General features: G+C 40.4%; 3 protein-coding genes across 15 annotated transcripts; 1 reads left to right on the top strand and 2 right to left on the bottom strand.

Annotated features, from left to right (window-relative positions):
- Nucleotides 1-43986: 43986 nt before the first annotated feature.
- GREB1L (GREB1 like retinoic acid receptor coactivator) lies at nucleotides 43987-188858 on the top strand. Of its 9 annotated transcripts, none has more exons than XM_074899111.1 (34): nucleotides 43987-44111; nucleotides 107788-107891; nucleotides 123086-123245; nucleotides 123468-123665; nucleotides 132372-132548; nucleotides 135188-135364; nucleotides 137325-137447; nucleotides 140854-140988; nucleotides 142932-143069; nucleotides 143393-143512; nucleotides 145236-145373; nucleotides 147142-147327; nucleotides 151991-152317; nucleotides 153157-153285; nucleotides 153875-154009; nucleotides 157353-157550; nucleotides 159406-159586; nucleotides 160918-161110; nucleotides 162485-162618; nucleotides 164776-165115; nucleotides 169287-169402; nucleotides 169790-170034; nucleotides 171100-171662; nucleotides 172157-172259; nucleotides 175795-175950; nucleotides 176161-176300; nucleotides 177980-178141; nucleotides 178464-178668; nucleotides 179378-179543; nucleotides 180452-180679; nucleotides 182094-182235; nucleotides 183157-183357; nucleotides 184539-184677; nucleotides 186121-188858. In XM_074899111.1, exons 3-34 carry the CDS (start codon nucleotides 123089-123091, stop codon nucleotides 186282-186284), a joined length of 5916 nt encoding a protein of 1971 aa, XP_074755212.1. In that variant the 5' UTR covers nucleotides 43987-44111; nucleotides 107788-107891; nucleotides 123086-123088; the 3' UTR covers nucleotides 186285-188858. The 9 variants fall into 9 exon arrangements, with proteins under 9 accessions (XP_074755212.1, XP_074755211.1, XP_074755208.1 ...); XM_074899110.1 differs by having other exon boundaries at nucleotides 178461-178668; XM_074899107.1 differs by having other exon boundaries at nucleotides 137310-137447; nucleotides 178461-178668.
- Nucleotides 188859-189755: 897 nt separating this feature from the next.
- Nucleotides 189756-222673, bottom strand: ESCO1 (establishment of sister chromatid cohesion N-acetyltransferase 1). 3 transcript variants are annotated; one of them, XM_074899102.1, is made up of 12 exons: nucleotides 222607-222673; nucleotides 219828-219931; nucleotides 219427-219625; nucleotides 217496-218867; nucleotides 216731-216842; nucleotides 215402-215465; nucleotides 212789-212903; nucleotides 203164-203295; nucleotides 195704-195793; nucleotides 193084-193227; nucleotides 191996-192183; nucleotides 189756-190743 (listed from the first exon to the last, which is right to left on the bottom strand). In XM_074899102.1, the coding sequence occupies exons 3-12, from the start codon at nucleotides 219621-219623 to the stop codon at nucleotides 190596-190598; spliced, it is 2562 nt and encodes an 853-aa protein (XP_074755203.1). In that variant the 5' UTR covers nucleotides 219624-219625; nucleotides 219828-219931; nucleotides 222607-222673; the 3' UTR covers nucleotides 189756-190595. The 3 variants fall into 3 exon arrangements, 2 of the variants coding, with proteins under 2 accessions (XP_074755203.1, XP_074755204.1); XR_012633121.1 differs by lacking the exons at nucleotides 189756-190743; nucleotides 191996-192183 and adding an exon at nucleotides 196447-196510 and having other exon boundaries at nucleotides 193090-193227; XM_074899103.1 differs by lacking the exons at nucleotides 189756-190743; nucleotides 191996-192183; nucleotides 193084-193227 and adding an exon at nucleotides 196388-196510 and having other exon boundaries at nucleotides 195734-195793.
- A 6453-nt stretch (nucleotides 222674-229126) lies between these two features.
- ABHD3 (abhydrolase domain containing 3, phospholipase) lies at nucleotides 229127-255861 on the bottom strand. Of its 3 annotated transcripts, XM_074899098.1 has the most exons (9): nucleotides 255643-255861; nucleotides 253848-254011; nucleotides 250765-250947; nucleotides 248959-249004; nucleotides 246010-246122; nucleotides 240641-240814; nucleotides 239947-239995; nucleotides 239698-239863; nucleotides 229127-231236 (listed from the first exon to the last, which is right to left on the bottom strand). In XM_074899098.1, exons 1-9 carry the CDS (start codon nucleotides 255787-255789, stop codon nucleotides 231058-231060), a joined length of 1221 nt encoding a protein of 406 aa, XP_074755199.1. In that variant the 5' UTR covers nucleotides 255790-255861; the 3' UTR covers nucleotides 229127-231057. The 3 variants fall into 3 exon arrangements, with proteins under 3 accessions (XP_074755199.1, XP_074755201.1, XP_074755202.1); XM_074899100.1 differs by lacking the exon at nucleotides 240641-240814; XM_074899101.1 differs by lacking the exons at nucleotides 246010-246122; nucleotides 248959-249004.
- Nucleotides 255862-257741: the final 1880 nt, after the last annotated feature.

Genomic DNA, 257741 nt, shown 5'->3' with positions numbered 1-257741 from the left:
AGGCTGCCCCTCTCCTCTCCGGGCGGGCGCAGGGCTGCCAGCTGCGCGCACAGGCCGCCCCGGACCCCGCGGCGAGTGCCCCCCGCGGGCAGGGGACGAGTGACTTCAGCGGCGGAGCGACGGCAACAGCATCTTTCTTCCTTCCTCCTCCTCGCTGCGCGGCCGCCGGCGGCTCCTCGCTGCCTCCCGCCGCTGCCAACGCCGGCTCCGCTCCCCCCCACCCTCCTCCCGCCCTGTTCCTCCGCCTCACGTACGGGACGGCAGCCTAGACCACTTCAGGACCGACCCGAGGTTGCAGCGTGAGAAGGAGGAGGGAAGGAGGTGGCTTAAGGGGAGGGGAGAGCGTAAGGTCCGGCCGCGGCGGCTGAGAGGAAACCTGCGAGAGACACCAACATGTCCGCCTTCCTGTTTGAACAGGCGGGGGGGAGCGGCTGGGACGGATGCGCAGGGCGCATGCGCGGAGTGAACGGCCCCGGTGCGGGCCGGGCGGGGCCGGGGGCGGAGGCGGGCGGTATGCGCGCGAGGCGGGGGCGCGCGCCCGCCGCTCCCCCCTCCCCTTTCACCCGCCGCCGCTCAGCGGTCGGAGGGGGCGCGCGCGCGCCTTGCCCGCGAGCCCCGGGAAGGAGGGGGCGGGAGCGGCTGCCGGGGCGGGGGGGGGGCGCGTTGGGGACGGGCCGCGGCCCCGCGGCGGGCGGGTTGGACAGCGCGGCGGGGGCCAAGGCGCCCCCGGCCCCGTGGTCTCCGTGGTGTTTGTGTGTGTCCCCCCACCCTCCCCGCCCCTCATGGCGGCTCCGGCGGGGCGTTGCGCGCAGGCGGAGGCGTGCGCGGAGCCGACGGGCCAGCGCTGGGGAAGAGTGGCCGTGCGAGACAGGGGTCGGGCAGCGCCGCGGGAGGACGTTGCCGCCCCGGCTCCCCGCAGGCGCCTCAGAGCTGCCCGCTCCTTTCTCTGCGGGAAGCTGCGCGGACGGGTCCCCCACGCCCGCCACCGCGGCGGGCCCGGCTCTGCCGTCAGCGTTGCGCTCCACGGGCCGCGGCTCGCTGCAGGTGCCTGTGAGGGTCACGCAGCTCAGGGTGCCCAGGGAGCTTCTGGGGTCTCCGTCCGTGGAGATCTTCAAAAGCCGGCTGCACGCCGCCCCGGGCAGCCGGGTGCAGGTGGCCCTGCTTGAGCAGGGGGCTGGAGAACTTGACCTCCAGTGGTCCCTTCCAACCGCAGCACTCTGCGATCCTGTGTGCCTCGGGAAGGAGAGGCCGCCTGCCCCAGCACCACAAGTCGAGAGCATTCCAGCTTATGTCCTGTGCAAGGTAGCACACCTAACTCGGGAAGAATAGAGAGATACAGCACTAAACGTGTAACCTGTGCAGCATGTCTTGGGGTTTCCAGTTTAAACCTTATTCTCGAACTCCAGCAGAGACCATTTCTTCAAATAAGGAAACTCCAGATTTCAAATAATATTGGACAGAGGCCACTGTACTGGTTCAGTTCTTGTGACTTCCCCTACAGTTCCAGAAATGGCAATGACGTTTTTACAAAGATTACTAAAAATTATGTGGAGAATGTCAAGTCATTAATCTCTGGTCATTGAACAGTTCCCAGTAGCAAACCTGAATCACTAGCACTATGAGTTATTTTCAAAGTCATGGTTAAGAAACAAATGATCTGTTGCCAAGGGTATTTGAGCTATTCAGTCTTGGATATTCACTACTTGCTATCTTGTTTTATTCAGAAAAAAAAAAAAAAAAAGAGCATTCTGCATTTGGCTTTTTCTTGTCCACAGCTGCTTGCATCTTTGTTTTTGTTTTCTAATGAGAAGTATGTACGGTTAAAGCAGAAATACATGCTACAACAACATTACACGCATGTTTACTTTCACTCGTTTTGTGCTGGCTATTACCACAGCCCTTTGATTCGAAGGGTTTGGTCGCTCTTGGAAATGCAGATGTTCCATTTCAACAACCACAGTCCAAAGAGAACATCTCATGTACTCCACAAGCTAGAAGGTGTAGGCTTGGGATCATTTCATATGTGATGCAGCAAGTAATTCCTAAAATGCAAAGAAAATGCTTCTTATAGTCCTTACATTAAACAAGATGCAAATTGTCATTAGAGATACAGAGCCTGATTCCCAGTGCTCTTGGGCACCTTGTTTAGGCATTAAAACATATACAGGGATGATGCCAGGCCTCAGCTGGGTGATTCAAAGCACCTAGCTGTAAAGGATGCAAAATTCATGAGGCCTGTAATAGAGCAAGGAAGAGGAAGCCTGAATCTGCAGCTCAGTGTGCAGGATCACCCTGTCATGACACAAGTCCTGTGCCGTGCTCCTGATGCCACTTGTGTGTTTTATCTAATGCTCATGGGAAAACGTATAGGTACTCTTGGAAATGCAAGACTTCTTCCATCCCCTCCAGGCCTCCCTGCCACAAAACTACATTTGTCTTACTCTAACTTGCACTTTGCATCTTTGCATTCTTTTTTTTTTCACAAAAGCATCTTTGCATTCCTTTTTTTTACATTTCTTTTGGCCCACCTTCAACACAGTAGGTGGAAAAAAGCACCATCCCATTGGCTTAGCAACTTGGAGAATTCACTGAGATATGACAGCTGGGCATCAGACAGGCCCAGCCTCACACGTTTATTTGCTAGTGAAGGATCTTGCTTCTAGACCAGTAGACCCGAGTACCTCTTCCAGTGTTTGTGGCGAGGGAAGCTGCTGTGTATGTGTTCAGCTGCATGCAAACTTGGTGTGTTTCAGACACATCTGTCAGACTGGGCTTTTCTCACGACTGTAGTGCAGTAAAAGTGCTTGTCTGTCTCTCTCAGATAGAATTTGTGTGGGAGGTACTTCACCCAGCTGTCTAGGAAACTTTGAGCACTGCTTTGAAAATGTAAAAGGGAGGCTTAGGCTACAAAGAGCAAAAAGGAAAATAAATTTAATTTTAAAAGCAAGTATGAGTTAAGTGTGTGGTGTGATAGAGTGCTCACCTTGTAACTCGAGAGTGTAATGTAATAGTTTCTAATCCAGTGAACGCTCATTCACGTGCTTGGACCTTGAAGCAGGTTTTCATGAACTATTTGTATCTATATGATTAGGAACTTGCACATTTCTAGCACTGACCACTTAGAAATCATATGAAGTTCCATTCTATGTGACCAATCAGTGCATTGAACACAATGTTTAAGTTTGGGTTTTCTTCTGATAACAAACTAAAAATGTGTAATTTCTTCTTCCTCCTTTTGTTGTGCCACGTATTTTGGAATTGAGCTAGCTTTTGCTGAGTGAAATGGAAACTACTCAACATATGTATAACCTGATAACATTGAGCTGATCAAGCATGCGAGCGTGAAAGATATTTTTTTCTCTCTTCAAAAGCATGTAGTCTAATTCTTGAAAGTGTCTCTATGTGAGCTTATGCCCACGCTTAGTAAACAAATGAACTTAGAATCCTTGATAAAACAGGAATCATAGACCTCATATCCATGTTGTCTTGCCTATTTTATTTATAAGATATTTAAATGCTCTTGCTTTTAGTGTGATACAAATAAGACAAACTGACACTGACTTCAGAGCTGATTGTTTGCCAGAGATTGCAATTTCCTATGAAATACAGAAAGTCAGTAAACTGCAGAATTACTACATTGTCTTCCTTTAAAACATTATACCATACTTATAAAAAGTACATGTAATATTGTTTCACACGTAGATAGTATTCTTGTACATAAGAGTAATAAGACTGTGCATCATAAGAGGTTTCAGTAGTGCCCATTTCAGGAAATGAGCAAACGGCACAAACATAAGAGCAGTGGAATACTCGACAAGTATTAGCTCAGCCCACTCTGAGCAGGTACTGTTACCCCCATCCTCTTGTGAAAAAGCTAAGAAAATTAAGTGAAAGAGCTTGTAATAAAGTCAAAGGCCATCTATATTTTTTTAGTTTGCTGAGTGTGCATCTTTAAAAGGCATACGCTCTCAGAATGAGAGAACAGGCCAGGATATGCAAGCTTCTGATGTAACTACTGACTTCAGAAGAGTTACACAAGGCAGAACTGAGACTGTATCCTGTTCACCATATTAGGCCAAGTTAGTAATGTGTGATCTACCTTCACATTCAACTTCCTATTTAGTCAACATGAAACCTACAGCAGTTAAATCACATTATGTTAAGCCTGCCTTTGGTCCACCACCCTCTCCTTCTTTGCCATACAAAACTGGCTCAGGTCTGCCTCAGCTCTAGTCTTCAGGACGCTTAATAGCACAGGCCGGCATTGCTTGAAGCTCTGAGATGAAGACTGTGGTCAACAAATCCAGTCCTTGTGCAAAACATTTTGCCATTGTTAAAGCCCATCTGTGCAAGAGAAAGTCTGTTTGCAGAAGCTCCCTGCTTCAGGCACGGGATGATGGCTGCTCATGCAGACATACCTGAAATGACTTGAGATAATGATAAAGTCAGACCAACATTGACCTCTGTGTACTTGCAAAATCTAAAAAACCCCTGCTACGTTAGGTGGTGAATGCTGCTGGCTGTAGGTAGCTGATTTAAATCCACAGTCACACCGCTGACTGCAGTGCAGCCCCCTCACCTCCATTGGGGGCTCAGCTACGCACTGAAAAAACTCCTCAAGGAATTACAGACTGTAAGCTTGAGGTGCAAGGTGCTCCAAATAGTGAACACATTAAAATGCTCTACCAAGAGGAGAGAGAAATGAAAGAAATGTGACGTATTAGTCATATCATTTATTACACTGAGAAAAGGCAGGTTGGTTCTTCCAGGATGAGGCAAAATGTAGGAACTAGAATAGTATAGAAATAGAATAGAATAGAACAGAATAACAATTACCTCAGCAATAAATAATTACTAGCAAGAGAAGACAAATTTGGATATAATCAGCCAAAACCAAAATTTGTCATGGATGTACTCAACAAAAGTAGTATCTTTCAAACATCTGTAAATGCTGAAATAGTGCAACATATACATATACATACACATACCCATACCCATTTATGTATGTATTTCCTGCTTGTCACTAGCTTTAATAAAGACATGAGGGTCCTGGCACATGACATTGCATATTCTAGTGGATCCCAGCTTCTTGACAAAGGGCAGTTACTGTTTCCTCTTATGGCACAACACATTTTCAGGCACTGTAGTACTTTTATTTGCATCCAGAACTGGAACCCTGGGGAGAGACTGCTCCCGCTGCCTGCACGTGGTGAGTGATGAATAAGAAATGGGGCACACAGATCTTTGTTTCATTTTCTCGAATGAGCTAGAAACAGTAAAAAAAAAAAAAAAATCACCTTTTGGAACTTTTGCAATAGCCTGGTTTGATGGAGAGGGTCAGGTCTGAAAACAAACTGTTGCAAGGGAGGAAGTAAACTGGATGGGACTGTCTGCTCTCGTGCAAACACAGATGCATTTACTGCCAGCAGACAAGGGCATGATTGTATAAACAGTGCAGGGTAGGCACTCCCAGAGTAACTTTTGCTGTATCTGGAAAGGAGGGGAGCTGTAAGCCCAGAGGTAAGATAGCAATCCACAGGATAAATATCTGGTCACCATATGACTCAAGCCAGTATCAACCACAACTGCATATACAGTGCAATCTCCCTTTGCTTTTAAAGTACAGGAAAAAAGCCTGTGACCAATGTATGGCAGAAGCTCACAAAGCGATTTAAAATCAAATCAAAACAAAATTCCACTGGAATGCTGAAAGCGTCATACCTCAATAAGGACAATTTCCGTGGCAAATACTGTTTTCCCACTGAAGCCATTTGGTGGGTACAAAATATGTTAAGATGCCAGAAATTCTTCTTTTACCCTGGGAAAAAGCTTTTTATTTTCACTATCCCAGAGCTTAAAAATGGCCCAAGTACTTCTTCCTTGAAATCTTCAAAAACCCAAACAAACTCAACTCTTAAGTCAAAGAAAAGCCATGGAAAAAATAAGCCTGAAAAAAATGAAGGTTTAAGAAAGTTAGGAGTATATTAAAGTGAGAGCTAAAAATTAATCTCCCGATCATCTGTCAGGATATAAAACATATATAATATATTATTTTTGTCTTTTTATTTAAATTATAGAGTGATTACCATCATTACAGACCTCTTTGCAGATTAAGATATCGTTAATCTGACGTTCTGCTCTGCTATTAATTTGTTAGCTATGAATCACAAGAGTAAGAATTTTTCTTATTATTTCTCCAGTTCTTAACCCTAAGCACTCTCTCTGAGAACAAATTTCTCCCATTCCACCTTACTCCTATTTCCTCCACATACACATATCACATTTCCTGTGGTTGGATTAGTTTTGCAGTCCTTATTCAAATAGTTGTTCTTCTGAAGACAAAAGTTAAAAGTAAACTGGGCTGAGTTTAAAAGTAAACTAGCTTTGATTCTCCTGGCTTTGGTTTTATGTATGTTGTTCTAAATACCTACTCCCTGTAAATGCTTTGCTCTACTGAAGACCATGTCAAATCCATAAAAAGCCATGTTTTTATCTTGGGCCTGGGAAATATTTAACAGTTTCAGACTTTAACAGATAATTAACTTCTAAATGGCACATTTCATAACTTTGCTGGAATAAATGGAGCGGGCTTTATATGGTCCCTCTCTGGGCAGAATGGTGGAAGTTGCAGTTCTTGACAGTGTAAAATTTTGCAACACAAGTTATAGACAATTTTTATATCATGAAGCTTCATGTGATTCTATATGGCTTCTGTCTTAAATTTAAAGCACTCAAATGGCACTAAATATGCAGGTTTTTAAAACCTATGTGTTTCATATGACTACCTTCCAGATATTAAAAAAAAAAATTAAAAACTTCAGTCATCAACAAAGAATAAAAATTCATTGCAACCACAGGAATTATAGATGAGCCATCTTAGTAATTTTTGGTGACTTTTATAAATGACAGAAGCTGAATTAGTGATTTTGTTCATACTCAGTATATTTTCCAATTCTTCTGTTAATCTCATGCCACTAGACAATCAACTAACAGTTATTTTACACCAAACTACCACTGTTGTTATGTTCGTAGAGCTCTGCTACTCTTAGGGCACACCTGTAAGTTTTGAGAGTCTAGTCTTAAGAGGACAGAGAGGATTCAAATTTTATTTTTATTATAATTCTGTTTTCAATTGGTCATAACAACCCAAAACCCACAAGTGGAAGTTTTATAGGTGTGATTGTAGAAAGAAAACTACATGTTTGAAAGTATGAGCAAGCTTTTCCTCAGGTCTAGAATCAAAGGGTTCATTTCTTTCTTCCCTCCTCAAAGATAAAAGACACTAAACTTCCTACTTCTTGTTTCAAAATACTGTATGGGTCTGTTGGGTAATTCAACTCTTAATAGAAAGTGGCAATTTTGTATCAGTTTTAACACATTATTATGCTGATTACTTCAAGTCAGTAGTACTGCCTTGAACTGGTTTGAAATTGAGGGCCCATAGACTCCTAATTTGATGAGAGCAAAAATAACCTGACAAAGGGACAAACTAAAGGTCGGGAACGGGCCTCTGGCTGAGATCCATTTCAAAAGTGTGGTACACCCAAAGTAATACTTCTCGATGGTGAGTTTTTAGGCAGAGGGTGGAAAAAGAACCAATTCAGCCTACTTCTTCCACAGAGTCAAATACAGCCCATCCACCAGGACTGGAGAATGGCAGGATCATCCTCAACTGCCTCTGAGCAAGCATGGCACCTGGCACAGGTTAGGAGAGCTTCCAGCATGGTTGGTAGCACGAAAAACTCTTTCCCCAACACTGAGCAGGGTTTCAGCCCAGCAGAGAATCTGGACCTGCGAACCCAGCACAGTCTGTGCACAATGCAAAATCCACAGCAAGCTCTGTTAAGGGTATTATTAGACCTGATGATGAACTGTGGGATTTCCCTCTAAGCGTAACTGTGCACTGAGTATGTGGGGTGGATGGGTGTGTGAGTAAAAGACGTTATTGTGAGCTTGGAAATAAGGAGGAAGCGAGTAGAAAGAAAAAAAATGCTTAGAAACACTCTAAAATATTTATATGAGCTTGGTTTCGTGTGTCTTAAATTTCATCTGTAATCTCTTCTTTCTGGAGTGACTGTGTCAAAGTGAGGATTTTTAAAGGTCAGAATTACATATAAAATACTCTGTCCAAGCCTTGTGCTGCCACCTCCTGAAAATTCACGTTTGCCCTTCACAGTAGATTTGTAGTGACACTCCTAACGTATCATAGTGCACCATAGGAACAGATGAGGCCACTCTGTAAAGCACTGCATTAAAAAAAGTACAAGGTGTTTGACTCATTCATGGCCTGTGGCTGTATGAACGCTTGCAAAATTGCTTCCTGACAGTGTCCTAGCACCTTTACCATAGAAACAAAAGGTAGCATGGCAAGCAAAGCTGTCCCTCAAGAGTCTCGTAAAATGAAAACATAGCTGTGAAAATGCATATGCAAAAGCAGTGTTTGTAAAGAGTTACATTATTACACCTCTGCAATCTCTTACCCCTCTTTGTATGCCAAACTTTGGTGAAACTATGGAATAATTCAGAAGCAGAGTAAGTGCTTTTAAACAAATTATTGAAACTACAAGTGCTATGACAAATTACTATGGAGTCTGGGTTTGTTTTAATGAAAATGTCTTTTGTTTACCTAATTTTATGTAGTTCCCAGCACTCTTTTGTGGTGGCCATACCATCATTGTATACTCCTATGAAGGTGGCAACATAATACTGCCTGCACTATAAAATGCCCTCAGCGACTCAGACCATGTCCACACCATGCTGGCAGATGTGATGGTGTAATCCAGCTGGCTGAAGCCGCAGTGGTTGCACCCTCTCATCCCAAACCTGAGCTGCCTACTACCCCCAGGTTGTAAGACCAGAAGTTTGTCCTTTTACCTGTAAATGGACATGTAGAAAAGGGACGTACAACTCTGCATCTTCAGACTTGCCCATTTCTAGCCAGCTAGCTGATGTACCCACGGTGGCAAAATCAGCCTCCACTAACCATCATGTTACTTGCCTAGGCCCTGAAGCCCGTGTTGCTGCAGCTTCGTGCAGCTGTTCCTCAGCGAGCTGGATTACACCATCACATCTGTTGAGCACAGTGTGGACATGGTCTGAATTGCTGTGGGCATTTTACAGTGCAGGCAGTGTGATGCTCCTACCTTCATAGGAGTATAAAATGATGGCATGGTCACCACAAAGCAGTGCTGGAAACTACTTCAAAAACACAAGACTTCTTTCTTGAAAACAAGCCTGAACTCTGTAATAGTTTGGATATGGTACTTGTAGTTTCAGTAATTTGAATATAGGAATTGCAAATAGAAATCCATCCAATTATAAAAAATCATGCAGTCAGTGGTCACTGATGTTATCTTGCACTGCAGGTAAATATGGCAAGAATGTCTTGTGGCAAATATTTCTACTATTTGATGACCACACGATTATTTTGGGTTGGCTGTTACTATTTCTTTGACTCATTCCTAAAAGGCACTGAAACATCACAGTCTTACCATTCAGCAGTAACTGCAACTGTCTTTAAATCAGTTTTGCAAACCTGCATTCAGAGCATCTCCTACCAGAAGGGTGTGTGGTCTGTGTCTTGCCAACTTGAAGTGCCCCGCTTCCATTTGACATGAGCCATGCGATTCAGTCTTTCATTCGGGCTTGTTGAGACTGGACCGAGTCCGAGCAGGAGCCATCTGCAATGTACTGGAGGTAACGCCACACCATGGGAAAATTAAGAAAGAAGCATTGGTCTTGTGCAGTGGGGTAGATGATCAGCTATTAGCCACTATTCTTCTCAGCTGGGTGGAGGTTTTAATCCCCCCACCCCACCCTCAGCAGCAGCAGCAGGCAGATCATTTCACAGCAGTCACCTCTCTAGTGTCTGTGTGAACGTGGTGGGGTGCCTTGTACGTCTGAGCACATGCTTTGTTACTGTCTTTTTTCATGTCCTGATCAGACTATTACAAAACCCCATACTCAGATTCCTCAAAATGAGTCATGTCTGCCGGCATGGATGTCTGCAAGATGTCTCTGCACAGAGCAGAGACATGTGGGAAGCGTGGGAGAAGACCACCCTAGCACAGCACAACTTACTTATTAGAAAGAACATCTTAGTGAAACAGAGAGGGGCTAACAGGTCTGCACTGCCTGTTGATTAGCTTCCAGGTAAAATGTAATGGGTTCATTGTGACCCCCAAAGGCCTACATGCAGGCCTGGCTGCCACGGAGGCTGTCCCCCTGTGAAATATGTTCCTCCTCGCATCTTCAGAGAGTTGAAGCTCTGCTCTTGAAGGGTAATCCTCCAGAGAGACCCGGGGCACTGGAACATGATCTGCTCCGCACCTCTGGGTCCCCAGCCTTTCCTCGCTTACAGCATATTCTGATTTGTCTGATTTTAGACCCACCATCTGTGAGACTTTTCCTGTACAGCAAATCCTATGCTGGGAGAAGGAGCTGCAGTACTCATATATATTTTCAAAACTGTGGGTAAACTGAATGGTTTCTTGCTCCCATACACGTATGACTTCATCCTCTCTATCTTCCCAGCTTCATGTAATAACATGGATAGATTTATAAATGATCCTCTTTGCTTCGGGGGCAGATCCATGCTGCCTTATCACCAGCTGAACAAATTCCTTCTTTATCACTTGCTAAGTGGAAGCATCAGTGTGTTGAAGTGGAGCAGCTATGTGGTATCTCTTGGTTTCTACCTGTCAGTAAAGTAACTGCATTTAGTTTCAATAACTTGGCTTTTCTTAATATGTTATTTCATTTCTTGTTATTTAAACAAGCAAAAAAAAAATGGGCTGGTATGGCAGAATTCAAACCCTCTAAAGCATAGTAGGCTAATATAATAATGTCTCAATATTGAACAAGTGAAAAATATTTTCCACTCGTGACTCCTGAGCCTTCCATAGCACAATTACCTGGGCAATTTACTCAGGTTATTCATGAGGCAGTTGTGATTAGCAGTGTGCTATATTAATTGCTGAAACCCTCTGGTTTGCTGCTATTGTCCATAAAGGATAAAAATATTTTAGGCAGCCCAGTCCATTTCAAGCCCTACAATTTACAGTCACTAAATTGCTAGGACAAAAACTATATTCAGAAATTGTTCCATCCTACCCTGTGTGCTTCCTCACTCTGTCTCCTAGCATCTCTTTCCAAGCCTGTGTTGGACAATTACCTTACATGCAGAAAATAACATCTGTAAGACTTATCTTGATATTTTAAATGCTTATTCACCTGTCATTGCTCAAAAAACAAATTACAAAGCTATGTACAAACTTATATTGAGAAACTGTGATGCAAATTTACACATCTTCCGCACTCAATAGCTGTTTCTAGTGGTCTGCCTTTATCCTTAGGATTTAATTAAATCTCACACAAAAAACAGAATTTGCTAGTACTTGACCTTTGTTTTCAGAGCCCCAAAACACAAAAGGCGTTTAGAATCAATGACAATGCACAAAACACAGTACACTCCACTTAGTGCTCAGGGCAACACAATGCTCATCCTTTATACGGAGAGACCTTGGGTTAAAAAAGGATGAAAGTTAAGCCACAGTATTCTTTTCTAGGTCGTCTCCTGAAGAATCACGACTGCTGCTTCAAGCTGATTATACATTATGTAGTCCACCAGCACACGATGCCCAGCTCTACCTCTCAAGTAATCTTTTTCTCGCTATATAAACTATATTGCCCTCCACTCTTTATTTGCCTTCACTGGCTTCCTTCCTGCCTCTTAACTCCTCACTTCAACCTCCTCACCCTCTGCTTAAAGACCAAACATAATCTCCCTGCTCCTATTTCTGCTCCCGCTTCCCCTTCCTCCCACAGCCTGCTTTTCTTCAGCAGCCTCTCTGCTTTTGTTTCCCAGCTGCTCTCTCCTGCATCCCTTTAGCTTCTCTACACCACTTATATCGCTTTCCTATGTGGCTTTTCGCAGAGATACTTCACCCTTTTTCTTTCTTTTCTCACACCAACTTCCTGCTGGTTTTGATTATTCTTCTTCACTTCGGTGTTAATGGTACAGATTAGGCAGATTTGTGATGAAGAGTCACTAAAGAGAAAGTGAGTAAAGTTTTAATTCTTGCAAAACTCATTGATCTGAAAATTAACACTCTGCTAAAACAAAAACTGGTAGAAAGCTAATTAAGGGAAAGCATGATGTTAAATGGCCTTCAACTGTGTAGAAATGGTTGCTGAATTAAAAGTTACAGAGAATAATTTTAGTTTTAGTCATGTTAGCAAGGGACAGTAAGACACACATTAAATACATTCCTTGAATGAGGAGCAGTTTCAAGTCTGAAACTCTTCTTAGTCCTTTCAGGGAAGGCCGTAGTAGGAGAAAGGTGTGCTCTTCCTATCACGCCAGCCAGCCAGGCCTGTAACATTTCCTCCTGTTACTCTTATAGTCATTTACCATCCCACAAGCCACAAGGAAGCCTAGTCACAGCTTCTTTCCCACCCAGAGGCAGCCTACACCTCTCCTTGTTATTCATGCAGCTGAGAAAAGCTCGTCTCTTCCCTGAGCAAGAAAGTGTTTTCCTTAAGACTCCAAGAGCAGCGTCGCTCAGTACAGCTCGCAGCCCCAGGGTTCACAGCCTGGTTTTTAGCTTATCTAGAACCTGGGCAGATACAAGCTAATATCTTTGAGGGAAATACTTGAAATAATTTAAATTATATTGATGTTTTTGACACCAGTACCCTGCAGAAAGATCATCAGGTTTGCTTTGGCATTTTCAGACTCCCAGAAATATTGGTCACGATTTACACTAACAAGGGTCCTCCTATATTCATGGCTTCTGGGATGCCTGATTCTGGCCCATATGATACAAATCACATATTTTGAAACCTTCTGTAGGAAAAGCAGAAGGTGTCCACAACTTATGAAAACAAGGAAGACTGAGGGAGATGCACGCCACAGACAGGGTGGCACAGGTCCCATTTCCATCCTCTTTGCTGGTTAAACTGGAAAAGATTATTTTTTGCAGAACAGATGATGCTTGTAGGTCATTTTTCCCATATCAATCCCAAATCAAATTTTCATAATCTCACACAAAATCTGAGGATTTGCCATGGCCTTATATATAAGCATCTCTCTCTCTCTCTCTAGGGTGAAATCCACCTCTGCCTCTGCTGGGGCCTCTCCAGCAGCTCTGCTGGCAGGAGCTACTGCGAGGATGTGTGAATCACTAAGGTGTTCCCAATTTCTGCAGGCTGTTTTACCAGCTGCCAGGCAAGTTGCAGTGCTACAACCCCCTGCCTCAGGGACTCTCTCTTGCTCGTGGCCCTTTGCTGGCTCGGCACAAGCAGGGGCCTGATTCCGCAGACGGATGGAGGAGGGAAAGGCAGATGTTCTCCTGAAGGAAAAAAAATAAAGCTTGAACTCAAGACATCCTGTACCATGACTGCACATGCCTACAGAAAATGTTCCACGTTACTCTGCTACAGAAGCTGCCTCTCCAGGGTTTGCCTTTCCTTTGATTTTCCTACAAACAGAAATAGCAAATAAGTTGGAAATCAAAACTTATACCCACCCCTGAAGCCCTCTGCATTCAACAGAAAGCAATAAAAGGTTGTTTTTCTCCAGCATTTTTACAGTAATCCATTAAGCTATTTCCAGATTGCTTGAACCAAGAATAGCCAGAGAATGTCAAGTTCTCCAGTACATGGCTGTACCCCTCATTTCTCTGTGAGATACATTTCCAGGCAAGTATACAGGCCTTGACAACTACATCAAATGCTCAGATCAAGAAAAGTTATGTCCAAGAGGTAGATAATTTCCCCCCTGCCAAGTCCAGAAACAGTCAATATTCTACAACCCAGCTCCTCTGCTTCTTCCCATCACATAGCCAGTCACCATTGTTTTCGTTATTCTGTCTTTGTCCAGAGTTTTGACCTCTGATTGACTTTGAAGTTTACATAGGAGGAAAAACAGTCAGGCAGCTGCTAAAACAAGCGAGGAGAGATCAAACGGTTCCTAAAGAATTAAAAACAAACAACTTTTATCTTTTTCCTTTGTGTTTACCAATACATTAACAGATCCAGATAGATGGATAGATACACAAATGCGCATACATATATTTAAATGATAACATTAAAAAATTACGTTAAAAGAACATTGTTTAGATTAGTGCAGCTGAACACTGAAGGATGAGGAAATTAGGAAAATTAGGAAATACCAGATTAAGATTGCTATGCTAATTTATTTCTGCCACTGGGTGTGATTATCCTGTGTTGTACAGAATGAGGCATGCATCCTGTGGGAAAGTCTAAAATATGACTGTGTCATGGAAGGGTTTATAAGAAAACATATGTACATGGGGACGGACAAAAGAAGATTACCCAGAGAGTCTTAAATCTGCCGTTTTCTAATGTATCAGGCACTGATCCTGTAGCTTAAATAACACTAATGACTAGGGCACAGAGAATCAGATGTCCTAGCTTGTTTTCTAGGGAGAAAAAACTAGAGGAGAGTAGCCCTCTGCGACATGTATAGAAAAACACAGATTCTTGCCTTTTATTCAGTAACACATGTTGTCATTGCAGGCATTTATTTTGTCAACTTTTGAGTGGAGGTATGATGTCAGGCACAAGTAGGAGTTATTTGATCCAGATCTTGGAGCTGGAAGACTGACTAGTAGACATCAGGTTTTGTTTCCTCTACCTTACTAAACCTTCCTACCCCTCTTCTCTATTAAATCTGATCTAGAAATTTCATCCTGCTTTTTGCTGTACAGTTTCTTCTAATGCTCCGTCGCCTGTTACTGTTTTAGTGTCAGTGAGAACTCGGGTCCTTAAAACCGTGATGTTGTCCAACTACTATATTGGCAGACTGCCTTGACCTTTCCTGAAGAAACGAACAAGAGAGAAGTGGTGGTAGTTCCCAACAGTTGCTATTTCAATGAATCTCACACAGAAATTCATAGAACACAGGAAAAATTTTGTCTCTGAGATGAATGACTTTGACTTACAAAGGCCTGCTGAAAACAACAGAGATGTTAAACCTCCCAAAAGATGTCAAATTTCTCAAATACCTAAAAAAAATATTTCTACAGATATCATACAAGTATGACTAATAATCTAAACCAGATTGTTTTTACTGAAAATAAAGGTCTACTTGCTTCCTTAGAAGTTTCCTTTTTTTGATTTAATAAGATTACCCTGGCTTGTATAATCTGAAGTCTAAAATGCTCTGTAACTTGGGACAGAGGCAGACCTGTTCGTGTGCTCTCCTGCCCCCTGAAATTGCTTATACAGTTAAGATAATTTCCACAGTCAGCTAATCCAAATCTTCTTTCTTAAATGCTTAAATAGTGCTAAATTATAGGATGCAAATCCTACCAAATGACAACACTCTGCGTGTCATTTTGCCTCTCTGCCACAGATAAGCTATTGACTCTCATATAGGCCATCAACTATAAAAAGGGCCAGTACATTTTCCTGTGGGTTTTTTAATGCTGAATTTCACAAAATGTTAAGATAGGCTTTGTATAGCAGAGTATCGCTAACACCAGAAGTAGAATTATCTTTTTAGTATTTGCTTCACAGTTGAAGCAGTTTGTGTACAGCTATCTTCTCCATCTATCCCTTGGGCATAAAGGCAGTGAAAGAATTCCTAAAGAAGGAAAGGAAATTGCATTGGTCAAGATCAAATTGCAAGCATGCATAATTTGATATACTAATGACTGTCCACCAGATATTGCTGCAGGAGACTTGCCAAGATGTTAGTTGTCCCAAGCACTGGAGTTTGATGCTTAACAAACATCTTCTCAGTTTCATTGTGGAATGAAAGTTATGACAGCTGCAAAGACTGCTTGTCTTAGCTGAATGCACAATAGTGAGTAGCACTGAGAGAAATGAAAATCTCATCTGCTTGCAAGTAGTAGCTATTGGTAGGATTGCTGCAGACATAGGAAGTGTAACTCCATAGCTTCCGTATGTGGAGTCAGTACAAGGCTTCAAGGTTAACTTTGCGGCTTGAAACTAAGATTCTAGAGGAGCATGTAATTTTGTATAGCTCTTTCGACTTTTCAAAGTGTCCGGTTGTATATGGAGACAGTCTCACCTAACACAGTGAAGTCCTCCTTGTGTAAAACAGCTGAAAGGCTGTGTTTCATAGTCTTTGCATGGAAGTCTGCAAGTTGCAAGATGTCATTTGTCACCTCTCATCTCCAGATGTAAGAGCCAACAAATGAGAGGCTACTTTGTTTACTGTTTTCTGAAGCAAAGAGGTCAGTCAACAGTTCATTAAAAAGACATGCTGAACAAAATACTCATAAGCACAGAAGACTCTTCTAATCTGATTTCTGCTAAGGAAGACTGCTATTCATCACCCCAGTGCTGAGAAGTATATATAATGAAAAGAAATATTTCTCCATATAGGACAGAAAATTTTCTCTCTTTGATAGTTAGCATTTCTTCCCAGATATTAAGAAAATTCTGACCTCATTAATTGCTATCGGCTTAGATCTGCTGATCACAGAAGGAGCAATAGCCTTATTACCAGCCAAGTAACTGTTGTCCATTGGTGAGTGATAAGACCTTTCTCTCTGATATTTCTCCTTTTCACCAGACTGCTAAGAATCCTTCTAAACATATGTTAAAACATCTGATTTATTGCAGTTGCTACTGTGGAAATTGTACACGTGGACTTGGATTCTGCTTTTGGCCAAAGAAGGTTAGACTGCAAAGGGAATACTCGGAATTACCCGACAGCCATCACAAATATGCTGGATTACTGAAGCATGCAGGTGATCAGCATTTCCCATGGGCACCAGTAAAATGTCACGTCCTTTTCCTGTGATAATCTCAATTTCCTACCAATATTATTCTGAAATAAAATTTGGTAGCTAAGGTTCATCCACAGCCTATATCCATGATTGGTTTAGTTTGCTCTCTGTATTAAACTACACAGAAAAAAATGATCCAGGATGAGATACATGAATTACTTTCTTTGCTGAAGATACTGTTATCTTTGCTATGTTATTCCTAGACAGAGTTCTTCGAAAGAAATGTAAGATCAAATAACAGTAAATAATGTTGAGAAAAAAATAAAGATAGCGAACAAGAAGAATTACTGAACTGCAGTGGTTGAAAGCTGAATCTTCATCAGGAATACATCCAGATATCTAAAAACAGTGTGTACTTCAAAGCTCTGTACATCTGTATCAATGATGAGAAGTATTAACAGTTATGTCATGGTCTTTCCATAACCGCTTCCTGAAATCCCTGTGTACCTCCAAAGGATGCTTGCTGTCCAGTGATCTCCATTGATGAAACTGTTAGACATTTTCCTCCAAAGCAAGAGAACCTGGCAGCAGCCTGGAGCTCAACTTGGAGTAGGCTGGACAAGTTGTAAGGTGGGGAGAGCAGCTGCTGATCCTGTTTTTGTTTCGACTGCTGCCTGCAAGGAGGTATTTATCCTGCTACACTTCACAGGCTGCTCCAACTTGCCATAAGGCTTTTCTTTCTTTCTGCTGCATTCAAAAGAGACAGGACTATAAATTGTCTTCGCTGATTACTCTGAATCACATTAGCCTGCTGTAGTTTGTGTAAGTGTACCGCATAGTGACCAAGGAGCTCGGGGTGGCTTTATGAATCAGGCGACATTGCTGCACCTGCCCTTCCCCGTGTGCATGCACACTCCTGCGTGCAGCACCCCGTGGGGAGCATGTACCAGGGAGGAACTTTACTCCAAGCATCACGGCAGTTCTGAGGGCAGTCCTCTGCTCTCGAAGAGGATGAAAACCCCACTCACCTACTGTCATGCTTTGAGCTCAGAGGGCAACTCAGCACTATGCAGCTGCTCACTGCTCCCTCCCCCTCCAGCACTGGGAAGGAGAAAATAAAGAAAAGGCTTGGGAATCAAGATAAGGACAGGGAGGGATGCACAGCCAGCAGAAAGGGTGATTGGTGAGGAACCTACACAGCAGGGAGGCCATCCTCATGCAAGAGAAAAATCCCTTGAACACTTGGAAACATTTTCTTTCTAACTGCCAGGGAAAATACTGACATTTATCTTTGGTACTGGTGCCAAGTGACATTTTGGCTTGCTCATGCTGAAGAACTTTCTGGCTTAGAGACAGAAGAAAAAGAAAGCAGGTAGGCCACAAGGCTCCTTGCTGCCTTTTATTTTGCCCACTTCTGGGCTGCTGCCTTTCTCTTTACTCTGCAGCAATTCATGTGGTGGGAGGGGGGAAGAAGCAACTGTGGCAGCAAAACACAGCAATGCACAACAGAAACTGGAAACAATAACCTGCATATTGGGGCATGGTGACCAGCAACTCTGCCGGGAGCCAGGGATAATAGCCAGGGCACAGTAACCCACACTAACATCTGGGAAAACTACTTTATGTGCTTCCAGATTTTCTGGCCTGTCCTCCTCTTATACCTTCCTGGGGAAAGGTGTGGAGCTGCTGCTCGCTGTCAGCCCCACTGTGCACCTCAGAAGATTTTCTCCATGTGCTAAATACTTGCCTCTAGGAGATGAAGAGTTTTGGTTTGCATAAATAGTTCATATTTTATTATTATAACTTAGCCAATCATAAATTGTATTCATTATTTGGTTTATTATTATAAGGTGTTATGTAGTTTATGTAAATATATTTGATTCTCTAACTCTGATTTGGACTGCTGGCTTTGCTTTCCTAGGGAGGAAGAATCCTTGTTTTGGGAAAGTATACATCCACTCTCAGAGGAATCACCAAAGGTTTGAGACCCAAATGCTGTTTTCCTGCACTGTACAAGGTGAGGAAAGTGCCATTGGTGACTATTCACTTGGGCTGAACTGAGGATCAGTGACAAAATCTAAGGAACACAGCCTGAGAAGGGATAAATTTGTCAGCTCTCCCATCCTGACCTTCTTTTTGCTCTCTCTTACAGAAGATGTTGGCTTGGGTCAGTTTCTGTGTAGACAAGCTTCTTCTGAAGGGAGCTTAGCCTGGGACACAGGGGTGGTTGAGAACAACTGCTGAGCAAGAACATTTACCGCTTCAGTTTGAGCAAAATACTGTTTACCCCTTTCTCTCTCATTTGCCTCTCCCATTTCCCTGTTTCTCACTGGAGGTGATGGCTGCCTGAGGCATGGGAGTACCAGCAGATCCCACAGTTGCTATGGCTGTTGGACTGGGATGGGCATGCTGAGCCCCACAAAGTGGCCACCTCACACCCAGGACCCTTGGAAACCTGCTCTCTTTCCTACATGGTCCTGTTACCATGCTCAAAGTACCCCTGCCCAAAGCCCCTTACAGGGATATGCCACTGTATGGTCTGGCCTTCTTCATACACACACCCCACCCTGCCTAGGGCACTCTGTCATTTACTTCCGGGTGCTGCTGCACAGCATGCTTATGCACAGCTGGAGCTGATCGCCTTCTTGCCACCACCATGTCACTGCTTTGAGATATGAGCAGAGGACCCCTGTGGATATCTGCCACCACGTCACTGCTTTGAGATATGAGCACAGGACCCCTATGGATATCTGCAGAGGGAGGTCTCTAATTGTGGTTTCTGATCCTAGCTGTGCTGGTGCCAGCACAAGTGTCCTTCATTCATGGGAAAACAGAGGAAAAGATGCAGCAACTAGACCTGTATCTGCCTGTGCTCAGAAGGTTTCAGGGCTCAGCTGTTGGCACTTAGACTTGCCCTTTTCTGGGTGTCTGGCATTCTCCTGCTTGCCCATAGCTCTGTTTCAGTCTTGCCTGTCTTCTCTGCAGGGACACTGGGTGGCTTGGACCAACCAGTCCTGCTTACACTGGGTGAAGTGGCTTGGGCTCTGGTTCATCAGGACTAGTTTCTGCATATCTGCCAGGTTCCTTACTCATCACAGATACCACCACCCATGGTGAAACCCCAGGTCCTCACAGTGGACCATGAGGGAAACTACAGCTTGCCACTGGCCAGGCCAGATTCCTCAGCAAGACACTTGATGCCAGCAACAGCAGGAGAGCACAGGAAGGGGAGCAGAGCTAAGAAGCCCTGGGCACAGGACACGTGTAAAAGTAACTGACCTGCATGCACAAAGGATCCTGACTCCCCATGCTTGTGTTTTTTGAGCCCTCACAGTTTTAAATCTGACACATAAGATTTGTTGGGCCTGTCCATGCCAGCTTCACAGTGTATACACAGTGGATCCAACCCACCTAGCATCAGACCTGTTGTGCACTGCCAGCTGCTGTCAGGGCCTGCCTTTCCAATTGGGGGCCTGATGCTTTTGTCTGTGGACTTGTGCTTTAATGTGGCATCGGAGCCAATGTGCTGAGGGTTGTTTCTACTGCAAGAAGAAATTTGTGATGGAGCCACTTTTCCCCTGACTTAGTAACAAGACTGTTTCCTCATACGCAGCAGAAGACAAACAGCAGGACACAGTTCCTTTGCTTGTCCCCACCAGCTCCTGCCACCCAGAGCTCAGCTGAAGAGGCTCTTAATTTCAGTTTTCTGTAGAGACACATTCCCTGTTTTCCTCTGATCACAGGATCAAATATTCCCTTGTTGCTTCATCTCTCAGATTCTCCCGTCTCTTCTGCTTTTCTTTCATATATTTCCAACATGCACTGAATATCGGCCATATGGCCACAGTCGCGTCTTCTCTCACACGTGACTTGTATGTCTGCTCTGCTACGGGCATTGACTTGCTCCTGTTTTTGAGATGGAGATCGCTACTTTTTGTATGGTCTAGCTACATGGAGATCCCTTTTGATGGAACTATCTTAAATGAGGGACAGTGGTTAGTCAAATACATAGCTATTTAAAATATAAAATAGCCAAGTCCACTCTTAACTGTCCAAGACCTCTCACCCAAAGTTAAAAGAAACTTTATAGTTCAATCCTCATGTTTTGTTTCACATATAGGGATGACAACCCTTCACTTCACTAGTATATTAGAAGGATAAATAAATATATGTGTATGTGAAGCTCCCAGATATTATAATAGTAAGAAGTACAGAAGAGCCTAGGAATAAGATAATATTTTGCCCTTTGAAAATGAGGCTTGAGTCAGGGGAAAATCTGGTGCAGAAAAACTCAGTTCCACTACAATCTTTTCTTTTCAAGCCAAACATTCAGCCTGCCTCCCGATATTGTGGGACATGGGGGAACAACTAGGGTAGAAGCAATCACACCACCTCCACCAGATTACAGCAGCAGAGATCCCCTATTCACCAGGGAGAATCTACTGTGGGAATCTCCAGTCAGCTTAAGTTCACACTCTGCTATGCGTGCATCAGCAGAGCAAACTTGGCAGGCTGAACAGTGTGTCCCTTAGGAATATTGACAGACGAACGCAAACCCAATTACCTTTTTCATTCCAGTTGGGTTACTTGCGCTCTGTACTAAGTACATCAGCATCTGGAGTCACTTTGAAAAACAGGAGAAAGCATTTTCCAGTGTCAAAAGTAGAATTTTGTACAGTATTTATAACTTGCAAAAAGTCAGAGGATTGGCTGTGCTTTGTTTCCCACCATACTGAAAAAAACAAACAAACCAAAACCTATGTAGGAGGTTCATCATCTCCAAAGGTTGTTTCTTTTTTGGGGCAGGTATAGCTAAATGGCTGATAGCCATTTTGCCTATGAGCCTGTAAAACTGAAAGATGTAAAACCAGCTCCTGAATTTTCCTTAACCATTCTCACCACCACCACCATCTTCACTATCCATTAACCCAGCTCATTACTGAAAGCTGAAAACACAAAAGAAGTAAACATTAGTTAATGAGGTTTGCACCTGGGGGTGGTAAACAAAGCTGCTCTCCATGCCTGTGAGCTCTTGAAGGGAAACTTGCTAGTGTAGGAAAGCAAATCTCAAGGACAAGTCTGCCTGGGATAGGTTGTGTGTGCAGAGAATGGAAAGAATACTTTCATTTTTCTGACTTCATAATTAGACAGAGAATGATGAGGAACAGCATTTTCCCTAAATTTGTTCCTTCAATTAGAAAATATATATTTGCCTTATCTTTGTTTTCACTGTAGCTAGAAGCAGAAATTGATGCTAATCTAATTCCTTACTCCTCTGTAGTTTGGGATGATTCAAACCCATATATTTCATCCTGGGGTTTTGTCTCAAACAGAGAGAATTGAGACTTTGTCTTGGTCTTAGAGAATCAAGACTTTGTCTGAAATGCAAAAATATGGTGCATGCTAAACAAAACAAGTCTTTGTGTACCGTTATTATCAAAACATTATAGCAGCAGGAAATAGCTAGACATGGACTTTCCTTTGCTAGTTAACTGCTACTAGAGATCTGTTAAAGTTCAACTAATTTTACTTGTAAATCCTATTGCAGTAGCTGAATGCTTTGGCAAAGAAAGAAGCAGCCTGTAAGACGGTTCTTTACAAAATAGTAATGCACATGTTAAATCAGTATGTTTTCACCTTACCATTTCCTTCATTCAATCCACACTTCTCTGACTGTGACTTTCAGTCTTGCACCCACGCGTGACCGCCCTCCTGCCTGCCCGGTGGAGCATCACCAGGGAGCAGGCAGGAGCCCCCCAGGCAAACCAGCCCCTTCGGGAGCTGCACCTCAGGGCCAGGCTCACCCCTTCGGGCATCGGTTGCCCAAGCCAGGCTCAGTCCCCGTCTTGAAGAAGCTGCTGTGAGTTGTTCGGTGGAAGAACCATGCTGCACAGTTTAATTTCCATGGCAGAGTCTGCTCTCTCTTTTGGTGCTCCCCCCTGCGCAGGGCTATGGTCTGAAAGAAAAGCAAGCTCTATAAAAGCAGACCTCCCTAGGCATACATTCAGGGATGGATTTTCATCTTCTCTTCTTTTGGTGCTCAAATCAGGGTGAGGATTAACTCCACTGAAGACAATGGAGCCAAACCAACACACGTCAAAGGAGAATCAGACTGTAGCTCTAAGAAACATCTTTTCCTATTACTTCCCAGACTTTTATTGCTGCAAATATGTAAATCTTTGTATTAACCGACTTCAAAGATCATAAAGCCCTAATTGTGTATGTAGACTACTAGTAACGCAGTGTGCTGCTGATGCATAAAACACGCATAGATAGTACACAAATACACTCAGCCTGGGCTTAAATTTAGCTTCAACCACACAAAAGATATCTTTATAACTAAGAATGATGGGAAGAAAGATCTCATTCCAGACCAGATGAACAACTCATTTTTTCACTGATCCTGTATTTGGCTGACTTGACTTAAATGTGACCTAAGACATTTCTTAGTGCTTTGGAAATTGCATCAACATACTTGGGTTGGAGATGCCACAGTCAGAAAAAAAAAATGGGGTTTCTATTTTTAAAATTCTGCTGTTCCTTTTTAAAATAGATCAGTGAAGCATAACTTTTCCTATAGCTGTAATTTTTCAGGCTAAGCAAACTCCAGTAATTTCAAAGGCAGTGGGAACAAGGGGTCACTTGGGGCCAGCCAGAAAAGAATTAACTCTTTGTTCTTTTCCAGTAAAAGCTTTCGTCATGTTATTATTGTTGAAAAGAGTCAGGTTATAAATGAAAAGGTAAGCTTTTCCTTGCAAGAAAGAACAAACTGAAAAAATATGTAGCAGTAGTGGTCTCAGATGTGTACAAGAATATTAATGAGGGAAGAGAAACACTACCAAAAATTCAGCTATGCATTTGCTCAGTATTTATCACTAGTGCAGGACTAGGTTTTGCTAAATAATGACTGTCAATCAATAGCTGGTGTCAACAGGAGACTGACAGGAGCTACGAACACCTTTCAGCAGCAGGAGGCTGAGCCACGCAGTGTACAAGCTTTTCTTGACATTACCATCGGTGCTGAGAACTCCAAAGCCTTTACCTAATAACATATAGCTCAAAGTCTTCAAATTTTGGGTGGAAAAGCCACGTTCCAGTAGCATGACACCCTTGAATATTTAACATGAGTAGAAGAGATCCTTGTTTCCTGACTGTTCTGTATCGGACAGCTAGACGTGCTTTATAGAACAAATATTTTATGAGCTAGTGTGTTAGGTGGTTTTTAGATCATACATTTTATACCAACGTCCAAATAACCCCAAAACACTGAAAAACCCAAGCACAGATAGGTAGGCTGTCCTTGCCATTACAATGTGTTTAGCTGAAGGATGGACACCTGGCCTGAATTCACACCTTTGGGTACTGGCCAGCTCACAGATAAAGTCCCTTGGAGTGAAACTCTGCCCTTGCTTGACCTGTCAGCTGTAGCTCAGGTCTGCTGATATCAACGGGGTCTTAATTCACATTTATCTAAAAGCTACTGGCCATCCTCCTGGCAAGTCATAGGGTAGATTCATTTTTTTCAATAGTTTTCGAGTAAGGGAATGGCATTAAAAAACCTCAAACAGATCCTAAGAGGCTTCCAACTGGGTGAAGTAATGATAGTTTGGAACTGGAAAGGCTTGGCCTCTGTAGTTTGAGAGCCAAACTGGGGAAGCTGGGATAGACATTCAGGCTTTGAAAACACCAGCTATCTTCTGTTTGTTTGTATCTACATTTACGTTGGGATAAACAGCTCTCAGCAGACGAAAATGCAATTTGTTTAAGTATTTCAGCCAAAGGACAGCAATTATAACAATAAGGCACTCCTTTCCCTACCTTCAAAGCATTTGCTAGCATCAACAGTGGACCCAAGACCAAGTCCTGAGGCTTAAATGTCTTCCAACTAAGTCAACTTGACACTTCAGAAACCTGCTATTTGTATTAGATGCTGTGAAATGTTACAAACATTTTGTAGTTAGAGCATTTTTCTCCCATTGATAACAGAATAGAAGTTACTTTGGTACACTGCAATGATGTTGCAAAGTCCTTGAGAAATGAGCTTCTTCTTGATGTAATTGTAGAATGCAATCAGTGGACAGACCGGACACTAGTAAATCTTTAGTCTCAGGCCATCCAAATAAATCAGCAGTGCCCTCTGGTATGTCCATGGTTCCTTAGTTGTCAGGAAATGTGTTTCCTTACTAAATCATATAAATGTTTAATGATATTTTAACTTACACAGCAGTGACCATGCATAGTTTCTAGGACAAAAAAAAAATCAGAAGGAGTCGAAGTAAAAAGACCTTAGTGGTCTGGAAGTGTATACCAGGAATACCCTATAGCTACAACTTACAGTAGCTCCTCATGTTGGTGTTGACAAAACCAAAGGGAGCCTTCTCCAATGTTCCTGAGATTTCCACGAGTTGACTGGAACATGCAGAACCCTTTCAGCAAAAATCCCTTTTCCTTTATAAACAAATGTCTGCTGTATATAAACTATGATAAATAATAATTTTTAAAGGCTCGGTCAAATATAGATTTATTACATGTTTTAAAAATGCTAAAGATAACTTCTAAAAAGGAACGGTGCACTTGATTTATGCAGTGCCATTTGATTAATGTAATAATATGTTTTGATCCTCACTAGGGTCTTAAGTGCATAGAGAGCATTTTTTCACCTTTCTGTCTAGAGTATACATAACACAGTTTACAGCAGTGAAAGTTAGTGCAGAGAATTAAGAGCAATACAGTTAATAGTATTTAATTCTGCTTTTGCCTCTTTGGCAGACCTGCAGCAAGTAATTCCACTGGGTTTGATTCAGTTTTTCTGCCAGTGAGACTTGAGCACTTTTGTAAAATATTTTAAAATCTGCGGTTGAAAAGTGCAATATAAAGGTTAATTGTTCATTGTGTGTCTGTTACTGGGAAAGATCTGCTAAAGGAAAAAAAAACCCTAGTGCCATAATCTTTTTTCTTCCTTTAACTGTATTTCTAAATTTTCATTTTTGAATTTTGTTTCTAAAAAAGTAGCTTAAATATTGTGCTATAATTACATTTGTGAATGACCCTAATTAGTACGATCAAGTAGCTGAAAGTGGACTGTTTGTCATGTTGAAAGACTGCAACTAGACCCTATATAAACCACTTCCCTGAAAATCCAGTCACCTCAGGCAATGGCTATTTTGAATTGTATAACCTAAATAGTGCCAGACCACCAGTCAGATGAGAAATATGCAAAGAAAAAAACTGAGGATATTTCAAGGAGCTGTAGTTCGGGGACACGGTAAATTTGGCTTTAGGACTTCCAGTATCAGATCAGAAGTTTGCAGCCACATGCTGTAAAACATTTTGGTAAAAAAATCCTGATTTTAGCTGAATTCCATTTGAAACAATGTTAACTTTGTGCAGGTAGATCTTGAGCTTGTTCTGATACTGTCAGAACAAGTTTCATCATCCAGTTCTTGATTTCTTGTAATTTTTTCATCTCCAGGTCACTGCTATACTAGTCACTGGTGTCCTTCAACTGGAGGTTCAAGTCAGAGTCTCTTTAATCTCTGTACTGCAGCCCTTCCCAGATACCTACTTCACTTTGCCTTGGGTGCCTTGCACGCTCTGCTTTTGACCTCTTCTTTTGCATCCACCCTTTGTCTCCATCCTCAAACAATGAAGATGGTGAAGAGATGATTGCAGAGCCAGAGCCGGGTTTCTGTCAGTAAAGAGGCACACTAGAAGTCATGTGCACCCTTTGTATTTCCCAAGCCCCATCTGCCAAAATCCAGCCTGGACCCAGCTGAGGAGCAGGACGCGTTGGCAGTGTACATCATGATGAAGTTTACAATGCCATTTCCATGCGGATATTGCAGGGTGTACACCAAAGAGACGGGAGCGGTGCGGGGGCAAAGCTTTGAAGTGTGACTACAAGAAGTCTAGCGTCAGGAACAGATGGCCTGATGCAGTAGAGTGCTGCTGCTGCTGGTTCCCGAGGAGACAGCCTGGATCCAAAGTGAGTAGACTGCCAACTTGAGGGCAGACTTCCCTTTCTTTGGGCCTAAATGATCTCTTATCAGGAAAAAAAGGGGGATTCAAGGGAGATAAACGGACCATCCGAGAAGATGCAGCCACAGGGGAGAAGGGTAGGCAGGCAGTGCCTTCTCTTTCCTTGGGTGTTGCTTACAGGAGGACTTCAATGTAAAAAAAGAATTAAATAACCTGCCTCTGGCCCAAGTAAGGAAGTCTGCTTGAAAGCTCTTTTCTGCTTGCCCTTTTTTTTGTTTGTTTATTTCTTTTGTGGGGTGCTCCAGTTTTCTGGGCATGTTGCCAGAGGTTGTGTGCTTTGCCAAGTGGCAGCCTTGCGTTCTTGGGCAGGCAACATCCTGGTTCCACCCTATCCTGAACGGGGTGTGCACGCACACCCACATGTACCATCAAGCACACTTTATCTTAGACAGGCACTTTGTGAAGAGAAGTTAGGCTCAACCTGCATTTCTCCTGTGAACTGACCTTACTGTACCAGCAGCTATAAAATGAGCTGTAGCTTGATGTCACAATGTTGTGTCCTCTGGACACATCTCAGGAGAAGAGACGCTCCCCCAGACACGCACAGGTGCCTTCCATGATCAGGTTCACAGGGTCTTCTCAGGCAGCATTTGCTGTTGCTATATTGTGGCATACTTTGACTTGAATGACAAGGGACTTCAACTGACTCGAAACAATGTGGTCACTGTCACATTCTCCAGCAGGCCAGAGATTCACCTGCAGACCATCATCTTCCACTGACACTGCCCCTCGCCTTCTCCATCCATCAGATGTCCGTCCATCCATTTCACACCCTCTCACTTGGAGATACCTAGTCCAAGAGTCCACGCACAGACATTTACTATCACCAGGGTTGGTCCAGACAGGGAAGGAACAAACTAGCGATGCAAGGGTCTAAACAGAAAGGAAAAGCTTTACTTACCTGTGTAGCAGAGAAAGTAAGAACTGCTTAAATTTTACAACAGTGTTCCAGGACAGGGCCGAATAATCCAGGGAAGAGGTGATAAATTTGCAGTGGTGAAAGCCAGGGAGCAGGACAAGGCAGCTGAGGCGTCAAGGGAGGACTGGGCCCAGTGATGGCGCATGTCTCCACAGCGGAGCTCTGTTCAGGGCACCCACGAGCAGTGGCCAGGGTGCTCCTGCAGCAGCCCTCGCGGGGGTGAGCGCAACCAGCTTGTTCAGGGGAATGAAACTCACTCCCGTTGATGCCACGGCTCTCCTCACCCTCAGCAGAAGCGGTGCCACCTCTGCCGGGCGGCAGCTGGGCCCCCGCGGCTCGCGGGGTGACGGCAGCCCACACGGCGGCCTCGCAGAGCAGTCGGCGCCGCCGACAGCCCGGTGACCTGGGCGCCGGGCCTCTGCCCCACCGCGGCACAGGCAGGCGGGTCTGGGGGGGCTGCACGGAGCCGGCAGCGGGAGGGGGTCGGCACCCCCCCAGCCCCCCTCCGGCCCCGGGGCCGGGCCGCCCGCGGAGGGACATGGCGCGCGGGGGCCGCTAGGCGGTGCTGCGGCCGCGCCGCGGGGCCCGTGAGTCGGCGGAGCGGTGACGCGTCCGGGGGGGATGGTTATGAGGCCTTGACGCGTGTGGGGAGCGGGGAAAATCTACTAAAAAAAGATTCGATATTGGGAGGGAAATATGTTTTTAGGCGCGGAAGAAAGGTTTCGTGGGAGGATAACGTCCTTGGTGCTGCTTGCGTGTGGAACTGAATCCCCGATGACCCCCGTCCCTTTCCCCCGGGACAGCTGGCAGTGGGGGTACAGCCGGGCTCACAGGGAGTGGCAGGTACCGCCGAGGGATCACAGAATGGTCTGGGTTGGAAGGGACCTTAAAGACCATCTAGTCCCAACCCCCCTGCCATGGGCAGGGACACCTTCCACCAGACCAGGCTGCTCAAAGCCCCGTCCAACCTGGCCTTGAACACTGCCAGGGAGGGGGCAGCCACAGCTTCTCTGGGCAACCTGTTCCAGTGCCTCACCAGCCTCACAGGAAAGAATTTCTTCCTGATATCTAATCTGAATCTACCCTCTTTCAGTTTAAAACTATTATCCCTTATCCTATCAGTGCAGAGTCCCTCCCCATCTTTCCTGTAGCCCCCTTTAAGTACTGGAAGGCTGCTATAGGGTCTCCCTGGAGCCTTCTCTTCTCCAGGCTGAACAACCCCAACTCTCTCAGCCTGTCCTCATCGGGGAGGTGCTCCAGCCCTGTCATCTCCATGGCTTCTTCTGGACCAAAAGGTCCATGTCTTTGTTATGTTGGGAGCCCCAAAGCTTAACGCAGTACTCCCAGTAGAGTCTCACCACGGCAGAGTAGAGGGGGAGAATCACCTCCCTCGACCTGCTCGCCACGCTTCTCCTTATGCAGCCCAGGATACGGTTGGCTTTCTGGGCTGTGAATGCACATTGCTGGCTCATAGTCAGTTTTCCATCCACTAATACCCCCAAGTCCTCTGCAGGGCTGCTCTCAGTCCACTCATCGCCCAGCCTGTATTTGTGCTTGGGATTGCCTCAACCCATGTGCAAGACCTTGCACTTGGCCTTGTTGAACTTCATGAGATTCACACGGGCCCAGCTCTCAAGCCTGTCAAGGTCCTTCTGGATGTCATCCCTTCCCTCCAGTGTGTCAACTGCACCACACAGCTTGGTGTCATCAGCAAACTCGCTGAGGGTGCACTCAATCCCACTGTCCATGTCACCAACAAAAATGTTGAACAGTGCTGGTTCCAATACCAACCCCTGAGGAATGCCACTTGTCACTGGTCTCCACCTGGACATGGAGCCGTTGACTGCAACTTTCTGAGTGCAACCATCCAGCCAATTCCTTATCCACTGAGTGGTCCATCTATCAAATCCATGTCTCTCCAATTTAGAGACAAGGATGTCATGTGGGACAGTGACAAATGCTTTGTACAAATCTAGGTAGATTATGTCAGTTACTCTTCCCTTATCCACCAGTGCTGTAACCCATTGTAGAAGGCCGCCAAATTTGTCAGGCACAATTTGCCCTCAGTGAAGCCATGTTGGCTGTCCACAATCACCTCCTTATTTTCCATGTGCCCTAGCATAGATTCCAGGAGGATTCGCTCCATGATTTTGCTGGACACAGAGGTGACACTGACTGGCCTGTAATTCCTTGGGTCTTCTTTTTTTCTCTTTTTAAAAATGGGGGTTATGTTTCTCCTTTTCCAGTTAGCGTGAACTTCACTGGATTGCCATGACTTCTCAAATATGATGTATAGTGGCTTAGACACTTCATCTGCCAGTTACCTCAGGGCCTGTGGATACATCTCGTCACGGACTTGTGCACCTTCGGGTTCCTTAGATGGTCTTGAACCTGACCTCCTAGAGTGGGCAGTTCTTCGCTCTCCCAGTCCCTGCTTTTGCCTTCTGTGAATTGGGTGGTGTTGCTGGAGCCCTTGCCGGTGAAGACTGAGGCAAAAAAGTTGTTGAGTACCTCAGCTTTCCCCCCATCCTGGGTAACCAAGTCTCCCATTTCCTTCCAGAGAGAGACCACATTTTCCCTAGAGTTCCTTTTACCATTGATGTACCTGTAGAAGCTCTTCTTGTTGCCCTTGATGATGGCCAGATTTAATTCTGTCAGGGCTTTGTCCTTCCTAACCTGATCCCTGGATGCTTGGACAATTTCTCTGTATTCCTCCCAGGCTACCTGTCCTTGCTTCCACATTCTGTAGGTTCCTTTTTGTGTCTGAGTTTGTCCAGGAGCTCCTTGTTCATCCATGCAGGCCTCCTGGTGCTTTTGTCTGACTTCCACTTTGTCAGGATGCATCACTCCTGAGCTTGATGAGGGTGATCTTTGAATATCAACCAGATTTCCTGGGCTCCTCTTCCCTCCAGGGCTTTATCACACGCTACTCTGCCAAACAGATCCCTGGAGAGGCCCAAATCTGCTCTTCTGAAGTCCAGGATAGCGAGCTTGCTGTGTGTCCTCCTCACTGCCTTAAGGATCTTGAACTCCACCATTTCATGGTCACTGCAGCCAAGGCTGCATTTGAGCTTCACATTCCTCACCAGCCCCTCCTTGTTGGTGAGAACAATGTCCAGCATGGCATCTCTTCTCATTGGCTTCTTTATCCCTTGGAGAAGGAAATTATCATCAGTGCATTCTGGGAACCTCTTGCATTGCTTATGTCCTGCTGTGTTGTCCCTCCAACAGATATTGGGATGGTTTAAGTCCCCCATGAGGACCAGGGTTTGTGAATGTGAGTCTGCTCCTATCTGTCTATAGAGGGCCGCGTCCACTCGGTCTTCCTGGTCAGGTGGCCTGCAGCAGACCCACTATAATGTCTCCTGTCCCTCCCTTCCCTTTAATCCTTACCCATAAGCTCTTGGTCGGCTTTTCATCCATCCTCACGCAGAGCTCCATGCACTCCAACTGGTCATTGACATAGAGGGCAGCCCCCTCCCCTCATTTCCCCTGCCTGTCCTTCCTAAAGAGCCTCTATCCCCCCATTCCAATACTCCAATCATAGGGGCTATCCCACAAAGTCTCCGTGATGCCACTAAGATCGTAGCCCTGCAGGTGTGCGCATGTCTCTAACTCATGTTTACTGCCCATACTATGTGCATTTGCATAGAGGCATTTAAGCTGGGCCCCTGATGAAGCTGACTTACTGGCTGGAATTCCTTTGTGCTGCTCCTCAGGTGCTCTCCTGCTGACCTGTGGCCCCTCTCCAGGCTCTGGGTATCTATTGCTGGCACTGGCATCAAGCTGGTAGGAGTGGGATGGGTTGAGATTCCCCTCCCCACTGCAACCTTAGTTTAAAGCCCTCTTTATCATCTTGGCAAACTTATGGCCGAAGATGCTCTTCCTCTTCTCTGACAGATGGACCCCATCAGCCCTCAGTAGATCAGGTTTCTGAAGGTGAATCCCATGGTCTAAGTAGCTGAACCCCTAGCTGTGACACCAGTCTTATAACCAGTTGTTGATATGCCAGATTCAACTGGTCCTTTCAAACCCCTTCCCTTTGACTGAATTGATGAAAAAACTACCTGTGCTCCAGAGTCCCTTAGTGCTGCTCCCAGGACTCTGTGAACCTTCCTGATACTCTTCAGACTGCTCCTGGCTGTATCATTGATGCCCATGTGAAACAACAGCAGTGGACAATGGTCAGCGGACTCTACGAGGCTGGGTAGTCCCTCGGTGTCATTCCTGATACGAGCCCCCTGTAAGCAGCACACCTCTCTGGGGAGTGCATCGGGTTGGCAGATGGGTGCCTCTATACCTCTCAGATGAGAATCGCCTACTACAGTCACCCGTCGCCTCTTCTTAGTTGCACTGGTTGTTATAGGGGGAGCAGACCAGGCTGCCTTACTCAGCTCCAGCATCTCTCCTGATGTGACGGGTCTTTCCTCTTCAGTCTGCAGAGTGGTGAAGCAGTTCTGTGAGGGCACCTCAGGCTTTGGGGGAAGTCTCGTCCTCCTGCAGGTTCTCGCTATTGCAAACTTGCATTCTTCTGCATTACTGGCCCCCCTCCTGGCTCCCAAGGGCTTCCACTTGGAGCACTGTAAGAACACTTCAATATGTCTCCTGCACTAAGGCTGTGCTGATCAGAAATGAAACTCTTTGGAGGGTAGGTAAAGATTTCTGCAGAAAGGAGAGAATGACAAGCAGCACATAGAAGAAGCACTGGCTTGTGGGCAGCCAGGAGAAGGCTGCTGTCATGCAGAACCACAGAAGTGCAAGGACGCTGCAGAGATGAAGAGCAGCAGAAATATGGATAATAACCATTTGAGAAGAATGCAGCTCTAAAATTATAAGAACAAAGTGATTTTAATAATGTAGTCCATAGCCTGAAATGCATGCTGCCCAAAATGACTGTGTTAATAAATACGAAAATAAAAGGAAGTATGTTATTTATGTCAACTGACATGGATTTACAGAAACTGAGATAATCCGGTACCATTTTCAGAAGAGTAAGACCTTAATCCACAAAGACAGTTATTTTTGTATAAAACTACTATAAAGCATAGCATGAGGCTTTAGTTTTGCACAGTTCTTTGACCGAGCAAATTAATATACCAGATACTTTAAAATCCAGTGGTTAACTCAATTGTTAGTCTCAATGCTAAACAATTGTTGTTCAGTATCATCCATTGTTCAGGGGTGTTAACTGCTGGAGCTCCACCTGGATTGTCTCCTGGCTATTTTCCATTTCGATCTGTGATACAGAAGAAAACATAAACTCATCATATTGCAACAGATCAGAGGAACAGAAATTAGAATAGGTCACTCATGTAATCAGATGGTAAACAGAAAGCAAGCATAAAATATATTACTTTATAACAGGTAAACATGAAGCTATGTATCTAAGAACAGAGAATAAAGGCCACAGTAGTAAGATGGGAAACCATATTGGAAGCTGTGGCTCTGGAAATGACTCAGAAAAAAGGGGGACAGCAGTTGGTACCACTGAAAGGGCACCTAAAGGGGTAATGTAATCTTCAGACGTACAGACAAGAGTCTTAGGTTGGGCTAATGAAGTTGCAGTATTTTGGGATTTGGCACTACTCTTGCCTTTATGCTGAAATGCTGGGTCTAGTTCTTCTAGGCTCGGGTCAAGGAGGCTGTTGCCACATTAGTGGAGGGAGAGGTCGGTGTCATTTTGCTGTGTTAGACCCAGAGCACATGAGAAAGAGCTCCTAATGCTCCAGGGACTTCACTTATAGACAAGAAAATGGTGTGACATAGCGACCAGAGTAATAACATTTGTGAAAGCAGAGCTTTTTCTATCTGTTAGTTTTCTGTTTTCTGTTAGTTATCAGGTATTACTTTCCTGGAACTGAAATCATTCAATCTAACTGAATTTTTCTCATAGATAGAAGTAAATACCTTTGAGGTCAAGGTTTGCATACTTCTTCCCTGTGACTGGGGACAGAATTATGTCCCCTAAATAGTTCTCTTAAACAGGAAAACCTTATACATTTCGGAGGATAAATGCAAGACTATTTCTTTTACTGGACTTCTGAAAATACCAGACTAAATTACCTGATGGAGTTTCCCCCATTCAGGAGAATGTATTTCATCCCTCTGGCACTTCTTGGAAAGCAGGTGCAGAAAGAAAGGGTTCACTGTGTAACTGAGTTGTGCAACCAGCTGGTTATATTACCTGCCAGTAATTCAGAGCTCTTGCTCAGTTTGCTACAGGGGCTCAATTCAAACATCTTGGGAACAAAATCTGTCAAGAACAATAATTCATGCTTTTTCCAAGGGTTTCTTCAACCTCAAGCACCCCTCCCTCCACCCTTACATTTTGCTGTTGGCATGCTTTCCCGCAGAGCAGCTAACATCAGCACTTGCATGTATCCCTGTGTGCGGGTTTACATGTATGAAAGCTACTTGCATCTTAACACCTCACCATCGTATTATTTTTTTCATGTTAGCTACAGCAGCACAGCCTGTGTTACTGGGAAGTTAAAAGTACCTAAAAATGTCTGTTCTTTTTTACTGAGCTAGTACACAGCTGCTATCTATCCAAAGATGATAGAAAAAAGGGATTGCTGGAGAGCCCCTGCTCCAGCACCCTGCTCAGAATGGGGCTGAGTTAGCACATGCTGGTCAGGGTCTTTTCCAGTCAAATTGTAAATATGCCCAAAGATGGAGATTCCTCAGTCCCTCTGGGCAACAAGGGCTTGAAAGGCTTTTTTTTCCCTAACATCGTGGCAGAATTTTCCTTCTTGTTCCCCAATAGGCACGTGTCAACTGGTGTTTACAGGAGAAGGCAGGACGCTTGATGGCGATGTGATGAAGGACAGACTTCTTTGCAGGGAGGTGGCATTTACATTCTTCAGCGTGCTCTCCGTCTAACTGGTTGCTCAGCAACTCGTCTCCAGTGAAACCAGATAAGATTTGAGTAGCAACATTGTTCTCCCAGTCAGTGGGCAGTTAAATGACCAGGTAGTTGACCAAAGTGTTCGATGACGTCAAAGTAGACTCTGTTTTGAGCAGTAGTTTAATGATCATTGTGTTTACCTGTCTCCATTTCATGTCCATCTTCTCAAGTCAGTTTTAGTAATTTCTGGTTCTGTCTCTAGCAGCATCTCTTGAAGGATTTTATAAACCATTCCTAATATCCATCTGCTTTCAGCTCTGACTTTCTGATAGCACCAGACTCCTCCTTCAAGTCTTCCACTCACAAGTGACAGGCTTTTTCCTCCTACCCTCAACTTAGTGTGAAATTGAAAAGTTCAAAGTCTTGTCATTTTCAAGTTTACTTTTACATAATGTTCAACTTCCTGGTGCTGATGATCACAGCAGATGTAGACAGGACCCAAGCACCAAGAGTACAGATGTCTGGCAACAATAAAAGTTGTCCACAGCTAGAGCCACACAGCACATCTGGTACTTTAGGAAAAGTGTTATTCTCAGGCGGTCTCTTGAGGAGGTTCCTGCTGAGCCAGACAGCAGTATGTCTTGTCTTAACTTTTGGGTGTCAAAACCCAAGAGAAATCTTCTGACTTGCAACTACAAAATGTTACATAAAACTGAATTTACCTATAAGGAAAATGCTTCCTCAAGAGCTAAGGGAAAACAAAACAAAAAAAAGAAAGCGAAGGAGGGCAGAGATACCATACACATAGTATTGCTGATTTGAAAACACCATTGCTCTGGAAGCAGAAGTACAGTTTATGTGGTCTAAAATTTTATGTCAAGTTCATAGACTGCTAAGTGTCATGAGCGAACACAGTAAGAGACTTAGCTGGCTTTTTGTTACTTCAGATGAAGAAAGACTCTTGTCAAGAAACTAGAAAACCCAGAGGGATTTGTTCTGCATAACCTGGACCTACCCCTTCTCTGGAGCTGCTGGGACATGGACCATTCTATGCAGTAAACACATAACAATGGAAATCAAGAGATTAACAATTTTTGTGTTAAAAATAAACCACAGCATGAATGAATCCAGTTTTTGTAGCCCTCAAGATTTTCTTTCTTATTTTGGCTGACTGGACAGTAGCTGGTTTTGGAACTGTTTCTAACCAGCAGTGCAAGCAGGCAGGTTCCCTTCCCTCCTGACAGCAATCACAATCCTCCCTGTTTAACTGGCAGGAGGTACTGAGAAACCTGTATAAAAACCCCAATTTGTAAATAAAACATGATCTGAAACCTCACGTTGCAGTCATGAGGATCCAACCCTGTTCGATCTGGGACTGGGGGCTGTATATTGGCTGTTGGGGGTTCCAAGGTGAAGCGATGCAGGGGGTTAGCGCAGCAGCCTTCCCTGCTGACAAATCCCAGCCCAGATTGCTTTCAAAATGCAAGTAGTGATCCTCCACCTTCACTGATGCCGCCAGAAGATCCACAGAAATGCAAAAGCTGTAGAGCAAGTTGTTAGCAAATATAACTCACTGTGCATTTGGTAGTCTCATATGCTTGAGAGACGGTAATAATAGTGAAAGACAGCAAATTATACTAATCTTGACAAAACAACCAGCTTCCCTGACACCTAGATGAACGTAACTCAGTATTAAAACCAGTAGCCTTAGGAGACATTAATCTAAATTAATCTCTCAGGAAAGTTACACACAGAAAAGAAAAAGGGGGGTAGTTAGACAAAAGTATCTGTAATTAATACTTTACAACTCATATACAAATGTATTTTTGCAAGGAGTTTTGTAGGCATATATATACACTGTAGCATTCAACTTGTTTGGATTTTTTTTTCTTTCAGAAAAAAGAGAAACGGCTGGGAGATGAGCAGCTATAACATTTTGTCTGCACACCTGTGGAGTGCAGGTTAAGACAGCTCAACACCAAGACCCTAGAAGCTGCCCAAGGGAGGTGTGGTGGCTATTAGACATGTTTTGAAGCTCTGTGGGAAACCTTCAGTGTGGAAAAGCCAGCTGGCAGGTCACACCCCACAGCACACACCTACTTTTCTTTCTATGCTTTGAGAGAACTGAGCCAAGCCATCTCTGCATTCGCATACCTCCACAAATTCTTTTGGAGAAGATGGGGAATTTATAAATGTGAGAGAAGATAGCTCTGTAGGCTCAGAGATTTGCCTCCGCAGGATGAAGAGATCTGCTGTTGACAGAACTTGTGCCTGTTAAGATACTGTGAATGCTGGACTAACTTAGCAGCTAAGCATTTCATTAGGATAAAGTCTGGTCTACCATGATGTGTGTGGACCTGGCAGGAAAACTGTGAGGGGAGTGACTGTTAGTTCTGGCAGCTACACAAACCCGGGGAATTTACCATAAGATGCTTTAAGTAAGAATTTTGTCTGTGTAAAGGGAACAGTGACAAAACCAAAAATGGTTAGGGCTTGTGCAGTCTTACCCACCTCACCTCAAAAATTATTTTCCATTTATAAAAACCTGAAAAGCTCAAACACATCTTTGACTTTCTGACAAAACCAAAACAAAGTCACAAACCAAGATGAAAGTTTGATACCCTAGATTGATAAACCTCCATAGATTCTAAGTAGTGAAAAAATGTAAAGCAATTTAAAAAACACTAAAAATGCCTTGCACTACAAACATTACACTAAGGCCAGGGGTACTCTAATTGCAAGATGTCTGTTTTTCACCTTTAAAATGCCCAACTTCCATGGCTTGACTGCCATATGGATTAAGGGCCATTTTCTCTGCTATTGTTAACATTCTTGTTAGCTCATGAGCAGCACATCTTATGAAGAGCAAGTAAGTATGTAATAAAAAGGCAGCAAAAATAAAGTAGTGAGTGAATTCACTGCCATTCCCCAGCTGAGGTCAGAATAAATATCCCAACAAATATCAGCCAGCACTGACTTTGCTGAGATTCACTGCTCTTATTGATAACAGCTACAGGAAACATTGCAAATCTGAAATTTAAAAAACTTTTACCATTGAGCTTCACTCATCAAACCATGTCAGTGCCATGAAAAAACCCACCTTTGTAAGCTCTACATTTAATTGCTTATATTAAACTGCCACTTGTCCTCTTCCTGTGTATGGCTAACAAACCATGGGACTTAAAATGCCTGTGTAGTTCTGTTGTGCATATCAAATGGGAACAGTGGAGGGATTTTTTTTTTTTATATCCCTGTGGTAAGTGACTGGGTGATCATGAGGAGAGGGATTAAGTTCACCCAGTGCTGATGGTGTACAGTCTAATCTAGGACTTTATGCTCCTTCAAAAGTCAGTGAGGAGAACGAGGTGAGAGGGGTTGCCTTTTGAAGGTGTTCATTTAAGAATGGGATGAAACTGCCTGCTGGAGCTGCCAAGTTATTTTCACTGTCTATAAATAAAGATAGATTAGAGCTCAAGTTTTAGACAGCTTAAAGTTAAGCAAGACTACCTCCTCTGTAAGTAAGCCCTATTTAAAAGGACTGTTTCACTCTAGGCTATAAAACAATTTGATTAGATTATGTGTTTGGCAATGGAGACATGTCATTTAGGGGTAATGAACCTCAGTTTCAGTGGTGTCTCTGAGGAGGCAACCCAGGGGAGGGTAAAAGAACCAGAGTATAGCTGGGTATTTTATAGAACAGTCAGTACTACGCATACTTTTCAGAAAGCCTTTCCTGGGGGAAAAAAAGCCATCAGATCTACAGATCTCATGAGTGTCCTACCCATGCTTTCAAAGATACATGAAAATTCTTTATAATCTAGTTAAAATGAACAAATCCAACTACAATCTGAAAACTCTTCTTGAATCATTTAAAGCAATCCACTACCCTGCTTCTAATTTTCCTTTTAAAAATGATGGAGTATTGATAATATTTTTACTGTATAGAAAAAAAATCAGAATGTATCTTCACATTGAAAGAGGTCAAAATGGACTGTGCTAATTCCATGGTGTATAAAAACCAGGCTCAGTCATAAAACCTGAATTCACACTGTATGTTTCATTTCAATCAGCCATAGTCTCAAGTAATGCACAGATTAGTTACTAAAAAGGATTCCAACTGAAAGATTAGGGAATTCTGAAAATAAATTACAAAATCGAAATTCATAGAAAGAAAAAAAATATAAAAACTATGTAGAGGCTCAGCTTTGGCAAATGCTAGTTTACAGAGTTTTCCTTAATCCAGAAGTTACTTTTTCACAGTAGCTCTGATAGCACTAAAAAAGGGTAGTCCTTTTGCACTGCCTTATCTGAAACAAAATTGAATTTCACAAATTATTTAGAAAATTATAAAGAGAAACACTGTTAGGCAGTCTTTCATGCAGCGCAGTTATACAGCTGCCAAAAGTTCTTCCTGTTCAAAGAATACCTTTGATTTAGGCAGGGTAATGCATTTTCCCTTTTACTGGCATACAGTCTGCTGTTAAGGGCATACTTCTTAGCAAAGAGAACAGCCTCCTAGTGTGTCTTGCATGACAGATGAAGTACAGATGCCAACCTGTAAACAAGAACTGACATTGCAATATCAAGTATTTTATAGAAAGTTCTAAAAAAATTGAGAATCTGGCTATAGTTTCGACAATCAGGGCAATTAAGATTCTAGCAATTAGCTCCAGGACTTTTGTACAACCGTCTGTTTCTTTTTGGGAAATGATTATCTCGTAACAGTGGTCATTCTGAAAAACCCAATCAAAATCAAGAAAGAATAGAAAGTATATGTGTGCTGCTGCTGAACTTCCAGGAAAGCTTGCTGTTTAGTTGATCAGTTTCTGTGGAGTGAGCAATAGAAAGATAAAGCAAGTGTGTTCTGATTAGTTGTAAGAAACACTGTCTCTTTCATCTTACTGTGCACTATCAATTTTTTTTTTTCAGGAGGTGTGCTAAATTTTAATGCTAAAAACACGCCAAAATATGTATTTTAAGAACATTTCAGTAAAAGAATAGAGATAAGAAAGCTTAGGTATGATGACATTGGAATTGCAGCAATATCTGAGCATCAGGAGATCTGAGTTCAGTTCCTAGCCCTGCCCTCAGAGTGTCTGCATTAAAAGCATTTAATTTTATGTACTTCAGCCCCCCATCTCCAGCACTGCTTCCTGTTTCATCCTATCCACCTGTTTCATCCATTTAGAATAAACATTTTTTAGGGAATAGCTCTTAAGTATTTAGATAGTACGTTTCATAGATGCCTCAATGTTAAACAGACCCAATACAATTTTGCAGTATTACAACTAGGGAAAGAATAATTCACATCACAATAATAAAGGGATAAAGGTACAATGAATTACAAAAGACCACTGGTGATTCATGCAGAAAGATTATTTAGAAGACTCATACCAGAATTACTCATCAGGATGGTGGGATTCACTTCAGCCCCAATGAAGGAAATCAAAGCAAAGTTTGCAATCAGCTTTTAACAATGGCAAGACCAGGTCTGTGTAATTCAGACACTTCATTCAGGCAAAGTTTAATATCAAAGGTTTGGTAGGCTGGATCAAATGAAAAAACATTCATACTAATGTTTCTAGGACAGAAATTACTGGGTTTAGTATGTATGAAATTGATAGTTCACAAATAACAAGAAATAAAGCAGAGAGTTTCCTTGTGTGACTATTTATTTGTTTCTGGTTTTTGAAACCTAATTCTGAGGTTGGATACATCAAATTATCAGTGAATATTTAAATGTTAATGAGCATGACAAATACAAATACAAGCTCTAGTTCAGAGAAAGACTTAAGATGAACTGATGATCTTCACTTTCAGGAAATAAAAAAGGTTGAAATCTGTTGGGAAGTTTGCCCTCATGGCTGGGAAAGGGGGAACTGTGAATTCCTACTATCCACAGTATTTAGAACAGTATATCCAAAAGGATCTTATTCCTATTGGTTTCAAACCCAATGAAAATACGAAGAAAGTGAAAAGATACTCAAAGGCAGGGGAAATGCAATGCATTATGAAGGGTCAGGACAGGAGGATACATATCAACCTCTGTAGTTCCACTGGGGGCCCATCAATCTTTGTGCAAACTGTAGCGTCATACTATGTTCTTACACAGTCCTCTAGAACAGGAGATAATACAGATGATGGTATCTTGCCTTGTGAATATGAAAATGGCCAAATCCCAACACATGAATGACAATTTTCTTCTGTGTTGCCTAGTCAGGAATCAGAAAATGCTGCTTGCTAAACCAGGTGCTTTTTTGATGCTGCCTCTTTACCTCAGTATTGACCTTGCTTCCCACAGTGAGCCTCTAATTGCTGTGTGACTGCATGTGTGCTGTCAATAATTCCTAATGATTGACTCCAATTTCTCAATGCTTGAAGTTCCACTTCCTCATTTTCTCAAACGTTCTTTTGTTCTCGATGCCTGTATGTTCCCCAAACTGTGTGGTCTCTCCTTTATTTCACTCCAGCAGCTGCTTTGGCATTCTGCGTCTTCTGTTTCGGATACATGAGTGGCTCCGCGCATTTGTGTTGTGAATATCATGGCTTCAAACCCTGAAAGACTTTTATGTCCCAAAACGTTTTTGTTACAGATTTTATCCTGCCATCTGATGTGCAATATGGCCCACAGATGGTACAGATAAAACCACCCTACAAGCTGTAAATGTTGATAGTCAAAATAGAAAGTTCGAAGAAAACACATAATGAATGTTTCTTCCTTTTCAAAAAAGCAAAACAAAAATAAGTCCAAATAAGAAAAGAGTTACTGCATTAAAGCAGTAACTCATTCTCACTCATTCAGTAGACACCTCTAAGTAAAATTAAACAGTTTGAAATGTCAAGGGAAATCTAGACTGCAATTGCTGGGATCAATTTAGATATAATTAAGTAATCAAGGTTAGAATGATCATATGCTATATTCTACAGGCACCTTGATATGCTTTCAAATCTCTCATGAACTTTTAACAGTAATAATAAAGTCGTCATTGTCTAAATCTGTCCAGGGTCACATGACAACATTATCTCAAGGGACTGACACTCATATTGCTTAATTCCATTATATTTTGCAGACTATCAACAGCATAGTTGACATACACAGCATACAAATGGCCATATTAGAATGGCAGCCTAAACTCTTTTGCAGCTCTCTACTTCCAAGTTTCCAGAAAAATTAAATGTACAGCTTAGAACAGGCAAAGTGATCCTAAAGCCTGATCTGGCCTGGCAAAGTCTCTTACATACTGCTTCAGCTAAATTTTTAGCTATCTATTGTTAAGGGCCATATTATGTGCAACTTTATGAACACACAGATACCAAGATAGTTAGGCTGATGGAGGTGGCATGTCTTCAGATAATCCACAGCTGAAGCCCAATTCTAAGCAATTCAAGTATGTGGATAGTCCTGTCAAAGCCAACTGATTTAGCTATTCACATAAAAATTACATAATCTCAGAATCAAAGTAGCCAATGAACAAACTAGTTGCAAAACTTCATCTGGGAGGCACCTTGGTTTTGAGAACAACTGTGGCATGAGAATGTATGTGAGAAAGTTCTGGAGCTAAGAAATACCAAAGTACTACACAGAAGTGCCAAATAAGTTGGTAGGAAAAAAGTATGCATCCAGAAATACAGTTGATGCATATATTTTGTATGTATGTGTTGCATAATCTGAAAATGGCTTGATTCTTTTCTGGCAAGTTTTCTATGAAGACTGCATAATGATATGCTCCAACCTTTGGCCTCTACACAGATATATGCACCCACTACATTTTTGCATCCTATTCAATGAAGTGCAAATCAGCATGCCACAAAAAAACATTGTTCAAATTAAAGTAAACCAAAGCAGAACCAATAGTGAAAACCTTTTTAGTGCCTATCAGAAAGAGTGTAATTAATGCAGAAAAAGGCTAACTTTGTTCAATGTTCAAACCCATCTATGTTATTATCTGTTGGACAGACCTCCATTTCTCACTTCTGGACTGAGCAGCAGTACTGCAGTGCCACACCACTGCTGTGCCATCTCTACTTTCTCCAAGAGGTAGGGAGAAACCCTCCCACTTTTTGATGGAAAGTCTCATTAACTCTGGTAATGAGAACAACTCACCAGGAAGCTGGAACTTAATATTTTAACCAGCAAATAAAAAGAAAAGTATGTGAGAAAAGTACCGGACATCATCTTTTTCTCAATGTCAACACAGCAGCAGGTTCCTGTCAAAGAAAACAAACAACACTACCACATTTTTTGTCGCTATCACTTTTTTCTCAGCTGTTGAGGCAGAAGATAGGACACTGCACGAAAGTAAGCCATCTATAGGTCCTGAAAGAAGAAAAAGGCTTTCAGAAAAGTGCAAAGTGAAAGACAGGGGAGATGTCATATGGTAGCTGAATCAATCAAAATGAAAAGGAAGAAAATGCAAAATCGTTCTTTCTCAGTTCAATGGGGATTTACCCTCAGAGCACCCTTCTGTATTTCTAGTATCCTTCCCATGCTCCTTTTAAGTCTGACCTTCCATCTTTACACACGCTAAGAATCCAAAACGTCTGCTTCCCCACAGAAACTTGGGCTCTGTTTACAAGTTGTAGACGTTCCCGATCCTTCTGTTTCCACCCGCTCCAGAACGCACTCACATCCCCTCATCTCTACCTGCCTTGCCTTGAGCCCTACTCAATTTAACCTCTGACACAACTACATGTACAGCGCCCTTCTCTGGTCCATCCCCAGCACCCTCCCAGCACGCTGAACTCATTCAGCTCCGGCTTTACCGCTCTTGCGCTAGCTCCACTGCTACCTAACCCTGAGAGGAAACACGGGGTGTCCCCTCCAGCTCCCGACGCTGCCCACAGCGCTGCCTGGCCGGCGGGGCAGGGCCGCGGCTCACAGGGTAGCTGTAGTGCAGGTGGCACTCCCGGGGCCCTCCCCTGCCTCCCCCGGCCGCCGAGCCGCGCTGGGTTTCTGACAGTTTCGACGCTCCCCAGCTCTCTCCTTGGCTCCGCTCTGTGCAGGGCCTCGTCCCTTCCCTCCCGCACTGGCAGCCCCCCCAGCGCGCTCTCTCTCCACAGAGCCTCGGCCGCCATGTCCCAGGCCTCACGGCCCTCCGCCCGCCTCCTCCACTAACCCCTGTCCGCCCCGGCGCCCGCTCCCGACCCACCTCAGCCCCTGGCTGGACGCGGACACCCCTCTTCCTTTTCCCTTCCCGGCCCCGCCGGCCCGGGGCCTGGCCCGGGGCGGGGAGGCCGTTCCTCAGCGGGACACCCCCTCACCTGAGCGCGGCTCCCCCGCGGCCGCCGCCCGGTCCCCTCGCCCGCCGCCCCCCCGACCCCTCTCCCTCCCCGCTGTCAGAGCAGGAGGGGCGGCACCTGCGGGTCCGCCCCATTCTCCTCCCCTCGCCTCCCCTCCCCTCCTCCCGCCGGAGAGAGAGAGAGACCGAGACCCGGAGGGAGACGGTGGCACCGGGCGGGACTGCCGAGCGCAGTTGCTCCGTGTGAGGGGAGGGGGGAAATAAAAAAATTAAAATTAAAAAAAAAAAAGTGAGGGAGGGGTGGAAGGAGAGCGCTTCAACTTCTTCTCTCTCTGCCCAGCAAGGTAAGGGAGCGGCGAGGGGCGCGGGGCTGTACTTCGCCGTCTCGCAGGTTTCTGGGGAGGGCACAAAGGTAGCGGGCCGGGGCGGCGGCAGGGCGGCACCGGCGCCCGCTCCGCTCCGCTCCGCTCCGCTCCGCTCGCTGGGGCGCGCTGGGTGTCACTCACCCCGCGGAGCGCGGCAGCACCGGGGGCGGCGGCGGGGACTGCAGGCTGCCAGCGGCCGGCGCGGCCGGTGTCACTGGCGGGCCGCCGGTGCCCTCTCCCGGGTGGGCTCCCAGCCCTTTGTTACCGTCGGTTTGGACCGGGGCGGGGGGGAATGACCCCGCGCCGACGGGACGAGGCGGGGGCGGGCGAGCCGTGGCCGGGCGGCTGCGGGAGCACAGCAGCCCCTATGGGCGGGCGGGAAGCAGCAAAGCCCCGGGGAGCCGGGCGGGAGGCGGGCGGGGGGTGCAGGTGGTTCTGCCGGAGAGCGGGCGGGAGGGCGGGCGGCGAGCTCCCCCGGCCCGCGGTGCCATGCGGGCGGCCGCCGGCAGGGGGCTCGGCTGCCTCGCCCTCCGCGCCCGGGGGGCGGCTGCGCCTGAGGGGGGTGGGCGGCCCGGTGAGGGGGGCTGGGGGTTGTTGTTTGGCGAGGGGGGGGATATTTCTGGACGTGTGGAGACAGGTTTTGAGGAGGGGAGGACGGGGCGCCGGGTCTCCTTCCCGCGGGGAGGGGGGTGCGTGGGGTCTGTCAGCGTCGCGGAGGTGCCCGCCGGGACGGGGCAGTGAGGGTGGCGAGCTGCCATCGCGGGCCCCGCCGCCGGCGGCCCTTCGGGGGTTCCCTTCACGGCGGTGGCGGCCGGTCGGCACGGCCTGGTCGCTGTTGGGGAGTGAAGGGAGAGGGGGACAGAACCGGCTGCGACGGACCCAGCGCCGGGTCTCCGCGGCGGCTGACAGCGGTGTGAGGGGCCGCCCTCGGCAGCGGCGAGGTGCCGCCGGCAGTCGGCCCTGCCCGCCCCAGCGCTTCTCCCGGCTCTCCTGAGATCGCCCCGAAGGATGAAAATTTTGTTCAAACCACAAGATTTCGGTCAACCCAGAGGGTGGGCCAAGGGTTGCTGTCTGGTTAGGCTTCCAGCATGCAAATATTTATCTATATTCAGGAGTTTAAGAATTATCAACGGTCAGATGTGTTTGAAGTGCAGGAGACTTAAGTTACCTGGTGGAGAAAATATTTCCCACGCCTTCTGCTTGTCAGTATGTTTGCTTTAAATACCCTGAAGATACAACTTTTTTTTATATATATTTATCTGTGGCTTTATTTGAATTGGCGCCTCATGACTTTTCCACTGAATGATGTTAAGTATTATTGAAATAATATTCCATATTCTTCATACTTCATTATAAATAAGATTATTAAGAATAAGACTTCATTACAAATAAGAACTTTTTAAAAGATTGAAATAAAAGGCTGCTGAAGAAGAAAGTGCTGTCTCTTATTTCCTGACTAGGAATAACTGAAGTATATTTTTTTTCCCCAGTTATTACTGTTGTTTAGAGCTGAGGGTGAAGGGAGTAGGTGCGTATTTCAGTTGTGGATATAGTTATATATGTGACCTCTGAGAGGACAACTAAAGCTTTCTGCGCTTCTAAACATTGTTATGCACACAAGTTTAGTTTTTGTTAAGGGATATGCCCTGTAAAGAAAAACAAGGGTTTGAAAAGTTTATTACATATGAGCTAGTGGGACTCAAAAAGACGCTCTTTGGAAAAATTAAATTTTATCTTGAAGAATTTGCTTATGAGCTGGTGGATTAACTTTCTAAATACCTCTTTGTAAAGGAATAAGGATTGTGTGAGGATTCTCAGAGCTGTTGAGAAATGTTTATTTATTCCTCGTTTTGATACTTGTGGATTTTTCCACATGATACTTTTTCTCATGAATTCTCAAGTATTTCCAAGAAAAAACTCCAGAAAAATCAATTATTAATGTTCAGTATGTGCCTACATGTTTAAAGGGTTGGGCTCCCAACCCTGAAGGTTTAATGATGTTAATATTTTGTTAATCTGTTAATACAGATGACAAATACATTGTATGTTTTTGTTTATTACTGGTAGTGTTTGTGCAAAACAAGTTTTTGGCTAAGGTGTTTAACAGAAAAAGAATTTATTTATAAAAACCAATATGTACGTACCAGGAATTTTTATTGGTTGGGTTTGGCTGTAGAAAGCACAAATAGTGATCAGGATCAGAAATAGCGATAATTTTTTAGTAAGGCAGTTTTTCAGCCCAGAATGTAATACTAGAGGAAATAAACCATAATAGGCACCTTGATTACTGAGCTTTTACTGGGATAATTAAAATATGTGAAGTTTCTTAAGATCTCATGAGGACATCACAGATGAAAGGAGAGGTGATCTGACTGTGTGAAAAGTTTGTCTAGAATTCGAAAAGGCACATTCGGTTCAAGGTCTTCTTAAACACATAACTATTGGCATTGATATTTGGCAGTTCAGCAAGTCATGTCCAAAGTATTTTGCAGATACAAGGAAGAAGAAAACTTGGTAGTGTAATTTAGGAGACTCTAATTAGTTGCAATGAGATATAGGGAAAAAACTGTTTTTTAAGGCAAATTTGGAAAAATCTACGTATTATGAGGCTGTTCATTCAGTGTGAAACTAGACTCAGTATAATGTCAAAAGTATACTCTAGGAAATCTTACTTAGATAAAAGATTGAATGCATTTCTCTATAATTTTCAGTGTTTCTAGGAAATTTCAACTGGGCATTGAACTGTAAGGATTTTACTTCCAGTGGTGTAACCTTTTGCAGTATCTTTCACATTAAGCATTTTAGAGTGGTTTTTAAAAGTGCTTTTATGCTTTGTATGGTTCTGTACCATATGTTTTGTATTTAATTCTTTGAATGACCACTGAAGTGCAGCCAACTTTGGGTGAATGTGGCAACTGTTAACTAGCGCTTAGCAACAGTGCACAATAATCAAGACGGGAAGTGAAGAAGAATACCATGTCTAATTGAAACTACAGGGGGCATTTAGGTAGGTAGGATGTAATTAACAAAACCTGGAGTTTGGACATGATATTAAGGCATTGCATCTTTACTCTTGTAAAAAAGGATTGTGAAATTATTAATGTAAACAACGTTTCAGGGTTTTGGTTTTATACCGCAGACAGCCTCTTTGAGACATGACACCTATTCTTGCATAGTCATTTCTCACACATAATGCAGGAGACACATTTTCCTTTGCTTCTAAAATGGAATCGCAAGAAGGAGGATTGTTGAGAAGACTGACTAATGAAGGAGTAATAAGCCTTGACATTTTGACAATGATGTCTTTTAGAGAATTAGTCCTGCGAACTAGAGTTCATTAGATATAGGAAGTGGTTAAGATATTTCTAATACTCTGAAACAGATTACAGTGGCAGTCATAAAACAACACAAAATTTTTACAATTAATGTGTTATTTTCTCTAATATTGACTTTCCTCAAATCCTGTCTTGTGACATTCCTTAAAGTGTTGTGAAAAGTGTTGCTTGCTAGAATATTTGTTCAAAACACTTTTGCCTAATATAGTTTGTTTCATTTTTTAAAAATTCCAAACCTGATCATTTGGTTTCATGCTGTATTCTATGTGGAGATACCTTAATGGACCAATTTCATGTCTTGTATATCCCAAACACATCTTGTTTCTAAAACCTCTGAAAATATTCTCATATAATAAGGAGAGAACTAGTAAATTTTCAGTGAGTCATTGCAGAGGCTCATCTTCAACTCTGAGCATGGCTAGTATAGCCCCCATTAATGGATTTGAACTTGCAGGTAGGTCGTGAAGATGACCCCAAAACAAGGAGCCATGTGGTGAAGGTGCTTACAGTGTTTTTTTATAATCCAAAAGAAAAAAAACCACAGAATATCTGTTGGAAGAACTTGTGGATGACAGAAATTTGAAACAGTGTTTATTCACAATGAGAATAGCCAGATTTGCACACTGTTATTGTTGTCTTGGAAGTATCAAATAGAAGTACGGAGTTCCTTAGAGAAATGACAGGCTGGATCAATGGGCTGAGGCCAACCGTATGAGGCTCAACAAGGCTGAGTGCTGGGTCTTGCACTTGGGTCACAACAACCCCATGCAATGCTACGCACGTGGGGAAGAGCAGCTGGAAGGCAGCACGGTGGAAAAGGAGCTGGAAGTGTTGGTCGACAGTTGGCTGAACATGAGCCAGCAGTGTGCCCAGGTGGCCAAGAAGGCCAATGGCATCCTGCTTTGCATCAGAAATAGCGTGGCCAGCAGGGACAGGGAAGGGATCTTACCCCTGTACTCAGCACTGGTGAGGCCGCCCCTCGATTCCTGTGTTCAGTTTTGGGCCCCTCATACAAGAAAGACGTTGAGGTGCTGGAGCGTATCTGAAGAAGTGCAACGCAGCTGATGAAGGGTCTAGAGCACAATTCTTATGAGCAGTGGTTAAGGGAGCTGGGGTTGTTTAGCCTAGAGAAAGGGAGGCAGGCTCAGGGGAGACCTTACCGTTCTCTACAGCTACATGAAAGGAGGTTGTAACGAGGTGGGTGTTGGTCTCTTCTCTCAAATAACAAGCAATATAATAAGAAGAAATGGCCTCAAATTGTGCTGGAGGGAGATAGTTAGATATTAGGACAAATTTCTTCACTGAAAGGGTTATCAAGGATTGGAACATGCTGCCCTAGGAAGTGGTTGAGTCACCACCCTGGCGGTATTTAAAAGACATGTAGACACCATGCTTAGGGATGTGGTTTAGTGATGTACTTGGTAGTGTTAGGTTTATGGTTGGACTCAATGATCTTAATGGTCTTTTCTAACCTAAATGATTCTATGACACTAAAATGTAATTATTTTTGTTCTGGGTGTCTCCTGAAGCCATGTCAGCTGGTTTCTGTTGTCTTACTCTGTCACACAGTAATGTCATAGCTTCTGTAAAATTCTTTTGGGACATGAGAGGCCACAGAGAATTGTGTAAATGACTACTTTCATTGAAGTGTATTTAATGTAATTCTCACTGAGTTAACATTTTAAGTTCCATGGCACCTCAGAGGTTTAACAAAAAAACATGCATATACCTGATCTGAAGATCTTACAGCATGTATTCTCAAATGCTTTTATTAATTTATGTTTAATTTTGTTTATTGCATTAGTTATACTACAGTAACTAATAACATGTTCATAAAATATAAAAGATGGAAAGAACTGTATGTTGTAACGTAAAATCCCCAGAAGAGTAAGATGGTAGGGAGCAGCCTGTCAGTATGACAAGATCTGATGGAAACCTTCAATTAATATTCCCCATGTAAGGTTTTAGAGAGGTTATTCTGAGGTAGTTTTTCAAATTGATGGAGCTACAAACAGCAAAACAGTGTGGGCAGACCTAAGATACTGTTACTTAAGAGATTACCAGACATCTGTTGTAGTGGTTCCATCAACACGCCTGGAGTGACTAGTTTTATAAAATGCTATGCAAAGATTCTCCTCTGTCTCCTATCTCCATCATAGTCTCTAATTAGCTTTTTTTCAAGACTGTTGGCATGATCTGAGCAGAGCACTTTGAGGCAAGTGAAGAAGTTAGTGGGTTTTCTCTTTTTTTACGTGAAGACGTGTCTGTGCATCTCACCAAAATTAATAGGACTTCCCAAAAACGTACAGCGTGAAGTTGTTAAGTGGCTGACTATTTTAAATGGATGTATTTAGGGTGGCAAATGCAACTGAACATTTTGCTAGTACCTCTGTCTTTTTTCACTGAATTCTGCTGCATCTTCCTCCACAGCACTGATTTCTCTGTTGAATGGAGTGTACACCACCAGAATTTCAGAGAAATAAGTAGCCTTCTTTGAAAGACAGTTTAGGCTGCTGTTTTTCTCTAGAACCATCTATCATTTAAATTTGTCTTCATAAAGAAGAATTAGTGTGCGTATGAAACATTTTCCTTCCAACGTTTTACACATTTGAAAGACATTAGGCTTCCCCCCCTTGCTTTTATAATGCTACCTCCAACTTTAAAATTTGCTTTCTTGTAGACCCTTGGATCTCTAGACATAAGAAAACCTAAGGAGACCTTATCGGGGGTTTGAGAGGTAAATTTTTAATTTGGTGGAATCCCCCCCCCCCATCCCTTAATTCCAGCTGTCTAAAGATGAAGATGGTTCATATGCAATTTTAATGCCAATGCTCAATGAGACTGTGTATACTCAGAGTTGTATAGTCCCTTCCTTGTTGTATCAGTTCAGAGTAATTAGTGGAGTGTTTGGAAATTATGTGCCTGATCCTCTACAGTCTTCACAGGAAAGAGGCAATCGCCACTTTTTAAAAACTGAAATGTGGCACAGCCTCCTTGGTTTAGTGAGATCTGAGCTCTTTGGAGCTTCCTCCATTGTACCCACTTCAGAGAGATGTTGTAGTGGTAAGGAAGAGCAGTTCCTCCCAATAGCTGAGTTCATCTGATTCCAACGCTGCGAGGAACCTGGGCAAGTACCTCTTTACATTGGACTCACTGGTGAAATAGGGATGTTCACAGCAGAGTTTTATAAGCGTTACTGTTGCCTACCTATGTTACTGATGTCTCAGGATGAAGAGCATATGTGACAAAACCTTGTCTTGATGGCTGTCAGTTTGGGATTTGCAGAGAGCCAAGTGCTCTATTCCCTTCCACTGCTGGTATAGTACTTTGTTGCTGTTAGTTCTCTGCTTACTATCTCCTTGGTGATAAGGTGTTGGTTGTAATATGGTGTTTCACAGTGTACGATTGCTTCTCAGTCTTGTCATTCAGGAGATCATGCCATTTCCTTTTACTGCTTTTGTTCCTGCCTCCACTGATCATCTCCCTCTGGTCTGTCAGAAGCGCCCCAGATTCTGTGTGCCTGGAGAGCCTTAGGTGGCTTTATTCTCCTGTCCTTTCACACTTTCAGTTCACTTTGAGAACAGTTGTTTCATAAAGAAAGCTTAATCTTGTAATTTCTTTAAACCACTTATACAGAATAAAACTCTTAGTGCAACTAGGTGATTCCTTTGAGAAAACCAGGAATTAGTCTTGATTTTTACAGCTACAATGCCCTTCATTGCATCAAGAAAAGGGAAACAGCTTCCTGCCAGTTGTGTATGTGACACTTAAGAACGTGATGGTTTCCTGGTATTCTAAAATATGCTTTCAAAAATTTATAGACGAAATGTTCAAACATTTTGCTACTCTTTTTAATCTTAATCTCTTAGAGGGAAGGTTCTGGCTGTGAGAACAATAAGAAATTAGGTGGATTAGTTAAGTGATAGTACAAGCTCTCAGTGGAGCAATTTTGAAGAAAACCTAAGCATAGGGGAGGGAAAGGGCAAAGCCATTCAAGAAGACTTTAAGGCCTTGGATAGAGGCCACAGAACTACTGACAGGGTACTTTAAACCAAAAGTTCAGAGCGAAAAATATGCATATCCTCACAGTCCTGATTGCAGCAGTTTCAGCAAATTTTGAAGATTAGCTCTTGCCAAATTTGGGGGGGATTAGGATAGTCAGCTCTCAGTTTCCAAGCCTCTTCAAGCAGAGTAAGATGACTTGCCTGCCGGATTATTTCACCTTCTTCCTCCAGGTCCACAATCATGACTTTAGCAGATGTGGGAGACAAGCTGGATTTCAAGGGCATCAAGATTAAAATGTTAACTGTTGCAAGCTTTTGTTTCAAGATCTATGGAATCTTTCCTGTGAAACAGCAAGACATCTAAACATACAGATTTTTTTTGTTTTGTAGCACTAACTTGGTAATATCCTTCTTTCTTACTACATGCCTGAGAGTGGTTTGGGTGTTGCATGGAAAATGCGTAGGCAGTTGCCTCCTCTAGAAGTCCTTCTAAGTTGTAGACTTGACAAACTAGAGAGAGTAGTGTGTATGTGAGTGCATGTACATATATGTATGTATGAAAGAGAGGGACATGAATTAGAAATGCTGGGGTCTAATATCTTAATGGTCCAATGTCTTACTGGGTCATAAGATTCTTTAATGACTATTTGGCTGAGGTGGCTTATACTGATCTGAACTCTAACATTGTGTTCACAGTTTGCCTTTATACGTGTGTATGACTAGACCAGGAGTTCTTAGTGTGTAGTAGATGCGCCACTAGTAATGTTATTCAAAAGAGTATGCCTCAGAAGCTCTTAAATACAAGCTTTCACCAAAAAACACTTTAATTTTGAACAGCAGATGTGACCTTGTGGCAGAAAAGCCTGAGGAAAAAAAAAGCAGCATTCTTCTGGCTTCTCTCAGTTATCATAATGAACAGTGTTTGCTTGCTCACTGTCCAGCATGGTGGTTTTATTGGGAGATGCCTTGTGCCTGATGGCTGTGCAGATGGAGGCTTAATTTGCATCTGCAGCACAGCTGGCTGGCTTTCTGTCAAGCTTGGCTTTGAGGTGATTTCAGTTGTGATGTGAATTTGTGTAGAAAGAGGGAGGCTGTGCTTGTGATAGGGGTTAAGCACTCTCCTACACAGTGCAGTGTAGGTTTTCAGCTCCATTTGCTGTCACTGTAGTAAATCCATTTCTGATTATGTGCTAAAGCCAGGCAGATTAACTGCTGAGCTGAACTTGTGAAGTTACACGTGTGTGTTGCCAGAGTTCCTCCTGCTCAAAAAGGCAAATCTATATAACCTGTAGGGTCAGAACAGTTGAAAATTCATCCTAGCGTTGTCTGATTAAAGGTAAAAAAAGGTTTGCTTGTGATCACCACAGTTGAAGAATGTTGTCCCAGCAGTGTAATAAATGAGAATTGGATCTGGGATATACTTTGAGTAAAAGACAGTATTTTTTCAGATGCTTTTTAATTGAATTGTCCTGTGAAAATGGGGCTCAACTTTGAATTCAGTAACATGCAGTCCAGGGTCTTAAGGCTGAAAAAGAGAGAGGAATGCAGCAGATGCTGCATAGATTTTATATTTCTGATGTCTGATGATACTGATAATCTTAAGCTTGTGTTCTCTAGTCTGATTCAGTATATAAACAAGTACAAGAACCTCAATGTATAACCTTGACCCATGACTGGATCTTTGCTTTGTAATTCATTAGGAGTTTGTTCAAATTGCAAAAACTGCGCATTGGGTAACAGATAAAGTGTTTGCTTCAATAAAACATTTAGTTTTCTTCGAGAAAAAACTGTATTTTCTGCCTCGCACTTTTGAAGAAACAGACCTTCAGTTCTTGTTTCATTGTAGTCTAGCTTGAAAACCTCACATGTAAATTTGACATGTTATTAAGTCAAAACTGTTGATTCAGATCAGCCATGAACCAAAATACATCAGAACAGTGGTTTATTTTCATAGGATTTCCACTGTGCCTCTGCCTTGAGTGTGAGGTTAGACTGCTCGACCTTCAGAAGTCCCTTCCAACCTGAATTATTATGTGATTCTGTTGTTTGTTGTAAACTGGGGTAGTGTAAAACCTGTAAAACTAGGTGGTATTTACCTATCGGTAAGATAAAGCTGCCTGAAACAATTCATCTGGCTCAAGGGCTTTGCAAACATACTCAAGGAATAGGCTACTGTCAGCATAAACTGTTTTGGTAACCTGCTTTCCACTGTCTTCTTTCTGTCCATTCTTCTGCTGTGTGCTAGGTGTCCCTTCTGTATCTCCTCAGAAATACATGCTGATTGCATATGCAGTCACTCACATCAATGGAGAGACACAGTGAGTTCTGTTATTGGCAGCAGTCTGCAGGTCTTGTCATGTTACTGGGTGGTAACCCAGAAATGGTCTGGTGATTGAGGCATCACTGAGCATGTGTTAATAGGAAGGCTGCAAAGCTTGAGTAACTCCATGAGAGGTTATTTGGTCTGACTGGGATGGAAGATTGAGCATCAAAGGGTAATGATACCTGATGGATTGACATTGGTGCATTGTCTAAAATAAGTCTTTCTAGTTTAATGTTTATAATCAAACATTTTATGCTAAGGAGACTTAAAATAAGCCCAGTAATTTTAAACCTTTTTCAGGACTAAAATCAAGCATGCATAAAAAGGAGGTATTTGTTTATGTTATTTCAATCAATCAGTTCTACTTATTATTTTGTTAACTGGTGTGGTTTGGGAACTGCTGTTCTCAGTTGTGCACCTTTCTGATAACTGAGTTGTTATCTGTGTCTGTATGATTTATTTGTTACTATTATGCAGCAGTGTGTGCTTGCATCCCAGAAAGCCAAATGTATCCTGGGTTGCATCAGGAGAAGTGTGACCAGCAGGTCGAGGGAGGTGATTCTCTTCCTCTACGCTGCTCTCATGAGACCCCAGCTGGAGTTCTGTGTCCAGCTCTGGGGCTCCCAGCATGACAAAGACATGGACCTGTTGGAGTGGGTCCAGAGGAGGCCACAAAGATGACCAGGGGGCTGGAACACTTCCCCTATGAGGACAGGCTGAGAGAGCTGGGGTTCTTCAGCCTGGAGAAAAGAAGGCTCCAGGGAGACCTTATAGTGGCTTTCCAGTACTTTTTAAAGGGGGCCTACGGGAAATATAGGGAAGGACACTTTTAGTGGGGCCTGTTGCAATAGAACAACAGGTAATGGTTTTAAACTGAAAGAGGATAAATTTAGATTAGAAGAAATTCTTCACTGTGAGGCTGGTGAGGCACTAGAACAGGTTGCCCAGAGAAGTTGTGGCTGCCCCCTCCCTGGCAGTGTTCAAGGCCAGGTTGGATGGGGCTTTGAGCAACCTGGTCTAGTGGAAGGTTGGAACTAGATGATCTTTAAGGTCCCTTCCAACCCAAGCCATTCGGTGATTCTGTGATTGTATGATTTTTCTGCACACACTGATTCTTGTGTGATGATTCAGTATGTAGGCTGCATGTATTAGTAGCTGCCATATTCTAGTTGAACATACTCCATATGTAGAGGAAAAAGAGCCAAGTGTGGGAAGAAGGGTGTTGTGCTTTTTAGTTCCAATTATGGAAAGAGGAATAGAGACTGGATGACAACATACCTTTTCCTGCTCCAAATGATTATGAGTAAACCGTGGGAAGTTGATGTTTTATAAAAAACACAGCAAGGGGGAAAGAAGAACTAGAAATTGGCAACTAGAGATTGAATGTTCTTGGAGAAACTCAGTTTTAGGAAGAAGTTGACTGGCAAGTTAACAAGGGCTAGAGAGCAGAACTGCTTTATGATTCATAACTAATCCTTTGCCCCAAGGACAGAAAACTAGTGTTTTCGAGGCCATATGCTTGGAAGGAGGCTGGCCTCAGAACGAATTCATTAAAACAGTTCTGTCCTCCGTGTTCCAAAGTGCAGTTCATGCTGAGAGGGACTGATAAATTTCTCATTAAAAAAATGCTTGTTGAAAATGAGTTCTATTTTGTGTGTCATCACAGTGCCTTTCTGATCTGGAGTAAATCACATCAACTGTGTTATTTTCAGCCAGTGTGCAGAGATAAGAGAATAAACCGGTGAATCTTCTTGTGTCTGTACTGCCATTATGTGTGCCAGGAAAAATAGTCCCAAACTATAATGAGAAAATAGCTTAAGAGCAATGACCTCTTTTGAAATGGGTTGAGTAAACAGTTAAATGCAATGTCATCATATAGCCACATGAAGGATAATAATTCACATTATATTTTTCTTTGTTTTGGAAATGAGGCTTGCAGCAATCTACCTGCAGTCATTACTGGCTTACCTATCCCTGATGTTTCGTAATTCCTTCTTTGTTTCTACAGCTAGACTTATTTTTACTAACAGAGCATTTAACTGATCACTGTTCTTCATGATTCTATTTCTCTTCTCATGCTTTACTGGAGAGAAGCACTATTATGATTTTGATACTCAATTAATCTTTGTGTTCCACTTCTGCTACTACTGATTTACTTGCTGTTGAGAAAACATGTTTTTGTAACTTCAGTTTAGGCTTAGTACATCTGACCAGAGCAGGTCAGAGGTAAGTGAGGAATGTTCTTCTGTTCTGAACGTGGCAAATTGCTATTATGGTCCATACCAAAAAAGATGGGGATTTGTTTAGGTCATTTACAGATACATGCTTTATTTTGCTGGAGAATGGCTTAGTTCAATGTAAAGAGACAAGTTAATAGATTGAGTTAGAAGACCTGGAGTTCTAAACTAATAGTTTGAGAGCTGGAGAATCCAAAGGAGATCTGTTGTGAAAAAGATAATGGAAAGTAGGTTGCTCAGACCTCACTTAATAAAGTCATAGAGTTATTGAGGGAGATTTGCGATAGACTTGCATCCTTTTACTTTTTGACCAAAAAACATGCAGTGTGTCTGGGGATTCCACCTTGACCAAGGAATGTGGAAGTTTCTTTGGTCCCTAGACAAAAGTACGATGGCATACTTAAGAGGGAAAAGGGAAATAACCTTTGTTTCACCTCTTACGTGGTTATTTCCCTGTTATCATAGCAGCGTGGTGTAAAGGACATACATTTGAGAATGTAAGAGAAAAAGCCTCTTCTAAAACTATGATAAATGCTTATGTGAAACTACAATGCAGGGTTTTTTCCCATATGATGGATTATGTACTACCATGTAGAGGGTATGGGGCTGCTGTTGCCATGGTCTATTTCACACCATTTACACTGATGTTCAAAAGAAACAAAACTGTCACAGTACATCATTTAATATGCCGTAGCCAAATTACTAACATGTATTAGAGAAAAATTGACATTTTTTCATGTCTTATTTAGGCAAATTCTGAATGTGTTAGAAAAACAGGTATATCTGTTCCTGAATAACTCTGGGATAACTACCACTGCCTAATCAGAGAGACTAGTTTCAGTGAAGAACTGGATTTCAGCTATAGCGCTCTCACTAAGCTGTGAAGAGGCAAGGAAAAAGATCTGTAAAAATGTTGACGCTGGCCATGAATTTACATTAATAACAATTTGCTTTCATTTGAATGCTGCAGTGTCGACTTGGGTCAGTAGAAGATCTGGTTTTACTTCCAAATTCTGCCACTGAATGAAGTAACATGGCTTTTCTGCACCTTAGTTTCCCTGTCTCTAAAACAAGGTGGTGGTCATCCTGGGAGTTTTTTGAGCACTATATTACAGTAATGATTAGCTGTTACAGTCTTCTATGGCTGACCTTAGAGGGTCCTTTTCAAGTCTCCTGTCAGGACCTTGGGCTGCTGACCTTCATGCTTCTGTCAGTAAGCTTTAGACAAACTGTGTTCTTGGCATACATACAAACAGTTATTAATTTGACTTTTGCATTTAAACCTTCTGTTTGATTTCAATTAACTTAATTTTAATTAATTGAATTTCAGCATCTCAGTCTACGGTTTCCCTGCAGATCTGGTTGCCATGTGCGGAGAGCCGAGGCAGTGTCTCCACTGAGATGGCTTTGTGGCGAAATGGATTCGAAAGTCCAAGGCCCTTTGCCTTGCGAAGCAGCCTGAGGCTGGGGCTCTGCTTACCCACAGTAGCGGTGCTAACCGGTGTCTGCATTTGTATTAAAGGAGTATATGAAATACCCAGCGAAAATAGGCTCAGCTCTGTCCCGCGGAAGGTCTTCAGCTGGCTAAAGCAAACAGTAGTTGAGGAGGGAGTAAATAAAGCATTTGCAGGCCACATGCTGTCACAACCTTTCCCCTCCCCCATACCCCCCCTTTTTTTTTTTTTTTTTTGGCCATATGTTTTAGTAGTCGTAAGTATGTGTCAGTAGTAATCCAGGCTCTGTTTTAAAGGATGATTACCCAGTTTGTTGCTGAAGTGAGACTTTTTCTTCCCCATTTAATTTTTCTGAGGGTCATAATTGTAAACTTTTTTTTTACTTTTTTTTTTTACAATTTTATTGCAGATTACTCTTCGTATGGTGAAATTTAACTACATCTCTTTTTGCGGCCTGGTGGCCTGTTACCAGTTTGTATGATAGGGGGTCAAATAAACCGGTTTGTTCTCTGGATGCTAATCTGAATTTCAGAGCTGCTGTCCTTTACCCCCTGGTTGTCTGCTCCCCTCCCCCTCCTCCTCCTCTCTACAAACAGCCACATCGGGTCTCTTTCTCTCCCCCCCCTCCCCCCCCGCCCCCCTTCTTTCCTTCCCTGACCCAGCAGAAAAGTAAATGTTGGTTATCTTTTCCTACTCCTCTCATACCCCAAGTAGCTGATTTCACTTAGGGTGGTTGATGTACTAGGGAATTAACGCTCCAAAAAGTCAAATGGTTTGAAAATCTGCTGGTCTGTATGTCATGTTAAAGATACTGTAGTGCTTTTTTGGGGATTAAATTTTATGGATTCTTATGAGTTAAAGCAGTACAGGGTTTTATGATGACTTTCAAAAATAGGTTACCTCTTTTGTTAGGGTGTGATCAGGGTCATGTCAGTTTTATATAAAATGGTCATCAGTAATTCTCCTTCTCAGGGGAGTAATTTCTCAGGTCTCCAGTGAACCTTGGCTGAACATGGAGGGACTACTAACTGGCATTGTATCCCACCTTCATGGTAGCTCTCATAGCATGATTACAGTTAGATACCTTCTTACCTAAAAAAACCCGAAAAGTGGCTAGTAGACATGCAGAAATGTGTGGTCATTTCACGGAGTAAACCCTCGTACCTGTTGTTAAATAAACAAGCCCACAAACGTACCGCCCTAGTAGATTGAAATGTATGAATGTCAGGGAGGAGGGGAATAACACGTAGCAAAAGATTTATGCCTTCCTTTGGGCTGTTGCTTGGTAACAGAAAATGCCTCTTAAGCCTATTTTTGGAGAGGGGAGGGGTGAAACTTGATTCAGTGACCATCTGTCCCGAGCTGCTTGATTTCCTGTTGAGCTCTCTTTTGTTTCTGTCAAACAATTGATTGTTACCCTTTACGGGTAAGAATACTGTTGGTGACATTGCCCTGAATCAGCAGGTTGGCTTGTGACAAGCACAAAACAGACCTATTAATTTTTTTTGTTGTTTAAGGGGTTTTGGTTCTTCCAAGGCCACTAACTGTGGTTTTGCTGGGGTTTATTTATCCGTTGTGGTTTAGTTTTGTTTTGGTTTTTTTTCTTCTTGGGGAATGCCCATCAGTACAGTAGGCAAGTGTAATAAATGCTGTTGAAACATTTTTTTAAAGGGGATGTAATAAATGCCCTTTTTTAAAGTCTGAAATCATTGGGGAAAAGCAGCCATGGTTTTGGGCCCATTAAGCCTTTTGGCAGTAGGGGAGAGCAGAAGTTAATTGAAGAAATCCCCACTGTTTCTGTGAAATAAAACCCAGATTCCTAATTGCAAATGAAATATTTGCTATTGTTCTTACTTAATTATCAGAAAATCATTCTCTGTTTGAGTACCTCCTGATGTTTGCTTAGTAGTAGGGTGCTGGATAGATTTGAACTCTGATTAGATTATTTTAAGTCATCTGCTTTATTTATATTGGAGAAGCCTGTATCTTTCCTTTAGGTTTATGCATCCAGGGTGCAAGGTGCATGCACATGCAAATACGTGCATGTCCCCTGTAGCTGCCATTATTTGTTAAGCGTTCCAGTACTTTTTCTGTCTTCCTGCCCTGAATTTCAGTATTCAGAGAAGAGGTTCATAGTTCCAGGTATCTGCTGAAGAAGTAAGGCATGAATGTCAAGGAGACAGGTAGAATCTGCAAAAAGAGAGTGCAGTTCCTCAGTGCAGTAGGACAATGATAGTTGCTGTCATTTCCTTCAGTCAAGTGAAACTCTTTCCCAGAGTATTTCCATGATGCTGTGTTACAGAGGAAGGTGAGAAGGAAAGAACTTGGGTAAAAATGTCTTGACATCTTACAGGTCTTTGCTTATTTGAGTTTAGCCTATTTATGACTCAGTAGATGGAATTTGGAGGTAATTCCCAAAAATCACTTCACAGAGTGGAAGGTGTTAGAAAAGTTAATTTCCTTTTCTCTCTCTGTTTCCCACATGCTCTCCAGGTTGCTTTCCACAGGTAGAAGAGCTGTTGTCTGCAGCTTTTCAACATGGTCCTGGATGTATGTTGGATTCAGCTCTTTTTGAAGCTGATGGCAAGGTGCCTACTAGGCACTGATTTAGTGTATGTGGGGTCAGGCATACTTGTGAGACTTCCTTATTTTCTTTTTAAAGTTGCATTTGGGAATTAAATCTGTGATTTGGCTTATTAAGGAAGGTTCATATGAAACCACGTGAATGAGCCTGTGTGACAGCGCTGTGGCTTGCTGATCACTTAGCCCTTGCATCCTCCTTGTCGGTTACCTGTTTCCTCACCCCGCCCTCAGCCTTTCCTCCTGTTTTGCTGCTGTTTGTTTGATGTATGCTGGGATCTGGCAGAGGAACTGATCCACTTGAAAAGCAACTTCTTTCTCCATGTTACTTCTTAGATGGATCAGTTCCTTGATCCAGTTTACCACTGAGTGATATATCGACCTTGGCCAGTGCAGTAGAACACATGGGGCTGGAAATGATCAGTACTGAGTAGAGTCTTTCTTTTTTTCCAGCCATTAATGCCAAATATACTGTGAGGTGTTTTTAAACATGCATCTTCTGCTAGGTAGAGAAATCCTACTTTGGGATTAGTTTGGAAATTTTGTGAACTGGACAGGTGTGCAGACATCACTTCTATAAACTTAATTGAACACGCGTGCTGCTTTTTGCCCTTATTTTGGTAGAAAGTGGTAGGTACCACCAACATGCCTGTCAGGTATTTTCAGTCTGTCCTGAAATTACACTATCAAAAAACATTTGTAGAACTAGTGCCAGCTAGGTTGCTGTTTGGGGGCCAGGGAGTGTAAACTTGGCAGTGAAGTTCCCACTGGCTTGAGAACTAATTCATTTTTTTTCTGTATGCAGAACTGAATTTTGGGGCAGGGGGGGAATTAAGAGCTTGCCAATTTTATTTCAGGCTTGAAAAGCCTGTTCTAGATATTTGGAACACAGTTTTGTGTCTTGTATAGAGAAACTGATGAGTGGTTGTTGTGATCCAGATTTTTGCTCTTTTAAAAGAGCATTACTAGGCTGTATAGCTCTAATTGTAAGGAACTGATAAAAAGTCCAGTTCTCTCTCTATCTGGGGTGAGCAGTTGAGTCCATGGCCTGTGCAGGTGACATAGCAGTTAGAATACAGGCCTGCAACTTGTCTGTGTTTTGTCGGGTTGTACTGTACTTCTCCCATTAAAACAGATATGATGTGTCCTTTGTTCCTAGCTAAAAGCAGCTACAGATCTGCCAGTCAGAAGGCCCAGCACCTGTGTCTTACCTTACATATGAGAGGGTAGTAATTCTAGAAAGGGAAGTAGGTAGAAGACTGGCATCTGCTCGCATTCACCTTCTCGTGTTGCTGTTGCAAGAATGGAATTATTTATGGTTTGGTGTTTTTTTTGGCCTTCTCCTGAATGCAGTCAACCAGAGTGTGAGCAATGCTATTCAATGTCAGGGTGTTCTGCAGGGGTTTTCTTTGTGGAGGGAGAGCACAGAGGTAGGGTCATGATCAGCTGCTTTTCCATGCTGGGTAAGTTCATATATGCTCCTCACATAAGGCACTATTAAAATGCTCCCATTGCAGCTCTGACTCAGCCTCCATTTACAGAGCTGATAGTGGGTGCTGGCCCTAATAAGAGTTTGAGAAACCTTCCTCTCCTGTGATAAAAAGGCCTGTGTGTGGTTGTGGGAGAGAGTTCGGATGCTGTAGCAATGACTTCCTGCTGTAAGGAGAATGATGCTATCCTTTCCTCTCCAGCCCACACCCCCAACTCCAGAACCACATGAATCAAAGGTGAAAATGCCAAGTTTCCTTTCTGCTTGGAAGATTTGGCCATCAGTACCACTGATGGGCTTTCCAGAGAGGAAACAACAAACAAAACATTTTTAGGGAGCCTTTTATTTCCAACAAATGGCTTTCTGAAGCTACTAAGTTGAAGCTTAACTTTGGAAAGAAAAAAACGCTATGTCCTCAATGGAGATACATGGCCAACTACTTCATAGTCCATCACAGCCCTTTTCTGTGTTAGAAGCTATTCCCAGGGTTGACACTCAGACCTTAAGAAGAGCTCCAGGCCTTGGGCATACTGGGCTGTGCTTATCCTCTAATCTTTGCTTTGCGTTGACTTGGCTAGTGACTGAGCTGCTCCACTTAGATCACTTCTGGCAGCTTTATTTATTTTTAACTTTGGAAGTACATTGCAGGAGAACAGTCATTATGATCTGTTCTGCCCTGTAGTCTTCTGGTCATCTAACATGTGTCTTGAGTGATAGCTGTGGGTGGTGGAACTTCTTAGTAGTTGGCAGCAGTCTCCATAAGAGATTGACATTTCTGGGACTGCTTGTAACTGCTGATTTAGCTGTTTTTTCATCTTTTACAGTGAGAGCGCAAGATCCATGGAGAAGCTTCATGGGAGTTAGATGGAATTGACTGATTTAAGTTAATTTCGGTTGCATTTCTTCTTCTTCACAGTAGAGGCTTTCTGGGTATAGGTACTGCTTGGAGAGAATCTGCCTTCTTCCTTGTTGGAGGAGCATTTTCAAGGGCTGGCCAAGCAGTGACAAGCAAGTTGACTCTGCTCAGGGTGGCAGACAAGGCTCTGGCCAGACCAGGCATAAACTGTGTGTAACCAGTCTAAAGGTATGAAGCAAGATATGATTAGAGGGAAGCTTTGAAAGAGATAGAATTTCTGGTGATTTTTGCAAACTCATGCCTGGTTTTAATAATACCATTCTGAAAATAGTTTGTATGCTAACGAAAATAATTTAAATAAGTGTTTTAGGAAGCTAGTTTTTTGATTTCTCAAAACATGTGGTTTCCTCTGATACTGGTTTGTCCTAAAAAATATTTTGCAGTTGTGCTTATTTTTCCTTGCTGCCTCAGAGAACTGAGTGACTAACAAAAGGAGGGACCGATCGACCTGAAAACTGGACTTCTGAGGGCTAAGCTAATGTCTCAGAACTTTAGATGGCCTTCCTTCTGCATATGGCTGGATGAAATGCACTCTTGTAACCTGATGGCTCATGGCTGTTGTGGATGTATGTAAATACATTGTAGAGATAAGCCTGTTTCTGGACACCTGATTGCACTCAGGAGTGGGGAATAGCAACTCCTTTCTATACACGTCTACAAAACATGTGAATGGATCACACAAGAAGTATTCCATACATAATCACTAGTTGGATTTAATCTAGATATTCTTTTTGATTGAACTTGGAAGTTGCAGTTTCCTGGAGGTATACTGCTATTTTGCCCTATGAGCAGTGCTCTGAATGTGTAATTTTGTTTATTGATGATGTTTAACAGGATTCAGACATTAATATAGTGTAGTGTAAAAAAAGAGAATCTGGACTATTGCATGTAAAATGGGTTTTGCCACTGTGTGGTATGACTTTATATACGAGTGTAAATGATTGCAAAAGGCTGTAAATAAAAGGAGGCAGTAGCTCTTAACATACATCAGTGGTGTCCTGGAATGGCAATTTCTGTGAGTGGAAAAGAAATACCTTATCAGTTGGAAGAGAAGTGAGTGAAGGTAAGGCAAGGTAAGACCAGTGTCTCTGAACTACTGTTACATTCCAGGCTGTTTGATGCGAAGTTTTTTGTCATCCCGTGATGACCAAGTAGGCCATTGTTTCTACTTTACCCCCCCCCCCCAGGAAAAATACATTCCTTCCGCTCCCTTTTTCTCACTCTCCAACATTGTGCTTTAGAATTTTATCTGGAAATCTGATCAGGCTTTTAGAGAAAACTTAGTTTTGATTAATAGCCAACCAAAACATCCACCTGTATTGCTGTGTATTTGTAGTTGACAGCAGAATTCACAGATGGGGAGAGTAGCTGACTTTCTGTAGCTTTCTGAACAGGCCTGCCTTGTACTCAGGGGGAGGAAACTGTGGGCATAAAGCTGTATGTGTAAAATTCAAGGAAGAGTTAGGTGTTCCAGGGGCTGTATCTAACTTAATCCACATGGTTGAGTTTCTGACTCATTTTTCCAGTGGTTTTGCCTGGAGATTTTTTTTCAGATTGTTTTCCCAAGTGACTAGATAGCAGCAAGGGGATGGACGTGGAATTAAGCCGGCCAAAGCCAGCAGTTGGGAAATCTTTGTTCTGTTCTGTCTTGACCACAAGCTTCCCAACAGACCTTGATGGGGGTGGGGGCATGCATCTCAATTCTTTTTCTTCATTTTCTTTTCCCCCTCCATGAGTAAAGTGGAAATACAGTGTTACTTAAATAAGCAGCTAAATTCTTCTAAGTCTTCGTGTTGAATTAACATACCCTGTAAAGCCTGTAAATGTCCTGGGTGGGTATGTTGGCTTCTTGTTTTTCTTGAAGTGTGCTTGTTTGAAGTAAATTATCTATTAAATCCCAGGAAAGTGGCTCTTGTTTTACTCTTCGTTTTGGAATGCAATTTATTAGTGATATCCAGAGGGGTCAGCAGCATAAATAATGCTTGTTTCGAGGCTTGTTGGGTGCAAAGCAGGGGTGTGTGTGGGGGGGTCACAGTGAAGAGAGCTGTTTTGTTTGGTGTGGCTAATCAGGAGTGAGGCTGGAATTGCTCATAGCTGTCATTCAGGTTTTGTTTCAAAGTCCAAGGACCTACTGGGAAAAACAAAAAGCTAATGAAAGCTGACTGTATTTCAACCCAAACCCTGTGGAATCCAAAATGATGTCCTGACACTCCGTGTATTCTTATTCTCCTGCATTCCCATGGTTACTAAGGTAACAGGTTTTTAGAGGCTTTACATCTTCATTGTCAAGTATTTGCTACACTTTTTGTTGCTGTTTGCAGATTAGGGCAATTTAAACAATACCTTTTGAAATGGGGACCAAAAAATACAAAAAGAAATATAGTAGAAATAGATGTAATGAATCAATTACCCTCTCGTTTCAATTTTCAGTGCTACAGTCAGAGAAGCTACATACAAAATGCCACACTGGTTTAGTGTAGGGATTTTAGGCATGGAGAAATGCGGTTTTTTGGTGTTTTTTTTTCTTTAAAGGCGTGTTCATTACAGGACTCTTTGAATACAGATGTGAAGTGACTTAGTGCCTTTTCCAACCAACAGAATTGTCTTGAAAGAATTTTAAGTTTGCATTTGCATCAGGGTGTTGCTTCTCTTCTTATAATACATCTGAGACCGTTGCCTGAATCTTGTAAGATGTGCTACTTTTGCATTACTGCATCTGTGAAATCATACTTTAAAAATTGAGCAGCTCAGGGAAAAACAGGAAAATACTTTTTCTAAAAAAGTTTAACTACATGCAGAACTCTGTAGCCAAACATGCTCTATTGATGCTCCTCTGTGCTCATTTAGCTCAAGCAGAAATATGCTTGTCCGTACTTTCCCTGGAAAACTGGATTGTGGAGGAGATAGTCAAGCTTGTAAATGTATCTCCCAGAAGATGACTTTTTAAATTGATTTAGTTTCTGATGGCTTCTTGAAAGTTTGTGCATGGCTGCAGCAAGCATCATCTGCATCTATGGTAGGAGAGCTGTTTTGTAAAAACTTGGTGCAAATGTTAACTCTTGAAACTAGTGAGGACTAAAACACACTGATTTGTGGGTTGACTGTTAGGTGAGGAATTTTAATCTTCTTGGGTCATAGATTTCTTTCTGTAAAATACAGCAAATGCCCAAATATGAGTTTGGAAGGAAAACTGTAGATCTTAATCTGTGCATATAAAGTGCTATGGGAGGTTTTCATTATGTATGTATACAAGACTACATGCTCAGATCATGACATACAAAATATAAGGATGGAACTCTTCCTATTAGTGATTTCCCAGTGTTTCAGATAAGGTACAGTTTTAGTTATATAATTAAATACGTTTAACATTTTAATAATAAAAATAATTTATGTTTTAATTATATATATGCTTTAACTAAAAAAGCAGAGAATTTATTGCACTCACTAGTCCTGTGATTATATATTTATAGCATAGTTTAAATAATTGTTATTTTTGTAAAAAGGATGATGTTTAAATCTTTGTTGCTCTGTTGATGTTTTTCAGTATAATAAATAAGCTAAATATAGTTTCTTTGGAAGCTTAAGATGGAGAGGCCCTGTTGAGTCCAGTGTGGTTTCTTTTTTACACCCCCACCCCCATTGCCTCCTAAACGTTTTTTTTTTTTCTCTTGGTCTGCTGCAGGTTAAAAGCTTTTAAAGCATCTGAGTTTGTTAGCACCTTGCTGTAGAGCTGCTTAGGGCTGATGTTGCTAGAAAGATAGTGTGAACAAAGTTGGAATAGAAGCTCTTCTGTTAAAGCTCTTTTAGACGACAAAACATTATTTCATACATTTCTGACCTTTCTTATTGCTAGTAAGTTTGCTGCATCTTTTCATTTAACAAACTGAGCTGCTTATTATATATCTGTGTACGCAACCTGTGCTTATCTGTAATTCTGCAGCTAGCAGTAGCATTTCTAACTCTGCATAAAAGCCCTTTTTTAAACCAAGTTTCATTAAAACAAAATATTTTTAAACTATTATCTATGTGCCAGTATTTCAGAATGAGTAATCCTACAAAGCAATTTTCTAGGAACAGACAACATTTTTCCTGTGACTGAATCGGTGTTTTTAATTTGACATCTCTTCTCCCTTTATAATAAAGCTGTGTCAGAGTAATCACCTTTAAGGTTAGAGTTTCTGGTGGACTGAATGTGTGAAGTGGGCTTGGGATTGAGTTTGAGACACAGTTTGTTTTGCAAAATCAAAATCATCCAATCTTGGACACTGCAGCTGTTTTAATGCTGATCGTTGTCAGTGGTCTGAAGCAGAATGTATGCAGCTGAGATATGGTATATAATGAGTCCTTTTAGCCTGGCAGAAATTAAATGTTTCTAGTTGAGATGAATCCTACCAGACTGGGGAAGATACAGGTATTGTTCTCTTTGTGTGTCCTTGTAATGAGTCTGTTGCCATATACTCTGGAGACTATTGGACAAACCCATGTGCAGTGGCACTGACTGTGGGTGAGATCCCTATGCTCCTGAAATAAATGATCACCAAAGTCCATGCTGTTTTCATCTAGGCAAGACTGAGAGTGTGCCCTTAGATTACATTTTTTTATAAAGGTAGGTTATATAAAACAACATTCTTGCTGCTTATTTGTGGCTAAATACAGTTTCTTTGGAAGCATAAGCTGGAGAGGCCCTGTTGAGTACCATTTTATTACAGTTTTGCAGATGGTGCTGAGGGTGGTTTGTGTTTATTGCGGCAAGTAGTTATCCATGTTTGGTTACAACCGTTGCTACCTCTAGTATCAGCAAGAGGTAACTTTCTTGATTTAGGAGGTTAGTGTGCAGAGATACTCTTAAGTACAGAGCAGATTACCACAGAAAAGAGGGGGTGACAGATGGGTGGCTGACACCAGAGAGTTAAAGCTGAATGCAGACACTGTTCACTGCAATGAAAGACAGAAGGTTCTTGGCATGTATCTCTCCCAAATCATCATTTTAAAGTGTTTGTAGGGGAGCCTTTAATTTGATTAGGTAATTTCCTTAATAGTTCTACACTTTCATTGTTACATTGCCTCAGACAAAGGTGTGATTTGACATGAAAATGTCTGTGAACATTTAGTGTTATAATAAGCTGTTTATAATAAGAATTAGATCTTTATGGTAAGTACAAAAAGCTGAATGAAGGAATGCATATGTATATGTATATATGGAAATACGTATACTTCTGTGAGTTTCCTGAAGGAATGGCATCTTCCTTCCATCTAACTTAAAGGTATGTACAGTGCGTAAGAGAAATAAGGTATGCAACTAAAAAAAAAAAAAATCTATGCCGTGCACCAGAGAATTAAAATTTTCTGTTAAAATTTTAATTTTTGTTTTCATAATTATTTTTTTAAAACATGTTTAAACCTGTTGTCACACCTGCAGGGCTTCTTTTATTTAAATTTCCTGAAAGTTTTAAGAGGGGAAAACAAATTCTTTATACCTTGTGAAGCTTTTGAGATCCAAGGCTACTAGTATTCAACATGTGACTGTTATAAGCTTACTAGAATGCTTGTAAATTCCTTGGCTGAAAAAAAGGGTCACCAAAATCTTAAGATTTTAAGGACAGACTTGAATTAGGAAGGGTCCACAAGAACTTGCTTTTTTAAAAAATAGAAAATTCATGCCGCTGTTTTACAAACTTGGAGTAATCATTGAAAGTTAATGTAGCAGGAGACTGTAGTAACTCCCCATCAGAATGTTTCCATTATGTAATAAGTACCTTCCTTCCCTGCTGGAGAAAGGATGAACATTCACCCATCTCCAGTGTACAGAGCCCTTCGGAGACCAGAGTGGGCTTCCACCACAGGGAGCCGGGAGGATGTCTTAGTGCTTTGTGCATGCTCTGGCATTCCAAATAGAACCAAATATAATATAAAAGCATTTGTGTGGACCTAAAGGGATCCTTGCACTCTGAGAATGAAAACCAACCTTCTTCCTTCCCTCTTCTGCTCCCCCATCCAAAAAGCAGGAGCAAGTCTTGCACAAAAGTGGATTTTTTTCAACCCATTTTCTCTTCAGTTCTATTGTGTTTTTTTTTTAAGCAAGACTTTTGTTTTTAACAGTAGATCTCATTTACTTGTTGTTGTTAAACAGCAACTTTATGTTCTGATCAAACTGCATTGTAATCACTCATCAGGCAGAGGATATGAATTGAGAACTGCAGAACTGGAAGCACAAAGCTGTGATAGAAGCAGAATTAGCAGCAGTTTCTTAATGCACCTCAGTGGCTACTTCAGGCTTATGGGCTTAGATCAACATGTCCAGTGGAGGCAGGTATTGCTTGTTTCACATTTGGGAAATACAAGTTTACCTGATGGTTTGTAATAACAATCAAAAAAAGAAAATGTCAAGCAACAGAGAAAAACTGATCTTCATAAAATTAGTGAGTATAGAGAACCTGTGTTTAAGCAAGTAAGAGTAGGTAAACTGAGTGTGTGCAATTTAAATTGACTGACAAAAATACTGGTTTAATTTCTGGGGAAAAAAACCAGGATGTAGGAAAAAAAGAAGCAAATTTATGAATAAAATGCTTCTTGAAAATACGTAAGTAGAATCTGAACAGTTAAAACCCCTTAATCCTTATTCCACATCCTTGATTTTTATGTTGTGTTACCCTGTTTTGAGCTGTTCTAGGAAGAAAGTTGGTAGGTGAAAGGTAGAGGGGATCCCATGACTGAGACTGAACTGTGAGTTTATCCAGGCCCCCACCCCAGCACATGGACGCCCTGCTGCTGGCCACTGCTTCAGGGTGCCCAGGTTATTTTTGCTGCTGCCTTACCATGCCAGCAGCTGGGGAGCCACTTGGAGCAGGTGAGGTCTTCTCTTGCTGTCCTTGCTCTTTTGTTTGGGATAGGGAGCTACATTTAGACTAAGGATTTTGTTTGTTATGCTTGATTCTGCTACTTACAAGAATTAAAGGTTATCTGGGGAGGTTTCACGAGCTTTCATGAAAAGTGCATGGCTTTGCTTTTTGGAGAAAATGTAGTGGCCCAGAGCCAGAACCTACACGTTTACTTAGGCCAGTTGTCGGTGCAGCAAAGCTGCCTTGGGCCTTGTATGCAAATACTTTTCAAACACAGCACAAAAGAACATCCATTTATTATGTAGAAGTTATAGTCTGAATTAAAAAAACAATAATGGAAACCCTATTTGTCTTAGTGTGAATTCACAGCAGATCTTATATGCAGTTAAATGGAAGAGCTTTCCTTTATCTAGAAATCTGTGGCCTGTGTTTAAAGCAAGTGTGACCTTGCCATTCTAACAAATATGGTATTTAATCTCAAAAAGAGGCAAGGAGAATCAGTATGTTACAAAAGGCAAATGTTACATATGTGGTAAGCATCTTGTAATATATTGCAGGTATACCAGATAAGCTTCAGTAACATGTATTACATTAGGGCATGACACTGAATTTGACATAAAGTATTTTGGACTGGGAAATCGGGAGGACAGCATTCTTTACGTCTATATGCTGCCCTGTTCTGCTCCCAGTCTGCATCTCTCACGTTTTAAAATGGTGCCAATATCTTCTGTTAAGATTCTCATTGCCTAGTTTCTAAGCAATTATACACTTCAGCCAATTGCCTTTGGAAAAAGAATGAGGAAGGATAGTTATGCTGAAAATGGGTGTTTAAATAACAAACAAAAAGCTGCTTATTTCTATTGGAGATTTTTCTTTGCTAAGCTTTGACTTTTGATTTCATTCCATATTAGATTTGATGAGTTGGGTACTGCCCACAAATATTCCAGTCATGGCTCTTAAAAGACACAATTTGCATTTCTGTTTATGAAAGTTGAAATAGACCATATACCTGCATATTTAATATGGAATCTAAGTGTGCTAGCTATAGAGCTTGTTCTTCTCTTATTTCAATATAGGAATTACAATTACTTGAACAGTTCATGTGGAATATACTGCTTTCCTGTCAACTTCTTAGATTTTATTTTAAGTTCCTTCTGAAAACTTCTCTTTCACGATAACCTGATTCAAGGAATCTATCCAATGGAATCCTTTTTCTTGAAAATAAGTGTTTTGGACATACTGAAATATGTTGATGCAATTATAAGAAACTTAAGCTTTTGTGAGGCATTAAGTACATGTTCTTCCCTTCCACACACTAATTAGTGGTTAGATTGTAGGAGATTCTACTAGGTGTTTCGTATGTGTGTATTTTTAGAAATGTATGTGTAATATTTCTGTATATATTTATCTAGAGCTATGTAAGTAAGGGTGCCAACCTTGACAGTGAATTTGAGAACAGTCTTGCAACTTTGATTTATTTTATTTTGTTTAAAAAACATATTTTTTTTTAAATGGATTATGTTTGAATGCCCACATTTTTAAATTGTAGTCAGAAGGATTTATTTATTACATGCCTCTTTAGATCTTTCAACAGTAAGGTACTACCTTACTAGTGGGGTAGAGTGTATTTACCTCAGTAAGAGCCAGGTGTGGTTGAGCACCAGAGAAAACAGTTGTAGTTCCAATGCTAACACTCTTGTATTGGATTTGATTTTTTTTTTTTTCACATAGTCTGGTTCTTAAAAACAAATTAAACTTTGAGTTGATTTAGCTGTTTGCATTCTTAGGCATTGCATATGTTTCTGTAGTTCTCTTAAGATTTTGAAGACTGAAAGTATGGGTAAATCCAACAAGATGATTTAATTGCTGGGATGTTTAGTGTGGTCCTGATTCAAACAAGGTAATAACTTTTTTTTTTTTGGTGGGTAAAAACAATGCTTTAGTAGATGTATAATTTCTAGAGAAGTAGCACACTACAAAACATACATGGATTATAAATTTGCATAATCTGAAACTGAAGATCATCTAAATTCTGTTCTCCTGAGCCATTAAGCAACCTAGCAGTTCATATCCATTGACAAAGATGGCTGAAAGAAAGGGAGAGACTTGCAGGATCAAGCTGTAAATTTCATTCCTGGCACACTGGCAGCTCTTCAAAATGTCCTTTGTTGACAAACAAGAAAGCTCTTGCAGTGTAAATAAGTGTTGTGTCTTGCAGCCCACGTTGAACAAAGATGTAAGAATATTCTTTGTTTTTGAATAAGTGGTTTTCTCTGATGGGAAGCAGAACACAGAAAGGATTCAAGAACCCTTTTGAGTCTGCAAGATTTTATCCACTTTATATCTGCTTAAGGCAGCCTATGCTGAACACCATTTGCTATAAGAGAAAGTGATTGAATAAGACAGGGGTTTCTGCTCAATAACTGCATAAAAGAGGGATTGTTAATAAGCAGTACAAATCTGTTCTTTTGTTTCTTATCCTCTTTCCTTCTTATAAACTGACTTAATGGAAGTTCCACACACAGCCCTTGTAATGAGACAGTCTGGGGACTGACAAGCTGGGGAGCAGATTTCCTTTTCACCCTGAACATGATAAAGCAGAGGAACGGGTTGCCCAAGGTGGCTGTGCAGTCTGCCTCCTTGGAGATTTTCAAGGCTTGGCTAGGCAAAGCATTGAGCAGCCAAGTCTGCTCTCGTGGCTGATCCTGCTGTTAGTAGGAGGTTGGAATAGAGACCTTCCGATGCCCATCCCTACTTGAATTATTCTGTGATTCTAAGAATAAGCAACAGTTGAATCTGTTTGACCTAACTAAATGCAAATTTTCCAATATAAGAGGCAGTTTTCTATATGGGTTCAACAAGAACAAAATCCTGGTCCGTTATATTTGTCTTTGCTAAACCAGTTAGTGTATGGGCTCCTACTTGAGCTGTTTATACTCTTGATTTGTCCATAAAATGTATAAAACACAGCTGCATGGTAAATTGTGCTTGGAGAGTGTTGCTTCTGTTGCAGTTCTGCAAGCAGTTGTCTTGGATCTTCAGTATAGCAATGCTGAAGTGGATTACGGGGTTGCAGTGAGCCACTCTTATTTGTGGAACAGCGTTTCTGTGGGTTGTGAATTAAAGTTTTATAAAAAATTCTTAAAGAATGCTCCATTATCAACATGGCAGCTCTCAAATCTGTCTGGAGAAACTGTAGGCCATGCAGTAGATCTAAAGTAAATTATTGAGTCACCTCTTGTGTGACATTTAGTGCTTTAATAGAAAAGTGATAATAATGTGCCTCATTTATTCAAACTATCCAAACTGAGTGTGTCTAATGATAATTAAATAGGCAATGTCGGTAATATTTGCATTAGCCTATCTTTCTTATCATTAAATATATGGAATGCTACAGCCTCTGGTTAGATAGATGGTGGCTGAACACCCTTAAGGGAGAATATTTGCTGGGTTTCAGCTCTGTTTCATGATACTACAGTACTACTAAGGCCAAACAAGTACAAAAGATTGGTTGCAGCTAACTGGTTTGTAGCAAGGGATATAGTGGAAACCAGAAGGCTAAAGGGGTTGTCTTCCATCTGTGCTGAAGATGCAAAGTCATGCTATCTAAAGGAAAAGAAAGATGACATTGCCCTTTAGCCTGGGTTTAATGTAGGTCAGTTGGGTCACCAGATGACATGACTTTAATGGCCAAACTGCTTTTAACAATTGCCTTGAGCAGTGTTTAATTTCACTGATCTTTGCCAGCCTTCAGGAGAAGAGAGAGGAAGAATCCACCTTATCTTCTGGTTTTCACACACTGTGTGCTCTGCTGCTTCTGTGATCTTTTATGACTGGTCAGTATAGAGCAACATGTGCCTGTGTGATTATCCACATACAAAAAGTGTCTTTTACTTCCAGATAGCTCACAGCCCATCAGACCGGGTTGATTTTTTTCTGTTTTGTTTTTTAACCTCAGTTTCTTGCTGCTGAAGATCTCAAGGACTAAGCAGACAGATAAATTATATCCTCATCATCTTTATAACTGATTGTAGTTTGTTCTTCCTGAAAAAGAACTCAATTACTTACTGCTTTACTTACAGATACCTGTATAAATCTGTTTATATTTTGATTATTTAATCCTCTTTTTTTACTGAAGTTTCTCTAATGAGACCTATTATCTACTACACATTTTCTAGTATGGGATGAAGACAGTATATAGCTAAGTGCAACACTTTATTCGAATTAAGGATGAGTTGATGAAAAGGTTTGTCAGCATTCTTGGGCTGTTCAGCTACCATATGCAGAATTTCTAGTCCGTTTAAGCTGATGTATGATTTTCTGTTGCTCTTTCACATGCAGTATCTGCCTTCTTGTTGCAAAGCACTGTAATAGAATCAATCACATACAGTAATAACAGAAGAGGAAGGATAGAGCTGAATTCCAATTGTCCTACTTATTTTCTGTGTTGGTGATGGACTGGGATAGTAGTACATGGAGTATACAATGTTCTTTTTTGGAAATTTCTCAGTATATATCTTAGAAAGTGCATGCCTGTGTGTCAGTTTTGTATAGATGCTCTGAATGGGCTGTTGCTCAGAAACAATGTCTTGAGGTTGTAATGGAGAGTACTATTAACATACTAGCTTAATGGTCCGTAATGGTGGGGGAAAAAAGACAAAGAAAAGCAAATGTTAAGAGTCATTAGGAAAAAAAAAAAGGACCAAAGAAAAAAAACATGATTCTGCCATGCACATACATCTTTAGTATACCTACATCTTGAAGGTCATGTGCGGTTTGTCTCCTTTCTCTCTTTTCTGCAATAGCAGATATTAAAATTGGAGAAAATACAGAGAAAGCAATCAGGGTGATCAAAGATGTAGAACAACTAGTACTACGTAAGCAACAATTACGTTGACTAGACTTCTGCCTGGGACTAAACCAGCTGAGGTCCATAAAATACTGTGGGGCAGAAGGTGATAGCTGTTCGTATCTTCTGGGGAAAAAGAACTGAGGATCATCAAATGAAATTAGCAGGGGCCATGCTGAATGCAAGCAAAAGGTGATAACTGCAAGTGTGAGGTGGGTTGTGGCACTCCTTTCTCGGGACACAGGCATGCTGAAAGCTGAGGTGGTTTCTAAAGCAGCTGGATAAATTTATGGTTGCTGTTAAATGAGCCTTGAGCTGCAGATCACTGGAGGTTGGGAGAATGTTTTGGATGATTACTACTGCAGGAATGTCACAGGGTTTGTATTCTCCAAGTATCTGCTGTTGGCCACTGTGTGACTTGTGGAAGGAGGCTTATGGTCTGACATGTCATGTCTGCTTTTAGATGTTCTGACCACCCCATTATTTGTGTGGACCACTGGGTTGGGTGAGATGGGCTGTGGAAAGTGTTCCAGGTCTGCTGTTGGTCACAGTGCATTTTCTGCAGGCAGTAAGCCAGATAAAAGCAGCATATGGTTTTCTTTTCTGCACCATGTTGACTTTATAGGTATAACGAAGTATTACAGCAATTAGAAGAATGCCAGAACTAAAAAAGCCTAGTTTCCTAAAGATTTGGATTTTTTGGCTGATAAAGTCTGATTTTTTAAATGTTTTCTGTATTCAAGATGTGGTTAGGATTGGCCCTTCCCAATGCCTTTACCTGTAGCTGAGACACAGTCAAATGTCCTGTCTAACTGGCTAAGTTTCCTCATTAATATTGAGTGGAAAAAAATGTCTTTCAGACCTCCCTCTGTACCTCTGTCTGATTTGTATGGAATGGTGAGTTTAAGAGGTAACTTACAGAAAACATGAGCCACATTTCCCTCAGAAACCAGGCAAAAAGAAATAGTACAAAATAAATACAAATATAAATGAAATAATCCTTCATCTTGCCCTGAAGTAGTAATATAGTAATGAAAAGCCCATAAATATTAAAAATAGATTGATTTTAATCTTTCTAAAGTTTTAAGTGTAATACAGGTTAGCTTCATTGTGCATGGCTGTACACAGGAACAGTGGGGTATGAATGTGACATCCAATTTTTCTTACGTTATTTAGTAACTGACACACATGCTGTGTTCTTGCTGGTTGTTAACAGCATGTGAATTATGAGGCCAAAGAGGTCTTCCTCATGACAATGGCTAATGTTTGTAGAAATGCAAAGGTCATGATCATGACTACTTTTTTTTTAATGCCAACTGGATACTGATGACAATTACTGAGCCAGACAGATCTTAAAGGGTCAGTTTATTGACTTACCTTTCCTGCTTTGTGAGTGGTGATGGAGTCAATGCAACCGTCTGACTTCTGTGCTGTGCCAATTTAAGTGAGTTTGGCCTTGGATAGTTTTCCTTCGTATTTTCGTGAAAAATAGGAGCACCTGGTTCACTAGCTTTCTTTTTCTGTGAGGTGCTACTCAATTAATAATATTATTGCCATCTTTAACAGAGAAAAGCAAATCAACTTCTTAAAACACATTTTGTGTTTTTGAGATAACTTTCTTTTCCTTCTAACCTGTAGTTTAAACTTTAGTAGAGAAAAAAAATCGGCAGTTTTGTACTTCCAGCCCATACATGTGAATGGTGACAGTAGTGCATTTTTGAAAGGTAAACATTTTTATCAAATTTGAATTAAGACCTCTTGAATAATTTGAATAAAGACCTTGAAGTCTGCCTAAGCCATTCAAACTTACTATTGTCTGAAAATACGTGAATGTATGTTCTGTTTTTTAATCAGGAATAATGTGTTTGGAGGGAATTGCAGCTGTAGGAAATGTGGCCATGAGTTGTAGCTTCTCTCTCCTAGTTCAGGTGTTTAAAATGGAATGTCCATGAACTTTGAATTGATTGTGAACCAATTCCTTCATGGTACAGTGATCTTATATCAGTGTGTGTGCTGGACCAAATGGGATATCGTCAGTGTGTTTAGCCATCCCTTACAGAGATTACAAATTATAAATGGGGAAGAGAAAGCCATTGTTTGGCTCTTTGGAAAACATAGTTTCCAATTACTGCGCTGGGTGATTTCTGGAGTAGTAAAATACTAGACTAGTATTTTGAGAGAGGGAGTACAGGCCACACACATCAGGAAGCTGAGTCACAGCTGGAGTGGATACTGCACTAGGAAATATCTTTCTTAATAGCCTGAGAAGATAAGAGACTTTAGATGACCTAATCTTTTTAATCTGAAATTCTTGCTGCTGTGATGTTACTTTCCTAGTTGCCAAGACTGTGTGGAAGCCATCTTTTTTTTTTCCCCTCACACAGGAAAGTTTAATCATTGTAGAGCTGATTAGTTTGAACCTGCCTGAATCTGTGGCCTTCTGATGCAGGTATGGTAGGTGTACAGTAGCTGGGATACTAGAACTTAATTTTATCAGTTTACAAAACTCTTGATTTATTATTGGGGTTTTCATCATCCTGATCTAGGAGAAAGTGTCCCTGCCCATGGCAGGGGGGTTGGAACTAGGTGATCTTTAAGGTCCCTTCCAACCCAAACCATTCTGTGAGTCTGTGATTACTAAAAAGAGGAACTTTGCTTTATGATAAGAATCTTCGCCTTGAAAGGGAGAAAATTATGCAGTAAATAACTTTGTGTTTGGTAACAGCAAATTCATATGAACTTTGTTTTAAGTTAAAGGAGTTGGTCTAAAGCCAGTTGTATCAATGCAGTAGTTGAGTGTAGGCTTAAAAGTTATTTGAGTCCTCTTGGGAACTGTGGGGAGCAGTGGCAAGATGAAGGTTAAAAGTCTTACTGAGGTTAAAATTGGCAATGAAGGAAGAGTGACTTTTAGAAACAAATGAGAGGAAACAGCAAATAATTTTGGACAAAGAGATTTTATTTTTTTTAAAGATGAAACTGGTAATGTGCTGAGATTTGCAAGTAGTTTGTTACACAATTTAGTGTTCCAGTGTTTTAAAAGACTTTAGTCATTTGTGTGAAACTTGGGCTTGCTGAACAGCTGTTGCAGACTACTCTGTCCCCTTATTTCAGTCGAAGTAGTCAGCAGTTTTTGGCATCAGACGCACAGATAGAGCAATTGATTTGTTTGCAGAAGGGAAAATACTAGGAAAACATTGTTCTTGCACCTTTTTTTTTTTTTTTTTTTTAAACATCCTTGTGCTGTAATTACTTTGTACTTGGCAGGAATAGATTTAATCTTGAGTTTGCATCTTTGCTGTCCCCTCAGAAGTCAGCCAAATCTATCCGAGTTAAAAGCCAAAACTTCTAGTTAAGAAACCTGCTAGTGCTACACTGCTAAAATCCTGCCTCCACTATGACTCCATGACAGCCTGCAGCGGCACAGCCTTCAATTGTACCTCTAGTTCTTACAACCCATCTGAAGGTCAGGCACTGAAACTGAGGAGACTTTTAGGGTTGGTTTTGTGTATGTGTGACTGACTTTACTGGTTGGATTTAGGCAATGTGCTGGTGGAAGCTACTTGGCTTAGATGGTGAGGAAATGGAAGCAATCATGGGAGTGATCAAGGAGGTTGAGTAAGATAGAGGATCTTGGAGTGTAGGATGTAGAAATATATGAGAGAGAGATTGGACTGACCATACAAGAATCCAAGGGCTTGGAAACTAAAGGCAAAGCACATGCTAGAAGAAATCAAGATTGGCTGGATGAAGAGCAAGAGTGTGGGAATCTGAATAAGAAATGGAAGGGAAGGGGCTGTTGAAGGCAAAGCTGGGCAATGACACTGAGAATATGTTGTTAAGGAGTCTAAGAACTACTAAGGTGCAGGGAAAAAAATGTGATGAAACCAAGTGCTTCTGACAAATTCAGATCAAATGTGGAATCTGGTTTGTAAGGAGACTTTGAATGATGAGAGACAGTTGCTGGGCTGGGATAAAATTTAGGGCTGGGATGAGGATCCTGTGGAATGACTAAGACTGGTTAGTGAAAGGGTCTGGAGGGAAGTTGGACAAATCAGGAGACAGGAGCATTGGATCAGAATAATATGTTTACACAGCAGTTCGTCCATTGTAATGCCTAAAATGGAATCAAAAGATTAACTTGCCAGTCTTCTGCTGTGTGGCGGGTTGACCCTGGCTGGACGCAGGTGCCCACCAAAGCTGCTCTGTTACTCCCCTCCTCAGCTGGACAAGGGAGAGAGAATATAACAAAAGGCTCATGGGTCAAGATAATGACAGGAATAGATCACTAACCAATTACCGTCATGGGCAAAACAGACTTGACTTGGGGAAATTAGTTTAATTTTTATACCTATTAAATCTGAGTAGGATAATGAGAAATAAAAACTAAATCTTAAACACTTTTCCCCCACCCTTCCATTCTTCCCAGGCTCAACTTCACACCTGATTTCTTTACCTCCTCCTTCCAAACGGCGCAGGGGGATGGGGAATGGGGGTTGCGGTCAGTTCATCACACATTGTCTCTGCGGCTCCTTCCTCCTCAGGGGAGGGCTCCTCACACTCTTCCCCTGCTCCAGCCTGGGGTCACTCCCACAGGAGACAGCCCTCCGCAAACTTTTCCAACATGGGTCCTTCCCACAGGCTGCAGTTCTTCATGAACTCCCCCAGCGTGGATCCCCTCCATGGGGTGCAGTCCTTCAGGAACAGGCTGCTCCAGCGTGGGTCCCCCACGGGGTCACAAGTCCTGCAGCAAACCTGCTCCAGCGTGGGCTCCTCTCCCCATGGGTCCACAGGTCCCGCCAGGAGCCTGCTCCAGCGTGGGCTTCCCAGGGGTCACAGCCTCCTTCAGGCACATCCACCTGCTCTGGCGTGGGGTCCTCCACGGGCTGCAGGTGGATTCTGCTCCACCGTTCACCTCCACGGGTGCAGGGGCACAGCCTGTCCCACCATGGGCTGCACCAGGGGCTGCAGGGGAATCTCTGCTCCAGCACCTGGAGCACCTCCTCCTTATCCCCGTTCACTGACCTTGGTGTCTGCAGAGTTGCTTCTCTCACATATTCTCATTCCTCTCTTCAGCTGCAGTTGCCCAATTTTTCCTTTTTCCCCTTGTTAAATATGTTAACCCAGAAGTGCTACCACCATTGCTGATGGGCTTGGCCTTAGCCAGCAGCAGGTCTGTCTTGGATCTGGCTGGCATTGGCTCTGTCAGAAATAGGGGAAACTTCTAGCAGTTTCTCACAGAAGCCACCCCTGTAGCCCTGCCTGCTACCAAAACCTTGCAGCACACACCCAATACATGCTGTCAGTAAGCATCTTAAATCTGTTGACTGACAGTGTCTTGCCCCATTGCCGGTGGTCTGCGTGGAGCACCATGACCCGAGGGGAGGAACTCCAAAGACCTTTGCCACTTACATTTGTGAAGCAGACATGGGAGAAATGAGCTCCACAGCACTCTCACTGATCTGTAGGAATACTGGCAGTGCTGCTCGTCTTCTGCTTGTCTTCATGAAAATAGGCCATCAACCAACACACCCCCTCTTCCCCCTATCTGGGGCTTAAATAACCCCACAAGTACTCTGTGATCACTGCTGTGGCTAGGACATTGGTGGGTTTGGCTTACTGGTTGGGTCAGGCTGCTGCTGGGATAGAAGCAGGTCATGGTCAGGATCAGGAAAACCTAAGGTCAGAGACCAAATAAGTACAAATGCGTTAATTTTGAGGGCAAGGCAGGGGTGTGGATGCCAGGCTGTGATGTGGAACGTGAGAAGTGCCGATGTGCCAGAATAAGCATTGAAGCCTGTAGTCTGTAGTCTTGGCTGAGGCAGAGGCTAGACTCAAACTCTGCACCAGAACACAGGAGTGCTGGGAAAGGAGCCTGGTGAAGCAGGATGGTTGGGAAATGCCCAGGAATCAGATAATCAGATCAGAGATTAAGACTAGAAATCGCAGAATAACACAAGATTTTAGGAAAATTGTCAAGCTCCCAGAAGCCCACCTCTGAAGACATACCTACTACTTTCTGTTTGTATGGCTGAATTTGAGGCTGCCGCTTGGTCGGCCAGCAAAGTAGTGGATTCCTTTCAGTGATGTATAAAAAAGGCTGAATCAAAGCATAGTTGTATAAGTGGAGATGACTGTTAAGTGTTTTTCCTCAATTGTTGCAGATACTAAATTTCGTTCTGTAAGGGAGTATGCTACAAATGTGCTCATACTGTACCGTGGTACCCTTGTGTTGTCTCAGGTATGGCAGGTACACTGGCACAGAGGGAAGAAGAATGTCGTTATGCTGAAATCATGTTCTGAGCTCTGATTTTACAAAGTTTAATGGAGAAGGTCCTGATAGCACTGTTAGGAGACTAAAATCGGTTCTCTGGGAAACAGCTAAGGCTTTAAATTTTTACAATTATACACTTAACTGTTTCAGAAAATGAGAATTCTTAACTTTTCATCGGGGAAAAGAAGAAAGTATGCATGAAAGCTGGCCTGAAATGTTAAGAAAAAATGTAATTAGTGAGCTCTCATGTAGGTGAAACCGATCTCACTTATGAAGACTAACTAGACCCTCATTTTCATGACTTTAGTAATCCTGGCTGCTGGCAACAGAAATTAGATTCATAGTGCGGAATGGGCTCATCTGTGGGTGGCATGTAAGGTGATACCAGGTATCACTGAAGGGAAAATTCATATCTAGATATCTAGGCTGTCATATTTTGACCACCACTAGCACAGTCACTGGAGGAGAGTCCTGGCTGGTAGATGCTCCTGCAGCTTCTGTTTAGCCATGATGGAGTGAGTGTAGGATTTTTGAATCTGCATTTCCACAAGACTTTAGCTCCAGCAAGTCAACTAACTTGTGCTATCTTGTGTAAGGTGGAAACTCAGGAACAGCCCAGCTCAAAGACTTACATAAATAAATAGTGATTTACAGTTTTTGAGCTGTAGTGAATTCTGTTTTAATGTGAATTCATGGTTGGTGTATGGAAGGGGAGGAAGCAGGAACAGAAGTGACTCAATATTTCTTACTGTCTTAACATATAACACAGGTCAAAATTTTCCCACTGCTTTGCACACTAAACCTTGGGTCACAAAAGATGCATAATCATTTTATTTGATTTAATTTGGTTTTCCATCCCTTAAACTTAATTACTGTCACTGCGTGTTTGTTTGCCTGTTTTCTTTAATTTTGAGACACATACAAGGTGCTTTCCTGTAATTTGTTTCCCAAGACTAGGTGATGTTTTGGTGTATGGACTTTAAAATCTTGTGGATTTAGGGTGAGATTACCGTAAAAATGTAGTCTTTTGCCGGTACGTTAAATTGAATCTGAGAAGCATTTCTATGTTAATTACTGTAAAATTAATTGAGGGAATATTTGAAAATTTCTTCCTTTCTTTTCTCCTGCCTTCACCCAAACCCACTCTCTGCACCCTAGGAGTAGCCTATTCATGTATGCTTTTATCATTCTTTAGGACTCATATTTAGTTATATCCTTGTATATGATGTTGGCAAGTTGTGAAGGGGTGCATTAAAAACTACAATTTTTGTTTGCCTTTGTTCTACCTAGTGCATTTGTCCTGCCTGGTTTTGGTGGAGAGAGCACAGAGTGTTGCACAGGATGGGATGGGGTAGGAAAACAGGGCGAAGGGAAAATGCAGCACCTGACTTCATAAAATTTCCTTTTTCATTTTAAAGCTTGAAGTTTTATTTCATATTTTGCATAACACAGGATTTGGATTCTCTTTTTACTTTTTTTTTTGTGAGTTCCTTTATTTCCTAGAATGTAGAAAAGTGCTGTTTATTACAGAGCCAGTCATAGACAACGATAGCAAATTTTTGGGGCCTATACCCACACCACAGTATAATAAGCTTCCATTCATTGTAAAACTCACTAAAATATTCAGCATTACTTGGGAGAATTGACAATCCACAAATTTTTTCAGTATGAAGACAGGTATTTGGTGGGGCTGTTACTTGTCTCTCCCCCCTCCCCTGTCTTTGGTTTACTAATAACTCTGATTCTCTTGAAAATTTTCTTCCTTTCCCACCCAACAACTGCTTTATAGCTGACAAAAATAAGCCATTTCCTAACTTTATCCTCTACCTACGGAGGTCATAAAAATTGCTAATGGAAACACTGTTGCCTTCTGTTGTGTGATTCTAATAGGAAACGGATCACTGCAATTTATGGGGTACTTACCCTTTTTGATACATGATGAATGGGTCACTTCAAATGATGTTTCCTCATTGATTTCCTTGTAGTTATCACCAGAAATGACAGAGCAGGAAGAACAGCATTTAAACATGAAGTTGATTTTGAAGATGACATCTTTTCACTACAGTGTGAATTCATGGTAATATAGCATTTGCTGTAGTGGACGAGTGAATGTCAGTTCTTTAAATTGCTCTTAAGATTAGGTATGAAGTCAGTTCTTTAAATTGCTTTTAAGATTAGGTATTTCTAAACCTGCTTTTTGTTACTTACCTGTTCTTTGGTAGGGAGAATGAGAGACTTACTCCATGTAGATGTTTTCATCACACTGTATTTGTTGCCACGTTCTTGAAACTAGTACATGTGATACTTGTATGTCATCAGTCACTTCGTCTATGTTGCCAAGATCTTTGGGATTTTTACATTTCATTCAAGGAAAAAAATCTATGTGCAAGTAAATTCTGTATGATATTTAGCTAGTGACTCTGAAATAATTGTATTTCTGTGGTGTTACTTTGCTGCATAACAGTACATGAAGAATTAGACGAATCCCTCTTAACCTGCTAAGTTTCTCTGTGGTTGGGCTGGATTGACTACAAAATGGAAACCCTCACTTTAGTTTCTGCATGTCCATACAGTCTTTTTCTCATTGTGTTGCTATGAATCACTGAGCAAAACCACATGTAAGTAAGGTAGATCAGGGGCAGAAACAATCCTTCAAAATATAGTTGTTTTTAAATAGACTGGAGTAGAAAATTGAGACATTCCCCTGCCAAGTAGGATAGCTTGTTTCAATTTAGAAGGATATTGCAGTTTTGCTGCTTATAAGACTGGCTTAAATTTCATTGACTTGACAGTCTCTGAATACTTCAAACAGATATAGCTCTGCAGTAAATAAAATTCCTTTGCCGCCTTTAAATGTGTTAAAAGTTGTTTGTATTCTTAATTTTCAGAGTCCAATGTTAGCTAACTTGCTAGCAAAAATGAATTTTCTAGGTTATAAAAAAGCGTGGGGTTTCAAGTCATTTTGAGAGCTACTGCTGCAACTAGGTTTACTTTTAAATGGTTATAAACTAGGTTTGTTTTTTTTTTTTTTAAAAAAAACCGCGCTATATGAAACCATTGAGGTTGAAATGTACCTATTCCAGAGAATTTGTAATAATTTTAATTTTCACAATCTAACAGCACAGGTGTCAGTCATTTTCTTGCATTATCTGCTTCTTGGGATTTGTGTTTATAACTTTGCTCTTTCCTCTCTTACTGCTATGTGTTTCCAGATTTTTAGTTTCTAACCAAGATGCAAACAATGTAAGTGAAGAATAGTCTGCAAACTTTCAAGTCCGTGCAATTTCCCTTTCTTTCTCTTCTGAAAGCAGTTTTGTGTAAACCTGTGAACAATCTATCAGGCTCCATACAAATGAGTGGAAAAAAAAAATTCATATTGTCTACTTCTATTGCTAAGCATTATAAAATTGGTCTTCAAATACCTGTAGCATAAACATGCAGAATGTCAAATGAAAAAAAGAAAATACTGTCATACCTCTCTGCTCATATTTGCTCTGAAATATGAAGCAAATAAAGCACAAATTCTTGATAAGCAATAAAGCACTTTTATAGAAAAACATCACTTCCAACTGTCCTTTCCAAAATAAGTATTATTAAGTGTTCCATACTTAGCTTCTCTTGCTTTCTCCTGTCCTGCTGCAGTTACTTTCAAAAGGACTCTGAAATTTGTGTGAGACGCCTCACATAAAATAACAACAACAAAAAGTTACCAGTCTTGCAGAACACTAGATGATATGTTTAATTCATGTACTGGGGTACAAGTGGTCCTATAAAGGGTTGCCTCAGTTCTCAATGTTCAAGTGGAGCCACCGCGGTTAGTGACTAATCTACAATCCCTTTGGAGAGGGATGTTAATTGCGTGGACACTGAGTAATGGGTAATTGTGTAAAGAATAGCTGCAGCTTTAGATCTGTGTAATATTGGAACTCATCAGATAATTGAAAACATACCTTTGAAACCCAAAAATATTATCTGACTTGTTAGAAGGCAAGGAATAAACGATACAATTTTACCCTGGCTATGTGTAAGGATATGGGTGGAGAAAGGGAAGGAAAAAATACAGTTGGTTTTCTCTACTGTACTTCATCTCCATGAAAAACAACCATAATTCATTTCAACATATCTGCTTTTCTTTGTAACTTAGTGTTTGGTGTACATGCTTGAGTGGCAAAGAACAAAATGTACTTTTTGAAGATAAGAAATGTTCTAAATGTTCATGATGAGAACAACATGCACTGAACAAGCACAAATCATTCAGACACCTCTTTAAATTTCAGATGTTGAATTTAAGTGACAAAATCAGGATGAAGTAATAATATAAAAATATATAGAACCTTTTTTTCTTAAATTAATCTTTTAGGATTTATGTTTATACTGTACATCAAACAGTTGTTGATGGCAAGTCTCTAAGTGACTCGCCCAAATCTGAGTTTAATAGTATCTTGGGATGAACTGCTCCCAGTCTTTGCTCTTCTAAACCATCCTTGTCTCTGACAATGGTAGAAACATCTATATTTAAAATCTTGGCTTTTGCTCTTGCTGGTGGCATGGCCTGCATTGAAAATCTCAGGTCTAGAGATCCTGGCATTCTGGTGCAACTAGACAAGAGCATCTGAATCCTAATAGTTGCAGAGCTGGTTTTGAATACTGCTTGTTGCTGGAAGATCTGTCAGTCAGTTTCAAACAAGTGCAATTGCAATAAAATTTTGACAGAATTTTGATAAAGTTACAGTTGCTACATGAGTGTTCAAACCTATTTCACTTGTATCTTTACCTCGTTATTTGCGGTTTCATGTTGTTAATGTGTGAATGTAAGAACTGATTGATTACTAAAGATCTGATGTACGTTTGTGAAGTATTTTAGTGATGCTACCCAATTCATTCATTACCTTTGCAGTAACATTTGACAGGACCGAGCTTCATGGGACTGTAGACCTCACTGAAGAATATCTACCTGAATTATTAAAATTATGTATGACTAAGTAGTGGAAAAATTCTTATGGGAGCTTTATATAGGATGGACCCTTTTCTTTATTCAAATTTATACTAATCATCTTAAATTATGAATCAGTAGTTTGTAGAGAACTTTAGGAAACATTTGTATTGTTTTGCTGTTTGTCTTTTAGAGAATAGATGAGAGAGACTTTTGTAATTGAGAGGAATCATGTTTTCATCATCAGTAATTCTAGGGGGGGGTGTTGTTTTGCGGGGGTTGGGGTTCTTTTTGTGGGGGGAGAAATTAAGTGGGTGATTTAACAAGGCTGTGTTACCTCTAAATACTACTGTACTTTACTACTGGTAATGGTTGAAAGTCTTATGTTACTGTATTCTAAAAAGGGATGGGGTTTTTTTCATTGAAGCTGAATGTTTGAACAGAGGTTTCTGTTGTAAATGATAATTGCTTACTGCTTCGAGTTCCAAACAGGCAGATTTCATTTAATCTGCGCTAGCTGTGTACAACAGAAGAACATTCCACCGGACCTCCTTTTGGAGGTGCCAAGTTCTGCATTGCCAGAAGGTGCAGCTGTGTAAGCAAAAAGTCAGAGGAACTGTGCTCCCTTCAATCTGTTCCTCTCTACCTAGTACTGTTAAATGTTGAATTAAACTGTTACATATACTGGGTTTTTTATCTGTTTATCCTATGCCTTGAGTTTTCTTTCTTTGTCATTTTCTGCTGATTCTGAAGCAAGTGTTAGTTGTTTGTTGTTTAGTAACTTCTAGTTTCCTAATGCTTTTTTGTGGAAAGTCAAAACTTCTGGCATCTAAGTGAGTTGGGAAAGAAAAAGAAGTTGCACAACCTGTCATGAAACTTGTTCATCACTGTCACTCACCTCCAGGACAGAAATATGTGCTGTTTCCAAAAATGAAAACTAATAACAAGTATTTGCATGTTTAGCACTCAGAGACATGACTTGTATTTCTGTGCATCAGAACTGTAATCATAAACTCTAAAATTCTCTGCTTAGATAAAGTTCATAGCAGCTTCTCATTCATCAGTGTAAGGATGATAATCACTTATTTTACTATAAGAAGGGAATATAGTGTCTTATAAACACCTGACTGGTAAAACCCTCCCTCAGAGCATCAGTGTAGAGAAGACATTAGTCAAAATATTTTTCAGTACTCTAAGAAGTCATGCCACTTTGGGCTGGACCTTCTCTGCTGGAGTCAGCTTTCCCTTTAATGCTCTTCCAGAGATTGACTTCCCACCTATAGCTCCTGGTGTAAATAGGGCTACACCTCCCTCTCACTGCTACTCAGACATAAGGAAGGGAAGAAGCACCTGATCTGGTTAAAACTTGTCATGGTGCTGTAAATGATTACTTACTTAGAACCTTAAGCAAGCCAGAAAGTACTAGTGGAGGTTGTTAGTAAAGAGGGAAGCAAATTTTCTGTTGGTAGGTTTTTTCTTCACTGGAATTACTTTCTTGTCCAACTGCCCTTTGGTCTCCTCTTGCATGCTTTGATATATGAAGAATATACCTCACTGTGTTATATGGCTGGACGTGACCAGGCTGGCTCTGCAGACGGTTGTACAGCTGTTGGGGTGGCGTTCTGCCGGAGCTTGTGTGTTACTGCTGCTGTGCTGGACTGTGCCTTGTAGCAGCTAGCATTCAGTCAGCACACTGTCACGGGGTACCATACCTAAATGCTTCTGCTGCTTAAAAATGATTGTGCTGTACCTTGGATGAGGTGGTATGAGGAAGCTTGACAGCTGCTGAGCCAATGTAGACTGGGTTACTGGCATTAACCATTTCACATATTTTCTAGCAGAAGGATCAGATTAGTATATCATGTTCTACTCACTGAGGAATACTTTTCTATCAGTCCCAGAGATGAACTATTCCACTTATATCCCTAGCATGGCCCTGAAATTATTCTTATATCAAATACCATGGCATTTGTTTACAAGCCAAATGGGCCTCATCTTTCCAAAGAGATTCCTCATTTCTGTTGAAGAACACCTTGCACCCAAACTGTGCTAGCTGGTGAGTAAGTGCCCAAGAGGTACTTAGCAGGGAGAAAAAAATGTTTTGTACTCGCTGTTGTGATAATGATCGCCAGCAAAAAAAATCCACAATTCTGTGCTCCATGAATTTGCTCTAAATGAATATGCATATGCTAAGTCTTCTATTTAATATATACAAGTAACAAACGTACTGCCTTCTTTTAAAGTAGGAGTTTACTGTAAGGGATCTAATGTGCTCATCCATCCTACCATCAAGTAAAAAAAGCATGAATGTGGTATTTCTTAATGTGTCTCTTGTGTAGTGTAGTGCAGTGCAAAGGTACCCAAGCCTTAATGTTTAGAGAAAGGCTGGACTTTGAAAGAGAGTGACCCAATATAGCAAGGAGCTCCATGTGTGCGTTCCAGTCCACTGCTCAGAAGCTGCCTGCGGAGCTGCCTGCAGCTGTGGGTGGGCTATTTCTGGTCCCGAAGCTGCCTCCTGCCTCCAGATATCTTTGCTCTGCGTGTGCTGGGAAGCTACAGCCTAGTTTGGGCTGTAGGTCAGCTGTGTGCAAGGTTAACAACAGTTTTGAATGCACATCTTATCTTCACACGAGCTGCAGCAGGTCCCAGTGCTCTCCCGTTCTACCGCTGGTGGAGAACTACTCCTTTGCTTTCAGGCATGTAATGCAGAATTCAGCAGTCAAATGCTGAAGTTGTCATGTTTGTTATTAAACTTCACCTCTTACTGGCAGACCTCTAGCTTGATTTTGATCTTCCCAAATCGGAAGGGGAATACAGACCTGTCAGGTGGAGGGAGTGGTAGCGATTCTTGCATAGTTGAAGGCTAATTGAAAATAATCTTTGCAGTCCTCCAGTGATCTTTAATGCACTTGTCCAGTTCCTGTGGTCCAGTAATGCCTTATATTGAGGCAGTAAACACTTCATAAATTCTTGACACTGACTTGACAACAGAGAGAGGGAGTGCTCAGCTGTGGAGTAGAGAGCTTTTATGGACAGAAAGCTCTGTGATCTCCTCTTCTCCAGGGAACTCACCTTTGGCTAGCCTGGGCATTTGCAAGGTTACAGCTTACCATTTATTGACCTGCTTTTTTCTTTTTTTTCCCTAGTTTTGACTCAGCATTCCCAGTTCTAAGAAAATGTCATGCCAACAGTGTGGGACTGCAATCGAGAAAAAAAGTGCCATTATTTCTGACAGGAAACAAGGTGGCTTGGGTATGAAGGAAGGCAGGTTTTTTGATAGGCCATACTGGGGGAGAGGGAAAGAAAGAAGGAGGCAGTCTTACATTTATTTTCACATCCCTTAAACCAAGATCTGCATTAGGGGTGCTTGATATTGGGTTTAGAGAATAACCTCAGATTTTGTATCTTGAGGTCCCTGTATTCCTTCTGTTTCCCATATCCTTGCATTCCAGAACCCCTTTGTTTATGCTCACCTCTCCTCCAGGCTCAGATTGCCCAGCCTTGCTGTCCTGTGTCCCGTCAACCTAATCTAGCCCTCCCAGTTTAGGAAGTCCCCTGTCCTGTTTAGCAACATGAGCAGAGACTCCCTCACTTCTCCCACCTACACCTCTTTTGCCTCCCAACCAGGAGCCTCTCTGCTTTTAGTTGCAGGTCTTTGCATTTGGATGGTCCATTCACCTGTGCCAGTGCTCCCCATCTCTGCTCCATCTCTCCTCTTGACCTGTTTCCCTGTTGGTTCCTGCAGCCCACCCCCTTGGCTGGCTTTGGAATCTGCTGCATGAGGAAAAGTAGGAAGCTGCAGGTGGCTGTTCCTATTGCTGCCTTAATATCTGCAAGCTTAAAATGCCAGTAAAGAGTCAGGAAGATCTTTAGGTGTGGCCTACAGTCTTCATTGCAGAAGAACTTGTTGTTTTTTTTTTACTCTTGCTCTGACATAAACAATATTTAATTCAAAGACTGCTCCAACCTGCTTTATATCCCTTGCAATTTCATGCAATTTATGGAAAGAACACTGTGTTCACTTTTTGAATGGCTAATTTTACTAAATTGATTTTTATACATCATAGAGATAAATACTGCTAGATTTTCTGGTGTAAATGAATGAAAGAAGTCTGCTTGGAGAACTGGTCTGGGCCAGAGAGCATGCACAGTTATTTTTATGGAGGGGTATGTCTTGAATGAAACAGTCAAGGTCAGAGCTGCACAGCTAAACCCAGGAGTTACTGAGTTCCTATGACTTGTCAAGAAAGGCAGCTTCATACAACCTCAGTAAGAGAACACAGACTCTTGTACACTTTTGCCTTGGTCTGTACAGACAGAGGTCTGTACAGATTGTGGCCTGATTTATATTTGAAATAGGTTACCAAGAACTTGTCTTGGCTGGAAGCAGTTCTCAGAGTGCCATGCCCTGGTCCTCTCTGACCTAGACTGGTTTCTTCCATGACCAGCAGTTATCAAAGAATTAGAGCTTTAAAAGGAGTAACGCAATTTCCACCCCCTCTGTGAGTGCAAAAAAGAATTAAATGAACATATGCCCAAATCTTTTGGGGGAAGGTAGAGGAGGTAAGTGAAGAGGAACTACAAGATAGATACATATAATGTGTATATAATGAAAATATGTATCTATATATGAGAAAACAGTAATTTGCATATTAAATGCCTGATTTGAGAAGTGTGCAGAATCTTCTTTACATCAGGGTATCTGTACTTTGGTTACACCAAATCAGTATCCTCAAAGATATGTTACTAGGGTGGAGTTTAGTATGGTTTGTAGTATATAGTATCCTCCTTTTAGAGGGTATTTTATAGTGCTTTTCCCTTAAAAACTGAAATTCCTCACAGTCGTCACAGGTAGATATGTTAGAACTTGGAGGAGGTGAAGGAAGAGGAGGAAATTTCAACTGCATTATAAGAAATGTTATTTTATTTCAATTAATTAGGAATATCTAGCAGGCCTGTGGTTGAGAGAGAAGGGGACCTGGGTGCATGACCCTGCTCACAAGGGAGAGTGAAAATGGAAGCAACCACAATTCAATTCAGAAAGCACAGTGAATGCAAAACTTTTCCCTTAAAAATTTCTACTCTTTCGACATGCACTAATGCTGACTCCATCTCTACAATTTGTCTGGAGTTTAAATCAGATCAGCATAATTAGCTAACTTTACTTATTAGCTTGAGCTGACTCTAGTGGTACAATGGTTGAATTGGTTGCCATTATATTTGTTTAACTGCTGTAAAGTAAGTTTCTAACAATAGGTTCCTACACTTAAATAGCACTGTTGAGCACTGGTGCCCTATCAATCAGTCAGGCCTTTCCCTCCTGCTGTCTGCTCTGATAGGCAGTTCTGCTGATGTGGGACTCTGGAAGAAGAGATCAGGAAGAAGGGATGATGGATAAAGACCATCTCCTGTCTTGGGAGGAAATCAGAAAAATCCTTCCTTTGACTATCAACAAGCTGCTTTGTCAAGGTGTCAGAAGATTAATTATGCTCATGGAGAGGTGAGAGCAACTGTTTTCCCCCCTGGTTTTGGTGTAATGGGGTGGCATTCTTCTGAACTGTGGCAGAGAATTGCAAAGAAAGAGGCTTAAGAGATTTCAGTCCCCTAAAATCACTGTCCTGTAAGCATTTTATAAAGCTTTTAGGCATACATCCATGATACTGTGAAGTTCTGCCAGTAATTGATTAATCAAAGTATTTGTTTCAAGTGCAGTATGGACTTGATCTCATGAAACATTTGGTGCCAACTGCTGTTGAAGTCTGTCAGCAGTATTGATAGTTCGGGTGTAAAAAGGTCAAGCTTTCAGTGAAGAGATGGAGAAAACCTTTCCAACCATGAACGTGAAGACATGTAACTAACTATTCAGTAAGTTTTTGAAGTTTATAAATCAGTAACAGATAAAATCTCCAGTAAATGTTTGTGGAGTATTTTTTATTGGAGCTGAGCAGCTCTGCTTAATATTTTGTTTTAGCCATTGTCCTTCTGTACATTTTTGAATAAAGCTAAGTGTAAAGTAGAATTAAGAAGGAATGATCTTACATTTTGAATTAATCTTTTGGGGAAAAAAAAGTGATATTTTGAATTCTGAACAGAATAGGTTTAGGTAAAAATAAAAGGTTTTTTTCTTTTTGAAAAAAGTCAGAAACTTGAAGAAAAACACTACTTAAAATATGAGGCCATTTTGACTGTCACTTGATATATTAAGTGAATGTCTTCAAAAGCTCTTTAAATCTTGGACAAACTATGTCAGTAAAAAGGACTCCTTCCATTTGGCCTGATCTGTAACTTAGTCCCGTGCTCAGATGAAGGAAAGCATTTTTTGTAATCTGTTGATTTGATATAATTTTGTTTGTGAAAGCGTGAAGTCTCTTGATTTAATAAAAGAGAATTGGAGAGTTAAAGGGCCACATCACTTTTCTAGTCTGGTTTCTTTGGAATAGTTTTTCTGGTTTTAATGTTTGCAGTGCTAAACTGTGAACAGTGTTGTAATTTTTGTTTGGTTGGTTTTTTTGGTGCTTCTGTGGAGCCTTTCTTCAGATTAATATCACTTTGAGATGTCTTGAACTCTAATATGCTATAGTTGAAATTGTAACAAAACAAAACATTTTAAACATGGATGTGCCTGACCTTGAAATGCTGCTGATAAAAGCTAATGCTGTTAAAGTGCATGCCAAATTAACCCTCATTTCCAAATGCTTTGTGTGTGTGTTTCCTGTAGGATAGGCTTTGATCCTACCAAGCAACACTTCTTTTACAATCAGTTATTTTTTAATGAAGGAAAATCAATGAACAAGTTTCAATGCCTGATTTCAGTCGTAGTCAAATGAAATGTTTTCTTTTGCATCCTCCTAAAACTGTGCTTTGTCTGCTATATCAAATGCCTGACATGATATGGTGTTTTGGCGTAGAGGTAATACTGATTTTCAGCTTAAAACTTTTTCACATGTGTTAACCTTATCGAGGATTACAAGTTCATGTGAGAAAGGCACAGGAAACTGGAAGACAAATAACTTTCTGAAGCAGCTGGTTTTTTTGAAGCCTTATTGAGGCTTACTGTCAGCAAAGAAGGTTTTTAATCTAAATAAAGAGAAAAAATGTTGCTTTCCTGTTTTCTTAAAGCATCCAGTTTCATGTTATTTTAGCAGTTGTCCATTTTGGAGCACAGTCGGTACTGTTTTATGTTTTCAATTCAGAAGTTATGTTCCAGGAGCATCTGCTTGGGTAATCTATGGAGTTTTCATTTGCATCTTTTGAGAAGTATGGCCTTTTTATGGGGTTCAGTGGGATATAATTATATGCCTTTCTGGACCAGTGGCCCTGTGTCACTCTGCTGGTGTAAATTCCCACTGATAACAGACAACAGGCGTGAGCAGAAACTGCTTGCATGCAGATAGTCTTTTGCTTGTTCTTGTCTGCTGAGGACCGTGAGTGTTTTCATTTTACGATGAAAGTACGTCTTTTTATCCTCTGACAAATGAACCACCATCTGCATAAATTCATTTGAGGGGGACGTTATCTTCCTGTGTGAACTTTCGTGGGAAGTGCTTGCAGGCCATAAAGTGAATCATCAGTCTCCCTGGGCTGGAGCTGATATCTTGGCCTGTCTCCCTGACATCTCCTCTGGGATGTCAGGCTCCTGGTCCTCCCTTCCATGTCCCTTTTCTGTCACTGTGCCTGGGCTGCCTCTGTCACCTGGACCTGTCCCTGTGCCCATCTGCCCAGGCTAGGGCTGTGTCTTGCGGGTTCTTTCTGCGTAATGTCTCTGACCTGGTGGTTTTGATCTTTCATTTGGAGAGGGAAATATCACTGGCCAGGCTTTCACCTCCTATCTTTGCTATGTCAAGACTATGTTTGCTGGGCTAGACAGACATAGCCTTGTGCCTGATCCATGTGAAAATTGGTTTTGGAGCCTGTCGCCTTGACTGTGTTAACTTTCTTTTTGCATTCTTCTGCCAATATTTTCTTGTCTTTATAGCATTGGACTTAAGCTCTTTATCTTATCTTTCAAGGCGCTGAAATCCCTGAGGGTTTTTTCTCTCCATTATCTGCCCCTTGTGTCTCCTTGTTATTGAGATATCCAGCCCCAGAACCCATTCAGCCAGCAGTGCCTAATGGGGCAGACACAGCCGACCTTGATCTAGGGCCAGGCCAGTGCCTGTGAGCCTGGATGGGTCCCAGCTCACTCGAGAGGTCTTGCTTGTGTGGTGCTTTCCCATCTGCTGAGGCATTTTGGCTCCAGGGGTGGGAGGGGAATTGCATGAAGCCAGCCCAGCCAGCTGCTGAGCTGGAGTGGATGAGCCTTCTCCCGAGCAAGAGGCGGCTGGTGGCTCTGCAGGCACCAGCTCTGCTCTGCATGGTCTTTTTTTCACCCTGGCTGAGGCCTGGCCTTGCTGCTTTCAGGCAGAGCTGCTTAAATGTCTCTGCTCTGTGGTCTCACTCTCCTGAGTTGGAGTTTTCTGTTATCAGGTGTATTCCAGCACCTGCTTCTCTGGGACAGGTAACTGTCTTCCCTTGTGCGCCATGTTGTCTCACGTGGATGCTTTGGGAAGGAGCTCACCTGTAGGTCAGGGTCGCATCTTTCCTACTATATATACTGCTGGCTCCAAGGTAGTAGAAAGCGTTAAAAAAGTATATTGTGCTTTACATACTTAGTTTGATACAGGCGTTTGACCATTTCAGAGACTTGGGGCGAGGGGTTGAATGTGTGAGGAGTTGGGAGTGAGTGAGTTCAGAGTGAGAAGACTGGATTCTCCAAAGGCTTTGTTTTTGTTTGTGTGCTTGTGAGTTCCTAAAGCAGCATCTTCTTTCCACTCTAAATACAAGAATTATTGTCACTTAAGCGCAGTAAACCTTGATGCACAGGTCTTTCTTTATGCAAGTCCGCATTGCTTTCAGCCTGCTTTGAAGGATGCTGGGTTTGTCTTTAGGAAAATCCGGAGGCAAGGTTTCCAGCTCGTGCCTAATGGTGGGGCTTTGCAGTGGTGTGAGTGGAAGCGAGAGGAGGCCCTTCCCTCCAGAGCAGCAGCAGATGCAGTTCGTGGGTGAGTGGATTGCTCATGGCAGTGCTGAAGTACTGGTTGGAAGGGGCGTCTGGAGGTCTCGTCCAGCTCCTGCTCTTAACAGGACTGTTACCAGCACTTGTGTTAAAATTTGTGTTAGAGGAGGAAGAAAACGGTGATAGGGTATAACCAAAGATATTGTATTATAATTGAAGGAACCATAGGAAATGCTAATTGCGAGAAGATGAAAGGTTTGTTGTTGCCACTTTGAGAATTTAAGAGAAAATGAATTCTACTGAAGTGACCTTTTTTTCACCTCTTACTGGCTCTTGAAAAGCCTGTGCTCCCCGAGCCATCCACACAAACACACAAATAATGAAAAATCCAAGTGCACATGCTCCAAGGGATAGTTAAACTTCACTAAAAAATATTTTCATCACTGCTATTATGTTAGAGGGCAGTAGTTCCTAAGGAAAATTGATTTTTTTTTTTCCCATTCTAATAACTTCTAAATGCTCTTAATCTATCCAGAAGGAAAATGTGGTAACTACTAAATAACTAAACTAGAAGTTTTTTGAAGCCAGGAATATCTTTGTTGCTCTCCTTTTGCATACATTTTCCTGTGACTAAGGATTTTGTTGAAACTTAAAAATAATATTTAGAAAGAGATAAAATATCTGATCTTGCTAAGCCCTGTGCTTTTCTGTAGAAATACAGGGTAATTGAAGATGCTGCTTTTTCATTTTAAATTTGGGTGTACAACAGATAAAATGCAAGCTTCAAAAGAGGCTTTTCTGAAAAGGAAGTGAACTTGAAAAAAATGGGCAACTTAACAGGAATTTTTTTTAGCCTTCCTTTTAGCACAAAGTGCTTGTTACACTTGCTGACCCAGTTGTTTCCCTGTTATTTCAAAGCGTACTTATTTTCTCTTTTTTTTTTTTTTCTTTCTATGTTCTTGGAGGAGTAATGTGCAACATTTGCTTGATACCTGACAGTACATCAGTCACATCCCTGCCTTCCTAAATGAGACTATTTCCATGTAATACATTTTTTTAAAAAGGAGAACCGGTATTTTTCTGTTTTGGCAGATTAATGGCTGTGAATGGCACCTTAAAATAAAATCAGCGTTTCAGTGCTGTCCCTGGTTTGTCTTTTGTATTTATGGGGGAGGAATCCCTGATCACCGAGTTGTTTTCTGTGCAAATACTGGGAGAATGCTGGGACCAGCAAGGTTGAGCTGACCTTACGTGCTGGCCTGTTCCCTGCCGCTGACTGTCCTGTTTCAAAGGTTAAACTAACTGTGGATGAAATGTAGTCAGTAGTGGGCTGGATCCTTTCCAGATCACACTGGAGGAGTGCAATAACCAGCATTGTTAGCTTTGGGAGAGCAAGAGACAGAGGTCATTACCTGTGTGCGTCTGAGCATGAGGAACCAACTGCCTTTCCTGCTACCTCCCACGTATGTTTATTTAAATCTTATCTGGAATTGTTTTCCTGCTGCCCCCCCCCCCCGCTTTTTTTTTTTTTTTTTTAAATGGCTGTTTATTCTTCATATATCATAATTTTCATCTTTCTGTTGATTTCTCAGAGTTTCCGTGAGATCTCAAACCCTGTCATTAGATGGGATCTGGATCAATACATGGGGAAGCAGAAAAGGCTGGAAGAAAGAATTGCTGTGGTTTTAGATGACAGCCAAAAATAGGCCAGGGTAAACCAGACAGTGCTCTGAAGGCAGAGACATACTGCACCAGCAGAGGAAAGATGATCTTGGTAAACTTTCCTTCCTTTGCTAGTGGGTAGCTAGGAAAAGAGCTGGTACAGTAGGAAGCTGGTGAGGGACAGAGAACAAGCGTAGGAGGAGGAGGTGAAACAGAAGCAGCGAAGCGAAGATAACATCTCTGAGAATTGATTTCCTGTTTCTTTCTTTACTCAGCCACTCATTTTCCCCAACTCCATCTCTCATTTGTGCTGTACTTTCAGTCCTCTGCATTCAGATCTGCAGCAGGAGTCTGTTCCCAGCATCAGATAAAAAGGCTTTCTGGAAGGCACCAGAACCGTGTAGCATATGGTGGGGAAGTACTGCTTATTGTCACGTTAGGGATTTCAAGGGTGACAGGCGGTGAAGCCAGTATTTTTTCTGCCTATTTAGCTTTTACGCAACCCGTCCTCTGAAACTGCCTATACAATAACAATAGACTTAAGTGAGGAACAAAAAATGTCTTCCTTTTGATTTCCATGGAAAGGCTCCTACTTCATCAAAGCGTGTTGTTTTCTTTATAGATCAGTGTATGGGTATGGCCTTGAAAACCAATACATTTAGTGGCAATGGAGACTTCCCTGGAAAGAAGAGGGGGGCGGATGGGGGACTTCCATTTCAGAGCAAGTCAGATTTATTAGACCTGTAGAGAGGATTAGATTATTTTAAAATATGTCTTTGTATACACTCCTGATTGTTATGTTATAATTAACAGCTGAGAATGTGAATGCCTTCTCCAGGATCTCTCTGTACGTGTTTTTTGGTTTATGCATTTTGTGGTAGTTTCTAAAGAAGCCCTGACAAGAACAGAGGTCTGTATCGGTTTATAGGAAGGTCAGCTTTGTCCTGAGGAGCTCAGCGTAAGTTGGTTATGATGTAGGGAGAAGAAAACGCTGTAATTGTCCTTAGCCCACCTTTACGAGATTTTCTCAGGATCTTAATCACAAGCAGAGTGAGCTCCTTATCAGTGGTTCCATCTGTTGTCCCTCTCATGTACTTCAAGAGCAGAATGATCTTTTCCTTATTCCTGAGTCTTCATGAGATCTCCTCTCTACTTCAATGTGTGTGAGACAAGGTTTTTATATTCCTATTTACTACTTTTATGAAATTCTTATTTTTGAAAGGCCTTTTCTTCCCTTGACCAATTCTTTTTATTTTCTCTCTATGCCAGAGCACTGGAGATGTGGAAAAACTGAGTAAAAGGACTAGCAACTGCCTTATCCTTGTGAAACCTGAGTGGTATTCTTTCCCAGTCCTGTATCTTTCACCTGGCACTTTGCCTTATGCCAGATTTCTTTTTAGTTGTTTAAAGAGCAGCTTGGTTTCTTCACCAACCTTAAGGTAAAATGACTCAATATCCACTTAGATAAATGGTCCTGGACTTTCAGCATGCCAAGCAGTGTCTGGATTAGGCATAATTTCTGTATGAATGGTTTCTACTCTACTGGGATGACTATTCTAATGTCCGGTATTTGCGGCACAAAATTTTGCTCAAGTATAGCACTTCGGGGAGCTTTGCAGGCATTGTGGAAGTCTTTATTTAGAAGGCCTTTCAACAAAAGCAGTTTTAATGTGAGAGAGGATGTAGACCCAGGCTGTAATCATAGAGGATGTAGATCAGCATGAGTAGTGAAGATGCCCTGATCTGTTTGTGGCTTGCCTATCAGGTCTATAAGCCCATCAGTTTTCTGGTGTATGTGGGGGTCTTCGTTCCAGGGACTTTTTGCCAGCTCTGCTGAGTGACCTTAGGAACAAGAAAGCAGTTTCTGCCACCTCCCAGGTGTTCAGTCAGCTGCCCTGCACTGAGTCCATGGTAATCCCAGTTGAGGGAAGACTTGTGAGTCAGGTGCTTGCCCCTATGTTAAAATAACTAGAATTCCTCAAAGAGATAAGGCTTTTAACATTAGCATTTTTAGGAAGGTCTGGCTGTACTGTGTCTTTCTGCACAAGCAACAGCAGTTAAGCAGCAAGTCCTGACAGAGTTTCTGTTTTGCGGGAGTATCTTAGTGATGAGGGAACCCAGGGCAACACAACTTGAAACAGCCTTGCTTGGAAAAACCCTTTGTAGCTGAAATACGGGGTCTGCTTGGATTAAATATTTTCTTAGATTTTAAAAATTTTTAAAAATATTTTTAAAAGATTTTTTTAATATTCTGAACTGATTGGCTTTCCCTTTTCTTTAGAGTGCTCTGACATTTTAATTAGAAATATACTGTGAAAAATTACTAATGGTAGTCTACTGTCCATAACTACCAAGCAAAGATCATGTTGTTTTCTCTCTGCAGTCTAAAGGCCAACTGCATTCAAGTGGATCATTTTGTGTGATTACTAGCTGCATCTGTCTTCGTATTCAGAGTGGCTGATGGCTATAAATACAAACACTTAAGTGTTTCTCTGAATGTTGATAGGCTGAATCTGAACTTCAATTATTTTTCCTTCTCCTTAGTATAAGGGTTCAAGACGAGCCTTATGTACAACAGCATCTCGTGCTTCCCCTCCATGTAGATTTATATAGCTTGTATGTGTGCCATTATGGCCACAAGTAATTTTTCTTTTTAAGATCTGCTTCCTTCTTGACTATGTTCCTTACAGCTTTCACTGCATTTTTCTTCTGTGAATTTATGAAGGCATGATTATACCTGAGTGGTACTTTGGATAATTTATCTTTAAAAAGACAATAAGAGAAGAGGGGCTTCTACTCTGTCTTCTGTCCATTCACCTTCTTTTTCTCCCAGGTCATGTATGCAGCAAAAATAGTAGGAGCAGTGTGGATACCATGGTGATACTCCAGAGCAGAACAGTTTGGAACCAGGGGAAAATGATACATGCACAATATCTACTTTATATGGTTGGACTGCTTTTATTCTTAGGTTTGTCCTGATGTCAGTATGTTGGTACAGATGTCCTCAGAGGATGTCCATACAGTATAACTAGATGTCTGCATTATGTCTTTCCCCTTTCAGATGTGTTTAATGGCTTTGTGTTTTGGCAGTCACCAGGGTAGTAGAAGATGTTTGCAGAACTTTTTATGGCAAGCCTTTCATTGAGCCTTGATAGCAGGATTTCCATGTCAGTGCATGCCATATATTATTATCTGGACGCAGACACAGGTTGTCTTTTTATTCTGTCTCTCTTAGAGTCTGCTGAGCTCTTTCCTGGGTATGTTTTTTCTTTCTTGAAAAGAATCAGTTAGCTGTGGATGCACATGCTTGTGAAATCCCATTCCTACTGAAGCTAACAGGTTTAGTTGCTATATATGTGCAAAAACTGGGTAAGCAATGTTGTTGTGTTAAAGGAAGGCCTGTTTCCTCATCGTGTTTCAGGCTTCTGTACTTCACAGTAGCAATGGGAGATGCAGAGATCACAGCTTGGCAGCTGAAATGTTCTCTGTGTGCCACAGCATTCCTCAGAAATTTCTTCTAGCTCATGGATATTTCACAGCAGGGCAGTTTACTGTCTTGTGATAAAAGAGAAAGACCTGTTTTGGCTTTGAGTATATAGAATTCTTTATTGTATATGACAAAATCGTGGCAAATTTTCCAGTTTCAGCCCAGAAAGTTTTGACTTCTATCTCTCTAATGTCTACATATTCTTACTGACTTATGGGTCTCAATTTTGCCATTTGATCCTCATGATTAAAGTACATCCAGACTTCTTTCAGGATAAAAATCCTTTGTTAAGCTTCTGGTAAGGAATATAATATGGCTCCTTCCTTTCTTGTGTTGAGAGTGAGTGAGTTAAGACATGCATGGGAGGAGATGGGGACTGGGGAGAGAAGGCAACCTTGTGTAATTACATGAGAACATTTGCAGTGTGTGCATTCTCTGCAGGAGACTTTTAAATATAGAGAAAACTAATGAATCTTCTGTTTGTCGAGCCTAGCAATACGTGTTAAGTCTTCTAACTGAAATCTGTACAACAGATGTAAAAAATCATTATTAGGCCTTTAAAATGTCACGAATGTTCGAAGGCGAAGAGGGATAGTTTGCCTCTTTATATTATGTTCGGGGATGCGTTATTTCAGGAGCTTGTCCAAGATGCTGCACTGTCACAGCTTCATTACTTCAAATGTCACTTCAAGTAGGAGCAGTTTTTATAACTACACAGTAAACTCAAGATGGCTTAATGGAAATGATTTCTTCATGTGTCAAAATGACCCCTTTGTTTCTCATTTTACTCTTTTGTTGCCTGCAGCTAATCTGCTTTTTGGGTTATCAGATCCAGGCATCTTACAATGCTGACTCTAGCAGCGGCATTCAGCTGGAATGCTGCCTTTTGTTTACTGGTTTCACCAGGCCTCCAGTGCTTTCTTTGGTCATCTGGTGGCTCCACTAATGTGATTTGCACTCCCAGGCTCTGCAGGTAGTCATGGGCTTTTATAAGGGAATTAGAGGAAGCCTGCCACCCTGGTTGCTAATGAATCCACAGGGTATTTCTAGTTTGTGTTTTGTTTTTTCAGCTTTTTTTTTCTTTTTTTGAAAGCAGACTGCGATCTGTTTGCAGTTTTATGGAATATTTCTCCACTCTGCTCATACTGCAGTTCCTAAAGTCACTTTACCTGGCTGTGATGATGTTGATATTGCTTTAAATAGAAGTGCCAAATCCTATTGATCAGAATGTGCATTTGGAGTTTTCTGAGGATTTGTAAATAAATACAGAAATGGTTACACAACGACTCAAAGCTTCTTTATTACAATAAATAATATACAAAAATTGTGCCTATACTCCTGGATTTAGTCAGGAGAAACAACCTTCCATCTTTGTGAAAAACTCAGTCCGTTAAAATAGCAAATATTGGCATATATGTAGCAAAGTTGAGTGTTTTACTAATGAAGCTGCAGCTGGAATTGTAGAGAAAAACAACACCAGAAGTTGATGCAAGTTTAGAAGCACCCTCAGTGCAGTCTTATAATTTTGACCCAGTGAAGGGCATAGTCAAGTAAATACTCTGTGACAGTTTTTGCAAAAGCACATAGATCTGTAGTTAGTTACACTGGAGATTTTTTTTAATATGAAAAGAGTATACTCAATATATGCTCAAGACATCTTGCACTCTTTTTCTAAAGTAGAGAGTTTCAGCCTCTGAGGAGTTCAGTAGAATGTCAGATGCTGAGTAAGATGCCATTCCTTCTTCTATCCACAACCTCTTACTTAAGTATCCTTGTGGATTTGAGTGGGGATTAATAGAGTGATTAGGGTTTTTTTCAGATTAGCCCTGCAGTTTTGTTAGGGCCAGTATTTGGCTTGCACAAAAACAAGCACAATGTCAATGTTTTTAAAGCTTCCCCCTAGTCTAATTAAGACTCGACCTATAGCAGCAGAAGCTGCATATTTTTATTTTCTCATAAAATATTTTTCATTCGTTTTGTTGTTTTAGAATTGAAGGTACCAAATATGTGGTAGAAGCAAAATCTGAAAAGGACTTTGGAAATAAAGGGGCCCTTTCCATGCAAAAATAGATAATATTGAATCTATTCTTATTGTTATTTACCTTGAGAGCAAGTCTATTTGTTTATCCATGTCTGAAGAATTTAGACTGATAAGAGTTGTGTCACTGATATGTGGTTTATAGGGTTGGGTCTTAAGAGCAGAAGAAAGCTTTAAAAAACCTGAGGTACATAGGCATGTTTTCAGTGACCTCGCTTTGTGACATTCTGCGATGTTGATGCTGTAGGATTTTTCTGTGATGTTTGGAGGAGGTGTATGTTTCCTTTATATATGCATGTGTTTATATTTTCAACACATTAACTGAATATCGGAGCATTAATTTCTGTTCAAAGGATGTCACTAAAGTTGTTGCGTTGGTGTTCCTGCTTCAGGAAAAACCATGTAGAAATTCAGATGCGGGGTTTTCAATTGTGGACATATAAAGCAAGAGTATATTGATTGAATTTTATTAGGCTGACAGCAGCACTGAAGGTCCTTGTGACCCAGAAGTTTGTGACCCATGAAATCTCCATTTTCCTTCTATTGGTAATGTATCTTGAAGTACAGAGGACTGAAAAATGCATCCTGTGTGACCTAACACATTGATTATCTTCAAATGGAAAATTATTTTAGGCTTACTGCTAAAGATGTGTTTGATACTAGTAAATATAAGGGATGGGGTTAAATTATTTTCTTAACTGTTCCCTCAGCACAAAGTCACTAAGGTGACAGCTGATAGTTACAGGTATGAATAAAAGATCTGCTATATTTTTCTTTAATACTCTGATTTCAGATGCTTGGCCTTTTTGCTGATTCAGCTTCATCAGCTTGGATGTCAGTGAGCAGAAATCAAAATTTTGCTTTATGAAGGAGATAAATGATGGTGAGGAATTGGGCAGAGTGATTTCTATAAGTGGTAAATATCCAGAGTTCCTGAAAAGAAGCCTGTAACACACATGCACATCAGCAGGCAGATTTTACAGCTCTGTCCAGGGCACAGAAGGAAGATAAATCATGGCCATCCCCCTCTCATTTTTGAAATGGTTCAACCCTGGGGTTTAGCTGAAGGACTTAAGGAGTTTTTGAAGTGCAAATAGACTGGTGAAGGGTAAACCTTTTCAGAGTTTCATTTAGATGGATTTTTTTTTTTTTCTATGTGGATTTCTGGCACCAGCTGAGATCTGGAAGGCCACAGGATTTTTTTGTTTTTGATCAATCAAGCAAGCAGAACTTGCCATGGGGGTGTACATTCTCTGCATACATATTGATCCTATTGTGTTTAAAAGTAGTTAATTTAATCGGGGCTTTTTGAAACCTTCCCCAGTAAGACTTGCATTAATGGAGCTGTCATTTCAAGGTCATGTTTCAGTGTCAATACTTAATGGTAATGACAGAAGTTACCTGTATATTTAATATCAGTATTTCAGTTATTGCATGCTAAAATTCCATTGAATGAGAACTAATTTTACATATGTGCATGTAAAAATGTTTGGGGTTTTTTATTGAAAAATGTTGCTTTCACTAAATAGGAGATTTTCAAAGCAGCCTGGTGTTACTAAACACATTAACACCAACAGTTGTGTTACTATTCACCGCTGTTTGGATCAGTACCCTTGGCCTGCCCCCTTGTATTGGGAGTTTGACTCCAAGAACCTAATTTACACCTTGTCTCTTCTAGCAAAATGGTTGAAATGTCAGAGTTTTTATTCAGGGCTCTTTCTAGTAGTTTTGACCTTTTACCTCACACTTTGTCTTGTTTAAAGGCAGCAGCATGCAGAAGATGGATTGCATATTAACTATAAACACTTCTCTCTACTGTGATAAATATTTGGAGATACAACATGTAAGGACTGTCTATATGATAAGATACCTGTTTGAGTGCAGAGTATGGATTTTATAAGGCAAGGTACAGTTTACTACTTTTTGGTCCATATCTGATGCCAATATCTTCAAGTATTTCAGATAAAATCATTATATATTTTCAAGATTTTTTTCCGTGAGGATGTTAACTGCAGACTTTGTTATTTGCTTCTTTGATTTGATAGGGTTAGAAGGAGCTTCAGGAAGTTATTCTGGACATTGTAACAATCAAGGTAAAGTAGAGTTGGTGGTGAAAACCGGATTCAGATGCTGTGGCAAAATGTGCCTGTGAATCTCCCAAACTCTGTTTTCTTATTGCTTTTCTGCTTGGTAGTTGTAGCATGCCTTGATCCCTGCCACTTGCCGAGGACTGGGGTTCCAGAGCGATGTGAACTGAGCAGACTGGGAGGTGGAAAGTAGAGTCTTGCATAACTCTTTCAGTCGTGTACCAGTAATTATCTTCCATAGAGCTTCCTACATGTCGGTGTTCTCCCCAACTGACTTTATCAAAGATTTTGGTGCCAGATCACTCAGTGGCTTAGAATGGTAGAGGAAGTCTAAAGATGGTGTGGGGTCCAGAGTTGGGATCCTCTTCAGGAAGGACCAAACTTGACTAGTTGTTAGTTTAATTTCCGTATATTGGATGTCCAGAATGGTACTGCATGGCATACTATGGGAAAATCACCTATAAAAAACCCGGTGTATTTATACCTTACTTCTGTATTTAGAGTCTGGTGTTTTGATGTTGGCCATGCTATAAGAGTGCAATATAAAGATTCCAGATCAGGATAGGTACCTAAAATCGGAACTCATCACAAATTAATAAATATGGCTAAATACAATTAATAAATAAGGGTAAAGAAGTACATACTATGAATTTTCCCTGACTTTACACTGAAGACATTTGTTTAACAGGCCCCCTATCGTGGTCTTTGTTTTACAGCTCTGGCTTTTATGGGCATTAAATGCACATACTGTCAATCTCTTGTACGGTAATGATGCCTATTTGATGTAGTGTTTGAAAACTGAACATGAGATGCTGCTTAAAGCTTTGCAGAGAGAGAAGGGAATTCTTTGCATCTCACTGCAGAGAAGGGATTCCCAGCATTTGTGGCATCACTTTTGCAAGTATGTCACTGGGAGATGCTAATATGACCTTTCCTTTGTTAGGTAAGAGATTTCTAGGACCTCCCAGACCTCCTGTCTCTTTCAACAAGTCCCATACCACTGACTGGATAGAGACTTTTGGGCATACTTCAAGTCAGCAGTTTTTGCTTCAGTCTTATTAGGCATAGAGTGCATATCTTCCTTTAGAAAGAGACATTGTTCTGTAGACGGGTATGTGGATGTTGGCTGGAAAATCTATTACTCTAATTTAACATATTTTCTAAATGGTGTGTGCTCAAATATCAAAACACTGAGGGGCTGATACTTGCAAATTACAGATTTACCAAGCAGCGGATACATTAAAGTAATCTTACTCTGGTTACAGTATGCATTCGTCAAGGGCACAGGCTTGCTTGATGATTCTGAATTCCTGTAGAATTTAACTGAGCAACAGCTGGTCTGTAGGATGTGTAGATTTTAACAAGGTAATGTTTGTGTTTTGGCGAAGGACTTGTGTGACAGGCTGCTGAAACAGTTCCAAAGTGCTTTCCTCCTTTATTCAAGTCTGTAGGGATCCCAAGACAGTTTTTGTGTGAAATTTCTCTGCTCTCTGTGCCTCTTGATTTTATCATGGTAAATTCTACAAAATTCTTCCATGGGGTATTAGGAAAAAAAAAGAAAATAAAAAGGCCATCAACACCACTAACTACAGCTACAACAGAAGGAATACTCTTTTTGGCCTTTAATTGTGTCAGATTCCTTTTCTCTGCAATTGTTTTTCTTTTTCTTTTTCTTTTTTTTTTCTTCACTTGAGAGAGGTTTATGGTGCTGTGTCCGTCAGGATAACCCTGTCTTTGGGTTGAAGTTGTATTTCTCCCTGAGTTCCTAGAGGTGATGTTATCTTTTGTTCACTCAGCAGTATGGTCATTCCTGAGAGCATCTGTCACTTTAGGCATTGTAAGATGGATGAGTCTCAAGTGAACTGCTGGTTGAAGCAAATGGTGAAAATAAGAAAAGACAAGGGGGTTGGGGGTCTTCAGAGGGGACAGACAACAAGGAAGCACTGTTAGAAATCAAAAGTAAGCCAGGAGGCTGTGGAAGAAAGAGCCAAGATGGATCATGTTAGCAGATCCCACAGGTCTTAGAAACGAAGATCAGTGGCTGATGAATTCTGAAGAGATCTTCTGTGTCTCAACAAAAATGCTGCTGGTTTGTTTCCTGCTTCATTTGCAAATAAGGGAGGATCAGAAGAAGATGATCGTAATATCAGATGAAGACATTTCTTTTGGTCACACTGTGTTGTAACAATTAACACTACCAATAATCAGAGAAAGGGTTAGTGATATTTTGTGTGTCTTAAATATTGTGTAAGAATCTGTCAGTACTGAATGGGCACATAACAGTATAAAACCAAACCAGCATATCAATAGTTTAGCTTTTGGAAAAAACAGTATACTTAAAATTCATAGCTGTTTGTCTTTCAGAAGGTATGTAATGTTTTTAAAAGGGGGAAGTTTCACTACAGTATCTCTGATTTAGCTGGACTAGTTGAGTTAGACATTTTAACAGAAAGAAAGTGATGTTGAAAACCCACATGTAAACCCCAAGAAAACTCCCCCCAAGCCACTGACAAGCAAATTCATACTCCCCCAAGCTGAGCAAAGGTCTGTGTTTGCAAAAGCAGCTGGCTACGGACAAAAGGCACTTACAGCCCAGTGTGTGTCAAGGTTTGGGAAGGGTCCATGAAGATCTTGGCTTGAAAAATTATTTTGTCACACTATTGGCATTGGTCCATAAGGGGAAGCACTGGTTGAAAGGCGAAGAAATTAAGATGATTAGAAGCTTTAAAGCTTCACAAATGGTAGAGTATCTCTCTTCTCAATGGATGTAAATAATAGATGAAAGACCGAGAGTGACAACAAAGGATCAGGGCGTTTAAGAGAATGTGTGCAGCCTGAATAGAGGTCTGTGGCCTAGGGCCAAAGGTCTTAGCTTTGAGTGTAATTAGAAGAAAATACAAAAATGTCATTACTAGCAGGTGAAATGTTCAGCACGTGTCCAAAAAATAGCAATTTCAGAGCCAGGAGCTGTTGGAATTGGATTACTGACATTCTGCAATCATTGAAGTCTCTGCAGAGCCCTACAGTTTGGTCGGGAGCTGCCTGCATTAACCTTGTTGGCCTTCTGCGATGGATTCACTGTTAGCATGGTGGGGATGCACACTGCAGGGCAGCATCGGTGGTCCTTGGCAATAGAGTTGTTTAATGTCTTTCCTCAGAACACAACAATCCTACCCAAAACCTTTCCCAAGTGAGAGGTGAGGGTTATAGCTGTTTTCTTAAATAGGCTGATTTTTTTTAAATGGGAGGAGGAGGAGGAGGAGGCTTAAAGCTATATTGCTTTTAATTTTAAAACCTGGATTTTGAGTTCTAGGTTGCAGCTGAAAGAGTCACATCTGTTCTGGTTTTGACAGCAGGCCTAAGGCTGTGGTCCCAGCTTTAAGCCTAAAATCCCATTTGCGAGCAACAGGGAAAATTCCTTTAAATCTTTTGGCAAAATACTGACCATTTCTATTGAGAAACCAAACCACCTTGTGTGCTTAAGAAAGTCTTGTCAAAGTCCAGTCAATGATAACTTAATTTAAAGCTCTTCCTGATGTTAATTACTGTTCTGTACAGCCCTAGGTATTTTAGGAGTTACTCTTCTGCCTGTTGCTTGCTACACCATTGTTGCCATTCTCTGGGGTACTTCAGGTGTATTCTCTTTTATAAACTGCAGTTTCTATCATTCAGAAATGTTTTCACTTAAATACCTTTATGGAATATCAGATAGGAGAGCAACCAGCTAATTCTGATTTTACTTTGAACATTGATCTCCAGTTTATCATAGATAAGTGCTCACCCATTTAGTTTTGGTTTAGACCAATAGTAAAATAATTACTTCTTCATTATAATCTATTTTGTATGTTTCTGTGGCAGTTAATTTTCTCATATTGATGTGTGCTAAGTTCCTTATATTTCCTACAGCAACTTCAGTGCCAAAAATGTGCAGATTCTGTGACAAACTTGTACTTTATCTCTGGTAAAATGCAGAGAAGCAGCTTCAACCAAGTATTCCTATAAACAAAAAGATGTTTTTTTAAGAGGTCAGCCCTCCTTCCCCTGCCCCACTTCAGTTTTCCCCCTAGACCAGGCTTAGATAGGCAGATTTTGTTCGCTTGTTATAAACTATATGCTGGCATGAGTCATTCTAATTTTTTTCTCCCTTATTTTTCAGGTGTTCAGGAGTTTTAAACAACTTCGCAGCAAGGCTTCACAAACTCTTAGCTGCATCCTTTAATCATGACTGCATTTCAAATAGGTTAAAAGGAATCTGAGAAGGTACCCTACTTGCCTTTCCTAATAGACAATACATTGTATGTTTGTGTTCAGCATCTGTGCTTTCATTTTCATTGACTACATTTTAGGAACAGTGTGAACTGTAAATAACAATTTTATTTTTACTTTGCGCATGTACAAAATCTGAGTTCTTAAAAAATCTTGAAATCTGGTTCAAACAATTAAACAGCCTTCACCAGAGGGCTGATTTGTGCTTCCATTTTTTCTAATATATCCACAATGTGGTCAGCTTCATTATTTAATGACAGTTCTTTTGAAGCTGTAGCAATCTTCTCTGTTTTACTTGGAAGCTCTGCAAATACTTAAGCAACTAGCTAAATATATGTTTTATGCACTTGGAGGGTGGATGTTTGTTTGTTTGCCCTCTCAAAGGGTTTAAAACAAATGGGAAGAAGAGTGCAGATCTTTGTAATGATGGGATAGATTTGTGCTTCCAACTGAGATTCTCACACGTCTTTTTTTTTTCTGACTTCTTAAAGGGGAGGAGGCTTGTCTCAGTACACAATATTGGGCTCGCATAGTATCTTGTTGCATTTAAATAGCCAGTACCCAGAAGGATGGAGATCCATTCCTGCTTTATGACCTGTTGTATCCCTGGGGCAAGGGCAGCGCTGAGCAGAGCAAGGGGGTCATGGCCACAGCCCAGGTTCTGAGTATGCTTGCAGGTCCCCAAAACCTGCGTGCAGGAACATTTTGCTTGGCAACATCTGGAACATGGTAGAAGTCTGGAAAAGGGGGGGAACCTCTAGGATTTTGCTTCGCCAGGTGCTAGGAGGAAGCAACATTAGCCTTTTTGATGGGGGGGAGGCAGATTCTGTGGCCCTGAAGTTAGGCTAAACAATTGCAGAGGTCAAAGGACAGCTGAGTGCGGTCAATGAGACACCCTGGGGTGTATTTTGTTACTTAGTAAAAGGAGCAGCATCCTAAAACCCTAAAGGATTCTCTTGAAAATCTGTGTTGTGAAAAGGTTTTATGAGTCTGATGGCAAAAAGTGCTGATTTAGCTAAGGAATGCTTGCTTTTGTCTAAATGAAAGGCTAATCCTTACGAAATGTTGGCAGCTATTATAGTGCAGTCAATGCAGGTCTGAAAGGACAGTTAGAGTAGAAGTGTACTTTGGGATCCCAAATGTTTATCATTTTAATGGTTCTGTAACTGAAAAGATTTTTGAACTTTCACCTTTGATCCTAAAATTTATACCATGAGAAGAACATTTGAAAAAGTGAAAAAAAACCCACCCCAGTATTCACTTATAAATTAAAAGACTGTTCCTGAGGGAGTTGTGCTTGGCCAGTTATTCTACATCCCCCTGACAGATTCACTTTAGACTCTCATGATACTCCTTAGTTCAAACTAGAATTTCTTTTAATCTGCTAACACTTATTAATTGGTTGAAAAAAAGGTGGGTTTTTCTGGTCTTGAGCAATATTTGCTGTTCTGGTTTCACTGCTCACAAAAAAAGTTAAAGAATATTTTTTGAGTAATTAATTCCAATAATTTGTTTAGCATTATCTTTCTTCAAAGCGACAGCTTCTTAACACTTAACATTTGTCATAGAAACAGATAAGAAATCAATGTCAGAGCCAAGACCTTGTAAATAACCCGAAAGGAAATGTAATAATGGCTGTCTTCACCAGAGAGGTGGTGGGGGAAGGACCGGGCATGTGGCAGAAAAGGTTCAGTGCTTTTTGTTTTCCTTTGGAAGGGGGGGTTACTTCAAGACACAACCCGGGGCCCCCGACTCTTTGGCCCTACTGTCTTACGCAAACACTCATTGTTGCATTAGGAACAAAAGATACTCGGGAGCCAGCAGTGGTGGTATTTTTATAGTGACTAACGTGGTGTTTCATCGTGATCTTTGAAAGAAAACTGTAAGAAGAGTGAAAAAAGAATAAATTGCATAATTTTCAAGGGGGGAAAAAAATGAACAAAGAAGTTGACAAGTAATTTTTTTTTTTCCTTAAAGAAATGTGCTTGCAAAATATAGCTCTCCAAAGAGTTTAATTTTTAAACTCTTTAGAAGTACTCTATACAGATGCTTAGCATTGATTTATGTCAAGGTTAAGGCACCTTTAAACACATAAAGTTGGGAATGGATAAACCTACTAAAATACAAATCACCTATTAAACACAGAAGATGTTTGTATAGCATTCAGGTTGCTACAAAACTGACACGTCTAGAAATTCTCCTGATAACCCCTTCTAAACTCATCAGGAAATGATAGCATGTTGTTTGAGGGGTACACAAGGGAGCGACCAGATAGGATAGAGATGGAAGGTCAGGCCTTAACTTTGACTTTCTGGGCTTCAGTTTCATGCTTTTGCAATAAGGCAGTAACAAATGAAGAAAGGATTGAGGTGATTTATTTAACAGTGAGATTGAACTGGCTTTTTGCTGTAGGAACTCAATGAGATGTCTGAGTCTATTTTCAACTTTATCCCTATAAACAATGAATATCACATTTTACATATATATCTTTATGGAATTAAGGACTATATAAAAAACCCTGTATAATAAAACTGCTTAGAGAAATACATGTCTGAGCTATAATACTTAATTTTGTTTGTAACCCTAGAATTTAATCAAAGTATGTGAAATGAAGATTTTTTTTTTTTCTCATCTGCTGGAGAAAATTGTTCTGTATCTATATTTATTTATCAGCTGGGTTTTTATTGAGTGGATTTTAGCCCACAGTGAGAATTCTATGCATAGCATATATATTCTACTGTGGCAGCAGTCACAGAAAAGTATGAGCACTGGTTTCTTGAATGTCAGTATTTACTGGAAGTTTTATATGCATGCTTCCAAGAATGCACAGAACCTGTGAATTTTATGTGTTACTGACTCACTAAACCATAACAGCAGCTTTGGGAATCAAGATTGCCTCTGCTAGCATGTCTATGTTGTGGGTAAATTACGTCCAACCTGTAAACATCATTAAGACTTTTCCTTCTGGGAGAAAAACAAGTAAAGAAGTACATCTGATGTCTCCAACAAATAATGTGTTTTATTATCATTATTTCTTCTTCCAAGAGATACAGACCCCATAGACAAATTATTGTAGTGGGTGATGCGTTGCATCACAGAACAAATATAAACATTAGAAGTAGAGAATTTTTTTCTCTTATGAAGTGATAATAGTATGTAATTCTGAATTTTTACATTTCTGTTTTAAATAAAGATAAAGGCTTTTCTTTGCCAGACCCAAATGGCATTATAAAAATGCTATCTGTGGATATTTATTCCACAAATACCTATTGGAATTCCTGACTATCTCGACAAAGTAGCTTGAATGTCAAAGCTCTTCTTTTTAGATACACCCCTGGATGTGATGTTAAAAGTTTTGTTCTGTTCATTGCCCATTTGTTGCAAATTTCATCTTAACTGAAATCTGGGATGTTATAGAAGGCCCAGTAGTGATCTGCATCTTTGATCTCAAACAGGGATTGCCTCTGGTAGTTTCAGAGATTCTGGACAGAGCTGTGTTTATTTTACGGAAGAATTTGTGGTATTCTGGGGAGGGGAGAAAGTAGAGTCAGCTTTGACACATGACGAACACATGTTGCGTAAAAGGAAAAGGAAGAACTCTGCAAAGCACTCTGCACTTTGAAGTTCATTTCCACTAAAATTATTGGTTTTTTAAATAGAAATTGTATGAGGAATTTAGACACTTTTCCCAGCAGCAGAGAAGTTGCATATAATATCTGAATGATATTATACTTGACATTACTTGTGGGTTTAAGCTAGTTGTTATGGTTTTGACCTATGCAGGGTTTTCTTGTCTGTTGAGTGCATTGCTTTTTGCATAGAAATGGCCATGAAAGCATTTGCTGGTTTTTTTTTGGTCTCAGCATCATGGGCTAAAAGTAACTGCAAAAGAACGATATTAGATGTGCCTCTATCTAGAGACTGCATGGGAAGTTCAGATAAGAAAAGATTTGTTTGTTCCTTTCTAAAACATATTCCGAGTTCAAAAGAGCAGAAACGTGCTCATTTTGACCTATTTGAAAATGTTTTTTTCCCCAAGAGCCATGCAGGAACATGCTCTGAGTAGACTTGATAAACATTTTGACACAACCTCTCCACAAAGGAAGAGGGGCTTGTTTCCACCTTTGGTGGTTCCTTTTTAGGGATAATGGTTTCCAAGCCTCGTAAAAGCAATGAGAACTCTCTTTCAGACTTGCCGTGTTTTCAGACACAGATCTAGGGAGTAAAACAATTATTTTTTGGAGGAGGTAAGAACCAACAAGCCACCTAACCTTCTATACAGCTATGTAAGTGGGGGCAAGTTTGATTACTTAAGACTTTTTTTATTACTCCCTGATTTAATTTTACTTTTTAATCTAGAATTCTGTGTTAAGGATTTGTTTCATAATCTTCCTGGAGAGAGAAAGGAACAAAATTTGATAGTGTTTTTGGCAGGATTATGTGCTTTACAGTTGAAGGACATGTGGGAAACACTGCATGTGAGGCTCTTGGGTGCAGGGTGTTATCCTTTGTACAGTGTCATGCTCTAGCTGCAGAGACTGTCTCTTTTTCGACTTGGTAACCCTGAAATTACTTTCAGGTTGCATATTTGAAGAACCACCGTGCTACATCTCCAACTCTGCCAACTTCAAGGGGGGATTGTTTACAGCAAAAGAAAGGTTGATGTTTACAAAGTCCTACTCCAGTGCTTCATTTTTAGTCTGTTATGGCTGTCACAAACTGGAACATGCACCAGATAAGATGAATATTGTGGAAAGAGAAAATACTGAGTGGATGTTCCTGAAGAATTGGGTCATCTCTGTTAGGAAAGTTTTAAGAGCCAATGTAATCTGTATTACCATTATGCCTGTTACTCAGAAAGATACTTTTTAGTAGTGTCAGTTAGTGCATGTTGTTAGAATAAAGAATTTTCAGAATAAGTGATGTCTCTGCAAGATGAACAGCAGTTAGTTTATATTGCTTGGCAATAAAAACTTCTTTGCCTCCCTTATTTAGTAGCACTTTCACATGAGAAAACTTAAAAAAAAAGGACATCAGAAAAAGACACTTACTGGAGATGGAGATACCTAGGATGATTTTTATAAAAGATTTTTCTGTTTAATGCTTGTACTGTACAATCTGATGTTGAGATGCCCCAGAACAGGTTACATTTTAGCTTCTATTTTCTGTATCTTAGTAGTGATTTTTTTACGCTGCTTTTCCATCAGATAGCAGTTAGCAGTCTTAAAAAATGTCAAGCAGTGTGTAAGCATAAGTTCCTATTAAAATGGTAGCTTGTGCATACAATAAATAAATAACATAAACTATGATGTTTAAAACTTAGATTTTTGCAGCCTAGTGGCCTAAGGGTTTACAATAATTTATATACATGTCTTGCTAAGCCATAGTGCACAGTCCTACTCTGTAGTCCTATTGAAGACAATAAAACGACACCAGGCAGGTGAATATATACTTACAGTATTGAGGTCCAAAGGCAGATCTTAAGAAGTGGTGTAGAGAGGATGTGTCAGAAAAAAAAAAATCAGAATTACAAACAAGTTGAGCAAACTCAATGGTTGGAAATGACATTAACATCATTAGCTTCATATGGTGGTCTTCATTAGTCCAGTTGTGTCAAAGAGTTTATAACAAACTTTATTGATAAGGCATTCAAAGGATGCTTGGAATTGTAGGTGAAGTGTAGCTCAGCTTCTATGTAACCAGACCACATATGTTTAATAGATGATAATCCCTTTCATTTTCACAAGCAGTGCAAGTTGAGATGACATTATTAATGCTCCTTTTTATGTTATTATATGGGTCTTTCTTTTGAAATTCTGGTCAAAATTTACTTTTCACTTTCTCAGGATAGAAGCAACCCTTCAGGGAAAAAAAAACCACACCATAATTCATGGAAGTAAGCAATTAGTGATAGTTATCAGCATTAAAATTGTTGACAAATATGGAGTTGTGTTTTGTATCTAGGAAGATGTAACAAGACTGCTCACAGAGCTTCCCAGTCATGGAAATTAAAGAAGTTGACATACAATTTTTTAAAAATGGTGTAATATTAGACAGTGTTCCATTGACATAAACATCAAATCTCCATTAAAAACACAGCTTTATATTAATTAACTGATGCATCTGAGAAGATGTTATAGGTTATTATAAACTACATAAATACCTTTTGTCTCTAGTAGTTCTGAATAGTTTATTTTAATTAGTAATTACTAAATCTAGTTGTTAGCTAATAACTTACAATACAGTCTGTGTATTACTAGCAGAATATGTATTGTTGGTGAATGACTGTACACTTACATATATGAAAAGTATATAAAAATAACAAAGTTTCAATAAGGAGCCTTTAGGTTTGGGAACAGGTACCGATTTTGAATACGTGACTCAGGGAGCAAATTTGGGCTTGGAAAAACATTTCAGTAAGCACCAAAATGCTACATACAGTTACAGTTATTTAAATAGTTATTGCATTAATTGATTAGATACTATATTAGTTTTATCTGCTGTGTTATTAGCAGTGGTAGCTGAAACGATTCAAACATGTAACTTGCCTGACTGTGCTAACACACTAAGTTGTTAGGAGAATAAATCGTAATTCATGTCTGCAATTAATTGCAAAATCAGAATTACGCAGCAAAAATATGCCTTGATCCTAGAGCTGGGATTAAGTACCATTAGTGATCTGATTGTATTGCACTGGCATTAATAATGTGGTTAATAGTCCTATTGATTTAGGGCAGAGAACATAAATGGGGAAAACTATGTATGAGCATGCTTGTTTTCAGGAAGCAGGCTGAGATTTTTCAAAAGTGCTTAGTGATCCTTAGTTTCCTTAGTGATTTATTTGTGCTGCCTCTGCAATGACTGTGTGAGCATCCAAGTGTGAGCATATATTGTTTTTAAAATAATGAAGTCTTTTAACATTACCAAAATTTCAAAATTAAAAACTAGGTTTGTAGAGTGATAACCTTTTTTTTTTTTTTTTTTTTTTTTTTTCCCCACCTCTTGAAAGAAAAGAGAAAATGTTCCTCTCTGTTGGAAGTGCATAGTAATGTTCCATTCCTATGTACATTGTGGAAGATCCCAGTAGCATAAAAGGATTTGCTTCATCTTCTACAAATTAATTTAAAAAACCCTAGAAAACCTTCACTGTAACTTATCTACTAATTTCATAACATCATTTAAAAGGGCTCTAAAAGCCTTGCAGTCAGAATAGGTTACCCTGACATAATTAACTCCTGAAAGCTTCTATATCATGAAGGATATAGGCCTATTCATGTAAAGTTTGTACTCCACTGTCTAATCTTCTCATTCTTGGTTATATTCTACTGAGCATTTCTTTTTGTATTACTGGCAACTGAATTTTTATTAACTCTTCTACTCTTTTATAAGAGCCTTTATGGTTAAATTTGTTGTCATCTGACTTTCTGTCATTGTCCACAACACAACCCTGTATTGTTGATCTTTCTATGAAACACCAGGGGATGCAATGGGAGAAGACTAAAAAGGATACATATTTTTTTTTCATACGATAAACTCAAAATACGGTTTATTTATGGTTTCTAATTAAGTTCCTTTTTCCACAATAGGAAGGCGGAGGAGGAATTAGGGAAATGGTGTATTTGCAAAAGCTTGGCGGGGAGGGGAGGGTTGTGTGAACAGATGTGTGTGGGTGGATGAGAGTGTAAAAGAGACAGTAAAAGTGTATGAGTGCATGCAACTGGTGACAGAACATACAGTGCATATTTGTAGATGAGTATTGGCATTCATAAGACAATCTTCGCCCATGAAAACGAGCTGTGCATTTACAACAGTCATCAAAAGATGTTCCTTCATTCCAAGTACCCCACCAAATGCTATCAGCTACAGTTTTGCTCCATTAATGTTCCAGTCTCTTTTTCATATAATTTTTCATATCCAGGTAGGCATATATTGCTTGAAATGCTTCTAGCATAGCATCATTTATTCACAGAAACTAGTCCTCCATAATTTTTGCATGTTGTGTAGTCACTGTAGGTGAGTTCATGTAAATTAAGTAATGAGGTCAGATATTTTCTTCATCTGCTTGTTGCATCTGTTTACTGAGGAAATGGCATCAAATGACGTTTGGCACATGCTTAATCCTTAAATCATCGCAGTCCTCACTAGAGGGATGTGTTGAACATTCTCAGTTTTCCTCTTGCTGTGCCATAAGAGTTCAGCCTACCTGGAATGCAACATTTCTCTTCTGAGTGGGAGACAGAACCTGGAGAAAAGTAAAGCCAGTGCAAGGGTTGTACAGTTCTTGTCACAAAGCTTCATGTGCAGGAATCTTGTGGAATGACTTCCACCTTCGGTCTGTGGATAAAAACTGTTGTTGGGTTTATATAGTTTGATTCTAAATACACAGTTAACTCTAAAATAGTGGTTTAAAACTTCAGACTTACAAAAGATTGCATCTAAAGATTCTGGGAGAGTTTTGTCAGAACTTTTGAAAGATGAAGGAAAATGTGGGATGTTAGGCAATAAACACAAGTGCGAACTCATAAGTCAAAACTGCTGAACTACCATTTTGTAAAACTTGACTTGAGCTTAACTTGCAGTGACTTCTTGCACCTTGAAAATATAGCTATTCTATGTTTGATTGCAGTTGTAAACTCCTCTTTATGTGTACAGCTCAGTAAATAATACTGTTAAAAAGAACGCAAGAGACATTTCAAATTTTAAGAGATAAGATTGGGTTTAATTTTCTATTTCTTGGTGGTTTTCCTTTTTTGGCCTCCATGTCACATCACTGATGGTTTATACTGTGAAGCTGGGAACTTCCAAATCTCACTGAATTTTTAAAAATGCAATTCGGCCTTAATTTTTGCAGTATTTGGGGTGAAGTTGACAGCTTCATGCATTTAAGTGCAACTTACTAACAGTATCCTGAAATCAAGTGTGAATTTTGTCTTTAGTATTTTGCTGTTTAGTATTACTGTGTTTAGTATTTTTTGTGAACTGTGCCTGAAGACTGTGGAGATGGTCTTGGGTTGGAAGGGATGGGGCAGTAAGGGCATGGCAGCTGTCATATTAGCACCACTTGTGATTTGCTTTTTGTTTCCTGTTGTGGGGGAACAGCTGCACTGTTCCACCATCCTGCATGTAGCTCTGTTGTGTATCTATTTGTCTGTCTCTGTTCAAGGAATTGTCGAAATCCCAGGTAATCTGAAGCAATACTCCAAGTACAGATACTATTAATTGGGCAATACAAGGAAGAACTTTGTCAGGAAAAAAAGGTGTTCTTGATCTTTCCCATTCCTCTGACACTGTAGTGGCAACATCAGACTGAAGGACTAGATTCTAAACTGTATTGGATGCTATGAATATTTTCTTCAAAGTAAAATAAAAAAAGAAAGAAAACTCCACTGTAAACAGAGTCAATACAAACTAATCATTCATTTTTCCTGAAAGCCTTAGTAAACAAATTATTTGTCTTTCACTTGCTACATTAGATTGTAAACTCTTCTACAGCTGAGTTTGAATATCCCTAACAAAGACAAAAGCAGGGTGAGATTCTCAGGATCTTGAAAGGGCTTTGGGGGAAAAAAGGGATCTTACAAAGGTTATGAGATAAGGGATCTCTTAATGAGACTACTCCTCCTTGCACTCTTGTATTGACTCACATTTAAGCCTTCCCCCACTGAATGCTTCAGTTAATGTTGGGTATATACTTTTGACTTCAAAGTCTACTCTTTTAATTAGCATGTATATTTGTTATTGTCATTATTAACTGTCATCCTTTCTGTAGTATGCATGTTCATGATACATCCTAATGATGCTTGTTCCTGATAACATTCTAATGATGCTCAAGTAGGAAAAAAAATACTACTCCTAGAACATTAATAAGAATGATGTAAATAATAGAAAATGCTAGCTGTACCTGAAACAACCAGTTCCCAAACAATTCTACAGCATAAATAGATGCCTGGTGTCTCTTTGCCTAAGATAACCCTTTGAGATACAGAAGCTGTGCTGGGCCTTGCAGTGCCTTTGTGAAGGAACTTGCTTTCTTTTCCTTTGAAGAGAAACTTTCCTGTGGGGTTAGGCCAGATCAGAAGCCAGATTATGTGTTTTGGAGAACACAATTACATCATTAGGTTAAACACAAAGTAAAGGACTTGATAGAGCCGACTTAATGGAGGGTGTTTGCATCAGATTCATCATTCACTATCAGGTAATTGTGAAATTGCTTTAAGCCATAACAACAACACTCACCCCCTCCCTCATCCTCCAGTTCAGTTCCTCTCCTTTAAAGTCACTGGGGTCATGACCCACCTGGAGGCCAAATATGTGGTATCTGGTGTACTGAATGATTTGATTATATTTTTACTAGCAGAGCCTTCAACTCAATGTGCAGTTCTAGCTCCCAAGAGCTACCGGGTAACAATCCCCTTTCCAGGGGTTAGTTTGTTGGGGTTTTTTTGGGGTTTTTTTTGGTATGTGAAGGACCATAGTCACCTATTTTTCTAACTAAATGTGGGTAGTGTTTACTGTATTTACACGCTGCCAGTCAGCTGGACCTGGGCTCTGGTTCTTCTTGAACATCCAGTGTCATGTTTCTGCACAGATCTTCTGAAACCTGGATGACTGCATGGGACAAGATTGTTTGCCTGAATTGACAAGACTTTCTTTTTAAGTTCAGCTTCTGGGGTTGAAAGAACGACCAGAATTTCCATGGGTCCTTCACTGCACAGTGAAGTGATGTGCTGCTAAAATCAATCATCTTTGAAATTTTGCTTTTATTACTTCCATTTCAGTCTGCTTTGATGGAAGGTTCTGGTGATTGTAGTTTTGCTTTCTGTAAAGAATGCCCATATTTTTTTTTTTATTAAAACTTATAGCATTAATACTTCTTCACTTCTGGTGAGGTTAGTGGAATTTCATGATTGCTTTGCTCATGTGTCTTTGTAAGGACCCAGAATGAGGCATGAGGGCCGCCTTCTATCTCTGTTGTAAGGTAGCTCTCAAACCCCAGCGAATCTCACAGTTAATCCTCTAGTCCAGTGATGGGCTGCTGCAAAGAAGAGTTGAAGTAGGTTTAGGAAATCTGCTTTGAAGAGCACAGCAGCAGTGGAGATGTGTTGGGTAGTAGTCATGATGACTTAGTATCTGGATCTTTGCAGAGAAGTACCCTGAGAGTGATAGAGACCAGAGGTGCAGGTGATCTGAATGTTAGGAAATTCTCCTCTTTCATGTTTTGCTGCAGATTTAGTTTTGAAATGATTAAATTTTAATTGTGCCTTCTAGTATCTCTATAGTAAGTTTTAAGGACATGAAATTAAAATTGTCTGAGTAGTAAATTTGGTGGGGTAAAGAGGGGAAGCCTGGAGAGTGGCTGTTGTCAAACTGAACTTTCTTCCTTGGTGGAGGAGAGGGGAGAAGAACTTATAGCAGCGAATCTTACTATACATACATACTCTGTACATACATAATGTACATATTAACATCCTGCAGAGTCAAATCCAAAACAGAGCTCAAAATGTTGCTAAGAGGAGTAGGCAATTTATGAATTACGCTGGTATCCAGTGGTGCAGGTAAAAGTAGAGGTGAGTGTTGGAATACTGTATTACAGATGTGCAAATTGCTCGTTGCTGGGATCCTAACCAGCTCTGTGCTGAGCGAGCTGCAATTAGTGCATATGGAGATACGGAAAGAATTATTTACCCCCAAATCAAACCTCCTGCCCATTAAAAACCTCTCAGTGCATCTGAGTGGGCTCTGGTGTAGTTTGGTGCAGTATACCTGGATATAGGATGGTGGGTCTGAGGGTGAGCACTGATGTATTGGTGTTGACAGGAAAAAAACAGGCGTGTGAGATCGAGGAGGAGCTCCTCAGTGAAGTCCAGCTCCATTTTCTTTCACACACTGTGTCAGATAAGTCTCAACTGCACTCAACCTGGGACCATCTTTCCCCCATCCCCCCGAGCTCCCTGATGCTACATCAGATGTGCAGAATTTTAGGGAAAACTTGTCTTAATTTCACTCTAGAAAGCAACAGGGGTCTTTTTTTATCAAATGGCCTTATGTAGGGATGCAGGATAGATTTATTATTTGGATAACTTTTTTTAACAAGGAGCACTAGTTTAGTTACATAAAATCATTGGGTTTGGTCACATTTGAATGCAGATTTGGCAGGTACATGTGTTAAAAAGAGATTTTTTTTTTTTCCTGTTTTTGCCTTCCCTTCAAATGCCAGCAATTTATTTTTTCTCCAGATTTTGCTGCCTCCTCACCCGCCCTCGGCGCAGATGAGCACGTTTGAAGCCTGTTAGGCTCAGGCTGCCGCCTGTGCCGCGGCTGTGGTGCGCTCGCTCGGTGCTGCCTCTCATTGACACTGGGAGGAGGAAAACAAAGCGCTTCCTAGTTGCACCGGGTGTTTAGGGGTAGAATCAAAAGCAGAAACACTAAGGCATTCATACCTTGAATTCGTGCTTCTGGCGTTTGGGCAGGCTGGATGAGGATGGCACAACCCGAACCGGGCAGAAGCTCGCTGTCGGAGGGGCTCGCCAGCTCCTCCCCCCTGCAGAGGGAGAGTCTCCTGCTCTCCCCCCCTTCAGCTCCCTTGAACTCCAAAGGAGGCCCAGCTGCCCTAACGGCCTCGGGCGGTGTTAGGAAATCAGCTGCCCCGCGCTGGCTCCCTGGTGCTGGTGTTCGGGGCTCGCAGGTTCCCCCGGCCACGCCGCCCTGCGGTACCTCCGCCTGCACCATCTTGCACAAGCGCATCCCCGACAAAGTCTTCCTCCTGCTCTGCTTCCATGCTGCAGGGACCACCGCTAACACAAGCTGTGGTTCCTAAGCTTTCCTTTACTTGGCATTTCCAATTGCAACCTTGTTTTCTCTTGGCAAGCTAGAAATGTCCTCCAATAATATTAACCAACCGGTAAATCCATGACAATTGCCATCCACAGGCAAGTCTCTTTGTAAGGTGGCCAGGGAGGCAAATTGAATATCCTTGGCTCACCGGCATTTTTGCTGTGTGAGTACTATATTTTATTAATAGTTTCCCATCAAAATGAAAATAGTTGGCATAGATTGTATATAACATGTAGAATGTAGAAAACATGGAGGATGAACAGATTTCAGGCAGATGATGTGCTGTGGGAATTGCGAATTTTCTGATTCTTAAACATTGATTCATTCTTATTATGGTATTTTAACTAAAGTTAAATTTTTTTTTCATTTGAATACGTTCCTGAAATCCCACCTTAAGCACATTGTACCTGACATGAAATTCCATAGCATGGAAATTAAATTTTATGATATGCAATTTAATGAGATAATATTTTGTCATGATTTCACTGCCATTTGTGGAAGTATCATCACTGATTTCAATAAAACCAGGATTTCAGTCATGTAGCTGGTTTTCATCAATTCTTTGTTCAAAGGCACTTGACAGTATTCAGTGCACTGCAACCTTAATCCTGCTTCAGTGTAACTTTTTCAGCGTAACTCACTTTTTAGTTGTATATTTGTACACGCTCCTTGCCATTTCCAAATGTAATGAAAACTTACAGAATGTAAAAGAGAATCTACTTGTCTTAGGTATTTCAGCAATAAAATACTTGAATGCATCATGTTAAGAAATCGTCTCTGGTTGGGGTAGGGAAGTGCTGTTTCCCCCCCAATTTATTAAAAGTCTGTCTAAGTTAGAGATGTGGAATTATTCTCCCAAAGTTGTATAAAGTCTTTGACTAAACAGGGAACTGAGCCTCTCTCCCAGCTTGGAGATGAGTAATAAGATAAGCTTCATGCCTATGTATTCCAGTAGGATAGTAATATTTAGCTCTTAGATATTTGTCTGTACCAGCAGATCTCAAATGCTGCTGTAAGTGGCTGTCATCATTATTGCCCTGAGGACCTTGAGCATGCAGTGATAAAGCAAGAGTGGAATCGGAGGTTTTCTAAATGCCACCTTATCTTCTTGGCCAAGGTCCCTGTCACAGGGCTAGGTGACATCTGGTGAAGAGAAGTACAAAGATAACATTATAAGGTTTTGTACTTTTCTGTCTATTGATATAGCTGGGGAAGAGTTATCTCAGTTGAAATGAAATTCTCCGAAAATGTAGGCTTGTATTCTGAATATTGGAAAATGTTAGATTGCTGTTTCTTTGGAGCAAATGTCATATGGTATAATGATCCAGCAAAGTGGAAAATTTCATGTTTCAGTGAATCTCCCTTAGTTCGTTGTAAAACCTTCCATGGCTATCCTGCTACTAAATGATTATGTTTGAGTGTCCATATCCTAGTGCTGGGGGCACAAATATAACAGTCTATGGGCTGTATAATGTCACCCAAGGAGAAGTAGTGATCTACAGGTCTGTCTGTGTTTGAATATTTTATGAAGTTCATAAATTCATCATTGATTTGGATTTAAATATTAAGTGTCAAAGCAAATATTTAAATTATTGTTATCATTATATTAGTATAAAGCATAATTTAAAATAAAACCATTTCACAGCATTTGTTGTGTATGTTTTGGATGTTATTTATTTCTCTCTTTTTTAACTTACATCTTTTGTTGTAAGAGTGTGATTACATCATTTGGATTATATGGATCAGCCTACATGTAAATCATAGTGTTACACTGAAGAAAAGAAGTGAAGACCCTGAAAGGGCAGGATAACTGACCTTCCACGTAATTTCAGTCAATATTAGCAAGAGCAAAAATTCAAGTTATTTGATGTCTCTATGTATTGTTTCTCTGCAGATGATGGCATACTGACAAGTAAAATCATGTGAACACACAGACAATTGATGATGAAGCCAAACTTGATGTTTTTAGTTTTCTTCATTGTACACCCTTCTGTAGCCTACTCTGAAAATCCTAAAAAATATTATAATAAGAATGATTTTATCTACTCTCCATTAAATTCTACACCACACAGGTTCTTGAGGCTGTTGAGAGGCCATGTATGCAGAAGACACAAAGCAGTGTCTTGAAAATGTGCTAAAAGCTGTTACTGAAACAAGAGGATACAGTCTACCAGATTGAGAGAGAAATCTGAACATGTAGTACTGGTTAGAGGTGTTATTTTCATAGCATGTTTTCTTACTAACTTTGTATCACTGTCACGATGGACATTAATAAGACCTCACTCCATCTGTAAATGGTCTGCGTGTGCACTTTCCCTCATCAGCTCATCAGCTATTTTCTTTGTGTTTTTTAGATCATGGGGAATTCATATGCAGGGCAACTAAAATCTGCCCGTTTTGAAGAAGCTCTTCATAACTCTATAGAAGCTTCTCTGAGATGTAGCAGCGTTGTCCCACGGCCGATCTTCTCACAGCTGTACCTGGATCCTGACCAGCCTCCTTTCTTGCCGGAAGGTAACCACGAAAGTATGGCACATTTCAATTGTTGTTTTTCTGTGTGTGAGGAGGGTGGGATGTGTTTCAGTAAAAAAATGAAAACTGCACAGCAGTTCATTGTGTGACACAAAATCTGAATCTTAGGCCTCATTAAGGAAAAGGAATAGCATGCTGGTTATTTTAAAAGAAGATAGCTGCAAGTACTGTTGAAAAGTTTATTTTATTTTTCATTATTCTCAGATGTGAAGCCAAAGGTAGAAGAGTTGGATAAAGAGTTAGTACATCGCTATTCACAAAATGGAAACCTCGACTTTTCTACCAACCAAACAGTTAATGAAATGGAAGATGAAGAGGAGGATGAAGACATGTCAGACTCAAGTAGTCCACCAATTCCGTATTCACAAAAACCTGCCCCAGAAGGGTCTTGCACTACTGATGGTTGGTATCGATTTTTTTTTTACTGTGTGTTTTTTGCAACTAATTCTCAGTATAATGCAGGCTCTTCACAGTTTGAAACTTTTGAGCTAGGAAGTCTGGAAATACAGTTTATAGTCAAAGTCTTAAATCTGAGAAAATACGGATTAAGAGGACATGTTTCAGGATATAAAATGTAATGTATTATTTGAAAGCAGTGTCAAAGACTGGCTGTGACACTTTGTTAGTTTCTGAAAGCCCCTTATTGGTTTACTGTCCTCAAAGAATCCACTAGATGGACTAGATGATCTTCAAGGTCTTTTGCAACCTAGGTGATTCTGTGAAGAAGTTATGTAAGTTGGCATCAGTACAACTGATTCTCAGTCTATCCCTAAATTATTCTCAGAAACATTGGCAAAGCTGGATTTAGTTGCTTCCATGGACAGAAGGAAGAGTTTGGAGAGAGAAAGTGGAGAAGAGACTTGGTGTTCTTTCTGCTGCCAAGGGGATAAGAGGGATGGTAGAGAAGCTTATCTGTTTTGTCTTCCCCACCTGCCTGCTGGGCCATTGCTTGCCTACCCTGAGCTGTCCTGATTGTTCAAGATGAACAAAATTGTTGACAGTACTATTTTTATTTGGTTTTAAATGTGTTAAAGAAAGGGTCAGATCATTATGCATATACCTGTTTGGACCAAGTAAACCTGAGGTAATTGTTCCATCTTACTCCGTAATTGTTCTATTCTGAAGATTTAAAGTCCTTAAAGAAGGAAGATCTATTAATATTAATTAGATATGTTTCTCTTAAAAACATCCCCGCCCCCCCGAAACACTTGAAAACAAACAACCCTTCCCACCAGGTCCAAAAGCCCTTCTTGACATTTTATTCAATATTTTCCTGAATTATGAACTTCCTTGTACAGAGTTCATAAAAAGTTGTAATTTGTACCTTACCGTAGTGTATGATTATATGCAATGATAGAAGTAAGCACTAATAACTGGTGATTCTTTGACATTTTTGGGGGTACTTAGTGGCAGATTTTGACATTTTTGCCTTTGCCCCATCCAAATGCAGCTTACATAAGGATGTTTACCCTCCATAACAGTGTACCACCAGTCAGTCCCCTGTTCCACAAAAAATAAAAAGGCTGGCTACTATGGAAAGCTGAGGAATATTGTTGGGAGAATTTTTTATTCACACAGAAATGTTTGCTGTCCTTTAGAGGCTTGTAAACTGGTAGGAGGAGAGAAGGAGAATGTATAAAATGATGTATTCTTAGGAAGGTCTTCTTAGTTGAGACAAGTATCAATGAAGACTGCAAAATGTCCTGTGAAGAACATGAGCAGTTCTGAGCACTTCTGTTAAAGAAATATAAATTAAACTGGGCAGGATGCAGAGAACATCCAACAGGATGGTAAGAGGAAGGAACTCTGTCTAACAAGGCTCTTTACGTACCAGGGAAAAGGCTGAGATGGCGTATGCTTACACCTTGTAAATATATCAAGGATAGAACACTAAGGATGGAGGAGAGAGAAGAGCTGGTCATGCCAGCAGGGCCCTGTTGAAGTGTCATGGATGCTTAAAATGATTGTGAATACATTGAGGTTAAAGGTTTAGGGTTCTTTAACTATTGGTGACACAGTTCTGGACCAGCTTGCTTGGTAGCACGAGTAGGACTGAAAACCTTATCTGGCTCCAAGGCCACCATGCATTTGATTGTGAAAGAGTTTTTTTATATGACATCAAGAGATATTTCTCAATCTCACTCACATTCTGGTGATCCCTGGTTGCACTTGCACATCCAGTTGAAAATGTTATTATAGTTGTGAGCTTCCGGATAAATGTCTATGTCTTTGTTTGAGAGGTGACCTTCCATTCACGTGCAAACTGCTCCATGTTCGCCAGTGCGTTTGCTGCTTCTGCTCGGGATTGCTTCATCAGATTGCTCTTCCCAGTGTGCACTGCAAGGAGGTGCTCAGCCTCAAGCACTCAACTGCAATGCTGTGGCTACACGTCACAAGGTTATGCCTAGTTATGCTGTAGTTACATAATATATGTAACTATATGTGCATGTATATATGTACTATTATGCTTTTTAGTATGTCCTGGGAAAAGATGACCTTCCAGGGGCAGTTCTGTGTTTTGATTTTTATCTATAAGTCTCTTATGATCAAAGCTCTCTAGAAGTAAGTTTCTTGTGTTACATCTGCAGAATTTTAGGATTGTTCATTAGTCTTTGTCAAGTTTACCATTCTGAATTTACAAAATCTGTCTCGCTCTTCAGTGTTGTTTTCAAGGAGCTGATTTAAGAAAGCAGTGTTTTTGTATCTAGAAAAGGAAAAGAAAGTATGTTTTTTTAAATACTGCTCATGATCTGTTAGGGCAGTTTTATGTGTTTAAAACCAAGGTTCCCAAGTATTCATGCTGTAGACCATATCTCAGCAAGATATTAATCTGATAGCTCATGTTTCATCTCATGAATATGCCCTTCCAGGATTGCTACCATTGTTTACATCTCTTATCTTAGTTCTTTAATTACAAAGATAAATAACATTAGGAAAATGTTAAAGAGTACCGATAGACTAATTGAAGTCACTCTGTTTGGATGCTTTAAACTAGGCATGATTTAATTGCTTATCCAAGAGCAAAATATTGGTACTAGAACCTGCAGTTCATAGCTCCACTTGCTGTAAAACCTGTCTCCCACCTTTTTGCACAGATGGGGTGAAACCTTTTTCCTTTTTAAGGTATTTGTGTTGTTTGCTTTTCCTGAATTCGGGATAGTATGCCATAATCTTCATATTATTTTCTGTGGTGACTTGTTCTTTTATTCAGATGGCTGAGTTATCACTCACATGGGTGCAGAAAGTAATCTTATTGCCTTTATTCATTCGTTTAAAAAACGTGCCTCTCAAGTGACAGTTTGTTGGAGGTTCCTTGTCAGCTGGCCATAGTATTGGATTCCTCAACTCTCCTGTTGGGCCATTGGAAAGAGCAACTGCATTTGCTATTGATCCTTACTAATAGTCATAAAAGGGATTTCCTTATTTTCAGGGGCTTTTTTTTTTTTTTTTTTTCCTTGCTCAACACAAACTTTTGTAACTAACTTACACCTTCCATGAAAATAAGGTTTCAAGAAAAAGACTTACTCATTTTCATACAGGTACCTCCAATATGCAACGGAATAATACAAGAAGTTGTTCTGAACCACTTGTTTGCTGTAGCTTTAGAAGAGGCTGTTTCTAATTTGTGGAATAGCATTTTAAGCAAGCTGTGGGAAACACAATAGTAGCACCTTTCTTTTGTTAGTAAATCCTCAATTTACCTGATGCTTAAAGAAGGGCCAAGGTAGTTTCAGAAGCAATTAGGCAAGCAGGTACTTAACACCTGATCAGGTACTGTGAAGTTACAATTGCAAGTGACAGTGAGCCGTAATTCATATGTAATTCTTGGAATCTAATTCCTTATGCAAATACCCATTTATTGCAGTACAACAAGGGGCTGGTGCCCTGCATTGAAACTGCTTCTTCTTACTGGTGGGGAAAGGGAAAATATGTACAAATTTAATTTTTAAGAAGATTCCAGCACTTCTAGGTGTTGACAGTTGTGGGGATACATTTTCATTTTCAGGAAGATGGGACAGCATTAATTTAAATGAAGTGATGATGGAAAATGCAAATGTGCTTCTCAGAAGCAAAAACTAATGAATTTTCTTTCAAAGAAATGCAGATAATGTCTGTAAAAACTATTCATTATTCTTTTTTGTGACTGCTCTTGGTATTTGCAAATCTCTAATCAGAATATAAATGTCTGTTCTTTATTTAAAACAAAGCTAAGATCCTGTGGGAAGATTTTTTTTTTTTTAATGGAACAGCTCAGCTTTGTGCTTTTACTTTTTATAATTACATGTTGATAAAAAATGTCAGAAAGAAGCTGATTTGTTTGGGTGGCTCATGGGTTTTCTTCTCTTCAGACTTAGATGTCCATAAAAGGTACATGTGACACTGCCGTTCGTTCTTCTTAAGTGTCACATGTGTTAGCGCTGCTTGACATAGATGTTTAGGTGCCAAACTCAATTATAAAGGAATAACTATGAAATGTAAATGAACTTTGCATGTCCTAAATCTTAAACACGGGCAGCACAAGTTTTCCTTGTACAGAGACATCATGTCTTGTCCTTCCTAATATGGAAACAGTTATCTCTAACAGATAATTAAATATCAATGCAAAATCATGCAAAACAGAAAAGAAAGTAAGGTTGGGGTCCCTGTGTTGCTTCCTAGCTAGAAAAAGACAATGTAGCAGAGACGGGGGTTAATCCCTGCTTCCTCTCCCCACAATCAGTTACTTGCTTCCAAATCAGTGTTTCTTGGGTGGAATTTTCTCATTCGATTTGAAAAAGCAACTTAAAACTAGAAGAGTGATTTGCAGCCCCCAAAGCAAAGGGAAAGAAGAATAGTGCAGGGTGCTTAAGTATAACATCTGCATGTCCTTGAAGGAAAATTCAAGACTTTTAGTGCACAGAATTTGTGTTCTCTCCATATCTGCTGGTGGAAGTGAGCCCCAGCTGCACCCGGCCAAGCTCCGCAGCCCTCCCTGGCTCTCCTGTTGCAGCTGTTAGCTAAGCAAGAGAAGAGCCCCCGGAGGCTCTGAGGGGTCTGTCTGTGCTGCCCCTTCTTGCTGCTTGCCCATTGGGATCCCGGTCCCCTCCGCCGAAAGGGAGCCAGAGGAAGCATTCTAGCATCAGCCCTGTTACTTGTCTCGATCCCTCAGAAAAGGAGGTTTTGGCAGTTGCTTGTGAGCTCTGCTGCCCTTCTGTCAGAAAGCTGGTAGCTGCTTTCTGCCACTTCTGGCAGATCATAAAGGTACTGAATTTCAGCAATATTTGTGAAGTTCAGGAGCTGGTTGGATGAGGATCAAGATGGCAATCAGGAGCATCAGTGTCCCCAAACTAATGTCCCCTGGGGCAGAAAAGTAATTACAGCTCTCCTCTTACATAGCCTGAACATTACAGAGGCATGTGCCTGCCAGCCAGTCTACACATGCATACCTCTGATCCAGAGATGTCCCCAACCAAAACAGAGGAGGATGCCAGAGGAGATTGTGCAAGGAGGAAGAAGGGGAATGTAGAAGGGATCTGAGAGCACTTTGGGTGGAGTAAGAGACAATACAGGGGGTAAATCTTAGGTATTGTTTGCAGATTAGGCAGGATGCAGCATTTCTACAGTACAGTCCTACATATCCTAGATGGTGGGAAATATTAAATATATTCAGATCAACAGTCTCTCAGGTAAGAGGCTGCTGTTGCCCATGAGAGCAGACTGAGATACATCAGTTTGTCTCTGGGTACTGCTAAGATGTTACCGCGTAATGCTTATAAAGAAGTTGTGATGTTGTAGAGGATTTCTTAGGGGTTTCCTGCACCTTCTCCTTAGGGACTCATGCAGAACAGTGATGTGCAGCTGCTCAGAAGTGTAGCTGAAGTTGTTTTGCACCTAGCCTGGGTAATAGCTGAGTCCTTGCTTTCATCTCGGGTGTTGTGGAGTGCTGGAGCATTGCTTCACCTCACTGGGACATCAAATCCCTCGAGTATCCAAAGAGGCTCTAAGTTTATCGTACAATATTCAGCCCTCTCAATGCTGTGTGCTCTTTCTGAAAGCAAGTCTATATTGAAACATAACTGTTAGCAGGATTTTGGTTGTCAACATTGTTTTCTTTGGTGTCCTACTGTTGCTATTGCTAACAATTCATTCAAAAACCTCTTACTGGTTGTCATTTGTGCTTCTGGGCATTTCCCTGAAAATTTTTAGGTAAAGACAAGGCTAAAGAGCAATTGTGTAAAAGCACAGGTTTAAATCTGTCTTGAAATCTTACTGCACTTGCTGTTCCATAATCCTTATCTACAAATTTCCTGTTTGCCAACATTGTCAACAGTGGATAATTTTTTCTATTTTAAATCTAGTCATAGAGTGATATTTTCTAAGGATGTCAGCTACTTGCATTTCACTGAATGCCTAAATAGTTAAGGCCAGTTTTGAAAATTCTAGACATAATACCCGAATGGCATAAATATTTGAATAAGCAAATTCTGTTTTGAATGTAAGGGAGTTTTGTTCCTGGATTTATCTGTAGCTGTTTATTTCCAAATTATATTGAAAAGTGTAGATTCTAGATAAGTACTTAGCCTGGTACCTAACCTTCTATTTGATTAAGATCAACATATTTCTAAGCAATACACCTTAAAAAGAGTTTAACATACCAAAATCAAACTACATCCGGTCAGAAAACAATAAATTTTGCTTTAAATATGTGGTTTTAATGTTTTCCCCCTAAAACATACCTAAACTCTTATTGGTAAGTTATTGTTATAATCCACTGATTTGTAAATAAAAACTTTGGGCACTTCGTTTTAATTCACTGGCTGCAAGAAGGTGTATGTGAGGGGCAAATTCAAGCCAGCTTTCAGCTCAAATGAGTTGCTGCTGGAACTGAGCTGACAGAATAATTGAAGAAACTATTCATCCAAGAACTGGTTCAGCAGATTGTGGGTGTAGGCACAAGACTGAACCTGTATCAGACCCTGTTTTCAGCAAGCTGCTGCTTGCCAGGAAGTTCATACTGGCTGATTCTGTGCATTCCACTTTGCACATGCTCTTTGCCTGGTACAGTTTTGAGATAAAAACAAAGCCCATTAACTTTCACCATATTTGCTGGAGCTTTAAACAGAGGGGTTTAGCCCAGTAGGTAAGAGTGCAGACACATATAAATAATGGTTGAGGTGCTCTTGGTTAAGCTGTGATCACATTGTGTTTCCAGATGCTTAGTCATTGTCTTTCTCCAGTGCTTTGATTTTTTCGTTACAATTTCTATAACATCTATGGCCTACTTGAATAATATTTTAAATTAAATGTAATATACATTAATAGCTGAAGTCTTAATAGATAGAGTAATTTCAAATCTGATTTGATATATTTGTTTTTAATAATGATGGTGATTATGATTTTCTTAATTTTGAAATATTGATTCATGCAGCTATGTGCATGTATTGCCTATGTTATGGTATTTCTTTGGTTATAGCAGAAGGCAGATGATCAGTGGACGAACTTACAATGTCTTTGGATATCCTGAAACAGGGTTTTTTCCCAGCAGTGGGGATTTCTACCGGCTGCTGCTGGGAGATGTGTGAGGCCAGACTGTAGCACTGATCTTGCAGCTGGAGAAGTGAGAATTGGAGGGAAATGCAACGTGAAAGTCTGGTTCTTCATAAAACTTGGTAGCACTTTCATTGACTTCTGCCTAGGGGAAATAAGAAAGCCCAGCGTGACCGTACCCTTTCCTGTGAAGGAAGCCACGTGACTGTTGCTTTCTCTCACACCTGTTGTTTCCTTGTTTGAAAGTAGAAATTACTCAAAAAAGTGATGGATGATTTTGATCCCTGCGAGTCCAGTGTTGACGCTAATGGAAGAATCTTTGAATGGTGTTGTTAGGCTTTGGTCTGAGCAAAAGATTGGAACAGCTGGATGTCCATAGGTCCCATAATTGCTCTAAACTGTCCCATCCAACCTTTTGAAAATTGCCACTGTGGCTGCTTAGTGCATGGCTACCAAGCTCACCCCAAGTCCCAAGCTCCCTGGCGATCCATTGTGGTGCCCCGCCACAGCTCTGGGCTGCCCTGCCAGGCTTTTTTGTGTGTCCCAGCTTGCCACCTGCTCACTGCAGGATGTGGAACAGCAAAGCTCACTCCAGTCCACAGTATTGCCCACTTTTGCCACTGACTTTAACCCTACGTTGACCAGTAGCACAAGAACCAATGTTATGTTCTTATTTTTGTGTCCATATGTGTATTTGGGGGGGGAATTAATGGGAGACTTGAAGTCATGCAGTCCATTGAGACTTCATGAGACTCATTTGGAGACTGGCAGAAAACATGGTGTACATCTCCAAGAACAGTAAATTAATCTTTTAATTGCTGAAATTTCCGGAATGTATAGACAAGATAAAAAATTAGATTTTAAAATACTTTTCCTTTAGTAGTCAGTACTAAACTTCAGTCATCAGTTTTTATCATTCCTTTGTATTACTTAGAAATGTTTACATATGTACTGGGTCTGGCTGAGCTGGAATTGTTTTTCCCCTATAGCAGCCCTCATGGTGCTGTGTTTTATGTTGGGAGCTGGCAGGGTGTTGATAGCACACTGGTGTGGCTACTGCTGAGTGGTGCTTACACAGCACCAAGGCTCTTTCCGACATTTTACCCCTGCAGTGGGACGGGGTGGGCAAGATCTTGCCATCCTGTTACAAGCAATAAAACCAAAACTGTTTCCCTCAAAAAGACTGTAAACTAAGATTTGGCAAAGAAAAAATAGTTAGGCATGTTTTAAGAGCTGTTTTCCATTATAAAATCGCAAACTTACGGTCTTATTTTTAATGTTTTTAAAAATTGAGTTTCTGAGCCATTTGATATCTAGTCTTTAGAGACTTAAGTCTCTTCTCTGCCTGAATGTGTTCAGGTTGTCTTTAATATAATGTTTATCTATTGTCTCTGAAACCCTAAGCTAGTGGATCTGATGAGATGCTATCTCCATTTCCTCTATTTCCCTTGGAAAAGATATATTAAAACCCCAGTTAGAGCATCAAGTTCTGAAGCCTTACTTGCTTTTTTAACTGATAAAAAGAAGAAAATTAAACAAAATGTTTTGAAGGTTTATAATTTGTTTTGGTTTGTTTTTTAGGTTTTTGTCAAGCAGGCAAGGATTTACGGTTAGTATCTCTGTGCATGGAGCAAATTGATATCCCAGCAGGCTTCCTGTTAGTAGGAGCCAAATCTCCCAACCTTCCTGAGCACATTCTAGTCTGCGCTGTTGACAAGCGGTTTTTGCCAGATGATCATGGAAAAAATGCACTTTTAGGTAAGAGATTTTTTTTTTTTAAAATTGTGCCATAATAATTCAGAGAAAAAGGTCGGTTAAAAATGATCTAAAGTAATTTCAGCTAATGACCTTATATTAGAAATATGTTGAGGAGAGGCTTGTTTTTATTAAATTTAATCTATAGCTGAACCTGCCTTAAAAGCCCATTTTAAAATAAGTCCCTGATTCCACAATTAACTACAATTGAAGCCTGGTGATTTCTGTGTGGGCAAAAGTCAATTGTAGCCCTGGTATTCAAAATATGAGCTATCCACATACTCTTATCTCTACTGATGCTTACAGCATTTTCATTTAAGAAGAAATATGTTCATGCAGCTGTTGAAGATGAGCTATCTATTTTTCTGTGGATTAAGGGACAAATTCTGCCCTTGGCTTCACTAGGAACATTGTTCTCAATAGGTGCTCTGAGGGCAGTTTGCGTCTCAAAACTTAATACATAGGGAAAAAAAAAACACATGTATGTCATAATTGGTTACATTTACGAGCTTTAAAAATTTAATACAAGAGTGCTTCTTGGTGATTGAAGACAGGTGTATGTGCACCTAGATTTCCTGCCTGCCTCACAACTGGTACACATTTTAACAGGCTAGTAAAAGTGATTTAATGTATTTTGGCTCCTTTAGCCTGTTTAGAATTTACTCTCTCATTTCTGCCTCTAGTCATTGTGCTGCCTAGAATAATATTGAGAAAGAGCTTTAACAGGGAAGAAATTGCAAGAAAGCATAAATACCCTGATTTAGCCACACTGCTCAAATTCTGGTCCAGACCGGCAATATTTTGCATAACTATTGAAAACACCTCACTTTTGTACTTATGTCCTTTAATGTTATTTCTCCCTTAAACCTGTTTAATATGCTACTATATGCTGTAAGCCTTTGGACCTAAGGCAGAAATCCTACTGGCCTGAGTTAGATAGGAGGTGTGGTGTGATGTGGCCTTGCTGGATACAGCTGAGGATGTGGATTCTGGTGTATACTGACATCCTCAGAGGAGCTTCTCCCCCATTGGGCAGGGGAAGCGTCAAGACTTGATCAGTAAGAACTATCTGATAGACAGACAGATGGTGTTTAGTCTGATAAAATGTGGTACTACTTGTCTTTGTTGGCAAATCATCCTCCCCCCTGCCCTTATATCCATCTATCATCTCTGGTATCATTTGATAGTGAGCCTAGTGACTCACATCTCTGCTCTGGCATTGCTGATGTCACATGTTTAAATGCCTCTAGGCCTGTGTAACTGGCACCTATGAGCAAAGAATTGACTCGGTAGCTCTGTGGCACCCTGATGACTCTTTCTGACAACTGTGGAGATGCATCAATAGTTCCTATGGGTTAAAAGGGAGAAGGGAAGGACCGATTCAGTCCCAGGAGAAACAGGATGAAGAAATCTACTTCTTGGCATCCTCAGCAACGTGATGGTAAAAGATGATAATGAGGCACAGTAAGGCTAAAAACGATGGCCTAATTAATAAGAGTTTTATGGAAAATGCATTTTGTCCAAAAAAAATTGAACATCTTCTTGATAAAACGATGAATTTGGCTGACAGGTGAGTTTAGGAACCAATGTTCTCTAAGGTGCTTGGCATTGTGGAAAATAATGGTAATAGTGAGAATGAAAAATTGGTTTTGTTACAGATCTTGAACTGATTAGTAAATGGAAGAAAACAAAACCAAAGCATTTTTAGTAGGTATTATTCTGCCCAGCACTATTATAAATCATTACTGACGTTCCAGAAGGAACACAAAATATTTCTTCATTAAGGGTTGAAAGCGATTCAGAGATGAGTGGAGTGGAAAGTAAGCCAGAGTTTGATTGTTCAGCATTAGATAATAGAGGGCTTATTCAAACAACAAGGATTTTAAGGCAGGCCAATTTCAGGACATGCCCTGTGCTTTGTTCTAGGAGGTGTTAGACCAGTACCATCTATATGCAACATTCCCGTTAGCATAGTTGTGAATGGTAGTGGAAATCAAGGGTGCTTATAATCGTCAGTCTGGACCATGTCCTCCAGACCCTTCTGTGAAACCATTGCAGAAAAGCAGTCTTCTGCCTTTGTTCATAAATCTGTTACTTTCCTGAGAGGTTATAGGTTTTTAAAACATTCTGAAGCACTCCTAACTTCTGCCGTGAAAACCTTGACATCAAATGATTGGTTTTAGCACTTTAATAATTTGTAAGATCCAACGTACTTGGAAAATGCTTTGTGTATGGAATCTCAGAGAAAATTTATTAGATATTAAGTTAATTTTAGTCACATGAATTTGCAGTGGCTACTATGGATTAGCCACTGTTTTGAAACAGAGATGCATGCAGCTTGAAACACATGGGGTTTTAATGTAGAAGAAACGGAATATTTTTTTTCCTATGGAAATTTCCTAGCCTGGCATCATAGCTCTCTGCCTGCCAAGTAGTTATTTCTCTCTGCACTATGTAGAGTGGAAAATTGGTGGTAGGCTGCCTCCTGTCATGCGTGTACTGTGTGGAGCATCTACAGAAGCTGTCTGGATGGAGGCCTCCAGTCGCTCTGAGGTGTGTGCAGGTAGGTTAAAATGGCCTTATTCCTAGCAGATAGTAAAAGTCATTTAATCTGTATGTGTACTTCTGCTTCATTCTTCCAGGGTTTTCTGGGAATTGTATAGGCTGTGGAGAAAGAGGATTTCGGTACTTCACAGAGTTTTCCAATCATATCAACCTGAAATTAACCACTCAGCCAAAGAAGCAGAAGCACTTAAAGTACTACCTAGTAAGAAGCTCCCAAGGTGTACTGTCAAAGGGACCCCTTATTTGCTGGAAAGGTAATAAAGGTGCCCATTCACTGAAGGGGTCTTTTATTATATTAGTGTGATGTGGAATGAAAAATTGAAAGTTGCTATTGAAAATGTATACATTCAAAAAGAACCGTAGAACGTGACTTTCTTTACCGCTTAAAGGAAAAATTCCCACTGATTTCAATTAAGTTAGGATTTTGCCAAATAGGTTTATTTAAGTCTTAATAGCAACCATACGATCATAAATGGTTTTCCTCCATCTCCCCATACTTTCAGTGGGAGCCCTAAATTTGCCCTTCCTAGGATGTGCAGCCATCTTGGTAGAAGAAATAAGGTTGCTCAGTCTGCTGATTCTTTTCTGTGCCTGAAGCAAAATGACTCACAGCTAGGGCTCCAACATTGGCTTTCCACTGATATTCATCTTAGCAGGTGCAATTCAATCTGTCTAATGCCTGAGGATAGCTAACATGCCATAAGATTAAGAAAGCTCGGGTCACTGATCTCAGGGAAAGAGGAGAAATCTTGCATACTCTTGCCGTCTATGGTGTGTTTTACACTTGGGCTTACCCTCTGCAGGACAGCCTGTGCAATACTGTTATGAGCTAAAGAGATTACATTTGTGACCCCAAGGCAAGGTAGCAATGGGGTCTGTTATTGGAGGATACAGGTTTTTGGAGTTAGAGCCTTGCAACGGCTCAAGGAGAGAATGGTTTACCTACTTTCTGTCTACTAAGCTGGTGTATATGCAGACCAACTGTCTTCCTCAGCTGTGGTCTCACTCAGTAAAGACAGTTCAATCTGGTGCCTGTTGTTCCTAAAAGGATGATGTGAGGAGAGGAGAAGCTCCACAGGAGGACTGACACACATCTGAGGAGTCACATCCTCATGTGAATAGCAGCATGACACCAGAAAGAGATGGTTATCACTGAGCTGTATGAGTGATTATAGTATTGTATCAGTTAGTGGTTCAAAGGGATCCTGGCTTCAGCTGCTTTTCTCAGTTACAAGTATAATTACCTACTGCTTTAGAGTGCGTTTATTTTTCAGCAGCATTTTTCACAAAAACTACAGGAAGATTTAATTTGGTAGTGGACTTCCAAATACAGAAAAAGGAAACATAATTTTACTTTTGAAATCCTTTTTTCTGTAACCCCTCCCTGATGCTTATGCAGTTGGTGTTGGTTTGTGTCCTGATAAATGTTGTCAGGAGTAAGACACATGTGGAGGAGGCAGATACTGGGGTCACTGGGGACACTGGTTACATGCTGATTGCAAGTATTTTGAGCACCCATGAAAGTTTAGAAAATCAACCAAGAATCGACCTCATGGGCCTTATTTTGATAGGCTCTATCCCCATATTGCTACCATTCAACTGGTAAACCTTCACCCTTTACTTACATTAAAGGTCGTCTTAGAAGGGAAATACTTTGAAGCACCCCGTTCTCTTTAAACTAAACCCGATTAGTTCTCAGTTTTAAAAATAGATTGTGTGATTTTTAAGGTGACTTTCTTCTCCCTCAACTCAGTTTTCATCCAGACAGACACTCCCAGCGCTGAGATCTCACTGAAGGTTTTTTGGAGGCATACTAAGAATCTGAGTTTCAGCACAATTCCTCCTTTTAAAGGGCAACATATGACGGTTTGTATAAAGGTTGTGGCACAGAAGTCGCTGAGTGTTTCCTGGGATATGTCCAATACCTTCGAATCTCTTGGAAGCTGCGAACTGAGGGCTTTTGCCATTTTGCAGCATCTGGTCTGTATTTGCCTGGCCCTCTGAGTGGCCCCCAGGGAGTTTTTCTTCATTAGAAGACAAAGTTGACTAAACCGAGAGAGCCATATTTTTGTTGAATGCTGCCATTTGCCGCTGTTTGTTGTACGTGCTGTATGTATGCTTTTAACATTTTGTCACCTTTCACCACCGTGTTGCTGAACTTTCCTCCTGGAAGGCAGGCCTTGTTAATATGTACTGTAGCTGCTTCGTTTGCAGAATGTAGAAGCAGGCAATCATCTGCTGCTAGCCTCTCCGCTAAACCAAATTCTTCGGTGTCACCGTCCACGACCCCAGAGGGTGGATCAGCTAATGGATACAAATCAGGGTTCACTCAGACAGGTAGGAGCTGAAAGTGCTATAAAGATAACCATTGGGGGTGGTAAGTTACCTCAGATATTGGTGGTTCAGGGATGCAGTAAACAACTGGGTATTTACCTCAAGCCATGTATAGATTATAGTGGGGAGGATGCCTTTCAAAATTTGCTTTGTGAAAGATTAAGACCCAGGTGAGGCTCAAGGTTAGTTTAGTCCTCATAAGAATAGTCGATTAACAAATATTAAAAGATCTTCTGATTAATTTATTTGATTCTGTGTCTCCTTGGGTTTGTTTCATTTTATTTTTTGTGGATCTCAAAAAAATTCAATTACACATTTATAGGTAGGTGTTTGCTTAATATACAGACTAGGCTATTTGCCTTGAAAAGGAAAATAATCTCCTTTTGGGATGAGGGCGGCAACTTTTACTTATTTGCTTGGTTATTTATTTATTTATTCATTTAAATTTTATTTCACAGAAGGGTGTAGTTAGAATAGCAGTTTCCCCTTACACATAGAGTGGTTTTGTGTTATGTGAGCTAATACGCATCTCAAAACTGTTCTAGAAAGCTATTAATGACATAATTAAACAAGGAGAAATTATAAAAATCAAATAGAATTGGCTGACAAAGAAGCAGTATCTTAATTCCATTTATCTATTTATTTATTGCAAATAGCCAAGGGGCTTTTCTTTGAGCTTTTTTTCTCATTGCTTTATTGCAACTTCATGTATGCCGTTGTGTTTTTGTGTCTGTCTGTGCTATTACTTGAAAAATTAAAAACAAGAGAAAACTTTCTGTTGTAATTGGTTGATATGTATGTACCAGAATATCTGTTTCTCTAGAGGAGTATGAAATGCAGATATAAACCCAAGACTGTTAAAATACTTTCTCCACTTACAAATTACATTATAAAGGAACAACAAACAAAAGCTGAACATACGCATTCTTACAAAATTGTAATCACTGATGAGTATGTTCAGAGATACTTTCACCAGATGGTCACCCCTGTCTCTCTTTAGGAAGCTATACACTTTAGGCTTTCGTTAAAATTAAATGAGTGTTGTTTAAACACATCTACATTTCATTGCATGATCCCTTAGCTTCCAGATCATGGCATGAGAACTGTGCAGATGCATGAGAACCTATTCATTTGAAACAACAAGTGATCCAATATTTACACAGCTTTGTCTTCTATTGTACCTGCCAAGTTAATAGATACACCTTTTATATACTGTTTTCTCCTTATCACTCACTGCAATTTTCAGTCTGCTTGGTGTTTCTGTGTGTCACTGTTTGTACTCTTAGGTCATGGTTGTCAAAACCTTTTCATCTCCTTTTACTGTTATCTTCTAGTGAAGATAATGCCACATACATACATACATATTAATCCCCTGTGACCGGGAGAACGGGGGAGAACACCTTTTTTCAGTGGCGTGAATTCTGACATGTGTCACCTATGATGGAGGTCTGACTTTTTTTGTCCTAGGCTCTGCATAGCTGTTTGTACTTTTAGGTGAATTACTGGCTGTTGTAAAACAGGACTACTTAGTAGCAAGTTGCTTTCTGAAATTGTTTTCAGTTTATTGTCAGTTCATACTCCTTTTGAAGTTGTGTAAATATTTCTGTTTTCTGCCCTTGTTCAGTCTCTAAGTTCTAGAAATACCTGTAAGTAGACGGTTATGGGCACACTGAGAGTACTGCATTAAATGGTAACTTAGAGCACAAGAGAATTTTGAAATATCATAGTTAAAGTTGACAGTACGGTGTGGCCATGGTATTGCAGTCAGGTGTCAGATCCCCGTTTCAAAATGGTGTGGGAAGATACAGCTCCATTGCAAAGGAGAGGTGATTGGCTGAAAACTTGGCTGAAACCTTGAAGAGTATCAAAATTTCAGTTTTAGGCAGGCACACGACAGTGAGAACAAATTCAGGTGTTGAAAGTTGCTTGTGTTAAACAACTAGAAACAGCGTTTTACAGCAGAAAGATGAACAGTTTCGATAACTGGATGTACTACAAGTTCTGCTTAGGTATCAGTGTGATGTTTAAACACATACCAGCCACATCTGCATTCACAGACAAAATTTCAAGAAAATGTATTGAAACTAGAAAGGAAAAAAAAGACCCAAAGCTTCTGGACAGTTTACTTTGAGGAAAGCTTTAACACTACATATTTGCTACGTCATACCAGCATTTTCCTCCAAAGCCCCTGACCTGGTGGACTATTTTGTTAGCCATTCAGCATATTTCCTGTGAACGTGGACAAGATTTTCTGATGGAGCAGCAGCAGCAGAGGCTTCTGTGTTTATTCCCCATCTCAGTTACTCTGTCTGGCAAAACAGACTTTCCCCTCCACCCTCCTTTGCCACATGGTGTGTGGCCTGAGGGTGAATGTATTTGGCAGATCAAGTTGGTCTTTGCCTTCTGTTTTCTTTACCTGGTTACTAAGACGTCTGTAAGTGAACTTAGCCTACTTTGCCTGCTTGTTTCAAACTACTTTCTGGGCAGATGCTAAGTTAATACTCTTTCACTCTGGTTATAAGAATTTGGATTTGTCAGGGTGTCAGCATCCAAATGTCAAATTTTTCTTGAAGTAAATTAGACGTTAAATGCCTGATGCTAAAGTAGGAACCTACAAGCTGAGAGGTTTGGAATCAGTTCTGATTTACAGTTTCATACTGGGCAAGTATTAGAATTTGTTTGTTCTTCAGTTTATCCATATGTAAAATAAGATTTATATTTTTCAGCCTTAGTAAAGTGCTGTAAGGAGTTGCTGTTTGTTAATTCATGCAAAGAGTTTGGGCTCAGGTACCCTTCATTTCTTACCCTGACTTATAAATGGACATACACTTTTTGTAGCCTTATAGACAATAGTGCTTTAAGGATGTTATGTATTTCCTTTTTTTTTTCTACCTTAAACCAAGCTCAGCTGTGTCTGACAAAGGTTCAATAACTTGTCCTTGAAAATCTCAGATGATGGAGATTCTACAACCTTTTTAGGCAATTTATTCCCTGTGCTTGCTGGGAGCACGTCATGTTAGCTCTTCACCGTAGTCTTCTCATCTGTAACATGGGATAACTGTGTTTACTTGCCTATCCCATGGGGATATTTTGAGGAGCAATGAGATGGCTCTTTCTGCAGTTAAAATATTTTTTGAGTGTATGTGAATGCAAAATACCGTGGAAAAGATAAATCATGGGTTCAGTAGCTTATACGATTCTATAGCAACGCCCAGTTAAATGTTTATTACAACTCCTAAAAGATACTGATATGTGGTGACTTCTTAGGAGTGTAAAAAATTGTTTTCATTATAGGCAGAGAGGAGTTTAGACAAAAGTGTATGACTGTTTATGTGTATATAATACAAATTATATATGCACTTATATATAATTTCTAATCATTACTTAATTAAACAACTTATTTTCTCAGATTCTTCAGTATTCAGTCCAGCAAAATCAGCTTCTGCTGTTAACTTAAGTGGAACTCAAGACTCATCCCGGAATAAGAATGTTGTGAAACCTCTGGCTCTGTCAGTACAGCTTGTAGGAAAGGCGTTTGCTGCAGGTATGGTTTTGCTCTCTAGGATAGCTGAGAGCCAAGGGAATTATTAGCTTAACAGACAAGAAATAAGGGACTCATATTTTTGGTGGAAAAAGGAAAAGGAAACATTGACTATCATTCTCCAAAACACTCATATTCTTGAAGTCCTCCGCACAGAAATTTTCCATGGTCATTACCGTACCCAAATTGAGCCATCCCTTGGCTTTCATATTGGACATTCTGGTGAAAGTGCATGTTGTATCCCTCTTTATACTTTCCAAGATATCTAGGAGAGCATAAAAGTTACCTCTTGATATCACAAGGTTACCACGAGATATCACATATTTCTGATTTGTCTTAGAAACTGAGAGCTGTGTGTTGTTCTGCATTTTTAACAATATAGTTCCCCCAGATACATTTAATGGAGTTTAGTCTCATTTAAAGGAGTTTTAATATCTGTGCTGTTTTAAATATTTATTTCTGTATTGTGTGTTTAATAAATTAGAACCCTCAACTGTGGCATCTAAATCCCTCGCTAGTAGTCTGTTGTGATATTCTGATTATTACTTTGGCTGGTTAGTCCTTTAAGCAATGAAATAAAAATTCTAACACTTATTACAGGGAAGTATGCACTAAAAGAAAAAAAAAAAAAAATATTTTGTTTATATATGCACATGAGCATTAAGTTTTATACGTGATGTATTATTTCTGCTATTTTATACAATATGTAGTTATATGTATATATTACTGTTGTATCTGATGAATCATTAGTAGCTCTTTGTGTAAAATATCCTTTCCCCTCCATACTTGTGTAAGATAATTTATCTTGCACTGAAATTACTTCCCACCATTTCAGTCACTTCTGTAACAGACCCATGTCCACCATATCTGACCATACGAAATTGTTGACTCAGAGTAAAAATGGGGAGTTTAAAATGGGCAAGTGATGTTATTCAAATTTTGCTAATTGGCAACCTGAGAATCTTGTGCCTGAATTTATTTGGATGAATGCAGCTGGAGAGTTCCACTTTGCATTGTTTTATGCCAAATACCCACATCTCAGCAGGAGATGGTGCAGCTGGTATCAGCAAACTGCTGCACCATCTCCTGCTGTTGCTGCTGGAATATGGTCCTGGGAGCTAAAACCCTGTGGAGCTGGCAGATAACAGCAAGGAGCTGTAGTCCCCACTGGGCTCCATGTCTGCTCTATGCAGTTGATGCCCTTTTTTTTTTTTTTTTTTTCTTTCTGCAAAAATCAGGCTCTGAAAAGGAATAAGAAAGATCTCAGGAGTGTGAGGATAACTTCTTGTGATCCTCTGTTGTTGTAGTTTCATTTCATGATCGGGATATAGTGTGTCCTGCCAGGGTGTTCAGGCCTGCTGGGACTGGAGGATTGTCTTAGGCAGAGGTAGTAAAGTTAAGCATGGTTTGCCTCAGTAATGCTCAGACCACGTATTCTTTACAGCAAACTGCCCTGTCTTCCCTGCCCAGTCTCCTTTGCTAAGGCTTTACATGAGAGCCCTGTAGTGAATTACTGTGTATGGCACATGGACAACTGGGGAGAAAATATATAGATGCTCCAAGATGGCTTAGAAATTTTTACAAATTGAATTAATGACGTGCATTTTTTTTTCATTTTCAGTGTCTAAAATAACGTGTCACAAACTTCCCAATAATTTGTGTGTGTGTGTGTAATTTTCGTGTTTATTTTGGTGGGGTCTCTTTTGGATTCTTCTTCAACCTATCATCCTCACCCTGAAATCTGGAGACCCTGTATCAAGGTTAGGATTTTGCAGCCTGTGCCCAAATTATTCTCTGCCAAGTACACTTCATGCTTTCCCTGGAGCATGTTTCTTTCAGTCATGTGTCTTGCCCTATTCTTTTTTGTCTGCATGTGGCTGTATTATTTTGTTTGTTTGTTTTGAAGATTTTCTCAAGCCACACACTCTGTATTTTATTATACTCAGCTCCTCTTTCCCTGCGTGCCACTGATGTTGCTAATGGAAACGCTAATGGAGGAAGAAATAATGTATTGAGTTCTACAGTCTCTCGGCCAATGCCTCACTCGACATCTCCAAGTCCTGGCTGTGCAGCTGGAGACCAAGGTAAAAAAAACCTTTTATTTTAAGCTGCACTGGCTGTTGACCCTGAAATTGGTGATTTTATTCTTCTTCCCATCTGTTTCAACAATTCAGTCTTTACAGATCCATTTGGGTTTTGGCATGATCTTTAATGATAATACTGTACTTTTTAACACAGTTAGCAACATTTTTCACATCACAGTCTGGCTTCATATAAATCTAGGCGTAAACCTGTGGTCCTCTGTGACACGATACGAGCTCAACACTGATGTGAAATGAAAACGTGGGCTGGAATCTGGTCATTTGGGAGGATGGGGTTTAGAATTAGTTTTTGCTTTCGTTCTCAGCATCAATGTCCAGTTCTGGACCACCAAAGAAACGTCACCGGGGATGGTCTCCTGGGTCCCCAGTCCCTCCTCCTGGTTTAGCAGCACCTGTTCCTACAATTCGGCCTTCATCAAGAACAGGTAAAACTTGAATAATACAGAGTTGTCATTTGTAAAAACCTGGACTCAGCCAGACCAGTAGTCTTGTGCTTCTCTGAAGTGTTGCACGGAAGACGTAACTGAGCTTGTTGTAGTAGTTAAGGACATGATGGGGAGTTTTCCAGAAAAGCATTCATGATTGCCTGGTCCTTGTTGCTGTAATCTAAGATGGGACACAGGGAAAGTGAAACTATTGGGGGAGAGAGTGGAAAAGACAGATGTGAGTAATATTAATAAAAATCCAAAGCTATCTAAATCCCCCAAATGTAACTCAGCTCTAAAATTGTGCAGGTGTATGGAAATGTGAGCATATTTCAAGGATTTCATTAGTCTTCACCTTGAATGTTCTGTCTCAGTCTGGTGTGGCATGCTACAGAAACTGTACACTCTGTTCCTGTACAGGAAAAATGGCTTTATGTAATTTTGGCCTAACAAAGGACACTGATGTCCACTACATCATCTTCAGTTAAAAACATAAAGATTGTGAGACCAAATCTCTATTGTGCATGGAAAAGCTGTAGGAGCGATATGTAACATCATGATATGAAATAGGTTTAATTTTGAGTATGTGTGAATACTCATCAATATCTATGTAGATTCCTCTTTATAATAACTATTAATAAAACTGTTCACTATTTAAACACTTTTCAGTTGTGGGATTCAGTATACTTTGTAAAGGGGAATAAACAATTACTTATTCCTGTCTCTATAGAGTGAGAGGATAAACACAAGGAAGAAAAAAATTCATTTGTCAACATGCACAATGCATTTTTAACTGATTTGGAGGGCTTGATTTTGAGATATTTTTGAATTTTCAGAGACACTCATCATAGGAAGAAGGGCCTACATGTGCAGGCCTGCCTACTTGAGCACCTGAAATCAGTTGCAGCTTTTGTAGGTTTTTAGCTTCAGAGACCTGCAGAAGATACGTGATATAAAGCGATCCCCCTCCTTTTTGTTGAGTTTTTCTCCACCAGTCTGTGTGTACTGAGTCTGTACCTCTGCTGTGTACTCCATTTTCCATGAGTCTTTTGGATAAACAGTTTCCATGGCTAAAACATATGCATTCATTCACACTGCCTTTGATGCTTTTCTGTTGATGGCATTGTTTGAAAAATCTGTTGCAAGTGGCCAAATGAAGCCTGAGAAACTTCTGAAGCAGACCTCACACTGAAACCTGATTACAGATTACAAAATTCTTGCATTTTGTTTCTTTTTACTTGTGAAAGCTGCTTTTGCTTTGTCATGAGTAAGGCCCAATTTTTATCCTTGTAGCAACTAAGGACAGCTTTGAGATTTTGTCCTGGTTTTGTTTTTTTTTTTAACCTACATATCTTCTAGGTCAGAAGTCAGAGCAGTCTCTTCCCTTATATTGAGAGGCAGTATTGAGAGGTAGCCTCTGTCTTGGAGGTGGCCTTTTGGCTTAGTACTTGGCTTTGTTTAAAGATGCATATGCAAACCTGTGTTTTCCTCTCTTGTTCCCACCAACAATACAGTGGTCAGAAAAAGTTTTATTTTAGGGGTGGGGCTATAGGAGGATATAGGCTCTTAATTTAAATTACTTAAAACTATAGCAGGAAATGCAGAGACCTTTTGAATTTTATTACAGTTTGTGATCTGCAGTAATTTTTTTTATTTGTTCATACGGCCAAATCACAGTATGAGCCTTTTAGTAATGGAAGCTTCTCTTTTCTTTATTTTATAGAGCCTCTTTTGTCAGTCCCAGTTCCTCAATCGATGTTAACTGGAATTTTACAGCCTCAACCCATCCCAGCAGGGGAGACTGTAATAGTTCCTGAAAACCTACTAAATAACTCAGGAGTCAGACCAGTGATTCTGATAGGTAAGTCTTATACTGGGGAATCAGATGATGTGTTTTGAACAAATACATGCTCCCCTAGGAGAAGGGGTTTTTTGGTTTCTTTTTGTTGGTTCTGGCATTCAGTACAATATGAAGTCAGTTTGTCATGGATAGTTGCTCAACATTAAAAACTGGAAATTAGGCCATTTCTGCAGAACCTGATTTACAAACGGGTCATGACTAGGTCAAATTTATACAAAACCTCTGGCAAATTGAAGTTTTGTACAAATAAGATTTTTGTAAAATCCAAGAATAGAAATATTTCCATGTAATGAAAATAGCTTTCCAGTGTAAACAACTTACAAAACATGCAAATATTTCCTGCAGCATTTATAGTCCAGATCTTGAAACCCAAGGATTCTGCGTGAGAACCAGAAAATTGATTTGAACTGAGTAATCAGAAGTAAATCATACTAACTTTTTGTCTTTTATAGTCCATACTTCTTGTAAGAAACCGAGATAACAGATCAGGCTTTTAAAATCCTTTAGCTGTATAAAGTACATTGTTAACCCTTAAAAAGACATTACTTTTACTACAGAAGTATGACTCATAATGTGAATATCTCTTTCAACCTGAGCCATTTGGGCATACTATATAATAAAAGATGGGTCAGCTAGTGCTGCCAAAATTTTGATGAGTGATTTTTTTGACTCTAAATTTTTTCTCAGTCCAGCATAGTGCAGATGGTTGTATAAAGTAGCTCCAGTGTTAACAGAACATGCCTTTCAATACAATCCGTGGAATAATTTATCATTCCTAAAGAAATGAAGAAGTTCTCCAAACACTCAGTTGCACAGATAATCCTAATACGCACAATGCCCAGAGAATTAACAGGACCATCTACACTAGTAAATCCATCAAGGATAGGGTTACACTTCTTCTGGTTTGTTTTGCTTATGTTGTTTCCTGGAAGCCTATTCTAAAGCTCTAGCATGGTGCCCTAATGGTTTTCAGAGAAATACCTCCTTATTAAAGATGAGGGTGCCTACACTCATCAGCTTAAGTGCAAACTGAATGCAGCCCTTAGGCTCTTGGAGAGTTGCCAGTGAAGTCCTCAGTTAGGCTAAATGTTAGTGGCCCTGAGAAACAGCATCCTATTAATAGTACAGAACCAGATGTACCCAAATGGATGTGTTTGGCAAAATCTGTGTGGAAATTTTTTAAAAATGAAAACATTCTCAAGGAAAGGAGAATTTAGCCTGTGGTCATGTGCTTTACCTTACAGAACAGCATGTTTAGTTGTTGATGTTTATTTAACCTGTTTATGAAAACAGAATGGAAATGTGACAAAAAAATTAAAGTCAATCACAGCAATACAACAGTAGCTGAATCAATGCTGATGTGGCTTACGCTGCTTTTGTTATGTTAAGATCAATGTACTTTTGCTTCCATTGATTTCTCTTTTTTGTACACTGTATTATGGAGAATCTGTATTTAAGGTCAGGGTAAGACCTAAATAGGTAATATTCCCATCTGTATTTGGATAACAATAATTATCCTGCTGGTATGCAGTTACTGTTAGTTTTTGCAAGTCTGCGTGATCACTTGTAAAATACAGCAAAGGATCACTGACCTATCATCTCGTTTATTTTGTAAGCAAAATGGCATTATAGCCAAGAACAGTCACTGATGCAGTATATTTTGCAAGGTAATATTAAGAAGAAGTTTGAAAAGGTATACATGTGCAAGATTTCATGTAGTAGCATATTTTCTGAATTTCTGGCCGTTTTTTTTGTTTCTTTTATCAAGGTTATGGCACTTTACCTTATTTCTATGGAAATGTCGGTGATATTGTTGTAAGTCCCTTGCTGGTGAATTGCTACAAGATTCCACAGCTGGAAAACAAGGATTTGGATCTTTTGGGTTTGACCAGCAGTCAGCTGCTAAGTGTAGAGAATATGATACTTTTAACTATTCAGTATCTTGTCCAACTCGGTAAGCAATTTGTCGTAAGCGCTTGTTTTTATTTGTGATTGTCCTTTTTTCTCCCCACCCTCTTTATGTCCATTTCAGAGCCAGTTTTCTGGCTATTTTTGTGCCTGGAAGAGGTAAGTGGCTCCATCTAGTGTGTGTGATTTTTGCTACTTTGTTCACCAGACTGAAGAAGTGAAGTGAATTTAAAGGCTGATACTGCTTCTGCTCTCCATATGGGGATTGACCAGGTCACCTTTGTGATAATGGATTTGCAATGCAGATAACTCATTTGCTTAGGGTATCAAACCATCAGTTATCACAGCTTGTTCTAAGGACGCTCAGTCTGTTTTATTCAGTTTTGTGACAAATGCTGGCAGATGTGTGATGGTCATCATTGTTCTAGTGACAGCACCGTTTACATGAAAACCACATTTGTTATTCAGACTAAGGCAAGTGATTCCGTGAATATCTCATTCTTGTAAATGTTTTTGAAATGGACTCTTTGCAAGTGTGAGAGCAAACCATCAAACCACATTTTCTTTCTCTTATTGCGGGTCCAGATATTTTTCCCTACCTTAGAGTAAAAAGCAGCAGTATTAACATTAAGGTTTTAGAAATTAAAGAATAATACAGGATAGTGTTGGGAAACTTCTCACAGCAGTCTCAGTCTTAACTTCTGTATTTGAAAAGAAGCTGCTTATCATGGAGGAGTGTGAAATGACTTTTGTGAAGAGCACACTGCTTTTCCTGTACTGGGGTTCTGCTAGGGCATCTGTAATACATAATGGTATGAAATGTGCAAATCTTTCAAAAGCAGCACAACTGGTGATAACTTTATCATTTTGGAAGCAAATGTGCTTTCTGCAGGTTTCACCCATGCTTTGCTCTTCTCCCTTGATGTGTTACAGACAGGAAGGAGGCCATCTTCTCTGTAGTAATACTAAGTGATCTGTTTGCTTGATTTATCATTCTCTGCCTCAACAGTCTATCGATTGCCATGTTAGAACTGACAGAAGGTTTCTTTATTTTTTACAGGCTGAGTGTTTTTCTGTTGCCTGTCTCTCAGTGAGCTTAAATTTGTTATTTGAGGGTTTCATCTTCATTGGAAAGTTTGTAGAGTCTTCATGTTAAAACCAGCTGCTTCAGTTCTGGATTGATAGAGGCAGCTTGCAAATTTCTCTCAGAGAAACATGTAGCCAGCTGATACAGCATGTCCAATTAAACTATTTATTGAAACTTATCAAATCAGTGAACCACCCTCCATGAGCCAATCCAACCTTAGGTGGATGCAGCAAGTCTAGATGCAAACTAGAGGAGGCTTCACACAAAGCTTCTGGAACTGAGCTGAACTGTGTCTAGTGGGCACCCTGCCTTCAGTATAAAGCTGTTTGTTCCCTTGTTAGCAGGTGTTTAGTTTGGCTTTTGTTCTTAGCTGTGCAAAGCTGAATTGTTTTCCATGTGGCCTTATGTGGAGATGGGTGCCAGCACTGTAAGATGAAAGAGCCTAATGGGGAGAAAAGTAAAAACATTCTGCAGAGTGTGGGGATCAAAACATGTTTGCTGGTTTGAATATTGCTACAAATTTAAAACTGTTGGAATTGTGACAGTTGCCCTGAACTGTAGCCTTTATACCATTTTGTATAATCAAAGCAGAGTAAAGGAGGTTGGAGGGCAGCCAGCTTCAAAAGTTTTTGACGAGGAGAAGAGACAAATACAGACATAAATTAACAGTTTATTCATGTGAGCCTCATTTTTTCTTGAGAAAATCGGACTAAAAAGTTACTCTTTTTTCCAGAGTATATTGTGGAAGAGCAAGATAAAAACAAAGATAAAAAACCAGACAATAATGAAATAATGAGTCTTACCTCATTTTTCTAGATCTCACTACTTGTATAGAATATGTTTGCAGATGATTGTGATCACAGATCATAAGAATATTATTTATGAAAGTGCTCTTTTTTGAAAAAAGATATGAGTATGTGCATTTCAGTTTCCCTGTAAGAGTATGGCAACATGGTTAATTGTAGGATAATGCTCTTGTGTTTTCAGAAATCAGTTGAGCAATCTCACAATAATATTACAAAGCAAAGCAAACAAAACAAGTGCATTTCTGACGCTTTCATTTTAAACCTACTATGAAGACTATACACAGTTAAAGCTGTGATTCTGAGCCACAGCATTGCTATAAATAAATTCCACTGACTGTCATAAATGAATAAGTAAAAAAGAGATCGAGGTGTGTTTGCTTTCAGTGTTTTTTACAGTCTGTCTCTTGTACTTACCCAGATTTCACATTTGTTATCTTTGGCTGCATTCATAGTGAAGTACTCTCAAGCTTTGTTTTTATACCTCAAAATGCAGTATGGGTTACATTCTATCATTTGTAATCATCTGCCTTTTACTGTTGCACTACTGTTGCTACAAACACAATTCCATCCTATGTAGTGCTAAGGTCTATGTTTTGGGTTTTCAGCTAGAAGAGATTTCTGGACCTTCTGCTAACTACCTGTTTAGAATTATATAAAATCATTCTCCTTTCTCTCTTGTTGTGGTACACTTTGACAATGTGTATGCCGTGGCACCCAGAGGTGTTTTGTAACTTCAATATTTGAATGCAAATCCAGACTCAAGGCAGGAACAAGCCTCTGTCTTCACTGGAAGGGATATTCAGACACTCAAATCAGGAGGTTATCACAGCAGTTGTCCTGGTCTTAGATGGTTGGAGTAGATGCCATGAAGTGTGTGTACCTAAAATTTGAATATGTTGTCTTAAACTATAGGTGCTTTTGGAAGCATAACTATGTTCATAAGGTCTTTTTCAGATGTTAGTCTTTTACAGTGTTACTTGGTTTGCAATTTTATTTTCTGAAGTCAAGATGATCCTTTGCATACTCATTTCTGTAGAGAGGCTTCCAAATATTCCCTTTTAACCTGACAGATTCCTGTATATGTATTTATGAAACTGTTTACAATCAAAATCAGTATCTATCATTTTGTTTTCCATCTCATCTGATTTTAGTTCCATTATTTTTCTGGATAGTTGTGAAGAAAGACTGCCATGAGTGAGGCCTGATATTAAACACTTGACTAATACAAAAATATTTTCTAATCAGTGACTTTTTGATAACTACTTTTAAAAGTTTTTTTCTTATAAATCATCTGAATGAAATTCTGTATGTTCTTATACAGAAGTATTTCCGTTTGTACAATTATTTTCATTTTCTTGGACTCATGATGACCCCTGTGTCTAGAGCCTGTCTCTTAAGTAACTTTCCTCAATCAGCAAAAGCTTGCTTTTATTTCTTATAGTGTATAACATCTTTTTTGTTGTGGTTGATAGGTTGTAAATAGAATTTATTTCTTCAGAAGAAGATTTAGTTCTGTCAATAAATGTCTGTTTTTTCTGTTTCGAGCCCTTCAGAGACCTAGAATGCATGATGCTTTCTTAGAAGGGAAAAGTAAATATATTTCCAAAAAAGAGAACTGTAAATAGAGAATTATGCCCATGCTGCATTACATTAGACTCATCAGAACTTCTCCGTTTGCATCAAAAATGAAAACAGCTCTGCATTTACAAGTCTATAGTTGTCCTACCATCCTATGGTACTTGGATGGTGATAGTCTCCATATGTTACTTCTCAAAAGAGCAAAATGACAACAGGCAGCAGTTTTTACAGATCCTGTACTATAGATTTATTTACCCACCCCCTGCCCCGCTTCTCACACAACTTTACTGTTTGCTTTTTTTTCCCTGTCCTTTTTGCTTGCTGTCTTTGGCCCTGAGAGAAAACATAAACCTAAAACCAGCATTTCACATATCTCTGGTATTTAAGCCCCCCCCCTTTTTGTCATAGAAAAGCAAGCTGCTGACATGTGAAGCTGTCTCCTTTGGCACTGACATGAGATCTTGGCAATTTAAGCTGTGGTTACTTTTTACTCTGTGTTCGTGAACATTTTTCATTCCTGAGTGTCTTTGACAATGAGACAAATCTCACTGAGCAAAATGTTAATTGCAACTGGTTGGGGGACTTATGCTAAGATAGGATAGCTTATATTTCTGTTTTCCAATTCAAGTTCACAACACAGTTTGCAAAGTCTGGGGAATTTAAATCTAAAGTTGCATATACCTCTTTACATTAGAAGTTTGAAGATTTGCTAAATTAATCTAATTTAACTAAAGTAAAAGAAGAGATTAAACATGTTTATTTATATCCATGCTTAATTTACTAGTGTGCATGATGAGAAAAACAAAATGAAGACCACTTGACAGGCTTTCTTATACTGTATGACTGCGATTAGACTGCGAGGATAAGCATTTGGGGTTTCTGTTGTAAAAACATATGGAGCCTACGTGATTAATCCTTCTGTTCCAGGCAAAAGGCACATATTTTTCCCACTCTCTTGTGTGTCCCCCTAGTTTCTGAAGGTAGAGAAGCTAGGAGTGAGATGGAATACCGCATTGTTTAAAAAATAAAGAAATAAGGGAGATGGTGGGAGAGAGAGGCTTCTAATATGAAAAAATGAAGAAATAGCCATGTGGGTAGATATCCACTGAGTAGCAAGTGGGGTTTGTAAAAGTAAAAAATATGGTGAAGGAGCTTGTCAGATCAAGACAGACATGATTATTCCTGGTTCAATAACATTTTGATACGAGATACTGTTCTTCTGTTTGCTTTCAATGTAGGTCCTGACCAGATACCCCTGAGGGAAGAATTTGAGCAGATCATGTTGAAAGCTATGCAGGAGTTTACTCTGAGAGAGCGATCCTTGCAAATGAGTGCACAGTGTATCTCTGTGTCACCAGGTCAACTCCCTTGGCTCGCTAGGTTAATCGCCAGTGTGTCTCGGGACCTCGTGCACGTGGTTGTTACCCAGAATTCGCTGGCAGAGGGCATCTCGGAGACCTTGAGGTCTCTCAATGAAATGAAACATCAGCAAAAGCTACCAGATTATGTAGTTGCCATTTGTGCATCAAAGATAAGAGGAAATGAATTCTGCGTAGTAGTCCTAGGTGAGTAGATTTGCAGTATGCTTCAAATACCAATGCAATTTTGCTGAATTAATTTTCTCGAGTCGTTGGTCCAGCTTTTAAGTACCTTTTGTTCTCTTTACTCTCCTTTGCATTGTTACACTGCAGTGTCACGGTTTACTATTCCTTCATCAAAACTTGGAGTACTGATATCCATGAGGATCTAGACAAATAGCTGCATGCTAGTCATTAAAGCTTCTTGAGAGACCTGAGAATTTATTGTTTGTGTGGCTACCTTAGAAGATACCTTGAAGTGACCCAGTGACAAAATAGTTGGTTTGTCTTTCTCTGCTTTCTGTAACAGCTGTGCTATTTTACATGGCAATATTGGACTGACCACAGTCTTCTGCAGACCACTGTAAAACAGAACATCCTTTTTATCCTTTTTACCATGTTGATTTTCAAATTTCTCATGTGCATGAGTGTGTTTGGATGGAAGTGAGTTTTGACTAGTCATCTTTCCTTTGTAGGCAGATAAATCAGTAATGTCAATTTTTTACTTTTTTTCACACTATGGATAATTATTTTTTCATATTTACCCAGAATCCTCCATCCCCTCTAGGTACAAATACTTTGCAAATCATTTGTCACCCAAGTGTGCAAAACTATGGGCAACAGCTTGCAAAGGATGTGCAAAGGATGTAAACCAATATAACTAATTCTCCTGTCACTAGCAAAATAGATTTGAGACTGCTCTCTCAGTCTGCTGAGTAGTGGAGAGATCCATGACTGAAGATCAGCATACCTCACACTTCTAGGATGAAAAGGTTATGTTGATAGTATTAAAGATTGCTCTCGCTTTTTTCTTCCCTTTTCTCCAGGTCAGTATCAATCTAGGGCACTTGCAGAAAGCATGCTTACCACCAGTGAATTTTTAAAAGAGATCAGTTATGAGCTCATCACAGGGAAAGTTAGTTTCCTGGCATCGCATTTCAAAAATACATCTTTAGGTGAGTGATCCTAAGAAACAGAAGTTCTAGCCAAGACAGTAATTTCTTTCAGGTCGGTGTGTCTCCTGTTCAGCATTTGAAGCTCACACAAACACAGCTCTGCCCTCTTCACCAAGAGGCGTTCTTTCCTTCTCTCCATTCACTGTATGTGAAGGAGCGCTCATCTCCTTCACCCGTGCACTGCGAGTTACTCATCCTGTAGCAAAACATTTTTAACACTGTTTATACTGCTGAATGTAACGGCAGGGCACCCATAAGTGCATGAGTCTTTTCTCGTTTGCGCTTTTAGCACAGGTTTTTGATGTTTTATAGTGTGCATTTCTTTGTAATCATCAGATGTCACCGCAAGCTGTAAAGGCACAGAGCTGAAATTATTCAGCTGTGCTTTCTTTTCTTGGAATTCATTCAACTGGCAAATCAGTAAATAAAAGAGAAGAATATGCTCCCTCCCTCTCTTCCATATATCTCCAGTCCACTGTCCCTTCAAAGATTCAGCGTCAACTATGTGAGAACATGTGTGTATATAATGTTCTACATCATTTGTTTGAAACAGCTTCCAGATAATTTGGTGTTGCTAATTCTTACATAGGTGACGATTTGGACAAGCTGCTGGAGAAAATGCTACAGCAGCGAGGGGAAAGTGTCATTATTCCTTTTAATGGAGATGTTAGTGAGTGTGTGTCATCTCAGGAGGCAATCGCCATGGTTTCTACGCAAGAACCAGGTAACTTTTTTTACATGCAAGATGTGAAATAAGTGAGTGGTTTGCTAAATGTCAAAATGCATGTGTCTCAGAAGAGTCTGAGGGCACAGCTGCCGTCAGTGTGCCAACTTTCAGGTATTAATACAGCCAGCTGAATGTAGTAATACAGCTGTGTCTCAGACAGAAAATCTCTGTAGTAACTTTCAGCAACTTTTTTCCCCAATTTTATAATTCCTTAGCTAAAATATGGGATCTTCTGTTATGCACTAGGCAGAGTAGAGAAGATGTTCCTTTGTAATGTTGGCAGCGTGGACTTGTCTCACCCTTTTGCACCTAGAAAAGGATTGTAACCTTGGGTGTAAGGCCGAGAACTGTGTTCTCATTCTGAACTCCCCAGGTGTCTTCCTGTTTCTTAACTTCGATATTCCTCACTTTCCACATGTAAAATGGTAATAATGTGTACTACAGACTTGTGATCTGAGGCTTAAGCTTTGAGCGAAAGTATTTTAAGATCTTGGACTGAAAATGCTAAGCAAGTGTAATCTATAATTTTCTTGTTTGAGACGTGTCTTATTCCATGTAATGTGATGAGATACCTAGGTGCAAAAGATGAGCTGGGATTGCCTGCCTAGAAATGCTAATTATAATTTTCCATTTTTGGAATTCTTTCATTATTTAGAGTTCTAACCATACTTTCCTTTTCATATGACAGTAATGGTAAAAGATACACTCATCTGCTGTGAACACTGAGATTCTTTTAGGTCTAGTATCAAAGCAAATTCAACCTCCAGTAAAGGTTTTTCACTGTGAAAGAAAGGTATGCTCACGATTTATGGTATTTAGCTTAAATTTGTCAGCCCAGTGTTAGATCTCAATGAAAGCAAGGTGGTTTATAGTCTCCACATGGATCAGGAGATCCAATTATGAAGGCTGCCAGGTACTTTGTTCTGGCACCCCCACACCCCCAGAACAGCAAGTCTTGAGCTTCGTCACAGGATTAATTTGAAGGAAGAATGATCTTTTGATTCTGGTGTTTGGGGTTTTTTTGTTCTTACTATGTAAGGATGTGCAACGGTGCTTTTCTAAACCTTCATGTTTTCTCAAACAATTATTCTGAGCTAGTTGTGTCTTTAAAATATGGGTGTACAATGACTGAAGCTACTGGGAATCTGTCTGAATAAAAAAAAGGAGAGGTAAGTCTCCTAGGCAATGAGAGGGGACCTTTGTCCTGTAGTAGATTTACTGAAATAAACACTGAGGCAGGTCTGAGCAGGAGATAAGTGCACACACACAAACACAGATCTGTCTATATAATAAAGTAACATACCAGATTTTTGCCCCAAACACCTTCCAATTTTCATTTAAATTGCAAGATTTGATGAAGTGGCTTATTACTTTCAAAAGCAACAATAGTTCTTGTGCATAAGTTTGCAGTAGGTTTGGATTTTTTCTTTTTAAAGAGATTTTCCCTAGGTAATTTTTATGATAAGCAGTCCATTAATCAGAATTTAATTTGTGGTAGAAAAACTGACATAAACAAAAACTGTAATGGCATTACAGGATTTAATTTGGTAATCTGCAAGTAGAAAATATGCATTGTTGGGCATAGAATTTACGTACTGGAAATACTGAAATAAAGGAACGTGTTTTTATTTGAGGAAACATGAATGCTCTGGTACGTGCCTATAGAATGCAAAACTCCAGTCTCACTGTTCTCTTTATTAAGCTCAAATAAATATGAGACTAAATTTTTGTTTAAAATCAAGAAATCTCCAAACAAATAAATGCCCCCCCCTGCCCCACCCAGTACTTGAGATGTGTTGCCTAGACATGTTGCCCATCTTCCTGTGCAGCATATCATAGAATAGTTTGGGTTGGAGGGACTTATAAAGGTGATCTAGTCCAACTCCCCCTGCAACGAGCAGGGACTTCTTCCACTAGATCAGATTGCTCAGAGCCCTGTCTAGCCTTCCTGTCCAACCTTGACCTTGAATGTTTCCAGGGATGGGGCATCCCCAACTTCTCTGGACAACATGTTCCAGTGTCTCATCACCCTTATTGTAAAAAATTTCTCCCTTATATCTAGTCTGAATCTACCCTCTTTTAGTTTAAAATCTTTACCCCTTGTCCTATCACAGCAGGCCCTACTAAAAAGTTTGTCCCCATCTTTCCTGTAGCCCCCTTTAAGTACTGGAAGGCCGCTATAAGGTCTCCCTGGAGCCTTCTCTTCTCCAGGATGAACAACCCCAACTCTCCCAGCCTGTCCTCATAGGGGAGGTGCTCCATCCCCCTGGTCATCTTTGTGACCTCCTCTGGACCTGCTTAAGCAGGTCTGTGTCTTTCTTATGTTGGGGACTCCAGAGCGGGACACAGAACTCCAGGTGGGGTCTCACAAGAGTAGAGGGGGAGAATCCCCTCCCTCAACCTGCTGGCCACACTTCTCTTGGTGCAGCCCTGGATACAGATGGCTTTCTGGCCTGTGAGTGCACGTTACCAGCTCATGTTGAGCTTTTCATCCACCGGTACCCCCAAGTCCTTCTCTGCAGGGCTGCTCTCAGTAATTACTATCAGTCATTACATAGACATACGGCTGTCTCAGTGGTGACTTAGTGCGGGGTCAGTACTTCAAAGGAGAGCTGATATACAAACAAACTCCCGACTGACCTGCCGTCCAGTTAGAGTCTTTTTGGCAAGGTCACCAACACAGGCTCACTTTCCTCAGAATAATAGGTGTGCGGGCACTCATGCCATTGTGCCCTGAGCACAGCAACCTCAGCACTCAGCAGCCTCAACACCCATGGCTGGTTCTCACAGCAGGAGTGATGAAGGGGTGTTCCTGAAGCAGTGCAAGTTTCAGGAGGAGATCGGAGCTATGTATGTATATGTATATACACACAGGCACACACATTTTTAATGTATATACACATTATATATATATTTTAATACATATATGTGCGTGCATATTATGTACATGCTGGCTCATTTAACAGATTGCGTTTCACTACATTAGCATTGAGGCTTCCTTGGGTTGCACTGTGAAAAATCCTCCAAACACCTAGCACATTTAAAAAATGGGCAGTGCTGTACTTGAGGTCTGATAAGTTTTGATCATGTTTTGATCAAAAAAGGAAGTTGACATTTGTAATCTGTACCCATCTCTGAGAATCTAAATCACTTTTCTCCCTCATCTGTGTGGGGCATGACACCAGCTCTCTAGAGTGTTGAGATTTATTCTGGTGATAATGATTTTTTTTCTTGTAATAGAGGGTAGGCTATTTTGGAGGGTCATGCTTATTGGGGGGGTGGGAAAGTAAACATGTTTCTTGTTGTGTTTTGTTTTCTTTTTCAAACAAACACACTCTAGATTTGGATGTTGATACCTTCCAAATTTACCAGCCACAGCTTACAGTTGCCAGAAAGCTCTTGTCCCAGGTTTGTGCTATTGCAGACAGTGGCAATCAGAGCCTGGATTTGGGCCACTTCAGCAAAGTAGACTTCATCGTTATAGTTCCCCGTTCAGAAGTTCTGGTGCAGCAGACGCTTCAGCGGATTCGACAATCAGGTAAAAGGGAGGGGAGGGAAGAGAGACTGTTAAACCCAAGTATGTGATGTTATTAAATCGTATCTGGTATAAATGGAGAAATTGCTTCAACATGTATGTTGCATGTCCAGTGTTAGCTCCATTAGTTGGTATCACTGGTGAATTCTGAATATCTTCCTTTCATACATGGCAGAGCTTACGCCCAGTTTAAGTAGCAAAATAAATTGCCATATTCATGCAGGTCAGAGGAATGTATGACCTGGAGAAGCATTCAGCTGTCAAGAGAGGGAGGGGGTGAGCAAGTGCTCATCCACTTCAGATCTTTTATCCCCTAGACCTGTTAGTGCCGTTTGTTCAGGTGAATATGCTCTCATATGTACTAGCACACATGTATGAGCAGGAAGCTCACTTATTAAGTAGATAAATGCCTGAGTAACACATGCACATTGGGAGACAATAATTGCCATGCTGATTCAGATGGTGAGTTTTCTTGTGGGGGATTGTGTGTCTGACTGTGGCAGGTATCAAATGCTTCAAGAGGAACAAGAAAGCTTTAGTGGACAGGTTATGGAATATGTCTCCCTTGAGATAACTCCCTCTGTTGTCCAGTCTTCTAGTGACCGACATGTATCCAGAAAAGCATATGTGATTCTCTGTGGAGAAAATTACTCTCTAATAGAACTAAGTACTATCCATACAGATGTTTGGTCCTTTTTAACTCTTGATCTCTGATATCTGGAATAACGAAGTCCTTGGGATAGTTATGCATTTAGGATTTTTTTTTTTGCTAGCAGAACATTTTCTTTTTCCTGCCTTCAGCTTTATCTAATAATTCCTTGTCTTTGCATTTGAAGAACATGAATATGAGCTTCTGCTGTACTGCATCTATGAGTGGTTTTGGGTAGCTCTTGGCTTTTTTCCCTCTTATTTTCTGTTCTGAACAAAATATTCCCACGCTTTTTGATTGCAGATATGCCCTGATATTGCTCAGTATTGTGGTCCATCTCTATTTTTTTTCTCTGCACTGTTTTACTAGTAAAATGAAAATAATAAAATAGATTACTTGAGGTATGGGTTTCTTTTCCTTTCTAACATAACTTTATGGGTTTTTTTGTTCTATTCCTTATTTCTTCAGACATTTTATTTATCAAACTTGCTGCTACACTAAACCACAGATTTTCTGATATCTCTTAACAGGGTTTCACATTTATTTGATTCAAATGAATGTTTTTTAATTAATTTTTATAATAATTTTTTAAAATCATTAAGACCCTGGCAAATACATAGTTGACACACATTTCGCAGTGGCTTATTGCTGCTTTAATTCAAGTGGTGTTCAAAGCTATATACATTATGTCATGCCTACTTTGTGAATATGATAGCAATCAATCATTACAAAGACTGCTGGAGAGTGTTGCATTGACAGTAACATTGAAGCAGGGCATGAAAAAAACCATATGATATTAGTGAGTGTCAGTTTTATATAACTATGATTTTTTGCAAAGGAAAGGTCAGGATAACTTTTTCTGACTCAGGCAGGATTAATATATTACGTAAATGTGGACAAGTTTGGCCTAGGATCATGGAGCATAGCCAACGGAGCACTGAGCTGGAAATTTTTGTGGAGGTCTGAAGGTTTTTTTTTATTTTTGGTAATGTGAGAAGTCTTTGAAAGGTCTTCAGGTACTTTTTGGTGGAAATCCAGAAGCCAGGAAAGACATTTTGGTCTCCATTGTGAGAGAAAATGCATTCGGATAACATCTTCTTACTAGGGGCTGTCAGTGATTTGTCTCTGATACTGGCAACCTACTGTTGGCACTTCATTTTTGCATGCACTCAAAGGAAAAGGTGTTTGTTGTATTCTTCTTTCTGACAGGTGTCCTTGTGGACTTGGGCCTAGAAGACAATGGCACAGCTTATCAGAGGGCTGAGAAATACGTGGTTCGGCTAGACAATGAGATTCAAACAAAGTTTGAAGTTTTCATGAGACGAGTGAAGCAGAATCCCTATACACTATTTGTTCTGGTTCATGACAATGCCCACGTGGATTTAACAAGGTAGCTGTTTCAGTCTACCAAAGGAAAACCATCCTCTCCCAGTATCTTTCAGTTAGGTTTTTCAAAAGACTTACATCTTAGACATCCTGTGCTTTCTCTAGGCCTAAACCATTTTGTGCCTCAAAATCAGAAATAATCTTTTTTTGCTTGCTTGTGGTATTTGTTAACTAATTCTGATTAAGTTGAAGGTAGGTGAGACTAGTTTCAGATTATGGGATCCTTAACAAGACTATTTGTACTGGTATGTGCTATGGTACTGAAGTCCAGGAAGAAGCGCTTCATTTTGCAACTTTCTTTGTTGTTCTTGTCTTTTTTTGCTATTACCCTCCTTTTTCTCTACTCAAACCCAAATCTCTCCCATGTTCACAAGCCAGTCATTTTAATTTATGTTTTTATCCTCAATGATAGTGTTGTTTGTAGTATGAGAAGCTTACAGACATTTAACTGCATCGTCTGAAAAATGCCCTAGCTGCTCTAAGAAAAGGATTTAAAAAACAGCTGTATTGGATTTTTCCAGCATTAGGTCTAAACACAACAACACATACGCACATGTTCAGAAGCATTTCTTCACTCTGAATCACAACTTTACTATGGAAGAAGAAAGAAAGAAATACAGCTAATTATTCTGCTCTTGTTTAATGAGTAAACTGAGGAGAGTAATCTTAATATGATTTAAACATGGTGCATAAGGTTGTGGGATTCATTTTATATTATTCAGAGATATAATAAACAAAGGTCTCTCCTTGAAGGACAGCTAAAAATAGATAAAAGCAACATTCTTTCTACTTTAGCCTCCCAATGACATTTTTGTTACTGTCTTTGCTGTACTCTGAATTTGGAATTCCTGAATATATCCTGGAGGTAAAGGTTAATTCCAGGAACTGAAAACTAGAACATCTGTAGACTTTCAGGTTCCCTAGACTTTTGGAAATGTGTTGTTGTTTCAGGCTGGAAAATCCACTGGATTTTGTAAAATTGTTACTATATCCTATCCCCACAGCTCATGGAACAGTGTTTCACAGTGTGAGGGGGATTTCATCAGCTTTGGCTTATTTTTGGTTTCCTCCATCTGATGTTCTTTTAAATTGGCACACTAATTCACCTTCTCACTGTCAACAGATTTTGGTCCTTTATTTAGTTTTTTCCCCTGTTGGCTGAGTCTACCCACAGAGAACACTCAAATGGTTTTGACATCTTTCCCTCTTCCAAAGAGATTTTTGAGCTGTGATTCACTGTGCCATGGTCATTTGGAGATTTTTCTGCAGGAAGAGAGTAATCTGTTGAATCTCAGGATGTCAGTAAGGCAATTGTTTGCATTCTTATTTCTGCAGTGCCATTTCAAGTTCCCTGTCACATGGTGAGCCTAGTCATGGTCTGGCTGATAGAGTTATTAATTGCAGAGAGGTCCTTGAAGCATTCAACCTCCTTGTTCTTCAGGTCAGCTCTTTTCCTTATGCCTTGCAAACGCAGCAGTCCAGGATCAGCTCTAGCAATGAGGTACATTGGATACAATTTGACACTGTGGTAAGTGTTTAATTGTTAATTTTAACTGTGTATTTTAATGTGGACTTCACACCTAAAGGAATCTGGCAGATGTGTATTAAATAAAATTGTTAGAAGGGAGCTCTTTCTCTCCTGGAATTGGTTCTCTCAGGCTCCAGATACATAGCCCTGGGATGCTGATGGCAGAGGTAGCATTGACATTTAGGCCCAGGAACTGTATGTTTTCCTGTGTCCAGTCATGTAGTATGAGAAGTTACTTCCTATGCTCTAGTCAGACAAAGCTATATGGACATTCCATAAAGCTCTGGAGCTGGCTTTCCATTTTCAAGCAGTCTGACTTTTGACTGTAAGTTACATGTTGTGTGGCCTGTCAAATCTGTTCATTACTCTGGTACTAATAAAAGTTGTGTGCTAGGTTAACAAGTTACGGTGTAGTAGATGCCGTCATTGTGCAGAGAAGAGGTGGGAAAAGTCTGTTTGACATTCTGTGCCATTAGCTTTTTTTCACCATTTCAGCCAGCTGATTCTGAGGATGTTTTGACTAAACCTGCTTTAAAATATCCTTTTCTCCATTGGTGTCTGTAAAGTGTCTTGAAGTGGTACCTGTAAAAAGTAGTTAAACAGAATAGTGGAATCGAGGGACTGAATGAATATTCAAAGTTTGCTTTTTGGTTGATTGTTAACATAAACCAGTGTGGTGACCTGTAAAATGGTCTAGACAATTTTTTGTTTCTCAAAAGTAAAAAATCAACAACTTTCAGTCTTCTGATGAAAAAAAAAAAATCCACCAGAAAAAGGGAGGCTGTGTGTGTTTAATTACATTACTAGTGTTTACCGGTGATGTAAATGCACTGGAGAACATGCTGTGCTTCCAGCAAAGGCCTCATGAAATTTGAGGCAGCAAATATTTTCCATTCTGATTGCTGTCTGCAGACGTATATTCCAGCAAAGAAATTATTAGTTTCTGATTGCAATTAGAGATGTATAGAATCTGACAATCAATATGAATGTTGGAAATTCATAATCCTTCTGTTTTCAGGTTCTGTTTTAAATATAAATGAGATAACAGTAGATATAAAGTCAGAGATAGGGAGTCAGAAAATAATTAGCGGGATTCTAGAAACCCCCTGAAAACACAGGTAGTAGATATATTAAAAAATTCGCAAGGACATATGTCTGTCATTTCTAGCTCTAGACAAATAGTAAGTTAAGTAAAAAACAATTTACATTTTATTGTATTCTTTGAAACAAACAAATAGCATCACTGAGGGAGAATGAATGAAAAGAAAGGATACTTTGCTTTGGAAGATGCTTTCCACTTATTTTTTAAATGACAAAAGAATTTAAATTTGGATCCAGTTTTCTTTATGTTTTTGCTGTCTCTATATGGAACAGGATGATGCAGCAAGTGAAGACAAGCTGTACTTTGGTTTGAATGAATACAGCAAATCCCTCCAATGGGGAGTCACAAGTCCCCTTTTGAGATGTGATGAAACCTTTGAAAAAATGGTCAACACGCTTTTAGAAAGGTAAATTTGGAAAACAGGGAAGCTTGGGATTCTGCTTAACGGGGATCTTAAGGATACAGATAAATATTTATGAGCCCCATCACAGGGAGATGAAGACATGGTGACCTTTCATGTTGATTTTGGAATCTGTGAAGTATATGCAATTTTTATTTTTATAACAAATTTAATGCTGTAGAAGGAGGGGATATCCTTCATTTGTACATAGTAGAGATTAGGCCCATTCAGCACCAGTCTAGGCTCAGCTGTGCTGCTCTCTTTTTTTGGCTCAGCCCTCTCTAAGCTAAGGAGGTACCAGAGGTTTAATTACCTCACCACTTCTGGTGTCTCTCTTGCTGAGACTGCCAACAGTCTTGTCAGTGGTGGCCCAGGTGAGTGATGTCATTTCAAAAGCATCATTTTTGTTATTTCATTCATTGGCTATGGTTTTGGTTCCTGCAGCTCAGAGCCTGAAAGTGGCTTATTAGTACCCTGCAGCTGCTTGAACAAGCTGCTTTCATAGCACATACCCACGATATCATTAAATATGCATATTACAGCAATGAAAGCAATACTGTCGTTTCCAGCAATGTGGAGTTAATCTATTCTGCATATGAGCAGGACAGATCCCTTATAACAGTTTAAGCTATAGTTGTCATAGGATTGTTCTGTCTTCAGTATCATTTTTTTTCCTATTTTCTTTAAGTCAATATAATAATTGTAAATGTATCTGTATTTATTAAGTAAAATACAATATCAAATGTGTTACATTAGCATCATAAATGAATAAAGTACGTCATTAATCATTAATATTTATTATATACAAATATGTAAGTAATGAATGTTATAAATAATAATAAGGTCAGTTAATCTTTAAATGTCAGTTCTCTAGGCTTTTCATAGTCTTTCTGGTCAAGTACAATGAAAGAGAGAGTGGTCACCATTGCTCTCTTTCTGTTCTTAAAATGTGGATGGCGAAAAGGATGAAGGAGGATTAATGAATGTGCAAATACTACCCTAATAGGAGGTTAGGATAAGACTAGAAACAGGTGGGAGGTGAACCTTGGAGCCAGGATATGTTTTTGCATCACAGCTTATCAATTCAGCCTCTGTTTTTCAAGAAACCGAGTTATTCCATCTGGATGGGTGGCCCATACAAGCTTACAAGCCTGAAAACATTGCAGATATTTTGATATTAGAAGAAAGGTTCCATTTGGTTTAGAAGCAAAAGTGGGTACTCTTATGGAAGGAAGAGTCAAAAGTGTTTTTAAAAATTTATTGATTTAATGACTGGCTTATGGTATACACAGTGAGCTACTGTACCTACTCTTTAAGGACAGACACAAAATTTTATTCAAGTGGATCCCATATCATGTATTAAATCACTCAGGAAAGAGACCAGAGAATTTGGAACTTGTAGTTTTTTAGTCATTTGGACTTCTGTGGTGCAAGACTCAAGGAATAATAGCATAGTTTTTTTCTGTATTATGGTGGTGAGTGAACTGGTGGGGAATGTCTAGAAATGGAGTGCTTTTTGGCTTGAACAGGTTTTTAATTCTTTTTTCCTTAGCATGTTACTTTGTGAGCTCATATCTGTTGTCACTGCATGTAGCTGTTATAAGAGAGAAAGAAACATTGGCTATGTAAGTTAAAAGGCAAAATGGAAGTTCAAATTTGGCTCAGAGCCAGCAATCCCTATTGCTAAGTCTAACTTTCTAGTGGGAAATTAAGAGATCTGAAATTATGAAGTACTTCTGCAAACCTCTTGAAACAGCAATGGTCCTCCAGGTTTATAGAAGAAAAAAACTTGTGGGCAGCAAAGCAATTATTAGCCTGTGCTCTTAGAGTGAACCAGATCTGAGATAATCCTTGTGTCCGTCAAGTTAAAGATGTTCATCTTATATTTTGGCCCAGATGATGATAACAGAAGTTTTAAATTCCTGCTACTTGAGCACAGGACTTGGCTCTTCATCTTCTGCATTTGGACCATGTCGTATTAATTTACTTGAAACACAGTTAGATTTTGTGCAAAATTATTGTCCGTGAAAATTGAAGGCTTCATTCTTTGAGCGCTACTGAAAAAAAATAGGCACTTCTTTACCACACAGTCCTGTTTTTTCGCTAATTTTCAGACATTACTGTGATTTTGATGTGCTAACGCAGAACTGTATCTCCTCAAAGGTACCCTCGGCTGCACAGCATGGTGATTCGCTGCTACCTTCTCATTCAGCAGTATTCCCAGGCTCTGATGGCTCTCACCACCATGGCCTCACTAAGAGATCACAGCACACCTGAAACGCTCAGCATAATGGATGACCTTATCACTTCTCCAGGAAAGGATAAGAATGGCTGTGGCCACATGCTTGTCATTAGGGTGCCGTCTGTGCAGCTAGCCATGCTGGCCAAGGAGAGGTTACAAGAAGTAAGAGACAAGTTAGGTCTGCAGTATCGTTTTGAGATCCTCCTTGGGAACCCTGCCTCAGAGCTTACTGTCGCGAAACACTTTGTGACACGGTTGAAGGTTAGAAGAAACTAAATATTTTTTTGTATGCCCACTGTAGTCCTCTGACTGTTGTACACACTTTTTGTTCATTCTCATGTGCTTTTAGGTTAATTATTTTATAGGAAAAGGTGCATGTTCTGTATCTCTCTCCATGGAATTTTACTGTTCTTTTGATGAGCATAAACGATTTAGAAACTTGAATTTTGAAATTAAAACTTCAAAAAATTGAATCGTTACCGGCCCATGAAGTCAAACACTGGATGTTATCTCTCTTGTTAAAGTTGAATGACAGCATGAGTCAGATAGGTTTCATCTCTGAATCTCAGAAAGCAGAGGTCAGACCTCCTTAGACAAACTAATTCTTTCCACCAACTTATGTCTGTCTAGTGTATCTCTTGTCTGCTCTGTCCATCCATCTTCTGCCCTTCTGATAACTGGTAAAGTATTCTGTTTGTCATAGACTTCTTTACTTAAACCACTGCATGCTGAAAGCCTCTCTGCACAACATACATGCACCAAGCTAAGCTTTTGCATGGATTTATAAAAGCATGGTTCAACTAGCCAAACCCACTCCCTGAACTAACCTCACTACATTAAACAAAGGGAAATGGGTTGCCTGCCTTAGGTACCATCTTAAAGGAATTCTGTTTGACTGTCCTGATCCTTGCTCTAAACCTCACAGAGATATTAATTTTCTGTTTCTACTGTGTGTTATACAGCGTATTCAAAACCACACAGAAAAGGAATGAATTTCGTGAGCCTTTCTTAAAGAGCTTGCTTTCTTAAAGAGCTTGCTACAACCAAAAGCAGAGAAAATGTCCTTTAAAAAAGCTACCACCTCTGCTCCTCAAACCTTGCCTGCAGCAAGAGAAGGAAGAGAGGAAAGTAGTAGTCGTGGAGGAGAAAACAACATGTGAGATAGCAGCTCTGTGCTGCTGATTTTTTTTGACTAGGCATTAACTCCAGCCTTAAATCATTCTGGACTGAGAGTCCCGTGAGAGCCTCTTTATGGCACTTTGCTGTAAAGGGTTGCAGCCCTTATGCATTGCTGGAGCTGCCCGTGAGGCCTTTATTGCAGATGAGGATTGAGGGTGAAGCTGTTGCAGGTGAACATCCATGTAGCCACTGATTTGGAATAGAGGATCAGGCAGAGAATGAAAAAAATTCGAAATAATTATTCTTACTCCTCTCCCTCACAATATAAGATGCTTTTTTTGAGTAAACAAAGATGCAGGGTTCTGGACTTGTTTCTTCCTTGCAGGTGACTATCAAAAACCCACTCAATTCTGAAATGTGCTTATGAAGGGAGTGAGGAGAGGAATTCAGGTGCCCAAAGATAAGCCTATAGTGTATTTTTAGGTGGGTTATTCCAGTGGCGCTCCAGAATGATGAAGATCACCTGTGAGTCTTGCTGTGGGCTGCTATACCTGCTAGTCTGGTGTCTGGGATAACACAGAGTATCTGAAATGCTTTGAGCCTATGTCTGAGCAACTGATTCTCATTATAAAATTAATCAGCCGTGCTACCATCGAGTCTAGTTTATTGCAGACAGTTTTGATTTAGTCTCTATGCTGCTTGGCTTTTCTCCTGATGTTAGATGGAGGACTAGAGCAAGTTGGGAACTGGTCACTGCCTGCTTCCACTATGAGCACCCAGGCCCTTTTTTTTGTGGTGGGGGGAGAGCAATATGAGCCTACCAAGTGCTTTCTGGTGAGGCTGAGGTTTGAAATGCTGGTCCCACCAATAACTGCTGTTGGTTGCAGGGAGAATGAGACTTCATTCTGACCCTTTTCAGGGTAAGGATGGAAACCTTATAGCTGTTAGTGACCGCCGTTGAAAAGTTTGACTTAACTCTCCCAAAGAGGACGTTAGCAGTGTGTGTGGTGCTGCAGCAGGGCAGGGAGGGTGGGCAGCTGTCTCTGCAGTGCTGGTAGCTGGACCATTTCCCTCTCTCTCAGAGAGAGGCCAGACAGACAGATCAGTCCTCTCCATAAGGGAGCCGGGCTTCAAGGGAGATGTACACCCAGAGATAGAGAATGAAAGAAGAGATAGCAAATAATTTAACTATTTTGCTGACCAGACATGCTGTCATGGCATACCCTTTAAGTGCAACGGGAATCAAACCACTTGGGAGGCATTCAGAAATGAGGAGCCCAAAAGGGTGCAGCTCTCTGCTCCTCCTGAGTAAGATGGTCAAGAAATACGTGTTCTGTATGCAAGTTTACAGCTCAAAGCCCCAGGCACTCAGGCTTCTTTTCAAGTCGTTAGGCTAGCAGAAAGAAGATCAGCTTTCTGTCTGTCTTCCCTTATTTCATTTTTTAGCCATGCACTTTTACAGAAAATTCCATCACTGGAGAGGCAGGATAACAGCTAGTCAGACTAACCCTGCCAAGCCAGAAAATATCTCTCTGCTGCTGAGTCTGCTTTACTGAGCCAGTAGATGTTGTTAAGTAGTTGGAGAAATAATTATTTTTGTGAACATTCAGAATGCTGAAATCAGCAGGGGAAAGAAATAAGGACTGGGAAAAGAGAATAGAGTCATAGCAGAAAAGGGGACTGTTACTTCAAATTGTGCTCTGCCTAAGCTAAGAAAAAAGTAATCACGGGGATTTTTGTGGAAATTTTCAAAAGGTCAAATGGCATGCTGAGTCACTGATTCACTAGTGAGTCCTTCTTTTCAGTCCCTGTCATCTGCCAGAGAAGGTTACTCATAAAACATGGCCTTTCTGGGGAGGAGGAAGGGTAAGGAGAGAACAGGTCAAGGGTACAGGTTGAGACTAGAAGAACAAACTGGGAATTCAAGATAGGGTTCTTCTTGCAAGGTGTGTTTTCCACAAAGCTTGCGTAAGTCTTGTTGCTTTGTCAAGAGCACTGTGTCTCATTGTCTTGTCCATCTGTGCTGGGAACAGTAATATATATATATTTTTTATTTTTTTTTAATGGGCAGTTTGAGAGTGGTTGGGCTTGCTGTCATGACTCTATCAAAGTAGATTCTGTGCCTCAGCTAGATAAGAGTCTTCTCTAGAATTATTTTGTCCATCATTAATAAGAAAGAAGGAAAAACTTTTTCCAGCAGGGTGATACACTGTAGTTCAAATACTGATGATTCTGTAAACATTAGGGCATAATTTCCTTGTCTGGAAAGACCTTAATGTCTGATCAACATAGAAATGTGAAGTCTCTGGGTTACATGGAAAGAACTTCTCTGCTGATCTCTTCTCTTAGCTCGTCAGTGATCTAAGAGGCTGTGTTGTCAGTTTTCCTGGGGCTACCCATAATGTATTGACAGGAATGGCTGGATATGAACCTGCATTTTTGCATTTCAGCTTTATAATATAATTTCAGTGTTTGTAGAAATAAAATGGCTTGTTTCCTTTGTAAGTGAGAGCCTCTGAGTCTTTCAGGTTTACTTCTTTTTGAAAGTTGCTGTAGGGTGCTCTCGCCTGTTTTATCAAATACTGCCTATATCATGTGGAAGTCTGGGTGCTGTGCAACACAGCAAGAAAGATGTTGTTCTCAAGATAGAGCAACGTTTTTAGGAGGCTGCATCCAATACACAAGAATACAGGTGTGCTCAGCCAGGTTCACTAAGCTCTGCAGAACCAAGGGGACTGAAGGGTATAAGGACATGGAAGCCTTTCCACTGTTAAGGGAAAATGATAGAGTTTTCGGTCTTGGGCCTTGGTAGATTGTAGGATTGTAGGTAAGGAGTCCTTTCTTGTGGGATTACCTCCAGTGAAAGGGAATTTTTTTTTCCATTCAGATAATCTTTCAGTATATAGAATAATTAAGCAAATATTTGAGGATCATGGAGCCATTTTCATACTCTATTTGAAGGTCTTACTTCAGCTTTACATTAGTTTCAAAGAACTTTTATCTGTACCAGCTTGAAATTGAAGGCATCAGCTGCATTTTTCTCTGACAGACCACACTAATACTGCACCAGGTGTATGGTTCCAGCACTGAATAACATATGCTATGCATCCTTTTTCTGTGCATTTAATGCTTGGCTAACACTTTGCTACCAGAAAAAATGCATGCCTGTACCTAAGGTCTCCTTCCTGTTGGCTGTTGGGTAAGCAAACTCTGTATAGAAAGAAAAAGCAGGAACTGGGGAAAAAAAAAAAAAAAATGGGTGAAGGTTTACAAGGTGTCATTTAAATGCAACTGGAAGTTTCTTTGTTCACAGGCTTGGAGGGGAAATGAGCAGGATGACTGGATTCCTCGCACCTATCAGGATTTGGAAGGTCTACCTTGCATTGTTATTCTAACTGGCAAGGACCCCCTAGGAGAAACTTTCCCCAGGTGCTGTTATTGCTGTTGCAATATGGTTGTTTTGTAACATGTTTAGATAAGTTGGGGGTGGATAAGTGGTTTGCTACCATCTGGCTAATTTTTCACAAAAAAAAGAGTGTATTTTAGACTTTGTTTGGGAACACTTTAAAATTTTGGAAAGTGTGATTTGTGAAAAGTAAAGCTGTGTGGGTCAGTGAATGTCTGTGCAAAGTACCAAGGAGCATGACTTATGTGCATAACTTTGTATTTTAAGCATAACTTTATATTTTAAAATAATTTTATATTTACTGGCTATCAAAATTGTTCATTAATATTTAATAAGCAATTAAAGATAGGGAGCATTCTTCAAAGTCAGAGAAAACAAAACTTTCTTTTTTCTTGGGTTGGGTTTTCTAGGTCGTTGAAATACTGTGACCTTCGACTAATTGATTCAAGCTACTTAACTAGGACTGCATTAGAGCAAGAAGTAGGCCTGGCATGCTGCTACGTTTCGAAGGAGGCAATTCGAGGGCCTATTGTAGCTCTTGACCTTAGTGAGAAGGAGCATGAGAAGACTAACGGTAGCGAGAATGACTCTGATGAGCTGTTGATAGACTTGGACCGACCCCAGAGTAATAGCAGCGCTGTCACTGGAACCTCAGGTCAGTTATTCCGCTGTTGCTCTGAAAAACAAGCCTTCATTCCTTACTGGAATTTGAATGCAAACACTGAGATGTTTAGTCACATGTGGGTTGCTCCGCTGTATCCTGCTGCAGGCTAGGCAATGAAATGTTAGTAGCAGATTCTTTCCACGGTGAGCAGTTTTTCTGTGTACAGCTAAAAGGGAATGGTGTTTCAATGAGAGGATGGTATGCCACAGCTAAGGGTCCCTTGTGAATTTTATTTTTAAACTTATATTTCACATTTGTGGCTAATTTCATCTGGTGGATTCTGAGATCTTAAAAAACAGAGTAGAAATGGATAGTATAAAATTTTAGGAGTAGAAAATTGCTCTGTGACTGCGGGGGTGGCTATGGATGATGATGGATACTTGCCTCCTTGCCAAGACCAACAGAATGGCTGGGTCTTGCCCTACCTCTTCAGGCATCAATGGAGCATCATCTTCTACTGGACCTTTCTTTCCTTGCATTCCTCAGACATTTATGGGTCCCTCCCCTTGTTTCCCCATGAGTTTGAGGCATTAAGACAGCTAAACTGAACCTTTGCCATACACTAGATCTTCCCATACACCAACTAAACCTGACTGATAAGGAGTAGGGAGCACAGCCCAGCTCTCGTTAGAGTTGCAGTGAAAGGAATGCTCCATTCCCCATAAGGAGGAGTGCCAAATTGATCTATATATACAGTGGTGTCTTATACTTGAATTTCAGACTGTTGTACTGTCAAATTTCAAATTCCAGATGGGAAATGGTAGTTTATATATGGAGCTTAGCGGTCATTTGGGTTAGGGACACCTGAGCTTGGACTCTGAACCCAAATGGAAGGGCTGTTGCCTCTCCATCAAGAGGGACAGATGGGTTGTCAATGATTTCTTTTTAAATGGTGAAACACTGACCTAAGCCACGTGATGAGCTCGTGCAGCAGCACTCACTGAACAGAAGTATTTGAAGGTTAGGATTGTCCTGTAGATCAAATGAGTTTGTGATTTCTTTACATTTTCTTATGTCAGCCAGTATCTGTTCATTGCCTGCTCTTTGTTTCCCCAGGTTCCCTGGCAGACAACGGCGTGAGCTCCTCGAGTGCTGCTGACAAGTGTCAGAAGCAAGCACCGTCACTTAACTTTCAGACTGTGGCGCACAGCTCAGTAGATGAGGGAACTTACCCCACTTTCACAGCCGGAGAGACCCTGAAACAAGAATGCGACTCCCTGGGTAACCAGATGGCGAGCAGCACCACTTCGAAATTATCATCGCTGCCTTCGGTCTCCCAGACATTTCGGTGGCCTGCCCATTCAGCCAAAGACAGCAAGGCTCTCCGTGTTGCACTGCCACGCATCGTCATCCTGTCGAAAGCTGCCTACTGTCTCCTGAGCTCACAGAAGAGTGGGAATTTGCCTTCCTCCTCTTCCCTCCTGCCTCATGCGGATGTGTCTTGGCTGAGCTCTCTGAGGCCTCTGCTTCACAAGGACATGAACAGTGAAGAGCAGTCTCTCTACTACAGGCAGTGGACGACAGCCCGACAGCACCACGCGGACTTCAGCAATCAGAGTGAGACGTCTGGCTCGAGGAGTTTTCACCCCAGGCGGCTGCTTTTGACAGGACCACCGCAAGTAAGAGAACAGTTCCTTCCTTTTGCCTTATAGCAGGATGAGAAGACCGATGATGAGGACTGCAGAATGTACTGTAAAGGCACCCTGCAAGGTTGCATGCAGCAATGTATTCTGAGGTCAAAATTCAGTCAAGTTTTAAGGTTAAGCCCATGCTGGAAGTGGTCAGGAGAGGAAAGGTGATTCTGTGTGTCATGTTTTAGCCTAGATGAAGTAAGCTTGGATGGCACTGGGCATAAAACTGCCGTGAGTGTATTAGTAGAGAAAAAGCTATCACTGCCAATTTCCCTGCTTACAAAAGTGATAGAGGCTGTGGGCCAGGTTTTGCTTGCAAATCAATTTTCTAACACTATTCAGCATAATGGGGAATATTACGTCTTGTTATGTTTTCAGGCAGAGCTAGAATGGGGTAAACGCAAAGGTATTTTTTCTGAAGCACATCCTTCCTTCATATTAGTTTAAGTTGGGATTTGGATTTTTTTCCATCTCTGGCTCAGGTGGGAAAGACTGGCTCATACTTGCAGTTCCTAAGGATTCTTTTCCGCATGCTGATCCGGTTGCTGGAAGTAGATGTGTATGATGAAGAAGAGATTAATGCCAGTAAGTATTTAGTAGTCATTCTTAATATGTGTTATGAAGAGCCTCTGTCACATATTATTCAGCAGTGACAAATTTCCAGGGTCACGGAAAGACTACCTACCACTTGTCCTGTTCATTAGTGTGTAGCTAGACTTACTGTAGGGGTCTGCATATATTTAAATATAGATAAAAAAACCCATAAATTTTATATTGGGCTTTGGTGAGAACTTTTAAATGTATTTTGGATTGATACAACTGGATAGAACTAAAATGAAAGCGAGCACACAACTGTAAATGGTCATCATCTGCCAATGTTATTTCTCCTTGTTAGTTTTTAAGCACTGACTGCTTTTAAGCAGACCAGACATTTAAGAACATTTTGTTTCTGGCCAAAACATCACTAATATTTATGATTATTATTATTTATGTTTATTATTATTTAAGTATAAGTAAGATACCAGTTTTCAGTAAGACTATCTTCTGTCTGCAGTTTACAGATCTTACGCTGAGGAGAAAGGGGAGGGGGAACCTCTTTGGATTTGCATTGATTTGTCAGATCTCAGAGGTACATTAGCTGCTGTGGCAGGATTTCACCTTAAGACATACAAACCCTTTTAAAAGTTAATTCTCTTCAGGACTATCTTCACATAACTGTGGTTTTGTAGTGAAGATAACGCCATGATGCATAAATGTCATGATCATTAGACTGGCATCCTGAAAATTTAGTTGTTGTCAAACCTTTGAAAAGACTAATTTGTAATTCTGCTCAGAAAGTGCTATTAAGCGGGGGGAAAAAAAACCAAACGTATTTTCCTTTGACTTGAAGCTTTGGGGGCTGTTGTTCTCTCATTATTTGATCTCAAGTACTTCAAAAACTTAAGATGAAACATCAGAATGTAAGAGAAGTTCTGCGTCATGCCATCTGGCCTGTTGTGATCACAGCAACATGTCACATCCCTGCCAGGAATGCATGGAACTCCATCAGAAGAGCAGTTTGGGTTTGTTTGAGGTTTTTGGTTGGGGCTTTTTTGCTCCCCACTACTTGTATTTTAATGCTTTTCCAGAGCCTGACTGCTCTGATCGCTGAAACCGTTATTTTGTTCTCTAACCCAAAGATGTTCCTGTCCCAATTATAAACATTCTCTTTGGGACCAAAGAAAATATGAATTGAAATTAAAATACTTTCTGTTTTCTTTGATGTTTGCTTCTGTAGTGTAGTTAGGCAGCAATCTTACCCCCTCGCAGTGTTTGTCTATGTAGCCTGGATCTTCTTACAAATGACAGGCTTTTTATTCTCATTATCGGTTTAGTAGCTCTCGCCCTGCACATCTATTTTCCATTTATCCTTCTGTTACATGGGTGACCAGAACTGGATGAGGTATTCTGCAGGATGTTTAACCAACCCAGTGTACAATAGCTCCAGTATTCCCCTGACCCCACTGAAAGCCCCATGACTGATGAAACATGGTCTTTTCCATTCTCCCGTTTCACTGGCACTGATGTGTAGCTTGTACTTGTGGGTTCCTCTGCAACTCAGTTGTTGCCAACTGAGGTGCTCCCAACCTGCTGCAGAAATGCTTTTTATTAGTCCTTGATTATACATATGACTTTTTTTTTTTTTTTTTTGTTAAATATCATACAGTTTCTGTTGTTACAGTTTTCGAGGGCATTGAATTCTTTACGGAGAAGGAATCAAAGATCATCCAGAATGACAGCAACTCTTAGAGTGTGCCACCAGCAAACTTAGCCAATTTTTTTGAGTTGGTCACATTAGTGAAAATATTAAACAGTATGTCCCTCTACTGATCTTTTAACTTCATCAGTAATCTCCGTCTGCCTTAATGCTTACAATGTTACATGCAGCCATCTTCTGTTTAATCAACTTTTTCAATTTAGAGACCATTCACTGTCTCCATTTTCTTCAGCTATATTAATAATTTGTGATACAGTATCTTATCAAATACTTCACTAAAGTCCAAAAGGATAAGATGCATTGCATTTCCTTTGTTCAGAGAAATAGATATATCATAGCTGTATAATGAAAGTATCACAGGATTTCTTTGGTCCACCCATGTTGCATTTTATTACATTTTTCATTTACCTCAATATCTGTATTTTCTTTGCCCTCCCCAAGTTTGGAGTATTACCAAGATCAAAGTAATGGACCCAGAGCTCCTGTGTCTCCTCTTAAATGGTGATAATATATGTGCTACACTTGCATTGAAATCAGTCTTCTGCCTGATTTCACATGCCTGTTCTTTCAGGAAACTGGCAAGGAGATTATTCTTTCTCTGTTTTTTGAGTGCGTATCAAGATTTTAGAGGGGGTTTTTTTACATCTTGGCTTATAGTAAACCTTTTGTTCCCTTGAAAACATAATCGTCAAAGTAAAAAGAAAATAACAAATTTATTTTAATGTATATAGTTGAGGTGATACAGTAAAGAAAATTGTTATTTTTTTAAAGCACTTTTCTGAGGTCTATCTCAGCTTGACATTTGGCAAAGCTTATTCTATCTCACACTTGTTGACATTTAAGACAAAACTTCATTCACTGGTAAGGTTTTTCCATTCTCATGGACTTTGTTCTTAGTGTCCTTTTTGATGTAGTCCCTCTGAAGCCCCTTTCTCCTGGTGTTTTTATTTTGCTTAGCATGCTGGTTACTGGTTGTTTGGCAACTGCAATTCCAAAAAGTCCAAGTCTTATTCAGAGGCAAGTTCCCTGGTTTTCTCAGGCCATCTGACTTTGAGTGAGCTTTCTCAGGATTTGTCTGTATGGACAAACTAATATGCCTCACCTGATGGGTGGAATATGTTAATTTGATCATGACACAGTGCCAGTGAGATTAATGGCCTCTGAAGTGATGCTGGCTCACATCCTATTGGGTCAGTCTGGGTAGGGTGAGCATGTGCTTGACTGTAGACCCAACCTTTGTTTCATCTGAATTTGCTTTTCTAAAATCAGTAACCTCAGTTACACACCTACTGTTGTGTGTTCTTCCATCTCATTTTAAGTTGAATTGGATCATTGTTCAAGCTGCAGTCCAAGGTTGTTTTCTTTGGCCAGTGCTTTCTAATGTTCCAATTACTTACGCTTGATTTTTTACTTTAGACTTACCTCTGTTGGATCAAAGCAAAGAAGTTCCAGTTGATCCTTGCTGGCCATACCCCATTCTCTGACAGGAATGTATCTTATTTACCCAGTACTCCTCATGCCACCACAGTGAGACTCGAGACTACACCTGTATCTTCTGCACAGATAGGATCATTCATTTGAGCATTTTATGCTTAAACCAGAGTGAATTAAACCTCAGCAGCTGAGCAGAAAGATACCTATGAGGCTCCTTTTCCTGCATGCAGTTTCCAAGGAGTTGCCATTTCTTTGAAATGGCTTTGTGTGGATTATAATTTAATTTTGGTAATACTTATGATGTTCAAAGATGTCAGTGTGTGTGTGCACACCTGTGTGAGTTTCTGTGCCATTGTAGATCAGCAAACATCACATAAACACCATTCAGTGGGTATCTGATAACTGCTTACCTGAAGTGTGTTGTTGCAGATCATACAGAAAACAGTGAAATTACTCAGTCTAGCAATGACCACTGGCCAGACATTGAGATCTTCAGCAAAATGTCTTTTGACCTGAGTGTACATGACCCCAAGTACAGAACTATAAGTCCCGTATACACAGAACAACTCTCAAGAGTGAAACAAGGTAAGTAAAATGTAGAGTTTTTTAGGAATACTTTCCTACAAAGAATCGGTTTTCATTAGTTTGCTCAAATACATGAATTCACAGGAGCCTTTAATCTCCAAAATTACATGGAACAAAACAACTTGTGTGTTCTTTACAACTGTTACTGGGATCACAGTCGCTGTTTTTTTAACACAGAAAATTTCTGTTATTTATTTTCTTTGTGCACAGAAACAAGCAAAGAAACAAAATCAGAGGAACCTAAGAAAAGGGAGACTGTGTCCATGATGTTGACTAAATATGCAGCTTACAATACATTCCATCACTGTGAGCAGTGCCATCAGTATATGGACATTAATCCTGCCGCACAGGTTGGTGTCAAGGTTCAAGGGTAAACTGCATACTTGGCTTTTCTGTGGGCTCTCCAGGCATACTGCTCTGGTCTCAGGACTCACGCTTTCACCTTCCCTGAGATGGAATTGTTTAATTCTTCCATTCTCAGAGGAGATATTGAGCCACAGACCCTGGACCATCAACTGTGTCTGCAGTGTTCTGCACGAGCAGTTCTTCTCCCCAGCTGCCTCTGACAAAGGGTGAATATTGTGACTAGTTATCCCAAGCCAAAGCATTATTCAGCCTGCCCAGAGGGTTTGCAGTATCTCATGGGAGAGGACTGTAAAATTGAGAGATGCTTGTCTTACCTAAATGCCAGCCATCCACACCTGTGGTGCAAGACTGGAAGGCCTGCTTCTTCCTTCTCATGCAGTAGCTTATGAGTCACTGAACAAAAATTATTATTTTTAACTGTTCAGTTAAAAAGCTTTTGATCTCTAAAACAAACAGTTATGCTTTCAGGAGACTGGCAGGTAAGATTATTCCTGGTTAATAGCTCAGACATTATTTCTTAACCACCACCAACACATTACTTGGAAGTTTCTTATCTCAATTTGTTCTTTCCTTGCTTGCTAATCTTTTCCAACAGCTCGCTCTTAAGCTAACACAGCGCAGACACACTGACCTGGAAATGTACAATGTCAGTTACTATGGAGCAGCACCAGCAGGTCTGATTTAAACCTCATGCTTCATTAAGTACGTTGACACAAGCAAACCCAAAGGACATCTGTTGTTCCCTCCACTCATCTTTGTGCATGTGGTCAAACAGAACAGCTAGTAATAAATATAATTATCTACTTGTATGTGCAAGTGTGAGTTGTGTATATATAATTACGATAATTGAACTCAGAGAAATTACACATCCAAAGGGGAGTCATTGGATAGCAGGCATTATGAAGGGCGAGAGATTCTTCAGTGCTTTAAAAGAACCTAAATAAAGCCCCTTTCATTCTTCATCTTTACTTATGCTGATTATTTCAATTCTGTAGTTAAGGTTATAGAAAGATGACTGCTAAGAATAAGTGATGTGACCCTGTAGTGAGATGGGTGCTTCTGCAGAGTGAAATCTTACCAGATACGTAGGCGCTTTGTATACACTTACATGGTTCAGTGAAGCACTGTGCAAACTTAAGCTCACCCAGATTCTTCACAGCCTTGTTAATGGCATGGCCTGCCTTGGTTACCTCGCTGCTTAGAAGAGTATTACCACACGAAAAATAACTGTACAAATTGCAGCCGTGCTGCTGCTGAGGTGTCTGAATGGCAGCACGTTCTGCTGTGTAGGCCACACCCACATGCTACACTGTTCATTGGATCTTTTGGGAAAATTATGTGGATGGTTTGTTTCCTAGCATACATATTTTTCACTTCCCCTTGTAAATATTAATAAATAACTTCAACTTCCAGTCTGGCCAAAGATAATTAGTGGTACTGAAAGCTGATTCTTTTAATAGAAAGGCCAGTTACGTGCCTAAGCAATGTGGCTTATGGTAGAGGAAAATGAGAATATAATAGAATTAACTATAGTTATTGAAAGAGAATGTTTTGGATGTTCTTCTCTGGTGGCTTCCGGTGTTGTGACTGTAAGAGCAGGTTGCCATATACTCCTTATGTATTACCTGATTGCAAATTTATATTTTTTTTTTTTTGTATACAGATATCTGATTCGACTCTGCACGCATTCACGTTTTCATCCTCGATGCTAGGAGAAGAGGTTCAACTGCATTTTATAATCCCCAAGTCCAAAGAGAACCATTTTGTCTTCAGCAAGCAGGGGAAACATCTAGAAAGTATGCGTCTCCCACTCGTTTCTGACAAGGTGTGTGTGCTGCTCTTAGCCATCTGCTGGCTACATATGCTGAATGCAGTCAACTTGACACACATTTGCAAATTAGTGGTGGTTGGCTGAGGGGGTGTTCTGTTTTCTTTGTTTTAAAGTCCTTTGCATAATTCTTGCCTGACTGTCCTTAGAACTGGAGGATTGTTTTGAGGACAATCATCTCTTCTTGATTCCTATGTCCAGTTCATATGTGTTGCAATGATCAATAATCTTAAAATCCAATTTAAACAATAAATAAATTCCATACCAAGAATGACCCGCTTTTTACCTAATGTTGCCAAAATATCTCCTGTTCCAGCAGAATTTGAATGCAGTCAAGAGTCCTATCTTCACTCCGTCGAGTGGACGTCATGAACATGGACTCTTGAACCTCTACCATGCCATGGAAGGCATCAGCCACCTTCACCTTCTTGTAGTCAAGGAGTATGAAATGCCACTCTACCGTAAATACTGGCCCAACCACATCATGCTTGTCCTGCCGGGCATGTTCAACAATGCTGGCGTTGGTAAGAAACACCATCAAAGCATTGCCTTGAAGAGAGCAAAATCCGTGTTGGATAATGTGGCTCATGTTGTCAAAGGGAACATTGCAGCAGCTCCTCACATTCATGCTGTGATAATAACAGCAGTATCTGTGCTAAATACAATGGTGTGTAAGAACTGCTGTTAGGGACATAGAATATATGTCTGTATCGATTGCTGCCTTCTCAATTTAAAATCTGATCTTTTGTAGGCCATATTCACTCATTTTACTCAGCCTTGCTGTGTGAATGTTCATTCTAGACATTCTACACATGATTTTTCAAATTACAAGTTTTTCAATTAGCTGAAGCTAATTATTAACTACAGCTGAACACTGGGAGCTTGAACTTTGGACTTCATTTTCATGGTTGCTGAGTTTTTCTTGAAGGAGGTTTTAAGTAGCTTCAGTTTTAGAATTCAGCCCCTTCTGGGTTCAAGTTCTTTATTAATGCCCACAAAAATCATCTTCTGCATGAAGAGTCTCTTAAAAGGTCCAGTCTTTTTGGTATCAGCCTTTTAGATTTACTCACACTAAAAAAGAGACATACTGATCTCTTTTTAAACTAAGATGTTATGAGCACTAATTTCATAAAGGGTAAAGATTCCAGATGTTCATGTAGCCTTTCTCTCGGCAGAGAGAGTGATAAAGTCTAATAAAGACCTCTGTGTGTCTTCTTTATGGTGTTTTCTCAGGTGCTGCCAGGTTTCTTATTAAGGAACTTTCCTACCACAATCTAGAACTGGAACGAAACCGCTTGGAGGAACTGGGAGTCAAGCGCCAGTGCGTGTGGCCATTTATCGTGGTCATGGATGACTCCTGCGTCTTGTGGAACATGCACAGCGTCCACGAACAGTCGAGGTAAGTAACCACCCAGCACTGGACTCCCTGCACTGATCCAGCACAGGCAGCAGCACATCTGCGACTTAGGCTCATCTTTAGCGTCTGACGGGGTATGAAAGACCAGACAGCTAGAAAAGTTGGGCAGCTGGAGCTGCTGGTAAGTACTGAAAATACTGCTAAGCAAAAGTAGCTTTCGGCAGGGCCTCTCAGAGGTCGTTGTTCACTCAGTTATTATTCAGATAGCCCAGGAACTGTACGCTTGGACATTAGATATATTGCCTAAAATGCAAAAAATCAGCTCTTCCACTCAGAGCAGTAGGAAAGCCGTAGATTTGTCTTGTTGACCACCAACATCCAACCTCTGCTGTTGAACACTTCCACCTGGCTCTACCCTTACATCCGTGTCTCACATTCAGGACCATTAACAAACCTCTGCTTATGCTTGTTCTTTGCCTAAAGCCGCTCTTGCTCTTAGTGACTATTTGAGTGATTTCTTAATATGTTGTTTCCCTGATCTGTTTTGATTCGATTTGTATTTCTCAATGAAAACAGTTTCTTTTGGGAACTGTAGCTTTTTAGAAGGCATTAAGCTCTTGCTCTTCTCAGTGCTTATGCTGTCCATTATGGAGAAAATAGCCTTCCAGAACTGGTGCGTAAGGTGATTCCTTTCCTCTTTCTAAATTGCTGTGTAAGACCTTATTCTGCTGAAAGGCCCATTTTCTTATAATGACTAAATTGATGGGATATGATTAGTTGACTGTTATTTAAAAAGTTTCCATTTATGTATGTATTTTTACAGCATCTAATGTAAACACTCTCAATGGAATTTCTTGGTCATTTGGATACACATATATTTATATTTATGCAGTGTAACATATAAAAATAGTAAGACACGTTTGTAAGTTGTGTATGGTCATGTTTTGCAGCCAGTCCCTGGAGCCTGGGGGTTCCAGCAAGAATGTGTCTCTGAAGAGTGTCCTCCAACACATTGAAGCCACCCCCAAAATTGTTCATTATGCAATCCTGGGTGTTCAGAAATGGAACAGCAAGCTGAATGCCAGAAAAGCAAAGGCTCCATTCTCCAGGTGCCACGTGCGTGATTTTATACTGCTCAACATAGACCTGACCCAGAATGTGCAATATGATCTAAACAGGTAGGCAATATATATATGTGTCGTAAAATAATACGCTGGCATGGTAAGAATCTTGTCACCCTATTTCCAAATGGTGTCAGGATAAACAGAAAGATCCTGTTTAAGTTAACAAGCGCACGATCACAAAAATAAAGCAGAGAGTGATGTATGTTACATTTGAATGAATAAGGCATCAAAATAAACTCACCATCAGCCAGAAGAACAGGGAGAGACAGGCTACAGGGCAAGGGCAAGGGAGGGCTACAGAAGACTGAAAAGGCAGGGGGCAAAGAAGAAACTTCAGGGGGAAAAAAAAAAGTAACCAGGAGACCAAAGTTAGAAGAAAGAAGCCAAAATGCAGCAGTCACAGGAAGAGTGTGGAGCTTCCAGAGCAGCCCTGTAAGAGGCTCCTGCCTAAGAACAAGAGTATAGGAAAGGGTTGAGCCATTTTGGTGTCAAATGCTATGAGGAGGGATTCCTTGTATTTCCTTCAGCGTCAGCTATCCTCCCTGTTGTCACTTGAGTTTCCAATAAAAACAGATGAATAAACTTTCTACTGTTTCCTTCCTTTTTTTTCCCCTCCTCACCTAACTCCATCCTAAAGTACTTGCAATAAAGCACTGTTATCATGGGGCTTTACTTCTAGTTTTCATCACAGACTGAAGCAATATCCAATTCCCACCCTCCCCAGCCAAGTGAGTTTAGAATAAACCCTGTCTTTGCTGGCCACAGACTGGCCCTCGGGCATCTCATCCTGGTCTCCTGCTGCTGTTTTCAGCGATCCTGAGTGAGGAATTGTAGCCTGCCAGTGCAAGGCGGGGCCTGGTGTGGCCTGCAGAGTTCTTGATTTCACATTCTCTGGCTGATTGAATCATGAGATGGGAATCAGCCTGCAGAAGTGAGCAATCCTATCATAATAGCACAGGATAAACATTACTTCTCAGATGGTTTGTCTCCCATAGCCAAATATTTATCAAAGCCGCATTTATCCCCTGATTCCAGTTCATAGAAAAACTGGCTTGTTCACAAACAAAGGCTGGTCACTGCAGAGCTTCTGTCAGTTCTAACATATGTATGAAAAAGAACCAAAAAAAAGAAAAAAAGACAGAAGGGTGGGGAGGAAATGATTGATGCCAGCACATGACGAGGATGAGAAGGCTAGCCAGACTTGGTATGGGGAAGAAGCATAGGGACGCACTGAAAAGTGAAGATTTCTTTGGTCTTAAGATGACCAGAGGTTGCTTTCCTTCACCAGGAGCACGTTGAAGGAATGAGTCTTCGGAGCTGTGTAGAGAATTTGTATAGGCACCATATCAGATGGTCTCCAAAAATCTGTGCTGAGCCCGTTCCAGTGCATTTCAGCAGTGGGGTGTGAATGCTTGTTCATACACGGCAGCCACACAGCTGTTTTAGTGATCTTGTGTTTAATGTCCAGGTATTTCTGTGAAGATGTAGATTTTAATCTGCGGACGAACAGCAGCGGCCTGCTCATCTGCCGCTTCAACAACTTCAGTGTCATGAAGAAACATATTCAGGTTGGAGGACAAAAGGACTTTGTCGTTAAGCCAAAAATCATGGTGAGTGTGGATGTATGCTCTGTCATGCATTAAAGGTAAAATCAGGACCTGTTTCCCCTAGAAATACCGAATTCTCATCTTTTAGCTTTATTTTGACATCTTACATTCATGGCCTACCCTGTGTCAGGGCTATCACAACAGAAATAGAAAACAATAAATATTTCGCTAATTATAAATTACTGACAAACCTCCTCCTAAACTATTAGAAGATTGGGCTTGGATTGGAAAGAGTTTGGTCTAGCTATTCAGTAGTATCGCTAACAGAGGAAGAATTTGCAGACATACACTGTGATCAAAAGCAGGCATGTTGTACTTGGACCCAGTTTTAGTAATTTTAGCATAGCCACTAGTTTCCAGTGTTTGCTGGTTTGTGATGACTTTCAGTCCTTGCTGACAAAAAGAGACCTGAAGAAAGGCTTTTTTTAAAAAAAAAAAAAAAAAAAAAATCACCCCTGTATTTCAGATTTAACTGACCAAACCCTGGATTTGAGTATTTTGGGAGGTCATTTTCTGAATTTTCCTTTTCTTGTGGTTGCAGTGCAATCTGTTGTGATGGACTGGCCTATGAGAAAACTCCACAGAAAACGTTTTCTGTGGGTGACTCCACCAAGGATGTCATTTCCTATACTGTCCAGGAGTAAGGCAGGATGAAGGGCATTGTGACAATTTGAACTCCCTGTTTTACGTCCCTTCTTTAGGCAACCAGATATTCACAGAAGTACTTGGCAACCACAGAACAAGTAATTTATTTCTGTTCCATGGTGCTATGTCAAAATCAAGTGGGGATTTTTGATTCTTTCCCCCAGCCTTCTTTCCCTTCCTGCCCTGTCATGGTGATCCCTTCCCCAGCTAGAGGAACTCCTGCAGAGAAGATTCCCTGAGTAGGTGGGTTAAAAGGGGCTCCCCTTGGTTTCATTGCAGGTTTCAGACAGCCTGGCACCAATATTGCCTCTTCAGTACGTCTGCGCCCCTGACAGTGAGCATACGTTGTTGGCAGCCCCATCTCAGTTCCTCCTGGAGAAATTCCTTCAACATGCAACATACAAACTCTTCCCAAAGGCCATTCATAACTTCAAGAACCCGGTATTGGCCATCGACTGCTACCTGAACATCGGACTCGAGGTACAAAATATTTGCAGGGATAATGGGGACGAGTAAATGCAAACCTTTACTTCAACATCTTTCTTGTGTTGAAAACCCCTTCTCTTATGAATCCTCAGCATCAAGGACTTTGGTCTCAAACAGTGACACTCTGCTGTTGGAACTAAAGAACCAACTCCACTGGAAGAGCTGGTGTTGAAGCCGCCTAGCTGGCAAGACCAGACATTTGTGATGGATTGATGTGATTTGCAAAGGAATTGTGTATGTCTGTCTGAAATAATATTTCATATGAAGCAAAGACCCCAAAATGATGCCATTCTTGACAGAACATGGTGTGCTGCATAGTCTGTACAAAAACTACTACCAAATTTTTTAGATCGCTGTCCTTTTATACAGCTTTTTATGATCTGTGTTTGATTTGTCCTTGCAACAAACTTGTTTTGGATGAGAGAGTTTCTGATAGGACCCTTTTCTGGTGACTTGCTTCACTGATGGACAAAGCTCACCCTTTGTAATGCAGCTCTCCTTTTAGATGTTTTTTATGAATCTGGGTTTCTAGGTAAACTAGGTTTTTGCAAATTTGTCTTAGATGTCTCTAGGTAGGGAGATCAGATTTTTTTTACCCCATTGGTCAGTTTGAACTGGGTCTGAAGTAGGGTGAAAGTCTAACAAGGGTTTTGTTCTGACATTTTATGGAGGTCAGTGGCAAGACAGAGAAGAAACCCTTTGATACTGAACAGCCATCACGGCACTGAAACACAGAGGAGCCCCAGTGCTGGGAACCACTTAGTTGATGCTTGCAGTCAGCAAGAGAAGACGTGCACTGGCACAGAGGATTTCAGGCTTCAGCAGTTTCAGTACTCATGGAGTTGCTTACTGTATTTGACAAATGTATCCTCGTTAGAACCACCTATATAATCTTAACAGTTGTTATAAGCAGGTAATTCACATAGAAGCAGAAAATCAAACTGAATTACAGAGGGACCTGAAATAACGTATTGCAGACTTGGTGACCAAATCTGAATCTAGAAGTTTGTCCCACGTGTTATTTCCTACAAGAAGTTTGCTCAGTACTGCATTCTTGTTGGATTCTATTTTTACCATCAGCATCTGACTTGTCACTAAGTTATATTCTCCACTTAAAGTCATACCTAGACATTCCTACCGCAGAAATGCTTCCTTTCTTCTCCCCTTCATTTCAGGTGGCTATATGCTATATTAGCTCTCGCCCTCACTCAGTCAATGTCAACTGTGAAGGAGTGTTCTTCAGCGGACTTCTGCTCTATCTCTGCGACTCCTTCGTTGGTGCAGACCTCCTCAAGCGGTTCAGGTTTCTGAAAGGTAATCTCACTGCTCTGCTGGGCATCCCGGGTGCTTTCCTGCCAAGTAACATCACGGAGGAAAAGGGAAAGGTAGAGGAATAACGAGCTTCATTAAACAGCTCCATTATTTTCACAGTTAGTGCTGCCATTGTTTTCAAAATAAATAGATGGAGTATTTATTTTGGGAGTGTGTAAAACTCCCATTCCTGTTGGCAATAAGTGCAAGGAATTGAACCTTTGCTAAGCTGTGGTAAATTATATTAATTAAATTATTTTAAAGTGACATCAAATAGGTGCAGAAAACCAAGGATACATGGAAATCGTGCAGTCAGCAACTTGAGGGTTTAGAGAATAGACCTTACTGATGAAGGTGAGAAATTTTGCTCAAGTTATCAGTCTATAATGGCAATAACTATTCAGTCTTGTAGATAAGGGCAGCTCTTAGCTGCAGGATAAATTTTATAAACCTCATTAAAATCTTTCTTCATCATTTTATCTTAATACTAACAAATAGCAAATTGCCATAGGTCGTGCAGAGTGAGGATAGTGCATGTGCAGGGGGCCAGTGGGGGTCACCCCGACCCAGTCCCAAGAGCTGCGTTTCAGAGTTTGGTCCTGCACCCAGTTAGGCCCCCCCAGTGCAGGGGCAGCGCAGGAAGGTGCAGCAGCCGCAGTGGGGATGGTGCTGCCATCGCCAAGCCCCCAGAGCTGCCAGAGGGGCTGCTTCGTTTGTTGTTTCTTGGGCAAGGGGCAGTTTCTTCCCAAAAACAGGCAGTGGGTGCCTTCCCCTGCTCAGATCAGGCTGAGGAGGAATCTGAACCTGAGCTCTCTGTGTATTGGGTGCATGGGCTGCAGCACAGAACAGAGGAAGCCCTGAGCTCTCCTGCTCCTTCAGTGACTCTACAGACTGGTAACACCAGGTGGAAGGAAGCTTGCAAGTGTGTTAAACCAGAGAAATTAGGGATTTGGTTTGTTATTCCCCTTGCAGTGCTTTACCAAGGGGAGCTCTCATACTTAAGGGAAGTTATAGCAGACTTTCTCAGGAGTCAGCTGTGGGACTGACTGGGGTTTGACTTAATAGTTTCATCATTGACCTTGTACAAACCCAAATATCCCATGGAAAAAAAAGTAGGCCTTATTCTTTTGGCATAATTATCAGTAGTGATTTTAGGATTTTTGATTTAAGTTAACGTTCTCCCTGCTATGGTCGATGATACTAACACCTATCGCAGGTATACAGAGCAGAGCCCACACCACCACGCTCAGTGTCTCCCTGTCCCTGCCTTCCTGCAACCAGACACATGCGCCTCTGTCCCAGGGCCTAGGCCAGCCAGCTGTTGATAGACTCTTGTAACACTTCATTTTTCCTACCTAGCAGTGAAGATTTCTGTAAAATATCTTAAGAAAATAAATGAAGGAGATGTTATTGTACCTGAGAATCTAATGTGCTTTTCAATTGAAGGTGCCACCCTCTGTGTCATATGTCAAGACAGAAGCTCGTTACGGCAGACAATAGTCCGGTTGGAGTTGGAGGATGAGTGGCAGTTCCGACTTCGGGATGAGTTTCAAACTGCTAACAGTAGTGATGACAAACCACTCTATTTTCTTACTGGACGCCATATATAGAAACTTCGCTAAGACACCACTAATGAAGAAAAAAAAGAACTTTTTTTTTAAAAAAAGTACAATCACTGTGGAGCAAAGTGCAACCAATATTTATCTAGACTGCTCTAAAGGATTCCCCACAATTCTGAAGTAGTCTTTATTCCTAGGCATAAAATTATCACATCAGTTATGATTTAAAGCATCCTGGATTCCACTTATTTTCACATCAGTCACAACCACTGACACTAATCACACAGCCAACCAAGCCGGAGGATCCAGGAAGAGGACGTAATTTGGTTGAGGAAGAATCCTTTTTAGTTTCAGCTGAGCTAGGGGAAGAAGCTGCTCTCAGCAGCTGCTACCTTGAATGTGTCACATGAAACGCAACCCAGCATGTGGAATTTGTTGAAGATACGTGGAGGAGAACCCACCGTGTATCTTCAGCTCTGTACTCTGGTACAGGAATACTCAGGGGTTTGAAACTACACTATAACGTAGATATTTGTATTAAAAGGAATAGTCACGTTCTCTGTGCAGTGTTAGTTTAAAATTTGTAATTGTGTATGTATTGAAACTGTCTTTGGCAAAATTTCCACAGGTGTTCAAAGTTTACTACTTAAACCTGAACAAATCAGCACATGCAGGGCAGGCACTGTGCACCCAGGTTCTCCCAGCACCGCTATTTCACCCCATTTGGCACCTCCTCCACGACTCCAGGGACAAGGCAAAAGGCTGCTCATAGATGCTCTCTCCTCAGTTAGAGACCAGAATAACTTGCCAGCAAATCCCCTTGAGTTTCTCACTCTCATCAAAGCTTTGAAAACCTGTGGTCCGTCCTGCTTTGCATATGGGAACACGTCCTACGTACGTCCGGTGCCTTTGTGGTGGGCCGTATGCAACTTGCTCCCTGTGCCCTTGTTGCTGGGCTCGGGCGGGCTGCAGCGTGGCGCTGAGGTCTTTCATGTCATACCCCTGCGGGAAGCGACACACCAAACAACGTGCAGGAGGGCGATGATGCCTGAGCTGGATCTGAGAGAAGCAGAAGGTGGTTTACAATAGCTCCAGCGGGGAGAAGTCTCAGGGACCTGGGACTACTCAGGAGAGACTCTGTCCAGAAGCAAAGATCGTTGAATGCATCACCTAACACTGTCAGCCCTTTATTTTTTGATTAACTTCTGTAAATATTGGTTGTAGTGGTAGTCACACGTTGTTCTACTTACAAGCCTATTACCGATGCTTGTTGTTTCCAGAATGAACTCGGCGCAGCAGCATTTGGTTGTCAGGGTTAAATCGTAGCAGTACTCTGTTTGACTCACACAGCTACCATGGGCTACCCCACTGAGGTTTCCATATAAAAAAAAAAAGCCCAACACTTTGCTGCACATCGTGACCCCTTTATTACAAAGAAAAAGGCAGCGTGTTCTTAGAAGCAATTCAGGAATATCAATTTACTCCCCCCAAAGCAATGAAATTAACACATCTTTATACTTGACCTGCAACTCATTGGAGAAGGACCTGCCAAAGCTGCATTTCTTTTTTAATGCATAGTGTTAATTAAGCAACTTTTTTTATCTTGTGAAAAGAGATGTTTACAGATGAAAAAACATAATATATTCGACAGAGGCTAAAGGAAAATGGTTTGCATATGTCTGTGTTAATGTAGCTTAACTCTGACGCTGTAAATTTAGCAAATTTCAGATGAACAACCCATTTCTGTACATTTATTTTTTATTTTCCTTCAGACAGAACCTGCCTTATCTGTTTTAACACTTGGAAGGAGTAGGGATATGAAGGATGCTTATTGAAGCCTTAGATACACACCTGAATGTATACCGGTGGTTCTGGTTTTGCCAGAAGGGCTCAAGGCCAACCCTGAGTCTTAGTGTGGTGCAGAAGTTTCAGGTATTACGTGTTCAAAAATGGTTTCCTTTCTGTTTGTGTATTTGATGTTTGCACTAAGTTCTTAAAATTCCAGGTGCTGAGACTACTCTGAGGGGTTATCCCTCTGGTGAAGCAGTGCGAAACTGTCCGGAAGGTTGAGAATGCAGTCACAAAGTCAGCGTGTATTTGCCTGCCTTGCCCAAATGACAGTAAACCCGTTTCCGTAACTCTTTCTGTGTGGAAATAGGGAGTTTTGGTAACACTCTGGCCAGAGCGCACTGCACCAGCTCAAATGCTTCAGCTGTCAGGCCTGGGAAGGAGACCCGTATTTGGCATCTAGGTTAGTGCTGTTCCGTTTTGGTTTTAAGCCTCACCCTCAAGGCCATTCTTATGAATGTATTCAACTGGCCAGCATTATATTTTACCTGTAGATGTTCTTGTCTATTCACAGGTTAAATTTGAATGTAAACTAAGATTTAAAGAATCATATGCAGATGCTTTTTGCTTAACTTATGTAATTGCTTTTTGTGACTTTTGGAAGAGGGTTAAAAAATGTTGCTTTCCTAGTGTAAAGTTTTCTTAACCAAAAACTTGGTGAATTTAGCTTCACTAGTCAGTCTACCTCATGTTATTGTTTATGAACTGAACTGTTGTGGCTATGGTATGTTTATAATGTGCTTTCATTAAATTTGAATATATTAAGTTACCATTTAAGACTGCCTCTCTCTTCACTGGCTCTCTGCGAAGGACACACACTTTTTCTCTCTCTTCACACACAACAGCACTTGCCCCGGAGAAGCCCACCTTGTACTGCTAACGTGAACCTCACTTGCTGATTCTGTCGAGTTAACTTGGTGTAACGCTGCCAGCATTGGAGATGTTTCACACTGGGTACCTCTGGGAGAGTAGCTTTGTTTCAGACAAACATGAGGGAGGGGGTAAACAACTTGTAAATGCCAACTCTCAGCCCCCTTCAGTAGAAGCAGGTGAAAAAGGCACACCTCGGTATTGCTCCTCAGCCCTGCTTGCCTTCCAGGGATTGCCGGGGGGGGTGTGTGAACCCATAGTGCTGTTCTGACAGAGCCCTTTACCGTCGGCTCCCAATCCCTGTGAAAATTGCAAGTCGCAGCTTGGAAGCAGCAGCCTCTACGCCCCCGTTCAGCTACTTCAGTTTTAAGTACCCTGAATAACGTTTCAGAGGTGGTGTGAGCTCTTTGCTTTAGCTCCAGACCAAGGTTAAGGACAGCACAACACAAATAAGTGTATCCTAATCGCACATAGGTTCCAAAATTAAAACAAACCTTAAGTTTAAATTTAAACAAATCTTTCCCATCTTATACTGGGGTTTCAAGCTATTATTCAAGGCTGCAGGCATCACCTCTCACCTTGCTGTAAAGTCTGTATCGGGATGGTGTTGATGCAGATCCTCGGGATGTGATGCAAATGCACGTTGTCACAAAGGGAATTCTGATCCAAACCGGAACGCATGCAGCAACTGTTCTCCAGGGGCTGCTTCAAAACACACGCTGCCAAAGGTAATATTTCACACACAAAAGTATGAAATACACAAAGGTTCATTCACACTTAGTATCAATACGGAGTAACTTTAAAAAAGCTATCAAGTATTTTATTTTTAATCTATCTACATTATGTACAGATCAAGAAAGGCCACAGCAGTTTTTCAACATACAAACCCTTTAAAAGAGAAGAGATTTATGAAGGAGTGACAAGTATCAAAGTGAAGTCCACTAACAAAGGTATATACTCAGTACAGTACTTGAAGAAAAATGACGAGTACACCAGTCCTCAGGGTTTGCATTCCACCTTTTACTCTACAGCTAACCTGGGAGAGAAAGGGACGGGGGGTAGCACAAGTTTCCGACGCTGCCCACACCCAGCAGTCTCCCTTACACCCAGGAGCACCCAGAAGGTCCCTGTACAGTCTGCGAGGGTTGTTACCCACGATGACTGCATCCCAACGCTTCCTGCCTCGATGCAATAGAGCACAGTCTTGAACTCTGCCAAGCGAGCAACCGTTAACGGCCTCACCCAAGCGCTGAGCTGGAGGCAGGAGATCAGCATTACAGTACCAAGCAGCACTGGTATATCACCACGTTAAGAACTTCAGCGTGTACTCATCAGTGAGACCAGAGTCTTTGCATTAGCTTACAGTCCACTATGAACAAGTTTCTGCTGCATGTAAACATGACTAACTAGATAAAATACAATCAAACTTTTGTAAAAGTTAATAAAATATCTTTCTTTTAAAAAAACAAAGTTAGCCTATTACTGCATTGTTTACAATTTTAATAAAATAGTACAACCTTTTGGTTGTTACCAGTCCTGAGTTCACTGTAATAAAAATGGCCCTGGCTTCTGCTGAAGGTCTGCACCCACTCAGTGCGTTTTGGCAGAAGTCTCCCAATAAAAAGGGAATTCCTTCAAGAGCAGTTAAGTCTGGTGCTGTCCATTGAGGAAGTTGTATACCAGGAACTGGCCGGTGCCACAGTACTGCGTTGCAAAGAGTTTTCCATCTGGAGTGGGGTCAGAGAAAGCAATTTCTTCTTTACTTAAGTATGAGCCATATATGAAGTTGCTCCTGTTTAAAAGGGGAGAGAAAAAAAAATTACCCTTGGTGAATAGCACAAGAATATTTATGCTATTAGGCCACAAACCATTAAGTAAGTGGCACGGACATTTAAAAGGAAGAAGCTCTTCTATCAGGGGGAAGATGTCTCTATTTATATCTGTTTCTATAAGCTATCTCCTCCTTCCAAATGGCAAGGAGGCTCACTTGTCTGCGAGGGTTTTTATAAGGTTTTGGTATTTTAGAAAGAAGTGTTCGTACAGAGCAATTACTTGCAAGTTGCATCAAAAGTTCAATTTCGGAGTTTAAAAAAAGTTTGAATTCATTCCAACTATTTCTTCATAGAAAAGAGACTGCTAGGACTATGACTACAATCACTCGGAATGAAAACATAAGCTACAAACAAGTTAGGGTGCTTACAGAGGGGGCTGAAAGGACCTGATGAAATATCAAGTTCCTGGTTTAAAAAAAAAAAAACATTTGACATTTGGATGAGAGCACATCTTGGATTAATTTAGAACATCTATGAACACAACTTCAAGGCATAATTCGTAAGTAATACACTTTCAGTAATAGCTATACAAAAAGGAAGATTCAATTTGCTTAACTTCTTAATGAAAATATTTTATGTATGTTTTATTCTTATTTGAAGAAAGAAGAGAATCTAGGGATACCACTGTACTTTTGTGGATGACTATGTGAGCAAATTTACAAAATTGATCTCAGGCTTTAAGACCTCGATCAAGGGAAGGAGGATGTAATGTCTATCCTCAGAAACAAAAGAAACTCCCATTAGAGTTTTTTAATGCCTTTAAAATAAACTCACATGTACTTGCAGAGCAAGTAAGAACTTCAGTCATACAGACATCTCCATTAAATCTTGAGGAAAGGACAACAGGAACAAAATCCTTAATTATTACCAGCTTTATTCCCTTCTCTTTAGTGCATTGAGGAAGGTGATTTTGCAAGGTTCTTAACACTGCCTGATCAGGTTTTTGGACACCAGGTCAGCTGTGGAAGCTCCAGTGACATGGGGCAGACATTCTCAAAACGGACTTAGGAGTCTGCTAGGATGCCTTCAGCGTTTTGAAATCAGGATTTATCTGGCTACACCATTCAAACTACCTTTTCTACGAAAGACATTTTGGTTGAAGTTTCACTGGCAGCTGAGCAGATCTAACTAGAAGCACGAGACACACAAAGCAATAAATGTCTTGGACTGAGTTATGTCTAAAACATGTAATGGGAACTATTTTTATATTACCTAAGACACTCTATCATCCGAGAAGCAATCTTCTTTCGACGCATCATGCTGAATACCCATATTCGACTAATCCCACAAATAGCAGGTTCTGGAGAGGTTGAACAGCACCATGCTTTCTGTCTTTCAAATATGACTTTCTCGTTTTCTGAACTGACTTCTGGAACCTTCTCTTCTATAACTCTGTAGCCCTGCAGGTGATGTAGAAAGTATTTGTCACTTTATAAAAGCATCACTAATCACTGAACAAAATAATTCTTGTGCCATTTCTTTCAGTGAAATATACTTATTTGCTAAAATGCTTTACCAAAAAGACTGCATATTTGTGTCTCATTTAATTTCTCTTAACAGTTTCAAAACTGGAACAGATGATAAAAGATTAAACAAAAAACCCTCTAAAGCTTATCCAATTTAAAATAATAGCAACAAGTAATCCAATTCTTATTACCACTGACATTAAAGTGTTTGCAGCAATTTCTCTGACTTTGATACTGTTTTGTTTTTTGTCTTCTACTCCCAACAGACTGTAGAAAACATCAGTTTACAAGGGAACAGACAGAATATGCAACAAAGTTCTGACATCAGTTTTTAGTACTGCAAGTAGCAGCACAACTTCTTTTCCTGCTCTCCACTGCAGTCCTACCCTCTGCTTCTGTTCACCATGGAGATGTTTGACCCCTTGGTGCTTCAACTCAATCCTACAGAGTACCCACTTTTTCATCCACATGGCATTTCTGCTAGGCAGGGAGTTGAATCTGCTTGTCAACAAGCAGAAGGAGGGCCAGAGCTAGAATAACAGAGGAAGAAAAATTCCACCTTTCAGCTGCAGACAGTTCTTAGATGAGCAGATCTGAGCCAAGTATGACGCCATACGTGTGTCTCAGCTCAGTGTCAACTATACAAAAATGAACAGCTACAGTTCAGAATGGTCTACAACCAGAAGTCTCCTCCTCTCTGGAAAAGGCATACCGGAATACTTATTTGCTAAATGCTAGACTTAAACTCCTAGGTAATTCTGTAGTTTCAGAATGTCTGAAGAACACAGTCACTAAGCACTGACACAGATTGCCTTTCTCAATCCAATCACTTACCCACTGGATATGTTCTGCAATTAAACAGCCGATAACTTTTTTGTCATTAGAAATAAAAAGAAGAGTTTTAGTTCTAGAATAACACATGAGCGGAGCTTGCTGAAATCCCAAGTCATTGTCTACCATTTCTCTAATTTCTTCAACCTGTCAAAATAAGTTTAAATGCCGTATAAGAAACACATGTAAACATACATTTGTATAACCTTACATAAAAATTACAGATTTTCAAAAACGGACTAAGGTTTCTAGAACACTGGAAGCTATTTCAAAAGTTAAGGACTATCCTAAGTACCCTGCAATATATCAGTCCACAAAAATGTTCCTTAAATCATACTCGGCTGGAAACAGGAAGAGATCTCTAAGTCTGCTTCCATTAAGTCCAAACTCCAATTAGTCAAAGACTAATAAAGAGAACACAGATAATCAAAGTGTGGACTCTGATATTCTAAAAGTAAATGAGCTCTGTGCCAGAAGTTAGACTGGCTTAACTGAAGGTTTTCTGTCTGTTATTTTTAAAATCTTGAAAGAACTAATCCATTAAGGGTTTTGAGCAGATGACAGCAAGCACAGTGCCAAGACAGCTAGAAAATGTACGCATTTGTTGCAAAGGAATGAATAACTGTCATCTCTTTTCTCAAGCTTTCTCCTCTTCCATTAGCTTTGCAAAGTGTAACTGAAAGTAAAAATAAAATTTTGTTTAATATTAGTAAGTTTAGGTGAAATATATAAGATCCAGCATGAATGTGAACAAAAGCTTGTGCATGAGCTGAGATTTTACTGGGGGCTTCTTGCACCTACACCCCGGCACTGAAACAGCCTCTATCACCCCTCTATCATCTCGTATGAGACAGAAATAAGGTGGCCATAAGCTTCTTTAATGCCTGCTGCAGTTACATTAGTAAAGCAAAACTAGAATTACTGATGCTATGAATATATGAAGTTAGTACTGATCAAATGAAAATAGTGTTAAAAAACTCTTTTAAAGTAACACTTAAAAGGCATGGTATCAGTCACTCTCTACTTTCTCATGTAATCTTCAGGTACCAGCCTTTTCATGACAAGACCCAATTTGAAACACTAAGTAACCATTCTTGAAGCCAGTCATCCACAGTGGTGACAGCTGTAGATTCTCTCAACTTTAACCATACTAATGGATAGTATAGTTCTATCTATAGTAGTTAGAACTATAACTATATATAGTTATAGTTCTATAGATAGAACTATAACTATATATAGTTCTATCTATAATAGTTCTACAGAGAACTCTATCCTAAGTGATTTCATTTGCTACAAACTTCCTCTCCTCTGCCCCACTTAGGTATTTTATGTAATTTTTTCTTCAGCCATTTTAGTAAAAAATTAATGTGCAATGAATGTACTAAAATTAAGGTAATACCACCAGAGAAACAAAACTTAATAAACTTATCTGCATTAAATATTGCAAAAAGAACATTTGTGGTTTCTTTTCAGTTCAATAACTTAAAAAATTCTATGTTAGTCTAAAGAAAACCCACTACAGTCACGCCATCAGAAAGAGCTGTCTTGTGCATCAATTCAGCCTCCAGAGGTCCCTTCCAACCTCAGTTATTCTGTGATCCTGTGATAGTGGTACTGTAAAAAGTGTACCTATTAGTCACAGCAAATCCCCAGCTAAACAGAATCCATGCCATGCTACTGAAAAAAGCAAATGTAATGTCATATTAAAGAGGTATAAACACAGGCTAGCCAGCAAGACACCAAAGTACCCTGCTGGTCTAAGTCTCCACTAGTATTCCATGCCCAGTTTTAGAGTTTCAGAAAAAGACATGAGACATGGCACAAATGGAAATAATCTAGAGGAGAGTACAAAAATGATCAGAGAGCTATAAAACATTATTTAGGAGTATAAACTAAAAACCAGCACATCCCATGAATCTCCTTAAGGTGAAAACAATCGAGAGTTTGCTCAGGCACAAAAAAGCTCTTGCAAAAAGGAAAAGTAGTATGGTTTCTACAGTTATGGCAGTATGATTTGCACTAAGGAGCTTAAATTGCCGTATTCTGTTGGACGTTTAGGGAAAATTTCCTAATGTTACAGGGAGTGAAGCACTGTAACAGAGTCTGGAGAGGTCAGAAAAACCTCCAGTGTTAGAAGCTTTAGAAAGCTGTCAGATGCATCATAACCAGAGCTGCTCCTGCTTTGGACATGGAATGAACTAGATGACTAAGGCCACTTTCCACCTAAATCTGTTTTTATCCAAAAATCATTTAGAGAATGGTGCTATATTTGTACTGTGTAATAAGGTCAATACATTTCAGTTTGTTTAAATATAGTAGGAAGTCTGTATTACATAAAATATCTGGCATTCAGCAAGTATATTAAAAACATTTTTTTAAAAATCAGTTGGCCAATGCTGTTCCCACCCCTGCCTTCCACTCCTGCTCAGACCCAACCTCTCTATGAAGGAAACAGCAGTGCATAAGAGTGAGATGTCTGACTCATTTGTGGAAAAAGCTCCAGAACCACAGCAGCTTTGAGTCCAGCTTCATCTGCTCACATATGTATCACAAAAATTTTAATATAGACGTTCTCATTACTTATATGAAAACATTAAACAAGGTCCAGTCCTTTTCACCATACCTTTTTAAGGGCATACTTTGGGTCATCAGGAAGAACCATTATTATCTTTCCATCGGGATATTCAGCCAAAATTCTCTCCTTTTTCCAACCCTAAATAAAACAAAACACTTATCTAAACCATACACAAGACATACTTTTACAAACAGAAATTGCATATTATTGTTCTAGACACTGAATTTATGCAGAGACTTTACACTATTTAGCAGTTGCTTTGCTAGAGAAGGAAACTTCAGCTAGCTTTTAAAAATGAGCACAACAGATAATAATATGATCTTACTTATACAATAATTTATACAATAGCCTAATTATATCTAGAAACAATTTGTGAACACGTCTTATTTCCCAAGTAGATTTTTTTCCCCCAGGACTGCAGCACAAACTGAATTTTAAAATAGAAGTAGCAAACTCGGCTCACATAACTGATTTCCAAACCTTTGTAATACTTATTTTCCGAAGTCCAGTGAATGGGAAAAACCCTAAGTTTTAATAAAAGATTTCTTTTTAACATAGTTACCTCCACAAATACACACTCAGTTTTAAAGTTTGGCATGCGAAAGACCTCCAGGAGGTTCTAAGTGAACTGATTGGCATGCAGTTGCCCAAAATGTAAGGAATAGTTTATTTTGTTACTGATCATAACTGTTAAAGCCACAAGAAGGATACTAGAAAAAAATTTATAACTACCTTCTAAGAATCTAATGGGGAAGGAGGCTACGTTGTGTGTATCTGAAGTATAAACATACTCAAAAAAATAGAGGTAATTAACTCTTCTTCAGATCCACACTCGTGGTGAATAATGAGCAGTACCTGCATGGAAAAAAACAAAACAAAAAAGCCACTTAAATCTAGTAAGATGGGACTGGTAGATATTAGAACTCAAGTTGCTTTGACGGGACCTAAAAATACTGAATGCAGAAGTAACTTCAGCCACTAAAAAGGCTGATCTACAAGTCTTACTCAAAGCAACTTTAAATAAAAAAGCCTTTGAAGAAACAATACTGATGGAATAATTCTCATTGAAATCTGTACCTTCCCGTAAAACAACGTTCAACTAAAGACCAAGCAATGGAATTTGGCACTGAATGAATGCCATATATGCTACCACAAAAAAAAAAAAGACAAACTTAACTGTTATAATACTTGATCTCCATCTCATTTTAATCATGCTGATTTTACTCCCTTACCCCAAACAAGACATGAAGAGAATAATTTTAGAAATGTATCTACTTGCTGGTAGCCCTGGATCTATTTAAGTACAAGTTTATCACCCAGCATGGCAATGGTTGCAACACAGACACCATTTTAATCTTTCCTGCTTTTTAGAGCGCTCAACAACAGCACAAATGAAGATCCTATCTGAATTTATATACATTATGGTCTGAACACAAAGGGCAGTAAACATCCATGTCACAATATTCAGGTAAGCAGAAAAGTGCAGCTTGTGGAATTGTGACATGCTTTTTGAGACTGTTAGAAAAGGTATCAAAAGATTCAGGCAAGGATTCTACTCTCCAACCTCAAATACCATCCTCTCTCAATTTTTTGTCTTTTGCTGCCTTTGGGCTACCTGTTTGCCCTGCAAAAACTTTCTATAGCCTATTTTAAACCAACTGCCACTACCACTCAGCAGATCAATGCAATGTGTTTGATAATCCTACCATTACAGCATCCAGAATGTTGCAGGCCTACTGCAGAAAATTCAACCCTGCGTTTTAGGTCAGGGTATCCTGTTAACGTTGTAGCCAGGTATTTCTAACAAAATTAAATCCAATAGAAGAAAACATTTCTGAACATCATACTCCTGTTATAGTTTTAAGGAACAGTGTATTAGCAGGAGTCTAAAAATAATTCTATAAAAATGCAATAATTAACTCTCTACTACTTAGAACTCATTATTTTCACTATTGCCCACCTGTTCATTTTTGTCAGTGATTAGTACATGATGACTGATCATATTCACAGGAGTAGATTCTAATTTGAAGTATTTTGGAATTTATTCAGAAATGTATCTTTTAGATTAAGCTTTCCAAAAAGTTTCTGCAAACCGTAAGCTCATCCAAGAGTTTTAGTGAAGGCAATTTAAAGTCATATTCCTTTGTTACTGATGATTCCAAAATAAACCACTAACATTTCATGTAAGTATCTGCATCTTCAGTATCCTTATTGTTCAGTCTTAGTGAGCAGTGAACTGTGCTTCCTTAAACCAGAAAAACTGAAGTAATGCACAAGATTGGTCACAGTTCTGTCATATTCTAACATTAAAGCCATTAAGGAAAATGTGCTCTAGCTTCAGCTGGGACTGATCCTATTAGAGGTCTACAGTACACAAAATATGCTTTAGTACCAGTATCTTGCATGAGAGAAATAATCTTCAGATCACAACACACCTATTAACCTTTTCTTTTTTTTAAAAAAAACAAAAGCCCACTATTTTAACACTATTAAACCAAAATACAAGTCTGCAAGGTATTTCAACCACTGAGAACTAAACTCTTTCACTCAGGCAGATGGCAAGAACACCTTACTATAGTAAGAAACAAAAGCATTATGTCTGCAATATATAATATTCTACTGCAATGTCAGAAAAATTGCTTTTCCTTTCCTTCTAATTGACACTACTGTAGGGCATTAAGACTTATTTACTGTTGAACCAGATGTCCAAGCATTGATATGAATTGCTTGTGATGACCAAAGCTAAAAGGAAAGCTACTGTTCCCACCAGGATACATGTTCTGCAAGGCCTGGAGTAGAACAATATCATGATACACACCACTCCTCCCTGAAATTGGAAGTCTATGTTCAACAACAGACTACCTATAGCCAGCAGTAGCAAGGCACATATAACCTAACTGCCACAGCTGGGCAGACTGGTGCTGTACCAACTGTTGCAATACACTCCTCCTCTCCATGTTACAACTATTTATCCTACAGGTGTTTGTATTCATTTGAAAACATAAGGCAGCTCCGCAATGCACAGTTAACTGGTTTTTAATCAACCTTAAACTTTTCCTCACAATTCAAACAACTGCTTGTTTTTAAGGTGTAATGGCAACTGAAATACAAAAGAAAGAAATAATTCAAAAAAGGGCAATACAGAGAAGCAGGTGCTACCACATCATGAAATAGGTACAGACAGTAATTACCACTACACCGTGTAGTGCATTGCCTTCCCTGGATATTATATATGTATATAATGACTGATGTAGAATACAGTTTTAAAGATGGCTCCAACATTAACAGCACCATAACTGAAATGTTCAGCACTCAATTTCACATGAACTGTGTTCTGCTTATCTCTGATACAATTTGTCTTTAAAATCATAAAGCTTAAGTTAGAAGACACAATAGACTGCTTCCCATGCATGTCCTCATGCTTTAAAAACTCTTATGCAAGAGTAGGAAATGGGATAGCAAACCTGGTATCTTTCTATATACATCAGTTCTGACTTGTCTGTACTCTCTCAAATGAATACAAATACATTAAAATCAGTGGTGTTTTTTTCTTACACCATTTTTCCTCAAAAACATTGAGGCAGTGAGAAAAATGTGGTTAATACTGCATAATTCTCAGTCTTCACTAAGAAAAGCATTTATGAATTTTTCCTCTAGTAATCAAGTTTAATAAGAAATTTTGTGCATTTTAATCTTTGATAATTTGTAGGAGAGACATGGGTCTACTGCATCCTTCTTCCTGACTCCTCCATCAAATTACAGATATTCTGCCTCCTTCCTATGAATGCAATGTGGAGAATGAGGTTTTTGACTGGAGAACACATTACGATCCTTGGAGGTAACTACTAAATACTACCCTCTCTTAAAACTAAAATTCTCACAGAAGATAGCTAATGGTAAGAGCTTTATTTGAAATACTAAGTTTTATACAGTAGAGACGTATCGCTTTGGAATTAATGTAAATCAAGACAAGTATGAAATCTTTCTAAGGTCATATGAAGTTCATCATCATCATCAATCCCAATATTCTATTAACCTTAGGTCCCAAGAATTCAAATGTTGCCTTTTTTTAAAAAAATCTGAAAATCATAAGAACCTCACAGATGGGCTTGGGTGCAGTTACAGCAGAACAGCTATTTAAAACTTATCAGATTAGACATTAGCTCAAGTAACAGCTTCTTCCACTTTCTTCAGCTCAAGATATTCTTAACTAAGAGGATGAGCTTGAAATATGAACACATTAACTACACTCACATCATGCACCTGAATCCACAGGCATTTCCTAACTTAAGTTTTTGGCTTTGCAACTTAAAAACATCATTAAAAATAATGTCTTGCTCTTAAAAATATTTTGCAGAAATACTAAGTTGGTATTATGTGGTATCACAGTGAGGATACACAACTGATACTGCGTGGTATTACAGCTAGAGGATTTTACAAAACTAAACCACATATCCGTCCCACAAAGTTATCCATCCCACTGGAGTTGCCACTTCATGTGTATGTCATCACTCAATGCATGCACATGCTATAATGGCATATATTTTTCTGGAGACTTTCAAATGTCTGAAACCAGAAGGATAGTGAGACAGATTCCTACATTTGTCTGCACTAGGGGTCATTTCCGCACTAATCTATTTGTGCTCCAGTACTATCCTTGATCACTTTACCTTCTTGCTTAGTCAACTTGCACACTTCTATTAATAGCAAATGGCACCCTTCAGAAATCCCGTATGAGTCCTTGCTAATCTTCTTTCCCAAATCTAGAAAATGTCATTAAACTTGCCAAACTTTATCTGTCCACACAAGCCCTACAATTTCCTTATTGTCTCTAAGCCATCCACGGCAAAACAAGTATCCCAATACCATCTCCCTGTTAGCTACTCCTACTTCTGGGAGCACCACAGAATTTCTAGACACCTAGACAGAAATGTTTACTAAAAGAAACAAGATAGGCCTTAAAAAAATATATATTTTGTTAAAGACAGTAAATCATTTATTATTTACATGCAAACTATCTTCTAACTATTCAGTACTTTTAAAAAACCCACAAAGCAGGTGCATGCAGGTGGGCAAGACACTAACAATAAAGTCCATTTTCACAGTTCACAGCAAGAAGCTCTAGCAAGGTAATGTATATAGGCCTTCTTTTTGTGATTCTGTGAAATGAATCATCAACAGAACTACTGGCATGTCACACGAGACACTTAGAAGGGAGGAAAAACTGAGAAAAGTCTTCTCAAGTCAGATTGGGACTGCATCATATGGCATGAAGAATATGAATGACAAAAGAATGAAAAATGCTTCTAAGACACTTTAGAATGGCCTCCAAATCAACAATAATGCCAACTGTATTAGCTACATAAAAAGGGTATCTGGAGAGTTAATAAAGTAATATACCAAGGTCACCAAGACCAGATGTTCCTGGATCAGAAAGTCTAACCAAGAATTTACCAATATTTTCTCTAGTGAAATTTTTTTTAATCCCATGATGCTACTGTACAGTTAACACTTTCTGTCAGGGAAGGGAAGGCAGTTACAATTTAAACACAGTAACTACATACAAATATCTAGAAACCAAGCATATCACACCTTTGAGCCATCTTCCCAGCAATCCCCACTAGAAACCTCCTAGCAAACCTAGGGTAACTAGCAATCATTCTTCTTCTAGTATTTCTGGATGACTAAGAATTAACAAGTAGAGACTTGGTGTTCTAGTTCACTGGCAAGAAGGCTTATCTAAAATTCAAATTATTTTCTAAGAGGAGGTGAGGATATTTCTGTCACTGACATCACCACAATACAATCAACCAAGAACCACTGACTATGGGTCAAATGACTAGTGTTAAAGACTTATCTATTTAGCATGGCAAAAGTTACCCACCCATGCAGAAAACAGACTGTCAATCAAATTGTTATGAGAAAAAAAATAATTGTTCGGTCTATAGCCATCCACAACATCACAAAACACAATGAGTCTTAAAAGATTTCAGAGATAGAACTGTTTACTCACTAAACTGACAATACAAATAATTTGCTTGAGTACACATTGTGTGAAGTTTTAAAAAGATGCCTAGCAACTGAGAAAACAATAAGGAAAGTTTATCTCAAATTAAAAGCATACCTAACTTCATACAGTTATTCACAAGTGGTTTAAGGCAGTTTGTTCTTTCACTTTTACATTAATCATGTTGTTACTCTAGACACAAATACAAGTGAGAAATTTCAGCTTTCAACTTCCAAAATACTCAAACTTCAGTACAGCTTCCTACCCATGTGAACATAGCAGCTTTAAGTAACTACTGAACTCATCTGCCAGCTTCTGTCCAGAAGAACTAACACCATCTTCTGTAAATTATGTTTACATCTTTGGTAACATTCAAAATCTGAAAGTACTTGGGAAGGAAGGGAAGGACAAACAGCAATAAATGGGGAAATGTATTATATGCTGCCATTACAATGTACTGCATTCCATCACGCTTTCTGTCCCGTCTCAGCCCAGAATGTAGCTAGTGTGTGTCAGAAGAGATCTTTCAAGATGTCTGGACTATTCAGCAAAAACTAACCAAGATCAGAACAAATACCAGAACTATTTACCAGATAGTTTCAAACACTTTAGCTATGAAGATACATCTTTATATCTGTAAACAGATAAAATTGAGCTTGAGTTTTAAGAGTAGCCCAACAGCTGTTTGGTACCTACATGAAATGAATTGGTGGCCTCAGTTCAGTTATCCTGGAGGTCTTATCTACTCGAGTGTAGAGTACTGAAGGTAACATGTGTGATAAAGAAAATAGACTTTGTGGATTCTGTTCTGGATTTCAGACATGTGAACAGTTATTTCCTGTAAGTCTTGTAATATCAGCTAGTGTGAAGTAGCTGATTTTACAATATTAAGTTGTACAAAATTTTTCAAGTCTGAGCTTTAATATGAGAGATATACTCAGATACAGCACATATAATGAAGTTATGGAATAATACTTTGGACTTTAAAGATTACAATCACACTATAAATTTCATAAAGTTTCAATATACTATTAAGTTATATCAGCCAGGATTCCTAGGCAGCCTCTCTTCAAAGTACACATAATTAAGAAAAAGTAATTTAGTCATCTAAGATTACACAATTACAAAAACAGTACAATCAGCTCTTTATCTGACTATTACGCCAACCATTACAAACACCAGTTGTACTGAAACCTGTATTTAGCACTTTCAGAACAGTGACATTCCTTTGTTTTCCTATCACCACCCTCACCCCCACAGAGAACTGTAACAGAAGGAATACAATGGCAATAATACGCCACTATCCCACTAAATATTTTCATACATTACATATAACCTGTCTGTCATGGGTCTTAAAAATGTTTATTTCCCAAAGTGGATTATTAATGGTCTACCGTGATACTAAGCTATTAAAACACGATTTAATGTAATGTGAATTGTAACTAGTAGACAGCAAATAAGAAATAATACTTATGCCTTTACAAAGACAATGTTTTCTTACCACATATTTTACAGCACTTATGAACTGGTTATGAAATAGCAGATGTTGGGTTTCATCCTCTGGATTTGACGCAGTGTAAAGCATTCCACAAATATTACAGGAAATAGCACCAAATCTCTTCTGTCCTGCATCCTATTTAAAAAAAAAAAAAAAAAAAAAAAAAAGGAAATAAAAGGTATTTGTCAATAGCAAGCACAGTAAATGCAGTTCAACAGAGCTTCAGACATGCCTTTTATAACTTATCTTCTGGAAACTCAACACAAAGACTAAAATGGAGTAAAAACAGGAGAAAGAACAAGTACAGAATTTAGAATTCCATCTTTCAAAACCCCACACAGACTCAAAAGGCACAGAGCAAATTCTACCTAACATTAAAATTAGCTCTACCCCCATTAGTCTTGAACAAATCACTTCTCTTTTATTTTATGAAATACAAAGAACAGAGAATTCTTTCTCCATTACCCTATTTACAGTAAATATAATAATATTCCACAAAGAAAATTCCCACATCTAACCCCACACTATTTGCTTTTCCCTATAGTTCTGCTGCTGCCTGTCTTTTGGCTGTGAGTTGCTTTGAGGTGGGCCAAAGGTGAGCCATTTGCCTGAATGTTTGGAAGGATGCTATAAAAACCCAAAAGTTATGGAAATAATTGTTAAGATCAGCAATACATCTGCAACAGCTGATCACTACCTTTTAGGTTTGTACAAAAATCAATTATTTCAACGCAATCAAACAGTACTACGGGGTTTTATCCCTCTCTCCATTGATTAAAAGACTCATATACTGTCAGGACTCTTAATTGGAAACAGCTAACGATGATGTTTGAGATGCTATCTTAATTGCACAGAGTTGATAACTTTTATTTTTCAGACACTGGATAGCAGCTACACTACAAATGGAAGATGATACCATTTCACTCCTAACCCTTTATCCTCCTACTCTATAACCAACCATTACCAAATTAAGGGCACTACTGCTTTGCTATTTATTCATTAAACAGTGTTATTAATTTGAAAGTATGCTCAGATTAAGGAGTCAGTGCCTAATAAAGAGTGAAGTGTCAGATGCAGGGAGTGCCTTTTGCAAAGAGCAAAAGAATACCAGTTAGATTGAAGTCTCTAGCCAAAAAGGCACATTTTAAGTTATGGCTTAATGTGCAAATAATTCTTTTTCTTTAACTACATTTGGAAATTGAGTTTATGTAAGCAGCAATAAATGTCACTTTTAATCTATTTTAATATATATCACAAGTAATAGAGAAACATAAAGTTATTTTATACTCTAAAATAGGATACTATATAAGCAAAAGAATACTTGAGGGTGTTTTTTAAAAGGAAATTGACCTGTGTGCACAAATTGAAAATGCACAGTTTGCAAGAAAACAGATCACCTGAACTTATTTTGTTTTCTAAGAGCTGCAAATATTCATAGTAAAAAAGCCTGCTTTACAGAAGAAAGCATTTTGCAACACAGCAAAAGGGTTTACGAATAACATTGTGTTCCTTCAATTTTCAAAGAGATATGTTTAAGTACATCTAAGAGCTAGATGACAGCTCAGTTCTCCACAAAACATCAACTTACTTCAAGCAGCCATTAATGAAATCTAAAATGTAGGTATCAGTTTCTTTCCAAGAAGGCACTAAAAGTACAACTGGCTAAGCAAACTCCAGAGTTGAACTTCTCTTTAAGAGCACATATATGGAACTCAGCCAAAAGAAAGAAGCTGAATCTTGAGAAGTCACTGCTTTAACAGTAAATCAATTTATACATTCCTACTGTATACAGAAGGAGAAACTGGAGGACATTAGTTTTTCTGAAGGAAAAAGGAAAGATGAGCTCTGAAGTTAGATTTGCCAAGTCAGAATAACATCAGGTTTCTAAAGCTGTAAAAATTGAATCCAACACATTTTATTTTACCTGCAGACTTCCTTTAAAGCAGCAATATAGTTCAAAACAAAGTACCCATCTGGCTACCAAAATATACTGCATTTCAAGGGTTTATACATGAAAGATGAAAAAAGACAGTTCAGTAGGAAGGATGATATATGGCGATTATCTTAAGATGAACCAATTGAAAATCCGCACTTAGTTATTATCTTGAAGATGGAGAAGATATCCCCTATATCTAGGGTAGGATAAGTGAAGAGGCAGTCTACTTTGATGCTTGGAATGTACTTCAAAAAAAATAAGACATGTCACTTAATAAATTAACCAGATAAAGCAAGTCTTAAAATACATGGCACATAACAGTACTGCTGTAAGTTTTATGAAACAACTTCTGTTCAAATGACCAAGGAGCTAAAGGTATTTAAGCTAAAGCATCTATTAGTTTACTACCAAAGATCTCAAGCCAAAAAAAACGCCTAGCTATGTGGGAAAAATCATCAAAAAATCTGGGGCAAGGATATCACCAAAAGTCTCCTTAGCTCACCCCACCTCGCCTTGTAAATACATGTTCTGTTTTGCAAGTCTCCAGGAACAGATTACTTCCTTGGAATAGTACTGTCGTATTTTACAGTCAAACTTTATTGGATGTTGCTGGTATTAGTGAGTTTCGGGTTTGGAGGAAATTTTTTGTCTGGTATTTGTTTTCTAAGGATTTCACTGATACTACTATTTTGACATGCATTCAGCTGTATCAATGGGCTACGCACAGACATTAATACTGAAAACCTGTTATGTGAATTACTGGAAAAAACACATTGTAGTATCTAAAGCAATCTTTTGAACTCTGTAGCCCTAACAAATGCTGACTATACTTTTTAGCAAATACTTCACAGTACCCTGAGGGTAGTAAAGACGACAGCCTTTTTGTGTAACTTAAGTACTATTTCAAAGACACACCACAGGACATAATGCTTGCAGACTACAACAACAAAAACCAGGACATGCAAAATATAGTCAGGAATTATGAAGAATGCATTTTTGTACTTTAACGAAACATCTACAGAATCTGACTATTTTTAACCTGATGTCATTTCATAAGCAAAACTGGAAAGGGCATGCATGAAGAGGGGAAAAAGTACTCTGAAACAATAATACTGCACTAAAGGTTGCCAGTCCTTAATGGGGAGGGAGGAACAAAAAAACAAAAAACAAACCCCAAACAACCCAAGAACATCTTAGGTACCGTGTATAAGAGTAAGTAAAAACTTAAAACTGGGATTTAGGGAAAAAAAAATAAATCTCCAAACCAAACAGATACTGGGTACTGGAGAACAGACTGTCGACTTGTCGCAACCAGAAAAAGATGTAAGAGGTTTGACTCTCAGAACTTAGACAAATGTTTTTCAGAGCAATATTTAAGAAAATGTGGGGTCTCAGGCAGAAGAATGTGTTACTCTATTTAAAACTCAATTTTCTAATCAGTAACAATAAAGAGCAAGGATACTTTTACTTCCTAAGTAAATTCTGCACATGTCGATGGCAATTAAGCATTCCCGACATCTCAGGCAATCCTCATTAATATAAGCACAGGATACATGGTATCTGCTGTTTTAAGGCTAACTATAATTGCACATTGCAACAACGTTGCCTTTATCTCCAAAGGGTTTCTTAATTCTGTGTTAGACAGAAAGAAAAGTCTTACCAATATCTTCTTTGAGAAGGTGCATGTCTGCTGATCCTCCATATGTGGAATAAGGAGCCCTGCAAGCAAAAAAGGCATTTGGTGCCTCTGTAGGAGATGAAAAGGGGCCCTTTTTTTTTTTTTTTTTTTTTTCTTTTCTCTTTTCTCTCTCTTCAGGCACAGATTAGGTCACCTCCTTCTTGATTACCTAGTGTTAGCTAGAGGAAGATTATTTTTTCCTCTAGTCTTTTCACAGAACAAAGAATAAAACCCAGCCATAGAAACAGGCAGGCTGGAAAGGAAATACAAGAGCAGGAAGGAACAACACAAAGATTTTTGGGCTCTCCACAGAAAACAAAAAGGTCAAAGAATGCTATTTCAACGAATAATACATTTAAGACTCAGGCTGATGGGTAGACCCCCTAGCTGACCAAGAGGATCAGAAGACATGACCCAACTCAGAAACAACTTTAACTTCAAAATGAAGACTGTGGAATTTAACAAAAAAACCCAAACAACAACAAAAAACCCCCACAAGTACCTATCCTTCTGAAAAGCTGTTTTAGCCAAAGGATATAAATCAGCCTGAAACCTTCAGAACTGTGATGTATCTGATTTTATTTAAGATATTTGAAAAATGAAAACAGAGGGTCATTATCCATCGTGAAATTATATCCTTACTGGTCACTAGCTAAAGCAATATGATAAAAATACAAAATTAAAAACCAAATCTGCACAGTATTTACAACTGACAATCCATTCTCAACACATATAAAAACATTATTCAAGAGTATTACAGGGAGTGAGTGTTCCACTGTGTACTCATTTGGGCTGGGATAAGGTTAATTTCCTTCACAGCAGCTGCTACAGTGCTATGATTTGGATCTGTGACCAAAGCTGCCTTCATAACACAGGGATGCTTCAGCTGTTGCAGGACAGTGCTTACATACCATCAAGGCCTTTTCTCTTTCTCCTGCTGCCCCACCAGCAAGGAGGCTGAGGGTGCACAAGAAGCTGGGAAGGGGCACAGCTGTGACAGCTGACCCCAGCTGACCAGAGGGGTATCCCATACTATATGGCATCACTCTGAGCAATAAAGGCTGGGGAAAAGAGGGAGGAAGGGGAAGATGTTTGGAGTTACAGCATTTGTCTTCCCAAGTCACCGTTACACATGATGGAGCCCTGCTTTCCCGGAGATGACTGAACACCTGCCTGCCAATGGGAAGCAGTGAATAAATTCCTTATTTTGCTTTTCTGCTTTTGCATGTGTGGCTTTTGCTTTACCTATTAAACTGTTCTTAACCCATGAGTTTTCTACCCCATCTTACTCTGGAGGAGCGAGTGAACAGCTGCACGGTGCTTAGCTGCCTGCCAGGGTTACCCCACAACACAATGTTAGTACCCTTGGTGCCTGAATTCCTGTGTCAGGTCCCTAGCTAACCTCACAAAACATTGTTACCTTCAGGACAAAGGACACCAAAACACAAGCCACCTGAATTTGCTAGACAGTTGCTGCAGTGAAGCAGAAATGGGAAGGAGTGATAATAAGAAAGGATGGGCATTACTGCCCCCCTAAGAGCAGAGCTGGCCCAAAGGGTAAGGTTTGTGTGGGAAGAAAGGAACAGTGACTGCTCCCAACTAGCAAACTCCCTCCACAGTCACTTACGCTGTAACCACTGTCTTGTTTTTACTGGGATTACAGGAAAGAAAAGAGGCAGTATATAACTAATGTGAACAACAAAACACCACCCAAAAGCCATTCTCTAATTCTTCAGATAACTTGTTAACTGGACTATAACAGTTTAAGGACAAAACCAACAAATTTAAGTGATCATTACACAACTTTCTTCAGGCTTGTAAGAAATCACTTTCACACTTACTTCCACTGAGGATTGTGTTTTCAGCTTAAATCAAAATATTTCTTTCATCTATTACCTATTTCGGTCAAACAGGAATCTATGTTCAAGTTTAACCAAAATGTATGTAAGGAAAAATTGAAGTATGATATCCAAGTGTGTAAACCGAATTAGCCTGCACATCACTTCCACATATAGCACCAATTCAAACCTCAGAATCAAAAGCACCTTCCGTCAAGCAATCCCGATCCATGCATTTGCTGATACTTACAAAGATCATCTACATTTAATCATGTTTGCTTGCATCCAGGCATTAACTCAGATCTCTAGAAAGGCAGAAAAGCCTCTGTAACTCTATACTATCTTTTTATCAGTTCAGTGACCTGGTTTTGTTGTTCATTCTTTTTACATGTTCCTTCCTAAAACTGATATAATTTTCAAAAGACTCGTTTAATTTTCAAAGGAACACATCTTCCTAGTGGCATAAAATGGAAGAAGCATCCCTGTACCTCACAGGTCATTATTTAGAACATTTCTTCGTAGCATTGATGTTTTTATCAATTCCTATTTCTATGGTCAAAATTTTGTCCTAGATCTGGCAGGCAAGCAGAATTTTTACAAGAAGCAAACAACTGACTTTCCTTGTCTTGGATGTAAAGTATCTCTTTTTTTATGAAAATTGAAAACATACGCTTTGCACATTTGTATTTCTTTCCCTTTCAGAAGTTAAAGGAACAGATGATTTCATATTCAAGTTCTCATAGTTGCACATCAGATTCAAGTACTTGGAAAGTAAAGAACAATATAGTGCATTACTCTATAAAACTTCCAATATGGAGCTTCAGGTAACCTGTCAACCTACCAACTGAACATTTAAATGACAGCTAAGAGGGTACAGTTCACAAATATTCAGAACAGACTACTTCTCAAAACACCAAGTCATGAATTGGAGACATAACATACTTTTAGCCTCAATTTTACTTTCCTCCAGAAAAACAGATCATACTCTTCTCAGTCTGAACCTAAAACTTTGCACATCACTTCGAACACCACTATTTCCTGTCACTGTTGTAACATTAGATTTCTTGCTGTTTACAGCTGAAGTTCTATGCTCTGAAGAGGCTTGCTTTTTAAGATGTGTGACAGCAAGTAAATCTGAAGAACACAGAAACAACTCATCTTTTGTCTTAGTTGTACCTCTACAAAATGAAAATAATTTTATGCTTGAAAGCTGCTCAGATAACTAGATGATGTGTACCAAGAAAGAGAATGGTGCAAGTAGAGCTACTAAATACTTCTGCAAATGGATGTTGAATTATTGTACTTGTGTTACAGTCAAATAGCCTTAAAGCTTGTTAAAGATCATATTACTTAAGAAAAACAGAAAATTAATCTATTCGTTACAGCAATCACATAGGAGAATGACATCTTTAAGAATTAAATATAAAAAATAAAACATATTGTGGAAAACAAAGACTAGTTTTACTGTAACACCTCTCTAAACATAGCTCAGGAAATGAAAAGGTTAGAATACACAGACAATATTGTAACATCCCAGACTCCGAGCCTCAGATACTGTAGATAATTAAAAGGAGGAGATGTCCAACTTAAATAGAAAATACTAGGGAAATTCAATAGCAAAAAAAACAGCAGAACAAAGATAGAGTATCATGTGGTGAGTTAAACTAAGGCCTACCCACTTGCATTACAAAAAGAAAAAAAAAATTCTGTACATATATTAAGATGGACTGGCTTGACAGATCTCCAAAAGAAACAGATTTTACAGTAGAGTGTCCTAAATTGCACCTTTCAGGCATTTAATTTTTTAAAAAAGTGTAACAAAGTGCAAGTTAAATGTTCCTTGCTAAGAATAAAAGCATGACTTCCCAACTTTGCTCAAGGTAAAGAAGAACAATGAAACTGCTTCTTTTAAAGCAATGCGCCAGAAACTTGAAATAAAAATAATTTCTAGCTATTGACTATAAATTTTTTTTTTACAGACACTATAAATGCTAATCTAAGTGAATTGACTCTGTGTAGTAAGACTGCTCTCTGTATAGGAGAAATTTCAACCTGAACAGCTTTTAAACCAAATGAGTCTTTTCTCTGTTCTCAGAGGATTGTTACAGAAGTACATACACACCTTTGTAAGTATTTACTAATTAAAAAAACCAAAACCAAGTCCAGCCATTCAGAATTCACATTTAAGAAACCCACAATGGTTTTGCAAACAAAACTATTAATTACAAAATGTACCCTATTATATGCATTTAATCCCCAATCTTTTAACTATTGGTATGAGCAAAGGCTGGTACTTTAGAAATCAATTTAGTGATTTTTCCCCTCCAGATGCTAGCACAAACTATTCTAGACATAACTATGTCTTGTCTCCACAGTAACTAATGTCAAAGATAGTATTTTACAAAATGGCTTAACAAATATTTGGGTTCCTCTATGTTTTGACAATGCTAAAAGCAGTTTTCCCCAGGTAAAAAAATATCAGACCAATACCCTACCTAATGCTTTCTTGATAAAGTGAACTACAGGGGTTACCAAAATGCCCTTTTAACACAATAAAAAGCCTACTCTGAACTCAATGAAATCAAAGTGAACTAGATTTGTATGAAGTGCTGAAATATATTACATATTACTTGTTACTTGCACATTTAAAAATTAAACAGAACACTCACTTGCATTTTCCAGAAATACACACAGAAGACAAGAAATTAGGTTTCTCCCATTTTCCCTAGTGTTCTTCACTGATGACCCATTATATTCTAAAATTTTGCTAAGTAAATAACTTAAAACTTTAACTGTTGAATACCAAGGGAAAAAATATTACTCTCCTAATTTGGGCTGAAAACAAGGATACTACCAGCACAGCAATAAATTGCAAAAAATCTCTTTGTATGAATACTGTAGAGGAGAGCTACACAACTTCACTTCAGTAGCTAAGTAGAAAGTTATGTATGTCTTCTTGTCAAAGATCCTAGCAACTCTTCAGTCAAGTTCTATTACCAGAAGAGCAAAAATTAAATTAGCTTTACTGAAATGAAAAGGAATATTCTCATAGTCCTTTTAATATAGTTAAGATATTTAATCATGCATTTTAACTCTGTTGGTAAAAGAAGTTTCAAAGAGGCAATAGCTGAAATACTTCTTAAAAGTTAGAGATGGTTCATTTATCATCCTATGACTGGGCATTCAAATGCTTAGAGTTGTATCACTTCAGGCAAATCAAGGACATATTTATCAATTTAGTTGTCAGAAGCTCTGATTTCAGTATGCATATGAAAGACTGTTCAGAACTCACCTGGTTCTATTTTATTTAATATTTTCATGTGTATAATCCATGTATTACATGAAAAAATGCAACTTAGCAAAACCATCAGTTATATATGTCAGAGGGGTGATTTTATAAGAAGCTTATTACAAAGTCCTCCTTCCTAGTGGCCTGGATGCCTCTCTCTCTGTCACTTCCCACCTCCAGCCTTTCTTTTCTCAAGGATTATCTGATGTGTGGATTATTAAAAACACAAACCAAAACACAACCAAAACCTCCAATTGTTTCACTACCAAGCTGTGTGATTCTACAAGATAGAAAAATGACTGTGTGTCACTCTTTTCCTTCTTATTCTCTATTTTCTTGTTTAAAAGAGATACCTGCATTTGGTAGCTAACAGTAAAAAGAGTAAGAACAATAACCAAACTAGTATTGCTGCTTAAATATTACGGTGAAAATGAGTGCATCCACAGAAAAATCTTTGTCTCAGAACAATGAACATATGAATGATACAGGAATAAATCCGCTGATGTTAATTTTGCACACAATCTGCCAGATGCGCCTCCCCCTACAATGTGAAGTTTTAAGAAACTGAGATTTTGCACACAAGTAAAAGCAAATTCATTCTCCCTAAAACAGCTGTACTTTTTCCATAAAGCCATTCTATTTAAAAAATGCAGAAATTTGTTTTAACAAGAATCAGCTTTAAATGTTAAGTCTGTCTGCCACCATTTTTCTATCTATATTGAGTGACAATCTAGCAGTACAGGTTCTACTTTCACAAATCATTTACAATGACAATAATACTATGTATAAGTAATGATTTTTAGATATGTTCATAAAAACACAGCACTGAAAATTCACAAGCAATTTCTTCAAGAAGCTATATGCCTTACTACAGGGGTATTACTTACTATGATCAGCTGCTTATCAGCATCTTTTCCTGCTTCTTTGAGCTTCTGAATATGTTCCTCAGATGGTAGAAAGTTACTGCATTTTGATGCTAATGAAGGATTTGACAATGGAACCCTTGAAATATAAATATATTCCATGTTAAAAAAGGGACTGCTTATACATATCATCCTAGAAACTCAAAGCCATTGTGATTAGTATAGCTAAACTTTAATGAGATGCAAATTCAAGTTAATTACCCAAAACACAGTCCTATATATTTTAATTCATAATTCAAATGGAAAAATAAGGAAATAAAACAATTAACCAGAAAATACAGTTTGTGACTAGCCTAATTACAGTATTTTTTTAAATTAAAAAAAAATGAAATTAGGGGTAGGTTAGTCACAACCATTAACACAAATATTCAACTGAGGCATTTTCAGAGCATGACTGATGGTGCTTAATGCTATCTATTTCCTACATAAGGTTTAGGCTTCTAGTTTTAGGTTTCATACACCAGGCTGCTAAAGCAGACCATGTAAATATTCCAACAAATATAGGTGTGCAATATAAAACAGACGTCATAAATCTCTCAAGCTCAATTCACACTTATTCTCTCCTAATGGCTGGTAGCAAAGTGATGGAGAAGAGGATCTGAGGAATAAATGGATGGATATCACTGAAATCTCTCTGTTTAACTTTCCCCTTGTCTCAGCTGAAAGAAACACTGGAAGGTACTGTAATAATCAAGAACAAAGTTATTCTATGAACTTGCTACTATAGTCAGGGGAAAACCAATATTAATTCCAGGTTTAGATAAAACTTCTTAAGATCATCAATGCAAAACACACACAAAAATACTTTTCCTTCAACTGCGTATTTACGTATTTGCTGTTTCTGAGCAAACTAAGGATACAGGGCCAAACACCTAATTGTAGCAGCTGCTGTAGTACATGAAGCAGGTTAATTCAGTGAGCTTTTTCAAAAAGAAAAACTCTTGCCAGACGTTTTTAAAATGGCATTTTTTGTGCTAATTCAGAGTGAATTTTTTTATTTCTATTATGTGCCCCCAAATTTGCATTAAGTAGCTACTTAAAGGTTTGCCTTTTCCCACTGCAACCTTTTCTTATGAAGGTCTAAAGAAAGCTACACTGTAGGCATGCATATTTAGTCTGGAGGAGGCTGAGGGGAGACCTCATCACCCTCTCACTACAGTCACCTGAAAGGAGGTTGCACAGATCTGGGGAGGAGTCTCTTTAACCAAGTAGTAAGAGATAGGACAAGAGGTAATGGCCTCAAATTGCACCAGGGAAGATTTAGACTGGATGTTAGGAAGTATTTCTTTACAGAACAGGTTGTTAGGTATTGGAATGTGCTGCCAAGGGAGGTGGTGGAGTCCCCATCCCTGGAGGTGTTTAAGAAGAGTAGGGTTGACATAGTGCTTAGGGATATGGTGTAGTTGAGAACTGTCAATGTTAGGTTAATGGTTGGACTGGATGATGTTCAAGGTCTTCTCCAACCTAGACAATTCTGTGTGTGGTTACTCTATGTTATGGCAGGAGTACCACAGAAAGAATGATGGCTTAAATCCTGGATAGCATATGGAAAGCAGGGTAAGAAAGCTCTCACAAGAAAAATATGTATCTAAATAACAGTAAAGCAATATGGGTTTGTTCAGCTAATAAAGTTAATACATTTAAGTAGATGCCATAAAGTTGTCTGGCAGTTGAGAATAAAAATATGAGAAATCGAAGTTATTGTAATATTTGTTGAAAAATCTAAAAATAATCATTTTAGTCGTTTTACATCTACCTTACCACCCATCTTCTGTGAAATTCCATAGCAGTAGAGTTTTTCAACATGTACAAAAGGACTAGTTAGTTAGAAATTGTTAATCTGGTCTCATGTGGATTTACTGAAAACGAACTGCATCATTTCTTCTTGTCTCCATTATGAATATATAGAAAACAGTATCAATATACTAACTACTGTGCCAACTGTGTTGCTGTTCAAGGTACTGGGTATAATATTGTCTTTAGCTTGTAACTGGCTAAAACTAGAGACTATGTCAGAACTGTTCAAAAACTACAACAGTCAACATGATCAAGGATAAAAACATAAATTTGAACTCTTAGTAGTAAGAACAAGAATAATTTTCATATGGCAGCTGAAACCTTCATTTCACAGCAATCACAAAACTATTCCAAACTAAATCCCCTCTTCCCCACCTAAAAATATTTCATATATACAAGACTCCTACAATTTAAGGATTAGAAAACTCTTCCAGAAGTGAATTAATTCAGTAAGCAAAAACCATGTGGTAAACTCTTCGCATACTCTCTCATTATCGATTTGAGGTAGAGACCATCAGAAATATTTTCCCAACTCTGTTAAATTCTACTTTTTAAAAAAATAAATGTGCAGTTAAAAATACCTTGCTTAATAATTTTCTTAACAAAATAAAAATATCCCTTAATAATTGGGTAAAATGAAAGTCTATTTTTACAAAGGACAAGTCACTTATTTGAAACTGAAAGTTGAGGCTAGGAGACAAAAGAACGCTTAGTTTTATAAGAAAATGTCTCATAACTCTATGGAGGTTACTGTAATTTCATAATACATGAATACTATACCTGTTCTCACTTTCAGAAGTTTGATTTGTAAATGAGGCAGGTGTCGACTGCTTGGGAGCCAAACCTACAATTAATCAAAGATTATGACTTCATTACAAAGTTTTTAGTTGCAAAGGAAATTTGAGCTACACAAATAGCAATTTGCAAAAATATATTCAAGACAATGTTGCAATTTGTTCATGGTCAATAAAAAAAGATGCAACCTTGAGGCAGTATTAAGATGTTCCTCGACATATACTTTAAAAACCATGCCATCTTCTTCAACATTTCCACAGCCGTTCTGCAGAGCAGTTTGCCAGCAGCTGAACAAGACCAGTAGTGAAACTACATAGTAGTTTAAATCTTTTTTTGGCAAAAACCATATAAATAGCTCTATGTATAGTATTAAAATCATAAATGTATAGTATGCCCCCATCTGAGGTATGTTCTGTAACAGTTAAGGAAAAGAATCAAGAATAGCAAAAGAAAGAAAAAACATTTTTTATATTCTCTAACAGTACCATTAGAGCATTTTGCCCTTCAAAAATACCCTACAATGGCAAGAAAAAAACCTACAGGTTCAGAATAAAAACACCAAAAAAACCCAAATCACAAAACCAGAACTCAAACCAAAACGAAAACCCTAACAAACCAAAAAACCAAAAGGATGAAATACCAAGCAGGAAGTTAACTAAGAGATATGTTAGTGATCCGCTTATAGTCAAATATTCACATCACACTTATCGTAAGTTTTGACAAACTGCATTCACAGGCTGATAAATGAAGACAAAGTAATAAAAACAGAAGAGTGACTACTCAATAATTTGATCAAGTCAAACAATTTAGGAGAAAGAAATGCAAGTACTTGTTCAAAAGAAGCAGTAACCGATGGAGAACCCTTAACAGAAACTGACCTAAGAGAAGAACCCAATGGAAATACGAAAGTTTTACTACTTTATGACATGGAAAAGGAAAGGATTGGTCGGGGTTTTTTCTGTTTGGTTGGTTGTTGTTTTTTTTTTTTTAACGTTGTCAGTTCAATTTTACTCAAATGGGGTATATTTAAGCATTAAAACATTCACGCATAAAGCACAAAGGCACTAAAAGCTGAGCTGGGTAGAAAAGAGACAGCTCCCTCTCCCACCACACAGTCCAGAGATAAAAGGCCATTCGCTGCTACTAAAGAGGCCATGGGTGTGACACACAAATATGAAAACTCTGGCAAACAGTTCAAATCCCAGTTTACTTCTGTGCCAACTGTACCTTATTCTGTGAAACACTCCTCTGAAAGGAAGACTTATGCTTCCCATATACCTGACCAGAAGAAGAGGAAAAAGTAGTAGTAGTTACCTTGAGATTCACTTTCTCCGGGTTCTTTTTTTAATTGTTTTGGTGGTTTAGGAGCTGTAACATGCTTCACTGGAGAACTTTCTGGACTGGATTCCAAATGTAATCGAAATCTCTAAACAAAACGGAAAATATTAAATAGAAAACCTTAACTATTTAATGCCTCTAACCTATTAACAAAATCACTGAGCTAACTAAGTATTAATATCTTGAATACAGCACCAGCTTTCTGATTTCTGTATTATTTTAAACAAAGTGCAACTGATTAGCTAGTCCATGCTGAAGTTTGTGGTATTATTTTTGCATAAAATCTTTTTTCATTTTATATATAAGCTTGTAAAATAGTTTCTATAGAACACTTTTGTCCTTAAAATCTTAAATTTTAATTGAAGCTTATTCAGATAGCACACACTTTTTTTCCTCTCATTTCTTTTAATACATCTTCTCAGATCAGAACAGCTATGCAAGCTTAAGTCATCAAAAAAGTGTCCATATGAATCTGTACAACCTCCAGCTCCAGCAGGAAATTTTACCTATCAACATTTAGCTAACTACAGAACTTAGGAGGGTGGAACAGATTCATTCTCCAGCTTACTATCATCCTGTCTACGACAATGCACCAGTAAAGGATATTTAATATATTTGAAAATGTTAAGTTACTGTAAAATAAAGTAATTGTTAAAACAAACTTTCTGAGCATGGTATTCTCAGAAAACAGAACAGATTTAGAACACCCTCCCACCATACACCATAATTAAAATGACTTACCTCATCCGGTCTTGGCTCACATAAATGTTTTGTCAAATTACGCAACAAACCATTTTCTGCACCTCTCTTGGTGGGCTGTTTTATTTCTAATGTCACTTCTTTAGCTCCAGCTCCTTCAGATGAAGGATCTGATTTCTCCTGCACAAAAGTTGCACTTTCATTCTCAGAGAGTCCTGTTATTGACAGGTTGCCTTGTGCCTTCGCAAGCTCTGCTTCTGTAGCCATTTGACTTGCCTCTGCAACTTCAGGGTAATCTTTTAACAAGGAAAGCTTGGGGGCATTTGCAGAATTTAAGTTACTTTGCTTCATGTTACTAGCTTTCAGCAATTTAATTTTGGTCCATTTAGAGTTTTTATTTGAGGAGTTATTTCTACCATTCAGAGTGCATTTGACAGGCATTCCTTTTTTGCTAGGGAAAAAACGTTTGCATTGAGTACTTTGACTAGGTTCTTTCTGAGTAAGCATTTCACTTTGTTGAAGCTGTATTTCAGCATGTTTTTCTTCTGTTTTTCTATACTCAGCATTGGGAGAATCTTTTTTCACCTCTACTGTATCTGACTCAATCTCACCTGCAATTTCTTCACAAAGTTCAAGGATGCTTACCCTTTTGGATTTTGCATCGTTCTCTGGTTGATCAGCCACATCTGTTTCACTTACAGATGGCTGTGAAATCTTTTTTGGTTTTGTAATGCTTTTTACATTGTGATGCATTTGTTGTTTTTCCTTAGTTACTGTCTTAGAATTTGGCTTAAGAGAATCTGTTTCCACTTTCTTTGTGTTGCTAGAAATAGGAGATACAGGGCCCACTTGGTCTTTCTTAACTTCTCCAGGAGTTCCATCAGGACATACCGATGACCCTTGAAGGCTGTGTCGAACGCTGTTGGAATTATCATTTTTATTGTCTGCTTTACATTTTTTCTCTTTCAAAGAGCTGGTCACTTCTACATGTATTTCTTTATCCTCATTTGTATTGTTTGGCTTTATTTTTGTGTTCTTCTGTTCTGTCTTCTCTCCAGCAGATTTAAGTACTTTTACTGCAATACTGTGAGCTTGTCTTTTTGCCTGGCTACTTTGTTTAACTTCCAAAGCTTTTTCTTCTTTAACTTCTCTGTTGCGCAGAGATCTTGCTGGTACATGTACATTTGTTAACTGCTGCAGTCTCTGTGATCTCCTCATTACTGGCTCATTTGGCGCAATTATGCATTTTGACTTTGGAATTTCTTGCACAGATTTCTTCTGGCATACCTCCTTATTTTTTGTAGATTTAGGCTGCTGTTGGATCTTTTTGTCAGGTATTGTTTTATTATTCGAGTTGAATCCTGACGATCTTGTAGTCATACGCATTCCTAGTTCAGGTTCCTTGGTGTTGTCACTGAAAGATTCAAATAATTATTTTTTCAGTAGCCAGAAAGTAGAATTTGTCATAAGACTCTTATTACTACTAACCTCTGCCTCTTTTTCTTCTTTTCTTTTTAAAAAATGCTAAATCTTACACCCTCAATATTAGAAGAATTTTCTCTGAAATAATTCTAAAAAAATACTTCGTTTCCACCTGGTTACTCTTAAGTGTAGTACTTAAATGTTTTTTATGCATGGCAAGACTGAACTGAGAACCCCAGATGAATGCTTTTTAACATCTCTAACAGTTTTTAATTGTTGATACTTGTGGCTTTCAAATAAAGTATCAGCTTATATAGTATTTTCGCTTCAGAAACTTTTCTGGAGGAAGTCTTTCCAGATTTTGAGACACTAACACGGTTCCAGAGAGGAATGATGCACCAGATATCAGTCGATTTAAGGCTGATCTTCCCACTAGTAGTATTTTAACTATTTAGCTGTATTTTTAATTCAAATTAATTCTACTTAGATTTTTTCTGCACTAATTTAGTCTACAAAAGTAACTTAGAACAATTACTTATTTTGTCACCGACCTGTTGGATTTGACAGAGGTTTTGAGTACAGTTTTCTCCTGCACTGCACACTGACTAGGCTTTGATTTACTTGAGACATGTTTTGTATCCGACACTTCTTTTTCCTTCTTCACCAATGATGGTTTGCTGTTCTTGTCCAGCTTTGGGCGTTTAGCAGAAGGCTCTACTAACACAGACTTCCTTTTCTGAGCTGCCATTTCTGTAAAACACAATAATTGATCCATCTTTCAGTATTTGTCAACTGTTGTTACAGTGTCAGTTAATATAACCAAAGATTCACCCGTTTTACAAAATAAGGTAACTGATACTAACTTTTCATATTAGACACAGATCATGTTAACTGTGATCAGAAAGCAAATCATCAAAGCAATCTCCAATCAAATTACATTTATTTTACTTACAGGTTTTTACAAGAGGCAATCGATGTTTAGGCCAAAGTAACTTATCAAGGTGTGCCAAGAGCATTCCTTATATATATGCTTACGAGCAGGACGTTTCATGCCACCTATAAAAAATATAAAATGTTCATGCAGTAAAAACTATATTAACTTCCTTCTGAGACTCTGAATTTGGCATTCCCACCCTCTTCCATCCCTTCAAACAATGCTTAGCTTTGAAGTTCTCTGATAATCAATTAAAAAAAAATAACCACACAGATTTGATTTCCATATCCAACAGTCTTCGGGATTTTGCTGTCTTAAGCATTACCCTTTTACCTTTCGAAAGGTGGCAGATAATAGCACCCCTTGAAAGGAAGTTTCTTAGCCTTTTGTATTTTTCCAGAAGATAGTATGCTGCTCATTTTCACAGCAAAGTGAACCTGCTATCAATCTTGTGCCTCACAGCAACAGTGAATAAATCCATTGGACTCTACTAAGTTTTGTGGCTGCTACTAGAGAACATCACAGACATCAGCAACCACCCACACTGTTCTCTCTAATAGGACTTAAGCTACAAGTCAGAGACAGAAAGGCTAGAAAGTAGCATTATTTGAGACATTTGCCTTGGGCAGTTAAAGATGACTTCATGAGAACCGAAATGATGTTAACAATGCAGAAGTTAATCTACACAAGAGTCTGAAAACTAGCAGAGAATCTCAGTAAAAAGTCTTCACAGATTTGGTTGATCATACCTTTTACATCTATTTGTGGCTTCTGAAACTTTTAAGTTCTCTTATTCAAAGACACTGGTTTTGTATTATGACATAAGTAATAATTGTTCAGCAAAGTTTCACTAATTTTTTTTTTTTAAATTAAGTTTGCTGGAAGACTCCATGCTCAAAGCTTCCATATCACCTCTTTAGGTCAAGCATTATCTATTAATTTTTGCTGTTGACAGACTGACAAAGAAATATTTCTGTTACAGAATTATATTACTTTTCAAACCTTAATTGATCTGATATTAAATTCAACAGATTTTAAGGTCAAACAGGAACTTTAAGCTACCAGTTGTGTAACACAGACCAGATACTTTCATTTCATGACAACTACACCAAGCCTTCCAGTATTGACAAATGCATGTCTTTTTCTGATAATCTGAAAGATAGTTACATTAAGCTCCTTTTAAAAATTATTCATTATCCAAAAGGAAAAACTAAAGAGCTATACTTTTCTTTCAGACTAAATTGTTCTTAACCTCATTTTTATTTATCCACTCTTTTATGAAGACACTTCTAACTATGCAATACTGATAATGCTCAAATTCCAGTTCTGTCCTCTTTCTCCTTTAAAGCAGCTGCATGACCAGCAACTCCTATCCGAGATACGTTTTTTAATTCTATCCAGGGGAAAAAAAAAAAATCTCTAATAGGACTTTTCATGGTGCTATTTCCTTGTCTCTCCCTAAGGAGCAGGTAACAGAATCTGTATGCCTTCTAATAACTCACAAGCTCTGTGACACTTTGCAAGCCGATAGGTTTCCACTAGTCAAAGATTATCCGTCAGAGCTGCAGTATGGCCACTCAACCTGAAAATAACAGCCCTAGTTGCTGAATAAGTCTTCGGTTATGTATTCTCTTAGTTTACAGCATAACACTGACTTTCAGAATTTGAGAACACCATGACACACACTGTATACACCTAGACCTTCTTGGGTTTTTTCCAGACATATACAGACATCACTGTCACTCTCAGCCACATGACATGGCATGCTCAGGAGACTTTCAAGTACAAAACAGAAAATAAAATCCTTCCCTCACCGATATTGCTTCTCAGGACACTGACAGATACGTTCTCCTCCCACAGAGAGAACTAGCTCTTTAATAGTCATTTCTTTCCTACCGAAATTTTTGCACAGCAGAGCAAGGGCTTTTCCAGACAATCAAGAACTGGCAGTTTCTGCCCTGAAGAAGTCCCCTCTAGTACAAGCCAGATTATGGAAAGAAGGGAAGACACAGAAGTATGAGAACAAACTACACAACAATCAAAGGTTTTGGTGCAAAAACTCAAGGAAAAACCGAGGCACACAACTCCCACACCCTCAAGTCCTTAAAGAAGGGGCGAGCCCTTGGTCTCTGCTGAGACTGGGGGCCCACCTGCTTGACAGCACGCTGGGGTCTCACACATAAGCCTCCCCCGCTGACTGCCATGACAGAACATTGCAGCCCCCCGCGTCTTAACTCCCGGCTGAGACTCCACGACGGAACTTAACGGGAAGGAAGAAAAGGGAAGGCCTCCAAGCGTGGCCCAGTGTCATCCGCCTCAGCGACACACCGTAACAACCCTTCTGGAGCAGGGCCTGGGAGGGAGCCCCTCAACCCGGCCAGGAGTTCGTCAGGCCAAGGCCGATGCCACCGAGGGGCAAGGCGGGGGCCGCGGAGAAGCAGCCGTACACCGCGGGGCGCCCCCCACACCCCCTAGCTCCCACTCGCGAGCAGTCGGCGAGAAGGTATCGCCCGCTGACTCCCACCGCGATCGCGGAGGCAGCGGCGGCCGCAGGCAGGCCCGAGCCCGGGCCGCGACCGGCGAGGCAGGCCCGAGGAGGAGACGCCAGCCTTTCGGCCCCGAGGCGGGGGGCAGACGGCACCTCTCCGCGGACGGGCTACCGGTCACGGAGCGGGGTGGGGGGAGTGGGAAGGGGGGGCGTAAGGTTGACAGGAGCCGTTGGCACAAAAGGCGAGGGGGGGGGGGGTACAACTTCCTCACACACCGCCCCCCCCCTCGGCGCGAGGCGGCCGCTTACCTCGCGCGAGTGTCAGCGACGTGCCGGCAGCGCGAGCCGCCCTCCGCGCCCGGCTCGCCAGCTGCGGGGGGGGGGAGGGGGGGGGGGGAAGGGGGAGGAGGGGGCGGGGCGCGCGACGGGGGGGGGGGTGCGTGCGTGCGTGCGTGCGTGCGCGCGCCCAGGCGGAGGGGACCGGGGCGCGGGTGGGTGAGCGAGCGGAGGCGCGCGCGCAGGCTGTGGCGCCGAGGTCAGCGCGGCTCGCGCCCCCTTCCTATCCCCCGCGAAACGGCGGCAGCAGCGAGCGCGAGCCCCAACCCGCTCACATCCGGGCACCGGGGCAGCCCCGCCCTGCCCGCCGCCGCCGCTCGAGCCTCCCCCGTAACCGGGGCACTTCCGGCGGGCGGGGCGGGGCGGAGAGTGATGGGGGGGAAGAGAGAGAGAGGGAGAGGGAGGGGGGGGTGGGTGGGTGTTTGAGCATGTGCAGTGAGCGCTGTAGCCGCTCCGTCCTGTGTGAGGGGAGCACTGCCAGGGGCTGCGTGGGGTGGCTCTTGCCGGCCGCCGGGCCCGCCCCACCGCGCGCCCTCAGGGACTCTCTGTGGGGTGGGAGGTCTGCCACCACCGCCCCAGCGGGTGCGCGGTGCTGCCCGCTTCCATGCCTGCCCGGCCTGGCGCGGTGTTTTCTCGGCGGCTTGGCCGGCTCGCACCCACCGGCTGGCCGGGGCGCGGGTTGGTTGGTAAACCTCGGTCTCTGCCGTTAGACTGCCCGCCTGCCAAAAAGTGGGGAAGAGCAGCAGCCCGTGCTGACGGGCCAGTGGTGAGGAAGTGACTTATATGGTGGCCGCAGCGCGTCAATGACACGTCATGACTGCCAGGTCATAGGTAAATGCAAAGTCAAAAATCTCCCCAAGTCATATGCTTCCTGGTAATGGTGGTGCCACAGAAGTACGTGCTCACAGCAGCATTTCCTAAGTGTGTGTGGGCTCCTTCTCATAAATGGGTTTGGAAATCCCTCTGAAGATTGGTTCGGTGCTATACTGAAAGTGATCTCTGCTCCAACACCACCTTTAGAAACCTCTCAAGATACATTTTGGGGTGACTGGAGATTTCCTGCTGCTGAGTTTTGATTTAGGTGTGCTAACAGCAGTCAGTTTCCTTAATGCAGGTGCAGCAATGTGCCAGTGGATGTTGCTTGAGTGTAAAGCTGGGACTGAGGCTCATCTGTGTCTCAGAGACTAGAGAGTCTCGTTGGATATGTCCTACACCTGTGCAGCGTGCACTTCCCTCTCCAGAGCCATGAGTTCCCTCTGAACTGCCTTTTTGAGTCCAGTGAGGTTTGCTTTCATAAGTTTAGTAGTAACCCTGCAGATGCCAGCTAGCTGTCTTAAAAGTTGTGTTCTGCACTGTGTTTCACAAGTCATTCTGTAGCGTAGCTATGTATTTGTGGTTTTTTTCCATTGTCTTGGATATTTCAGGCCTTACTACGCTGGGTAATGGATTTGTCCCTCATCTAACCTTTTGCTGTGGCTTCATTGCCTCAGGATGTTTCCATGTCTGAGCCTACTTCTACACTGGCAAGTAAAAGAAGTTCTGAGCAAAAGAATGGGAGCTGAGGAGCTGATATCACACCACTGATATGCCAGTCCAGACCAGCTTTAGTCTAGTCCTGTGGATGCAGGTTTGGGTATGTCCTGGGGATATACCAGTTGGTTTGGTTTCCTTCAAAAGGAATCCGTTAGGCATGCTTCAAGACCCTGCATGACAAGTGGGAGCCATCAGAAGGTTACCTTTAAAAGTGTGCTGCAGATCCTAACTGGAATACTACTGTAGAGATACCTTGTGTGTACTTAGCGCACTCCATCCATATTACTGGGCTAGGGCTAACCTGAAGTATGTCCCACCTGAAATATATACCGCATGTGTGTCAGGATCTCTACATTAAGTAGTGCTGTGCATATCCATTCCTATCAGTATGTTCCACTTGCTAATACAGACACAGTCTCAGTTTATTTGTCTCTAAATTTACATAATGATGTGTATACATCACTGTGTCAGAATGGTTCCAGAACAGCATGATGAACCTTGCCATTAGCCAACCGAGAAATGACTGTGAAAGATGTGAGAAGAAAAGGTTTTGAATGGCAGCATGTGACGGGGTTTCTCCCAGAGATTTCTGATTTCCTGTACAGATTTCTGGTTACAGTTTGCTGATCTAACAGAGGCCACACAAGTATTTTAGTACTTGCAAGCTACACAATATTCTGCAAATATTCTTTTGTTAATGTCTGAAGTATTTAAAAAGTGGTTATTTTGGGTTTTATTATAAACTTCTTAGGCCTGTTGTATAATCTTCCAAACATTTTATTGATTTCTATAGCTATTACATTTATGGGATTAATTGTTGGAAATTGCAGTCAAATTGCTGAAGAGCATAGTTTTTTTAATATATAGATTAAATTACCTGAAGATGTTTTGTTTTGCTTGCAAATTTTTTTTTGTCTTTTTAATAACTGCCTTCCTTGATAAGTTCTCTTTCTGGATGCACTAAATTGAAGCACAGTTTGTCCTAGACAAATGGAAATTTTCAGCAGCTGCAGTTTTTGAAAAAGCTGATAGGAGAAGATGTTATTTATAACTCCCTATAACAGCCCCTCTTTAATGCATGATAATCTGCTGTGACTTTACAATGAACGCAGCAACATGTGGTCTCCTGCTCTCCTGCAGAATACTTTCCAGATGAAGGGTACTTTAATCACTGGGCTGCCTGTAAATTTTCTGGAGGATGATAAAAGCATTTCTTTATGTTATCACTAACTTTGTAAATTTAATATGATGTTTTCCCATCCCTCTTTCTTAGGAACATGAAGGAAGTAAATCTAGATTTTCTCACGTCCTTCCATGGAATAGTAATTTGCTGTACATCAGGGAAGTAGTAAAGAAGTAAGCATTCTTATAAAGCATTAAATTCCAAAAGTCAGAAAAACTCAATTCATGGGACAGAATATGAATAAATTTCCAGTTTTCCACAGAAGGTGGCAGCATTTTGAAGCACTGGTGTCTGCATGAACTTGCTAGCAAATGTCACTTTGCTGAAAGATCACAAACTTTACAGAAATTTACTCTCCTCAGAAGAAGATGAACACGAACAGGAGTGCTTGGGTATAGATTTGCTGTAGCACTAGGGGATGGGGGGGTGGGGGGGAGAAGGAGCTGCATTCACATAGGTGGAGTATGTGGATAGGATATATTTAACCCTGAAAGGATTTTATGTTAATTTAGCCTTGTTTACCACTACTCTAATGTAGTACCTCTGGACTGCAGCTAAGTGAAAAATGACTTGCTTATAGGTTATGCCTTTTTTCACAAGAGCAATAGCTTGGCTGAAGCATGGGTTGTCAGAGAGTGTCCTGTTGAGCTACAGCTTCAAGACGTGTGATGGCCCTGTGTAAGAGCGGACTGTCACCAGAAAGGAGAAGATTCTCCCACTATTTTATCGGCTTTCTTTTCCCACTCAGCAGTGTGCTCCAACTCCTTACCTCATGCCACCCTCACTCCAGCGCCTGAGGGACCCCTCTAGGCAAGCAAATTTAACTTACTGATCTGGCAAAAAATTACCCGGTGGAAAAACTGGATCATATTCTACCAGGGCAAGAAAATCTTGAAGACTATGTGACTGGAATCGGGGAGCATAAGAAAGGCAAGGGAGGAGAAAGATCGAGCCTTCCCCTTTGGCAAGAGGGAGCTGTTAACCTTGACATCTGCTTGTGAAACTGCAGCCTTAAGGCAGTCTGAGTAGTTAGCGGACTGAGCTTTTGATTCCAAGCTCAATCGCAGCAGTCCCGCTAACACACAGACCTTGCAGCCCCGTTTGACATGCGAACACACTCTGCACCTGCCCTACTGCTCATCAGGCATCTCATCGGAGCGAGGAAGCAACCATGAGGCAGTAGCTGCTTCAACCTCTCAGCTGTAAATAACCCTGCAAGCACTCCTAAGGCATCAGATAAATGCCTCATCAGGTTAGCTAAGGCTGTGGCAAAGCTGATTTGAACTGGTGGTTTTCAAACCACTAAATATATTGATCCTTTAAGGAAATGGAGGAGCAGCTGAGACAGCATAGGGCCCTGATTTCCATCCATTCAGCAGATTCATAAAGTCCCTCTACCTTCATCCAGGAAGAAGTGAGAGGCTGATTTTTGTGTCTCCAGTAGAAAGAAAGAGACAGAGGAAGAGATGTTTGCTAATGAAAAAAACACTGGCTGTTGTGGCTGCTGGTGCATTCGGCAGATTTTTCCTTTTCTTCTGTTAGAATGAAAATTTAAAAAAAAAAAACGTGGCTGAGATATTCTATAGCAGGTTGGCCACGGGAGTTATTTTCCTGGCTGATAAGAAGCATCACTAGCCTATTGCAGAGAGGGAATCCAGCAGGTATGTGGGAGGCGTGTGGCAAGTGGCAAGCCATCAGGGAGATTCTCTTGGGCTTTTTCATACCTTCCTCTTTCTTCTTCATTGCCTTGAGCATTCTAAGACTCTTTTTGACCAGCTGGTATCCTGGGATGAGAACCACAGCACGTGTCCCAGGCTGAAGGGTGCCTATTCCTGACAGCAACTCAGTGACTGGCTGAACAAGTGTTACCTCTTTTTTTTTCACAGGGCAACGGTGCATTGAGCTGAAGCGGCCTGGGGAGAGCAGAGTGTGTTTTGAGTGTGAGCACCATGTGCAGGGCTAAAAGTCCTCTTCCTGGCAGGTCTGAGTCAGTGGCATGAGCCAAGTAGCTATAGGAGTTGTAGCCGAAAGAGGCAGGTCCCCTGTGAAATTCCTGCATAGGTGGCATGCGGGACAACTCAGATTGGAGGGTGCCCTGACTGCCTGGAGTTAAAGAGCTTTACGGGGGACCTAGCTAAGAAGGCAGGGGACCCATGTTGAAAATGGCAGGGGGAGGGGGGAGGAATTGGAATAGGTGGTTTGTGTTGGTGTTTTTCTTTTTGCAAGGAGGCAGGAAAAAAACGAGCTGGGACTTGGGCAGTTTGCTCACATGCTAAATGTGTGATTTTTTCAGGGACTGGGGGGAGCAGGGATAGAAAAGAGTAGCTACACCTGGAGGGAAGGCTGGCAGTTAGTTTGCAGAGATTCGTGGCCAGGCCAGACAATGAATATGTATGAATGCAAGTGGTGCAGACAATTAAAGAAAAAAGGAAGGGGGCTGTTGACTGAAACATTTGGGAACTGCTGAAAGAAGCAAGCTTCTCCATTCTGTTGACTTGAAGGGCTGAAACAGTTGACTACTAAATCTCAGTTGGAAATGGCAACTTGAAACAGGGAGGAAGTAAGGAGAAGCTTCCTAAACCACGTCTGCGGAGTAAGACTCTCGGAGCCCTTTTCCAGTCTCCATAATGATCAGTCTGGGCCTCAGAGTGATCACACTGAAACAATCAGCATGTTGATGTCTGAAGCGTGATACTCTGGGCCATACTGACAGGGCCATGTTGACCTACCTGGAGACACCGGGACTTTATTGACATTTTCTTGACACCAGCTCCTGTAGAGTTATAGACTGTACTCCATAGTCCATTCTGCTAAATCTTATGAACTGTGCTATGTCTTGGTTTCTAAGAAGAGCATTAATCCTTCTTCTGTTCAGTGTGAAATATATACCATGGGTTAGTTTCTCTGCATTCATAGAACCATATTTTTCCATTTGAAATTTTAAGTTTTTCTAAGCCTGTTTTCCAAGAGTGGACATAATGAATTACACCTTAAAATCTTGGGGTTTATGATCTGGTACAAAGACAGCTAAAGCCACAGGTGGCTCTTGGGTGACTGAAGGCCTCACAAAGAAATTGCATTGACACCAAGAGCAAATTGAGAAGAGGTGGAAGTTCTGGAGCATGTATGTAATATGTCCTGTTCTAAGTAGGGGGATTGGACTAGACAATCTCTAGAGGTTCCCTCCAACTTCAACTACTGTGTGGTTCTAAACTAGGAAGGAAGTTTTCTTTATTTTCATTATGCTCCCATCTTTCCAGTAATGAGTACATTGATAATTAACGATTTTCTTCCACCTCCAACATTTTGTATGTTATTTACCATCTGGATACTCAGATCCCATGAAAAGCCAAATAAAGACCCTCTGAATTCATACTGCTTTGCATAGAAGGCACATGCTGGATTTTGGCTCACCAGTGAAACTCTGTGTACAAGGTACAAAGATACTACATAGCAAAAATGTTTATGGCAGTTCTTGCTAGCTTGTGTGTCCCCTGCAAGAACTGCGATAAGTATCTGCATTTTACGTTTCAGAAAATCTGACTGGGAAAGCTTGAAGATAACCATAGTGAAATTTGATTGTTGCCACTTTGCACACTGTGCTTTGAACACTGCATTTTCCTTAACCTGGTGTAAGGAAAAACACTACCTTTGGGGAGAAAACCCAACTTTATTGGCATTTTCTAGATGTAGCTTTAAAGAGAAATGTCTCACGGGGATTTGTATATGGGATTGGACCTAAGAAAGACATTGCAGAAAGACAGAAATTCTGCCATTAATCACGTTACTTTTATTTACACATGAAGATGTGCTTTTAATGTAAATGTTTTTATTTTTATTAATACTTGGTGTTGAGTTTTGAACAGTACTGGACCCAAACAATTTTACAAATATAATGCTCAATACACTGTTTATTGCTTATTGTTTTTGTATGAACATAAAAACTGGAAATGAAAGTAAGAATAAATAAGGCACCCTACTAATACGCTGATTTCATATATTGTAGTAACATGCACAAAATTTCATTTTGCTTTTACAAGTCACTTTCCTCATGTTCCTATTAGAGGAAAAATGTTAGATTTTGTTATTTGGGCAAGGGCCAATGCTTGTCTGAAAAGTCAAAAACCTGAAAGCATTTTCTAATTTTTTAATTTAACCTTCCACCTTACAAAACTAGCTTTCGTATAGCATGTCCCAATTTCTTTTTCTAAAGACAAAAAGTATTTTTGTTCTTCCTTTGCTGTTACTAGGAAACATGCCTTGCAAGAGGACTGTTCACGTACTGCTTGAGACAAAAGATCTGACTTGCTTTTTTATCCGCATTTTTTTCTTGTACTGACCCTGCTCAAAAGATAAAAATAAAAATGCAAAGACGTCTTTACTGACTTATCTTGTGTGGCTGGGCCCAAATCAGTGATCAGCATGAGGTGGGAGCTCCACAAAAACTGCTTAAAAGCCTTTTTTAAATTTCAGTATGCCCTAAATTAGGACTTCCAAGCAGTTTCTAAATACATTCTGTCCAACTGTCCTTTTTCCTCAAAGGTCCATGTTGGCTCTCACTCTGTTTCAGGGCTGAAGAGAACAGTGATGCCTCAGTCAGCCTCACAAATTCGTAAGGTGCCAGGGCAGAAATCACTTTGCAAAGGTTTCAGTGATTTGTCAACCTATTACCAAAGTGCTGACAAATGATCAAGGGAACAAACCAGAGAGATGGAGCTCCGACTCTCAGCTCAGCTCCCAGATTTCTTTAAACAGTTTGGTACGTTTTTAGAAATTATCTAAAGCAATAGCAGAGACAAAGGATTTGGATTTTTTTTTTCTTTTTTTCCCCCAAATTTAAAGCAGATTATATCAATTTCCCAACATTCTAATGTTTTCTTTAAAACTGAAATGTTCTCCCAGGGCAATATAAACATAACAGACAGAATCATAGAGTCTACCAGTTATATGAAGTATGTATTACATATATAACAACACCCAGGTTTACATGAACTTTGAAATGCAAGATGTCTTTTAATTACATAAGTTATTACAGTACTGTTTTAAAGGAATCTTTTGGTTATATGTAAACACTATAAATTAGCTGTTTAAAAAATAATCATGTAAGACAAGTGTGGCGTTGACATAGTTTAAAAAACCAACAACTAGCCCTAGATCTGAATACTCTCAGGGTAGAACAGCAAAAGCAGGTATGCTATGGAATAACATGCTGAGATTTTGACTTATTTGAAGAATCACTGCTTCTTTGTGTTCCCTCCTCCTTTTGTTTTTGTATTTTAAGATTTTCACAATCAGTGCCCTAAGGAATGGGCCAACATGTACTATGTGTAACAGGATAAAATATGCTATTTTGCACATTGCCGTTCTAATATTAAAAGCCATCTAAATTAAGTCTCCTAAATATGTACTGATTTAAATTAAAATCCTGAGGAATTATAATCTGTCTACTTGATGGTTTTGGTTAAGTGCAGTTTGATGTATGCAGAATGCTGTTTAATTTAAGGTCATTCTTAGTAAGGCATATTAAAAATAAATATAAAAGTGACAACATAATATTTAGTTTCTTGCTACAAAATCTTAGGAAAAAATATTTTTGCATGTAGTAATGGACTTCATCCATTTGCTGGCTTAACAGGAGTTAAAATTTGTGCATTAAGCTTAACTGCCCTTGTCAGAGTGTGCCACTGTGCTATAATAGTGGTCCAAAGCTACATGCTAAAGATTTTATTTCCATGCTCAAACATAGCTTGCACAAACTGCTTGAAGACTCTGTCCATGTAAGTGCACTTCCTTGGCCATATTCCTTCCAGAAAACCAATATGGCCTCCACATGAAGTCAGAACCAAAGCAACGTTTGCATTTTGTTTGGCGGTTTCTACTGGTATAGCTAAAAAGGGGATAAAAAAAATTTAAGTCCTTATCCTTCTATAAAATGCCAGCCACTGAATAATTTATCTTGTTTCTCATATTACGTATGAATAAATACGCACAACATTAAAATATGCTTAAATGCACCACAGGACATAGAACCACACCTGTGTTAAAGGCCATTTCTCTCTTCATCATTAACTCACCTCATCTGTGTGATTTTTCTGGCTGCTGTACAAGTTTCAGCTTCACCTTTCTTTCAGTCCCACTGATGGAACAGCACCCATGTTAATGCATACTTACACTATTTATACCAGATCATAAGTGAAAGGACAATCAAACCTGTAGTTTTTAACCTGTGTTGGCAGTATTCAACTTTGAAAAAAATGAGGAACTGGGACCTTAATTGTGAATCTCATTCTTTTTGTAGGAGACTCCAAACACCAAGCCTTTAATGTCACGGTAAGACTTTGTTTGTAAGGTATCCTATCAGCTAATATCAAAGATTATCCTGGGTTATCATAACTATATCTTATTTGCCATACGTTTACACCTTCACATTTAGACCAGACAATGCAAACAGACTGGGCAGTGGTTCTTGCCCTAAGAAGCTCATAATCTAAATACGCAATGTAAACAGAAAGAGAGGAAGGGCAGACAAACTGCACAAGGACACAGAAATCTGCTCTGTGTCACCCAGAAGGTTAGTGATTCTCTACTGAATAGTGACTTCTAGAAAATTATTTGATTTAGAATTTGGATTATTCGACTGGATAGTACAAGAATTTTTCTTTTACTGAGTTAGTTTTCAGCTGGATCAGCTCCCTGGTCTGGTTCTCCATGTTAATGCCAGCATATGAATGGTGGCAGGCACAGTCACATGAGGACTATGGTGAGGTGACCCTTTCAGAGACAGCCTACAGGGAGCTTAAATTCGTCAGTGAACTACACCTGGAATATGCGCTGATCTTGAAATGTGCAGGAGGGGAGGCTTCAGTGCATCTTATTTGGAATGTGCATAGATGTGTGGCTTAATCAATGCTATCACCTGGGCCGTTCCCCTTGTGAAAGAAAACAGAGGTCAGTTAGTGCAGACTGACAACAGAAAGCATATGGCTTTACAAGTGGTATTTCAGTGTGATGGGGTGACCCTGTTATCACATGGACTGGTTGACACAACAGTGGAGCTTTATGGAGCTGTGACGTTTGCGTTCTTGATATAAAAATTAAGTTATTTAAGGGAATTCCTCTGGAGTTTTAAAGATGCCAGATATACTCCTGAAAGAGCAGGTCTCAATACATTTCAGTAAATAATGCCTTTTAAAATTCCAGTTTTCAAATAATAAACTTCATGTAAAGGAAGAAAATAAAAATCATACAGATTCTTTGGTTCTTCGGGACTGACAGAAAACACAATAGCAAAAGAAGATATGCTTTGCCCAGACAGAAGGGAGTAGTAGGAATTTCACTGTGCTGTCTAAAAAAGGCTATGATTCCACAAGAAAATAAATCTGATTTTAGGTCATACACTGCTAAAGTAAAAATGCCTTGGCACTACAACAAAAAGCAGAAAGTCATTTGCAGGATTTCTATTGCCACCCCATTTATTTTAAAGTATTTTTGAAGTGAGATTTTTTTAATCAGGTTCACTTTCTGAGGAGTCCAGTTTTCCACATCCCTTTCTGATCAAACTTCCTTCAGAGACATCTCCCTCTCACTCCTATTTCTAGGAGTCTGCTTTCCTTTATACACTTGCTGTCTCAAAGGTCATTATCCTTGAATAGTCATTATTCCTGCCTATCACTGCCTTCTTTATAGATGAGTTCCTGGCTTTCATTTGGATGCTGGCAGTCTCGTTGCTCTGTGCTTAAGATGCCGATTTGCCTTCATTTTCAGCAACTAGTGTAACAGCACGGCACCCTTTCCTTAGCCAAAGAAGGACCCCTAGCCAGAGTACGTCACACGAGATCTTGAAAGCAATGACTGTGACGAACAGATGCGCAACTTAAAATAAATCAGGGCACAAGCACTGGACCTGCAGAGTCAGTGGAGCGGTCTGTGCCTCAGAGGTCCGTACTAGAATGACATGCTCTGTTCCACTCCAGGGCCTCAGCACAGATGTCAAACCAACCATATCCATAGCAGGGTTAGTGTCTTTTATGAATGTTGTGTTATAAGGTTCCTGCCCATAACATAAGGTACTTGATTGTGCTCTGAGTGGAGCACAGATTGAGCTCCAGAGAGCAACAGGGATTCTCTTGCAGAGTATGTGAGATTCTTTGCTACTGAGTGCTGTTCATTTCTTTCACACTTTCCCTCCTTTGAAAGTTGCATGTATCTAAGTAGTTTATAGATTCCAGCATTTAGTAAGTGATTTTAATCCTTTACTAGGTGGAAGAAACCTGCTTCTGTCTCTACAAGAAGTCCTTGACTCTTCCTTTGTTCAGCTGGAAAACTGAAAATACTATATGCAGTATCTGAGCCTTTTAAAGCAATGCTGAGGCAAGACTAAAAAGAAGAGTCAATGAAATAAAAGCCTAGGGCCTGCCAGCCATGACTGGCTAATAGCACAGGCTGAAAACAAGAGATGCAGAAAACAATGTGCTATTTCTTTCAGTCCAACACATGCATCATTTTTGGACACCAGACTCAGCAAGTGCTCATCTGGAGTTTTGCCTGAGTTCATCTGCCCAGCAATCTCTGCTCTGGCTCCCTCAGATTCTGTACATGAACACACTACCATGTACGAAGACAGTAGCTACGATTCACATCAGCCCCTGCTGACTGCATGGGAATTTGCCCACTTATCTGTACCAAGCCATCTGCTCCTCTTCCCTCTAGTAGCGCATGGGCCATGTTAAACAGATTCCCAATAGGGAAGTGGGGGGGGGGGGTCAGACTCAACCCTGAGTCCCCATTCCTGCTTCAGGTAATGAATCACACTTTCCATAGCTGTCCTGCAGCTGTCTCCGTGGTCACTGAGGGGACTAATGGATAGGCTTGTAGGGAAGGGCATGGTGAGGAGTGTGTGAGGAGAGACAGATATGATCTCCAAGAATCAAAGATAACAGGAGAACTCCATTCATCCTAGTGGATTTGGGATCAGCTGCATACTGGCCTGAACACACCTCTTCACTAGCTAAGATTGTGCAAAAACAGGATTGTCATTCACTTTGTCAGACTAGTGTCAAGGAGTAGAGAGAAATATCCTTTCCTGATAAGAAACTGCTTTGCTGGGGGTGTGGAAGGGAGATGATGTCTCCTCCGCTGTGCCAACCCAGCTGGGGAAGCCCCTACAGGCAAAACTCACTGTGACCTCTGCATACATGTCATTCAGAGGCTGCCAACATAATGATACCTCCCAAATCAGTTTGCTGGTCGTTCATTCTTCATTCCCAAACTGATTGGCAATACCATAGTGGGTGCCATGTGCTCCCTTGCCTCCAAAGAGCTACAGCAGCTCTCTCCTAGAAGCCTACGAGCACTAGGATGCTGGTTATCTTCTGCACCAGGTAAGGTGCGAGCCACACAGGTCTTTACGAATGTCTTCCCTATCTTCCCCATCCTGAAGGTCTCCCTATTCTAACTAATGTGCATTTACAGCAGAATTCTGCCACAGATCATTGCTCTTATCAGAAGCTGCAGCACTGTGCTGAATATGCAGTCATTTGCTTCCATCTGCAGTGAGGACTTTTAGTTGGTGCCAAGTTTGACCTACTGTTATCCCTCTACTCTTACCTCCCCTGTGGTGAACAAGAGAGCCTGCCCTTGGTATAAGTCAGTCTTGGTACCATTGGGTCGCCATTAGTATGACTCATCCCCAGCAGAGTTTCTTGCTCTGCAGCTTCTCAGGAGAGAACTGAAAATGTTGTGTTGCTCTCCAGTGCCAAAATGCAAATGATTATTGGCAGTGATGTGGTACTTTTCTCAAGGCTGTTTCTAGGGACCATTAGCCATCCACAAATAAACCCACAATGCAACGGAGCAAATTCTGCAGTGTAAAGGGCAGATGAATGGAGCACTGGATGTGATGAACTCTAGGATATAGGATGGTATACCAAACTATACTACTGTTCTTTTTTGTCCACATATAACCTTATGTTTCTGCTGTCCAAAATCCAACAGGCACAGACCTGTTATTTGTGATCACAGAACCACAATGTATGTATGCATGCGCAGAATTACCTCATTCAGAATCAATTTGTTATATATTCTTTGCAAAAAGTATATTTTAAAACAGAACAATAGAAGAACATATATGTGAAGCACCATCAGCTTAACTAAGTCACTGCTGTCAGACTTTCTGTTCCACTGTTTGGTTGATTTCTCCCTGTTCCTTAAACTCTAACTGTTATCTGTCTGGCCATTCCTTGGCCATTTGATCTCTCCAGACAGCTTCATTCAACTGTGCCGTTTACATAACAGGATGCAGAATAACACATAAGAGCAATTACTCCAAGTTTGGATTCAGAGGGACAAAAAAAAGGCTCAGAGTTCAATAAAAAGTATTACTGAGCTTCAGACATTCACTTATTTGGCACAGTGGATCAGGAGGGAGCTGGCATGGCACCTAGCTTCAAGGGCAGGCTTTCAGCTTGGGGAGAACATTCCAACACCAGCAACAATTAGCTAAGCATTACTATAGTGAAATTTAAGTTGAATGCCTAATACACTGCTTAAAGTCTCTGAGGACAAAAATGCCACTTCAGTTAAAAAGTTAAATGTGACACTATAATGAGTGCTATCATTCCATCTTCTTGATTTATTTTTCACACTTACAAAATAAAGGGCTTGACTTGATTATGTTACATATTTCCTGAAGCAATGACTTGTTTAAATTAGTTATGGTGAGAGAAGTATCATGCAATGAAGAAATCATTTGTTTTCATTAGTTAGTATTATGCAATATGAGAACTGCGTTCCAGAATTAAACTACAGCTACGTCAGCTGCCAAGCTCTATGAACTTTAAACAGCAACATTAAGGAAGGACTGCAAACAAATTGTTTCTTCCTGATAGTGGATTGAGATCAAAGGGCACATTTTCACAGCATATTCAAAAATAATTGCTGGGAAGTACAAAGTGTACCAAAAAGCTACATGGGAAGAAATGATCAGGTATGAAGAGGTAACAGAGACAGCATCTGCACTTTTTAAGGGGAGTCTCTCTTTAGGTCCATACTGTGAAGTGACAAAGCAGACTTGGGTTCGTATGACCCAAGCTCTGTTACAGGAAGACAGATGTGGCTAGCTTTATAAAGGATATTTAAACACAAAGGAATTCTGGCACAGCTTTTTCCCTAACAAGTTTTCTAGGCCTGTTTCCCAGCTGTCGAAAACTACAGCTATCTACAACAGAGGTGGAAGGTAGCTTAAAAGCTCAAAGGTTTTACTGGGAGAGATGAGGCATGAACTAACCAGTCCCAAAAGTCAATAAAAGGCTGGAATCTGGATGAGAAGTTTTGTGGCTTTGAATCCATTATACAGTTGTGAGAGTAAACTGCCTCTGGTTGCCATAGGCTTACATGTGTCCACATACTTTTAAGTCAGAAAAAACAAGCCGGTTGCCTGAATAAAGTCACCTCCCAGAGTAACACAGCCCTTTATGTTTACTAACATAAAACAGCCTACAAAAGTGTGAAGATGAATAAACTCCAGTAACTGACGTCAGCAGCCATAATTTTTAGGCTGCTAATCAGGGTGCCCTGTGTCTCCTGCTGGTGCAATGTTTCACATTGAGGGTGCACAACACAAATGAAAAAGGAGCCAAGGATAGACACACATAACAGAGTCGTGCTATTAGCTGTAAATCAACATTGTCCTGGTGGCCTAAGGTAAACTTGTCACCACGAGGACAGCGGTTTACAGCCCACAGCATTAACTCTGTGAACAAGGAATAAGCAAATCTCTAACTGCCCAAACACTTTCATGGAGAAAGGCTGGTTAGGGTCAGAGTTTAAGAGAGGATGGACAGTCATTACAACAGACACTTAACACTTTTTGTTTCAGAAGTGTTGGTGCTCTACCTCACCTCCCTCTACACAGCAAGACTTCTAAGGCATTCTAACAATAGTTTTGATAGTTAATGTTACACAAGAGACCATCCCTATAATCCACTGTTCATGAAGAGTTGTGTTTCTTTTAAAAAAGAGCTCCAAGGGAGGAGAGATCTGCTACAGCTGTACTGTAGGGGATTCAGTCTTTTGGCTGGTTAAGCCACACAATCACAGAACTGTTGAGGCTGTAAGAGACCTCTTCAGATCACCTAGATCAACCTCCCCTGCTCAAGCAGGGTTACCTAGAGCAGATTGCCCAGGACTGCATCCAATCAGGTTTTGACTGTCTCCATTGATGGAGATCCCACAATCTCTCTATGCCAGTGTTTAACCACTCCCACAGTAAACACTGTTTTCCTGTGTTCAGATTTAATTTCATGGGGTCAAGGTCAATGGTTGGCTCTTGAGAGTTGGAGGTTATATTCTAAAATGAAGAGGCAAGGGGATGGAGTGTCTGCACTAGCTTTAACCTAGCTAACAAAGGTCCCAGACCCAGTGATAACAGGCTGGAAAATGTTAATGAATCCTCCAGGGACAGAGGCACACTGCTGTTACCTGTGCTAACTAGCTAGCTTGCTCGGGCCACAGTAAGTGTTCTTCACTTTACAACAGAAGTCACAAACTGAGCTATAGCTAAACATAGAGGTGAAGCCATTGTCCCTCTCCAGATACTTAATGGCAGAAGCATGACACAGCAGATCACACATGTTGCAGTACTGTGGGGAAAGTCATCCCCAGAGCCAAAGATCCATAAAAATTTATCTTCAGATTCGCTAGCCAGATTTTATATTTGGACACAGATTTTAGGGTCACATCCCCATCCATTCTCATTTCCAGGACACTGTATGCTTATAACAGAAACAGCAACTGTCCAGTTTCAAGAAAAAAAAAAAATAATCCCACAGAGGCTTAGCAAATACAAAGGGACTGACTCTGTCTCAGAATCCCTGAAGTACAAATTGTTAAAGATGGATATAGTATTCTGTAAGAATATTGCTATGTTTGCCCAGATCTTAGGTTTTTTTAAGCCTCTGTTTTCATTAGTGTAAAGGAGAGGTAGTTAGGCTAATCTAGAGTCACCATTTTTTCCCTCATATTAGGTGGCTGTCACCTCTTTATATTGTTCATGCATAGCACGGATGCTTTTTGTTCAAGGGGAGAAGGAATCAGACTGTCTTTTTCTAGAGCACTCTACCAGAGTGGCCCTTTTCATGTCACATTTGTGTCTAAAAGGTCTTCAAACTATAGATAGAAATGTGTGTGTGTGCATGTTTCTGTATGTGTTGTATAGCTGCACACAGTTAAACAGTACACACACAGCCTCTTCTAATTTCTTCATTCTTCTGTTTGTTGTTCTGTTTGCCTACTCACTTTGGTTTCATGACTCATTCTACAAGAATCTCACTTGACTTGTGGTGGCAGAAGAAAGCTTCCCTGAAATAAATCAAGTGTATAAACTCCATATTTAAAGGTGTCAGGTGTTCACTGCTGAAGACTGTCCCCTCAACCAGCTGTTCAGTGTAGTGGTTTTTCTCTACATTAGCTTTTGTTCTCCCTCTCTTCTCAGATGCTATAACCAATACACAGACCGCAGGAACAAGCATATCTTCTTAAAACAGTTAGCAACAGGGGTTTTTGATCTTCAGATCAAAAGCAAAATGTTCATAATGATCACGCGTTTGGCAGAAAATAGGAAGAAATGGGAAAACAGAGTTTTCAGCCTATCTGTTACTAGCTGATATTGCTGCTTCATCTTCTAGTTCGATTCTTCTTAATTTCAACGTGTCTCCTTCTAGGAGCTCACCTTGTCTATATCTCTTCGCTTACCCTAGATTTTGGCCTACAAGCAAACTTAACATTTTTTCTTACTTTTAATTTTCAGGCACTGGAGGTGGCACTGAGATCAACAGCTGAGGATTTCAAGTAATCTGAAACATAAACAACTGCCAGATAGTCTTTGTAGGGACTGGATTGAAAAACGGCAATAAAAAATATTTGTTTTCACTTTCATTGAACTCTGAACGTATACAGTCCAGACATCTGAATCTGAGTTCCTTGTTACAGGCTCTTTTCGTACTTGATGAATAGAAATGGGAGCTTCTGAGAGGGCAATACATCTGGTATCTTCCTTACAGTGAGACAATTCACACCCTAAGTGTGTGTATTTATTTCTTTTGACTGTAGAGTCTACTAATGGCTAATGATTGCCACCCCATGCACTTCTGCATTCTGTACTAATCAGGTCTCTCTATCATCAGCTGTTTTATATGTGTCTTACACTGTAAGTAAATTGCAAGACTGATCCATCCCTGGAGGTTTTGATCCTATGTACAAGTAACATTGAAATTCACCTCCACACATAGTCATGTAGTTTGTCTTAATGACTGCATATACATATAAATATATTTTTAAAAGCCTAAACTTACCATGACCTGGTGAGAAAACATCATCCACAGAATTTAGACATAATACTGGAATTCCTACTGACTTCAGCTTGCGACATGGGCTCGCATCTTCATAGTAATCATCGATTGTACGGTAGCCAAACATGACTGAAGTGAACCGCTTGTCAAATTCTCTAACAGTTCTAGCCTGAAGTACAGAATTCAAATAGGGAACTACATCAGCATTTGGATAACAGTATCCAGCTAAAGCAAAGTAACATTTTTACATACCTTCATCACGAGATCCATATCAAATAATTTCTCCAACATTTGTCGATGCCTAAAAAGAAAGAGAGAAAAATTGGAGGGCTTATTTTGTGTTATATAAACAGATGTAGAAATCCTCTGCTTTACATTTATAGAAAAACTCCCTAACCAGAATATGCTTGGTTTTAATTTTCTGTCATATTCAAAATCTGTTTGGAATCCAAGAGCAGAATTGTTCATTCATATGCAGGCAGATCCTGCAACATAGTAAAAATCTGCATAAGCCATGAGAAAGATGCCAAAGATAAAAGAACTAAATATTTGGGAATACAAAATACACCCTAATTTTACAAAGCAAAGGATGAACTAGTCCTTGCCATGCTTTTGCAGTCAATGCTGATTTAAAATAATTAGTGTATTTACATATATACTCAAAAGTCAATATGTGCATGCCTGAAAAATCTAAAAATCCATTCACTTCACCCATAAATATAGAATTACATTGATCTTGTGCTGAGTCCCTTGAGGAGCAGAAAAATTTTGTCACATTGATGACAATCTTTCTTGCAAAGGTCTTTTTGATTTCAAAACTTGCAGACAAACGCACACAGAACAGCTATCTGAAGTGTTACAGCATTAATTTTGCCAGTATTATACCTGCTGTAGATCTCATGCTAACATCCTTCCACCTTGCTAAATAGTTCAGAAGGCAACTCACCTGCTGATAGAGGATTGTAGACAAGTGGTCAAGTAATAGTTGAAAAGAAGCCAGTTTAGTGGCTTCTCCAGAGATTCTACAGATTCAAAAACATTCCAACCCGCAGAGAAAATTGCAGCTGCCATTAAAGGAGTGTCTCTGCCAGTTTTGCCCAGGTAATTTAAAAGAAGCATGCTACAAACAGAAATGAAAAACAAAAACATATATACTATCAAATTGTTTGCTTCAATTTAAAGCAAATATAACAATCAGCCATCTTTTTGTCTGTTTTTCAATAGTTTCTTCTATCAGCCCTATGGTTGTGCCTAATACTTTAAAAGGTAGTCAGTCTAATCAACATATGACTCATGAAGTTTGATTTCCCTCTCTACTGTCAGAGAGAAATTGAGTGCACTGTGTAGGATGTGGGTAGGAGTGCATTTAGAAATAGAAAGAGATGTACTAGTCTTATTTATATCACTAAAAGGGAGGAAAAGGTCAAATAAATGTATCTTACTCATGGAACAGGTATTCCCAAGTTGTTAGTATGTTTTACTGTTTTACAAGCTCTTGGTCTTCCTGATCTGATAAATCTGACGCATGTGCCTGACAAATGCAAGCTGCTCCTGGTATGCCTGCCTCACTATGAAGCTCTCTTCTGAGTTGAAGGTAATGTCTTTATCCCACCTCGCACATATGAGAGAACACAGCTGTTCTTTTAACACAAAGCATGTAAAGAATGAAGTGTTGAATAATGAATAAAACTAGCGAAACAAAATTACGAGCCAAATAAATGGCTTAAGTCTTGTCTTTCTGGCCAACTGCAACTTACAGTCTCTACTCCTGATGTATAGCTGAGTTGAAAAAAGGGGAGAGTTCACCAGTACCTGACCCTTCGAGTTTAGAAAAAATAAAATACAGGAAGAGAGTAAAAGAAAATTACTAACAGAAAAGCTGTAAATCTTACTTTACTGCCTGAGGCCCCAAAGTTTACAACTGACATTTTAATACCAAGCCTTTAACTCAAAACATTACAAGTTCTACAACTTAATATAGCTTCCTGGATCACCAACACTCCATACCTTGGCTTCATCTACCATACTTTAGGAGACAGCAACCTTTAGCAAAGACATCATGAACCAGCCTACCATCACAGAGACTTTATCCCCATTCACTGCCTACCAGATCACAGGGCAGCAGTGCAAAAGGGAAACCAGTCTTTCGTATTACGAAAGACTTCCCAATTGGTAGGAACCAGCAGGAAAAGAACAGCAAACAACACAAGGGAGTGAGCTCCTGCCATCAGCACAGTTACACCCAATGAGGAAAGTCGCCTGCGGCACATATAGGAGTTCGGTAGCATATGTTCCCTCTCACCCACAGAAGAGGAACCTGTGAGTCACCAGTATACACTGTAAGAACAGTGAACCAGAAACCAATAAACAAAAGTTGCAGTAGTAGAAGAAGTACCTTCTGTAACAGAATTCACAGAATGTATGTGGTAGAGAGAAGGTTTAGAAACCTTTAGGTTAGAAAAAAAGTCCCTTTCTGAAACACTATACTGAGGATCAGTAGAACAAATGGGCTTTCATTTACATTTACGCCCTTCTGAAGTGAATGTTTATTTTTCTTCTTAACTGAGCAAATGTGTCCTATATAGATTAACTGGCTATTCAGAAAATTTTGAAAAGGGATAGGTAATAAAAAATATTCTAAGATTAAGACAAGTGGATGATTTTCACAGTATGCCTCTGATGAGATCTCTGCTCCTGCTTAATTTTAAACATGCAAGTTCTCTAATTTTGAAGCATGAAAACAGTCCCCATGTGGATGATTAAAGACTCTTCCAGTTTACTAGAAAGCATATGTTTTGTCTTTGTGGTTCAGGACTTTAAAAACATTGGAGGAGGAAGGTGGAACATCTTGCCTAAAATTGCCCAGTGGTGGTGGTGAGGTAAAGGCCAGGAATACAGCACAGATCCCCAGTGCCATACTAACAGACTTTGCCACTATTTTGGATACCATAACTAGGTTAAGCCAAGGACAGAAATGATATCGAGGGCTGAACTCGTCTTTTGCACTAGTTGCAGAACAGCTAGCTTCTATTGCACCTTCAGCCATGAAAACCTGGTGCTTCACCTAGTGCACCCCAGCACTCTTAGTTCTAGTGTAATGGTGCACTACACAAGAAGCTACCCATGAAGAATTACTGTGCTTTAAATCTGTATGTTGTCACTGAAACAGGCCTCTACTGCAGATGCTTCTTTGGCTTTCACCATTTCCGATTAAACATGTTTTTGCAATACATCATTTTATTTCACGTTTTGCATGCAAAAAAGTCTGAGCTGGGGAGAGATAGCATACCAAGGGAGATAAGAGCCAACAGGCCTGCTAACCTTGTGAAGAAGAGTCTTAAACTAGGTTTGTCAAGGGATGGAGAGCAAAGCCTGAAGTGAAGGCTTCACAGGCCCTGATGAAGCATCCAAGGGATCGTATAATGCAGGAGGCTCTCACTCTTCCCTGAGAAAATGGCATGACAGCGGCCCATCTCATGTGCCAGTACATGCACAAACACACAGCATGGGAAAAAACAGGAGGAATTAGAAGTCTCTGTGTAGTCACAGAACAAGTTTATTGGATCACAGAGACATGGAGGACTCACAGGCAGATAAGACTATGCTATGATGGATGCAAATACTCTTCATGAAGGCCTTGAAGGCAGGGAGGAGGGTTTGCACCTTAGACAAAGAAGCCATTTAAACACACAGAACTTTTCCCTGATGCAAGTTATAAGCCAACTCAGATCTAACAGCTCAAAATCAGATAGGAGGCTAACAAAGAAGATATCATGGTGGATATCTGCTATAGGCCTCCTGATCAGGAAATCCTGAGTTTCAAGAAGGAAATATCTTGAAGGTGGAAGGGGGCTGCCTGGGAGAAACAGTCATTGCCCAAGCACGCAGGGATGCAGTTAGGACAACTAAAGTTCAGCTGGATTTGGAACTAGCAAGGGACATGCAGGACAAGAAGAGAAAGGCAACAAGCAGGGCCTTTGTGGCTGCCTTTCTTGTACATTGATACAAATAAAGGCTCGGAACAAACAACATGCACTCCTCTCCCTTCATCAGCGAAGCCAGTGATCTCATTATAGGAGGCAATCAGATCATTCGGGTATATTTTGTCATTGGTGAATCCAGTCACCTTATCCTTCATATGCTTGGAAATGGCATCCAGAGGACCTTCACAAAGAACTGAGGTTAGGCTAACTGGCCTTTATTCCCTCCTGGGTCCACTATTCAACAGAGCAGGGAACCTAGTGACAAAACATTTGTAGAAGGCCAGGGCTACCTGTCCTCCCTGTCTTTACTGCTGAGGTCTGTTCTCAAGCCTCCCAGGTCTCTGTGCCTAGTGGCAGAGTATGGAAGAGTGAATTATTACTCATAGCAGAAGAAGATCAAGTTAGGGCCCTGTTATGCAAACTGGACATAGATATATCAGTGGAATCAGGTGGGGTGCACTAGAGCTCCACAGGGAGGCTGCCAATGTCATCATGAGACTGCTCTCTATGACTTTTGAAAGGTTGCAGCAACTGTGGGATATTCCTGATGCCTGGAAAAAAAGACACCCATCTAGAAGAATGGCAAGGGGAAGGAAACACAGGCTGCTCAGCCTAACCTCAGTGTTTTGGAAATATCATCTGGAAGCCATTTTCAAGCATGTAAAGGTAAAGAAGGTGGACGATAACAGCCAGCATGGATTTACCAAGGTTGAAGGCAACATGACTGCCTTCTATGATGAGCTGACTGCCTTCGTGGTTAGGGGAAAGGAGTGGATGTTGCTTATTTTGACTTTAGCAAGGCTTTTGACAAGTCTTCTGTGGTCTCCATGTAGCCAAACTAGGGCGATATGGTTTGAATAGGTGACCTGCAATGTCAGTGGAAAACTGATTAGACCACTAGGCTCACAGAGTTGTAATCAGGAACTTGAAGTCCAACTGGAGTGGTTGGATCAATTACTAGTAGTGTTGCTCATGGGGTCAATACTGGGGCCAGTACTGTGTAATGTCTTCATTAACTGGATGATGAGATGGAATGCACCCTTAGTAAGCTTGCAAGTCAAATTGTGGGGAGTGGCTGGTGAACTGGAAAGACAGGGCTGCCATTCTGTGGGACCTCAATAGGCTGGAAAATGGGCTGGCAGAAACCTCATGAAGTTCAACAAACGCAAACGCAGAATCCTGCACCTAGGACAGATTAATGACTGGATAGAGAGCATCTCTGCTGAAAAAGACCTGAGCAAACGGAACATGACTCAGCAATGCACCCCTGCAGCAATGAAGATAACTAATGGCATGCTGTGCTTTCTTAGTAAGAGCAAAACATACAGGTCTAGAGAAGAGATTATTTTCCTGTATTTGGCACTTATGAGATTGTACTGTGCCAAATTTTGGGCTTTACAGCAAGTCGGACACTGACATACTGGAAAGTTTCTTATGTCTTCATACTGAAAACACTGGCAAAATCCCAGCAACATTAATGGAAAAAGGTTGGCCTGATTTAAAAGGCTTTGAAGTTACTTATTTATTTGGTTATCAATAACTATATTGCTTGAACAAATCTGTATTTATCCCAAAGCTCGACGAGTCATTAGATTAATGTCAATATACAGAGCTCTATCTGCTCATGCTCCATAAAATTTATCAGAAAGGAGGAAAGATACCACTGTGTCTGCATTATTTCTAATGGAAGTTCTCCTCTCCTATGATTTTTGTTAAAGAGGCTGTCTGAACATTAATAGCAGTGATTTTTCTAAGCAACTGTGCTATCATTGTTCTAGCTGTGCTTTCTGGAGAGCAGCCAGGACACAGCAAGTCTTAATACTACGTGCTATGTCAACCCATACGGATTTCAACAACAATACTACTTCTTGCTTCTGAGCCAGACAGAGCAGATACCCACATCTCTGAACCTACCCACACACTGCAGAACCCAAACATAGTGAAGATAAATCTTGTAATTTCCAGAGGTTGCTAAGAAACATGGTATGTTAACTCTAGTTCCTCTTTTTTATCTCTCTGCTCCAAAGACAGCCTCCATAGTTTCCAAATATTGTATTGCCTGCCTGTTTGGCTGTCAATCTGTCTGTCAGTGTTTCCTGTCTTTCTCCACCCCTCTCAACTTTTGAATGTTGGCCAATTTCCCTGACAGAGCTAAAAGCCTCAGAGATGTTAAGTTTCTAAAAGTCTTCTGAACATTGACTGTTTGAGACAGACTCAAGTTAGCTGCAGTTCAGTAACGTAAGTATTGCAGAGTAACAATTTAAAATCAGGATACCACAGTCTTATTTTATGATCATAATTAAGCTGAGACTTCTGTTGCATAATACCTTACCCTCCCATAGAAACACCGGCTGCCATGAACGGAGCTGAGGGGTGCAAGCTGTGTACATGATGAATAACAGCCTCTAAATCCTCTGTGTTAGCAGCACAGTAAGTCCTTGGTGTCTGTAAGGAGTTGGAGGGAAAAATGCCATCGTAAGCTTTTGTATTATCCTTTAAGGAAAAAGCAAACTGAACAGTGAATCATTTATATAAGAAGGTAAATTTAGCATTTATCGTGAAGCTGCACTAAATAGCAAATAAAAACCGAGAACATTTCACAAGGAGGTGGAGGCGGGGGTTATACTTGTTATCAGTACAAAATAAAACAGGTGACATATCTTCAGCATCTGCAACCTCCAGGTCATTAGACAAAATCTGAACACAGAACAGTGAGCTAAACTAGATAGAACTAGATCAGAACTAGATAGGCACTGATATTTTTGAAATACCCTGAGGAAATGGAAACATACCACAAGGGCTGCAATTTGCAGAAAAGAAAGTTACAATGACAATTTTGCCATCTTCATCCACATTCAAATGCAAAAGAAAATACTAGATTTCAAGTTCTGAAAGCTAGCATTTGAAAAGTAGCCAATACTTAGATTCTACACAGAATACAGGCAAATAAATACATTAAAAAAGTCACCAGTGCCATTTACCTAATTTACTAAAATACTCTATTAACTAAAACAATGAAACACATATATTATCACTTCTCCATCTACCATCAGCATCTCTCCAGATCTTGAATTGAGACTTGGAATGACTTCCACTGGCATCACTGAGATTTGGGTAACCCCTTCCCTGCTTTTGAAGGATATGCACAGCTTTTGAGCATCATCTGCATGGACAACTGCTGCAGGCCACAATCTGGGGGACTATCTGGAGTAGTATAAGGGAGACAAGTCCTTTAGGTACAGTAAGAATCACAGTAAAATAAGTTTTTTTTCTAATGGTATTCTCTAGATTTCATCTACAGCAAAAGTGAGATTTTAATTATCAAATTGCTACTAATGTATTAGCAATCTTGCTTTAACTACAGGTAGTGGCTGGCCTGCCAAAATTCACTATAAACATCAAAACTAAATATAAAAATACTTAATTATGAGTTAATTGAACTTATCTGTTGCCTGAAGCACAATGTATTTTAAGGTGGTTTTTTTTTTTTAAATTGCTTTCAGTTAAACAGCCTGGATATTTGTGAGCAATTTTAACAGGTTGAATTAGATGAAATTAATTACTTAAAATACATTTAACAAGAATATTGAAATGTTGAAGTCAAAGATTAAAAAAAAGGGAAAAAAGCTAAATCTGGATAATTAAAATTGAAGACGTTTTTAATTTCCTCTGATGTTGCATTTCCAGTTCTCATCCACATGAATCACTCTTCACTGTTTTATACCCTATTAATTATAAACAGTGTGAACATGTTTTATATTAATAAAATTGTCAAGTTTACAAGGAAAAATAAATTACTTTTAGTAACTAGGGTCTAATGCATTCTAAGTGAAAGTGGGTTTGATTAAAAGTTTATAAAACTAGAGAGATATCTTGCATTTTAGTTTCAGTTAACTCCTGACACTTTAATGTCTATCTATCTACTCATTGTATGAAGATATTTTAAAACACCATCTTAGCTCACATCGTCTGTGGTCAATCTAATATTTGATTATTCCGTAACAATAACTCAGAGTATCTTTCAATAACAAATGTGAACAGCATTTTAAAACCGATTCTTTAACTAGCTATTATTTGGTGTAAATTTGAATCTATCTTTAAAGAGACCAGAAAAATAACTTCTTGCATGACTAATTTCTGCTGTGGTGCTCGACTGTGCTTCAAACTCATTAACTAGGGATTTTATATTAAAACATAGAAACCCCTTTGCAGAAAATGTGATAATTTCAGCTGGTTAGCTTCACAGTAAGATCTTATAAAGCTTAAAGATGTAAATCCGATTACAGTAAAATACACACAATGCATCCAAACAAGAGATCTTTTCTCTTAACGATTCAGAAATTCATCAATAAGGACTTTGTGTGTCACAAAACTCTTTGTAGATCCATCTCCAAAAGTATGCAGAAAACTACTCTTAACATGGCAATATTTGCATTGAAATGCTTTATCTGATTATGGGAAAACATTCTGAGCTTTTTAAAGTTTGAAACCAGGGGATTGAAAAATGCAAAACAATACCGAGTATTATGCACATTCATTCCAGCTGCAGAACTGTCAACAAAACGCATATGAAGAAACAAAGCTTATTCAGCAATATTTCATCATGCCTTGACCCTAGCTGCAGAAAATGTTTAGCTTCAAGACTTTGTCATTTGTGGAACTGCCAGTTATTTCTAAGCAAATGTGATATGTCTGTCCCAAAGACAAAAAAATGTCTTCTGCAGCTGAGTTTGTGTCATAATTGCTGAGAAAAATAGGAACACATTCAGCTTTTAGGATAGGGCTATTAATATCAATCTGGTTCATTAATTCAATAACACATAATATGGCTCAATTTTTATGGCACAACTTGTTAACTATGTCAAAGTCTATTTTAAACTCATATTGGCAACTGGGAAAGTAATTACGATTGCTTAAATTTGGATTTGTATGTTAAAACAATGGAGGAAAATTGCGCTGATTGAACAGAATTTCTTGGATGTGTGCATTTTAGATACTGTAGTATTGTTTGAAAGAAAAGTAAGGATTGTTCATCTGAATGTTACAGATACTCATAATTTCAATGATTTTCTAAAATTAAATGTTCACAAAAATTGTGTGTTGACCAGTTGACCTCTGAGTTCTAAACTAAAAGACAAATGTAGGCACGATTGATCTACCAGCTGACTAGATTCTCTGCATTTTCAACATATGCTTATTTCTCGCATTTAAATCCAGCCATACAAATAGACACAAATGATTCCATATATAGTTAGAGGTTTATCTTAGAAGTCATCCTTACCAAAAGATCCTCACCAGCAATTCCCCGATTGTTAAAAACCACGCATCTAAAAATTGAGACAGTAAATTCAATTATACACATTGTTCATGCCACTAAAAAAAGATAACTTAAACACACACAAAAAAGAAAATGTGTAAAGAAGAATGAGCCAGTTCTATGAATGCATTCAGCACATAAATATCTACAGTCCTACAGATTCTAAAGTCTGACCTATGCGGAAGAACCTTTATACTGGAATGAAGTTCACTGAAGTCAGTGGGACTCTGTATGAACTCTGTGATTTGCTGGCCGAGCTCAGATTGCAGGATGAGAGTCCCGAGGTTTACCTCAAGATCATATGTATATCTTGTTCTACCTGCACTCTGAGCTGGCCAAACATGAGCCACAAGCTCTGCCCATGCAGGGCTGAGCCTAAAGCAGTGCTCTGAAAGGGAACATCAAAGATCCACGTGTAGATGTCCTCCAAAGCTACATAATTGTATTACATAGCAAGAAATAAGCCAAACAAAAATTACAGTGACAGTTGCATCTAAGTTGCAGGTTCTTGGGTATGGGATTTTTTTTTTTGTCTGGTATAGTAGAAGTTTCTGCTCTCTCTGTGCTGGTGGGAGTCTGAATCTTTTAACAGTATTACTGTGATTAGGATCTATACTTTCTTAATAAATCTTACTTTTATATTACTCTTCTACCATCTCACTGTAATAATTTTGTTAAATAATATCTACATATTTTAGATGGGTTAAAGGCATGAAAAATTACTTGTTTTGCTATTTTTCTCAAATGTTGCTGTTTCAAAAGAAAATTATAACATTCTGTTGAAATCTGACCTAAAGCTCTCCTTTTTTAATGCTATACCTTCTTTTCTTAGGTGACCAAATGCAGATATTTCTTTCAGGAATACTTAAAAAATTAATAGTAAGAAGATGTTGATTTGAGGCCCTTCCTCCTCTGATATTTTTTACTGGTAAGTTTTAAAGTGATTTTAAAAGTACTCTGAACAGTTAAAGTTCTACTTTACTTTCATAATTTAGTAAAGCAGTTATCCAAACCTCCAAACAGAGAAGAGATAGCCAGACATGCAGACAAAAGTTCATATATACAGATTTGAAGAACTTATTATAATAGTCTGTACCAGAAGCCAATCTGCAAAGACAAAATGTAATATTCCAAATACAGATCCTGGAACAACGACAATTTATTTTAAAGCACAGCAGCAGCAATATGATTACATAAAGGAATTTACTCACCGACTAATCCACTTATTTTATCCAACTCTGACCAGAAGCTTTAATGACAAAACTAAATTAAGCAGCAACAGTTAAGATGTGACAAACCTCTTCCTTAACTATTACCAGTAAGACCAGGCTAGCTCTCCTTCCTGCTCACACAACTTTGAGGCTGCTGAATCAAGCAATTTTGGCATTCAGGAGCTGACTTCCTCCGAGGCCTGCTGCCAGCAACCTATCTACACCAGTCTTCTTGGAGCTGAATACAAATCCCTTCTCTAGAAAGTGTACAGGTAACACAAATACTGATATTATAATTTAAGAAACAGCAGCAAAGGCCTATGCAGATTTAGCTTGCTTTCACTGCAATCTCTGAGGCACATCTGTAGATACTAAAACAGCCCTTCTGAACGTACTGCCTGTTACATAATTCTACTATTATTATTAGTAGTAATAATACTTTCTGACATTAACTAATGTCTTCAGATCTCATTTGCCTTAGAAAGGCATCTTATACATATACATACTTATATTTGATCTTATTAGAAGAAGCAAAATAGTAGCAATAATACAACAGCACCTATATCCCAGTATTTCGCTTTGATGGATCATATGAAGAATGTAGGATTCCTTGCTCGTTCCTGTCAGGCCAGGCAATAACAGGACAGTGGGTCTTGTGCTGGCATCCGGATAATATAAGCTGTCATTATTATCAAACCAATCCAATGAAATCTGTCCTCCATCTGCTGTTTTAATGAGCTCACTGAAAGGAACATTTGAAGACAACACTGATTAGATTGAAAAATACATGCATACTATTAAAGAGTGCTTACAGTGCACAAAATACCAGGTATGAATTCTGCATTTTTAATTATGTTTTAACACTCAAAGTGCCACCTAACTAGGTATGTTTGCATGTTTACTATTCGGAAAGAGCTGTGCCTAACAGCTGACATGAGTTAGCACAGTCAATTTGTGGAGTAATTCCCATCCACAGTAGATGAAGATCCGATCTGGCCTTTCATGAATTGCTGCTGAAGTACTGGAAGCTTGTAACTAATGTGGTTTTTGGCATTGCCTTCTATTTTATACAGGCTTGTGTACTGCAGATTTCCTTTGGATCATCTGAGAATCTTCTGATAGCACACTGGGCAACGTGTTAAACATTTATCACAATTTTTTCTCTTTATCTGAAGAAGCAGCTCATATAATGGATGGCACTTTGTTACATGCTAAACAGCAGAACACAGACAGACACTACTGCATCTTTCACCCTGTGTCTTCATAAACTTTGCTAGAATGCACTTTTAAACCATGTACCTTAATAATGCCATAAATATGATATCCCAAGAAGCTAACCATGCATTAAACAATGACAAGGTTTCTTTTTTTTTTTTTTTAGAAACATACAGAATCTTGCCTTTTCCCGGCAATGAAGACACTGTATGAGAGAGAATGTAAGGCTACCTGGCATTTGATTTTTCATTTGAAAGTCCTGATAGCACCTACTCCAGATTTTAAAGCTCATCAGCCTTCTTGGACTCATTAGCTCAGCCTTGCCCTTTTTCAGTAATGGGAAGTAGATGCAGTGATGGTGTGTACTGCCAACACAATCTCAAATGATGCAAAATAAGCATTGCCCCATGGAACTATGTTTCTTCCCCCACAAACCTTGAAATAGAGAGTATACAAGGGCTAGAAAAAATGGACATGGCCATACCACTGAAATGTTTCCTAGTTACTAAAACTAAGGAAAGCTGCTAAATGCTAAATCTATTCTACCATGCAAACAGAGCTGAAACAACTTGTGCTGCATCCAGGTTCCGGCGCATAAAAGTACTTCTCCTTAGGTCTTGTGCCAAATGCCTCATTTGCCAGACTGTGTCTCATTTATGTGTGAGAGAGATCAGCTAAGGACAAACACTAAATGTAAGTTTTTTCCCTCTTAGAATTTAGGCATCAAAGAACACAACATAAACCCTACATGTAAAAGTTACTCTGAACATCCAGAAGTTTTATATATTCAAAACAAGGCTGAATGTGGCCACACTATGGTTAAGGTAGAACATGTTGGTTCAGTGGACAGATACTGTGATTGCATGTGACCTTTGCAAAATTATGGCACTCAAACACCAGAATATTTGATATAGCTGATGACTGTGCTGCCATCCAGAGGGACCTCAACAGGCTGGAGAAATGGGTTGACAGGAACTTCATGAAGTTCAATGAGGGGAAGTGCAAAGTCCTGTACCAGGAAAGGAACAAGTCCATGCACCAGTATGTGCTGGGGGCTGACCAGCTGGAAAGCAGCTTTGTGGAAAAGGATGTGGGGGTCCTGGTGGACACCACGTTGAACATGAATCAGCAATGCACCCTCGCAGTAAAGGCGGCCAACAACTCCTGGGCTACATTAGGAGGAGCACTGCCAGCAGGTCAAGGGAGGTGATCCTTCCCCTCCACTCAGCACTGGTTGAGGTCACACCTGGAGTACTGGGTCCCAGTTCTGGGCTCCCCAGTACAAAGGAGACATGGACATACTGGAGAGAGTCCATCAAAGGGCCAGCAAAGGGCCACAAAGATGATGAAGGGACTGGAGCATATCTTCTATGAGGAAAGGCTGAGAGTGTTTTCGGGTTGTTTAGTCTGGAGAAGAGGAGGCTGAGGGGAGACCTCATTGCCCTCTACAGCTACCTGAAAGGAGGTTTCAGAGAGCTGGGGATGAGTCTCTTTAACCAAGTAGTAAGCAATAGGACAAGAGGTAATGTCCTCAAGTTGCACCAGGGAAGGTTTAGACTAGATATTAGGAAGCATTTCATTACAGAACAGGTTGTTAGGCGTTGGAATGGGCTGCCCAGGGAGGTGGTGGAGTCCCCATCCCTGGAGGTGTTTAAGAGTCAGGTCGACTTAGCGCTTAAGGACATGGTGTAGTTGGGAACTGTCAGTGTTAGGTTAATGGTTGGACTGGATGATCTTCAAGGTCCTTTCCAACCCAGTTGATTCTGTGATTCTGTGTAGGGACTGCTCACTTCGAGAAGAAAAGGCTCCAGGGGATCTTATGCATTTCAATACCTGAAGGGAGGGTGCAAAGGGGACGGAGACATGCTCTTGTCAGTAGTGCCCACTGACAGGACCAGGGGCAATGGGCACAACATGAAACACAGGAGGTTCCCTCTGAACATCAGGAAACACTTTTTCACTGGCATGGTGACCAAGCACTGGCACAGGTTGCCCTGGGAGGTTGTGGAGTCACCATCCTTAGGGATATTCAAAAGCTGTCTGGACACAGTCCAAGGCAGCTGGCTCTAGGTGGCCCTGCTTGATCAGGGGGATCAGACAAAGCGACTTCCAGAGGCCCTTTCTAACCTCAACTATCATGTGATCCTGTGAACATACAACCACATCAGTTCCTGTATTGTCACCAGAATTTCAGTGCTCCAAAACTCTCTGAGCTAAAATAGGGCCATATGGGAACCCTGACCTTTTAAAACTATTGTATATTGAATCCAGGATAGAGATGGTTCCAAGTCTATGATGGAGTAGTAAAGGCCGGCATAAAGCAAAAAAATACGCACAAGCTTGAGCAATGATGGTAGCTGTGACACAGTCAGTGTAAGATGACCACTGGCTACCAAATCAATCACTTTCCAGAAAAAAGGCACTTACTTCCTGTACTGTACTTGCGGTCTAGAGGTGATAAAGGGACGCAGGAGTGTCTGCACCCGACCTTCCCAGCACCAAATTGTGGGATAGTAAGTTTCTGTCACAACAGGGCAATATTCCTCGAGAAAGCGGCAGAAACGGTCGTTGCTGGCCACCAGCTGGGGTTTCTAGGAAGAGAGACTACAGTCAAGCATAGGAATTCATATAAAACAAACTAACAAAGAAAGAAAGAAAGAAAGAAATGAAAGCTTGTTTAAAACCTCTCCCAGTAAACGTATTTCTTTCATGTAATCATTTGCAATGCTTCTTCCTTTCATGGTAAAGAGGTAAGTAAATGAAAACAAACCAAAATGCCAAAATGCCCAACTGAAACCCACTTATCATAATGGATTCCTCACCTATTTCTAATAACATAATATTCTAGCTCTTTTACCAGCATTCTATCTTTCACTGACAAATCAAAACCACACTATCTCACAGCAGGTGAGAAAGATTTTACTGAATCAATGTTCGTGCATCGCACAGAAATTATGATTAATCTGAGTACTTCAACCTGCACCTGCAGTACCTATTTCAACCTGGTAGGACACTCCTCCTCCCATCTCATACTACAGTACACATCTGCATTGGTTACTCATCTCTAACAGCGCTCTGCATACAGAGATTTATCTTACAGCTTCCATTTGTACACTAATTAATGTGGAAATCCCTGCCTACCAAACATCTTATGTTTTAGCAACCACATTTCTTAAACTTCTCTTTTACACTGACTCTTCAAGCATTAATAGGATGCTTTGAGGGAAACGGTTAACACATACACAGTGGTAGTGGCATGTCCTCCCTTCATTCTTCTCCTCTGACCAAACTCAAGTACCCTCTTCTCGATGAAGAGGGAGGCTATGTTCTCAGTGGTTCCGTGAAGGACTGTGGCAACACACGCGTCTTCAGCAGTCATAGATCTTTTGATATGCGTGTTTTCAGTTGATTAAGCATTCAACCAGGCGCTCTCCCCATGGGGACACTTTAGATTAGATCGGGCTTACTGTATCCAAGTCATTTGCGAGTGTCTAATTTACGAATGCCTAATTTATGTGAAACCACTACTGATGAGAAGATGTACAAGAATGTCCTAGCCCCCAAAACACTGCGATAGTGGCTCCAGAGGTATGAACGATGGTACCGAAGGCAGACACAAGGGCAGCAAACCACTTTATCACTTGCCCTGTCAGCACAGCAAAAGAGGTCGGGATTTTGTGGTGGAGGAAGGGCTCCTGACCTCCCCTTCCAAACCATCGCCCCCAGCCAAGCTCTCCCCCTGGTACAACTGCACTTCGGGGGCGCCTGAGGCCAGAGCCCCCTCCCCTCCCAGGCCGGGCACGACCAGACGAGCCCCCCCCTCAGGCCGGCCGGACCCCGGGGGCGACCGGCGGGCCCCAGCGGAGGAAGCGCCGCAGTGTTTCGCCGGGGGCCCAACGGCCCCGCCGGCAGGGCGGGGGCTGCGCGGCCCGGCCCGGCCGCGGAGACGGGCCTGTGCGGGGGGGCGAGCGGGGTTTCGGGCCGCCGGGACCCCGGAGCGGCACCTCCAGAGGAAGGACGCGGGGTGTGAGGGCGAGACGGCAGTGTCCCCCCGCCCGGCCACGGCAGGTGCCGGCGCGCCCCCCGCCAGGAGGGCGCCGGCTGCCTCCCCTAAGGAGGGTGGGTGGAGGTGACCTTCGCGGGACGGTCCCCGCCAGGACGGTCCCTCCCGCCTTGGCGAGACACCTGCGGAGCCCGCCCGCCCCGCCGCCCTCCCGCTCACCTTGGCGATGCTGCTGAGGTAGTAGCAGGCGTAGGCGACGCCGAAGCCCAGCACCAGGGACAAGCCCACGCCGGAGCCGAAGAGCCCCACGCGGACCTGGCTCTCCAGGTAGAGGGAGAGCTCCCTAGTCAGCACCTGCCAGTCCATCGCACACGCCGGGCGGCACGGCACGGCACGGCACGGCACGGCACGGCACGGCACGGCCACGGCACCGCAGCGCACCCCGCCTGCCGCGGCCGAGCCCACCCCAGCGCCGAGGGAGGAGGAGGAGGAGGAGGAGGAGGAGGAGGAGCTACCACCCGTCTCCCGCCGCCGCTGCCCGCGGGCCACTCCGCGCTACAGCGCCGCCGGCGACATCTCCGCACCGGCCCTGCACCGGCCGCCGGGGCGGGGGCCCGAGGCCGCGGCCGGCGCAGAGAAGCGGGCTGCGGGCGGGCCGGCCTCCCCCACAAGCGAGCCGGGCCGGGCCGGGCCGGGCCACATCCTCGCCCGTGTGGGAGGAAATCCTGAGGGAAGCGGCGGGGCGCGGCCCCGGGCGGCGTGGGCAGCTCCGCCGGTCGGGCGGCAGGACCGGACCCTCCGCGGCGCGGCCGCCGGCATCGCCCGCATCGCCCGCATGGCCCGCCTCACGGCAGGTGCCTTCCTGGGGCGCCCTCGGTGTCACCTTAGCCCTGCGCTTTCCCACTGGCGGGGCGTGTGGGGTCAGACGGGAAAGGGACCCGTCCAGAGCCGTGAGGAGCAGCTGATGCAGGCGTGTGGAAACTCGGTCACTCCTGGGTGGGCAGCGTGTCCCCTTCCCAAACACTGTTATTTGTACGGGACGCGAGTCCTGTTGTCGCGCAGGAGGAAGAGGGGACACCGGGGCTTCCAGGTGCAGCATCGGTTTATCAGCAAAATCTGTGTAAATATTTTAAGAGTGCAACTGCTTTTTCACTTCTCACTGCGCTTACCAGGCGTCAGTGCGCATCAGAGAGCAGTGGATGTATTCTTTAACTCCTAAGAGAAATTCTGCCTGCTCCCTTTTCAGCTGTATGGATTGTTGCATGGAGGCCCTCATGTGTTTGCTAACTCAGATGCATCCCCCTTAGGCTTCAGAAAAAGACGCACAGTATCTGCATCTTTTCGTTGGAAAAGTCCTAGGAGTGCAGCTGATGACACAAAGATCCTGGAGCTGAGCATTTGCTATTTGAGATGTGTGCGTGCACCACAGGACACACAAGTACTTTCCTTCTCCTCCTTTTATGCCTCATCTCCTTGAACTATTAAGGGAAGACAGACTTTGCTTGGTGAGACTCTGTCTTCTCTTGCTATATCCAAATTCTAAAATCTAATTGAATTGGGGACCATAACCATAAAAATGTAAGAGTAGAAAATGAGATGTGGACAGACCTTACCAGAGAGATAAAGCATCTGGGCCCGACTTTTTCTTGTTCACCATGAAATAGTGGTGGCAGTCTCTTGGATATTGGGCCACAACTTAACTGAGAGAAATACTGAGAGGGACTTTAGCTTTCCATACTGTAGACAAAAGTGCTATCATGTTCATACCGTGTGATCAGATGTTCTTCTTTGGTGCAGCAACAGTGGATTCCTGTCCTTATTTGACAACTATGAAAATCCACTGCAACATCTAAAGACTGCTATCAAATGGTTGTTTCTGACTGCATTGCTAATTTGTATATGGGATTTGGAAATGTCAAGCATATTTTACCATTCAGTGTGACAAGCAGAATCCTTGCCTTGACAAACTTGTCACCTTTTTCTTCTCAAGTAAAAGCAGTTTGTGCAATTTTAAGAATTTTTGATTAAAGAATCAGAATGATGAAAGTATGCAAAGTAATTAATTGATACTCTGTTAAGAAAAGTAAACAAGAGTGTATTGCAAAGTTCTGAAAAAAACTGAAAATACCTATTCTTCCTATGCAGTCAGCTACTACAGCTATTGAAAAGAGCATGGGAATTGGTAAGCAGAGGCTAGGAAGTCTCTGGGGTTTGTTTCTTTTTCCTGCAGCTGTTACAGAACGAGGAAACTGGGTGGAAAACCTGTTGTCATCACACTGTGCTTCCTCTGCTTCTGCTTAGTGAGAACAGCCATACCC

The sequence above is a fragment of the Athene noctua genome, chromosome 2 (assembly GCF_965140245.1).
Source record: "Athene noctua chromosome 2, bAthNoc1.hap1.1, whole genome shotgun sequence".
Taxonomy (NCBI): domain Eukaryota; kingdom Metazoa; phylum Chordata; class Aves; order Strigiformes; family Strigidae; genus Athene; species Athene noctua.
The sequence above is the reverse complement of the archived record's forward strand: the minus strand, read 5'-3'. Positions and strand labels throughout refer to the sequence as shown.

What these genes read in the sequence shown, in the direction of transcription:
- ABHD3 (XM_074899098.1), bottom strand. Translation starts at nt 255,789, where the DNA reads ATGGACTGGCAGGTGCTGACTAGGGAGCTCTCCCTCTACCTGGAGAGC. An exon ending in ACCTCAGCAGCATCGCCAAG is followed by an intron (nt 254,012 to 255,642) that starts GTGAGCGGGAGG and finishes CTCTCTTCCTAG; the next exon opens with AAACCCCAGCTGGTGGCCAG. An exon ending in CTACAATCCTCTATCAGCAG is followed by an intron (nt 239,996 to 240,640) that starts GTGAGTTGCCTT and finishes CTTTCTTTTTAG; the next exon opens with GCATCGACAAATGTTGGAGA.
- ESCO1 (XM_074899102.1), bottom strand. Translation starts at nt 219,623, where the DNA reads ATGGCAGCTCAGAAAAGGAAGTCTGTGTTAGTAGAGCCTTCTGCTAAA. An exon ending in CAAAGTATGCCCTTAAAAAG is followed by an intron (nt 193,228 to 195,703) that starts GTATGGTGAAAA and finishes TTATTTTGACAG; the next exon opens with GTTGAAGAAATTAGAGAAAT. An exon ending in CGGATGATAGAGTGTCTTAG is followed by an intron (nt 190,744 to 191,995) that starts GTAATATAAAAA and finishes CCTTTTAAACAG; the next exon opens with GAGCAACTTCATATATGGCT.
- GREB1L (XM_074899104.1), top strand. Translation starts at nt 123,089, where the DNA reads ATGGGGAATTCATATGCAGGGCAACTAAAATCTGCCCGTTTTGAAGAA. An exon ending in CAGACCAGTGATTCTGATAG is followed by an intron (nt 145,374 to 147,141) that starts GTAAGTCTTATA and finishes TCTTTTATCAAG; the next exon opens with GTTATGGCACTTTACCTTAT. An exon ending in CTAGGAGAAACTTTCCCCAG is followed by an intron (nt 169,403 to 169,789) that starts GTGCTGTTATTG and finishes TGGGTTTTCTAG; the next exon opens with GTCGTTGAAATACTGTGACC.